Consider the following 287,719-nt stretch of genomic DNA (forward strand, 5'->3'; position numbering starts at 1 on the left):
GTCTCTTTTCCTTTTTCTCCTCTGCTTTCATGCCTTCATTCCAGTTGTCCTCCAACTCGCTGATTCAATCCTCAGCTCTATCATCCTGTTTTTAATTCCTTCCATTGTGGTCTTTATTTCTGATATTGTATTTGTCATCTTTGACTGATTCTTTTTTAATATTTCAATATCCTTTTTTATACTTGCTATTTCTTTATTTAGGTGTTTGTGATGACCATCCATTGTTGTTCTCTAAGATCCCTAAGCATCCTTACAATCATTATTTTGAACTCTGCATCCAGAAGTTTGATTTTTTCCATATTACTCAATTCATCTCCTGTGTTTTTCTTGTGGTTTCATTTGGATTGCACTTCTTTGTCTTCTCATTTTGTCTGGGTGTTTGGGTGTTTTCTTTGTAGAGCTGGCTGAATCTAGGCTTGGTGTTGTCTGCCTCCAGTTTTTACTTGTGTTTTTCTCTTACCTATACATGTTTATGGAGGGCTCTCTACCTGAAGCCAAAATCTGTGCAGAAGTTAACATCCTAAATATAGGAAGGGCAAAAAAATAATCATGAGACAGTCTCTAAAAAGTATTGCTTAGAAAGCCAGAGGAAGTGACATAGGCAAGGGGCTACCCTAGAAGTATTACTACTTTATGTCTAGTTCTATGAACATGCATATTTTTAACATAATAATTCCACTCATTTACTTCACTACTTTGGGGAGAAAAATGATAATCTTGATTCTGGATGAATTGGGAACTACGGGACTTTTTAGTTCAGTATACACTGTGTGGTATAGCATTTAGGAACACGAACTGTGGGTATTGAACCACTGGATTCAAATGCTGAGTCCAGCATTTGCTGGACTATGTCTATGGGTAAATTACTTATTCCCTCTAAGCCTCAGTATCCAGTTTTTTGAGAAGAAGGAATAATAAACCACATAGAACTGCTGAAAAGATTAAATGAAACAAATCATCCAGAGAGTTTAGGGTTTAGGACATGTTCAATAAATATTATCCATCATTAGAATTGTTATATATATACTTTGTAAACTATTTCATTCTAGCTACTCAGCAGCCTGGTCCATTTGAGGACAGCTGCAGGCTCTGCTTTAAAATGTGAAGAAACATTGGGGTCATTCAAACCCTGAACACTATCAACTTCAACTCCAAATAAGTCAGATAGATAAACTTCTGGCCACATAGGAGCCAGCTCTGGCTAAAAAAAAATACTTCAGATTGATTTGTCAAAGCTGGTTTGAGCTTGACCAGGTGGTGGTGCAGTGGCTAGAGTGTCAAACTGGGACACAGAGGACCTATGTTCAAAACCCTGAGGTCACCGGCTTGAGTGCGGGCTCACCAGCTTAAGTGCAGGCTCACTGGCTTGAGCCCAAAGGTCACTGGCTTGAGCCCAAGGTCGCTGCCTTGAGCAAGGGGTCACTTGCATTGCTGTAGCCTCCCCCCCCCCCATCAAGACACATATGAGAAAGCAATCAGTGAACAACTGTTGTGCCGCAATAAAAAAAATGATGCTTCTCATCTCTCTCCCTTCCTGTCTGTCTGTCCCTATTTGCCCCCCCTGTCTCTGTCACACACACACAAAAGCTGGGTTGAGTCATTGCTTTATAGCTTCTTTATTGACTTATTTACAACTATAGAAAACATTCTTATTGAGAAAATTCACCAATATATTAACATTTTAGTTGGTACTAGATATTTATTTTTCACCAATTTAAACTGGTGATGCAAATGGACCCTTACATACCGATGTGCTAGTACAAATACCAAAAATAGTCTAGAGTGGGGTTGATTTTTACTACATCTGAAAGAATTGCATTATCACAGTTCTTCAAATGCCACTGTGAGAACAAAGCTTAAGGGGGAGGTAACAGCCTGCATTTGCTTTGCCTCCTGTTTGGATTTCCAGAACAGTCTTCTCTTCCCTATCTCCATTCTTCACTAAGGGGGAAAATTATTCTGATAATTTGTTGATCTTTTTCGGAACCTGTCTTCTGCCCACCAGAAAATGAACAAATAAGTTTGAACTTCCCTATGTACAACAAAAAGGAGTTTGAAAAACATTTTATTCTAGGGTTGCTCATGACACAATGAAAATGAATTAAGAACTCTCTACTATTTATGATGTATATGAATTATTACTTAAAAATTATTGCTATTTGGAGTAACAAAGACTTCTCAACATGCCCAGTTCATATCCAGTTATGAGAATCTGTTGTGAGCATGTCACCATAGGAAAAGGTCATTTATTATTTTCTCGTCTTACTGAGGAAGAGACTCACCCTTCAGCCTGAACTTGGCTGTAAGAGGGAGAAATCACAGAAAGAGAACCTCTTCTTCCTGACTATAGAGGAGAAAATCTTAGAGACAGATTTGCGGTGAAGAAGGTTAAGATGGTAATCTTCATGAAGAAGTAAACCTGAAGTTAAGAAAACATGAACCAAATAAGGTGTCCTAGAAGATGCCCAGTCCTTCTTAGAGACCTTTTGTTGATTTCATTATCTTGTTTCTGGTCATGAAACTTTTAAAAAGTTCTAGCCAACCTTAGCTTTCAAAGGCAAAATAAAGGGAAGAATGTTTGTCTTGTGAGTGACAGAAATGATCTATGTGTCTTTGTGACACAAAGGTAGTGTAGTGAAGCTGGTTGTGTTGATTGCAGTTATGGTTATGATGATAAGAGAAAGGATGCTCACCTTCATTATTCATCAGAAAAAAATATAAAATTTAACTATAATAAGGTCCTACTTTATACCTACAAGAATACCAAAAATTAGAAAAACTAACCATACCAAAAGTTGGCAAGAATGTGAAGAAATTGAAACAGTTAAATTTTGCTTGGGGGAATGTGAAATGGTCCATATACTGTGAAAAACCCATTGGCAGTATCTTTAACAGTTGCACATACACCTACCATATGAGTTAGCCATTCCAATTCTAGGTATTGACCCAAGAGAAATAAAACTCTTTTTTCCAGACAGAGACTTGCACAGAAGGTAAATGATGATAAAAGAAGACTTGATGTGGGGTGATGAACAAGTAATATACAGATAATGTGTTTTAGAAGTTCACAAATGTTCATAGCAGCTTCATTCATAATATCTCCAAACTGGATACAACCCAAAAATCTATCAACAGGCAAACGAATGAACAAATTGTGGCATATTTAGATGCCATAATAACACACTATTCAGCAATAAGAGCCAAACTATAAATACGTGCAACATGAATAATTCTTAAATTACTATGTAGTGTGAAAGAAAGTGAGTTCAAAAGAATATATATTATTACATTTATTTGAAACTCTAGAAAAATAATCTAATTTCTAGTGGTTGCTTAGGAAATAAAGTGTGAAGGGAGTTAACTGGGAAAGGTCAAAGAAATCTTTTGTGGTGATGAAAGCATTCTGTATTTTGATTCTAGTGATGGTTACATGGTATTTCAAAATTCATTAAATTACATTTGACCTTTGAACAACATGGTTTTGAACTGTGTGGGTCCTTTATCAAAACTCATGAAACTACAGTTAACCTTTGAACAATATAGGTTTGGACTCTGTGAGTTAATTAATACATGGATTTTTTTTTCAGAACAGTTAATGTATTGTCTCTTCCTTATGATTTTCTTAATAACATTTTATTTTCTCTAGCTTACTTTATTGTAAAAATACAGTATACAAAATTAGTAAAATTAGTAAAAATTTTGTATGACCTATGAATTATATACTGTATTTTTTGTTGTATACTATTTTTCAATATATACAATATAATTCTTTGTGAAGTATCAGTTGGACTCTTTTGTGCTTTTAAATAAGCAGTCCACTAATAGAGATGGAAGATTTAAAAATATATTTTAGATGTGTTTTTGTCACAGATGCTCTATGAATATTTTCTCACAGTCCATAGCTTCTATTTTTTTAATAGTGTCTTTGGAATAGAAAATGTTATTAATGTTGACCAAATCCAATTTGTATACAATTTTTTTATTGACTTTTTATGTTATTGGTAAGGCTTCCAGTCAATAGTAGGCTACCATTACTGCTGGTCCTCATATCCATGGATTCTTATCCTTGAATCAAAGCATTGTTTTTTTAACTTGAAGTTGGTTGAATCCACAGATGTGAAATCCGCAGATATGAAACACTGACTGCAGTGAAGTTATAGGGGAGTCAAAAGTAATACAGATTTTTGACTGTGCAGAAAGAAGGTCAGTAGCCCTAACTCCCGTGTTGTCAAGGGTCAACTGTATACTCTTAAAATAAGTGCATTGGATTGTGTATAAATTATAATTTAATAGTCAATAATAATAAACTTCATTGAAATATAAATGTCAAAATTAAGCCCTCAAGATATGTTTTATCTTCTTTTCCCATTGCCATTTTCCCTTCGCCCAGGCAGACCATACATAACACCTATAAATAAGAATGCACTGACATCTTGTTGTCAGAGTCCATGAGGCATATATGCAGAAAACTACACATCTTCATAAAGAGTGAAAATGTCAGTCTATCACAAAAATGATTTAAATTTTGGGATGCTTAGAGTTGATCACTATAAGTATTATTTAAACATTCATTTAATGTAAATGTTTTTTTCTTTTTTTTATTCTGTTGTAGAAATACCTCTTCAGAGCTTCTCCATATGCAAATATATCCTAATGAACCAAAAAAAAGAGACAAAAATAAGCAGTAAATATTTTATTAAAAATAATCAAGTACCCAAGTGCTTTAAAAGGTAGCAGTATTTCATAAACAGTGGGGATAAATACACAGAATAATAGGCCAGCCTCTTGGAGTAATATTAGCTCTGTCATATGACTCCTTTTTGTGCCTCTCAAGAGTACAGACAGTGTAGAGGAAAACTGAAATCATCTTTTCACCCTGGCCTCCCTCATCCACAACTTAATACACTTTCATGCTTTCCCACGCTTCCAACCCAGCATGGACAGGAGCTCAAAGTGACCAACTACTGTGTAGTTCAATCTTAGTTAAAATTTAAAACAAAAAAATCCTGAGCAAAACCTGCTGCTATTTCTTCTGCTTCCTGGCCCTTGGGACTCAAGCTGTATGCAAGGATGCAAATGCTAGAAAGAAGGTCTGTAGAAACATTTTCTAAGACAGGGTCTAAGAAACACTGTCTAGGTTTCCACAGTCTGGGAGATAAAACTTTATGCCCAGTTAAATAGAAAAAATTAATAAACATAAACAAATAACTTAAAAGTACTAGTTCTTCTTCTTTCAGAAATGTGTTTAATTTGGAAAAATTATTGTTCAAATGTCCTCTCCCAACCAACTTTTTACTCCTTGGCCCTAACTTGCTAGTATGTGAGAGATGCTATTACTAGAGTGACTAAACTTCACAAAAAAATGGAAAAATTGGAAACCTAGAAAGATATACAAAATTGGGGGAAAATAAAGACAAAATGTATTTGGTAGGTAATATGACCAGACTTTCAAAATTGAGCCCACCAACTTCTTTTTAGCTAACAGTTCAGGATTGCCTGTCCTTTTCCCTTTGACAGTGTTGTAGCCTGTCCACATAGAAAGTCCAAGGATTTTTAAATTAATGGATTTATGAATTATAGTATGAATATAAAGTCTACTCTAAAGATGAAGAAATAAAAGAAGAAAGAAGGGAAAAAAAGAAAACATGACCAAAGACAGGCACTGTTCAGTTGAGGAGTTTATACTACAGTGTTCCCCTGGGGAGCACTGTCAACCCCAGATAACACTGTGACTTTGGGATGAGTTACTTTGTATAAATGATCTTTTTCTCCTTCCTTCTCACCTGCCTGTCTGCCTCATTTCTTTCTTCTCAGTTTCTCTCTTCCTCACTCTCTCTCTTTCTTCCTTTATCTTTTGAAAATTCAAATCACATAGTGTATAACTATAAATATATTTGCATCTGTAGAATACTTCTGTTTATTTTGCACTTATTTATGTTTCTTTTTAATGTTTCTCTGCCATTTACCTGGTCATATAGTTTTTCTTTCTGCCTCTTATAAATACTTAGAGGACAGAGTTGAAAATTTCTTTTTGTCAGTTGCTTCCCATGCTTCAAAGACCCATTAAAAATTCATGTAGAATCTTTGCAAAAGATTCTGCTCAGGTTTGATTCTCAGTAAATCTCTATTCTCTAAGTGAGGGGCATTCAGTAAATCAAATAGAATTATGCTTGACATATGAAATTATGTAAATGCATTAAAATAATTTATTAAAAAGAAACAACTATTTTTCAAATGGCAGTGAATTGTCTAAATATAGATTTGTTTATCATGTTTTCTGAAGTTAATGCTACAAGGAGAAGCTTTTCTAATCCTATAAAATAAATAGTCACAGGATTAATTTAGTAGATTCAGTGTATTACACTAACAGTGAAATGACATTCACTTGATTTTGTACATCACTCATTGATCATATTAAAATCCTTAGACTAAAATTGAATTACCAGTAATTTTGAGAACCTCAGAAATATTCTATCTACACTTGCAGCTTTCAAGGCTTGAGAAGATCAAAGAGATTTGTTTAACTGTGAAAACCTTCTTAAGAGCTTTGTAAGACTCTACACATCATACATATTTCACATATAAGACAAGATTTAGAAGAATTAAGGCCACAGTGGTATAAATGTCAGATTCATTTACTTATAATATAAATAATGTAAATATTCTTCTATAAAAGCAATGATCAAATTCTACTTTTTTGATGTTATACAGAAACAGATGGACCATTCAGAGTGATTAAAACTAAATATTTTAATATGACTAATTTAGGGAAAGAAGGAAGGAGGAAAGTTAAGAGGGAAGAAAAAGACAGGAAGTTTCCATTTAAGTAATGTTTATAATTAGAATAGCTGATGATGGTCTGTTCCAACCAAATTTATTTTTCTGTTGGGAAACTGAGACCCAGAGTTTAGAAGTAGCTTGCCACTTTGGTTATATTTCTGTTTGCTATTAGCACATTGTCTGCCTTATCGAATGTATGCTACAATGTCCTAAAAACCAATAAATCTGTCATTCTCTATATTTGAAAAAACAAGAAAACTCTTTTCATCTTACTGAAAATCCCAGGTTAAAATATTTACATTCTTATTAAAAAAAAAAAAGAACTGGGTATACTTAATAAATAAGGTAAAATGATGACCCTAAAACCAACTTCTAGATCTCTAATGAACATAAAAGTAAAAAGCAGATATGTTTACCTAAATATATTAAATGGAAACCATGGATACATACTGAATGCTTAATTAAGCAGGAGTTCAAGAAGACAGGGTAAATAAATGCAATTAAAATAATAATAATAAAATTTGAATTCCTCATCATTCAGTTCTTAATGGTATGTGTTATGAAGCAAAGAACATAATTGACCTTGGTTTCTCTCATTCTTAAAATGAGTATCATAATGTTTATGTTTTGCAATTATAGTGCAGATCGTTTGAAAGTCAGCAAAAAGATAGTACACAGTCTGGCACATAAAAGTCCCCATTCAATTTTACTTATTATTTTTACTTTTATTATTATTATATTTTTGGTATCACTGTTAATCACAATATCATTGGTTCACTTTCAGAAAGTCACCTAGTTCATTGTCTGATCCTCATCTTTACAGAAAATTCTAAAGCTTGTATTCACTATCCAAATTAACAAGTGATTGGCTTAAGTATTAGAATATTAACCTCTTAAATTAAGATAGAAATTGGCTATATAGAGAGGGCAACACTCTATTTTGACAAAAATTATATATTAAGACATCTTTGAATATCATTAGGAAAGGAGTTGAAACAGTAATAACAGCAAGTATCAATTGGATGATTACTATGTATGAAGTTGTTTTCTCATATTATCTCATTTGATCGTATATAGAGCCTGTAAATTAGGTACCACCTTTATCTCCATTTCACAGTAAAGATACATTAAAGCCCAGAGAGATTCAGTATCTTAGCTCAAGTATCTTGGTCAAACAAGTGATAGAGTCAAAATTAACCATTAACCTTTATACAATTCTACCTTTCTAGGTTCTAGAATCTATTTTCAGTAAGATAAAACATTCTCTACATGTATTAGTTTGGATATATACTATATCAGAGAACAGAGAGATTCAAAATCATGGTGGTTCTTCAGGGTTATTTTACTTCTTAATAAAAGTCCAGGTAGATTGTCTACAGCTAAAATGGAAGCTCCATAATCATCAAGCAGACAGGCCCCTTCTCTCTCATTGTTATAAACACGTTCTTGTGTAAACCACTATACAACTTTCTCTACATATAACTTTCATGTAATAATACAAGATGGCTCTTCCAAATCCCACCATCACGCCTGCATTCCTGTTGGGGACCGAGTAAATAAGCAGGGTATTTTTTGCAATCTGGACAGAGGTGCTGGGCCCAAACCCCACCTCATTTGCCTAGTTAACAAAGGCTACACCGGATTCTCATTTGTCTCACCCATGTTCTCCAGAGGAGGCTGGAAGCTAGTTTCTCATTAGTGTAAAGTAGATTTAGATGGTATGGTGGGGGTTGTCTTTGAGTTGCCTTGGAAACTTAATTGAATTGCTGATGGACCACATTTTTTCTATGAATAAAAGTGGATGTGTTTCTGGGAGCAGGCACCTTACAGCTAAGGAACAGTACAGACTATTTGCCATGGCATCCTCCTGAACCCGTGTGTGTGTGTGTGTGTGTGTGTGTGTGTGTGTGTGTGTGTCTTTAAGTCCTTGTCTATCATTTATTTCAATTCCATACCTTTTCCTGTTCTAAGACCCCGTAATAGATTCACTGTGGTTGGACCGTGACAATTGGCGCCCATACATGTGGCCATCGAAAAAGGGAAAGAGGAGAGGTAATGGAACTCCCCAGAAGTGTACACATGAAGTAAGTATAAAGCTTTTAGAGAGTAAAGCTTTTAAGTAGAGTTTGGTGAGAAAGTATAATAAGAAATAATTTGGGAGAAAAATAAATATGGGAGTTGTAGGATCAAAAGTGAGGAAACTTTTCCTTTTTGTACAAATATTTTTATTTAAGACGAAGCTGTATGAACAGAATGAGGTAGAAACAGAGGAATGTAAATATGAGAAAAACTTGGAGTCTGAGAATAACTCGGGAGATGAGAATATCACAGCTTTGGCCATTTTAAACTTTGTGCCTCCGCAGCTCTCTCGGAGGTCTTTGTCTCAGACCCTTGGAGATCCCCACTCCAACAAGCTTTGGATCATGCTCGAGATGCGGGGGGGAGGGGGGGGATGGAGGAATTCAGCAATATTAGGCAAAGTCCTATGAGCAATATCAAGAATTCATTTCATGGCTGATTCCGGCAGTTGAAAGAATAGTGATAGAAAAGAAGTTTATATCAGAATATGTGCTGATGATGGGACTTCATACATGCAAGGTCTTGCTTTTGCCACAGCCCTTAAGGTGAGGATTCCAAGAATTTTTGATAAAAGTCAGGACAAATGAAAGAAAGAAGGTCAGGAAATACTTCTGCCTGTGAATGTTGTTTCCAATTCAGCAGCTGGGTTGGACCCAGACTGGCGGAGGCTGCAGCCAAGGAGAAGGTAAAGCAGGGAGGTGAATGGGGAAGCCTTCCCACCCTGGTAAACCAGGTCTGCTGCTCAGCTGGGATTGAGATGGAAGCTTTCGGCAGCCCATGACTCAGCATGATTAGTCTAGGCTGCCAATTGCAGCAGCTATTAGAATTTGAGCTTTAGTAAATAAAAAGACATAAGAGTTTGGGAAAATTACAGCGTTTCTCCATTATTCTCTAACTTTCTCTAAACTATCATTTTATTTCTTTCCTATTCTATTCCTGGAAAGAGGGTGAAGGGGGAGCCTGTTTGGATATGCCTAAACAAAAATCTCATACAGCTGACTTGAGATTTTTCAAGAAAGATTTCTGTTTAGTATTTATCCTTATGTTCCTATTAAAATAGCCCTATGTAAGATCAAGCAGGCCACATTCTAATCTCTAAAGTCCTGAGTTTCACTCTTGATTTGAGTAATTGTATGTGAAGTCTTTGTTTAATGTCTAAATGTGTCTGTCTTCAAGGCCCGAATTAAGTTTATGCATGCAAAAATTGGAAATGCCAGTTCTAATATTGTAAAAATAAAATATCATCTCTACAAATTTAAAAATTTAATTAGAACAAGTAAAGTGTGCTTATTAAAATTTAAATAAAATGAAATGTAGATCCTAAAGACTTCCTAATTTGGCCAAACTGCTCCAAGCTAAAGTTGTTGCAGCTGCAAAACTTGAAGCAGGGTGGATTTGCTTAACAAAGGTGTAAATTTTTTTTACTCTTTAAATTGCCTGTTAATTAATGGTGTAGAAATGTTTTGATAAACATGGGAATATTACTTGAAAATACATTTACTATATTTTGGTCATATCCTGGAACTTCTGCAAATCTATTTACTTAAAAAAATTTCTTTTGAATGCTGATATTACAGGAGACACCAAACCTCTTTCTTTTACAAACTTCTACCCTCTTTTATTTAATTCAGCTAGTAACACTGTTTGTCTTTCTCTAAATAGTTCCAGATATACAGAAAAAGTATATATAGGTGGATGTGGACCCTCAAAACCCTCAGCAAGATCTTCTGAGCATGGCTTTTAAGGTCTGTAATGACCAAGAGGAAAAGAAAAGGCAGACAAAGCCAAAAACAGATCAGGAAAAATACCAGTTCTTGGCATACACCCTTAAAGGCTCCAATGCCCCAAAGGGACCTCATAGGACTCATCAGGGCTCTGCTTCAAGAGTGGAAAGGAAAGTCATTGAGCTAAAGCCTGCCAGGCTTCTCAGCCCCTACCAGGGACATACCTTTGCTGTGAAAAAAAAGGGGGGACACTGGAAGGTAAGCTGCCCCCCACTCTTCTAAGGGAGGGTGCAGACTCTTCCAACTCTGCTCCAGCCACCTGTGACCTAACCTTGCCTAGCCTGCTGGGACTTGCCACTGAAGGCTAAAGGTGCCCAGGGCCATTGGCCCCATCTCACATCATTGTGGACGAGCCTAGGGTATTTCTTCCAAGTAGCAGGTAAACTAATCTCGTTCCTTGTGGATACAAGGGTCACTTACTATGCCTTTCCTGAATATTTGGATTTTTATTCACCCTTCAAAGATCTCTGTGGGTGTTGATAGTCTTCATTTTCTGATATAATGTTTCCTTTATTCCTCCTGCCTTAATGCCCCATGCCTATTTTAGGCTGGAAACTACTCCTAATTTATATGAATTTACCTCTGCCACCCAGCATAGTTTATCCCAAGGTTCTCTTCACTACGCTACAGCTGCAGAGCTCCAGGGAAAGGCACCGTGGGTTCAACTCTCCAGTTTAAAGAAAACAGAAGCTCCATCTCCATATGTACTGCAGATGGCTTTACCAGTCTATCTCAATTGTTACCAGCTAGAAGCAGTGGTCATTGGGACTTGGACTCTAGCTGCAAAGTGTGGAAATGTGATCACAACTCCAGTGCCTTGTGGACTTTTCCTGAATATGTGTGACTCCTGCTCCTTGGGACAGTTCTCAGACTGAAGTGGGGTTGGTTTACATTTACAAATAATACAAAGCAATGATGGTGTCCACATGGACTTGGTAAAATTACATTAACATGTTAAGGACATTTAAGATGGTAAGAATTTTATTTTAGATCCCGTTGTGTTAGTTAAGACTGCTTGATAATCTAATCACTTAATTGTATTAGGACACTTGTTATAGTATCTGTTAGCATTGGCTATTTCAATTTTGTTGTTTATTTTATGGTTTTCCAGCCTGCTTCCAAATCAGAACATGAGAATTCAGATGAGTATGAATCACAGCACATGAATTGAAGTTTAAAAAAAATAAAAATAAAAAGGAGATATGTTGGGGACCAAATAAATAAATAGGGTATTTTTGCAATCTGGACAGAGGTGCTGGGCCCAAACCCCACCTCATTTGCCTAGTTAACAAAGAGCTACACCTGATTCTCATTTGTCTCACCCATGTTCTCCGGAGGAGGCTGGAAGCTAGTTTCTCATTAGTGTAAAGTAGATTTGGATGGTATGATTGGGGTTGTCTTTGAGTTGCTTTGGAAACTTAATTGAATTGCTGATGGACCACATTTTTTCTATGAATAAAAGTGGATGTGTTGGCCCTGGCTGGTTGGCTCAGTGGTAGAGCATCGGCCTGGCGTGCGGGGGACCCGGGTTCGATTCCCAGCCAGGGCACATAGGAGAAGAGCCCGTTTGCTTCTCCACCCTTTCCTCCTTCCTCTCTGTCTCTCTCTTCCCCTCCCACGGCCAAGGCTCCTTTGGAGCAAAGATGGCCCAGGCGCTGGGGATGGCTCCTTGACCTCTGCCCCAGGTGCTAGAGTGGCTCTGGTCGCGGCAGAGCGACACCCCGAAGGGGCAGAGCATCGCCCACTGGTGGGCAGAACGTCACCCCTGGTGGGCGTACCAGGTGGATCCCGGTGGGGCACATGCGGGAGTCTGTCTGACTGTCTCTTCCCGTTTCCAGCTTCCGAAAAAATAAATAAATAAATAAATAAATAAATAAATAAAAACTGGATTTGTTTCTGGGAGCAGGCACCTTACAGCTAAGGAACAGTAGAGACTGTTTTCCGTGGCATCCTCCTGAACACATCTGTATATATAGATCTTTAAGTCCCTGTCTATCATTTATGTCAATTTCATACCTTTTCCCATTTGAAGACCCTGTAATAGACTTGTTGTGGTTGGACCAAGACACATTCCTGCTGGCAGGAAGAGGAAAAAAGGACAGTTAGGTGGGCACCTTGCTTTTAAATGTTTGACACAGAATTTTCCCACACTTCTGCTCCTGTTCCACTGGCCAACACTTGGCCACAAGCACAACCAGCTGCAAAAGATGCTTTAAAATAATGTATATTTGGTTGCAGATGGCATGTGCTAAGCTAACATTTTATTAGTAAAAAGAAAGGGAAAGTCGCCATTGTATTCCACATCATCCTAGCTCTGTTTAATTGAGGAGTTAAAGTTCAGAGGTCCTCTCTCTTGGACATTGTTATAAGTAACTGACAGATTCTATAGTCTACACTTATATAAAGCTCAAGAGAATTGAGTTTGCATTTTCATTAAGATTTTCCCTGACCAGTGATTTGTACAATATCCATGATCACAGCTCATTTTTCTTATCATAATTTAAAGTGGGTCTTTCTTTCACCTACATGGATATGGTTTTTTCTCGTGTCAAGGGAATTGTCATTTCTAGGCCCAAGTGCCTTCCATCTGATCTCCTTGATCAAAGATGATCTTTTGTGTTTTTCCCAAGATATTTGCTAGTCTTTGGCAGGTCAGAATTAAATAAAAACCAAAATTACCAATTACCAGTATGCGACTTTCCAAGAATAAGAACCTTAAATAATTGCTTATAAAAATCTCATTGCTTACATAGGGATAGGTGATATGGTTCTCTTCTGATAGCTATCTTTGGTTCTGCACTGACCAGAAACTACTTGATTAGGGACTTATATTGATGGATGATAGATAGATAGGTGATAGATAGATGATAGATAGATAGATAGATAGATAGATAGATAGATATAGATAGATAGATAGATGATAGATTGGAATTGGTTCACATGACCATGAGACTGAATGATTATAAGATCTATGACTAGGAGAGCCAATGTATAGGTCTACTCTAAGTCCAAAGGCCCAGAAGCAGGAGAGCCAATGGTATAAGTTCCAATCTAAATGAAGAAGAAAAGTAATGTCCCTGCTCAAAAATAGGCAGAGAGAGCTAATTCTTCCTTATTCTATCTTTTGTTCTATTCAGGCCTCCACGAGATTAGGTGAGGCCCACCCACACTGGGGAGGGCAATCTGCTTTACTCAGTCTACTGATTCAGATATGACTTTCATCCAGAGACACTATCACAGGCTCACCCAGAATAATGTTTACTAAGTATCTGGAAACTCCATGTCCCACTTAAATTGACACATAGAATTAAACATCACAAGATTGGAAATAGTGCAGGAAAAAAAATAGTCCTGATGAGGGAACTGCTAGCTTTTGCTAGACCTTTGGAAGAGAAGGCAATGATATGTGACCAAACCCCAGTCATCAAATTGCATTGGAGAAGCAAACTATCTAGTAGATTGAGACTTAATAGACAACCACCTTGTAACATTTAGGACAACTGGGATTAATTTCTTCCTCAAAACAAAAACAAAAAGTAAAATAAAACAAAAAAAAAACACAAAGCAAAAATGAGTAAATAAACAAAAAACACTATGAAACACTATTTTGCTCTTTTTGCATCATTTTTATTTTTCTACCACAAATTCATAAAATTATAACCTAACCATTTCTTGACTTTAAAGTAGTCAAGCTAGCTGGTGTCCTTTAAGGTCTGGAAACTCAGATAATAGCACCACATTCGCAGGATCGAGTAGGATATTGCAAGGGACTTCAAATGCCACATAGCAAAATTTATTTAGACAGTAACTCCTCTTTGTTTTTCCTGCCAGAATTGGAAAACAACCCAACCAGCTCACTTCAATAAATATCTAAAAATCAAATGTAAGCCATATTAGAATGAGTTTTTGAATTAAGTTGAAGTGTTTCTGGGCCTCACTGTACACAAATTTCAAATGTCTACATTGTCTTATTCAGAAGCAGAAGTTAACATTACTCTGAAACTATTGATGTACATTCAGTTCTTCAATGGCAATGAGCTTGGAAGCTGAATGAGAAGTGACCCCGACAGACTGAGCTTGATCAGCAACCTTAAAACAGACACCTGGGCATGTCTTCAGTGGATGGGTCTTCTGCCCTGAATAGCAAGATATCAATCTTGCAGAAAGATAGAGCTCTTCACAGTTTATCACACTGTGTCTGATAATGACAGCTAATAGCACTGGTTTTATCACATAGAAGTGTGTCTTTTTGGTGCATAGTAGATTTTCAGAGAGTCTCTGAATGCTGCCTCAAATGACATCTCTTCCTCGAGTGATAAAGATTCTCCACCACAGATGATGGACCCAGGGGAGAAAAGCACCATAGGCAAGTGAGGATACAAGTAGTTCTAGCTGAAAGCTGACAGCAATCTAACTCTGATTTGTCAACTGAGGCTGAGATACTGTTTTATTGAGCCCGGGAGAGAGTATTTGCTTAACAACCTTGAAAACCAAATTACCCAGAGAATAGGATGCTTTGGTTCATTTGACTTTAGGTTATGTAAAAACCCTTGACTTTTTTTTTAACACCCCTTATTGGAATTCTTTGAACTTGGAAGATGTTTCCTATCTTAATATATATAGTACAATAACTATAACTGAACTAGTGAATGGGAATTTGGCACAAACATTTGAATTGTCAATAGATGTGGATGAAAACTTTATGATTAATACTGACCCGTGGGCATATACCAAAAGGCTGTTTATTTATTAAACAAATAATTATTGATTATCTATTGTCTGCCAAGCATGAAAAACAAATATGCTTTGAGAAGAACAAATTGACAAAATATTATAGAAATAAATCTTTAATTACAGACAGCTGTGTTCAACACTATAAAAGCAGGGAGCAACTGGCCAATTACAAGAGGCCCATTCTTTGTTGACAGTTAAAAAAACTTACTTGGGAAGCTGATAGTAGCTTAAAACCAGCAGAAAAAAATAGCACTTGCAATTAATTTTAAAGCCAAATTTTTATTTAATGTTTGATATAACCTGCAAAAGAATATAATACCAGAATATTTTTCCATAGTCAAATATTGCATTCAAATAGCATACTTGATTACTAAAAAATACTTGCAAGTATTATCAGTTATTTTAATTTGCAGTTCTTGTGATTATTTGTGACACTGAGCAGCTTTTCAAATATTTATTCACCATTTGGGTTTTCTCTTCTGGATATACCTAATTCATATTCTTCATTCATTTTTTTGAACTTTGTCTTTTTCTTATTGATTGGGAGGAATTCTCCTGTTATAGAGATGAGCACTTTGTTTATATACTACAAATCTTTCTGTTTCTGGTGCTACCATTTTGATTATAGTCTTTTATCTTGGGCAGAGATTTTCATATTAATGTGAGCAAAAGTAACAATCTTCTTTAAATTTGTATGTTTTTGGCCTTAAAAGATCGGTGTTCATTATAAAGTTGTAAAAGTATTCTGTGTATTTCTAAATAAAATTTATGGGTTTATTGTTCGCATTTACTCTACATTTAATTTGTTGTTAAGTATGAATAAGGCGGATTCTTTCATTTTTTATGTCTGCCAGTTAATCAATTGCCACAGCATCATTTTTTGAAACTACCATTCTTTCTCATATACTTGAAATAGTTTCTTTGCCATTTATCAAGTTTCAATAAATATTTCTGGACTCTCTATTCTGTCCCCCTTCCCTTTATTTCTATCTGCTTTTCTTATGACCAATGCATATAATCTTAATACTATAGTTTTACAACAAGTCATTCAGTCTAGAAGTTTTGTTCCCCAATTTTGTTTTTTAGGAGAATTTTAGATATTTTGTTCTTCCATATACATTTTAGGGTTACCTTATTAGGGTTTTGATTAAAATTGAACTGAATTTGGGGACAGAATAGCCATCTTTACAATATTGAGTCTACTAGTTCATGGATATGGTGTCCATTTTCTTATTTTTATGTTTTTATCATTTGATTCCACTTTTAAAAGAAATGTTAAAAAATTAAAATTCTGTCCCTGCCAATTTGCTCACCGGTAGAGCATAAGCCCAGTGTGTGAAAGTCCTGGGTTCGATTCCTGGCCAGGGCACCCAGGAGAAGCACCCATCTGCTTCTCTGCCCTTACCCCTCTTCTTTCTCTCTCTGTCTCTCTCTTCCCCTTCCTCAGCCAAGGCTCTATTGGAGCAAAGTTGGCCCTGGCACTGAGGATGACTCATGGCCTCTACCTTAGGCACTAGAATGGCTTCAGTTGCAATGGAGCAATGCCCCAGATGGGCAGAGTATTGCCCCCTGGTGGGCATGTGGGGTAGATCCTGTTTGGGCGCATGTAGGAGTCTGTCTCTCTGCCTCCCTGCTTCTCACTTCAGAAAAATACAGGGAAAAATACATAAATAAAAAATAAAATAATAAATTAAAATTCTGGGTACCTTGGTTTTCAGTTATCTGAGGTTGGAGTCTGAAAACACACAGGCTCTCAAAGTGTTTGTCATTCTTGGTGTTCTAAAAAAATGGGTAAGTTTATTGTTCTGAAGTATGCTGATTTAGAAGATGAAACCTTTAGTAAAATCATAATTCATGGCAAGTATGTTTTTTGAGCCATTCTTGGGGATTACTAACACTATTTTATCTCAGAAATTCCCCTGTACTGTGATCTTTGCTGAATCTACTGACTTTCTTATTTCTAAGTTAGTTTTAGCCATGAAGAACATTGCACATCTGCAGGAGATAATGCTCAACTTCAGTCTGATTCAGCTCTACAGCAGGTATTTGATTTCAGTCTTAAACTTCTCACAGCAAGTGTAGCAATGTTGAAAAGAAAATGAAAAAGTGTAGCATAACTTCAATGCTTTTACTTATAGTCATTTTGGTTTTGAAATAATCTCAAATTTACTTCTCCTGTTTCAAACATATGTTTTGGAGTTTTTTTTCTGTTTTTTTAGCTCTCTGTTAAATAATTACATTTTAGAGCATTTTCCAATAAACGCACAAGGAAAGGACTCTTCTTTAGAAATCCAGTAGATGGCAGCATAGAGCTACTGTTGCCTCAAGGATGTGTCTTAGGTTCAACTAAGCAGAATCAAGACTGAAAAACAGACGCAGATACAGAATCTGAGCTGGGCATGTAAGTCAAATCCAAACCAATTAACAAATATAACGTCTCCAGATTTCCTGTGTATCAGTCAATGGGCATTCAGAGTGAAAACTGTAATTGCAAATAGCAAATAAAAGGAAAACAAATACACTTCTTACACACTGGCTGGTTCCCTGGCATGGTTTGGAAAACAGTAAAAACAAAAAACATTTATGAACTTGAATATTCTTTATATTCTTTACTGGTCATTTATGGGAAAGAAACTAAAAGCCTAAGTGCTTCATGCTAATTACTTTGTTACCAGGATTGATTATAGAGGAAGTTAAATGCTGGTTAGACACAGGGTCCCCAGCCACCAGAAAGCTGCCTGGCCAGCCCCACAGGATACAGAGACACACCCACCCACCATGCTGGAGGGCTAAATCTCAGCCCACTTCTTCAAAATAAGAAGAGCCCAGGAGTTAGCTTCCAGATGTAGGAGTGACTTCCACGTTGTTCCCTTACAGCCCTCATTTCTGACCTTCAATTATACCGCTTGTAAAATGGCAAGAATAGGTCTTTCTCTGCTTCATTTGCAGAGCTGTGGTGGGGACTGGAGGCAGCTAAGAGCGCAGGACCAGGTATCAGGAGGGTCCCTGAGAAACAGAGTATGGTAACACAATAGTGGGCTCTATGGCCACCAACAAAGGCTTGAACCCAGCTCTGTGCCATTCACCGTTCAAATTTGGACAAATTACTTAAGCTTTATAAACTTCAATAATCTCCACTACAATAAAGGTCTAGTTTATAAAACTAGAATATGTTTAATCTGTTTTCTCTGCTCAATTCATTTTAGCTGTTATTAGAAATATGAACTTTACTCTGGTTTTAAAATTAACCATCTGTACAGACTTAGGTAAATCAAACAGCCCCTTAAAATCTCACCCTTCTCATCTTTAAACAAAATGTTGGATTTAACCACATTTGATTCAAATATATATTATGTATTTATAAATTGAAGAGCACCATATAAATGAGAGGTATTTTTTAAATTTTATTTATTTATTTATTTATTTATTCATTTTAGAGAGGAGAGAGAGTTAAGAGTGAGAGAGAGAGAGAAAGGGGGGAGGAGCAGGAAGCATTAACTCCCCTATATGCCTTGACCAGGCAATTCCAGGGTTTTGAACCAGTGACCTCAGCATTCCAGGTCAATGCTTTATCCACTGCAGCACCACAAGTCAGGCCTGAGAGGTATTTTTCCTAAGTGAAAATCTGAAAGACCTGGATGAATTCGGCTGCCAGATATCATTACAGACATAGTCAGGTTTGCGGGCTGAGTTTATCAGAAGGTTGTTCCCATGGTCTAGAAATGCAGGTTGAGATAACCAGAATAGAATCACATATGAAATGGATGTTGAACAGGAGACAGGCCAGAGGCAGCAAAACCAGGCCTGGAACATGAGCCAGGCTGGGTCACCTGGGTCTTAGGGAGCTGCAGGTGCTTCATGAGTGAAAGAAAACTTGGCCCTGGCCGGTTGGCTCAGTGGTAGAGTGTCCTCCTCTCTGTGGATGTCTTTGTTCCATCCCAGTCACAGCACACAAGAGAAGCGACCATCTGCTTCCACCCCCCTCTCTCTCTTTCTGTGGAGCCTCCATCTCAGGTACTAAGAATAGCTCTTTGCGAGCATGGCCCCAAAGGGTGGGTGGATCCTAGTGGGGGCGTGTACAGGAGTATTTCTCCCTCCCTTCCTCTCCCTTGGAAAAGAAGAGAAAGGCAGAAATACATACATACATACATACATACATACATACATATATAAAAATAAACCTTAGTTCCAGCCACTGTTTGACCACCCACACTCAGAAGACTTTACCACAATTCTATGAATGTCAGGGCCTGGGGAACTGTCGACCTGCCTGTGTGGTCTACAGGTACAGATTCGTAGCATTCACCCTTCCCAGAACGAAACCAGCCCACAAGTTTGCGAGAGGTTTCCAAAATTCATGAGGTTGTCAGGGAGAATAGGGCTTCCTGTCAGGCAGAGCTGGCAAATCTGGACAACTTTGTATGAAGTACTCTTGAGCCAGGAGACACAGGAGGAGCAGACACCTGGTGGACTGGGAGAGAGACCACCCAGGTTGGAAGAGGAAATGAGAAACTCACCAACACTTGTCAGGACTCCAAAGATTAGTCTCTCAGCACCAGTTGTCCAAGAACTCAGTGATGATGTAAACAGAAAGAGGCAGATGTCCTGATAAAATTCACCATCATGGTTAAGTCTCAGCTAAAAGAATATTTGTATTTTAAGATGCACCAGGCAAACCGAAGTAAAACCAGAAGGCTTTTTGTGAATTGTGGCAAATTGGAGCTGAAAAGGCATCTGAAGATAGTCCAAGCCAAGGACCCTGGGGAGAGCACCATCTCTCCAGGGTCTGCAGACACTCCCAGGCCCCCTAGTCTCTTCACTGAGGGACATCTGGCCTCGGCAGGTCAGCAAGCACACAGAAAGACAGGAAGGAAGGCTTCCCACTGCTGTCTCCACCACTCGGCAACAGCCTGGAGCTGCTTTATGAATGAACAGCTTCTTGCTCCTTCCCACCCTTTTCTCTAATGATATCAAATGCAGTTTCCTGCATGTAGTTTCTGGGAAATGGTAGTAACAATTTGGAAGCACTCACAAAACCCTTTGTATGTATTAACTTAATCCTCAGAACAATCCTCTGAAGGTTTATAAACCCCATTTTATTCTCAAGGAAAATGAGACACATAATTTAAATAACCTAATACATGATATTAGTAAACAGTATACAAAGGTATGATAGATTCTGGAACCCATGTTTTTACTACACCAAGAAGCAATAAGCAGCAAAGCTGCCCTTATAAATAAACAGAAAGTGGAAATGGAAGTGACATGTACTTTAAAATGACTTCTTCCATTCCCATCAATAATCCTCTGTATGTTATCCCCTGATATTGCAATGTTATTAATCCAATATATAGAGTGAATAAATTAACAGACAAAATTATTCATCATATTATAAACTTTAAATATTGATATACATAATGTCCAGTCAAAATAAAGAAATAAGAGTTTAATATATGGGGTCAGTTTTTTATTCGTAACTTTATGTTTAATGACATTGCAGAATGATCAAAAGATAGGAGTGTAACAGTGATTTTATACTTTATTTTATATGTACATTTTTAAAGAATAATGTATATAGTTATTAATTTTTTTCTTATTCTGGTATTCTAACTATATTTATTAAACGATAATTTTGCTCTTTAAATTGAATAATAAAGAAGTGAGAGTTGCATTTGTATGTTTTATTTATTTCATTCTTCTGATAATAAATTTTTAGTTAATTTTGCAAAAGTGCCTCTCCTAATGGATTGAGGGGGATAAGAACAGCTGGTACTTCACCAGAGACAATTAGAGAAACACTGTTTAGACCAAGGATTTCACTGCAATGGAGTCTAAAGGATCTGCAGCTAAGATAAACTCATTTGCACGTGAACAAAACCAAAATAATTGTGTTTATACCACAATAGATCTTAAGGTCGTTTCCTGGCCCAAGGTGGCTAGTGCATTTCAGCTATTATCTGCATCCGAGGCAGCACAGTTGAAGTGACAAAGAATGCCTGGACTCTCAGCTTTTATGGAAATTCCCAGATATTCCTTCCACACAATGTTTCTGCATGTAGGTCTGGACAGAGCTTAGTCAAATGACCAGCTACAGCAGAACGAGCTTTGGCTCACCCTTAGTTGGAAACACTGATTGCTAAGTAATGCAGGGTTCTGTTCCTGAGAAGGGAGGAGGGAGGATAGATGTTGGGTGGGAAACCAGTAATCTGTGCCACAGTAAGTGCCACACAGATTGTGCATTAGCAAATAAAATTAACATGCAATCTAAAAATAATGAAGGAAATACAAATAAAATTATAAGAGGCCCTGGCTGGATAGCTCATTTGGTTAGAACATCATCCTGAAGCAGAGAGGTTGCTGGTCCGATCCCCAGTCAGGGCGCATACAGGAATGCTTAATGTTCCTCTCTCTCTCTCTCTCTTTCCTTTCCTATCTCGTTAAGAGCAATACATTTAAAAAAATGCTAAGGAAGTTTGGATGAAAAAGAGTTTCTCTAAGCATTTAAAATGTAGTATAATTTTTAGCCAACTAGTGGTAGATAGTGGATAGAGCACTGAGCTGGGACACTGAGGTCCCAGGTTCAAAACCTCAAGGTCTCGGGGCTTAAGCATGGGATCATGGTTGCTGGCTTGAGCCCAGGGTTACTGGCTTGAGGAAGGGGTCACTGGCTCGGCTGGAACACCCAGGCAAAGCATGTATGAATAGCAGTGAACAACTAAAGCGACACAACTACAAGCTCATGCTTCTCATCTCTCTCCCTTCCTTTCTCTATCTCTCTCAAAATAAAATAAAATAATGTTGTATAGTTTTTAATCTTACTATCAAAAAAGTAGCAGCTGTCCAAAATATCAGTTTATTAACTTGGGGGTGAAGAGCCAGAGCTGGGATTTGGCATCATTGGATATTTAAATACTACCAATGATCCAAAAGTAAGCCTGCCAGGGTCTTCCAACTGTTAAAGGCAGACGCCAGGTTTTTGAACTTATCTATCCCAGAGCAACTTATTCTGAGAGTAAAATAATTTCTTTTTCACTAAAATAAAATACCCTTTCAGGACACACTCTGAGATGTGTCACTGGGCCTATAGCATCTTGTATTTTAAACGTATTGTGTTCCTTATATTTAGTTTTACATGACAACCCAACCAAGGAGTAGATATAATAGAATGTTCTACATAAGAATCAAGTTCTGCAACTATCTCTTAAGGGACACTCTAGGCACACAAATAAAGTTATCATTTAAAAATAAAAACAAGCCCAGGTCGGTTTGCACAGTGGTAGAGCGTCAGCCTGGCATGTGGGAATACTGGGTCTGATTCCCGGCCAGGGCACACAGGTGAAGCACCTATCTGCTTCTCCATTCTTCCTCCTTTTCTTTCTATCTCTCTCTTCCTCTCCTGCAGCCAACGCTTCATTGGAGCAAAGTTGGGCTGGGTGCTGAGAATGGCTCCATGGTCTCTGCCTTAGGCGCTAGAATAGCTCTGGTTACAATGGAGCAATGCCCCAGATGGGCAGAGCATTGCCCCCTAGTGAACTTGCCAGGTGGATCCCTCTCTGGTACATGTGAGAGTCTGTTTCTCTGCCTCCCTGCTTCTCACTTCAGAAAAATACAAATAATAATAATAAATAAATAAATAAATAAATAAAGCAAAACAAGGATGTAGAATGAGAATTTGGAAGCACATGGTATCTAGGAGAAAACTCAGGACATCAACTCAGAGCAGAAAAACAAAAAAGAAATGGAAAAAGTGAACTAGAGAAGGTGAATGGATAATCGAGTTATTGCAGGTAATATCACAGAAATTGGATTGCACCTAATTGTGATCAATTCAGACCATATTAAATGCTTATATTAATTGGCCCCTTGTTGCAGATGGGAAATACGTGGCATAAATGAAAAAGTTCTTGGCCACACTTGCAGGAGGGGCAGAGTCTTGCTTTTAAAATGGAGTTAGCAATCAACAAGCAAACCACCCCTGAACTACATGTGGTTCAGCACATAGGACCACATTCTCTCACAGCCAGCTATTTAGCATGGTTTTTCATATTTGGCTTCAAATTTCTCAGTCTGTTCTGGAACACATTTGACCTGGCTTTGATTGTGCATTTAAATGTGATCTATTCTGATGGGGACTCCCCAGTTGGGCAAGATGATTTCCAGCATAAACTCATGCAAAACAGGCAGCATTTCTCCCTCTCTGCTTACCCACCTTCAGCAATGGTTTCCATTGTAAATGCAGGCAGGAGAAGCCCGAGCAGGAGATCTCTCCAGTGTATGCTGTGGCTTCTAGAGTTTGAGGGAGGTGTTGATTAGATCAGTTTCAGGGGGTAATTTGTTACTCAGTGCACTTAGCTGGAAAACATGCACCTGACAATCAAAAGCCCTCTGAAATTTAGCTAAAAATGCACTAGTCTTACCTCTTCATAAATATTAATAGAAACCTCTTTTTGCTAAATTAGTTTATTTAATATTACCTTAATGAATTATAGTTTTCTAACTTTTGTACCCTCGTTCATGCATGAAATGTTCTTCTGCCATCTGCTATGGCTCTCTAAATCCCACTTGTTTTTCAAGTTGCCTCCTCCATGAAGCCTCCCTGGGTTTCCTAACTTGTTTGCCCTGCCTGCATTCCCAAGGCCCTGACTCTTAGGTCACATATAACTAGTGCTTTATGAATTCTCATCTGTATTAGAGTCAGATTGTATTGATTGAACATCTACCGTGAACCAGGTCTTGTGCTCTTTTCATGTAGTAACTCAGGAACATATAGTATATTTTGAGTGAGTCCTTGGATCCATGAAACTATGTTTTGTAAAGATAGTTAGAATATGCCCTTCAAAACATGCACAGCATGCCATCTGATAATGCAAGTTTGTGGAAAGGGTTTTTCTCTTTTATCCTCAAATTAGAGTCTAAGGACTATGCAACAATGAGCAGAAGTCCCATCTCCAAGCCAGGCATCTGTCTTCCTCCTTATGCTAGAGTTTCATGTGGTATAAGCCACTTATAATGCTAAAAAGAGGAATCCTGAAAAATCCATTGAACTTCAAGCATAACAAGTTCAAAAGAAAAAAAATCAACTCTTTTTACAATATAGAGATATCCATTCTTATTTGTTTGGGTAACAACTTTTTTTTTTTTTTTTGTATTTTTCTGAAGCTGGAAACGGGGAGAGACAGTCAGACAGACTCCCGCATGCCCCCGACCGGGATCCACCCGGCACGCCCACCAGGGGCGGTGCTCTGCCCACCAGGGGGCAATGCTCTGCCCCTCCGGGGGGTCGCTCTGCGGCGACCAGAGCCACTCTAGCGCCTGGGGCAGAGGCCAAGGAGCCATCCCCAGTGCCCGGGCCATCTTTGCTCCAATGGAGCCTTGGCTGCGGGAGGGGAAGAGAGAGACAGAGAGGAAGGAGGAGAGGGGCGGAGAAGCAAATGGGCGCCTCTCCTATGTGCCCTGGCTGGGAATCGAACCCTGGTCCTCCACACGCCAGGCCGATGCTCTACCGCTGAGCCAACCGGCCAGGGCCACAACTTTCTTTTTGTTGTTCATCTGTTTGGGATTTTCAGGCTTGAAAATTTATCATGCCCAGTGGGTTTTGGTAATAAGTGCTAATCTGGAGCACTGTGGTAAAATGGAAATTGACCAGATTTAAGTCAAAGTAGGAGGTGTGAATAGTTGAGAGGCAGGTAGCAGAGTTGGAGGACAAAGAATATAGTATTCTACTTACTACCTTTTCTTCAAAGTGGAAAAAAACACACACACCACAATTTAAATCAGAGAGAGATAATAGCAAAAGCAGAGAAAGGGAGAAGGTATACCAAAGTGAAGAAAATGAGATGAAAGGATTTGTTTTCTTAATCTGTAAAATGGAGATAATACTTAACCTCAGAACTGCTATATTGCAAAATTCCAAAGAATACACACCACTCACATCAGCATCAGCTACACTGTGGCTCCAAGTTAGCTCACAGAGTTAAGTGCACAGAACAGTGCCTGCCACATAGTTAAAGTGCAAACAACTGCTTGTTATTTTATCTCCCCAATTGTTTTTCTTCTCTACTGTACAGCTGCATAGGACAAGTTGCCCCCTTTATCCACAGTGTCCTCAACAATGTATTCATTACTGAAGCCATAATTCTCCATAACCTCTTTCGTAAACCTAGACCACTAGACTTTCCATAGAAAAGTCTAATTCCTACTTCAGATTATCCTAGCTCAGACCTGTACCATCCAGTATGGAAGCCACTGGCGGTATTCGACTCTTGAGTCCTTGAAATGGGATGAGTCCAAATCCAGGTAAACTACATACACACTTACAAGACTCGGCATGAAAGATAGAAGTAAAATAACCTCATTAATAATTTTTCACAGTGATAACTTCTAATGTGATAATAGTTATGATATGTTATATCAAATGAAATAGATTATAATAAAGGATTCCACCTCTATCTTCTTGCCTTCTTTTTTTTTTTTTATGTACCTAGCGAAAAAATTTAAATTATATATGTTATCACATTATGTTTCTTTTGGACAGTATTGACCTAACTCTTTTTTTTAACATACTAAGTTAATGCTCTGTTAAAGTCTTTTACTAAAGGTATTTGTATCTTTCCTCTCCATTCCCAACATGAACTGAGCTCCCATTTTTATCATATTAATCTAGATGTGCCTAGTTCAGCCTTCAGTTGACTCTCGGGCCACCAGAGCTCTGACTGATGCCCTCCCATCAGGCTCATGCTGCTGCCCAGAGCTCCCCAATGCTGATGGCCCAGCAGAAGCACACACGTGGGAGCTTTCCAGACCATCTGGCCCAGAGTCCAGGCCCCGAAGTTTCCCAAACCACCACAGATGATTCCAAGTGCAGCCAGTAATCACACCTTCGAGTCCAACTTCCCCGAGGGTGACGTTTGAGCAAAATGTGACCATGGCATAGTTGCTCAGTAGAAAAAATAGATAATATTCACTTAGCCATTTCTGTGTTACTTTTTCACGAATAATGGAAGAAAGAGCGTGTTTTACACTGGAGGGGCCCTTGCCTCCTCATTGGTAAAACACAGAAGGCAAGAAAACAAACTGAGTCTACTTTCTTCTGTCCTCAGGCCAATATTTACTACATTCAGAGTTATCTTGTTATTTTAGTATCTTAGGGAAGGGAAATAATTTAAATATCAAGATGGTGCATAAATTGAAGAATAAAAACTGATAATGTTGCCAAGTAGTGTGTTTTCTTTTATCCTAAACACTGAATTTCTTTTTTATGTTTTCCTTCCAACTGATGTCTTTTCCCCATTACATATCCCAATGATTCTCATCCCCCCCCCCCCCCCCCCGTGACTACAGAGGATGATTTGGAATAAGCCCATACAGCTGGGAATCATCCACAAACTTGTTGATTTAATATATTGATTTGATTTCCTAAGCCAGACTTAGCTGGTAATTTATAATGGCACCTGCAGGCGAATGACCATCATTCCCTCACAAGACTAGGGCGACGTAGGAACTATTTGCCTCTCAGTGCCACAGGTCAAGGAACCCTTGGAATTTAAGAATCTATCTTTTGAGCAGAAAAAAGTAAAGATAAGCCCACATACAAAACCCAAAATAAGAAAATCAACAGTCTGGAACATAGTTAAGTGGGTACTCATATAATATCTGTTGAATGTTGAATTAATTCATACATAAGTTCATTACTTCTGAGAAAATGCTGACCAATACTCTTATAAGCTTGGAAATTGAATATTAGTAAGACCAAAAGAAAATAATTTGGATAAATTTTTATAATCATTTATATTTAATTACCATTTATATAGATAGCTCTTTTGTTGCAAAAGACAGTTTAGGTTAATGAAATGTTGTATAGAAGAGTAGTTAATAGTTTGGGTATGAGAGAGAATACTGGATTTGATGTTAAATGGATGATATTAGGCTAATTGCTTAACCTCACTGAACTTCATGTTCCATAATAAATGTACATTAATTTCATAACTTAAAAAGTATTAATAAGTTTTAAAAGTAAAAACTCTGCTTTTGAAAAAGAGTTGAGTACCTATACCTTAAAAAAGTACCGGTATATATATAGTACGGTGCTAGATTTATCTTTTTTGAAAAATGAGATACTGTATTGACCAGAAATAAAAGGGAAACATTAGAAAATTTTGCCCCAAAGAAATAGAAAAGACAAAAATGTAAAGAAAAAAATGTGACCAAGTGAGAAACATATTTCTAGACTTGTAAATGGTAATAGTAGTGATTATAAAGGCATCATATATGAAAATCACCTAACTAATAATATTTTTCCTGGGAGGAGATGTAATTCTTGGGGCAGGTTTGTTCTTCCATGTGCCCTGGTGAACTTTATTGTTCATTCTGGGGCTTCAAGCGTGGGACTGCAAGGACCCTAGAATGCTTTGAGGTCTGGAAACAGAGCCAGACATATCTCTGGGTCAGTGTGAGTCTAAGAACCTGAGGGCAAAGGAAAAATCCGGTGCTTCATTGGGGCTTCTACATGGACAGAGTTAGAAGAAATTGCACCAGAGGTGAAACAGTAGGACCCCTGAAACAGTCAGATGAGCAAGGGGTCTGGCAGAGTGGGCCGGACTGAGGAGCTGGCCTGAGATTTGAAGCAAATAGGATGTCTGCGTTCAGGTGAGAAGACAGGATGACACAGGAAAGAATAAAAGTGCATTCTAGTTAAAATAGGCAAGGAGAAAACATCCATTTCTTTCGGCTCCTTCACAAGCCCCTGTTAAAATAATCATAAATAAAATTTTTAGTAATCTTTTTGAAAATTTCAAAAGCTAAATTCATAGGGTAAACAATGAGAAGGTAGAAGCTGAAAACACAAATTGGGACAAGCAGAAGGACTTGTAGAACCGTTGTAGCAGACTTGAGAAGCTGAATCCTAAGCCAATAGTATGAGAGGTTCTGAAATAGATGGGTTCAGACATCTCAGGAAAATGTAATCAGAACAGGAAGGTCAGTTGAAAGTGTTTTTAAGAAACAGATATTCCCTAAATCCTCTCCTCAACTCCACTTTGATAGGTAAATTGCCCTTTCTCATCCCTGAATATTATAAAAGAGTCTCTGAACTCAAATGTATCAGATACTCTGAAAGTTTGGAGATATATTACCAACACAGAAAGATTAAACAAAAATTCATAAACTGCATTTAAAGACCATTCCCTGCAGACTGATATCGCCAATCACCTACTAGAACTATAAAAAAACAAAACAAAAAAACCCAAAAAAAAACAAACAAACAAAAAACAAGGCTTGTACCCTCTGGGAAGATTGAAAATTCTCTTCTGAGCATTCTCATCAGACCAGGAGAAAAATGCTGCCATTATTGACTTTTGGGTTCTTCAAGGAAATAGTCAAGGCAAATTAATTTCCATTGAAGCTCAGAGCTGACACACTCATACATACAATGTTTCCAGTCAGCCTGTCAGTAACTCATGCCTCAATATGCGGAGATGGCCGAGGACTACTGTCCTTGGGAAAGCCCTCAACATGAAAGACTGAGACCAAAGCAATTTGAAAAATATTCAAAGGTGTTGCAGGGAGAAGAAATTTCCAAAAATAAAATGATATTCTTAAAAGATAAGAGGAGGCATTTCATCCATAAACCAGAACAGGATGAGAGTTCTTGTAATGTAGCATCATAACATAAACTAACAATTCAATAGAAGGCTTGAAAGATGGAATGAAGGAAACCTTCCAAGGAGTAAAGGAGAAAAGACAAGGAGATGGAATTGAAAAGATGAAGAAATAAGAGCCTAAAAGGACCAATATCTGAATAATAGGTTTTTCAGAAAGGGGAGAAATAAAACAGAAAAAGAAGGGAGAAAATAATAAAACATGTAATTCAAGAAGTTTCCAGCTCTGAAGGGTGTGTTTTAGTGCAAGAGAGCCTACTGAGCCCTCAGCATAATGGGCAGGTAGGTGTAAACCCATGTGAAAAGCTTGTCACCATGAAGTGCTGGAGATAAACAGGAAATTTTAAAACTTCTGGGAAATGCAAACCAAAACCAGAAGTCTGATAAGCAGGTGGATCCCAGTCTGTACTCTGCGCAGCAAGAGAAGATAAAAGAAGCAGAGCATTCTGGAGCAAGTCAGAGACTCCTAGAGAGACACACCTCCCCTCATTGAAACTGATTGACTACTAATTATCTTTGTACAGAGAGAAGATTAAACACTTGAGGGAAAGTTTGTGGTTTGACTACCAATAAGTACTTAGAAATTTCAAAAATAGGCCATGGCCGGTAGCTCAGTGGATAGAGTGTCAGCCTGGCATATGGCTGTCCTGGGTTCGATTCCTGGGCAGGGCACACAGGAGAAGCGACTATTTGTGTCTGCACTACCTTCTCCCCTTCTTCCCCTCCCGCAACCAGTGGCTCAAATGGTTCAAGCATGGACCCGAGTGCTTAGGATAGCTTGTTGGAGCACCTCAGACGCAGGCACTAAAAATAGCTCAGTACTCAAGCATCATCCCTATACAGAGTTGCTGGGTGGATCCCGGTTGGGGCACATGCAGGAGTCTGCCGCACTATCTCCCCTCCTTTCACCTAAAATTATTTTTTAAATTAAAAATATAAATTAAAACATAAAAATTATTAATTCTAAAAAAATGCATAGAAAATAAAAGGTAATTACAATTTTCTAAGAAGCTTATCCATAAGTATCTTTTATAATAGTCATAATAGTGTGAAAATGGAATATGTAACCAAGGTTTTGATATAACTACATTAAAGGGTTACAAGGGTGAGAAGTAACAGAAAGACTGCAGTCATACATCATTTAAGAACGAGGATACATTCTGAAAAATGCATCCTTTGGTGAGTTTGTCAATGTGCAATTATCACAGAGTGCACTTACACAAACCTGGATGGTACAGCCTCATACCACTACACACCTAAGTTATGTAGTACAGCCTCTGGCTCCAAAGACTGTGTTACTGTACTGAATATTGTACAGTGTGTTACTGTACTGAATATTGTAGACAATTATAACACATGGTAAGTGTTTGTGTATCTAAATCTAGACAGGTGCTGTGAAAATATGACCTAAAAGATTTAAAATAATGGAATACTTGTGGAGAGAACAGCAGGACTGGAGTTTGCAGGGCTGGGAGTTGCTCTGGTGGGTCAGTGAGCGAGTGGTGAGCGGATGGGAAGGCCAGGACATTACCATGCACTGCTGTAGACCTTATAAGTACTGGACACAAACTTTATTTTAAAATTATTTATTTATTAATAAAGTTAGCTTACTATAACTTCATTACTTGGTAAACTTTTAACTTTTGACTCTTCTGTAATAATATTTAACTTAAAACATACATTGTATAGCTGTATAAAAATATTTCTTGCTTTATATTCTCAATCTATAATAATAGTTTTGAGTAATGCCCTGTATTATGATGTTGCCATGGTGAAGATATTGGACCGTCTATGATGCTGTGATGGCTATAATGTCATCACTGGCAACACACCAAGCCAACCACATAGCCATGGCTACAGTGTCAGCATGACTATGATGTCAGTAGGTGATATGAATTTTCCAGCTCTATTATTATCCTATGGGACGACTGTGTATATGGGGTCCCTCACTAACTTAGGGTCTATGACTGGATAGTCTTAACTTCTTCCATAGTAGAAAATTAATAGAAAATGCTGTTAAAAATAATTAAGAATGGCAATATAATTTTATTTTAAAAAATGTATGGAAGAAACTAGAAATAAATAAAAAGAAAAAATAAAATAAATAAAAATAAATGCCAAATAAACCAGATATAATAGATTGAAGTGGTTGATTGTGGAAATCTAGTTATATAACAGGGAAGGAGGTAAGCAAGAGACTACTGTTTTTCATAATAAATCTTCTAGAACAAGTAAGCTTTTTAAATTATGTGTATCTTTGAAGAAAGCAGAACTAAATTTAAAAGGTAGTGGGAGGTGGAGAAGTAAGAGAAGGAGAAAACCATATCATTAGAGTCCCTTACTGTACTTCTTTGAAATCTTGGATGCAAGTTGGTCATGAAAAAGCAAAAATCTTCTCTCTGGGAAGCCCAGTCTTTGAGGCTGACTCTTCAGGGAGGGCAAGGTGCTTGCAGCTCCAGGGTCTTGGGAAGGTCACCCCAGTGGTCACTGGAAGGAACAGGACTCAGAAAGGAACAATTGCAAAAGTGCAAGCAGTATCTCTGATTATGAATAGCCAAGTCCTTTCCTACAACGGCCAACTCCACCATAACTAGAAGAGCTGTCTTGTAATCCAGCTGGGCCACACTGAAAGCGTCCAGGTAAAGAACAGCAGTGACAGTGTTCTGAAAGACTTCCAGCACTTCTTGATTAACAGGCTATAAAGAACCACAGTAGAAAAAGTTCAACAGAGTGCTGTGAAAATATATATATACATATATTTTACCCAACTAGAATATACTTAATAAAATTACAAGTGTATATTACAGGTAAAAGCTTTTTCTTGTATGGTTTGCAGGAGAGATGAAAAATCCATGCAACTTACAATATATCTTCCATAAGTTTGCTAGATGTTAAATGTTCCCCATTGTTGACCTCCCACATAAAATTTCTAAGGATACATAGTGCATATAACTAGTGAGACATCGTAATAGTAATGTTAAAAACAAACACAGGCCAAAATGGAGTCACTCTTTTTAGGCCAAGTCTCTTTAACTAGCCTAAATGCAGTTTCAACCTCTCCTAGAAGTGGAATTTTAAACCAATCAATCCGGAATTTCTGGATCAATACTTGTGAGGTAATCTGCATAATAAAACCTCACCATTCCCTTCCCCACTGAAGAAGATGACTGGGCCTAAAAATAATTCTTTCTTTCCTTTGCCAATAACTCCCTTGCCACCCTCCTCTACCTGTATAAACCTTCCATTTGTAAACCCTTAGAAGGTCCTTCCAATTGCCAGGAAGGATAATGCCTGATTCATGAAGGGCTTAATGAAGCCAATTAGGCCTTCAAATTCACCCTTTGACAGTATCTAGAACTCAAGTCTTACATAGTGTGAAGTGCCGACTTCACTACTTTCTTATTTTAGAACTGCAAAAATGTTTTTTTAAATTAATTCTTTGCTTGTTCTTGTGAAAAATGGTATTGTAATACCAAAACATTAGAATGCTTTAAGGATTATGAGAAAATGAGCATAAATCACTTCGCAATGGGTCTAACATACAAAAAAATGTTAAATAAATAACAGCTATTACTATATTATCAGCGAGGGATTATAGAAAAATAGGAGCAAAAAAACTAACATGTGTTTTGGTCTTCATGGTCTATAACTATTACATGTGCTTTTATTTAAACTGTACAATTCCAGCAAGTCCACAAAGATGGTACCTGGTAGAGTTCAGATCTGAATATAGGACTATCTGACTTCAAAGACTGCACTTTCCACTGAATTTCTAACCTGAATTCTGTTAGTGTAGCATCAAAAATCAATCCATGAGATCAAAATCCCTTCTCTCTTTCTGATCTCCACACATCACTTAGAAAAAGACCTTTGAGGACATGGTACAGCTAAGAGAAAATGTTTGACCAGAAGAATGAAATAAGCAAAGCCCCAGAAAATCTGGTCCTATATAGAAGATCTGATGTAGGGGACCAGAAGTACTAGGTGAGCTCACCAGATGCCAAGAGAATGGAAGAGATGGAAAGGAATGAGACAATTTGGAACTATTGAGATGAACTACATAAGCAGCCCTACTCACATCCAAATACTTCCCAGCACAAATATTTAAATTTGGAGTCATAGTAGAAATCTTACTTTATTGTTTTAAGCTTGTATCAAACACTGAAAGTTAATTTGTTCTAATTAATTAATACTTAAGGATATCAGTCATGTATACTGCATAATCTTGAGTTTTATATGGAGATAAAAGAACATAAATATGGACGTTACTTTCAGGGAGTTTACCAGGTGGTGCTTCTGATGAGGCATTCTTGGATAAAAATACCAGTAACAATATACCAAAATGTTTGAGATTTGAGAAGTGTCTACTGAGTGGTGCTCACAATATCTATGAAAGGAACACAGAAACCAAGATATGGCTGTCAGTAGATAAGCCAGAGAAAATTTTACCTGAGCTAAACCTTGAAAATAAATGTAAAATAAGGGGGAGACAGGATTTTAGAGGAGGCAAAGGAGTGAATTAGTGGGCATGATAATGTCACTGTATGGTGGAGGGGCCGTGATTTGCTGTGTCTGGAAATGAGAACCCAGGCTGAAAAGTTCACAAGCATAAAGCTGGAGGAGAAAAAGGCTGTTGCTGAATGATTGAAAACTTGTGTCACACTATGGTGTTTTACTTTCTACCAGGAAGGAGCCGTTAAGGTTTGGGTTTGTTTGTTGTGTTAGGTCAAGAAATGATGAGGAAAACTACATCCCACATCTTTTTACATAGTTTGATTTATAAATTAAAAATGTAATCCCAATATAAATTTCAGAAAGCTTTTTTTTTTTTTTTTTGGTAGATATTGATGTGCTAATACTAAATTTTACATGATAAGGCAAAGGAACCAGAATAGCCAATTCTGAAATTCTGAAAAAGAACAAAGTTAGGACCTCATATTACTGGCAATAATTACTCTAAAGCTACAGTAATCAAGACAATGTCAGATTGCAAAGAATATAAATGCATCGATCAATTAAATAGAATAGAGAGCTCAGAAATAGATGACATAAATATAGGCAACTGATTTTTGACACTAGTTCAGAGGCAATTCAATAAAGAAACCTTTCTCAACAAATGGTAGCAGAATACTTGGACATCCTGCAGAAAAAAATAAAAAAGAACTTTGATCCATACCTCACACTATATATATTTTTAAATAACTTAAAAATTGTCATAGAACTAGAGATAACAGATAAAAGTATTAAAACAAACAAACAGAAAAACCTCTGCTAGAAGAAATCTGTATTATATTAGGTTTGTCAAAGAGCTTTTAGATTCGACACTAAAAGCACAATCCATAAAATAAAATATTGATTAGTTGGATTCCTAAAATTTTAAACTTTGGCTCTGCAAAAGACACTTTTAAGATAATTTAAAAAATAAACCCTACAGAATAGGATACTAGATTTGTAAATCATGTATCTGATAAAAGGTTTCTATGGAGAATACATAAACACTCCCCAAACTCAATCATTAAAAAAACAACAACACCACAATAGAAAACAGGCAAAACATCTGAATAGACACAACCAAAGAAAATAGATAGATGCCAAATGAACACATGAAATTATGCTCAGCGTCATTAGTTTTTAGGAAATGCAAATTTGAAACACAATGAGATATCACTACACACCTATTAAAATGTCTTAAAAAATTTAAATATGACAATATCAAATGCAGATGAGGATGTGAAGTACTTGCAACTATTACTTCTTGTGAGAAGTAAAATGTCACAGACACTTTGGAAAACAATGTATCAGTTTCTTTTAAAGTTAAACATAAATTTAACAAATGACTATAATATTAAGTGAGTTGAAACACAAACGTTCACAGAGCTATGTTCATGACTGCCAAAAACTAGAAAGAACCTAGATGTTCTTCAATGAGAGAATGGAAGACCAAACTTCAAAGCATCTGTACAGGCAATATAGAAGCTCCAACTGATTTGTGCAACAACATGGAAGAAGCATAAACGCATTTTGCTAAGTGAAGGGGGGAAAAAAACCAGACCCCAAAGGCCACATGTTTTCTATGTGAGTGTGTGTATTTGTGTTTACATTCAGGAAAAGGAAAAACTACTGAGTTGGAAAATAACTCAGTGGTTACTGGCGTTTGGGATTGTGGGAATGAGTAGACTACAAAGAAATAGCATAAGGAAGTTGTTGAAGGTATTGAAAAACCCATGAAACTAAGCACAACAAAGGGGGAGTTTTCTGTATGCAAAAAAAGAAAAGAAGAAAAACAAAAATAAACAGCAATTTCTATTCCAAACTAATTTTTATTTTCTCAAAGCAGAAATATAATTACGAGATAAAAACTAAATGTTATTAAAAGCTGGTCTGTTTCTTACCAGGTCAAATACACAAGTCTAACTCTTGCTTTTTTCTTCTTCATGATCAATGCAGAGACAAAAATCCAGACACATTTGACTTTGCCCATTATCCCACTGAATCTTTCCTGTATGGTTTTCTTTGTGCCCCTCAGCGTATAATTTTATCACACTACTCCAAAAAGAGACACTCAAAAAGTTCCAAGAAAAATAATTAAAGGGTTTCAATAGTCCTTGAACAAACCTGTTTGTTTTATCTAGTGTTTTGCAATTTGGTTGAACTCAGAATTTTTTCTTTGTGTAGCTATTAATTTTCCTTGGAAGTGATTTAGTAAAATGTACTTTGAATAACACTTATAAGATGTTGGTGTCTCTGGCCAGTTGGCTCAGTGGTATGTCCTGGGTTTGACTCTTGGTCAAGGCACACAAGAGAAACACCCATCTGTTATTCCCCCTCTCCCCCTATCACTTCTCTCTCTTAATCTCTCTCTCTTCTCCTCCCCTCCTGCAGCCAGGGCTTGATTGGAATACTTTGGCCCCAGATGCTGAGGATGGCTCCATGGCCTCTGCCTTAGGCGCTAAAGAATGGCTCTGGTTGCAATGGAGCAAGGGCCCCAGATGGGCAGAGTCTCACCACTTTGTGGGCTTGTTGGGTGGATGCCAGTCAAGGCGCATGTGGGAGTTAGTCCCTGCCTCCTCATCCTCTCACTGAAAAAAAAAAAAATGTTGGAGCACACCTTTGAATAATACATCAAAGATCCATTTTGGATTTGAACAGGTGTTGTGGTCTTGAGAAATTTGAGATATTTGGGTGAATTGTTTTTACTGCCAATTTAGAGATCATGTAATATTCATGAAGTCTGTTATGTTCATACAAGACTTACAAAGCCACAGTCCACATGGTCTGGTCCTAGAGCCATATCACAATTTAAAGAACCCAATCCATGTAGCTGAAACTAATTTCAAAATAACTCAAGTTCTTAACTTACATTTTTAGCACCATGAAAGGACTGTATGGTTCCTGTAATATTATTTAGAATCCTCCTCTGTTCCTTTCCACTGCATTTACATACTTAGACTACTTCCACCTCTCTCACCTTAACCACCCCCTGGAAAGCTCCTCCAGCCCTGGGTGGGGGACCTCTTTGTCTCCTTTAGTTCAGCCTCAGTCACATTTACTCTGGAATTGCCACCACTGTGATTTGAGCTGTCTGGCAAAGTGGACTCTACTTAGGGAGGAAAAGAGAGGGAAACAGTCACCAGGTTCAGGCAGAATCCTCATTAGCAGGCAGAGGAAAGAAAAGCCAGGAAAGACTCAATGATAATGTTCATTCCACCATATTCCAAAAAGGGGCATCATCCTCCCTGAGGAAGGCATGTTAGCCAGGAGTGATCAGGGAATGGACATGAGGGAAACCGAGGGCCTCTGTGCCGATGGACCAGTTATGGTCACTGTGTCCAATTTTCAGCTGGGTAAATTAAAAAAGAGGGTATGACGTCAGTTAAGGTTGTCAGGACATTCTGTGAAGCCACATGGGGTCTCGAGGGGGAATCCATGGGATATCAAGGGAAGATACCTGCGTGCCCAACACTCTTGTGGCTCCACACCAAGCTCCCGGCAGTGGGCGGGGCAGCTGCTGGCTGGAGGGATGGCACTGGGGAAGAAGGGCTGTATGCAGATGGCGGAGGTGGAGGCAAGGTAGGACTGCTGTTCCAATGGGTCTGCCTGCTGGAAGTGAAGTCGGTTAGGTTATCAGGGAAGGCTGCAATGGTGTGAGGTCCTTCTGATCTCATGCCAATCGAGATGTCTGGCCAGTTCTCACATGGAACTGTGCAGGAGAAAGGAAACTGGGAAGTGGAGGTTTCCAGCTTGGTTGACAGAGCATGCCATCACAGGGGTTATTTATGAAATGAAAAAATGCGACTCTCCATTCCAGTGGGAAGCAGCATTCACTTGATTCAGTTTAACCAGCTTTGGGGGAATTCTCATTCAGTGTCAGACATTGCACCAGAAATTTACGCACACACACAACTTCTTTAGTAGTATCATACCCTGTTACTTTTCCATTTCTGTTGGTCACAGTGAGAGAACAATAAAGAGGACTTTGGGCAGATCTGGAACTTTATTGACAAGATGTGAACAGCAATAAAGTTGGAGACAATGTTGTATGATGATCAGGGCAGGAATCTCCTGGTTCAAATTCTGGGTCCTATCTCAGGAGAGCTGAGTGATCTCACCCTAAGTACTTTATTCCTCTATCTCACTGCTTGTCATTGCAAATTTCAGATAATACCCGTCTCACTGGGCTGTGGTAATGATTGCATGTAATAATACTTGTAGAGCACCTGGGGTTAAAATTAAGTAGAAAGCTCAATTTAGGAATGATTGAAAATAAGTATTAGTGAGAGTCCTGCTTGTGCCTATAAATAAAATTTTGAAAATATTCTATTGCTAAAACATAATGGTTTTAAATTATGGTTATGTATTTTTAACTTATATTTTCTCTCTTTTGTTATCAACCAAATGTTTACAGCTATAATTATTTAATAACATACAAATAATGGAATAATATATCACATATATAATCTCAGACTTCAGGGTATTCAATTTTTAAATTATTATTTGAAGTAGACTACATAGGCACAAACTGGTATAAGTGTAACTCCCAATTATTGGAAAAACAATGTAAAATAATGAATTAAAGTCAGCATAAGTTGCATTTTAATATCTTAGAAACTAAGATAGGACGTCCTATTTCCCGATATGTTATTAAATCTATGTGTCTGCATAAAGTCCCTGTACATTTCAGCTTCATATTCTACATATCTGCCAGGGTTAATGCCAACACATTAGCCTTTCTCTTCATTATTTCCTGATAGTGAAATAATAATAGTGATCCCTTGTCTTTGGTTTTTCCTCTATAACTGTTTGTCCTAAATTCCTTTCACAAGAATAAACAGGATCCTGCAGTTCTCTGACTGTGCTCCCCAAATCACACAGCATCGGCTCAGATGTTCGCTGTTTCGTCTTCCCTTCTGAGTTGCTCGTTTTTGCAATCCTAATTAAAGCATAATGTACTACTCTGGATAATTTGCAAGATGCTTTAAAAAGAAAGACCCTGGGCAGAAAATACAAGTTGATTAGCATAAATTAGATGAATTTTAACTCCTACTGAATATTGACTATCGGTTACCTTTCAATTAATTTGATCAATACTATTAGTATTGGCATGTGCTTTCTACTTAGTATTGAGTGAAAATTAACTGGAAATGATTTTTTTAACTTCTTGTTCTTTTTTATACACATAAAAACAGGATTTTTAAAACTTCCTGTTCTTTTCTATACACATGAAGACATAGTGATTGATTCTGTATAGCTCATTTTAAATTAGTAACTTATTTTAATCTATTCACATTAATCAGTAAAGTAAGAGTCAACTCAAAGCTATCCATAGTCATCCATTTCAAGGAAGGACAAGTAGACACCTATCCACCCAATGCATTTCACTTATATTGCAACTTGTATGATTCTTATTGAGGAATCTTTTTATCTAGAAGGCAATCAATAATCTCTAGCAGTGAAAGCATTCAAGAATGCAGGTCCTCAGTTATATGTGCTAAAACAGGTGGTATATACTCATCCCCTAAATAAAGGTATCCTTAAAAGAGCCCTCGCAATTTTCCTGAAGGCCAAGCATTATGAGACAATGCCACATTTGGCCAGTAGATAGCACTCAAGATATTTCAATAAATGGAGAGAAGGAATTTCGGTGTGATTGTTACTGCACTAAAGAAACATTAGACAAGTTCATTTTAGATTAGCGGAAGGGGGATATCGATGCTCCCAAATGCTTAGAAAGTGGGACTTTTTTTCTACCAAACCCCAGCAGACTCTTCATGTAAATTTGTACTTTATCATGGAAGGAAAATTAGTCCATTAGTTTCCTAACACAATTTCTATTTGAAGGCAAAGAAAGTACCACTCATTCAACACAGCTGAAATAAAATACGAAAGCAGCACCTATGTGGTCTATGTGGTAACGTTGTGTTACAGAGAGAATACATGAAATATGCCGGTTGCAGTTCACAAAAACATTCAAACGCTATACAATTTAGTGTGCTTCCATCTGCTAAATAGCACAGTTCAAAAGCCTCATGTATTTCAGAATGCAATGTTAAACTTAGAACCTGGCTGTAAACAAAAACGGCAAAAAAAAATGAGTCATAATTGCTTGAAGCTGGTGGACAGTGATTTGGAGTAGTTAAACCTAAGAAGATGTGTAGCTGCCACTTTGTTTTGATAAATGATGGCTCTTGTGGTGCATAAGGAGCAACTCATGTTCATTTAGAGGTAGGAAGGGGTAAAGCAAACTGCTCTGGAGGTTTTAAACCATCTTCTGCATGCTGGAACCTCAGTTCACCCAACACAGAAAGAATTGGTCTGTGTTAAATAAGGTGAAGGGTACTCCAGTGATGTCCAAGCAGATACAGAAAGCAAGACTGTGAGAAGTAAGGAGATGATAATCAGTCAAACACCTATCAAAGAGAACTTGGAGGTAACTAAATGAGAAAAAATCCATGTTATGAGAAAAAGTCATCTGAAAATGAACAATGAAAAAGAATTAAAGATAGGGTTGCATTCCCTGCTCTCAAGGGCTCAACCTCAAGCTTTAGCACCTGCTACCCCAGACCACCCAATACAAAGTTACATGCTCAGAATGGCTGATCCAGGATCCTACTCAAAAAACTCTTCATTCAGCCTCCAACTGCCTGAAACTACTATACTTTCAGCCTTTGAATCTTATTCATGTCAGCCATTAAGTGCCTTTCCATTGTAGTTGTTTGACCTATCAGAGTTGTGTTTGGGTTGCAACTAGAAGTGTCCTGTTAATGTGCAGGAGAGGTGAGGAGGCCTTTCCAATATCTTTTCACCCAGGCTTTCTGTCCTCCCTTTCTAAGAACCTTAAGCATTCTCTAATTGGAAATTTTCCACTTGATTAGCTAAGATACTGTTATGTTAATGTATTTTTCCTTCCCTATCCCTTTCTTAATCCTTGTAGATCAGACAGTTAGACTGCTGCATCTCTACCCTACACCAGAGCAAGCCTAGCAAAGTCAAAAGAGCCACTGACTCTGGATCTAGTCTTCTGCCACTGCCAGGCTGTATGACCTTTGAGAACATCACTCTCCCTCTCTCAGCTTCAGTTTTTTATCTATACACTGAGGGGGGAAGCGAGATGTCCCAGTTCTAACCATCTATGGCTCTGCTCTCCTGCCTTGTCTTTGTATTCTAAGCAACATCAAAAGCAGGTAAAATGATTTCCTAGTAATGACACTCATTAAATGTTATATACAACTAGAAAAAGTGATTAGTCAGTCAAATATGAACAATGCCCAGGAAAGATAATGACAAGTTTATAAAATCAGTCTGATGTGGTATTGGTAGAGATGTAACATGAGCACACAGAGAGAAGCTCTCTCCTGCCTTATTGATCTTGAGTGATGTTCTCTTCACCCAGTCACGTGCTCATCACAGGACTCACAGGGAACCCAGAATGCCTCACTTCTCCTCCCTCTAGCCTCTTCTCTTGCCCGTTGACAGTGGCATCCACCACTGCACACTCCTGGCAGCACCTCTGACATCCAAGTGAAGAGATGGTGAAGAGATAGTGCTGTGGCCACCAAAGGAGATAAGAAACAATTTCACTTCAAAAGAAATCCCTTGATTTGTCTTTGAACTTGGAGCAACTGATGAGTTTATGTGATAAAATTTATAAATTCCCCAATTGTACCTAAAAAGAAAATGTCCAGTTCTCTCTTGAATAGGTCTATGGATCACATTGTAAGTTTTTGATACTTCTTTTCTACTTCTTAAAAATGCAATCTGTTTTTAGAGTTTATGTCATAAAATAATAAGTATCATTGCCAAACGGTCATGAGTGTCACTTTTATCCAAAAAATTATTTTTAAAGGTTTCCCAATTCACCTCATATTTATCACCAATACATGTCTCAATTTATTCAAGAACTTATGGGGGTAAAAGGTCGGCAGAAAGCCTGACCATGCAGCAGGGTCTGACCGAGAAGTTGGAAACAAAACAATTGCTCTCTCTGGGACACCCTTCACTTCAAAGTCTTCCCTGAAAACTTCAGGCCAAAGTCTCATATGCACTATCCACTCCACTTCCAAAGTGAGTCATTTTTTTTTCTGTGTTTTATACTGTGAACTAAATTATCTTTTGTTAAAGTTAAAATTATTTAATTTTATAATTTGTTCTTCCATATGGCATTGTGAGCAAATAGATTTGTTTTAAAACATGTTCCAATTATGTGGTTAACTTTTTTTTTTTTTGTATTTTTCGGAAGCTGGGAACGAGGAGAGACAGTCAGACAGACTCCCGCATGCGCCCAACCGGGATCCACCTGGCACGCCCACCAGGGACGATGCTCTGCCCACCAGGGGGCGATGCTCTGCCCCTCTGGGGCGTCGCTCTGCTGTGACCAGAGCCACTCTAGTGCCTGGGGCAGAGGCCAAGGAGCCATCCCCAGCGCCCGGGCAATCTTTACTCCAATGGACCCTTGGCTGCGGGAGGAGAAGAGAGAGGAAGGAGGGGGAGGAATGGAGAAGCAAATGGGCGCTTCTCCTGTGTGCCCTGGCCAGGAATCGAACCCGGGTCCCCCGCACGCCAGGCCACCGCTCTCCCGTTGAGCCAACCGGCCAGGGCCTTTTTTTTTTTAAGTGAGAGGAGGGGAGATATTAAGACAGACTCCTGCATGTAGCCCAACTGGGATAGACCAAGCAATCTCATCTGAGGCCAATGTTCCAATCAACTGAGCTATTTTTAGTACCTGAGGCTGATCTTGGACCAACTGAGCTATCTTTAACACCTGAGGCTGACGCTTGACCAATCAAGCCACTGGATGCAGGAGGGGAAAAGGGAGAGAAGGAGGAAAAGGAGGAAAAGGAGGGGGAGAGAAGCAGATGGTCGCTTCTCTTGTGTGCCCTGTCCAGAAATCGAATCCAAGAAGTCCATACACTGGGCAGACACTCTATCCACTGAGCCACCGGCCAGGGCCATGGTTCACTCTTTTTAACAAGAAAATAAAGAACAGCAGATTTTCATTAGCCCATAAACTTAAAAAAAGAAATTTGTTTCATTTTATGTCTCAATATCTAAAGAGAAAGAAATTTATCTTTGGTTTTTGGTTAAATTTAAATTATTTTTCCATTCTTGAATTTATTAGTTTTTAAGTTTGATGTGCCAGCTTTGTTTCTACATTGCACCTCAAGTTAATGTGTCATATCACTTCATTTGAAAACCAGTAATTCATTTACTCTTCCTCCAAATAGCACATTGTATTTCTGATATGTTAACAAAACAGAATTAAATAGGAGAAGGGGATGGAATTGAAGTTTAGACCACTCCTTCTTATAGTGCTAATCAAAGCTTACACTTTATTCAAAAGAAACTTACTCTGATTTTGCATTGGCCTTTGAAAACACAGCTTTAGCGGCAACAGAGTGCCCAGACACTGCTGCCTCCCTCTCAGAGAGCAGTCTCAAGTAAAAGCTGCATATAACCAGCAATAACTGAACAGCGGCTGTATACTATCCATGGACTGAATGTTTTCAGACTTGTGTATGAACTTTTCCAAATTCTGTATAACTTTTAAACGGCTGGAATTTCTCTAATATAGCCTAGACTATATTTTTGAAGTGCACATGTATTTGTAAGTTCAAAAAAAAATTCTTTTTGTCTTGACAAGTTATCTCATAAAAAGGAAAAAATAGAAAGTCCTACAGAGTTAAGAATATAAATAGATCCTAATGATATTCTGTTAAAGCCTCGGTTCATTTCAAATGTGGAGCTACAATTCTTTAGAGGGAGGAAAGAAGGAAGGAGAGAGGGAGAGAGGAAGGAGGAAAGGAGGAAGGAAGGAAGAATAAAATGAATTTCTGGTAAAGCAGTATAGCACTCTGCCATAGCTGCACAGTGAAACCTCCCGGGTGACAAAGACCGGGGCTCAAGCCCACCTTTAGAGATGAAATTCCCACTGATTCTCTCTGCAGTCAGGGTTGAGAGCTAATGTGATACAGCGTCATATTTAATTAAATAGTGACTCAAAACTATTCAATTACTCAACAATTGTGGCAACTCAAGAGGATTTAGTAGTTAAGAATTGCTACCCAAAAGTTCGCCAGTTTTCATTATAGAGCTCTCAGAGGTCCAAAGGCTCCCTGAGATTTCCTGCTTTCTCAGGGTAAGCACTACAAATTCTTGAGTCCCAAATCCCACTTCTCTGACACTGCACAGTAGCCCTGGGCCATGTAATTCTCCTTATCTCTCACCCTTCTAGAATTATGACTGGATCGGTGCTTCAGGATCAGCGCTATCAGACTTCTTTTCCTGATAATAAGATAGACTCTGGGCCTTTTCGTGTCCACAGATCATTCCCACAACTCTTACTAGCACAAGGTTCATTCACTCGCTGCATCAAAACTTTTGCTGGCCAGCTGAAAAATACCCGAGACAGAGTGATGAACTGGGAAGTGCACGGCACTGAGAGACCTACGGCCTTGAATCAGGTTTTAGATGAGCCTATGCCTCCCAGTTCACCGGAAGCAAGTCACATGACTTTTTGAGCTTCCATGTCCCTAATTGCAAAAGGAGACATTGGCTAATGTCTACTACCCACTGCATCTCTGAAATGTTATGTTTTATCTGCATTCTGGTAATGATGTAATGAACGGTTAAGGGCGAGGAAGTAACTACAGAGAAGCACAAGAAAAAAGCCAAGTGAACCATGGACAAAAGTTGACAAATTTGCTCTCAAAAACATTGACAGCATCTCTATAAGTTGCCTTCTTAAAAGACTACAGCAGAATTCTCTGGTAGCAAAATTTGGTAGGTTACCGTTTCTGCAGCGTGTCTATATGAAAAGACCATATTCACGCTCCTCACCCTGCAAAATCCACCTCTGAAAAATTAAAAGGCTTTTCAGACCTGATTTTCTAGTTGGCAACTGCCCCTAAGACAGAAAGTGATGATGTTTTAAAAAAATCTTCTAATATCCCAGGAAAGATTTCAAATATTCGAACCCCAAGTTCAGTTCACTGTTCCTTTATAATAGCTCTTACACCCATGTCTCTCTCTCCTTCCCATTTTTCCAACTACCATAGCTGTCTCCTCATGCAACCTCCTCCTCAATACCCCCCTGCCTGTTAACAATGCATAATCTTCGTGCCATTTGATGTCTGACTTTTCTACTCCAAAAAGTTTTGAGGCTCCTTATTTCCTGCAGACCAAGCTAAACTCTTTAGGTTGCATTCCCAGTTCTCTGCAGTCTAACCCATAACCTCCCTTTCCTCTCCCTTTTTCCTCAGCACATTTCCTCCAGCCGGTCTGGTTCACTTATTGTCCGCCCCGCAACTGCCATTTGAAGCCCTTCTACTATGTCATCACTTATGTTGTTCCTCCCCCACGGAGTGGCTTTCTCCACTTTCTCCCATGTGTGTTGTTCATGTTTCCTGGTTAGACTACATCCTAAAGAAGAGAATCAGGCACACACGCTTCTTCCTATGCTTTCGCTTACCTTCCCCCTTCCCTTCTCCTTCTCTTCCTCCCTTCCTTCCACTTTCTCATAGTACACACACCAAAATTTAGTGAATAAAGTAAATTATCAGTAGTCACCTTATAAATAAATACAGTAATTCCTGACTTTAGTCAATGGAGTCCTTGGAGCTTCTAACACAGTCTAGTCAAATGGACACACAAGTTCTCTCGGGTCCTTTAGCTTTAAGCTTGGAATTCAGCACATTCCTTTGTGAGCATATTTAGTATTACTAGGACACACATCCAAGTTTAGTGCTTGAAATTTTATGTGTAAGTTTCCCCCAAATGCAGAGAATAGTCTAAGAAATATGAACATTTAAGTCATTATATCACTTATTTATTTTAATAGCATGTACTTCTCATTCAGGAATTAGTGATAACAGTTGGAAACTACTAAATCAAGAAGGGAGCACACGTTTTGGTGTCATAGATAAGTCAGCTAAGGCTCAGGCAGAGGGGACACTGAAGGACTGTACCTTGCAAAGCTGTTTGCCCTCCTTCCTCTCCAAAACAAGAATCCTCTCTCTCTGCCAAACCCTTCTTCATTAAATCCTCCTGTTTCCCAAAGAGTGTCTGCAAATGAATGTAGCCCTATCCAGGGACCTAAGGTTAGACAAGAAGATTAACCTATAGAGATCTCTTCCAATTTTTGAAATGATCTTATTTATGATTTTAGGAGAGAATAACTTCCTAGAAGTGGGATCTAAGCATTGGTAGAGAACTTTTGTGGAAGTGAGGGGTGGATATCGGAGGTAAGCCATAGATTTAGATGTGCAAATAATGACTTTCTTTTTAAGATTCTATTGAAAGGAATAGGAAGAATCTGAGGATAAGAGGGGAGAAACAGAGCTTGTGCATCCTTTGCAATAGGCCCTAGAACTCTCCATTTAGGCTTGGCAAGGGGTTAGGAAGGAAACTTGGCCCTAGATTGCTGCTCCCCCTCCATACAGACAATAAAGTTGAGTAGAGATACTCCACCTGTGAACCAAACCTCTGAAAGTCACAGTGGGATCCCAGAGGACTCTGGAATAACCTCCGTCCCCAAATTCCCAAATCCCCAATCTAAGCACACCCAGTGAAAGGGGCCCTGGGGACCCAACCCTACCCAAGTCAATCCCTCTGCCCACAGCACCTAGGACCCGAGGCTGCTCTGCTAAAGGCAGTGCTTGACCACTTGCACAGTCCTGTCTCATTCCTATGTTGGAGTGGGGATTAGTAAGAGGAGGAGAAGGAAACATTGTTTTTTCCTGAAAATTCCAACCCAAACTTCACTCTTTGCTGTGTCTTATTTTTTAAAGTCTGGAAACCAATCGCAACTCCAGTCCCTTGCTTCAACATGGTCGGTTTTCTTCTGTGAAAGCTTTGTGATTCTGAATGTAGAAAATAGGTTTGCCTTGCTTATTCTGTGGAAGAGGCGGCTTAGAGACTCACTCCTTGGAGAGTGACTTGACCTCTCTGGATCTTAGATTTTTATCTGTTCAATGTGGGGGTTGATGGATGATGTCTAAATTTGTGGAAGTCTGAGATCCCCATAGTTCTTTGACTTTTCTCCTCGAGTGTTCAGCACAAATAGAGTTAAAGGTTAAGGATCTCTATCTCCTGGAAGGAAACTTGGTAACTAACACCGTTCTGAGACTGCCTGCGCAGGTTTGCAGCCTCACCATACCCCTCTCCAAGATTTCCCCGAGAGGGAGAGCGCTGCGGGGTCTCCTGTCATCATTCTTCTCTTCCTTCACTGGGCACAGGGTCCCCGTAGCGCAGCTCTGTGGGTCTCCGGGACACCCAGCTGTCTCGACAATCGTCAAACCGGAGTAAGCCAGAACGCAACACCCATCTCGGTTTCTCACAGCTCTGCCGCTACCCCTCCTCGAGGTTCCTCTATTTCCCCGTTTCCACTTCCAGGGACCCTTCAGCCGCGCCAACGACACTGCACCCCTGGCTCGGGGCTCTTCGAGCTCGGGCTGCCTAGGATCAGGGCGCTCTCCCGGGATGTTCCGGGCTCCAGCCCTACCCCCTTGCCCTAGTCTTTCCAGTTCGCGGCCCCCCACGCCCCGCCCCACCCAGAACCCAGCAGTCGCCTTCCCCTCAAAACTCCCTGGGTGCTCTCGCCGCGCACTGCTTTCCTCATCCACGCGCGGAGACCGCCCGGCTCTCGCCGCCCCAGCCCACCGAGAGCAGCCTAACAGGCAGGGCGCCTTGGCCCGGCCGCGCCAGCCGGACCGGACCTCTGCGAGGGCCGACGAGGCGCCGGGCTCGCGGGCTCTCCGTCGCACTCAGCTCGGACCCGCAGCTTCACGGCGGGGCAGGATCGCTAAGCAGCTTCACGCGGGAACCCGCCCCCCGAGCGCCCGAGACAGCGCCTGCAGCCCGCGGACGCCTCCGGCTCACACGCAGCCCTCGGGACGCCGGGGTCCTGGGCGCAGCTAGAGCCCCGCGCTCCGTGCGAAGCCGCGGCGGCCCCCGCGCCCCTCTTCCACACCCTCGAAGGAGGGGCCGGGGCCCGACGGCCAGCGCTGCCCGCCCCCTCCCCGCCCGCCCGCCCACCGGCCCGCGCCGCGCCGCGCCGAGTCGGCTCCGGAAGGGACGCGCGCGGCCCCTGGCGTCCTCAGTCCTGCCCCTCGAAGTGGAGATGCGCGCCAGGCGGGCGAGGGCGAGCAGCTCGTGAGACGCCGCGCCAGCCGGCACCATGCGCCTGCGGCCGCTGCCCCTCGTCGTGGTCCCCGGCTTGCTGCAGCTGGTGAGTGCCGGGCTGGCCGCGCGCCCCGCGCGCTGGGGACGCGTTTCGGCGGGAAAGCGGCGCTGTGTCGGAGTCAGGAGCGGAGCCGTGGACTGGTTGGGACGTGGGGCTGGGGAAGTGCACAGTGGAGGGAGTCGGGCGTTGCCATGGCACAGGGGCTGGCGGGGAAGAGTCGGGGATTTTAGCAGAAGGGACTTTGGGGTCGGTGAGGGGCTCAGCAAGGGTTGGAACTTGAAGGCTGGCGTAAAGTAAGCAGAAAGTGGCCAGGAAGAAGGTGTGAGAGAAGGAAGAGGTTTATTGAGAAGCATCCAGGAGAGGCTGAGAGTAGAGAAATATGGTGAGGGTGGGCTGGAAGACCTGCCTGCCTCCAGCCCAGAATTTGAGGGGCTTGGTGGCTTTTATTCTTCACGTGGTGTTTTGCCCTGAATGTCATGCCCGCATACACTTCTTCCCAACCGCTGCATCGCGCGTCCTCCTTCACAGGGCCAGTTAGTGGCGCCTTGCTAGGGAAAAACTCGGATAAAAGATATATTGGGGGGGGGGTGCAGACCTGGATCTCTTCTTTTTTCATCTGGTGCTGGGGACACGGCTGGGGTTTTATGTTGGCAGCAACGCAGAATATAACTTTCACACCCAACTCCACACAGGAACCCCCTTTCAGGCATCTCTACGCAGTATGTATGTTCCGGAAGACCTCTCCCGCTTGGTCTGGGCGGCTCAGGGGGCGCTGAGAAATAGGGAGAGTGTTAGAAGGTGGTTCAGGGTTCGCCAGCGAGGCTCTAGGCGACTGTTGGCATTGTAACTAATTTTTCTTGGCTTTTCCCGCGTGGCGCCTTGCTCTCCTCCTTCTGAAATATACCTGTATACTGTATGTATTGCTAGTTAATTACATTTAAGGGAAATTCCCAAGTAACACCTTCAGGAAGATAACTTTTAAAGAAATTATAGAAAGGGACTACTTTGGCTCAGTATACCTTTGTGAAAGACTTTTCTGTTTTATTGGTACTTGTCTTGATAGGGTGCTGCTAAGAGGGCTTTCTCCTGATGCTGTGGTTTCTTTGGCCCTTCCTTCCTTCCTTCCTTCCTTCCTTCCTTCCTTCCTTCCTTCCTTCCTTCCTTCCTTCCTTCCTTCCTTCCCTCCCTCCCTCCCTTTCTTCCTTCCTTCCCGTCCTCCCTCCCTTCCTTCCTATTTTTCTTCCTCTCTTCTCATCCATCACTTTCTTTCTATTATTTTTATTTAGAGAGAAAGACTGAGTAACTTATGAAAGTTTCTTTATGATATGTATGATATTACAGAGGCCAAGATACTTTGCAAGTTTTGAGGGTGGAAGGGACTCTAGAAGGACTTAGGGAAGAGGAGAGGTTGCTGTAAGGAAGGACTGGCCCACTACTGTTACAACAGAGATTAGCTTCACCGCTCAGCATTATCTAAGAAATTCTTCACTGGCATCAAGAAGAAATGCATTGATGCTCTCACATGTTCTTGAATGAACTGGCATAGACTGGCTATATGTGATACTGCATGTTAACATCAATTTTACATTTAAGTAAGGCATTATGCAAGCAACATTTATGCCACATTAGTCTTTAGTATCACTTGCTATTTTAAATGTTTAATCTGGATTCCAGTAAAGGGTGATCTAACAGCATTATTTGTATGGTGTGTGCAAATAAAACTCTAAAAATATGGGGAAATCAGTTATGTAGGTAGGGTTTTCAGAATGTCTGCATGAATCTTTCAGTTTGTTCATTTAATTTTGCATTTAGTGATCATGAAATGTGTATCTATTCAACTGTGTTCTTACAGATGATGAAATATATTTCAGCATGTATGGGGATCCTATATTGTAAATATATGTATAATATCCTATATTGCAAATATTAGATATTTTTTCATACCACCATAGTCAAGAATGAATAGGAAATATATCTTGATGGTATTACATACCCTCTTTAAGACCTGGATTCTAATATTACAGTATGGATTGATTGATTAGTTTTTAAGTAAGCTTATGTCAGATACTAATCCGTTATTGGATTGTGTTTGGTTTGTAATGTTTTTTCCTGGAGCACTTTATCATGGTGAGTGAGGCGGGAGCTGCCGCTGTGTGATAAGTACACATTCCTTACACTGCTGTCCTTTTGGACAATAAAAGGCTGTTTACATTTTCCACATTCTTAGAGTTGTTTCCAGCCATATAACGCAAGAGGGTTGGGAGATCTGAAAGGAAAACAGAGTGGCTGGACAGGGTCGATCTAAATTAAAACATTTCCCAGTCTCACCACATGCTCCATCCACCCCAGCAAGTATCAAAAAGGACGGACTATACGTTACCTTTGGATGGCTGAGTTTTATTCTGCTTCTTCCAGAGGATATTGAACTTCTTTGCTAAATCCCAACAGCAAATGGATGTTTTCTAGATTTTAAAATTGTCCAGGAACTATATATACTTAATAGATCTACCCTTGTGGGGATGGAGTGGGGGCAGATTGGGTTATTATTGGAATTGGATTTACTTTTCCATCTGCACTGCAAACCGGAAGAATGTATTTTTTTAAATGCTAAATATTTTTAGTGATTAGTGAATTCATTTGAGGATATTGAAATTTAATTTTAAGTAAATTGCTTCTTTAAGCAGCCTCATTTGGGAGTTGGGCCCAAATAAGTTACTAACCCCATAATACCGGTGCAATAGCTACAATGTTCTTACTTATTTTTGTGATATTTAAAATTATTAGGAAAAAAATAAACTGAAATGATAAATATTGCAGGTAACCTATGATGTCTGTGTGTATGTTACCAGTCTGTCCAATTTTCCTGGACTATGTTCAGTGTTTTAATAGACAGGTTACTATATCTAATTAATAAGATTACTATGCACTTGCAAAATTTAAATGTCAATCCTTAATGTATTTCTTTGAAATGTTTATTCAGCAACATATTCTTTATGAAAATATTAATAGCACATTATTTATTTTCTGCCATCTAACAAACAGAATATTAGCATATGAAATTAATATTATAATAAATTGAGTGCTATTCCATGACATGATCCAAGGTAAAGACTTCACCAATGACAACTTCTTACAGATTTGCATGATAATTTATAACTCATAATAAGTGTGACTTTTGCCTTTAAATAAAATTCAAATTATACCAAGATTAAATTTGAATTTAAATGGATGATTAGCTTGATTTTAAGATAAAATTTAGCTGTGACTTTTAAAATAAGTTTGTTATACATTTCTACTTGTTGTTCTGTGATATAATGAGTTTATAAAGTAAAATATAAATTAAAAGTAGTGTCAGCAAAGTTTTAGACTCCTATAAAATAAGAACACTTACAAAAGAAGGTGTTAAAATTCTAAGTTTCTTTTCATTATGTAGTATTGTCCCACATAACCTTAAGGATATTTTTGTTTATTGTAACAAATTAATAATTTCAGTACTTGTTTAGTGTGATAGTTATAATATATATTTACTGCCAGTTCTTTATAAGTAGTGATAACCCACGACTCTCTTTCACTCAGAAATCACTGTTTCCCTCGTACAATTTTGATCAATAAACATCAAATCAGTATTTCCCAGTATGGGATCAATAGTCTTCTAGTGAAGGAGGAAAAGCATCATATCATGGTTACAATTTAGAGTTGGCTGGCCTTTAAAATTAACTCCTTCTTAAGAGCATCATTATCTTAAACATTTTTAAAATGAGAATTAGAAATAGACAATTGAATCTTCTGTTCCAGCCACTCACCACCCGGGATAAATTGTGTTCCCTGGCCTGTTCTGAGGTCCTCACCTGGTTCAGTTTGAAGTGCCTTCTGTGTAGGAAACTGGCGCTTAGTCAATGCCTTCCGCGCATAGGAAACTGGCGCTCAGTGGGAGCTTATTTTAGAGCTTAACTAAATTTCCAAATGGAAACAACAAAACTTTCTTAATCTTTGTTCTGTATTTAAATTTTTTTTCATTGTTTCTGATTAGTGGTCAAAATGCTAAAAAAAGGCTTTTTTGGAAAAAACCTTTTAGAGGTTTTACGTTGTCATCTTATAATGTGTAGCTCTTGCAAATCAACTGAATTAACAAATGTTGATTCTTATATTATGTTGCCCCTTTTATCTACTGAAGAACTAATCAATACATTTTTAATGATTTAGTCATTTAGCAAAGATGACTATAAATGTGTCCTAGGTTTATGATTTTGTAAAAGCACTAGGATTGTCTTACTGTTTACATATTCTGCAGATTTCTTTACCTGAAGCTTTCCTGGGTAAGATTTGGAAAAATAATTACAGCTGCAGATGTTAAGTACCTTCAGTTAGGGCTGTTTCAGCATTTCTGTAAAGAATCTCATTTCTATCTTAGCCATAAGCATTATTGCCAGTTTGAAGTTGGCATTTAATATCTTGATTTGAGAGTCAATTATTTTAAAACTGCTTAAAAAAATTGGTCCAAATGATTTTGAGCACTCATCCATGTGAAGCTACTTTCTAGGTATTATTGTAGTATGCAGGGTGATGAGATAATAAATTAATTTCTGTGTTATTCTTGCATAAAGGTTATAATGTAACTTGTAGCATGTTTAAATTATTTTAAATAATCTTTCCCCAATTAACTTTTTTATTGTACCACTCTAAGATTTTGTATCACTATTTTATCATGGATATTTTAATTGTGCCCAATTCAGATGCCATAGTCAGTGTTTCTATGAGTCTTTATTGTTAAGAATCTATTGGAACTTTTTTATTTCTGTGATATAACCAATGGTGTGGATGACAGTTCCATTCGTAGTTCATTATCCTGCTCAATAAAGAGGATCTAAAGCAAGTATAGGTTACAGTATAGATTTTCATGCTACAGAAAGTATTCTGAGATATAATTGATTGAAAACTTCCATTTTACGTCATTTTTAATTTGCTAAAGTTTAGATAAAAATCTTTAAAAACTGATTTATTATGCTCTAAGATTAATATATAAAAGGAATTCTATTTCTATACTATTAAAAATGAAAGTTTTGTTATTCAAAGTAAAAAGCTATAGGATATATTTTTCTTTTTTCTAGCCAGATTTTCAAGAAATTAAGATAGTTGTCTTTAAAAGTGACATTCTTGTAAATTTTGCCTTTCTTAGATTTATGGACCTATGGTAAGAGAAGTGGGAAGTTCTATAAAACAACAGTGATAAAAATGATGTTTTAGATTTGCTTATGCTTACATGTTTTCAAATTTTTTCACACAGTTTATCACATTCTATTCTCCAATAAAACAAGATAGAGAAGGCCATTTAAAATGTTTCGCGTTGTGTATTGGGAAGAACAATGCATGTAGTGTGAAAAGACTTGGGTACTACTTTTAAATAAATTGCAGATTTAACTAATGGTTACTGACTCTTTTGACCAAGACTTTACACTGAAACTGTATATTGCAGACATTGAGGCCATAGATAGAAACAGAATAGATCTGGTTCAAGAGGATGCCTGCATGTGTGGGCATGCGGGTGTGTGTGTCTTGAGCAGGTCATGTAACAGCTTTGGACACCTCATCTACAAAATAAAGTCATTAATGATAAAGTGGGTGGAAAAATATATAGTAACAGTACATATATATATATGTATAAATTTAGTATATATATTTTAAAAATATATAGAAACAGTATCTCTGGATTTTTTAAAAATGAATTACGTTTTAAGTTACTGTACAATTTAATGCCTTATATACGAATGTAATTGTTTTAAACATAAATTTTACATGAAGTGTATGCTGTTAACTACATCACAAATGATACATATGTTTAGAAGTAGATTTAGAACACTGAAAAACTTCTTAATGTTACCCCTGACAATGTAGAAAGAAAACTTAGTGAAACTAGGCAAGGAGAACACTTATTTTACACATAATCAACAAAATCAATAAAATTTTATTAAAATGGTGCAGTGGTACATTCAGGACTTCCCCTCCTATGTATGACTTTTAAATTGTAATTATTAACATTTACTCATTGTTTTAATTTAAATAAAAAGTAGATTGACTCAATTAAATTCTAATTTTTAAAATAAGGAACATTAGAGTTTAATACTGTACTTCAACCAAAAAACTAGCATGTGACTTTTGTATGTCTCAGTAAAACAGCTTGTTTAAACCAGGAATACTTATAAACTAACTCCAAAGCTTTCAGGAGTCCAGACATAAACGGTACAAAATTTTTAAAAGGAAACCAACTAAGAACTGGCATGTCAGACCTATTGAGGCTAGAGAAAATTGTTAATGGTCTTAACATGAGGAAACAAGCTAACTGAAACAGCCTGACTGCTCCTGGGGTATAAGTCCAGTTATACTTTAAACAACATAAATGTCTTTAGGAATGAACCTTGATTATGTGAGATTGCTATTTTTGGCCAACTGAAGTGATTTTAAGGTCATAAAAACGCATATAAATCTCTTCATGCAAGAATATGTATTGTGATTTTCAAGCATTGTCATAAACACTGGCAATTTAAAAAATCTTACCAGATTTACCCTGTTACATAACATGTATATTTATTCACTTGAAACAGTAGGTAACTAAAGAACTAATCTAGAGCAATGGTTTTCAACCTTTTCATACTTGGGGACTGGTGAGAATGGGAAAACTATTTTGGAGATCGCTAAGGCAGAAATCATCCGAGCATAAGCAAATTAGACTAAGATCATTGAGTCTATAATTTTCATACATCAGAGTGGTTAACTCTTTTGTGGACCAGCATGAAATTTCTGACAGTCCAATCTGAAGACTGGTGGCTGAAAGATACTGAGCTAGATTATTTGAAGGGAGAGACTGTGTGTAATTTACATAGTTGTTTATACCCATGTGATTTTCATTCCAACATTCTATCCCACATTTATGTGTGTGTGACTTAATCAGTGAAAGTAGGAATATGATAATCGGCATGATATTTTGAAGGAATAATGGATACAAGAGAATAAGGGCCCTAAACAATCATTTAACATTCTGTAGTAATGATACTTTTTATGAACAGAGTTTTGCATTTGGATGGTCCAAACAAAAGACATATGGGGTAGTTATAAGGAATATGGTAACAGAAATGAAAAGAGAGGTAAAGCTTTCAAAGACGTGTTTTCCATAGCCGTGAATTTCCCTGTTGCTCTCATGTTGATGTCTCCCAAATTTTTATTTCAGTTCCTACCCTGTTGCTCAGTCTCCAAGGTCATATTGCCATAGTTTACTGTTCAGTTTTATTTGCAATTGGATGTTTTACTACCAACTTACACTCAACATGTCCAAAGCCGTACAGGTCTTTCCTGAACAAGTGCTTCCAACATTCATGAATTCAGATCTTGAAGTCACCACCTCCTCCTCTTTAATCTGGTATCTTTGTGTTCAGATAAGTGACTTATTATAAAGTGCTACATGGTTTACAAGATTCTTTCATGTATGTCATCTTATTTTATGTTTTATTTTCACATCAGCTCCAAAAGGTAAACAGAGTAGTTATTGCCTCTATTTTATAGGTGGAGAAACAGGAGCGTTGAAAGGTTTCAGAGATGGACTGTAGACCATGCAAATGGTGAAAGTTGAACTATCCATCCAGTCCAGCCCTTGAGTCATGACAGCATCCATTTGTAGCAAAAGGTTGTGTGACCCATCTCTGGAACCTAGAATGATGTACATGAGGGACATTTATAGGAAACATCTCATTCTGCTCAGTGACCGCGCTGAGGTAAAAATCTCATGCATTCATTTTAGGAACGTTCTAAGCAAGTTTGTTATAAAATCAAACAAGTTAAATAGAACAAACAGATTCGTGGATCGTGTTCCTTAATTAGGAGTTCTATTTAGAATTGAGCCTCACAATGAGCCTCACAGAGTTTGAAGCCAAGTGTTCCAGCTTCTCTGCAGCCTGAGGGTTAATTGATGGCTGAGTATGTGGTTCCACTGAGGATCAGCAGAGGATTTGAGAGTTCCTCTGATTTCTCAAGATCCCAACCCACACTATGGCAGATTAACAACATGAACAAGGAGAGAACGGCCCTAATTTCTAATGAGGGCCACTTAATCCTTGTTTTCTAATGGACAGGTGGGGGTATGAGATGCCGCTAGCGTGGTGGGGGAAGCCATTTATTACTGCAGATGCTCACACTTGTGCAGACCTGTGAGCATTCATATAGAGTTTTGCTTTACTGGTAGCATACTTGTTCTTCTCTCACTCTTTCTCTCTTTTGTACTTTTTATGAAAAAATGGACCTTATTATAAAGGTAGTATATGGTAGTGGATGTTACTCTTTACTCAAATTCATTTGAATGTCATTTAGCATCTCTATGCTCCCTTTTTGGTTTTTATTTTACCACTAGGCACTTGTAACTTCCTTCAGAGGATGTCCTCAGGTTGTTGGATACACCTTACTAGAAAGAGCTCAGAGCCAGACTGCTGTTTCCTTTTCTCCAGGGTAATTCTTGACAAATGACCAACAAGGGCCAGAATGTGAAAAGAGCTGCTCCCTGGCTCTGAGGTATAACTGACACTCTGGAGCGTGCCTGTGGCAGGCGGCTGACGAGGCTTCAGTGGGCCTTGGCCTGAGATCGCACTCCAGGCTCCCTCCCACTCTCTGACCTATCGCCTCACCCCCAGCCCTGCAGCGGACTTCTCTGCCAGCGGTTCATTGTAAAATCACTTGTGTCAAACTCTTGCCTGGCGGTCTGGTTCTGGGAAATCCAACCATAGATTTCTGTTTACATTGTTTTTAACATTGAGAAATTTTTATAGTGGCCATTCTCACCCTGCCTCTTTTTGCCATCTCACAGTAAGAAATGTTCGTGATTAATATTTTAAATACTACTCTTTTTCTAACTTCTTTTTAAATTTATTTATTTATTTTAGAGAAGAGAGACAGAGAGAAAGATAGAAAGAGAGAGAAGGGGGCAGGAGCAGGAAGCATCAACTCCCATATGTGCCTTGACTGGGCAAGCCCAGGGTTTTGAACTGGTGACCTCAGCATTCCAGGTCGACACTTTATCCACTGCGCCACCACAGGTCAGGCTAGTGATTAATATTTTAATATGCATCTTATCAAAGATCATGGCTATGTATGCTTTTATCATAATTATATCAGTGCAACATAATGTTCTATAACATGCATTTTTAATGCAATAATATGTTGTGGTTATTTTAATACAATATATAATAATTTACATCTTTAAGAATCCTTAATATTTCATGGCATTGATGATCCATAATGCATTTAATTAGTCCCGTATTAATTTTTCATTGTTCTGAATTTTTTGAATACAATTATGAGTGTATCTATAAAATGTATTCCTAGAATTAAAAATGCAGATTCAATGCTGGGACTATACAATATGAATAAAAATAAAAATAAATTTTACCTTAAATAACTGTACCAAAATACAGTACCAATTACAGTGTATATGCATACCTATTTGCCTATCTGGATAGTGTATTTCTTTTTAACTTTTTGTCAATCTATTAGAGGAGAACATCTCATTGTTTTCAAATGTTAGAATAGTCAAGTGTGTTTTTATACTTCATAATTTGTGTTTCTTTATTTTGTGATTATTCTTTTAAAATAATTACCCATTTTTCAATTCCCTTTTTCAACAGCCTTTAAATGTTTAATTTCATTTTTATAATACTCTTGAATAATTTTTTTATTATTGGATATTTTATGCATTATGGTGTTGTGGATATAATTTCCATGCCTGACATTTAAAAATTCTTTTTTGCTGGTATATGAGGAAAGCTGTTTATTTTAGCATAATTATGCTTATATCAGTTCTTTTTCTGAACTGGGTTATTAATTAAATTCTTCTGGGTTTTATGTGTAGACAATCATATCTGTAAATAACTTTATATTTGCTCTCTGTTTTGAAATCTTGTGACTCTTACATTCAAATATATTCTACTCATGTATTAGGTAGAACTCTCAGAATGTTGCTGAATAACACTGTTAAGTAGATTTTTTTTTCATAATTCCAACTTTAAGCTTTACTAAATATGATGTTTACATTTAGTTTCTAATAAGTAATCTATCAAGTTAAGAATGTACTTGTCCATTTTAGAATAAATTTATAGCAATTATAGAGGTTGATTTTAGATATGTTTTTATCATTCTTCAAAATGATTCTATATTTTAAAAATGTTAACTTGTTCATGTTTCTTATTTATGAATAATTTTCCTAACATTAAGCCATTTAAATAATAAACTATCTATATTCTAATACATTGATATATATATATATATATATGTTCTTATGTTGTTAGCACTTTATTTAGAAACAGTGATTCTATATTCCTAAGTAAAATATGGCAAAGTGAAACATGGAAGATTTTGTATCGGTATTATTCTAAAATCATAGTTAGAAAAAAAATCTATATTTCCCTCAGTTCTAGAAGAAGTTGAAATAATTAAGAGTTGTTTTTTCCTTGGAAGTTTATTGGGAATTATTTTAATTCATTTGGGTCTTTTTCTGTTAGGCAAGATCTTTTATAAACATTTCATTTCCTTTATGGGTGCTTATCAATTCAGTTGTTCAACCCGTATAGAATCCCTTTTGTTGATTTTAAAAGAAAAGTACACATTTTTTTGTGTATCTTCAAATTTATTTAGCATAAACTTATATATACTACTACCTTAATTTAAAAAATACTTACTTCATCCCTTTGAATTTATGCCATATTTCCCCTGAAGCTGTATTAACCGTTTTGTAACAGTAGCAGCAAGGAGACTGCCCATTCTCTCTGCAGGTCTACCAGTGTAAGTAAGGAGCTTTCTGTGGCAGATTCCATAGGTAATTTTCTAAGTGGTCTAACCTGACTGAAACCTCACATAAAGGGGTCCAAGCTGAATGAAGCCTCACGATGAAGGGTAAGCCGCAGCCCTCTTTCTGCTCAGTGAAGAGCCAAGCAGCCTGCCTCCTGGCAGGTCCCTAGTTGGTGCCTGCGGGCAGGGCTCTTCCAGCTCCTCCTGCACTGAGCTTGGTGGTGGGAAGCTGGTACTCTATGGGAGGTAGATCCGAGGTTACTTCTTAGGCGCTGTTCTTTGCCTTCACTTGGTTGCAGGCTGCTCAGCACACTTGGCTTTTCCATCATCTGATTCACTCGGTTCTCAAGTTTTGTGGACTCTTGGCATCCTTTCCTCTTTCTAGCACCACTATGCATTTTTTCTGGTTTTTACATCCCTAGTTCATTTCACTGGAAATTTGGGAAGGAGGCAGGTAAATATATTCACTCAGCTTTTCCCATTGCAGCTGGAAGCCTTTTAGTCTTTTTTGGCTCATCTTTCTTTATCTCCTACAATATCCATTCAGTCACAAAATCCTATGAAATTTTCTTCCAAATCCCTCTGTCTCTTCCCACCACCTGCTGCCATTTCATCACTACAGAAGCCTTCTAGCTTATCTGCCTCATTCTAACATAAGCCTTCTAATTTCATTTCACATCTTTCTTAAATTCTCTTTTGATTTACTATGCCGCTCCACTATTAAGAATGAGACTGCTCTCCTTTATACTTAACACATGGAATCTAAATTTTTCTTCCTGGTTTTCCAGCCTTGAATCTTTCATCCAGTATTCATCACATATTCTTAATGGCAGCCAGGTCTTTATTCTTGATACTCAACAAATACTTTGGAATACAGGGAAAGCATAGGTTTTGATATCAGATTGACTCACTGCTTTAATCTCTATTATCTTGATCAAGCCATTAAGTCAACTCAGTGTCAGTTTCTTTCCTCATAAAATAATGGTAATTATAGTTATTGGGTTATGATGATTATATATAAAATGTAAAATATCTAGTACCTTAATAAAAGTCAGTTTTTATTTTCACCTATGACAGCTTAGATTCTTTGTGTACAGACAACAGAAACTGACTGACGAACTTAGGCAGGGAAGAAATTTATGAAAACAAGACAGCTTACATGAAAGGTTGAAGAACCAGACATATCTAGGCAGAATCAAGACGATGAATAAATACCAACTTGTTTTTTGTTTTTTCTTAATTTAGGTCTCGTTTTACTTCCTTTAAGATAGCACATTCTGGTTGAGATTGCCTAGTTGGCTTGGGTTATATGTCTTGGCTTGAGAAGGGTGGGTCACTTTGATGACTATATATTCTGGGGAAATGACACAATATGTTCCAATTTAAGAAAGTGTAATCAAAGCTCTCACTAAAGGGAGACCTCCGTTAGAGAAAGAGGCCAAACACCTACAGAGAAGACCCATTTTAGGTTTTTATCTTAATCACCATAGTCTTTCGCTCTAAATTAGAACAAAAAACTAATGATCATCAGACATTTAAGAGAGCACATTAGCAAAAAAAAAAAGAAGGACAAAGAGTAACTAACAGAACTTACTCTGGAGGAGGCAGATTTCAATTTTAAGGGCTTCTAATTAGTATTTGGAGATAGTCAAGAGAATATTCTGCCCTGAAAATAAAAGCAAGCTGCCTCCTGAAGAAAGAGCTACTGGGTAACAAGAAAGAATTCTTGAAAATGAAATATATAACTGACAAAATTAAAAAGTCAGGGAGAAGATTGAAAAGAACAGGCTAAAACCATACTAATGAGCTGTACGGTGAAGTCAAGAAAAGCTACCATAACAGAGTCAAAAGACCCAATGAGAAATATGAGAGAACAGGGAAGAGACACAGATGATTAACCTAGAAAATCCAGTGAGGAGCCCCAGAAACAACACACTATGAGGGGAACAAACATAATAATAATAATAATAATAACAATAATAATAATAATAAAAACCTGTTGTATGGCTGATTAAGAAAACAAAATCCTGGTGAAATTCCTGAACTCAAAAGAAAAAAATAGGAAATACTAAGAAATTTCAGAGAAACAAAATAGATGACTGATAAAACAAATGACTGATAAAACAAATGACAGATGACTGATAAAACCCTTTATTAATCACACTGGATGTGAGAAGCAATGGAATAATGTCTTCAAAGTACTGAAGGGAAAGTAATATTGAACTGATTGCCAAATTATCAATCAAGTATGAAGGAAAAGGAAGAGGGAGAAGAGGAAGAGTAAATCAGAAAATCAAAAATGGCATTTGGAGTATGCAATTATCTCAGGGGAGACTTTATATGGAAAAATTTTCAGAGGTATTACTTCTGCAAAGCAAGAAGAATAGAAAACAGGGGACCGATGTGGGATACAGTGGCATCTGATCGTGGCTCTGAAGAAGTGAGGAAGCCAGAGCAAGATTCCTTAGCCTCTGACCCTGGGAGGGAATGGGGTTTCATTTCCTCTTCTGTGGTCCAGTCTCACTGTGGCCCTAAGGGGGAATTTATTTAAATCACCTCAGTTATATAAATGCTGTTTATTAGTTTGCTGTGTTTGAAAAGCATTTTCAAAAAAACATGAATGATATATATACAGTTTAAGAATGGAATGTAACTATAAATATTAATGAACTAAAATAAAATAATGTAAGAATTTAGAGGTTAAAGGAATACAAAAGGTGAAGACAGTCAAGCATTTCAATTTTCTTATTTTTCATAGTAGGAAGTTAAGAGAAGCCGTCTAATGGGAATAAATTAAAGCATAAAGGCTTAAAATCTTTGAAATAATAGAAGAATTAGAAGTAATACAACCAATAAAATTTCAGTATGTACATTTAATTATTTGTTTTCATTTCTTCTATTATTTAAATAGATTAGAAAAATAAATTAAAAATTAACATCTGGAAAAAGAATTTTGAGCTTAACATGTGATTTCATATTTGTTTGCTTCTTTTTCTATAGTGATTTTGACAAATATTATTTCTATGTGAATTTCAAAATAAAGAAGTTGCTTACTAGTGGGGAGTGCTGTCTGGCAGTGGTCAAGACATGCTCATGGGGTCATGGATTCTCCTCACCAGGAAATGATCAATGCATTTATGCCATAGATTGTGGTGACACTTTTATGGGTATGTACTTATCTTTAAACTCATCATGTTGTGTACATTAAAAATTTACACCTCTTTGTAGGTCAGTCGTGCATCAATAAAATGGTTATAAAATGGGTAAGCAGAAGTGCATTGTGGGATGTTCAGCATTACTGTTGGCCTCTGCCCACTAGTTGCTGGTAGCTCACTCCCAATTTTGACAATCAAAAGTGTTCCCAAACATTGACAGATGTCCCCTGGGGAACAAACACACCCTAGTTGAGAACCACAGTTGTAGAGGATTCCTGGCTGTGAAAGCTAACCCAAGTGACTTCTTTGGTCTTTTCCAGTTAAATATTTTGTCTTTGTTGGCAAGGGGACAGACTTTTGCATAAACCTAGTGTCTTTCTTAATATAGTTCAAATCAAGCAATATGTAGGTTTTGCCCCACCCTGTAATATCTGTTCATGTGGAAATAATACATTAATTAATAAATAATAGAAGAATAAAGTCTTTTGCATACTCACAACTGTAAGCCTACTTTTTGTCACATGCTGTAATTGAGTGCCAGCTCTATCAGGCACTGTGCCCAGTACACTCATCTCTATTTGACAAATTTTTCTTTTTGAGTTAAATGAATGATGAGTGATCTTGTTATTCCTTATTGGTAGATAGTTCTCTCTTGAACAGATATTCACACATTTTGTTTTGCCTAAGGTACAGGTCTAGCCAGTTGATAGGGCTGGCTCTGAGTTTTAGTAAAACCTTCAAATTTCCATACATGCATTTTAAAATGCAGACATGAGAAAATACTTTGGAGAAGATAACAAATGAAACAAAAAATGACAATTACAAATAATAATTGGTTAACAAAACTGTGAGCTGCATCACACCATCTGCATATTTGTTACAATTAAAATATAATGGGATTACATTCTTCAAAGAGTTTATCACAACCCAGATCACATTATAAATATCAAAACTAGAGAGTAGCACTTTTGAGTGGAAATTTTGATCCAGTGTTTATCCTCTAAGATTTTTTTAGCTCAAGTTTATTCTTAGGAACTAGAATTTATTTTCTTTTTATTGAAAAATTGGGGTTAAATTTATGAAATGTAAACTATGAGTTACTCTACTTTTGTAAATTGTATTAATCACTTCTACATTGGAATGCATTTTTAATTAAATTTCTCTTTTAAGGCAATTCTTATATTTTAAAAATGTACCTATGAAAGTATACTATCAGAGTTGCTTCTTCTCCCCAGAGATAAACATGGTAATAAAACAGTAAACGGCTCTCTTCCTGTCCATCTGTCTCTGTCTCTCTCTCGCGCACGCTCACTAAAAAATAAATAAATTTAAAAAGTGTAAACAGAATATGTCTTAGTGTCAAATTTAAGAGATGTTTTTATGAAATTATAGCTATGCATAAATAATGACCTTACTTATTAGGGTAAAGTGAGGTCTGCAGTGGACTGCATCTGGGCCTTCTGTAACATGGAAAAGCCTCCGCCTGAGCTCCTGTGGCTTTCTGAGTGTTAGGGACTCCTAGGGTAGGCCAGCGTGTTCTTGCTCCTGCCTTGAGACATATGCACATACATGCACACAAATAACACTCCCTTTTTGAACGTTACTCTCCACATTAAAAGTGGTATCTTTTTATTGACAGAAGGACATCTTGTCTCTACTATGAGAGTAATCTCTATTATGGTACTGTCTCTCTCTGTCCTAAAGAGCCAGTATTGTTTGGTAGACTCTTAGCTTTCATCAAAGACTAGTGTAGGAAATGCCGTAGAAAAACATTTTTTGGTGATGCTTATATATATTTTTTTTCTTTTTTTCCAGAAGAGGATTATGACTTTAATATTATCAGCAGATGCATAGTTTAGCTTTTAATCTACTTTTGCATATATTGCTGACATTAATTAAAATGTACATATATTTCCTTCCCAGTGTGATCTAGGTAGCTTGACAGCAAGGAACTAATTCTTCTTTTATAGCATACAGAGTATTGTTTCTTTTTTTTTTTTTTTTTTGTACTTTATTTATCTTTTTTTTTATATATAATTTTATTTTTTTAATGGGGTGACATCAATAAATCAGGATACATATATTCAAAGATAACAAGTCCAGGTTATCTTGTCGTTCAATTATGTTGCATACCCACCACCCAAAGTCAGATTGTCCTCCGTCACCCTCTATCTTGTTCTCTCTGTGCCCCTCCCCCTCCCCCTTTCCCTCCCCCATTCCCCCCTCCCCCCCGTAACCACCACACTCTTATCATTGTCTCTTAGTTTCACTATTATGTCCCACCTACGTATGGAATTATACAGTTCCTGTTTTTTTCTGATTTACTTATTTCGCTTCGTATCATGTTATCAAGATCCCACCATTTTGCTGTAAATGTTCCGATGTCATCATTTCTTATGGCTGAGTAGTATTCCATAGTGTATATGTGCCACATCTTCTTTATCCAGTCATCTATTGATGGGCTTTTTGGTTGTTTCCATGTCCTGGCCACTGTGAACAATGCTGCAATAAACATGGGGCTGCATGTGTCTTTACGTATCAATGTTAATGAGTTTTGGGGATATATACCCAGTAGAGGAATTGCTGGGTCATAAGGTAGTTCTATTTTCAGTTTTTTGAGGAACCACCATACTTTCTTCCAAAATGGTTGTACTACTTTACATTCCCACCAACAGTGGATGAGGGTTCCTTTTTCTCCACAGCCTCTCCAACATTTGCTATTACCTGACTTGCTAATAACAGCTAATCGAACAGGTGTGAGGTGGTATCTCATTGTCGTTTTGATTTGCATTTCTCTAATAGCTAAAGAAGATGAGCATCTTTTCATATATCTGTTGGCCATTTGTATTTCTTCCTGGGAGAAGTGTCTATTCATATCCTCTTCCCATTTTTTTATTGGATTGTTTGTTTGTTTGTTGTTGAGTTTTATGAGTTCTTTGTATATTTTGAATATTAAGCCCTTATCTGAGCTGTTGTTTGAAAATATCATTTCCCATTTAGTTGGCTTTCTGTTTATTTTGTTATCAGTTTCTCTTGCTGAGCAAAAACTTCTTAGTCTGATGTAGTCCCATTCATTAATTTTTGCCTTCACTTCTCTTGCCATTGGAGTCAAATTCATAAAATGCTCTTTAAAACCCAGGTCCATGAGTTGAGTACCTATGTCTTCTTCTATGTACTTAATTGTTTCAGGTCTTATGTTTAGATCTTTGATCCATTTTGAGTTAACTTTTGTACAGAGAGAGAGACTGTAGTCCAGTTTCATTCTTTTGCATGTGGCTTTCCAGTTTTCCCAGCACCATTTATTGAAGAGGCTTTCTTTTCTCCATTGTGTGTTGTTGGCCCCTTTATCAAAAATTATTTGACTATATATATGTGGTTTTATTTCTGGACTTTCTATTCTGTTCCATTGGTCTGAGTGTCTATTTTTCTGCCAATACCATGCTGTTTTGATTGTCGTGGCCCTATAATAGAGTTTGAAGTCAGGTATTGTTATGCCCCCAGCTTCATTCTTTTTCTTTAGGATTGCTTTGGCTATTCGGGGTTTTTTATAGTTCCATATAAATCTGATGATTTTTTGCTCTATTTCTTTAAAAAATGTCATTGGAAGTTTGATGGGAATTGCATTAAATTTGTATATTGCTTTGGGTAATATAGCCATCTTGATTATATTTATTCTTCCTAGCCAAGAACAAGGTATATTCTTCCATCTGATTATATCTTTTTCAATTTCCCTTAACAATGGTTTATAGTTTTCATTATATAAGTCCTTTACATTCTTTGTTATGTTTATTCCTAAGTATTTTATTTTTTTTGTTGCAATTGTGAAGGGGATTATTCTTTTGAGTTCCTTCTCAGTTGTTTCATTGTTGGCATATAGAAAGGCTATTGACTTCTGTATGTTAATTTTGTATCCTGCGACCTTACTGTATTGGCTTATTGTTTCTAGTAGTCTTTTTGTGGATTCTTTGGGGTTTTCGATGTATAGGATCATATCATCTGCAAAAAGTGATACCTTTACTTCTTCTTTTCCGATATGGATGCCTTTTATTTCTTTGTCTTGTCTGATTGCTCTGGCTAGAACCTCTAGTACCACATTAAATAAGAGTGGAGAGAGTGGACAACCCTGTCTTGTTCCTGATTTAAGGGGGAAAGCCTTCAGTTTAGTGCCATTTAATATGATGTTAGCTGATGGTTTATCATATATGGCCTTTATCATGTTGAGATATTTTCCTTCTATACCCATTTTGTTGAGAGTCTTAAACATAAAATTGTGTTGTATTTTATCGAAAGCCTTTTCTGCGTCTATTGATAAGATCATGTGGTTTTTGTTCTTTGTTTTGTTGATATGGTGTATTACATTAACCGTTTTACGTATGTTGAACCATCCTTGAGATTCTGGGATGAATCCCACTTGATCATGATGTATTATTTTTTTAATATGTTGTTGTATTCGATTTGCTAGTATTTTGTTTAGTATTTTAGCATCTGTATTCATTAGAGATATTGGTCTGTAGTTTTCTTTTTTTGTGCCATCCTTGCCTGGTTTTGGGATGAGGGTTATGTTGGCCTCATAAAATGTGTTTGGAAGTATTGCTTCTTCTTCAATTTTTTGGAAGACTTTGAGTAGAATAAGAACCAAGTCTTCTTTGAATGTTTGATAAAATTCGCTGGTATAGCCGTCAGGGCCTGGACTTTTATTTTTGGGGAGGTTTTGAATGTTTTTTTCTATTTCTTCTCTACTGATAGGTCTGTTTAGGCTTTCTGCTTCTTCTTGACTCAGTCTAGGAAGGTTGTATTTTTCTAGGAATTTATCCATTTCTTCTAGGTTGTTGAATTTAGTGGCATAAAGTTTTTCATAGTATTCTACAATAATTCTTTGTATATCTACGGTGTCCGTGGTGATTTCTCCTCTTTCATTTTGGATTTTGTTTATATGAGTTCTTTCTCTTTTTTCCTTGGTAAGTCTTGCCAAGGGTTTGTCAATTTTGTTGATCTTTTCAAAGAACCAGCTCCTTGTTCTATTAATTTTTTCTATAGTTTTTCTGTTCTCTAATTCATTTATTTCTGCTCTGATTTTTATTATCTCCTTTCTTCGGCTGGTTTTGGGTTGTCTTTGTTCTTCTTTTTCTAGTTCCTTAAGGTGAGAAGTTAAGTGGTTCACTTGGGCTCTCTCTTGTTTGTTCATATATGCCTGAAGCGATATGAACTTCCCTCTTATCACTGCTTTTGCTGCATCCCATAGATTCTGATATGTCGTATTGTCATTTTCATTAGTCTGTATATATCTTTTGATCTCTGCACTTATTTCTTCTTTGACCCATTCATTTTTTAAAAGTATGTTGTTTAGTTTCCACATTTTTGTGGGATTTTTTTCCTCTTTTTTGCAGTTGAATTCTAGTTTCAAGGTTTTATGATCAGAAAATATGCTTGGTACAACTTCAATTTTTCTGAATTTGCTGATATTGTTTTTGTGGCCCAACATATGGTCAATTCTTGAGAATGATCCATGTACACTGGAGAAAAATGTATACTCAGTCACTTTGGGATGAAATGTCCTGTAGATGTCTATCATATCCAGGTGCTCTAGTGTTTTGTTTAAGGCCACTATGTCTTTGTTGATTCTCTGTTTGGATGACCGATCTAGAGCCGTCAGCGGTGTATTGAGGTCTCCAAGTATGATTGTATTTTTGTCAGTTTTTGTTTTAAGATCAATAAGTAGCTGTCTTATATATTTTGGTGCTCCTTGGTTTGGTGCATATATATTAAGAATTGTTATGTCTTTTTGACTCAGTGTCCCCTTAGCCATTATGAAATGGCCATTTTTGTCTCTGAGTACTTTTCCTGTCTTGTAGTCAGCATTATCCGATATGAGTATTGCTATACCTGCTTCCTTTTGGATGTTATTTGCTTGGAGTATTGTTTTTCAGCCTTTCACTTTGAATTTGTTTTTATCCTTGTTACTTAGATGAGTTTCCTGTAGGCAGCATACAGTTGGATTTTCTTTTTTAATCCATTCTGCTACTCTGTGCCTTTTTATTGGTGAGTTTAATCCGTTTACATTTAGTGTAATTATTGATACTTGTGAGTTCCCTATTGCCATTTTATATCTTGCTTTCTGTTAGTTTTGTGTCTTGTTTGATCCTTCTCTTTCGTTTTTCTATCTTTTGTTTTTATTTGGTTGTATTCCATACATCTTTCCTCTGTTACTATCTTTTTTATCTCATGTGCTTCTGTGGTGGTTTTTTCAATGGTGGTTACCTTTGAGTAATGAAAAGGGTCCCTACCCTGTTCATTGTAGCGAACTATTTTGTGAGTACTTTTGCACTCCATCGTCCTTTGCTACTGTTAATCTCCATCTTCTCCCCATCTTTCTTTTTGTTGTTGTCACAGTTTAAATTTGGTTTTATTGTGTTCTTCTTGGAGCTTTTACTTGTGGCTCTGTTTTTTTTTTGTTCTTTGTATCTGATTGGAGAACCCCCTTTAGTAATTCCTGGAGTGGGGGTTTTCTGATGATAAATTCCCTCATCTTTTCTGTATCTGTGAATGTTTTTATTTCTCCTTCATATTTGAAGGATAGCTTTGATGGGTATAGTATTCGTGGCTGAAAGTTCCTCTCTTTCAGGACTTTAAATATTGGGGTCCACTCTCTTCTAGCTTGTAGAGTTTCTGCTGAGAAATCTGATGATAATCTAATGGGCCTTCCTTTATATGTTGTATTCTTCTTTTCCCTGGCTGCCTTGAGAATTTTTTCTTTGCTGTTGGTTTGTGTCAATTTCATTATGATATGCCTTGGAGTAGGTTTGTTGGGGTTAAGAAAACTCGGAGTTCTGTTTGCTTCTTGAACTTGAGGCTTTAGTTCTTTCCACAGGCTTGGGAAGTTCTCATCTATTATTTGTTTGAGTATGTTCTCCATTCCATTTTCTCTCTCTTCTCCCTCTGATATACCTATTATTCTTATGTTATTCTTTTTGATGGAGTCAGATAATTCTTATAGGGCTATCTCATTTTTTTTAATTTTTGAGTCTCTTTCTTCTTCTCTCTGTTGTGCCTCAAGTTGCTTGTCTTCTATTTCACTAATCCTCTCTTCTATCTGACCTGTTCTATTAGCTAAGCTTGTTACTTCGTTTTTCAGCTCGTGAATTGAGTTTTTCATCTCTGTTTGATTTGTTTTTATAGTTTCAATTTCCTTGGACATATATTCTTTGTGTTCATTGAGTTGTTTTCTGAGCTCCCTAAATTGCCTTTCTGTGTTTTCCTGTATATCTCGGAGGATTTTTAGGATTTCTATCTTGAATTCTCTGTCATTTAGCTCCAAGGTTTCCAATATATTAAATTTTTTCTCCATAGATTTTTCCTCATCTAGCTGTGTTACCTCTCTTTCTTTTGTATCCATGATATTCGATTTTCTCTTCCTTAATGGCATCTGAGGGTGGTTTTGTTGATAGTATTAATGAGATTTAATAAAGAATAAAAAGTTAAAAAAATAACAATAAAAAAAATAAAAAATCGAAAAGAGTTGTTTCTTTTAAAAAAAATTAATAATGAAATAAAGAAAAATAAAATAAAAATTAAAAAAAAGGAAATTATTCCCCCCCTCCTTTTTTCCTCTCCTCTCCTCTCCTCTCCCCTCTTTTTTGAGAAAATCTTGTGGTGGACTGTGAATTATAACAAACAATGCCTGTGATGGAGGGCCTGAATTGGGGAAAAGTAATAAAGGGGCAAAAAAAAAAAAAAAAAAAAAAAAAAGGAAAGAAAAAAGAAAAAAAAAGAGCGTATGGACCCACAAAAAGCAAATAAGGAAAAAATTTGGGTCAAGAATGAAATGATTTGCTTTTAGGTGTTGGTTGTCTAAGAGTTATGATGAGAGGAATAAGAGGAAAACGGAAAAATGGGGGGACAAATTAAAAAATTACTATTGTATTTAGTGGAACAAGAACTAGATAATATGGAGAGCCAGGGATGAGAGCACTGCTAGTGAGTTAAAAAGGTGAAGTAAAAACCCCCCAAAATGCCACAAACATAGGTTTGAGTCCCAGATAAGATAATTTGTTTGTTATTGAGGTTTGAATGAGAGGAGATGTAAAGGAGAAAGGAAGAAACTAATATAGAGGGAGAAAAGAAAGAGAGAGAAAAAAAGAGGTGACCACTAAAAGAAGAAAAAAGAAAGGAGAGAGAGAGAGAGTTAAGGGTTTTAGAGTGCAACCCTCATAGAGAGAAAGGAAGAGAAGAGAAAAGATAATGGGAGATGTAACACTTATGGGTAGTGTAGTTCAAGGAGAGGAGAGAGTAAGACCGGTAGAGAGTTAATCGGCCAAATTGGAGGAGGAAAAAAAAGTCTCAAGAATGAAGATAAGAGAAACAAACGAACAAATATAATAAAATGTGATAGGTTATAAAGTCTGCAGATTATTCTTGATTTTGAGAGGTTATCTTCTTGCTTTTTCTTTTCTCTCCCTCTTCCTGGTCGGTGACTCTGTACCCCGGGTTCTGCCCCTTTGGCACGCTCAGGTAGAGGTTTGCAGTTGATAAGTCTCTATGGCAATGTCATGTATTGTGCTTTAGTCTCGTTGGCAGTCGAAGCTCAATAGCATTTATAGGCTCCGACAGTGAGAGAGTTCGTGTTCCTGGAGCCTTTCTCCTAGTCTTTCCTTCCTTAATTAGTAGCCTGATAATCCAGGTATGGGGTTGCTGCTGCCTCTGCCTGGATAGTAAGAGGCTCAAAGAGCTGGCAACTCCCCACTCTATTTCCACTCAGCACAGGGCTCTGGGTAAGGCTCAGTCAGTCAGAGCTGCTAGCATAATCAGGCGGGCTTTCTGCCCACTCAAAGACCTCTGGCTCTGCCACTCTGTCCGGTAACACAAGCGGGCGCCCACTTCTGGGGCGCTTGGAGGAAACTCTCACTCACTGTCTGCGACCAGGATATCTGGCCAGCAGTCTCACGCTCTGAGTGAAACCCCCAACCGCAGGGAAAAGTTGTAGCGTTGGAATTGAGTCCCACTCCGTCCCAGTGCGCGGCTTTTGCAAGGCGCTGGGGCAGCTCGAGATTCCGCTTTGGCCCACACAAAGGCCCCTGACTCTGCCCCTCTGTGCGATAACACGGGCGCGCACTGCCGAGGCACTCGGAGGAATCGCTCACTCCTTATCTGCGCGCGCAAACCAGGATATGAGGCCGGCCGCGATTCCCTCTGAGTGAAGCACCCTCCAGCACAGAAAATCTCCACCGTTGGAATTGAGTCTCGCTCCGTCCCCGTGCGCATCTTTTGCAAGGCGCTGGGGTGGCTCGAGATTCCGCTTTGGCCCACACAAAGGCCCCTGACTCTGCCCCTCTGTGCGATAACACGGGCGCGCACTGCCGAGGCACTCGGAGGAATCGCTCACTCCTTATCTGCGTGCGCAAACCAGGATATGAGGCCGGCCGCGGTTCCCTCTGAATGAAACACTCTCCAGCACGGAAAATCTCCACCGTTGGAATTAGTTCTCACTCCCTCCCGTGCGTGGCTTTCCCAGGAAGAAATTCTAGCCCACTAACTGCGCACCGACCAGGAGACCGGGTAAAATGGCCGCTCTGCTTTTCTTTCTTTGTTTGGGTTTGGCGCGAGTGTTAGCTTGTATTGCCTGGGTTGCCACAGGATCAGATTTTCCTCGGCTTGGATCTCTGTGCCACAGCCTGGTTCAGCCGTTTGTGCTGCGGCGGCCTGGATCTATTCACCCCCTTTGCCCGCCTCAGTTTCTATATTCACAGTTACCAGAGAAAGCCGCCCTGTTTAGGTTAGTGAGGAAGGAGGAGCATTTCTTACTCCCTATTTCCTTCGGGGTTTGGTTATATATTTAGCCAATTTTTCACTCAATCATACCTTTGGGTGTATTGCGAAGCATCTGGAAGCTCCAAGTATAGGTTTTTCTGTTTCTGGTTGAAGATCTTGTTGAGTTTTGGGGGAGATTTATTGGCATCGCTTCCTACCCCGCCATTACTCTGATGTCATCTCTCCAGAGTATTGTTTCTAAACTTAGTCTACATGCTCCCTCTTGTGAAATAAAGACATCCTGTCTTTATCCATGGCATCACCACATGGACTGTCAGGGAAGTAACTTGGATTTTCATCTGGGAACAACACATCTTTTTTTTTTTTTTTTTTGTATTTATCTGAAGTTGGAAACGGGGAGGCAGTCAGACAGACTCCCGCATGCGCCCAACGGGGATGCACCCAGCACACCCATCTGGGGTGTTGCTCTGCTGCAACCAGAGCCATTCTAGCACCCGAGGCAGAGGCCACAGAGCCATCCTCAGCACCCGGGCCATCTATGCTCCAGTGTAGCCTTGGCTGCAGGAGGGGAAGAGAGAGACAGAGAGGAAGGAGAGGTGTAGGGGTGGAGAAGCAAATGGGCGCTTCTCCTGTGTGCCCTGGCCGGGAATCAAACCTGGGACTCCTGCACGCCAGGCCAATGCTCTACTACTGAGCCAACCGGCCAGGGCCTTGGAACAACATTTCTTCTGGATTCTGAACAATGGAAATTATAGGGTATAATAAGCCCTCCCTCTATATTGTACAGTATTTAAATTAGTAGACCAAAATTGACATGGTTAATTTTGACCATGTAGTCCAGAAAATTTCTTCTATAATAATTGGTTTTGATTTGTTCGTCTTTGGGTTTATATTGGAGAGACGTAGGACCAAAGAAGTGTATTCAACTTGTTATTAGTTGATATGCCTACAATGGAAGAAGAACATTTTATTAGGGCCTGCAGTGTGCAAAATTGTCGTCTTTGTCATCTGCGAGTTTTGTTTAGTAGAGATTTGAAGATTTTTTTATTAAGAATTTTGTGACGCTGGGTATTTCTGGGTAAAGTGTGACTCACGGAGAGAGATGCCAGCATCGCCGTGGAATCTGGTTCCCGTGGTGCTGTGACAAAGGGCTCTGGTACTCCCATCATTTAATGACTTTGATGATGTAATAGTGTAGTTCGCAGCTCTCACTTCCCAAAATGTCAGGAATAGGCTAGAGTGCTTCCAAAGAAGCAGAAGTCATGGTTCTTGTCCTCACATTGGCTCCCTTCTCCCTGTCATGTACACTTAGCTTTATCTACTTTCCAACAGGAACTCCTGCTAAGCCTTTTCTCTGGGGACCATGTTATCCTGGCTACTTCTCTATGTACCACAGTTTTTTGTCCAGAAAGGAAATTCTCCGAGTTTCGGTTTGCCTGACCTGATGATGCTACTCTGAATTTTAACTAGCCTAATCTAGGCTTTCCACCTCTGTCAACCTGCACTCTGAAATGTGATCACGTTTTGTATGCTTAGCTCTATTCACATGCCATCCTCTTTGAAGGCCTACAAGTACTTTAAATAGTGAGTTTCAGATACCTGGATTTTAATTTTCTCAATCTTAGAGCTGCTAGGTTTCTCTTTTGCTGAAACTGCCAACCTTATTTTTTATCTTCAGATAATACATACATTTTGAATGCCTACCATGAAATACATTTTGCATTAGTGATACATACTTCAATAAGAATCTTTGAAAGTTAAATATTCTTCTATCTCCAAGCAGCCAGAAAACCAGTATCCCAACTTTAGTCTAATGAACTCTGGGGGTGGAGGAAGACATACTTGGGGACTAAAGCCCAAGTCTCCTTTCCCAGCCCTTATATTTGCAGCCTGCTCTCTCAGAATAATCATTTCTGTGCCACAGACATGCTTAACTTTTTGCTGAAAACAAACAGGAGGCACAGCAGATGTATTAGTAAATCATGGGAAGTTCAGAACCACAAAGAAATACAGCTAAATACCACTGAACGGCTGTGATGCCTAAACATGACTGGAGTGTGCCATGACCCTTAACTATTGGAGACCTGCCCAAAAAACTGGGTGTCAGGGTTGCCCTATTGCTAGAGCGATTGACAGACATAGGTGATGGGTCACATCAAGTAATACAGGTGAGAGAACAAATGGAGTAAGGATTAGCTGTGGGCAGCTGGAGAACATTTCAGACTCTGGTGAACGGATTAGATGAGGTTAGGCTGAGCACAGACAGGAGAGACTGGAACAGCCTACACAGACTCAAATCGAGGGGAAGGTTGGAGTGAATTGTGACAGTGAGATGGGCATGAGGAGCAAAGCTCTGGACCTTTATGGCTCTCTGAACTTCAGATAGAGCTAGCATAAAATCCCTTTAACACACATGTCAGCCTGGTAACAGTGTTAATCCATTAGAAGCTTGTATGTGCGGAATCTGGCTTAGTTAGGTGGCTGTTCTTGTCCTAGATATTTGCTTGGCAAAAGGAGCTTTGTCCTTTGTTTTAAGCTCAGTTCCTGTAAAGAATTGAAAGTATTCTTCCTTTTACCAGCATTTGATTCTCGAAAGATGGTCCACATCGGCTCTGAGAGCTCCACCTGTCTGTCCACTCAGGCCATGAGTCTGGTTTACTGATCTGAGATAGTAGTTCTCAACCTGTACTATGCAACAGCCTGGAAGGACTGCTCTACATGCACGCTCTGGGGCTGCTATTGAGGAGATAGATACCATGTGTTTGAGATGGGACCCAGGAGCTGGATTTTAAGTAGCGTCTCAAGAGCTTCTAATGCAGGTTTTAGAGACACTTTAAGAAATACTAGCTTAAAGGGAGCTGGTTCTACTTTGTAAAATACTCCTCTAAGGACATTCTGGGTTTTAATGACAGACTGCTACTTAAGGATCTTGATGGTATATCTCCTCCAAAGCTGGGAACCCAGGTGCAGCCGGTGAGCTATGGTGCCAAAATGCTGTATTTAACTGATCAGGGTTTCCCCATTGGTCACCATGTTCCTAACAGTTGTTTCTGTGTCAGAAAGTCAAGCTGGGTAACCTTAAAACCTAAGCAGATATCGCGTATGTGGACAGACTCAGAATATGCTTCTGGGAAAAACAGAATGATTTGTGGAAGAGTTTATTATTGCCCATTAGTAGTTGGAAAGAGGGTGGCCTGTTTATCTTACTACTGTGTCACTTAGATATATGGGTGTTTGTCAATGTAAGGTCGAGTTTCTTAATTTATCCAGTTATCTTTGAGAATGCACAAATTATAGATGAGGTTTGGCTTTCTGATTTGGAAAAGAATGTCTTAGAGTAGGCTGTAAATTTTGAAGCCTTTTCCAGAATGGTGGCTACTCTAAACACTGTATATAAGAATAGTGGCCCATCCTCACTGGAAGCACATGGGGAAGGGAATCCTGTGAAACACAGTCAAGGTGACACATTACAAAGCCACTCTGCCATGAATCAGCTTCGAGGGCTTCCCCACTGACCCAAGGATAACTTGATAAAGCTACATTGCCAGAAATGCAAAGCTGACAGCAAATACACCACGTTGATGTAAGATGTTAATTAATAGAGGAAATCAGATGTGGGGTAAATGGGAACTCTGTACTAGCTTCACAATTTTCTGTACATTTAAAACTGTCCTAAAGTAAAAAGTTTATCTAAAAAAATAAGGTATGTGTGATGTACAATGTACACGTCTCAGCTATAGTTGTCTCTTTTGAAGTGGCCCAGTGCCAGGACTAATTCCATCAGATAAGAGGCCTTCTCCTGAGACTTCTGCCATTAATTCTGGACAGGGAGTTCCACTAGATGTTTTATTGTCTCCTGCAGTCCCCACCATGACCACACAGGAATACTGTTTGTATCCAAATCTGTGAATAAGAAGTCCGATGCTGAGAAAAACGGGCTTGTCAGAATTCTGTATCTACTAAATACGATTTGAGTGAAAATAACTTAAGTGGAGTTTTTCTCTTTACATGTTTTTTACACATTGTTAGATACAGGATGCCCTTAAAACCATGTTGTTCTCTAGAATTAAATTATTCTCTAGCCTGCCCAGATGGTGCACAGTGGACAGAGCAACAACCTGAGACACTGAGGTTTCGGTTTGAAACCCAGAAGTCGCCAGCTGGAGCGTGGGTTGCTGTCTTGACTGTGGAGTCATCGACATGAGCCCATGGTCGCTGGCTTGAGCCAGAGTCACTGGTGTGAAGCCCAAGGTCACTGTTTAAGCAAGAAATCACTGGCTCAACTGAAGCCCCCAGACAACACACATATGAGAAGCAATCAATGAACAACTAAAGTGCTGCAACTACAAGTTGATGCTCCTCATCTCTCTCCTTGTCTCTGCCTCCCACCCTCTCACTAAAAAAAAAAAAGAAAAGAAAATTATTCTTTATTGCTCTGTTCTCAGAATTTATGTTTTAACCCCTTCAAGCCTTAATTTCATAATTTAATGTATCTTTGACATCAAACTCAAAATAATTTAAGTGTCTCAAATATTCCTGAAGTTATCTCTGCACACTCTCAATGATGCTTTTCCTCAATTTGGTATTTATTACTTACTTAATGTTGAGTATTAAATTTAATATTTAGTATGACAGTTTTAAGTTGGTATTCCTAACAGCCTTTTAAATAAGAAATGAAGATACCTTAGAAAGAAAAATATAGTAATATTAATTTGAAAAATCAAATTAGCCCTAGTCTGTTGACTCCATGGATGGAGCAGTGGCCCGGCGGCCAGATGTCCAGGTTGGATCCTCGGTCATGAGAAACGACCATCTGCTTCTCTCCCTCTACCTCCTCCTCTTTTCTCTCTGTTTCCCTCTTGCAGCCAGTGGCTCGACTGGTTCAAGCATCAGCCTCAGACAGGGGTTGCGGGGTGGATTCCGGTCAGGCACATATGGGAGTCTGTCTCACTATCTCCCCTCCTTTCACTTAAAAGAAAAAAAAAATCAAATCAGAATTATAAGAAGATAAACAACCTCTTCAAACATAAAGGTTAATGCAATTGTTAAAATTTATTGTGCAAGCTGCTACTCTTTTATCTGGTGACCAAGAAAAACAAGAATGTGATTACATTATAATATGTCTCCTTTGAAGAGGAAACATACCCATTTCTCAGAGAAACAAAACTTTCCCTTGTCCCAGATTCTGAAAGAATTTATTATTTAGGGTATTTCAAGGTGGCAAAATAAAATAATTGCTCACAATATTTTCACAGCCAATGTGAAAATAAAATTTATATAACTTGCTCATAAAATCTAACTAAAATATTAACTCCATAATCATAAAAGGCAATTCAATACACATAGTTGTTTGAGATGATATTGAAATCTAGTCCATGTATATTGCAGTATATTCCAAGTTCTAATTCACTTTGGGAATGTATTAAAGATCCAAGAGCAACATGTGGATAGCTTGCTCCTAAAATCATCTTCACTAAACGTGATCCTTCTCCTCTGGGTTTCTGTGAATAGCTGGGTCTCAGGGAGAGTGTGGTATATTCTCTTAAATGTGTTGTATCCACTCATTGTTTCTTTACTCAAACATTTCTTTTCAAGTACCTTCTCTCTCCCAAAATATCCCAGTTCATTTGACAGATACCTGGTTTCATGAGCATATGTTCTTTGAGAGAGACGGGAGATAACAAGAAAATAAGCCATCAGGAAGCTTTCAGACAAGTAAAAGGTGCGATGCAAGAACAAAACCCAGGGTAATGAGAAAGAGGTTAGAGTAAGGGGTGTGGTTTGAACAAGGGGGCAAAGTTTTGTAGAAGGTGGTAAGAAAAGGCCTACCCGATGTGACGTTTGAGCTGAGACCAGAAGGAAATGAAGAAGCCAGAGTGGGAATAACTGAGGAAAGATCATCTGTGCCCAGGTAGGGAGAATAAAAGATACAATGAAGCACATTTCCTATTTTAGGTGTTAATGGGTTGATGGCAATAGCATTGAAATAAGATACAAATTTTAAAGGAAACAGGTTAAAGCTCCTTCTGGTGCTACTTCACTTAACATGATCTGGTTTAGAAAGAAGGATTTTGCCTCCCTGATTATGGTGGGGTTATTACAATGCAGCTTTTGAAAGAGTAGTTTAATAAAACAAAACTGTGGCTTTGAAAGATGTAAATAGTAAATAGACTTACATTTTTCTTAGATTATATTTCATAAGATGAAAAAGATTATAATAGGAACAGGCTTGCTTCTTTCAAAAACTTGGATTGAGAGACATAAATTTACTACTTATAAAATTTAAAGCTAATAATCATATTAAAACCATATTTCAATAAATAATATTGAGCCTGACCAGGCAGTGGCACAGTGGATAGAGCGTTGGACTGGGATGTGGAAGGACCCAGGTTTGAGACCCTGAGGTCACCAGCTTGAGCACGGGCTCATCTGGTTTGAGCAAAAGCTCACCAGCTTGGACCCAAGGCTCCTGAGGAAGGGGTGACTCGGTCTGCTGAAGGCCCGCGGTCAAGGCACATATGAGAAAGCAATCAATGAACAACTAAGGTGTCGCAACGAAAAAGTGATGATTGATGCTTCTCATCTCTCTTTGTTCCTGTCTGTTTGTCCCTATCTATCCCTCTCTCTGACTCTCTCTGTCTTTGTAAATAAATAAATAAAATAATAATAATAATATTGAAATAACATAGTAAGTCAATGAGCCTACCATTGTAAAAACTAAAATATAGGCTAATTTTACCACACTTTTATCTATAGAAAATCACCTTTAAACTAAAAAGTAAAATTATCTGTAAATGGCCAATGGTAGGATTTCAATGTTAACAAAGGAAATATTTAAGAAAGTCTTCTTTTCTTATCTAGCAAGTAGCTTAGTAGGGCTATGGTTTCTAGAAAGCTTTTCCTTACCACTCTATGGTTATGTTAGCACCTTTCACCAGTGTATTCCCAAAGTTACTACAGTTCTAAGAGTTAAAACTGGTATCTCTGATACGGGCTTATTTTATACTTTTAAAGTATAAAAGCAATTGCCAAAAATATTTAATGAAATAAACTCATTGTTTAACTTAATTCAGTTCAATTCAATATTGCTTGGTTTCTTCTCTATGCTTCTTAAACAACTTAAAAGGTGTTTTTTCTTCTAATTATTTTTATCATACTCAAGGGATGCATTTGGCCACAAAATGTTCTCACTCAGTCAGACTTTCCAGTTCCTTTAGCCAACAGATCTTGTCCTGGTGCCACACTGTGTGAGAAGCCACAAAGTAGTGTGTATGGCGATAGAACCACCACTGTTATTCATAATTTGCAAGGAGGGCTTTAACACTTCTGCTCTGCTATAGCCTTTCATATTTAGATTTTTTTTAAGTTGTCTGAAATTGCTAGGACTGTGCATACACCTCCTCTTTCTTTTCATTTAATTCTTGAAATTATTATCTGGTACACTTGTCATCATCCACTTGTCCATAAGGTCTTCAAAGGTAAGGACTTGTCTTATTTACCTTTGTGTCTTTAAAACGACATAGTTTGTGACCTGAGAGCAGCACTCAGTAAATGTTTGCTGATGAATGAATGAACGAACGAGCAGATGAACGAGGCTCCACATTGCTCCTACATATTTATAGCTCGACTTGTTGGGCTAGATTTTGTGATATCTAGAATATCTAGGTAGTTTTTTTTCCTCATTTCATGAGCTTATTTTATATCCAAAAATAATGAATTATTTAATTTTCATTTGCTTATGTCACTGGCTATATTTGGACTATATATTAATGCTTAGAATTAGATTGTTTGCATATGTTTCAAGTTGTTTGTGTTTTTTACTCCATGAGAGATCCTAAAAAAGAACACTCAAGGATTTTTCGCATTCACAAAATGCTTCCTTCGACCATAGTAAATGGTGAACTATAAAAAGAAACATCTTTTCAGCCTTCACCGTGAAAAAGAATAAAATGAGAAAACCTGTATTTTGGTTACAACAGAAGAGTGCACTATTATTTTCCTCCTGCAGGAGCCTCACGTCACCCTGAACACCACTGTGTGTATAACTTGTGCGTTTCTCTTCAAGACCCAGAGAAAAAGCATTTTAACTGAAAAGCTTCCTAATCAGTGAAATGCCTACTATTCCTCTATCTTCCCTGAGATTCACAGGTAATGGACACTTGTAATCTAACTTCCTGGTGTCAATAGAACCCCCAAACAAAAGTTTTTCATCTTTTGAGATGAAAAACAAAACAAGCCCTTTATATAAACAACACACTTTGCTATTCATTTGATTTAGATACCAGAAACTGCTTGCATTGCTCTTAAGTTGGTAGAAGAATATTTGTTCATTTAAATTCATCCCTTATGAAAAACATAAATTAGACTGTGGTGTTTTCATAAGAAAAAAATTTCATGTCAGTGAATTTATTATTTTATTCTGACATTATAAATTGTGCTCTTAATGATTTGTGATTTAAAATTATCACTTTTTTTTCTGTCTTAATTCAAGCAATTCTCCTCAAACCCTTGAAAGTTTTTACTGTTTTATGTTTTGAGCTAACAATTCTGCTTGGGATAAAGAGGCAAATGAAGGGGAAATAGGAAAATAACATGTAGGAAATATCTAATTCTTGAACTTATTTTAAATTTGGGGGGTTTTAAAAAATTATTCTTTAAATATTTTATATGTTCAATATTCATCAATTAGAAAATTTAAAAGCACATTGATAATATAGGGAAAATATATGAAAGTGATTTCATAAATAGAAAAGACTATATAAGGTATTCTCATTAATAATAACTTTACTAATCAAATCTTAAAATTTAGCACTGGATGAACTAAGTTTGATAAGAAATTGCAAGTCCAATAAAAATAATAAAGTGTAGCTTTTGGTAAAAGAAGTGGAAGTAAGAATGCAAAACTCTTTTGTTTCATTTGATTATCTAATTACAGAGTAGTACTTAAGCTTGCTGCTCACTGCATAATTTTATTTTAAAGAGTGCCATTTTTTAATTTAAATTCAAGGGCTCTGTTTTGTATATTGATTCCTCTTAATTCTTAGGTTTGCAGTAACATGCTATCTTTGATTTCTAAAAGTGAATACAATAGTCAGGAAGTAAAAGTTTCTATTTTCATTCTTTATATATGGTAATTTTTTTTTCCTGTCACAATACATACATTTTTCACCATGTATTGTGTGTGTGTGTATGTGTGTGTGTATTTAAACCTCAAATGCTGGAATTTTACATTTCTGGACAATTTTTATCCATTTCAATATTAAATATTTCTAACTATCAACAGTACTGTAATTTTTACACACCTTTTTTTATTATTTATTCTGTCATTCTTGTCCAAGGATTGGACAGTGATGGGGAGATAGCCCATAAAAGTGGTCATGTTGGGCAATAGGCTGCCTTACCGCAATGCTGACCTCTAGGGCGTATAAACAAGGACACTGAGCTAAGGTGTAATGCTTGCTATTGCATGTTCAATGTGCAGCATCCCTTATACCTTTGTAGACTGGACCCAGAGTACCAACTTAGTCTAATCAGATAACCATAAAAAGAGAAAGAGCAGTTCTGTGCTACGGTCTTAGCCACATTGCCATCAGCACTCCTTCCAGAATCTCAGTGTGTGGACGGTGATTTGGACTATCTCTATGTGGACTAGACCATCAACCATGTTGACTCATGTAAGTGAAAGCATGCACTGTCACCAAGTGGAGTTACATCCTTCAATCATTGTGTAATTATGAAGTACATAAAATTTAATAAATAAAACATTCTAGAGGCATTATAAAGTTTTGGACACTGCTGCAACAGCTAGTTTATACAAGCCTTAAGTACTAATGTGAAAAAGTAGGACCAGTACCAAAGACGACAATAAACTACTTTGCTCTCTTTCTCTTAACCTCTGAGAAAGTTGTTCTATTGTTTTCTTTGTTACTATATTTTCTTCTGACAGAAAAGAGATCCATTTTTAAGCTAATTATTATTGCACAAATTATTTGTCAGTACTAGTTAGAGAAATAAGTTTGTGCGTATTTTATTTATGGAGACAAAATTCTTTTAAAAAAAAGAAAAGAATGACATTCTAATAACCACAATGAACCCATAACTTTTTTTTTTTTTTTTTTCTGAAGCTGGAAACGGGGAGAGACAGTCAGACAGACTCCCGCATGTGCCCGACCGGGATCCACCCGGCACGCCCACCGGGGGCAACGCTCTGCCCACCAGGGGGCGATGCTCTGCCCCTCCTGGGCGTCGCTCTGCCTCGACCAGAGCCACTCTAGCACCTGGGGCAGAGGCCAAGGAGCCATCCCCAGCGCCCGGGCCATCTTTGCTCCAATGGAGCCTTGGCTGCGGGAGAGGAAGAGAGAGACAGAGAGGAAGGGAGGGGGGGTGGAGAAGCAAATGGGCGCTTCTCCTATGTGCCCTGGCGGGGAATCGAACCCGGGTCCCCAGCACGCCAGGTCGACACTCTACCACTGAGCCAACTGGCCAGGGCCGAACCCATAACTTTATACCTACTGAAAACATATAGTTTTTCTTATGGCCATGTAACGCCTTACTAATAATGTTCATAAAGAAAGTAGAATATTTAAAGATATGGTGAAAAATAAAATAACAGGAGAGCTTCAGTCATTTTTATAACATTCCATTGAGATATAATTCGTAGATTATAAGCCTCATTCCTTTGAAATTTATAAGTCAGTGGGTTTAGTATATTCAACGATGTGCAACGATTAGTATAGATGTGCAACAATCACTACTATATACTTTTGCAACATTTCATCACCCCAAATAAAATGCCATATTCATTAATATAATAGTTGCTTTCTATCTCCTTCCTCTTTTCCAGCTCAAGATAATCTTAGTTTACTTCTGATATGGATTTATTGTTCTGGACATTTTATGCAAATGAAATCATATAATATGTGATCATTTGCTACAGGCTTCTTTCACTTAGCATGTTTTCAAGGTTCATCCATTTTGTAGCAGTCAATTTTTATGACTGAATAATATTCCATTATATTGATATACTATATTTTGTTTGTCCAATCATCAACTGATGAACATTAATTCTTTTTCAAACTAGAAATAGATTCTTCCCATATGACCATGACTTCAAAAAGCTACATCATCAAGTATGTAAATTCATTTATCTTTGCTATCTTTTTTATGCGACAAGTGATCAAAACAATTACTTTGATGCTATCATAAATCTTATGCACTATATTGTGAATGCTTTCTTTTGGCCAGTTTTTTGAAATGTGAGTTACAAATATTTACCAAAGAGAACAGTCTTACAAATAAGAAATAATCTCACTAAATTGTACCAATATGCATGGATTTAGAAGTGAAAACACATGATAAAAATATCATTGTTCTTTGTATTTGCCATATCCAAGACCAAGCAATATTCATTATTTTTAATCACTACCATATCTCTAATGGTGTAATCCATTATGTTCAAGCTGATTGTCCAGATCTTTTGGACACCTTTGGAACCTGAGCTTTGGTAAAACTTTAGTCTGGATTTAAATTAGGTGATTATTTCTTTTTTATTTATGTTCAGAGAGTAAGTTGGACTTGCTCTGGACCCAAGAGCAGAGACAACGCCTGCTTGCTAGGACTGGATAGACTTTCAGCCAGGTAGGCGGTTTGTTCTCCGATACGTCCCGCTGTTGTCTTATGCACATGTGCTGTCCTTCAGTGGGTGTCATATTCATACATCTTGGGATCCCCTATTGTTAGTGGGTACTCACGTTGTATCCAGGAACTATAAGAATAAACCTTTAATATCATCTTCTCTGATTCTACAGTTATATTAGAGTTTTTAATATGAATATTCAGCAAAAATATTACTGAGAAAATTTCTGTCAAAAATGCATGCTGACTCAGTGGTAGAGCATCAGCATGTGGAAGTCCCGGGTTTGATTTCCTGTCAGGGCACACAGGGGAAGCGCCCATCTGCTTCTTCACCCTTCCCCCTCTTCTTCCTCTCTGTCTCTCGCTTCCCCTCCTGCAAGCAAGGCTCTATTGGAGCAAAGTTGGCCTGGACACTGAGGATGGCTCCATGGCCTCTGCCTCAGGCACTAGAATGGCTCTGGTTGCAGTGGAGCAACACCCCAGATGGGCAGAGCATTGCCCCCTGGTGGGCATGCTGGGTAGATCCCGGTTAGGCACATGTGGAAGTCTGTCTGACTGCCTCTCCACTTCTAACTTTGGAAAAATACAAAAAACAAACAAACAAAAAACATGCTGATACTTTCCCATAAGACCAAATTTATCTTTTAATTATCAGAAGCAACCACTGTTTTATTCAGTATGCTCTATTTAAAAGCCCTTCCTTGCCCTGGCCGGTTGGCTCAGTCGTAGAGCATCGGCCTGGTGTGCAGGGGTCCCGGGTTCGATTCCCGGCCAGGGCACACAGGAGAAGCGCCCATCTGCTTCTCCACCCCTCCCCCTCTCCTTCCTCTCTGTCTCTCTCTTCCCCTCCTGCAGCCAGGTTCCATTGGAGCAAAGACGGTCCGGGCGCTGGGGATGGCTCCTTGGCCTCTGCCCCGGGCGCTAGAGTGGCTCTGGTCGCAACAGAAGCGACGCCCAGGAGGGGCAGAGCATCGCCCCCTTGTGGGCAGAGCGTCGCCCCTTGGTGGGCGTGCCGGGTGGATCCCGGTTGGGCGCATGCGGGAGTCTGTCTGACTGTCCCCATTTCCGGCTTCAGAGAAATACAAAAATAAATAAATAAATAAATAAATAAATAAATAAATAAATAAATAAATAAATAATAAAAAATAAAAGCCCTTTCTTTATGTCAGGATTCCTCAGTATTTTAACTTACATAGGTTCCAGAAAAAATCTGTACCTCCTTCATGGCTCCAGCCCCACCTAAAAGCTGAAGGTAGGGCCAAGTGTTGACTTCCAAGTGTCGCACCTCTGAAGTTGTTGAAAATAAATTAAAACATCTGGATTCTGAGCCCCAAGACTCATTATTCCTAGCATCAATATCTTGCTAAGGAACTGGTTTGATTCAAGCCTAATTTTATGTTGATCTCTTTCATTTGGAATGCTGACAGTTGGCTAGAAGTATGGGCAGATGATGGCATGGGATTGACTTTGCAAGCCCATTAAATACTGAGCAATATGCTAGACTCTGTGGAAGGTGTCATAAATTAGCAATAGTGCATTTTACCATGGTAACATTCTTCCCATTAATGTCCAAATGGAATGTAATACAGGGCTTTCTCTGCTTTGGGGATCCTCTACTTCTGTCCTGCATTTATTGTAGTTAATTATATAAGAGCCGGAAGGAAATAGAAATAAATGTATTTAATACCTGGTCATTTCTAGTAGCAATCAAAATGTAACCACTATGAAAAGTACATAATACATGCAATACCTTGCTTTCAAGTCAATTTTTGCTACTTTTATTGCTTTAATCTAGATTTTTTTCTAGTTAAATTAAGACATTGTGCTAGGTTACCTCACTTTAAGGCCCAAAGTAACTCATGAGTGGTACTACTTCTGGAGATAGTAAACTAGTTAAGTGACCAGAGGTGCCATCCCCAATGGAGTAATCAGGTTGTTTATCTCTACCAGAAATCACTGGGATTGGGGTCATATCATTTTACAACTTCATTCTATTATAAATAAGAAAACAAAAGTGGGAGACAATTTCCTCTTTCTCTAGCTTTATGAAAAATCATTTCAAAGGGAAGGTAAGCAAAGGTGTAGCTATCAGGACTCGTGCCAAACATTTCTCCATGACCATCTCTGAATTCCCTAATGCCAAGTGGCTGAATGAATGAGTGTGTGCGAATTGTCAAGGTCTGCAAACGTCCAGCTCTCGGGCCAAGGTGTCCACAGCTCTGCCAGCACTGTGTTGGCCAGAGATGATAACTGGTCCTGAACATCATGCTCCACAGCCAAATTCCCCTGCCAGCTTCACTTGTTCCCATCCAGAGTAAAGCTGAAACGTCAGCAGCATTCACAGAGAATCAGGCCAAATTGTCAAACAAAGGTGTTTTCATTCCCTTTCTCAGATCTCTTAAATGAATATCTGTTCTGCTATATTTTAAAATAAGTCATTTTCTCCAGAAGTTGACACAGCACATATTACTTGCTAGGAAATTGTGGAGGGGGAGGTGGGAAGTAGGGGGATTGTCCCAACATGGCTCTCCTCTTTTTTTTTTTTTTGTATTTTTCTGAAGTTGGAAACGAGGATGCAGTCAGACAGACTCCCGCATGCACCCGACCGGGATCAACCTGGCATGCCCACCAGGGGCCGATGCTCTGCCCACCTGTGGCGTTGCTGTGTTGCAACCAGAGCCACTCTAGCGCCTGAGGCAGAGGCTACAGAGCCATCCTCAGCACCCGGGCCAACTCTGCTCCAGTGGAGCCTTGGCTGCAGGAGGGGAAGAGAGAGACAGAGAGGAAGGAGAGGGGGAGGGGTGGAGAAGCAGATGGGTGCTTCTCCTGTGTGCCCTGGCTGGAAATCGAACCCGGGACTCCTGCATGCCAGGCTGATGCTCTACCACTGAGCCAACCGGCCAGGGCCTGGCTCTCTTCTTTTAAGATCTATTTCAAGATGTACTTTTCCCCACCCAACCCCTATTCATATCTCTACTTACATTGGCTGTCTAAAAGAACAGGAGGAAGCAGTACCTGTTTCCAATATTGCTTTAGCAGAATTTGCAGCATGGCTTCAAGCACATCATTTCGGGTCTATTACGCAGCCTTGCTTTTCCCCTCAAGCCTCATCATGAACTAATTCTTACTGTGATCTATAAAGCAAGCAAGGGACTTTAAACTTTATAATGTAATGAGAATTAAAATTTGGATGATAAAAGTTATTACACATGAGTGAGTTTGTCTCTCCAAATCAAGGAAGTAAATTAAGTTCCCTGCTTTGTAGCATATGGTATCATCAGAATTGCCTTCATATAATTATAACTCTGTTTATTAAAAAGAATTATGTAACAATATGGTTGATTTATTCTGATATGACTGGCTTAGAAACTTAATTGGACTATGTAATATACCCAAGATAAAATTAACTTAATGAATAGATTCGTTTCAGGATGACTAGCAAGAAGACTCTATCACACTTTGATAATCTTCCGAGAAGGTATACAAGCAAACAAGCAAAGTTCAAGAACAGTTGGACATCTGTGGCTTATGATGAGAGGAAACAAAAACAGCACTTCCAGCCAGGAAGTTGAAAAATAATACTTTACATGATGCTCTTCACTCTTTTATTCAAAAGACAGACTTTGTTAATACAGTTCTAGGACCCTTTCCTCCTTTCCTCCAAGGTAACTAGGACTCCATTACCAAAATCATCTTTGGTTCCTGACTTGTCTCTTGCTTGTCTGTGCTGCAGTCCTGATGTCTAGCTGGTCAGGTTATTCGTGCTGTTCCGGACCCTTATTTGAAGACTTGAAAGTAACCTTGAGCCCAGCATGGGCCAGTCTGCATGCTTCTTTGCTGTGGATATAGAACACCAATGCAAAATGGCCCCGTTAGGGTAAAATGAGCACAGCTATTACAAAACAACTTCTCTCTGCAGTGCCTCCTATACAGCAGTCTCACATGAAATATAACATGGAATTTGATGATTATTTGATGCATGAGTGAAAGCACATTATTATTATTATTATTATTATTATTATTATTATCTCTGTGTTCAGTTAATTCTAGGATCAAGAACTGCATCTTCCCATCTGCTTCCTATGTGTTCTCATTTCTGTTTTTATTTGCTTTCTCATTGTAACCCATTCTGTACAGTGCCAATATATTTTCTTGTGTTTTGTTATTTTATACATACATACAGATCCTGCCTCATTCCAAAAAAGGACCTGAGACAGCTACACTACTGCTACATGCTTCTTGCACTGTGCCCTTGATCGTATATCATTCTCCTACTTGAGAGCAGATGGCTTCCCATCAACTAAACTGCAAAGCAGAATCACACTTCCTCAACCTGGCACCCAAGTCCTTCTGTAACCGCCTCCTCCAGATCCCTAGCCTTGCGAAGCATGATCCCACTGTGGAGATGCTGTGTAGCAGGCGCTTGGGACTTCTTGCTATTGCCTGCCTCCCTGGTCCTTTCCTGTTCTTTGTGTCCTCCGTACATTAGCTCAGCCCATATTCTATTTCCAGATAGCTCCCCACTGCGTTCCGTTGCTGTTCCCTTCTAAGCTTTTTCTGACCATCACAGCCAGTAATCATTTTTTCCTCTTCTGAATGTGTGTGCGTGTGTGTCAGATTTTGTTGTCAGCTATTGTAGGTGTGCATGCCTACAGGTTTTATTTGTGTGGGTGCCATGGCCCTCCACCTCTCTGCAGTGACTCCTCGTGCAGCACAGCAGTCTCACATGAAATCTAACATGGAATTTAATGATTATTTGTTGCGTGAATAAAAGCACATTATTATTATTATTTATTGTGGTTGTGGTTATTCTCATTATTTTTTTTTATTATTGATATAGTGCTACAAGTTTCTGGCCCTTAGACAGTAAAACATTGCCCATGGAAAAATAATTGCAATTTTAGTCATCATCCTGCTTCCAATGTGGACTCTAACTCATTGTTTTAAGAAGTTTATTCTTTTTGAAAAAAATAGACCCAGGAATTCATTAATTATTATTAGTGCCAAGATGCCCTTCAGGGTTTGCTAACTTCATTGTACTGTGTAGTGAATCGGTGAGTTAGGAGCAGACAAGGTCTCTGAGGATGGTGTTACAGGTCTGTCCATCCCCAAAGAAGCTGGTGAGAGACTAAATTCCCAGTTCACCCAATTCTGCCCTCTTTAATATTGCAGCAGACGTAGCATGAGTGATAACATATTTCCTGAAAGCAATGCTGACTAACCAGCAGAGCGAAGGGGACAAATTCAGACAGTCACCTCGGTTGCGACTCTTTGTTTCAGTGAATTTAAATCTGAGCTGCACTGCGTTGCATTGAACTTGGGTGCTTTCATTTCCTTGGTTGTAAGAACAAAACTGTAAAAGGGAGAATAGAACAGGTGCTTCTCTAATGAACACTGAAGTTATCGAGGAAATCTATATTGGATGAAAGACCCATTTATCAGCGCCACACCAACCCTTTGAAAAACCACGTAGTTTTTTCTCTGAGTTTTATCTTTGTGAGCCTAGGTAGTAAGTGTGTGTTTAAAGACTAAAGAAACATTTTTGCCACATTGAGGGGACATGAAAATACGTTTTTCAAAATAAAATTACCATTTTGGGACAAGTCCACTAAGTGTAATGCATTATTCCAAGTGTTTTTCTTTATTATTTTATTTAATTTCAAGAACAGCCCCATTGGTTACATATCATTCCCATTTTATAGATAAAGAAAATAATTTTTAAAAAGTAATAAAGTCACATTTGAAACCCAAAACCTAATCCAAACTCTTTTCTTTTTTTTCCGTTACACTGGACTGTGTCTGCATATGAGAATAGAGGTTCTTTTCAACAAGGCAACAGAGCAACTCCTTTGTGTTGATTACTGAGTTGTTGACCACAATCTGGACAGGCAATGTCTTGCAAAGGATGACACATTGCATTATGACTTAAAGAATTACTCTACTTATTAGTTGCCTGAAAATCATATAACTATTTTACAGATGCTGATTAGGATATCAACAATTTCAAGCCTGGAGGGAACACCCAGCTCTGACTAATCCAAGTGCATTGTTTCTGTCTTGAGAGAGAATGTCCCAGGGAGACTGAGCCATTCTAGGAACAGACTGACTCTGAAATATATATTAAAATGTGTGGGGATTAGGGACATGGGATAGGGAGAAATAAAGACACCATAATAGAACCTAAGTCTTCTACCAAAATCAGTCTCAGCCTTCAGCTCTCTTCATATTCACAGAATCACAGGAGACTAATGAGCTTTTAAGTCATAAAAACCAACATCTCCAAGTTCGGGCATCCATTATCATGGATTTTCCAGAATAGCACTATATCTATGTTTAAACAGTTTTTTACTTGATTTTCCCAAGATTTTATTCTTGACCTTCTCACTTGGTGAAATTTTGTCACCATACCAAAAACAGCTTACAACCTGGATTTGTGACTGGCATCTGAAGCAGGGGGCAGGACAGTAACCCTTTAACCTATGGATGTATATCTGGGTAAATAACATCAGATTAAGTTAAATCACAGGGCACACAACTGATGCCAGAGTATTGCTTGTTGGTGAGGGTAAAACATTTGATGTTGAAATTTAGTGCTCAGAACCTGTATTCCCCTTCTAAAATATAAGCTGGAGAACAGAGAATAAAACCCCATTTATCTTTGTATTGTCAGTGCTCAGAACATGATAGGTAATTAAGCTTTTACTGAATTGAATGTCTGCAAGCTGAGTCGTGCTTCTTAATAACTTCCGTGCATACCAGTCTTAACCTTAAGCTTTACAATGACCCAAAATGTTTCCTTTGTCTACTTGACATTTATTCTAATATTTACAAATAGCATTCCTATTGTTGCAGAAATCTTCTCTCTTCTTGATGTATACCTTTAAGTCCTTCCACTATTTCTGACTTTATGTTTATAACACTTCCATATCCTGGTCACTATCATCTGGAGACAACTCATAATGCAATGCCTCTTTTAGAACCATGAATGTCAATATGGAACCTGAGATGCATGGGTAAAATAACCTCCTTCAATGGCCTTGTATTATTTGCTTTTATAATGCAGCCCAAAGTTGTAAGAACGTTCTTAGTTGTTATATTTCTTGCTGGCTTAATGATAGCTAGAGGACAATTAAACATACACATAATTTTTATATAAAATGAGTTTCTGCGGAACATATTTTTCAAGTTTAAGTGCAAGATTTCACATTTCTATTAACCTCAGCTCTTTCCTCCTTGCCTTTCAAGATCTTCATTCTTTGTTCTGTAAGCTGACATATTAATAATATCTCCCAGTTTAAAGACACTTGCAGATTTGGAAAGTAGTTTCCCTCCTGGTTTATAAAGAAATAAAATATCTAAATGTTCATTCAATTCCAGTTTAAAGTCATATGTTCTTGGCTATTCTAAATAATGCTACTATGTATGGTGTCAGATGGGTTCTAGAGTTATTGGAGTGATCACTCTGTAAGGTACATAAATGTTTAATCACTATGTTGTATATCTAAAACTAATATAATATTGTATGTCAACTATAATTGAAAAATAAAAATAAAAAGTTAATATTCATTAAATTCAGATGTTATTTCTAAATCTTGATAGTTTTCCATTCTTTCTCTAAATTACCCTCAATTAACAAAACGGTCTTCTGTTTATCTTGATATCTTGAAATATACTTCTTATTGGGCCATTCATACCAAACAATCTCAGAACTGTTTCAGTCAATAGAAAAACTATTTATAAGGGAACTTCTCCAAATCATTTCATTACAGGCCATGTAGGTATACGGGATGAGAAGGAATTCTTAGAACATACAATACAAATTACTTCATTAAATTAACTGTTCTTAACCTCTCAAAGAGAAAAAAACACCACATAAGTATTTGCATGTGGGACAGGACAAGAGACAACTTAAGAGCAGGTAGTCACAGAAATTGCATGAAAAGTGGGAAATTGCTTGAAAGCTTATTTTGAATAATACCAGATTTTATGATTTGCCTCAGAATTTTTCCATTTAACCTGCAGCTTTGTCTGTAAGTAAAACATGCCGTGGCAAGGATAATCAATAGCAGCAAGCAAAGCTTTAAAAGTGGAATAAAAAGAATGAGCAATGCAACCAGGAAGAGACGTATTATTCAAAATTGAGATGAGACAGTTATTAAGACTTCAAATAAAAGCGCAAGGCTGTAAGTTAGAATCAGAATACCAGAAAAAGGAACATTTGAAAGACCCTAGGCTGAGACAGAGAGGTCAGACAGGTCACAGCCCAGGCTCATAAAGCCAAGGTGACAAGGCAGGAAAAGGGCAGGACATGAATAGCGAAGCTTTGAGTACAAGAATTAAAAGGCTGAGTCAGCATACCAGAGAGCCTGAGGGTCTCCCATTATATAGTAAGAAGTCCACAACCTCAAGAATTCTACAAGAGACTGTATCCTGAAAAGAGTCTTCATGGTTTAACGCAGTCAGTGTTTCTACTTTTTCTCCTTACCTAAGCATGCAGGTGCTTTTTAAAAGGTCTCTTCCAGGGCTATGTACATGATGGGTAGCCTGAGGATGTTTCCAACCTTCTCCTTTCTATGACTCCATAAGCCAAATGTTCCTACAAGATTCTAAACACATTTTTCATTGCCTAAGATGATTATATTTCTAATCACAAAGCCGTCCTGCTAACACAGCATGTATGAGATCAGCAAACTTGGAAAGCAGTCTGTAGGAATCCAGTTTCTTATTTTCAAGTTGACATACTCTGGATTTAAAGAAAGATGTCTGAGAGCAATCAGCCAATTCCTTAACCTACTTTGCCACATTAGTCACATTATTCTTTTTTCTGTTTCCTCTTAATCCACATACCTATCCGTACCTGCCCACCTGTAGCAGTCTGCACAGACATGATTTTTAGATTTTGGCAGAAGTCCATACACACAGATTGTAGGTTGAGGCAATGTATAACTCATGAGAACTGAGAGAAATAACTAGAAATAATTATAAAACTTTGGGGCATAAGAAAGTGTGCAATTTCCAAAAGAAGTGATTTAGGGATTGGGAAGCTAGACTTGTCAAAGCCATGCTACCACCTCCTCCTTTTGACGGTTTGATGGCTCTGCTCACTATCAATGAGAATGCTGATTTGGGGACCTGAGTCTTCAGTCTGGTCTTTTGACCCTAAGCCTCCAGACTTCTCCATGAGTTGATCTCCATGGTTTCTAACAGATCTATCTACAATTGTGCTTAAATCTTTAATCTGTAATGTCCATAGACTTCAAAAGGCTCATCCTGGTATTTATGGGAAAACTTGAATACAACCTCACCAGCCAAGTTCAGACAGCAATGAGCATTTTTAACCCCATAGTATCATAACTTTTACGCCAACCTTAAGTCCCCAGAGCCCCAGGGAGACTATGCCAAAAAGTAGACTGTTTGTGAGATGCCACTGTGCTCTCCTAGAGGATTTATTTAGCATTTGTGTTTCCTCCGTCATCATTACACCACTGGCTCCTAGATAAGAGCTAGCAAGAGCAGATACTCAGTAAAAGTGTACTGCTTAAATTTAACTGAGCCTCTTTTTAAATCTGACCAGTTTACTTTCAATGATTTTTTTTTTCTGCAAAAGAATGGAGCAATACTGAACCTATAGTCATTTATCTATTCACCAAATATCCCACACCCTCCTATTATGAGCACATGGAACTTATCCTGTGCAGGGTGAACAAATGAAAAGTGATTCCTGCTCTTAAAAATCAAGTAACATGGAGGAGGCAAAACCTGAATAATAAAAATAAGCAAATAAATACTGTTAATGTTTATGAAAACTCTGAGAAGAACATGGAACTCTAAGATTTGAAGGAACACATTATAATGGAAGTCAGAGAAGACCTCTCTCAGAAGGTGATGTTTTAGGTGGGTGGGGCTCAAAGGAAGATGATAAAGAGCAGAGGGAAAAGCATTCCAGGGAAAGAAAAGAACATATGTGATGCCCCCGAGATGGTGTTACAGTTATCTATTGCTGTGCAACAAAGCACTACAAACATAGTGGCATAAAACAACCAATTTACTGTGCTCATGGGTCTGGTGGATCAGGAATTTGAATTGGCTGCAGCTGAGATAGCCTCTGCTTTACAAAGTATAGGGCATCATCTGGAAAGACTCAAAATGTCTGGGTAACCCTGATGGGTAGGGGCTGAAATCCACTGCAGTATTGACTCCCTTGTCCGGTTTTTGTGCCAACATGACTCAAAGGCAAGGCTCAGCTGGGGCCATGAACCTGAGCATCTACATGTGGCCTAGTCAATGGTCTTCTTTATAGCATGGTGCCTCGGAGTAGAAATATATCTTACATAGTGGCTCAGGACTTCAAGAGTGAATAACAGACAATGCCCAACCTTTTATACTCAGCATCAGAAGTGTATGGACTGAATTGTGTCCTCAAAAATTCATAGGCTGAAGTCCTGTCTTCCAGGACCTCAGAACATGACTGTATTTGGAGATAGGGCTTGTAAAGAGGCAGTCAAGGTAAAATGATATCAAATGTGTGGGAGCTTTCAATGTGACTGGTATGCTTATAAGAATAAATTAGGACAGAGACAAAGCAAAGGGACGACCATGTGAGGACAAGGTGAGAAAGCAGCTATATATAAGCAAAGAGAGATGCCTCAGGTGAAACCAACCCTACTGGCTCCTTGATGTCAGACTTCCAGCCTCCAGAACTGTGAGAAAATAAATTTCTATTGGTTAAGCTACCCAAAAGGGGTCACAGCGATGCAGTGATTGCTCACTGAGCAATTCAAGTGAACAAAGCTGTTGGCTTGAAGGGTAGTGGCCTTACAGACAGAGACTGATGGATGAGTACAAAACAAGGTTAGAAGGTAAAATTGACAAGACTTGAAGAAGCGGATGTGAGTGCAGACAACTGAAGGAATGAAAGATCATTACCAGATTTCTGCCTTTTAAAACTAATGGTGTTATTTCTAGGCTGGGATAAATGAGAAAACATAGACTGGGGCAGGAAAAGAATGCAAACCAAAAGCTTTATTTCAGATATTGAAAGCATCTTTTGAACTTTTCCCTGATGGAGCTCAGCAAATTGCCCCTCAAACAGTAATCCAGCAGTAAAAAAGAATTTCTAACTATTATTCACAATTCTTTCATTGAGCACAAAGGAAATAGAAACTCTGTGGAACTATCAAAAGTAAATGCCAAGGAAGCCACCACTACTGTCGGGGTGGGCTCGAAGTATCCAAGTATGTACTGGAAACTGTGCTTTCAATTAAGTAATGATAATAATATAATACTAGCCCTTATCCAGTATCAGTTTCATTTTGTAAAAGAAAAAATATCATTTTCTTTAAGGAACAAGTAAATCCAATTTATCCCAGAAAGCAGTTGGAACAATATTAGAACTCTACATTCATCCAGAAAAAAATAAAACTCTAAGCAGAATTTAGCATCAATCCATTTTTTAAAAGAGAAACTAACATATTTTCTTTTTAAGAACAACAGTTATAACCTGTTCTCTGATGAATATTTAGCAAAACACAAAGAAAGTTCTGAATCTCAGGAGGAGAATAAACCCATATCCAGTATTCTGTGGCTTTTTTGAAAAACATAATGTTGAATAATTGGGCCAACATGTATAAAAAGATATAGAAGGAAATTTCTGATCTATTTAACCCTAGAAAATTAATTAGATTCACACGATACCTAAAAAGCTACCAGGAAATGGCTTAAACCTTTGAGCAAAACTTTGTTTCTGCATGATTCCAAACATTTAGACTGCAAAATGAAAGCAGAAGTCATTAAAATGGGCCCTGGCCGGTTGGCTCAGCGGAAGAGCGTCGGCCTAGCGTGCGGAGGACCCGGGTTCGATTCCCGGCCAGGGCACACAGGAGAAGCGCTCATTTGCTTCTCCACCCCTCCGCCGCGCTTTCCTCTCTGTCTCTCCCTTCCCCTCCCGCAGCCAAGGCTCCATTGGAGCAAAGATGGCCCGTGCGCTGGGGATGGCTCTGTGGCCTCTGCCTCAGGCGCTAGAGTGGCTCTGGTCGCAACATGGCGACGCCCAGGATGGGCAGAGCATCGCCCCCTGGTGGGCAGAGCATCGCCCCTGGTGGGCGTGCCGGGTGGATCCTGGTCAGTCTGTCTGACTGTCTCTCCCTGTTTCCAGCTTCAGAAAAATGAAAAAAAAAAAAAAGAAGTCATTAAAATGTTTTATAAAGCCACATCTTTTTTAAATGTTTTTCTCAATTTTAGTTCATAGTTTTGACTCTGTTATGCATAGCTTGATGTCTAGGTGATGGCAAACATTTTAATCAAAGAATAAATTCATTTACATTGTTGGTCTGGCAGTATTTTTATGCAGGAATTGTTTATTTATACTTTGTTTAAGAACATTACTTATACCTTAAAGAAAAACGTATTTCATGTTAAAGCCATCTGTTTGGCTCTGGTAAATTAAGCACTCTCTTTTTAAAACTAATAATAGCTAACATTTATTGAGATCTTTCTATATGTCAGATAGTATGTTAGGTAATTGAAATGTCTTTTCAATCTTATACTCCTTATCAGATATGTGCTATTTTTATTTTTTTTAAATAAATTTTTATTAATGTTAATGGGATGACATGAATAAATCAGGGTACATATATTCAAAGAAAACATGTCTAGGTTATCTTGTCATTAAATTATGTTGCATACTCTTCGCCCAGAGTCAGATTGTCCTCCGTCACCCTCTATCTAGTTTTCTCTGTGCCCCTCCCCCTCCCCCTAACTCTCTCCCTCCTTCCCTCCTGCGTCCTCCCTCCCCCCACCCCTGGTAACCACCACACTTTTGTCCATGTCTCTTAGTCTCGTTTTTATGTTCCACCAATGTATGGAATCATGTAGTTCTTGTTTTTTTCTGATTTATTTATTTCACTCTGTATAATGTTATCAAGATCCCACCATTTTGCTGTAAATGATCTGATGTCATCATTTCTTATGGCTGAGTAGTATTCCATAGTGTATATGTGCCACATCTTCTTTATCCAGTCTTCTATTGAAGGGCTTTTTGGTTGTTTCCATGTCTTGGCCACTGTGAACAGTGCTGCAATGAACATGGGGCTACATGTGTCTTTACGTATCAATGTTTCTGAGGTTTTGGGGTATATACCCAGTAGAGGGATTGCTGGGTCATAAGGTAGTTCTATTTGCAGTTTTTTGAGAAACCACCATACTTTCCTCCATAATGGTTGTACTACTTTACAGTCCCACCAACAGTGGATGAGAGTTCCCTTTTCTCCGCAGCCTCTCCAACATTTGCTATTACCAGTCTTGTTGATAATAGCTAATCTAATAGGGGTGAGGTGGTATCTCATTGTAGTTTTGATTTGCATTTCTCTAATAACTAATGAAGCTGAGCATCTTTTCATATATCTGTTGGCCATTTGTATTTCTTCCTGGGAGAAGTGTCTGTTCATGTCCTCTTCCCATTTTTTTATTGGATTGTTTGTTTGTTGTTGAGTTTTATGAGTTCTTTGTAAATTTTGGATATTAGGCCCTTATCTGAGCTGTTGTTTGAAAATAACATTTCCCATTTAGTTGGCTGTCTGTTTATTTTGATATCAGTTTCTCTTGCTGAGCAAAAACTTTTTATTCTGATGTAGTCCCATTCATTTATCTTTGCCTTCACTTCTCTTGCCATTGGAGTCAAGTTCATAAAATGTTCTTTAAAACCCGGATCCATGAGTTTAGTACCTATGTCTTCTTCTATGTACTTTATTGTTTCAGATCTTATATTTAGGTCTTTGATCCATTTTGAATTAATTTTAGTACACGGGGACAGGCTGTAGTCGAGTTTCATTCTTTTGCATGTGGCTTTCCAGTTTTCCCAACACCATTTGTTGAAGAGGCTTTCTTTTCTCCATTGTGTGTTGTTGGCCCCTTTATCAAAGATTATTTGACCATATATATGTGGTTTTATTTCTGGGCTTTCTATTCTGTTCCATTGGTCTGAGTGTCTATTTTTCTGCCAATACCATGCTGTTTTGATTATCGTGGCCCTATAATATAGTTTAAAGTCAGGTATTGTAATGCCCCCAGCTTCATTCTTTTTCCTTAGGATTGCTTTGGCTATTCGGGGTTTTTTATAGTTCCATATAAATCTGATGATTTTTTGTTCCATTTCTTTAAAAAATGTCATAAGAATTTTGATGGGAATTGCATTAAATTTATATCTAGCTTTGGGTAATATGGCCATTTTAATTATATTTATTCTTCCTATCCAAGAACAAGGAATATTTTTCCATCTCATTGTGTCTTTTTCTATTTTTCTTAACAATGCCTTGTAGTTTTCGTTATATAGGTCCTTTACATTCTTTGTTATGTTTATTCCTAAGTATTTTTTTGGTGTTGTTGCAATCGTGAAGGGGATTATTTTTTTTTAGTTCGTTTTCTAATATTTCATTGTTGGCATATAGAAAGGCTATGGACTTTTGTATGTTAATTTTGTATCCTGCAACCTTACTGTATTGGTTTATTGTTTCCAGTAATCTTTTTGTGGAGTCCTTCGGGTTTTCGATGTATAGGATCATATCATCAGCAAAAAGTGATACCTTTACTTCTTCTTTTCCGATATGGATGCCTTTTATTTCTTTGTCTTGTCTGATTGCTCTGGCCAGAACTTCTAGCACCACGTTAAATACGAGTGGAGAGAGTGGACAACCCTGTCTTGTTCCTGATTTAAGGTGGAAAGTCCTCAGTTTTATGCCTTTTAATATGATGTTGGCTGATGGTTTATCATATATGGCCTTTATCATGTTGAGATATTTTCCTTCTATACCCATTTTGTTGAGAGTCTTAAACATAAAATTGTGTTGTATTTTATCAAAAGCCTTTTCTGCATCTATTGATAAGATCATGTGGTTTTTGTTCTTTGTTTTGTTGATATGGTGTATTACGTTAACCGTTTTACGTATGTTGAACCGGCCGTGAGATTCTGGGATGAATCCCACTTGATCATGATGTATTATTTTTTTAATATGTTGTTGTATTCGATTTGCCAGTATTTTGTTTAGTATTTTAGCATCTGTATTCATTAGAGATATTGGTCTGTAGTTTTCTTTTTTTGTGCCATCCTTGCCAGGTTTCGGTATTAGGATTATGTTGGCCTTATAAAATGTATTTGGAAGTATTACTTCCTCTTCAATTTTTTGGAAGACTTTGAGTAGAATAGGAACCAAGTCTTCTTTAAATGTTTGATAGAATTCACTAGTATAACCATCTGGGCCTGGACTTTTATTTTTGGGGAGGTTTTTAATAGTTTTTTCTATTTCCTCCCTGCTGATTGGTCTGTTTAGGCTTTCTGCTTCTTCATGACTCAGTCTAGGAAGGTTGTATCGTTCTAGGAATTTATCCATTTCTTCTAGATTGTTGTATTTGGTGACATATAGATTTTCATAGTTTCTACAATAATTCTTTGTATATCTATGATGTCTGTGGTGATTTCTCCTCTTTCATTTTGGATTTTATTTATTTGAGTCCTGTGCCTTTTTTCCTTGGTGAGTCTTGCCAAGGGTTTGTCAATTTTGTTGATCTTTTCAAAGAACCAGCTCTTTGTTCTATTAATTTTTTCTATAGTTTTTCTGTTCTCTATTTCGTTTATTTCTGCTCTGATTTGTATTATCTCCTTTCTTCGGCTGGTTTTGGGTTGTCTTTGTTCTTCTTTTTCTAGTTCCTTAAGGTGTGAATTTAAGTGGTTTACTTGGGCTCTCTCCTGTTTGTTCATATAGGCCTGAAGTGATATGAACTTTCCTTTTATTACATCTTTTGCTGCATCCCAGAGATTCTGATATGTCGTATTGTCATTTTCATTTGTCTGAATATATTTTTTGATCTCTGCGCTTATATCTTCTTTGACCCATTCATTTTTTAGAAGTATGTTGTTTAGTTTCCACATTTTTGTGGGTTTTTTGCCCTCTTTTTTGCCGTTGAATTCTAGTTTCAAGGCTTTATGATCAGAGAATATGCTTGGTATAATTTCAATTTTTCTAAATTTGCTGATATTGTCTTTGTGGCCTAACATATGGTCAATTCTTGAGAATGTTCCATGTACACTAGAGAAAAATGTATACTCTGTTGCTTTAGGATGAAGTGTCCTGTAGATGTCTGTCATATCCAGGTGTTCTAGTATTTCGTTTAAGGCCAATATATCTTTATTGATTCTCTGTTTGGATGACCTATCGAGAGCCGTCAGCGGTGTATTAAGGTCTCCAAGTATGATTGTATTTTTGTCAGTTTTTGTTTTAAGGTCAATAAGTAGCTGTCTTATATATTTTGGTGCTCCTTGGTTTGGTGCATATATATTAAGGATTGTTATGTCTTCTTGATTCAGTGTCCCCTTAATCATGAAATGACCATTTTTGTCTCTGAGTACTTTTGTTGTCTTGTAGTCAGCATTATTAGATATGAGTATTGCTACACCTGCTTTTTTGGGGGTGTTGTTTGCTTGGAGTATTGTTTTCCAGCCTTTCACTCTGAATTTGTTTTTATCCTTGTTGCTTAGATGTGTTTCTTGTAGGCAGCATACAGTTGGATTTTCTTTTTTAATCCATTCTGCTACTCTGTGTCTTTTTATTGTTAAGTTTAATCCATTTACATTTAGTGTAATTATTGACACTTGTGGGTTCCCTATTGCCATTTTATAAATTGTTTTCTGTTAGTTTTGTATCTTCTTTAATTCTCTTTTCTTTTTTCTATCATTTGTTCTTGTTTGTTTGTATTCCATACTTCTTTCCTCTGTTGCTACCTTTTTTTTTTTTTTTTACAGAGACAGAGAGTGAGTCAGAGAGAGGGATAGACAGGGACAGACAGACAGGAACAGAGAGAGATGAGAAGCATCAATCATTAGTTTTTCGTTGCGCATTGCAGCACCTTAGTTGTTCATTGAATGCTTTCTCATATGTGCCTTGACCGTAGGCCTTCAGCAGACTGAGTAGCCCCTTGTTGGAGCCAGCGACCTTGGGTCCAAACTGGTGAGCTTTTGCTCAAATCAGATGAGCCCATGCTCAAGCTGGCGACCTCAGGGTCTCGAACCAGGGTCCTCTGCATCCCAGTCCAACACTTTTTCCACTGTGCCACCGCCTGGTCAGGCTGTTGCTACCTTTTTTAAGTCAAGTGTTTTTGTGGTGGTTTTTTCAAGGGTGGTTACCATTAAGTAATGAAAAGGGTACCTACCATATTCATTGTAGTACCCTATCTTATGAGTATTTCTGCGCTTCATCGTCCTTTGCTACTGTTAATCTCCATCCTCTCCCCCCTTTTTTTTCTTTTGTTGTCACAGTATAAATTTAGTTTTATTGTGTTCTTGGTGGAGCTGTTACTTGTGGTTTTGTTTTGTTTTTTTCTTTGAATCTGGTTGGAAAACCCCCTTTAGTATTTCCTGAAGTGGGGGCTTTCTGCTGATAAATTCTCTCATCTTTTCTGTATTTGTGAATGTTTTTATATCTCCTTCGTACTTGAAGGATAGCTTTGATGGGTATAGTATTCGTGGCTGAAAGTTCCTCTCTTTCAGGGCTTTATTTTTTTTTTATTTTTTTTAAATTATTTATTTATTTATTTATTCATTTTAGAGAGGAAAGGGAGAGACAGAGGGAGAGAGAGAGGAGAGATAGAGAGAAGGGGGGGAGGAGCTGGAAGCATCAACTCCCATATGTGCCTTGACCAGGCAAGCCCAGGGTTTCGAACCGGCGACCCCAGCATTTCCAGGTCGACGCTTTTATCCACTGTACCACCACAGGTCAGGCCTCTTTCAGGGCTTTAAATATTGGGGTCCACTCTATTCTAGCTTGTAGAGTTTCTGCTGAGAAATCTGATGATAATCTAATAGGCCTTCCTTTATATGTTGTACTCTTCTTTTCCCTGGATGCCTTGAGAATTTTTTCTTTGTCATTGGTTTGTGTCATCTTCATTATGATGTGCCTTAGAGTGGGTTTGTTGGGGTTAAGAAAACTTGGTGTTCTGTTTGCTTCTTGAATTTGAGGCTTTAGTTCTTTCCACAGGCTTGGGAAGTTCTCGTCTATTATTTGTTTGAGTATATTCTCCATTCCATTTTCTTTCTCTTCTCCCTCTGATATACCTATTATTCTTATGTTATTTCTGATGGAGTCAGACAATTCCTATAGGGCTTTCTCATTTTTTATTATTTTTGAGTCTCTTTCTTCTTCTCTCTGTTGTGCCTCAAGTTGCTTGTCTTCTATTTCACTAATCCTATCTTCTATCTGGGCTGTTCTATTAGCTAAGCTTGTTACCTCGTTTTTCAGCTCGTGAATTGAGTTTTTCATTTCTGTTTGATTTGTTTTTATAGTTTCAATTTCCTTGGTAATATATTCTTTGTGATCGTTGAGTTGTTTTCTGAGCTCCCTAAATTGCCTTTCTGTGTTTTCTTGTATATCTCTGAGTATTTTTAGGATTTCTATTTTAAATTCTCTGTCATTTAGCTCCAAGGTTTCCAATATGTTAAATCTTTTCTCCATAGGTTTTTCCACATCTATTTGTGTTACCTTTCTATCTTTTGTATCCATAATATTCGATTTATTTTTTCTTATTGGCATCTGAGGGTGGTCTTGTTGATAGCACTAATTAGAATTAATAAAGAATAAAAAGTAAAAAAAAAAAAAGAAAAAAAAGGAAAAAAGAAAAAGACCCCACAAGAAAAAACAGTAATAATTTATTATTTCCCCCTTTTTTCTCTCTTCTCTTTCCCTCCTCTCCCCTCCTTAGGGAAATATTGTGATGACCTGTGAAGTATATTATGCTAAATGGAACAAAAACTGCCTATATCGTAGGACCTGATTTGGGGTGAAGAGTTTAAGGGGCAAAAAAGGGAGTAGGGACCTACTAAATGCAAAAAAAAGGAGAAAATCTTAGACAAGTATAAAATGATTTGCTTGTAAGTGATGGTTGACTAAGAGATATAATGAGAGGGATAAGAGGGAAACAGAAAAAAGGAGAAAAAATAATAATTAAATAAGAAAAAAAATAACTAAAAATCTGTTGTATTAAGTGGAGCAAAGACTAAATACAATGGAGACCTTGGGTTGGGAGGAATGCTAATGAGTTAAAAAGCAAAGTAAAAAGTACCCAAAATATCACAAAAATAAACAAAGAAAACCAAAAACCATAGAGAAAAAAAAAAACAAAAAAATTTGAGTCCCAAATTAAATAATTTGTTCATGATTGAGCATTAAATGGGAGGAAAAGTAAAAGGAGAAAAGAAGAATCAAAGAGAAAGGAAAAAATAAGAAAAAAAGAAAAACGAAGGAAGAAAAAAAAGAAAAAACAAAAAAACAAAAGTGGAGAGAGTGAGAGTTAAGGGTTTTGGAGTGTAACCCTAAAGGAGAGTAAGGATGAAGAAAAGAAATAAAATGTAACACTCATGGGTAGTGTAGTTCTCGAAAAGGGAAGCATAAGATGGGCAGAGAATAAAAGGACCGAGGTGGAGGAAATAGAAGTAATAATAATAAAGGCAATAAGATAGAAGAAACAAACAACAACAATGAAAAAATAGTGGAACAAGTTATAAAGTCTGTGGATTTTTCTTGATTTTGAGAGGTTAACTTCTTCCTTTTTCTTTTCTCTCCCTCTTCCTGGTCGGTGACTCTGTACCCCAGGCTCTGCCCCTGTGTCACGCTTAGGTAGGGTTTGCAGTTGATGGTATTCTATGGCAATGTCATATAATTGGCTTTAGTCTTGTTGGTAGTCAAGGCTTGTTGGTGTTTGCAGGGTCCAACAATGAGAGAGTTTGCTTTCCTGGAGTCTCTCTCCTAGTCTCCCCTTCCTGAATTAGCAGCCTGGTGATCCAGCTATGAGGCTGCCACTGCTTCTGCCTGGGGAGTAAGAGGCTCAAAGAGCTGGGAAATCCCCACTCTATCCCCACTAAGCGCAAGGCTCTGGGTAAGGCTCTGGCAGTCAGAGCCTCCAGCATAATCAGGTGGGGCTGGGAGTCTATTGTTGTCAAGGTGATTGTTCAGCACCTATCATTCAGTTGGACCACTCAACCCATGCTTTCCACACTTTGTATCCTGTTTTGGCTGGGAAGAAGAGGAACTAGTCGCTGCTTGCTGTATAGGTCTTAACATCTGCCAAGTCCCTCTTGTTAGCGTATATCCCTGAATATGAAGGCTCTGTCAATCAGAAGCTGCCCCCACCCCTTTAGCGAGAGGCACTAAAAAATAGCATGCCTCTTGTCTTGGATCCCTGAACTGAGAGAGATCTTATCAATTAGAGCCCCGTGGGTGCGCAGATTTCGTGGGTTAAGCTAATTTCAGTGATTGGATCCGCAACTGTGCTCCCCTCCCCCAATGCTTGATTGTTATCTTGAATGGCTGGGTGAGGTGCCCCACCCACGGAGAGAATCTCTGGAGTAGGGAAGATAGCTTTGGCGCCCTTCCCACTTGCCTTGCCGCTGGCGGCTGGGGTGCACTGGGAGCGTGGGAGAATGGGGCACTCTGGGTGTGTGGGCGAGTGGGGTGCTCTGGGCGTGTGGGTGAGTGGGACGTTCATGGCACGCAAGCGAATGAGGTGCTCTGGGCACTCTGGTGGCTGGGGACTCTCACTCGCAGTGCGGGCCGCTGGGGACGCTGGTGGTGCAAGGGAGCTCGCTCTGTGACCGGACGGCGGCACGGGGCGTGTGCGCGTGCGGTTTCTCACGGCACGCCGGTGGCTGCTCGCAGTGCTCAGGCTGTTGCTCCCCGAGTGTGGGTGGGCAGTTGCACGCGTGGGTTGATTCACCACAGGCGTACTCCCTCCTCAGCTTGAATGAACGTCCCTGCGGTAGTTAGCTTCTTCCACACCCTCAGCTCCAACCGGTCTCTCAGATTCAAGTGATAACAGTCCTTTCGCTTTCAGTGTGTGTGGAACTCCGGAATGCTCCGAGGATAAATTTTTCTGTTTCTAGTTGATAAGTTTGTTGAGATTTTGGGGAGATCTGTCGGATGTGCTGCTCACGGTGCCATTTCTGTGACGTCACTCACTCCTGATATGTGCTATTTTTATACCATAAAATTGAAAACTCAGTTATAGAGCTTGTATTTGTCTACTAGGGCTGCTACACAAAATACCATATAGTCTGGGTGGCTTAGACAACAGAAATGTATTTGTCCATAGTTTTGGAGGCTGGAAGTCCAAGGACAAGGTACCACAGGGTTCATCTCTCATGAGACCTTTCTTCCTGGCTTTCCCAAGGCCACCTTCTCACTATGTCCTCATTTCCATGTACACAGAGAGCACCCTTGTTGTCTCTTTCACTTATAAGGGCACTAATCCTATTAGATTAGGGCCCCACCCTTAGTGCCTCAATTAACCTTAATTACCTCTTTAAAATCCTATCTCATGTGAAGCTTCAACATATGAATTCTGGGAAAACACAATGTAGTCCATAAGAGATTTTAAGAAACTTATCCCAGATCACATAACCGGGGAGATGGGAGCCAGGTTTGGAAACCAGGCAGCCTGATTCAAGAACTTCAAACCTCCAACTACTATTTTATATTCTCACTCACTTAGCTTACTGTAGTAACATCTGTCTCTGTTTCCAGAAGCCTTGGCCAGTACTCAAAAAATTAGAAGTAAGTATAGTGGGTGAGCAGAAATTTCGAATTCATTTAGGTTAAATAATATGAAAGCATCTCTTATATACTCAACCAATAAAATGTTGTTTATGAGGTGTGTGTGTGTGTGTGTGTGTGTTTTAAAAAAACTTGATACAAATTAAGCAATTTAGTTCAGTTATGGATTGAATATATTTAATCTCTAGAAATCCTAGAAAAGTATAGCGGTATAATAATAGTCCAATTTAATAACAATTTATATATCTTGGTTAATAATCTAGAGCAGGGGTCCCCAAACTTTTTTCACAGGGGGCCAGTTCACTGTCCCTCAGACTATTGGAGGGCCAGACTATAAAAAAAACTATGAACAAATCCCTATGCACACTGCACATATCTTATTTTAAAGTAAAAAAACAAAACGGGAATAAATACAATATTTAAAATAAAGAACAAGTAAATTTAAATCAACAAACTGACCAGTATTTCAATGGGAACTATGCTCCTCTCGCTGACCACCAATGAAAGAGGTGCCCCTTCCGGAAGTGCGGCAGGGGCGGATAAATGGCCTCAGGGGCCGCATGCAGCCCGCAGGCCGTAGTTTGGGGACCCCTGATCTAGAGGGAAATATATCAATGTTAGGTTAATTAAACTCTGTTGGCCATGTCTTGGGAGATGTTATGAATGGTGCTGAGGATGAAAAGTAAATATATAAGTACTTGCAGTATCAGTATAAAGATACAGTTGGGAGATTATACAGATGAGACAAACTCACGCATCCATGAAAAAAGAATATAAATGGAGATAATGTGAATGACAGTAAATGCTAGAAGTAGTCATACTGGAATAATGATAATACTTCTTACTGTGCATTTGAAAATTCTTAACACACAGTAAATGGGTTTTTAATGCAGGAAAATAAAAAAAGCACAGAGATGCTGTCAGAAAAAGCCCCTGATCATTGAAGCTGGCAAATACAATTTATTGTTAGCAGACTATTTTGAAATAAAAGGAACTATATACATAGGTTGATGGGACAAGTGTGAGAAAAGCTCAGAAATAGAAAGCAGTGCATCTGCAATGCCAAGTATTATGTAACATAAGCATAACTAACATCCTTTGTTCTTATCTTCAGTTAAAACCATCTGTGAAAGAGTTTGCTTCCTTGGACTTTACCTGAAAGTCACAATTTAGCATCTCTAAATGAATTATTTGCCTTCAAGTCAACAAACATTTCCTGAGTCGGATATTCACATCATGTAAGAAATCATGGCTTTGTGGATTCATTGCCTTTCTTCTTCTTCCCCCAGGACCCCATATCTGCCTCAGATTAAGACGCTAGTAAAATACGGTAAAATCTGAATTCAGAAGATAGGTATGTGAATTTATCTTGCTTATTTGAGGATACAGAGTCCATTAAACACAAAGCATCAAATAAAATGTTTAAAAATCACTCACTTACTGGCCTGACCTGTGGTGGCGCAGTGGATAAAGCGTCGACCTGGAAATGCTGAGGTCGTCGGTTCGAAACCCTGGGTTTGCCTGATCAAAGCACATATGGGAGTTGATGCTTCCTGCTCCTCCCCCCTTCTCTCTCTATCTCTCTCCTCTCTCTCTCCTTTCTAAAATGAATAAATAAAATAAAAAAATTAAATTAAAAAAATCACTCACTTATTAAGTATAAATATTTGTAGTGCATTACTTCAAATAGCTACACATTTAAAGACTTGAAGAGGTTTAAAACAGTAAAATAAAATATTCCAGTAATTAACGCCTCTCAACTGCTTTGTTATGGAATAGGCATAATCCATGTTTATATTCCAGACTATATTTTCAAAACAAATACAAATTATATTTTAATCATGCTATGTCGTAGTTCATTGTTTTCACTACTCTCATTTGTTAACACCAAATCAGTGAATTGTCCATAATTTGGAACAGCAAACTAAGGCTTGGTAGTAGTATCAGTAGTATCAGCAATCATAACAACTGTCCTCTTGTTGGTGTGGTCTCTTCCATCACAGATTGATTTTAAACCATATGTAATCCTGTTGCATAATGAGAGCATGTCTCATAATGTCTGCTGTATTAAAAGCTCTCTGTTTTTGTTTGCTTAATCAACTAGACTATTCTTCTTTTTGATCCACAAACTAATTTGGACAAGAAACACACACATGCACAAACAATTATTAGTGGTGGAGTGCTACCGTTTCACCCCATTCCTTAGAACTAAAAGAATCATGTATTATGAACTACTTAATGTTTCTTCTTGGTGGGGTGATGTTCTTCTTAAAGGTAGAAATAACAACAAATCATTTAAGGTGGGGAATGGTTAGGGTGAAAGGAACACGTTTCCAACAGTGAATGATCTGCACCGAGCAATAGAAGAATGCCATATACACTGTTTGTAAGTACACACACACACACACACTCAACAGCAGTGGTTTGGTGAAGTCACGTGTGACATGAGTTCATTTCTCACTGTAGCCTTGTCACATACTGCAAACTGAAGTCATGGCTGTGATTGGTGGAAAGTGGTCTTGCTAAGTGCAATGAATACTCCCTAAAGTTGATAAAATTTTGTACCTACCTAAGGTTATTCTGATAAAATATAATAAAATGAATGGTTCAGGAGTAATGATGAAATCATCCAGGGGCTCAGAGTGTGTAAATACAAGCCGGTAACAGAGAGTGCGCTGGGAGGAAGGACTTCAGAGGCCAAAGAGGCCTCTATCTAGACTCTAGGACCTGTCTCAGGCTAAACTCCACCTTTAGGACGTAACAGTGAGGGCTCTGGTTTCTCCTAGTCTCAAGTATCATCTCTGAAAATTGAAAACAATGTAGTCAACAAAGATCAGTACTGTAAGAATTAAACTAAGCTTCAAGGACCTGACAGGAGGCACAATAAACGTTTCCCTTTCAAACGTAAGACCTGGAGGCCTTTTAGATGCCTTGTCCTCGGAAAAAGCCAGGTTCAGTGTTTCCTATGGTAAAACAGCTAACAAAGCAGCATGCTGAGAAAACCAAGGCTGTGCCTGAGCTGGTGGCTTGACACTCACTTGGAGAAGAGCGGCCTTACAGCTTAATCACTGAAAACTATATTCCAGGGACACATTCGGTCCAAATGACTTAGTTTTTTCTCAGATGCTAGACACTCTGCTAAGTACATTTAATCATGGTTTTTTCATCCATTTTTCAGTATTTATCAGGTTCAGAGAATTTCTTTTTTCCATTGCTTCCTCTGGAACTAAATCCTCTGGCACCAATGATTGTTGCTTTACAAGGCTTTATTAAATCTACTTGGATTAAAGCTTTGAGTCCTGAAAACACGATTTGTTTGTTTATGTTGCTTAGCTGGGCTTCGGTGTGGAACCTACAAGAATCTAATCAGAGCTGGTCTAAAAAGAAAATATCTCTTTTCAAGCAGTTCTTGTCTCTGCTTGCCCTACTGATAGGTATAAATAATGTGGTGCTTAGCCTTTTCATTTTTGTTCACCCAGAACATCAGTAATCAAACATGCAGGAGGTAACAGATAATAGCTGAAAAGCACCCAATGCCACTGCTTTTTCCTCTGCTTTATTTTATTCTTTCTTCCCTGTGTCATTTATGATTTGGGCTTCTAACTGATGTGGCGGGAATATCTGTTGAAAAATATAAGCTCAGATCTGATTGATGTGGAGTTTCCTACTATTCTTTTGTTTCCTGCCCCCCACCCCCACCCCCATCCTAGTCATGGCTGAGCTCTGCCTGTGCTGCAAAGCTAGATCGGCCTGGAACTGCAAAGGCCAACAAGCCAGAAAGGATGGTTGAAGGAACTCATGTTTTTGGGCAACTACCAATTCTAGGCATTTTATTTACTTTGTTTTATTACTACAAGTCCCACCAAAATTCCTTGAGCCGAAGGTCACACCTTGGCCATTTAGCAGCAAATCATGCCAGTGCCTCCTTCTAAGTATCTGAAATATAACCACTCCACAGCCTCTTCACCTCCTCGTCTAGTCTAGGCCTTCATTATTCTACTGGCCCATTACAGAATATCTGCGCTGCTGGAATGACCTCCCTCCCAACTCTCCCTGAGGTTTGTACTTGACACTGCAGCCCTCGTGGTCCTCAAGCACGTCCGATGGTGCTTTGGCTCTGCTCAGAATGGCTTCCCATGTCTCTGATCACTCACAGGAGATGCTGGCCTGGGCACCACCTTTTGCTTCTTGGGTGTCCCCATGCAGCCAGCGCATCACCTGTGATGCAATCTGCACTGCCCTCCTGCTCTCTTCTCCACCACTCTTCTACTGAGACCTCTTATGCCTCCTTGGAGCCCCCCCAAATCCAACTTACCGTACTTCCTCCTGAATCAGGGCCTTTGTACATCTAGACCTGTAATTCTCTTTTTCCCAAACATCTTTAAAACTTATTTCCTCACTTCCTGCAAGTGTATGCACAAATGGGACCTTATCACAAATGGGTCATGGGCATCTTCACTGACCGCCTTATGTAAAGAGCACTCCTTTGTTACTCTCCACCTCCACACTGCTATCTTCTCTGCTACAGGTATTGTCTTTGGAATATCTTCGTTTATTGATGTCTCATCTGCTTCTATTAATATATAGATTTCACGAGTGATGCACTAACAGATGAGATTGACTCTCTGGGGAAAACTAACTTACTCCTAGAGTAAGTCATCAACTAGACCGCAACTTTCAGTCTGGCTCTCTCTGCAGCCCGCACTCTCTCTGCTAAATCAAGCAGCTCATTTTGAAGCAAAAATAGCTGCGTTCCATTCACTACTATTGTGGGTCTGCACATTCGATAAAGCACACTGCACTTTCATATCTACGTGCTGCATCTAAATTCTGCAAACTTACAGGTGTTACACTTGCTGACAAGATACCTTAGCTGGGGGAAGTTTAAGCCTTTGTTATTTTTAAATATGCTAGAGAGAAAAGAAAGGTAAGACAGCAAGATTAAGCCTAACAAGGGGTTCCTTATCTCCAAGAATTTGTGTCACCTCTCCAGCTATTCAATATACTCATTTCTTATTAGTTTTTTTCTGCACACATCATCTCTCTCCCATTGAGACTTTAAAAAAAATGGTGTAATGCTTTCTCTGAAATAAAATGACTCTGCTGCCTGCAGCATTAACTCAGATTTGTCCATCCTCTCCACTGTTGCCAGGAGGGTTTTTGTAAAATGTAAATCTTATTTTTTTACTCCATTTTTAAAAGGAAAAACTGCTATAACATACCATCACGAGTCCTTGACCTAACATTTGAGGCCCTTTCTCATGAATTCCTGTGTATTTCCCAGCCTCCTCAGCTTTCCCCCTCTGGCAATGTTTAATTTCACAGTACAAAAGTAGCTAATCATGCCTGCCATACGTCATTCACGTTCACATTTAAGTGCTTTTTTCTACTCCAGACACTAAAATACTACCTTCGCTGCCCTATATCTGCCTGTCGTACATTTCTGATTGTCATTAATATCTAGCATCTGTTGAAAGCCCACTCCATAAAGGCCAGGCATTGTCAGAGGTGATTTCTACATTGTTGAATGCTCAGAACAGCCCTATTCATCAGCATTTTTATCCGTATTTTACAGATAAAGGAATCGAAGCTAAGAGAGCCCCAGATCTCATGGCCAGACAATGGGGTGCAGGGATCCGAGCCACATTTCCTGCCGTGGTGCCAGTGCAGCTCTCCCACTGTGCTGGGCGCCACACATCTGGCCCTGATTGTGTTATATAATTATACCTTCTCCCGAGAGCCGCAAGCCCCTCACTGGCAGAGCAGTTTGTTTTTCTTTGTAGCTGCAGAGACTCGATGACCCGAGTCATCAATTTTGCAGTAAATATATATATATAATTAATATGATTAATTGTTTGTGGAAAAGACCATGACTGGAATTACATCTTCACACCCACAGTCCTGAGCTGTCAGCTCCCACTCTTGACCGTGTGGCTCTGCTACTGGCCCCCATACAAAGCTGCCTGAGAGACTCCCACACTTCACTGAAGTTTGTTCATTCAGTTCATGGTAACCACAGGTCTGTGAACACAGTGGTTCGTCAACACTTCCGTTTGTTGTGGTCTGCATGTGAGGCAGTTTACAGATACACTGATTTTCTGTTAGTGAGGATTTTGTTTTGTGTATGAAGGTGGGATTCTCTGACACGCTTACTTGTTTTCCTCATACAGTTAATAGGAGACCTACTTTGAGTAGTTCTTCTTATAGTAGAAAGGACTTCTGTTGATTTAACCATACTGCTTTTTTTATTTCAAATTTTTTATTACAGTAAAAAATATGTTTTATTTAATTCCCCTAAAATTCAGTAGACTCTTTTTTTTGTACTGGACTGGATAATTTGAAAGTTCATATAGAGAAATAAATCCAAGGATATATTATTGAATTCTCAAGCATATAAAAGAGAAAAAAAATAATGAGATGGTACATGTAATACCAGGTATTCAATTTACTTTAAAGCTAATGTAATAAGAGAAATGCTATTTGCACAAGAAAAAGCAAATAGAACAGTGGAATAGAATCAATTGAGAAACATATTAAAAATGGGGGAAATTACTCTATGATCATGAGAACATTTCCATTTCATGGGAAAGAGAGAGTTTATTTAATATATGATTCTGTCATTATTTGCCTATCAAAACAAAAAACTACTTTGAATTTTAATAATATACTTAAGCATTCAAAGTTTTAAATAAAGGAAGTAATAACACTAAACATTTATAAATTTACATTTTTGATTCTTTATAACACATATTATCTTTGAAATTTAAAAGTACAGAATTTATTTAAAAAGTAATATTTAAAGCCACAATGAGATATCAACTCACACCTTTTAGAATGGCTGTCATCAACAAATCAACAAACAAATGCTGGCGCGGGTGTGGAGAAAAGGGAACCCTTATTCACTGTTGGTAGGACTGCAGACTGGTGCAGTCACTGTGCAAAACTATATGGAGTTTGCTCAAATATGACTCAGAGATTCCACATCTAGGAATATATTCTGAGAATCCTGGAACATTGGTTCAAAAATATATGCGTACTCCCATGTTCATTGCAACATTAATTACAATAGTCAAGATCTGGAAACAGCCCAAATGCCCATCAGTGGACGAGTGGATAAAAACGCTGTGGTACACTTACTACCCAGCAGTAAAAAAGAAGGAAATTTTACTTTTGCGACATCATGGATGGACTTGGAGGGTATTATGCTAAGTGAAATAAGCCAGGCAGAGGAAGACAAACACCATATGATCTCACTTATATGTGGAATCTAATGAGCACAATAAACTGAGGAACAAAATAGAAACAGAGGCAGGGATACATGGAACAGGTAGACCGCTTCAGAGGGGCAAGGATGCAGGGACTGGATAAAAGAAGGTGAAGCATATATATAAATAAATAAATGAAAGTAATATTTACATATTATGTATTACTATTTCTAATATTAAGACAATTGAGATGTCTTAAAAGTGAATACCTAAAGATTCTTTTCTTTCCCTAGTATTCTCAGTTTATAACCTCCCTCTTTGGTATTTTTATGTGTGTTTGTACATACACATGCAGAGACACATATGTACTTTTTTTACCTGAATAGAAATAACACAATTACTATTTTGAAAATTTGGTGGCATTTGTTTTCTTTTTTATGTTAAACATATAATTGTGTACAACCTTCTACAAAAATATATATTGACTAATCTCATTCTTTACAAAGGCTAAAGAACATTCCATTTTATGACTCTGTGTCAATTTATGTAAGTAATTCTTTCTTTATTTTTATGTTTTATTTAGAAATTAATGGGGTGACATTGATCAGGAAGAGTACATAGGTTTCAGGTAAACATTTCTATGGCATTTGAACTCTTGATTGTGTTGTGTGCACATCAGTAATCCTTTGTTTATACAGCATGTCTTTATATATTTTTAAAAGTCAAAATCATTTTGGATATTAGGCCCTTATCTGAGCTGTTGTTTGAAAATATCATTTCCCATTTAGTTGGTTGTCTGTTTATTTTGTTGTCGGTTTCTCTTGCTGAGCAAAAACTTCTTAGTCTGATGTAGTCCCATTCATTTATTCATGTCCTCTTCCCATTTTTTTATTGGATTGTTTGTTTGTTGTTGAGTTTTATGAGTTTTTTGCAAAAACGCCCTTCAATAGATGACTGGATAAAGAAGATGTGGTACATATATACTATGGAACACTACTCAGCCATAAGAAATGATGACATCGGATCATTTACAACAAAATGGTGGGATCTTGATAACATTATACGGAGTGAAATAAGCAAATCAGAAAAAACCAAGAACTGCATGATTCCATACATAGATGGGACATAAAAACGAGACTGAAAGACATGAACAAGAGTGTGGTGTTACGGGGGGGGGGAGGAGAGGGAGAGGGTAAGGGGGAGGGGGAGGGGCACAAAGAAAACTAGATAGAAGGTGACGGAGGACAATCTGACTTTGGGTGATGGGTATGCAGCATAATTGAATGACAAGATAACCTGGACATGTTTTCTTTGAATATATATATGTACCCTGATTTATTGATGTCACCCCATTAAAATTAATAAAAATTTATAAAAAATAAAGTCAAATCATACAGAAGGGTCAAAAATGAAAAGTAAGGCTATCTTCTTCTTCTACTATATTTTCATTATTTTCCCCCAGGAATAAACAAAAGTAAAATAAATAAATAAAAGTTTTTGTGAGGTAATTGCTTCTGGAGTTACCATTACAATTTAAATTACATTTTCCTCGTTTGACTGTGTTTGTGTGTCTGTGACTGTGTGTGTGTTTCAACTTTAAAAAGTAGCTATTGACTTTCTGAACTATATAATCTAATGAGTTTATACCATGTCTCCGATCTCCTCTACTTCATTCCATCTGGATTCTGTGACTATGATTATATATTCCATGTTTAGTCTCTAGGCCAATGCAAAGCTTTTAACTCAAATATAAGAGTCATCAATGAGATTATGCTCTTATAAATATTTACTACAGAAACAAGTTATGCTGTTGGATTTAGAGACAAAGAAATATAATGTTAACATACTGATCTGCAGCCAATTGAAGGACAATGCTTGAAGCATGAGTTGTTTTTATTAATTTTGAGGGTTTTTTTTAAAGTCATTTAAGCTGCTGCTTTTATGGTTCATGATGTGCCCTTTTAAAATTATTTATTTTTGTTTGATGCACTGGAGAATTTGTGAGATGATAAACTCCCTGTGAATTTGTAGAACTGAAAAATTACACAAAATAATAGTTTAAATATGGATTTCTAAATACATAGTCATTATCCCAGTGTTTTTTTATAGTGTTTGATCCTATGAGTTTCAGTGTCCAGTGTTGTTATTGGACAATCTGCTGTGACTCTGATTCTCTTTACATTACCTCATTTTTTTCTCTCTACAAATTTTTCATGTTGACTTGCCAGAAATGTCAACAGAGCACGTCTAAATGTGGATCTCTTTTTCCATCTCCCTCACCTTGTCTCAATGAGATCTTCAATATGAAGGATATTTTATTTCTGCAGTTTGGAATATTTCTATTCCACTATTTCTTTTGTTATTCACCTCTTTCTTATCTTCTCCTTATGCAACATTTTTTTAGTCAACTGCTGACACTCTTTGACCCATTTTACATATTGTTAAACGTTCTCTTTTATTTCTTATGTCTTCCTTGTCTGTTGTTTTGAGTTCTTGAAAATTTCTTTGCTTGAGCTTCCCAATCAATAACTTCATTTTCACTTCATTAAAACACATGGAGGTCAACTGACTTTTTTATTTCTGCTCTCATATTTTTTTTTATATATAAATAAATTTTTATTTTAATGGAGTGACATCAATAAATCAGGGTACATACATTCAAAGAAAACATTTCCAGGTTATCTTGTCATTTAGTTATGTTGCATACCCATCACCCAAAGAGAGATCGTCCTCTGCCACCCTCCATCCAGTTCTCTCTGTACCCCTCCCCCTCCCCTCCCCCTCTCCCTCCTTCCCTCCCCCCACCCCCCATAGCCACCACACTCCTGTTCATGCCTCTCAGTCTCGCTTTTATGTCCCACTAATGTATGGAATCCTGCAGTTCCTGTTTTTTTCTGATTCGCTTATTTCACTCCGCACAATGCTACCAAGACTCCACCATTCCGCTATAAGTGATCTAATGTCACCATTTCTCCTAGCTGAATAATATACCATGGTGTATATGTGCCCCATCTTCTTCATCTAGTCCTCTATTTTTTTTTACAGTGATTAAAAGCCTTTAAGCAAACTCTTGGCCAATACAGCAAGAATCCATAAATGAGTAGTGTCCTAACATGTTCTGCTCTCATATTTTAATTGTATTTATTTTTTCTTAAGTAAGAAGCAGGGAGGCAGAAAGACAGACTCCTGCATGAGTTCTGACCAGGATGCACACAGCAAGCCCCCTATGGGGTGATGCTCTGCCCATCTGGAGCCATTGCTCCATTGCTCAGCAACTGAGCTATTTTAGCACCTGAAGTGAGGCCATGGAGCCATCCTCAGTGCTTAGGGCCAACTTGCTCCATCCAAGCCATGGCTGTGAGGTGGGAAGAGAGAGATAGAGAAAGAAGGATAAGAGAGAGGAAGAGGTGGAGAAGCAAATGGTCACTTCTCCTGTGTGCCCTCATCAGGAATCAAACCCAGGACATCCACACGCAGGACCTATGCTCTACCACTGAGTCAAACGGCAGGGTCCATATTTTAATTTTCAAAATTATCTTCTTGGTTGGTGAGTGCAATAGCCTAATTTCTTTAATGATAACATTTAGAATTTTTAGGTTCATATTTGATCTATTTTGTTTCATGTGTTTCTGTTAATTTCCTGCTGCCTGTTCACATTTGTGAATTGTATAGATTGACCTAAGGTGCCATGAAATCAGGACTGTTAAAAGTTCTTCAGGTGATTTACATGTAGGGTATAGACTTAGGAGTGTCTGCTAAATAATAGGGCATGAGTATGATTATGTACATGCTTCTTTACTGGGTCTTCTTTCATCTATTAATATGCCCTGTGGATGTTTTCTCTTATCAGTGTATAAAAAGCTCTCTCCTTTATTAGCACTTCATTAGCACAGGTAATCCCTGCTTTTAGAAAGTTTGGTTTAAAAAGAACTACATCAGTACCTGTTTTCACTAACTAAAAGAAATTCAAAGAGGACTTTCACTTTCACTCATACACATACACACTCACACACACACATACACACAAAAGGAAAAGCAAAAATAGTGTTCAGCATTTGTTTTGTATGAGCCGATACAGAGGCAATACACACCCCCAGCAGCAAGAAGGGTGACACCAAGCCCCTTGCCTAGGAAGCACGTGCAGCATGTAAGCATCAAAGCAGCATAGCTGTGAACTGTGTCTGTGAGCATTTGTGCTTTATCTCAGTATATTTTGTGCATCTGTTAGCAAGACCTGTCCTAAGATAATTGCTTCTTTGCATTATGCCATTTTGGCTTACAAAAAATTTCATAGAAACACTCTACTTTTAAACATAGGGGAAATACATATTGCATTGTGTGAATGTACCATAGTTATTCAATTACTTCCCTTTTAATTTCAAGCAATTGAGTGTTTTCAAATATTAGGGCAAGGAATTCTTTCCTCTAATGCTGTAATGAATAAACTTATCCATCATATTGTACATGTGCAGTTAGTTGTATCTACAAAATAAATTCTCTAGAGACAGAATGCTGGCTAAAAAGTTAAATTCATCTTTAATTTTGATGAAGATTGACAAATTGCCCTTCAATTTTAAACATGAGAAAATAACCCCAGAAATGTGAGGTGACTTAACCACAAACACATAACAAGTTTATTCCATTACCTCGGGATGGTCAGTCCACTAGTTCTTCCACTACTTGTACCTGTTTCACTGTTCTGTGAGCAGGGAACAGCTATGTTAGGTAATTTGGTGGAACTGATCATCAGGGACTATTCAAGATATCAGAAATTGGTGTCTGGAAAAGGACTAAATATCTACCTTTCATTACTCATGGCCTCTTTGAAAAAAATGATATACATATAGGAAAACAATGCAACAATAATTTGAAGATAATGCTAAGCAAAATAAAAATGGAGTTAGCACTGGGCCAGAAAGTTTAAAAGAAATTTTGGACAGAGAAAGCAGGATAAGAAAAACTACAGCCAGAAACACCGGAGATAAAAGCAGTTCTTATCAGGATAGCTTCCAAATAAACTCCAAGTACATTTCAATTAGGACAAAGCTAAGAGTAGATTGTTGGGCAGACATCAAGATTCTTTAGTTAATAATTAAATTTAGCCCTGGCTGGTTGGCTCAGTGGTAGAGTGTCGGCCTGGCGTGCGGGGGGACCCAGGTTCGACTCCCGGCCAGGGCACATAGGAAAAGCGCCCATTTGCTTCTCCACCCCCCCACCCCCTCCTTCCTCTCTGTCTCTCTCTTCCCCTCCCGCAGCTAAGGCTCCATTGGAGAAAAGATGGTCTGGGCGCTGGGGATGGCTCCTTGGCCTCTGCCCCAGGCGCTAGAGTGGCTCTGGTCGCGGCAAAGCGACGCCCCGGAAGGGCAGAGCATCGCCCCTGGTGGGCATGCCGGGTGGATCCTGGTCGGGCGCATGTGGGAGTCTGTTCGACTGTCTCTCCGTGTTTCCAGCTTCAGAAAAATACAAAAAACAAAAAAACAAAAAAGAATTAAATTTAGCTCTGGACGGATAGCTTGGTTGGTTAGAATATCACCCAGAAGCACAGAGGTTGCCGGTTCGATCCATAGTACGGGCACAAGACAGGAATAGATTGATGTCCCTGCCTCTCTCTCTCTCTCTCTCTCTCTCTCTCTCTCTCTCTCTCTCACTTTCCCTCTCTAAAATCAATAAAAATAAACATTTTTTTAAAAAATTTAAATTTATAAGAGCCAATTCAACTACTTCCATAGCTTTTACCCTACCCCAATACACAAAGGTTACAATATACATAGTTGGCATGAGAGGTTTTTGCCCTTAGAATTGAAGTTCTCTTCTCCTGTGCGTAGGTGGCTGAAGAGATTGAGAGGACCCTAGTAAATATACTGAACCTGAGAGAGAACAGAAATGGAAATTTAGCCTGACCTCTGGTGGCACAATGGATAAAGCGTTGACCTGGAAAGCTGAGGTCTCTATTGGAAACCCTAGGCCCAGTCAAGGCACATACAGGAAGCAACTACTGTGAGTAGATGCTTCCCGTTTCTCACCCCACTTTCTCTGTCTTCTCTCTAAAAATCAATAAATCTTAAAAAAAAAAAAAAAAAAAAAAAAAAAAAAAAAAAAAAGAAATGGAAATTTAGACCTCGATTTCAGACAGTGAAAGAAAATATAAAGTAAGCAGCTTTGACCAGTAGTAAAAACTGAAAATGCTCTACCACCACTACAAGGTCCTTTCTTCTTCCTTGGTCCCTGTGGGATTCCCAGCTACCTGTCTGCTCCAAGCCAACATGCCACACCTGGAAGCCAGCCTGTCACTATACTTGAGCACTGTCACAGATGTGTTCTGCCCTCCTATTCTGGTGTAAGCTAGCCACACCAGATATGTGTCACTTTGTTGTAATTCATCCAGCTATGCACATAAAATTTTTTCAAAATATACATCATAAAAACTCTGCAAGCAATTTGATGTTGTAGTCAGGATTGAGAACGCTGTTCTAAACAACTGAACCGAATAGTTGCGTTTATCTAGTATAAAATAATTTCTGGCCTGACCTGTGGTGGCGCAGTGGATAAAGTATCAACCTGGAAATGCTGAGGTTGCCGGTTCGAAACCCTGGGCTTGCCTGGTCAAGGCACATATGGGAGTTGATGCTTCCAGCTCCTCCCCCCTGCCTCTCTCTCCTCTCTCTCTCTCCCTCTGTCTCCTCTATAAAATGAATAAATAAAATTAAAAAAAAAAAAAATTTCTGCTCTTTTAAAATTGATTTTAGAGTGATAAATCAAGTTCTAAATTTACTTAATAGATAACAACTTTTGTGCCAAGAGAGCTATTAGCTTATAGTCAATTACAATAAATATACAAGTACCCATATAAAAGACAAAATAACTGTAGTACAACTACTATGAAAAAGAATTATTTTCAGTGTACTGTATTTGGATGAGTTTACATAGAGTTGATGGGACATCAACATCTTCATTACTGTTAAAAAAAATACAAAAAAACCCCATTTTGCTTCAAGTTTTACTTCCAGATTTTATATCTCTTCTTTGTCATTGGAATTTCAGAATAATAAGTCCATTCATAGAATTATTTCACTCATCCTCTTTAGATTATTTTATGTGGATAATGTGATTCATTTGTTCTGGAAAATTCTTAGACATTTCTTCCTCAAATATTTTGTCTCCATTCTCTCTCTTCTCTCCTGCAATTCTAATTAGAGATATACTAAAGCTTTGCATTTACTTCATATTTTTAAACTTTTCAAAACATATTTTCATCTTCTTTCTCTATGCTAATATTTTCTTCAGATCTCTTTTTCTGACTATGAATTCTTTCTTTAGCTCTATGAAAATGACTCTTTTGCCTTTTTCTTTCAAAAATATTTTTCTAGTTTTAGAGTTTCTGTTTAATTCTTTTATAAGTCTAGATGGTCATTCTTGATAATTCTTTGTTCTTTTTTTATATTTCTAATTTTTTTAATCATCCACATATAACTCTTCTACATTCTAAGTTTGCCAATTCCAGTTTCTACAGTCCTTAAGGATCTAAATCTCTTATTGTCATTTTCTGTGACTCTCTTGCAAGGAGTTTGCCTTCTCTTGAGCTTGGTGACTTCTGGTTAGACTTGTCTTATTAGTTCTTCACCTATAGGGATGTTGAAGGGATGTCTTCCTTAGGAGAGTGTTTGTTTTTACTTTTGTTTTAAATTAACTGTCTGTACCAACCTAGGACTATTTGATCTGAGAGTCACAATTCAATTCAGGATTCTCAGGCTCAGCTCATCTGTGTTGCTGTTGGGCCACAGTTCCATATCCAATTTTCTGCACGGCCTAAGACCTCAAGGCAACCCCGCCCTTGCCCTCTACTTCCAGCTCATGGTTTGAGTTTTTATGATCATCAGAAAGCATCATCCTTACCGGTTTAGTTTATACAGCAAGAAAGTTCTGCACAACAACACTAGTCCACCATATTGCAGTCATCTTTATGAAATATCGATAGCAATGTTCTGGGGAGGATGTGTGATTGTATCAAAAGCTAGTGAGCATAGTATGAAATGATTTGTTTTATTAATTATGATAAATTATAATCAGCTAGTTATATTAACATAGTAAAAATAATTTTATTTCTGATCCCTTTTGTATTAGTCCAACATTTTTTTCTAACATCTCTAATTAATTGCTAAATTGGTTTGCTTGGTCACATGTCTTATGGATTATCATTAAAGAATGTGAGAAAAAAAATGTGCTAATAACCCTATCTAACTTTGCAAGTAACTTTACCGACTCTTGCACCTCTGTAATGCTTTCTGCAGTTTTCTGTGTTTCTCTGGAAGAGGAGTCACAGAAAAAATGCATCAACAATTTGATAAAAGAAAGGACCAGCATCTATCTATCTTATTTATCTACCTATGTGTTAATATTGTATATGTATATGCCTTTAGATGTTACAATATTTGGCACGAAGTCAGGTTGTTTTAGGACATGGTTTAATTTCTTGTAGCTGCTAGACTATTTTTCTTGTGCTATCTTGCATAAATCTAATCCAGAAATTAGATAATTTGGTGTGAGGACACAGTGAAAGTAAAGTACAGGCAGTCCCCTATAAACAAAGTTCTGTCGGTTTGTTCTTAAGTTGAATTTGTATGTAAGTTGGAAAAAAATCTACTTACCTATTAAATGAAACTTAGATACGTGCTTATCTTAACATAGTATTTGTTTTTACCTATTTGGGCATATAAATACTTAAACATTTTCAAACCTACAGAACCGGTCTTGCTTGTAACCCAGAAATTTCCTATAATTCAAATGACAACATACATATCAGAGGTAGACCTAGCCCTTCAGTACCTCACTTCTTATATTTTTATCAGGTTATTAGCAGCAAAGTGTGTTATTTCCAATATGTGGGAAACTGAACACAGACTGCTTCCTGCCTCCCTGTTTATAAGAGTCCAGCATTCTCCTTGTATATCATCTTCAAAAAGTCTCCAAAATTCTTCCTAACATGCTGAGAATACGGAAGTCTTACATTAATGTGAGAAGGGTTAATTCTTTCTAGGAATTTAAAGAAATCCAGGAGGTGAAAATTGACAAACTGAGGGAACATCCAACATCAAGTGAGGTACAATACAAGCACTAAATAAATAATTGAATGCATGAGGAATGAACAAATTTTTAAAATAAGGAGTCAATGATACCAAACAATGATACCAGGAGTGATCTAATGGTAAGATTTTATTTGCTTTTTACTTAGCATGCCCCACCCCATCTCTCTCTCTCTCTCACATACACACACACACACACACACACACACACACACACACATACACGAAGACAGAAGCCAAAATAGAGAATAAATTTATTTTATGCTGGTGTGAATTTTGAGGCCAGAAGTAACCAATAATTGTAGTCCAAATGAGTACTCTATTACATTGGACATATATTGAATATCCTACACTTTTATAAAAACAAGAAAAAAGTTCTCGCTTATTTATCTGGCCAGTTTTGTCCCACTAATTGCATTTTTTAACATAATTTAAGGTGGTGCACTGAATAGAAATATGCCAATAGAAACTATAATTTATCTTGTGAGGACATAAAAATAAGTATCTGGTGGAGTGTGTGGTAATGCACAGTGAGAACAGACAGGTTTGATAAGAAACACATTGGGTTTTCCTGATGGCTACAGTGGAGTCTGAAACCAACGGCTGGGAAGGGTCCCCTGTGCCTACTGTTCGGTCCCAGTCCTATTGTCGGGGCTCATGTCCCCATTACAGAACGTGCATCGTGATGGCATTTTCTCTTGGGATCCTGGACAAGTGAAGATTTTGCACCGATTTACAATATTTTTTTTAAAAAGGTTTCTAAAATTGACTTGAAGTACAGTGAAAGCCACTCTTTAGAAAAGTTTTCCATTTCTTGTGTTTTCCTTCTCTATTCGTTTTGTTTTGCTCCTTAAAATCTGGAGATTAATGCTAAGCACACCAGACAACCCCACACCAGGCTGCAAAGCTGTGAGTGAAGTTTATTCAGTTTTTAGTTCAGCTCCCTTCTTTTGGAAGCTCCTAAAGTCAGCCAAGGAAGGAAATAAACTTAACTTCCAATGTATAATGGTTCCATTTCAGACTTGCTTGGGTCAGCAACACAGCTTAGAAAATTTGAGATGCTCTTCTGTAACTCTAAAGCCTCCAATTAAGGGAGGAACCCAGTTAGATGGGCAACAGTCAAGGGCCCCGTCCCAGCTCTAGGTCGTAGCTACCTGGTGGGCAGAAGCAGATCCCTACACGTCTCATAATCCAGCTTTCTCCCAACAGGAAGTCCTCATGAACTACTACTTTTCCACAATCACTTAAGGCCTGGAAGCATTTGGATCAGTTATTTAATTTTGTTTTCATTAAGAGCATTTTTGTGAACAACCAACATTTAAAATTGTCACAAGGCAATGTAGATTTGTCTGAGAGAAAGAAGAATTGGAGGAAATTTATCCCAGACTATTTATTAGGATGGCCTCTGGTTGTTCCTTTTTCAGTAATATTGGCTGAGCACCTGTTGTGTTGGTAGGCCATGTAGGCTGTAGACACACAGGGTGTTGGCCTATGCTCAGGAAATTTATTTCATTCACACATGGAAACAAGGGCAGAGACCAGGTATTTACAGTGCTGTGGCATTTGTGCTAGATGGCAGATGGCACAGAGTAGACAGTGCGCGGTGGAACAGTAAAGGAACTCCCGAAAACATGGAGAAAAGGGGAGAGCTTTGCTCTTTAGGAGTTCGGGGTGGACAGTATACTTAGACACATCTGCCATAGTTGAACTTGGTCTGAGGATAAACCAAAGACAGTCCGCTGCTGCAGATTTGGGGCAAAAGGAAACCATACTCATAGGTGAATGGACATCTCAAGGAGTTTGTGGGGTGGAGCTGAGGAGGGAGGTGTAAAATAGTAGGGAATTATATTTAGGCTGTATGGAGTAAAGCTGAAGGGACAGAATTAGTCTTCCTAAAGGACAGGGAACTTCAAAGTCCAGTGCCCTTGGGGCTAAGATGAGCAGTTCAGACACTCGGACAGAAATTCCCAGTTTGGCTCAACGAGCTAGCAATGAGCCAGTTTTGTTTTGTTTTATTTCTCTTGTGTTGACCTTTTATTTTTTTTTAACAGCTTTTATTTATTATTTATTTATTTATTTATTTATTTATTTATTTTAATTTTAATGCACTGACATTGATAAATCAGGGTACATATGTTCAGAGAAAACATTTCCAGATTATTTAGACATTAGATTATGTTGCATACCCCTCACCCAAAGTCAAATTTTCTTCTGTCACCTTCTATCTGGTTTTCTTTGTGCCCCTCTTTTCCCCCACCCCCTTTATCTCCTTCCTCACCCATCTACCCCTTCCCCGTTACCATCACATTCTTGTCTATGTCTCTTGAGTCTCATTTTTATGTCCCAACTATGTACGGATTCATATAGTTCTTAGTTTTTTCTGATTTACTTATTTTACTCCATATAATGTTATCAAGGTCCATCCATGTTATTGTCAATGATCCGATGTCATCATTTCTTATGGCTGAGCAGTATTCCGTAGTATATATGTACCAAAGCTTTTTGATCCACTCGTCCACTGATGGACACTTGGGATGTTTCCAGATCTTTGCTATTGTGAACAGTGCTGCCATAAAGATGGGGGTGCATTTCTCCTTTTGGAACAGTGCTATGGTGTTCTTAGGGTATATCACTAAAAGTGGGATAGCTAGGTCAAAAGTCAGTTCGATTTTTAATTTTTTGAGGAATCTCCATACTGTTTTTCACAGTGGCTGCACCAGTCTGCATTCCCACCAGCAGTGCAGGAGGGTTCCCTTTTCTCCACATCCTCGCCAGCACTTATTTTGTGTTGTTTTATTGATGAGTGCCATTCTGACTGGTGTGAGGTGATATCTCATTGTGGTTTTGATTTGCATTTCTCTAATGATTAGTGATGTTGAGCACTTTTTCATATGCCTATTGGCCATCTGTATGTCCTCTTTGGAAAAGTGTCTATTCATTTCTTTTGCCCATTTTTTGATTGGATTGTTTGTCTTCCTGGTGTTGAGATTTACAAGTTCTTTATAAATTTTGGTTATTAACACCTTATCAGACATATTGTCAAATATGTTCTGCCATTGTGTAGTTTGTCTTTTTATTCTGTTCTTATTGTCTCTAGCTGTGCAAAAGCTTTTTAGTTTGATATAGTCCCATTTGTTTATCCTGTCTTTTCTTTCCCTTGCCCGTGGAGATAAATCAACAAATATATTGTTCTGAGACATGTCGGAGAGCTTACTGCCTATGTTTTCTTCTAAGATGCTTATGGTTCATGGCTTACATTTAAGTCTTTTATCCATTTTGAGTTTATTTTTGTGAATGGTGTAAGTTGGTGGTCTAGTTTCATTTTTTTGCAGGTTTTCCCAACACCATTTGTTGAAGAGGCTGTCTTTACTCCATTGTATTTTCTTACCTCCTTTGTCAAATATCAGTTCTTCATAGAACTATGGGTTTATTTCTGGGTTCTCTGTTCTGTTCCATTGATCTATGTGCCTGTTCTTATGCCAGTAGCAGGCTGTTTTGAGTACAATGGCCTTGTAGTATAACTTGATATCCTGAAGTGTGGTACCTCCTAATTTATTCTTATTTTTTTAAGATTCTTGGCTATTCTTGTTCTTTTTTGGTGCCATATAAATTTTTGGAGTATGTGATCTATATCTTTAAAGTAAGTCATTGGCATTTTAATTGGCATTGCATTAAATTTATAAATTGCTTTGGGAATATACACATTTTAATGATGTTTATTCTTCCTAACCATGAGCACGGTATATGCCTCCACTTGTTTGTATCTTCCTTGATTTCTTTTATCATTGTTTTATAATTTTCTGAGTACAAGTCTTTAGTCTCCTTGGTTAAATTTACTCCTAGGTACTTTATCTTTTGGTTGTAATAGTAAAGGGGATTGTTTCCTTAATTTCTCTTTCTGACTGTTCATTGTTGGTATATAAAAATGTCTCTGATTTCTGAGTATTAATTTTATATCCTACCACTTTGCTGAATTCATTTATCAGGTCCAGTAGTTTTTTGACTGAGACTTTAGGGTTTTCTATATACAATATCATATCATCTGCAAATAATGATAGTTTTACTTCTTCTTTTCCAACTTGAATGCCTTTTATTTCTTCTTCTTGTCTGATTGCTGTGGCTAGGACGTCCAGGACTATGTTGAATAAGAGTCGTAAAAGGGAGCACCCCTGCCTTGTTCCTGATCTTAAGGGCATTGCTTTTAATTTTTGCCCATTGAGTATGATGTTGTCTGTGGGTTTGTCATAGATGGCTTTTATCATGTTGAGGTATGTTCCCTGTATTCCCACTTTGCTGAGAGTTTTGATCATGAATGGATGCTGGATTTTATCAAATGATTTTTCTGCAAATACTGAAAATATCATGTGGTTTTTCTCCTTCCTTTTGTTTATGTGATGAATCACATTGATTGATTTGTGAATATTGTACCATCCTTGCCTCCCCAGAATTTCACTTGATCATGGTGTATGATTTTTTTCATATATTGTTGGATCTGGTTTGCTAATATTTTGTTGAGGATTTTAGCATCTATATTTATCAGGGATATTGGCTTATAATTTTCTTTTTTTGTGTTGTCTTTGCCTGGTTTTGGAATCAGAATTATGCTCCCCTCATAAAAGGAGCTTGGAAGTTTTCCTTCCTTTTGAATTTTTTGAAATAGCTTGAGAAGGATAGGAGTTAGTTCTTCTTTGAATATTTGGTAGAATTCACTTGTGAAGCCATCAGGCCCCGGACTTTTCTTTGTTGGGAGTTTTTTGATAACTGTTTCGATCTCATTTGGTGTAATCAGTCTGTTTAGGTTTTCTGATTCTTTCAGATTGATTTTTGGAAGATTTTATGTTTTAAGGAATTTGCCCATATCATCTAGATTGTCTAGTTTTTTGGCATACAGTTCTTCATAGTATTTTCTTACAATATTTTATATTTCTGTTGTGTCAGTTATTTCTCCACTCTCATTTCTAATTTTATTTATTTGAGTCCTCTCTCTTTTATTCTTGGTGAGTCTAGTTAAAGGTTCATCGATCTTGTTTACCTTGTCAAAGAACCAGCTTCTAGTTTCATTGATTCTCTGTATTGTTTTCTTAGACTCTATGTCATTTATTTCTGCTCTGATCTTTATTATTTCTTTCCTTCTATATTTGGGCTTTATTTGCTGTTATTTTTCTAGTTCTTTTAGATGTAGGGTTAAGTTGTTGAGTTGGGCTTTTTCTAGCTTCTTAAAGTGTGCCTGTAGTGCTATGAACTTCCCTCTTGGTACCGCTTTTGCTGTGTCCCATAAATTTTGAGTTGTATGCTTATTATCATTAGTTTCTAGGAATTTTTTTATTTCTTCATTGATTTCATTCTTAATCCATTCATTATTTAACAACCTGCTATTTAGTTTCCATGTGTTTGAGAATTTTTGAGTATTTCTGTTGTTGTTGATTTCTAGTTTCATGCCGTTTTGATCAGAGAAAGTGCTTGATATGATTTCAATCTTCCTAAATTTGTTGAGTCCACTTTTGTGACCTAACATGTGGTCTATCCTAGAGAATGTACCATGAGCACTTGAAAAGACTATATTCTGCTGCTAGGGTGAAAGGTTCTGAAGATATTTATTAAATCCAGTTGATGTAGAGTGTCCTTTAAGTCTGTTGTTTCTTTATTAATTTTCTTTCTTGAGGATCTATCTAGTGATGTTAGTGGGGTATTGAAATCCCCTAGTATTATAGTATTGCTGTTGATCTCACCCTTTAAATCCATCAAAGTCTGCTTTATATATTTAGCTGCTCCCATATTAGGTGCATAGATATTTATAATAGTTATATCTTCCTGTGGGATTGCTCCCTTTATCATTATGTAGTGGCCTTCTTTATCTCTTACTATATACTTTGTTTTAAAGTCCGTTTTGTCTGATATAAGTATTGCTACCTCAGCTTTTTTTCATTTCCATTTGCATGAAATGTTATTTTTCCATCCTTTTACCTTCAGTCTATGTGCATCTTTTGTTTTAAGGTGTGTCTCTTGTAGACAGCATATGTTCATATGTAGGGTCCTGTTTTCTTATCCATGCAGCTACCTTATGTCTTTTGATTGGATCATTTAATCCATTTACATTTAAGGTTATTATTGATATATAGTTGTTTATTGCCATTTTATTCTTTAAAGCTGTATTCCTCTTTTGCTATGTTCTTTTCCCACTTCAGTTTGTTTACAACAGGCTCCTTAACATTTCCTGCAGCATTGGTTTGGTTGTAATGAATTCCTTGAGTTGTTTTTTGTCTGGGAAGCTTTTTATTTCTCCCTCAATTTTAATGATAGCCTTGCTGGATAAAGTAGTCTGGTTGTAGGTTCTTGTTCTGCATTACTTTGAATATTTCTTGCCATTCCCTTCTGGCCTCAAGTGTTTCTGTTGAGAAGTGGGATGTCATCTTTGTAAGGGCTCCTTTGTAGGTGATAGCTTTTTTTTCTCTAGCAGCTTTTAATATTTTCTCTTTATCACTTAGCTTTGGTATTTTAACTATGATGTGTCTTGGTGTAGATTTCTGTGGGTTTCTCTTTAATGGAGTTCTCTGTGCTTCTTGAACTTGTGAGAGTTTCTCCTGCATTAATTTAGGGAAGTTTTCAGCTATGATATGATTGAACAAAGTCTCTATCTCTTGTTCTTTCTCTTCTTCAGGAACCCCTATGATGCAGATGTTATTTCTCTTCATGTTGTCACAGAGCTCTCTGAGAGTTTCCTCAGACTTTTTGAGTCTCTTTTCTTTTTTTCTTCTCTGCTTTCATGCCTTCGTTCCACTTGTCCTCCAACTCACTGATTTGATCTTCAGCTCCGTCCATCCTGTTTTTAATTTCTTACATTGTGGTCTTTATTTCTGATATTGTATTTGCCATCTTTGACTGATTCTTTTTAAATATTTCAATATCCTTTTTTATACTTGCTATTTCTTTATTTAGCTCTTCATAATGACCATCCATTGTTGTTCTAAGATCCCTAAACATCCTTAAAATCATTATTTTGAACTCTGCATCTGGAAGTTTGGTTATTTTCATATTACTCAGTTCCTTTCCTGGAGGTTTCTCTTGTGGTTTCATTTGGATTGCACTTCTCTGTCTTCTCATTATGTCTGTGTGTTTGGGTGTTTTGTTTATAGAGCTCATTGAGTCCAGCCTTGGTGTTGTCTGCCTCCAGTTTTCTTTTTTTTCTTTTTGTATTCTTCTGAAGCTGCAAACGGGGAGGCAGTCAAACAGACTCCCGCATGCACCCGACCGGGATCCACCCGGCATGCACCAGGGGGCGATGCTCTGCCCATCTGGGGCGTCACTCTGTCACAACCAGAGCCAGTCTAGCGCCTGAGGCAGAGACCATGGAGCCATCCCCAGCGCCTGGTCCATCTTTGTTTCAATGGAGCCTTGGCTGTGGGAGGGGAAGAGAGAGACAGAGAGGAAGAAGAGGGGGAGGGTGGAGAAGCAGATGGGCACTTTTCCTGTGTGCCCTGGCCGGGAATCAAATCTGGGACTTCCACACGCCAGGCCGACGCTCTACCTCTGAGCCAACCGTCCAGGGCCGCCTCCAGTTTTCAATTGTGTTATTTCTAGGTCTTCTTGGGTTGGCATCACCTATTATTTGTAATCCACTTTCGAATTTGGGCTGCTTTGAAGTCTTGATTTGTTTGTTTTCTTAACAGGTGATAGTCTTGTTTACTGATCTCAACAGGGGGCTTATTTGAAACTGTATCCAGGAATGCGGTGGATGTAACCTGAAACTCTGAAGGCCACTTCTGCCAGTTACTCTCTCTGGGGTCAGGGTGTTTTCTCAGCTTCAGTAGGGGAGGTGTATCTCAGATCTCCATGGAGACCTGAGTTACTGCCCCTCCTCCCTACTTCTTGTTTTCAGCTGTGTCTTGTTGAGCTGATTGGAGCTTAAGAGATGTCTGGAGATCTGTGACCCGGAAGCACTTTATTCTTTTGTTTTGTGGAAGGATCAGCTCCTCCCCTAGCTATGGCTGCCTCCAGCACTGGATGTGTCAGCTTCTCAGGTCATCCCCTGCATTCCTCTGCCCCTCACTGCTGTCTCTCTTTCTCCCCTTTCTTTTTGGAAGACAAGCCGGCCCTTTCAACATACCTCATTTCCTGGTCACCAGGCAAGTGGCTGTGAGCAGTATTTTCTGCTCTTTTCCTTGGAGTGAGAGCCCTCCTGGGCTCTCAGCCTCACTGCCCCCCCCTGTTCCTTTAAGCAGGGCTACCAGGTTTGTTGTGGCTTCTTCCTTGATCCTTGGTTTTTGAGAACTGTTCTTATAGTCTAGAGTTGGTTTTTCACGCTGATTGTTCCTAAATTATTTTGTAATGCAGTTCAGTGTTGTGAGCTCGGAGTCTGTGCATCTGCCTACTCCACTGCCATCTTCAGGTCACTGCAATGAGCCAGTTTTGATTCTCCACTCACTTAATATTTTGCTTATAAATTGGCCTCTAGTTTAAGTCTGTCCATTACAGAGATACCCTTCTACTCATGTCACATACATGCTTCTGTCCATCTAGGTTATAACTGTCATTGGAAATTAATTAATGTAATGGCATTCTTTGATGAGTATATGTACACACACGTGCACACACACACATCAGTTCCATGCACTCAGGTGATGTGTATTTATTCCTAAGAAGCAATTTTGCCCAGCATATATATTGTTCAAAGCCAGGTTCCCCGCCCACCGATCTGTGGATTGTTGCCTCAGATTAGTGAATACCTCAAGGTGACCTGATCAAGGTCATTAGCGGCCAGTCATCTGCCCTCTTCTAGTGACACCTCAAGCGCATGCTTTTCAAATCAACCTAAAATGTAAAACAAATGCTACAATCCATGGAAAACCACCAAAGGCTATATATTTCACTTCTAGCTGGAGTCATCAAGGAAATCTTAGCCTTGAACCAATGTGGAGGTTCATTAGGCAAAATGCCTTGGTGAACGGAGGCCCAAAGTCTACATTATAAGCCAGATACAGAGGGATGTACAGTCTGTGCAGTAAAATAGAAGGGGGCAGTGTGGGAAATGGGATTTGGCCCATTGTTGGAAGTCTGAATGGCTCGAATCAGGTGTTTGGATTATATAGAGTAGGAACTATGAATAACTGAAGGGTTTGAATAAAACAATTTCTGCTGGAAGAGCTATACTATGATTGCAAGTTGACAAGACAGATTCTACTGAGGTGCAATTTAAAGGCAAACAGGCAAGCTTGAATGAGTTTGGAAGCTGTTGTCATGAAATAAGTATGGCCTTAAGTAGGAAGGATGGAGGTGAATGGATTACTGAAAGGAAAGTATAAGTGCTAGAAAAAGTGTGAAGAAAACTTGTATTGATGTCCATTAATTAGCAGCCTCTTTTTTTGGTTAAAATTTTTGAATAGAATTATGCCAGTCATAGGACAGCATTGTGCAATATCAGAGTCAAAAAAAGCATCTTGCCTCATCTTAATAAGTGGACCTGCCTCTAGGAAGATGGCAGTAAGATGGATGCTAATAAGGAGCAGAGACAAGAAATGCTAGTGGCTCAAGGGAGGTCAGGCAAAGACTGAGGAAGGGGGCTGACTTGGATAAGTGTTGGGCCTGGTGGCTCAGATGAGTTTGGGTCAGAGGTAGATTAGTACGCTTCAGCCAAGAGGCAGACGTAGAGTTAGCAAATGAAGCTATGTTAGTGAGTGTCATCGGCCTGAGGCATAGAAACAGAGGTTTAGTGAGGGAACCCCAGTGGGGAATGATAGCTTGGGAGCTGGTAAACTGTAATAGCTTACAGTGGAATTGATCTCATGGAGTCTCAGGTGGATTTCGGATGCCAGGTAACTTCATGGGAAGCCTCGGTTGAACTAACAACTCTGCTGGGGTCTTAAGATAACCAGCATATTGAAACTCCTGTACCTCCCTGGTGGGAATGTATGATGGTGCATTAACTGTGGAAATCTTGGTGGTTCCTCAGAAAACTAATCGTAGGATTGCCATATGATCCAGCAATTCCTCATCTATATATTGAAAAACAAAAACATTGAAAACAGAGGTTCAAACACATACTCGTATGATAACGTTCGTGAAGAATTTATTCACAATAGCCAAATGTAGAAAGAACCCAACAGTCCATCAACAGATGAACAGATAAACAAAGTGTAGTTTGTACATACCATTCAATGTTATTCAGCTATAAAAAGGAATGAAGTTCTGATGCATGCTACAACATGGATGAAATTTATAAAGCATGTATATAAAATTCACAGAGCCGTAAGTTACCAGGGCCTCAGGGTCGATAAAGAGTTAAAATAGTAAATTTTATGTTATGTATATTTCACCACAATTTAAAAATATGTTTAAGGGAAAGAAGCTGCAAAGACTGCATGAAGGGTTAGGAATGAAGGAGAAAATGCAGTTTGAACCTATGCATTCCTGAGGGTCCTCTCTCTCCTCCCCAGGGCTGCTGGGCCCTACAGCTGCTCCCTGTTACCCTGAGAGGGCACATGGGGCCACTGAATGACCACATGCACCATAACTGGAACTACAGCCCACATCCCAGCAGCCCCCAGTAACTCCCAGACTCAGTCCTTCACCGTAGATTGGAATCAGCTCCACTGCCAGTCCCTGCTGCTACAGTACACTTGGGGACTAGCGGAGTATGAGAAGTTCTGCTTCCCGCAGCTTTGTGTTTGATAGAATGCCAGAGAACACAGCTTCTGCTGTCATAATTGGTCTACATTTAAATGCTTACTTATTTTGTTTCTAATTGGTTTGTGTGTGTGTGAACACAGCCTAGGCTTGTGGGCAGAGAGTATATTTTGTCAACAGAAGAGAATTAATCAGAGCTTTTTGTTTTCAGTCCTGGTTTGCTTAATATTCTCCAGCCTTTGAGTCAAGGAGTAGTTGGAATCCCACTCCTCAACTGGATGTTATCCAGTTCACAGAAGTTTACTTCCTACAACTTATCTCCTTAATGTGAACAACATTCAAAGAATAATAAGCACTATACTTCACCTTAGTTTGAGCTTATTTCTAGACTGCTGGGAGAATATTCAGAACTAAAAAACAGTTATCTTTCAGTAATTTTGTGTAATTGTGTGTGACAGAGACAGAGAGACGGAGAGAGGGACAGATAGGGACAGGCAGGCAGGAAGATAGAGAGATGAGAAGCATCAATTCTTTGTTGCGGCACCTCAGTTGTTCATTGATTTCTTTCTCATATGTGCCTTGACCGGGGAGCTACAGCAGACCGAGTGACCCCTTGCTCAAGCCAGCAACCTTGGGCTCAAGCTGGTGAGCCTTGCTCAGACCAGATGAGCCCGCATTCAAGCTGGCGACCTCAGGGCCTCGAACCTGGGTCCTCCAGTCCCAGTCCCACACTCTATCCACTGCGCCACCGCCTGGTCAAGCTCAGGAATTTTGAGTAAGTTGGTGAAGAGGGAAAAATTGTCTCAAATTTTGCTAGCAATTTTCAGTCAAATTGTTAAAGAGATGATTTAATATTTTTTCAGTAAATACAGCATTACTTTGCATATTAAATTACATTACATCTGCCTCCATTAATGAAATTATTTTTAGATTTAGGCAATCAACCCATTCTTTTGCAATATTCAAATCCCAGTGTTAGAAATAACGCACTGTCTCATTTGTACATTCAGATACTTTTTGAAATGTCTTAATTCGTCAGGGCTCATTCTTCCCCCAAGTTTCGGTTCATGGCTTTGGTAATAGTTGTGACGTTGTTTGTGTTTCTGAGGATGGTTGGGGAAAATAGCAGCTGGTTTTGTTGTTCTGTTTTTTCCAGATAGGCATTCTTTGTCCTCCTATGCAAGAAAAAGAATGACATTCTCTTATTTAAGTACCTTTATTAAATGCTCTGTATATTAGGCTCAATGAAATTGTGGAGGAGATGGGCATAAAGCCAAGCATGAGGCTGTGCCAGAAGACAGCCTGGCATCTTGGGACAGCCAGGGTTGTGACTGCAATCACAAATTATCCCAGTGAAGAAGAAAGGGAGGAAATATGTGTAGTTATAAGCTTGGCTGCCCAGGGAGTCTTCTGACAAGGTCAGATTTCAAAAGGACAGACACGAGTCTTACTAAATTAGCTGATAGCAAAAGGCTGGGGGTAAGGGTTGGGGGGTATGTTGCCTGACAAGATTGCAAAGGATGTCAGCAGGCTAGAATGGTAGGCCAAATCCACAAAGAAGAAAGTTAAAAGGGATAGGTTTAATGTCTGGCACTTGGATATAAAAAGAACACCGCCACCAGAGGATAAAGAATATATGATTATCAGATGTGAAAAGTTTTTGTTGAAATAAATACCATGTTGAGTTATCAATATGGTGAGAGCTTTCCAAATATGCATAAGCTTTCCCTAGTGAACCCTAGACCATATTAACAGACTATCATATTCAGTGAAAGAAAAATGGTAGCATAAAGCATTTGCGGGCAATATACCCAGATAGATGTCAAGCAAATGCTCTTTGGGGTCAGAAAACTGTTTTTTCAGATCCTATCTCTAACTCATTATGTAGTAGAATCTCTTTAGGAGTGATTTTGTATAAAAATGTCAAATGTACATTACACTTTATTTTTTAATTTGAACTAACCAATTCTTTGGTGTAGTAGGATCAAGCTCTTTTCTCTGAGAGTGGAGCTAACCTTCACTCTAAATTCACAGGAATGGCCATATCTGTGAATTTTGACTAGTCTCCATTTTCATTGCTAGGCGTGTGTTCTGATTGGTTATAACAGTATTTGGAATATCATCCTTCAAATTATTTGTCCCATGATTGGAGATTTTCATTTACCCATTTAAACAAATCCCATTCTTCTTCTTCTTTTTTTTTTTAACAAATCCCATTCTTAATGAACTAGCTTAGATTTCCTTTTTTTCTTTTTTTTTTTTTTTCAGAGAGAGAGAGGGATAGACACGGACAGACAGACAGGAACGGAGAGAGATGAGAAGCATCAATCATTAGTTTTTCATTGCGCGTTGCAACACCTTAGTTGTTCATTGATTGCTTTCTCATATGTGCCTTGACCGGGGGCCTTCAGCAGACCAAGCTACTCCTTGCTGGAGCCAGCAACCTTGGATTCAAGCTGGTGGGCTTTTTGCTCAAACCAGATGAGCCCGCGCTCAATCTGGCGACCTCGGGGTCTAGAACCTGGGTCCTCTGCATCCCAGTCCAATGCTCTATCCACTGTGCCACCGCCTGGTCAGGCAGATTTCTTTTTTTTTAAATGAAGAAAGTATTTAAAGATATCTTCCAATTGATCTAAAGTTTTCTAGAATTTTTAGTGGGTTTTTAAAATAATTTTCTTGCCCTTACTTATTTCAATAGCAATATTTTAGGACTTACCTACAAGTTTCTCCAACCATTCAACTTAATTTTCATGTAAATTATAACTTTATTTTCTCACTCATATTTCATCAGCTATGTAATATTTTAATAAATTAATAGTAAAACTGACCACTATAACTGGCAGAAACAAGATGAGGACAACAGCTGTGTCACATACAATTCAGGAGAAGCAGGTGGGTACTAGAGAAGAGCCCCTCGTGGTTAGCAGTCAGTACAGTGAAACACGGTCACAGAGCGAAGTCACCAGGAGGGTTCTGGGAATTGAAAGGAAGCTTATGACTGAAGCAAGCAGAGGCATTTAGTCGACGAGTGGGTTCATTCAATGATATGAATGTCCTCAGCTGTTGAGAGGTTTATTATATGGAAGATTCTCTAGGACTGCAGAGAAAGAGAGAGAGAGAGACATAGAGAACACAGAGCATTGAATAATGTTATAGAAAGACAAATTTCAGCTTATACCAGTATTAATTTTAATTAAGAATTTAAAAATGACATTGGCTTTCCTTGCAATGGTGGTATAAAGCAAATTCAGGATTTTGTGGAGGAATTCAGTTAGATAATGGTAACTTCTGTAATTGTAATGGAAGTGCTGGGAGATCAGTAATTGAGAAAAATCTATTAGGAAGGAATAGGCAAAAGACATTTTGGGGGCTTTTAGATTGTCAAAATAAGTATAATTCTAAATGTCATTGCTTTATTTTGACTTCAAGAAATACATTTTCTCTGCCTGGCATGTGGTAGTGCAGTAGATTAAGCATTGACCTGGACGGCTAAGGTCATCAGTTAGAAACCCTGGGCTTGCCCGGTCAAAGCACATGCAATAAGCAATCAATGAAAAACTAAAGTGAAGCAACTATAAATTGATACTTCTCAAGCCCCACCCCCTCTCTCCGTAGAATCAATAAAGTAAAATATTTAAATTAAAGAACACATTTTGTCTTTTAAAAATGATTTAATTTCAAGATGTCAAATCTTACTAGAACATGTATATATCTAATATACACGTTATATAGTCTTATTCTCTTTTAGTATGAGAATTTCATATCTGAAATCAAGAAGAAAAAGAAATCTTACTAACATTATTAATAATTTATGGAATAGGATTATTTTGCATCTCTACTACATGAAGATTTGTTAATTTAGTATGAATCTTAAATGACAAATTCTGAAAAGAAATATATAAGGTTGATAATGCTTAATAGTGCTGTTGGCCAAACAAGTGTGTTAGGCTTACTCACCTTGTACTTTGCCTGATTGGTGCATGAGCACAGCCCACCTCATTGTGTGTAAGTGTATGCAAGGCTATAGATGCTTGCCCTCAGGGCAATAGATTATAAATTGCAGATGGCCTGCCACCATTGCGAGGGGCCATTTTTTGCTATTGTTTGCTGGAAAAGAGGTTTCCCCCACCGGCCTGTTTTCTTGTTAGTCCTGAGAGAGAAGAAGCAGTTTTGCCCTGATTGCTTGCTTACTTGCCGTTGTGAGACTAATAAATGGAATGGCCCACCCTGGCTCCACAGTTCCTCTACCGTCTGCCCAAATTCAATGCACACCTGAATGGCCATATATCTGGGGCAGCTGACAGAATTTGGATCAGATTGATATGGAGCCACAAACACCCTGTGTAGGAGGGGTAGAGAAGTTGTTGTTGCTCTCCAGTGTATGGTTCCCTATGGCTCTTCTTTTGGGGGTCATGGGCTGGGTTATTTTTACAGCCCTGCAAGAGGAAACCAGGAGTTCTGTGCTAGAAGCTGCCTAAGGTTGAAAGCTCCAGGGTCAGCTGCAGACTAAAAGGCAACAATGGCATGAGCTGGAATGGTCACTGGAGAAAGAGCTGCAGATCCGAGAACTGCAGGCCAGGCTACAGGCTGAAAACCAGCGATGGCTTGAACTGGAGCAAGCGCTGGAGAGGGAGGCCAACCGCTCTCAAAAGCTGCAGTGTGAGATGCAGGCTGAGATCCAAAGGCACCTGGAACTGAAGTGATCTCTGGAGAAGGAGTTACAAGTCCGTGACTCCAGTTTGCGCTGGAAGCTGAATGCCAGCACCGACAGTTGGTGGAGAAGCAACTGCAGGTTCAAGAGCTTGAGTCTCAGCTTCAGGCTGAAAGCTGTCAGCTGCAGGATTTGAAATGGTCACCAAGAAAGGAACAGCACTCATGCCAGTGGAATGGCTCTGAGTCAGCAGGAACAGGCGTTTCCAACTCCTCCTCCTCTGAGGAAGAGGAAGTTCGAGCAGCAGCTGCTGTCCACAGACTCAGAGCCTGGCCAGTGGTAACCCAGAAGGTAAAAATCCAGCAGCCAAGAGCACCTCAGGGACAACCCATCAATGTGGTTACACAGATGGTGGCAGATTTGGGGGAGCTGGACCGTAAGGCTGTGAGGGCTGCTGCCCATGCTGCCCCCTAACAAGGGAAACAGGCCTGTAAAGGCCACCTGCACACAGATGTGTGTAGATTTGATTGTGGCCAGGGAAGATTGGGAGAAATTGGATGTCAATTCTAATAGAGTCCTTTAGAGTTTTGGCAGCAGCCTGAGCCGGAGCAGAGGTTCCAGATGCTGAAAAATCAGGGAAAGGAGGCAGCCCCAGCAGCTGCCAAGAATATGGCTGACATTCAGGTTGCATGGTTGCAAGATTGCTTGTTGGAGACAGTTGTGGGAGAGGAGGATCCACCCCAAGACCCATTGTCCCCGTTTGAATAGGGGGAAGGCTTAGAGACCCTCCTAATGGAAGAGCGGGGAGGCCGGAGGCCCCATGTGAAATTGGTAATCCATTGATCAGCTTCTAATATGCAGTAGGTGTTGGCATTAGAAGATAACAGGTGCTTTTTTTCCGCAGCAGCAGCGAAAAGAGAACTATCAAGGAGGCACAGGCCTTGAAAATGTTTGACCCTGCCAGGCCCTGTGAGCTTGCTGAGGGGTTTGAATGAGGCTGGTTTGAATGGGGCTTGTGGCAGTGGACAAAGCACTTATGGAAAGGCATTGAGGTCCGTTAATAAAGATCTGTGTGTCTAGTTGCTTGTAACGGACCTTGACCTTGGTGATTTGCACAGACAGCTGGGCTGTCTATGGTGAACTGATCATTGAGCGGTGTAGTGGACTCTTAGACTGTGACCAGGGGGCACCAGCTCCCTTGTTGGATGGACATGCTACTGCTGGACAGTATGAGAGACCCTGATGGGGGGGACCCAGCTCTGGTGGAGGGCCTCCTGCACAGGGAAGCTGCTCTCATCCAACTGTAGAGACACACCAAGGACACTTGACAGTTTCCATGGACACAACCCTGGACTATACAGGTCCTCCCACCTGTGGGGTAGGGGGCTAGAGATGGGCCTCCAGTTAGTGCCTTGGCCAGAGTGCTCAGGGGAGACATTGTGAGGGCACCTTTGTAATTATTGTAATTGTATAACTTGTACTGTTACTGTAGTCTGTTTGTTTATATAATGTACTTCACTCCTTGTACAGGGACCATCATAGAAGAGATATCTATCGTATAGATTGTGAAGCAAGTTACCCTAAAGGGGTGCGATGTTGGGCAATAAGTGTGTTAGGTTTGCTCACTTGTACTTTGCCTGATTGGTGCATGAGCACAAGGCAGCGCCATGTGTGTGTAGTCTATGTAAGGCTGCAGGTGCTTGCCCTCAGGGCGTCAGATTTTAAATTGCAGATTGCCTGCCACCATTGGGAGGGGCCACTCTTTGCTATTGTTTGCTGGAGAAGGGGTCTTTCCTTCTTGACCTGTTTGCTTCTGAGTCCTGAGAGAGAGAGAGAAGCAGTTTTTCTGCCTGCTTGCTTGTCCGCTATTTCGAGACTCTAATAAATGGAATGGCCTACCATCCTCCAGCTCCACAGTTTCTTTACCATCTGCCCGAAGTCAGTGGGAACCTGATGGCCACGGCCACTGGCCTTACAAGTGCTTACTTTGAAAATTACTGTGCTGGATCCTACCTTGTTCAATAAAATTTACTTGATATAGTTGTAATACTCAGACCATAGAAATATAATAGCATCAACATTCCTTTGTTTTCTTATTGGGAGACAAGACACAAGAGCTGCATTATGAGTTGTCTTTGACTTTACATAGTAGTCACATTTCGAGGAATATAATTTGAGCCCCAGTATATCTTTGCTCCATTCTGTAATACAGTTTTACTCTATTTCTTGGCCAATGTGCACCTATACATTTCCAATTTAGAATTCCTGTAAAGTGCATCGATACGGACAGGAAAAATACCTTCCCTTCACGTGTAGCTGAAATGTTCCAAATGAACTCAGACTTTTTCATGAGTTGATTTATCCCATCTGGACCCTCTAACGTGAAAAGCTGATCTTCAGTGGGTACTGTAGTACTGACTGTTTCTAGTCTGCATCTGTTCTGATTGGTGGGCACTGACTAGCTTCCATTCTGATTGGTTAGTATTTGTGCTGAATCAGTTGTTAGATCTGTTTAATATCACCACATTAGCATCCCCCCAAAATGCTCAGGCTCCACATCTCCCTCATTCTGATATAACTGGTCGAGGTAGTACCAGCTTTCTAAGTCAGTGTTCCTCACACCATCTGTGTAAATATTGCTACAATGTCAGATTGCTATAAAAGTTTCTAGACACAGAAATATTTATCTTAGACCAGTGACAGTTTATGGATTCTACTTTAAGGAGCATTGACTCTGACACAAAGTAATGAACCATGATCTTAGAGAGCCTAGATGGTCTGTCAGTCATTGCCTGTCACGTAATTTCCTACACAGCTACCTGCATTTTACATTGTAATAGCCTGAAGACATTTTTTTTTTAGGCCGGACCATTTCTTACAAAGAATTGACTCACATGATTATGGATGCTGACAAGGCCCAAGATCTGCACTGTGAGTCAGTAGGCTCAAGACCCAGTATTTCAGTCCAAGTTCAAAGGCAGGAAAAAAGTTGATATTTCAGTTTGAAGGCACTCAAGCAAGAAGAATTATCTCATAGTAAGGAGAGGGTCAGCCATTTCCTTCTATTCAGGCATTTAACTGATTGGATGAGAGCCACACACATTATGGAGGGCAATCTGCTTTACTCATTCTATTGATTTAAATGCTAACCTCATCCAAAAACACTATCACAGAAGCACAGAATAATGTCTGACCAATATCTAAGGCCTTCTTGCCCAGTCAGGTTGATGGTAAAATTAACCACATCATGACACATAGGAAAATGCTAGGCCTTTATCAAATCTGTGTATCACAGGCATTATGTGAGGCTCTGAAGACACAAGGTGACACAGATGCAGGTTTAGACTTCAACAGGTTCACATCGGCTATGGACAAGGAGAACATAGCTAGCATGCATTTAAACCATTTCAATGTAATTTAATAAATGATGTAATGCAGTCATATTGAGAGTGGTTTGTAGAAGTTGGTAGCTTCCAAGGGCTCTATAAGTTCAGAATGAAGTCTAACCATTTATATTTTTTAAGAAATCACCCTAACCCACCTTGTTAAATGATAAATAGGAATAGACATGTAAGAGATTCCTAATTAGTACATGTTTCTTAATTAGGAGGTTTGCCATCCTTTTACTATTATTATTATTATTATTATTATTATTATTATAGCTGTATCACCATGCCAAGTATCCTTTTATTTTTTTCTTCTTTTCCAAGTAAGAGAAGGGGAGATAGACAGACAGACTCCTGCATGCGCCCTGACTGGGATCCACTTGGGAACCCAGTCTGGAGCTGAAGATGCACTGCCCATCTGGGGCCATGCTCACAACCGAGCTATTTTTAGCATCTGAAGCAGAGGCTCCACAGAGCCATTCTCATTGCCCAGGGCTGATGTGCTTGAACCAATCTAGCATGGCTGCAGGATGGGAATAGAAGGAGAGAGAGAGAGAGAGAAGGGAGAGGAGGAGGGAGAGGAATGGAGAAGCAGTTGGTCACTTCTGTGTGCCCTGACCAGGAATCAAACCCAGGATGTCCACACACCAAGATGACACTCTACCATTGAGCCGACTGGCCAGGGCCCAAGCATCCTTTTCAGTGAACTTAAAGAGTCACTGTCATTTGTGTTTCATTATGTTGGTTCGATTCACATTTAGTCACATCATGTCCCAAACATTATAACTGAAGTAGAATTCTAGAGACCCCAGTAAAACAGAGGTAACTGTAAAAACTGTTCTCACTTAAAACTTGGTGCGGTTAGAACCTGGGCTGGGTTTTGTCTACCACCCAGACACTTACTGGGCTGCTAGAGAAAGACCTCCAGGATCTATCTTTCGGTTACACTCAAATGGCTGCCGATAGTTTGCTGTGGCACCTCTGCCTTTAAAAGGCACTGGGGACTTACTATTTTAATTCTAGGCCGCCTGATTTATCCCTTCGAACATCTGTCAGCTGTGCTTTGTCTTGAAATTGGTACCGATGCTACCGCTGATTCTTCAACAGCAATGGAGATAACATTCATTAGTTCGACTCTTGGAGGCTATTATGGCTGTGATATTTTCTTTTACTAATGATCTCTGAATCATTAAATATTATGCACCCCATAGCTACAAAAAATCTTGAATTTTTATTTCCCTGCTTCAAGATTTGAAGCATATGAGGTTTTACTCAATTAGCTAAATTATTAACAACCCCTTCCCTGAGTTCTGGAGATAGAAAAGTAAAATGGACTTTAAGTTTCTGGGTCAAATAGTTGTTATTTAACACAGGGGGAGAACAAGGCCATCCTCTCTAGCAGATAATAAATAAGAGTTGAAGCATGATTTTTTTTTAATGATTTCCAAATTACTTTGTCAATAGAACATCGTGTAGTTTAGCGCTCATTAAGCTTAATTGAGTTCTTTCATTTGCTTTACCTCCTTCTATATTCAGAACAGGGTGAGCTGCTTTTGCCTTCCTAAACTGTTTTATCTTCCTTTTGGTTCACTATTGTTAAAACTCTTATCTGATCAAAGATTTAAAGATTTTTTACTTGTTTTGTTCTTAACACTTGGCGACTTGCTTTTTGCATGTAGATAAAGGCAGCAGTATTTTATGGTATTTGAAGCAACTCATATTCTCTGTCAAAGAAGTTGTCTGCCCTTCCCTCCAGCCTCATTGTTACTATGCTTAATACATTCAGGTTATTTGAGGGTGGAGGGGTAGAAAAAGAAGGTAACAAGAAAATTTCAACATGAGGCAATATGATGCTATGGGCCAACTTTATAATTTTACTCAGGTCAGGACCTGAGTCTGGAATATATTAAAAGATAAGAAACAGTCTCTAGAATATGAGAAAGTACCCTTGATGTTGCAGTGGATTCTCCCCACATTCCTCCACACCAGCCTTACCATAACCCAGAGTAACAGACCTGCCCCTCTACCTCTCCCCTCCTCTCCTCTGATGGGCAGCCTGCAGGACCTGCTCTCGATGAAAGCTAGCTCTGCAAGCCTGTGTGCGGAACTCATGTGGCAGTGGGATGTTACCTGGAGAATTCCCACAAATGTCATAAGACAGATTCTGTAAGTAGGCCTGAGCCTCGAGTTGAAGGGAAGTTTCTTTAGCATATCAACGACACTGCTTTACAAGGTATGCTATGGGTCATGTACTCTTTGAAAGGATCCATGTCATTCTGTGGTAGGCGGTTAGACAAACGTGAGTAGAGCAAGGACAATGGGCCAGGTACAGGGCAGAAATGGGCAAACCTGGGGAAACAAGGACCTTGCCCCCAGGGTGAACTTTCCTCTGCTAGTACACAGCTAGTCATGAGGTTTAGATCCCTTGACTTCTCATATCATTGGCCATGTGGTTCTCACTCTCCCCTGACTTTTCCTCCCCTGGCATGTCCTAGTCTTGTGGTAGACCCCTTAGAGGAGGAACAAGGGGTCGAACAATAGCCTCCTACAGCCTCCTATGACTCCCAAAACTCTTGGACCAACCACTCCCTTAAGCATTAAGCCCTAGAGATAATATCGAGGCCTCAGCTCTGTTTCAGCTTCAGGCCCCAAAAAGGAGCAAAAACAAAAAAGCAATGCAACTGACCTCAGGCCCAGCTGATCAGCTATACTGACTAATGACCTCTGCCTTGGTCCTGACCCATCAGTGGAGACAACGACCCAGAAAGGGCACGCCTGGAAAGCAGATGAGTATTCCATTGAGATCCTCCCCTGGAACCTCCCCTAAACTCTCCACTAATGTTGGGCAGATAAAATATATTATGCTCACTTTGTTAAAGATGGCACTGCCCACATGGAAGCCCATTGCCCAGGTGATAGTAAAATGTGTTGGGGGTGGGCTGTGGGCAGACAGGATCCTTGTAGCCTGGGGCTTGGTTTTAGGACTAAGCCTTTCCCACCCTTTTTGATGTGGGGTGGTACAATCCCATCATGCCTCAGATAAGTGACTTTGTGTCAGAAGACTTCCCTATTTTGTATATTGGATTAAAGGTTTTGATTTCTACACTATAAGATGAGGGCAGAACAGGAGCTTGCTCTCTCCGTTCCTGAGATTAGCATTAGAGAGCAGAGCAGAGAGAGGCCACGTGGAGGAGGCCAGGAGAAGCAGCCAAGATGGTGGAGTGTTGAGTGAGAAAGAAGCCAGTTTGTGCAGAGTTTGTGCAGGGAGAAGAAAGGAGATGGGAAACAGAGGTGAATAAGTCTGGTGAGCTAGAAACCTTTGATTCTAGGAAACTCGGATAAGTCAGTAGCTTTGTGAACACTGAATGTGAGTGGGTTTTGGAGCCCAGTGTGTGTTTTTACTTGCCTGCTGGGTGCAAGCTAGGATTAAAGATGATGGCCCACCAGTTTTTGGCTCCATTGTTTCTTTACCTATTGTCCAAATCCAATGTGAACCTGCATGGGCCAGGCGGCTGTGATGGTGGGCGTGGATACTGGCTTTACAACCAATAAAATCCCTTAGGACAGCAGACCCGCGGCACACCTGCACCTTCTCCCCCACTTTTCTCTCCTAAACTCCAAGGCACTTTCGTTTGCTGGTGTATCTCATTTCTGAGCCCATTTCTTTTACAGCTCACTGCTCCTACCTCTGTGACTTTCTAAATAACTATCTCTTATACTGTAGTTAAGTCTTGGTTGTGAATTCTTTAGCGAGAACTCAAGTACCAAGGCTGCTTAACCAAGGTCCTGTCTGATTCCACAGGTATAACACCTGATGCCATTTTCTAGGCTGTCAACAATTTATCTCTGTTCTCTCTGAAATATTGAAAAGCCGTATCACATAACAGAAAAGATATAGAGTTTAAAGTTAACCAGACATAGAGTTTAAAGTTAATTCTGATCTCTCCAAGCCTTAGTTTTCTCATCTGTACAATGCAGATAATACCTCTCTATGGAATCCTAGGACCCTAATCATCAAACATATCTGTAACAAACCAAGAATGTTCCTCCTTATCAACTCCCTCCTGTAGTGACTTGTATGTAGTTAGTTGGAGCTCAAAACCTGTTTTTATTTCCCTTTGCTGTCTTCTTCTATCCTATCCATATTTTTATTCCTAGCCCCGTTTTGAAAATGCTGTTTTTCAGAGTTTGCCTTTTTAATACCTTAAGTTTAAGAATTGTACTCAGTTCGGTCACTGCCGGGCATTCCTTAGGTTGATGCTCTCCCAGACTAATGATATCAATGACCTTTATTCTAAAACAAGGATTAACCCACCCCCCACTTCCCACCCACCAGGTCAGCAGGTTGCTCATCCTCCAGGAATTAGATAAACTGTTGCCTCATTCAAATCCTCTCAACTGCTGTGCTTCCGATTTGATTGCTCTTGTTTTTCTTCCCCCACAAGGTATTATCATGAATAGTTTTACCATTGAGCTTATTTACCATATTTACAATGCTGCCTGCCTGCCTCTGTTGCCTTTTCTAAAATACTGTTCTCTACATCTTTCAAATTGCCTCCTTTCCAGTGCAAGGTAACTCGTGCTTGGGGCTCCAGGAAATGAGAACAGATGTGAAATTCTCCTGCAGTTAGAAGATATCAGCGCCACTGCGGTTCAGCCACTGATATGAACCTACAGATAATTACAGTTTAAAATTAGTATTTTAATGAACCAGTCCTAGCAAATGTAAAGTGAAATCTCCCAGGCATTCAAGAAACGAGCAGGAGGGAGGACATTAACTACGACGTCCAACAGAGGGATGGTCAACAGGTGCTGGTATGATGGAGAGTAGAACATGTTTCCAGTTTTTATGTGCTGCACAAGGCAGGGGAGAGTCGACATTTAAAGTGAACAGAGATGCCTAAAGAGTGTTAAAAAACAAAATCCCACTGAGTAAATTTGAAGACCTTATTGGCTTTATTTAATGATTCATGAATCAGGCAAGATCTCATCTTAGAAAATAAAGAAACTCCAAGATGTTGTTCCAAATGGAGGGCTTTTTTTTTTTAAATGGAGGGCTTTTATAGACAGAAGGAGTCAGAATAAAGGAAGTTTCTAGAAAGGAGTGGGTTATTTCAGACAAGGTCGCCTTCCTTTGGGGAAGGTTTAGGGTCTATCAGGCAGATTACCTCACTGGTGCTAACCAAATAATTCCAGATTACCTGGTTAAAGGCCACATTTTGGGGAGAGGCTGAAACTGCAATTAAGTCTTCATTTGCTGCTGTGGAGTTTAGCATAAGTGACTCCATTTTGGGCCTATCTCTTTTTTAACAAGAGCAGTGTCAAATTCTAATTGATCATAAATCTGAGGCTCCAGTCCAGAACCTCAAATTAAATATCAGTGCAAAATATAAGAAAATAAAATCCTCATACATTTAAATCTAATGTCAAGGTTCTCTTTTCCCCTTTCAGAAATGAATGACATCATTAAATATATATAAGACCGGATACCCAACAGTAACTGTTATCAGTATCATAAACTGTTTCAGCACAGTAGAAATGTTAGAAAGCAGATGTTAGTAGATGAAATTGTTAAGGTTTATTTTTAAAATATTTACAGTGCTAAATATGTATTTTGCTAAGAGCTTGGTTACTATACAACCTATTCAATTAAAGAATGCCATAGATAATGTTAAAATGGTTTGAATGCTGATTAAAATGGACTATTAGATGTATCCCTGTAGGGGCAATAAAAGGAGCTGGGCTCTGTTTATTTTCCAAGGCTCACTTGTTTGGGAAACTTGGATTAGTTGCTTAAACTCTGTGTGCCCTGATCTCTCATCCTCAAAATGAGGTTATTACCATTTGCCTTACATGGCTTACTGGGCAATAAGGGAAAGGGAATTTGGTGGTGTTCTCAAACTGCACAGGCTAGCACAAAGACATATCTAGCACATAAATGAAACAGCATTGCATTATTCCATACTGTGTATTGAGGAGACCTACCGCATATTAGCACACTAGCCTTGATTTATATCTTAATATATTTTGGCTTAAAAATTGCTATTAACAAAATAAATAAACAAGAACGTATTTCCAAAGCTGGTGTTTTGCACTCCAGCAAGAGACCGGCTGGGATCAGGCAGGACACTGACTCACTCAAAGCTCTGACTCAGTCTAATCCCTAAAAAAATGCCTCCTCCTGCTAGCATCTATCCTTTTCAAAAACTGGGTACACTGAGATCTATGGTCACTTTCAACCCACCTGAGATTCGAAACCCTATTCATCTGTTCTCACAGCTGTTTTTAGGCCACCTTGAATCACAGGGACTAGATGCCGCTGTAACAAAGAGGTAATCTGCTATATTAACAACAGTTGTTTTTAATGGGCTATTCACAATGTATCAACTGGTGACCCCTGCTGCATTGCTTCATTACTTCTCTGTTTTCAGCTCCACCTTGGGCCTTGTTTGGATACGAAAAGCAGTCTCCACTGCTCTTTTCTCCCAGGGCTGTAGTGCAGCTTTTGCATTTAAGTAGACACTTTTGCCCACAAAAAATTAAATTTTTATTTTATTGGTAACTGCAAAAAAGGTTCTCATCCATTTTAGTTTTCTCTACTTATAGTTGAAACTTTGTTACATACAGTTGATTAATTTGGGAGAGTGCTTTGTATTTTGCGTGTATATAGATAGGGGGTCCTCAGGTTAGCACACAGTTCTGTTACTTCTGCACTGATGTAACCCAAATTTTGGTATAAGCCGAAAAACACCCTAACCTAAGTCACTTACCTATCCTACCACAGTTGTAAAATCATAATCTAAAATATAAAAACACAACTAAGCCACAGGAAAGGATATAAATATACTGTACTGTACACCGTACTGCGTATTTTTCCACCACATGCAGCCAAACTAGTTATTTCGTCCATGTAGTTCCTAAGTACGATGCTAACACAATGCTAACAGCATAAACCGAAACACTCACATATCAATTTTTTTAAAGTTTTTATGGGAGTGAGTATTGCAAACTCGAAATGTCTTGTGTCAACATCGTTGTAACCTGAGGCCCCTGCATGTGTATATGTTAATATATATACCCATTCATATAGATTTTTAATATATTTTTCATTTCTGTTCATTGTAATGCACAGTTATTAACTATCATGTCCAAGATACTCTGCTAGGCATCACATATAAATTTGTATCTTAGAAAAGTTATGTAAGTTTAATGTAGAAACAGATTAGTACAAAGAAGAAACTATAAACACTAAGAATCCATTGTCCTAAGTCAGCCATTTACTATTGTGGAATATGTCCTGCCAATAATTTTTAACATGTATATAAACTTTTTTTTTACAAAAGTATATAATTTTTTCTCACTTAACATATTATTAAATGTTCTTTATTTATATTATTTTAATGAATCCTTTTATAAAAATACATTTTAATGCTTTTATTTAATGAATATACTGTATATTTTTTGCCATTATGAATGCTATAATTAACATGTTTATACATAGATTGCATCATTTCTTTTACATTTATAATCAATGTTTAGGAAGTATAATTTATGTACGATAGAATTAAATTATTTGAAGAATACAGTCTCAAGAATTTTGACAAATCCGCCTATAGATTAGTTTTGCCTGTTCTAGAATTTCATATCAATGACTCAAACAGTATATATTGACTGTTTTATTTCCTGAGTCAAGTAGTTTGTTTCTCTTTATGTAGTATTCCATGGTATGAAGTTATCCATTTATATGGCTCTATAGAGAATTCGATTTTCATCCAATAGTTTTATCGTTTTTATTTTCCATTTGATCATCATTATTTAATTATCTATATTTGTCTATTATTTGAACATTTGGGTTGTTTTCAGTTTGGGGCTATTATGAATAAAACTTCTATAAATATTTGTGTAAGAGTCTTTGGATATATGTACTCATTTCTCATGGATAAATGCCAAGGAGTAAAATTGCTGGGTCTTAGTGTAGTTCTATCTTTAACTTTATATGAAACTGCCAGACCATTTTCCAAAATGGCCTTTTATTTTTTACTTTCCCACCAGAAATGTACATCTTTAGTGAAATATATCTTCTTTTGCTTAACTGTTCTCCCCATTTAAAAATGGTTTGTCTTATTATTGAGGTGGATGATTTCTTTACTTTATTCTGGATGTAAACCCTTGTAAGATAAGTGTATTGTGAATATGTTTTTGCAGTCTGCGGCTTCTCTTTACATTCTCTTAACAGAATGTTTTAAAGAGTAGACATTGTTAAATCTGGTGACATACAATTTTATCAATTTTTAAATGATTTCCACTTTTTATATATTATGTAAGAAACCTTTGTTATACCAAAATCTTGAAGATTACTTACTTTTCCCCCTAAGAGTCTTATATTTTTAACTTTTACATTTAAGTTTAAGATCCATTAGATACAATTATTGCTATGTTGCAAAAAGCTCATTTTCTTCCATCTGGACATCCAGATGTTTCAGGACTATTTGTTAGAAGGACTGTTCTTTCCCCATTTCCTTACTTTGCACTTTGTTTGAAAATGAGTTGATCTTATACAGGTGGGTTTATTTCTGGGCTCTCTGTTCAGTTCCATTGCTCTGTCTTTCCATAGGTCAATAATTTGGGGCATTATTTTGTTTTAGGGTAAATTTTTAAACGTAGACTATTGGGTTTGAGGTTGTCACAGTTTTTAAAGATGTTGACGCATGTTCCTAAATTTCTCTCTAGAAAGAATATTTTATTTTTCCAAGCACTTTTCCACCTTCGACATCAGTAGTTTCACTTTAAAAAAATCTATGCCGACTTTTGGAAAACATATGTCATTATTTTAAAATAAATATTTATCTTTCCTCACAATACCCCCCCTTGGCTATTTGTATGACTTATCTTGTAAATTACATTTTTTCGTCCTTTCTGTGTATTTCCATTGTGATTTCTACCTGTTAATATGTAAAATCTCTTTATATGATAATGATATGAAACTTTTCTTACTATGTCTATTCCAAAAAGTATATCAGTTTGTGTTACTACTTTAACTTCATTAGTCAGTTTTCCAATATCAGGAGATGTTTAGTATTCATTATTTATTTCTGAATGGACTTTAAAATCTTTTTTATGTCCTCCCCAAAAAATATTTTTAGGACTTTTAGATCAAATTACATGAAATATATACAATTATTTGGAAAGAAGTGATATTGTTATTGAAAAGTTTAGGTTCTTATCTCCTGATAAAAAGAATTTAGACTAGGGACTGATTAAAGCAAAGGCAGATTTATTGAGATTCTAGAGGGTGAGGACGCTGAGCTAGCATGTCAGGTTCTGCACTGAATGTGGGGCATGGGGATTTTACCCTTTGGGAGCACAGGAGTTGCTGGGGCTAACCAATCAGGGTGCAGGTTGGCTGGATTTTTCCTTTTTAGGAACACTGGAACCCCACTGATGTCTAGCTAAGCAACAATAAAGCAAGGCGTCCGGAAATTGTGCAAGACTTATTATGGGATGCAGGAAGGAACTTTCCCAACTGGGTATTGACTTTGCCTCTGGGGTTTGTGGCTTGGCTTCAGACCTGAAAAACAAACTTAAAAGGAACTGGACCATTGTTCCCAGACCATTGTTTTATAGCTTCCTATTGACAGCTGCCATAGTTTCTGGCAGGGCTTGACTCAAAGAAGCAATTTGGGGGAACATTTTACTCTACCTGTTTCAATATCTTCACACTATCCATTCTCTTCAATCAAGTACATGGTATGTTTCCACTTAGCGTAGATTTCCTTTGTTTCTCTTGATAAGGTTCTATAAATTTATTCATAAAAATCCTAGACATTTTTTGTGAAGGACCATTCTATGTATGTTAAACTTTCTGTTGCTGCCATGAACAGCATCTTTTTTCAAATTACATATAACATTGTTAATACCAGGAGCTAGAGTGGCTCTGGTCACAACAGAGCGACGCCCCGGAGGGGCAGAGCATCACCCCCTGGTGGGCAGAGCGTCGCCCCCTGGTGGGCGTGCTGGGTGGATCCCGGTCGGGCGCATGCGGGAGTCTGTCTGACTGTCTCTCCCCGTTTCCAGCTTCAGAAAAATACAGAAAATAAAATAAAATAAAATAAAACATTGTTAATATTAAAATATAGAAAACTATTTTTGCTTATTGGTCCTTTATCCATTTAGCCAGACTAGTATCAATGTGGAATCCTTTCACTTGATTTCCTATTTATTCTACTTATTTTTCTTAGCAGGACATGATAACTTAGTTATTTCACTGTCAGGAGTTTTTAAATTATTTTTCTTTATGCCTTACACAATTGCTCAGAACTCTGCAACAATTTTAAATAATAATGATAATAATAATAGGTACATGATCTTAAAACTTCAATGATCACTTACAGACCACCCAAAAGTATATTAAAAGTAAAGAAAGGCAATTTGAGACTGGGAAAAATGTAAAAGTTGTCGAAGTTAACACTTCCTTGTTTTATGAATTTCCCTTATAACCTCAGATATTCACTTGAACATCTTGAGTGATTAAGACAGAGAAATGCACTCTCTGTGTTAGTTTCTAGGCCTGCCATAACACAGTGCTACTAACTGGGTGGCCTGAAACAGTAGACATTTATTCTGTAGCCATCTGCAGACCACAAGTCTGAAATCAAGATGTTGGTAAGAGCATGCTCCCTGGGAAACCTCTAAGGAAGAATGTCCCCTCACCTTTTTCAGCTTCTGGTAACCCCAGCATGCCTTGGCTGGTGGCAGCACAATTCTAGTCCTGTCTCCATCTTCAGAGACTGTGTCTGTGTATCTCTCTCTTCACATAGTGTTTTACTTGTGTTCTCTTTCTTCTCTTCCTTTAAAGACCTCAGACATGTTGGATTAGGGCCCACCTAATGCTCTCCTGTTAACTTGATTACATCTGCAAAGATCTTGCTTCCAAAATAAGGTCACATTCATAGGTACTAGCGGTTAAGACTTCAACATATTTTGGAGGGATTAAACAATATGGATTAAACAATTTAATCCATAACACTATCATAGGAGCAGGCTATACTATTAATGGTTCAGTCAGCATGGTTAGAAATCAACTCCTTTTACCAACCTATGGTCTCACTATCACTTTGTTCATACTTAGACCTAAGCAAAATCACCACAAATCTCAGCTGGCTTTTGTTGAACAACCCTTCATATATACCAGAACACTTCATAGCTTACTGTCTAGAGGTAATAATATTTTTGATTAACAACAAAACCATCAAGAATTGGCCACAATTAAGAATCTATAAATTATATGGCAACCCACATATTATCACCAGCGAAATGTTCCTTGCTCCCCTCCTCAAGATAGAAATCAGGAGAGGCAAAACAGACTCAAAAGAAGAGGCTTACTGAAAACAAGGTGGAGGAAAAAGAGAACTGGAGGGAGCGTGATGCACCAAGGGAGCATACTCTACACGCAGCGTGACCTCCCACGCGAGCCGGGGTCGGGTCTGGCTTAAACAGGGCTGGCTCTCCACCCAGGCGCACAACAGAAGTCCTTGCTTTCCGGTTTCTGCCCTGAGCTGGTACTAACCAGTTCAGGTGCAGAGCAGATCTTTTTGCTTTCCAGGTTCCCAATAGGGACTGCTCTCAACCGGTGCGGGCACAGAGCAAAGCTCTTTGGGGAGTGCCCGAAGAGAAACTTTAAACTTATCTAGGAGAGGCTTAAAGATACCTAAAGAGCATTTCCATCTGTCTAAGAGAGGCCCAGCCTCTCTCAGTACCGCCCATTCATAGGAGACCCTTCAGAGATGCACAGAGTAAAGCTAGGATATAGAGCTTGTGAGTGTTAAATATCCTGTTTCTGATATTTCTCATCAATTGTCTAGGAAGGTAATTCCTGATGATGATATAAATGGTACCAGAACATCTGAGTTCATATTTATCCAACGTATTTGCAGGCAGAGACCTTACCTTACATTTTCAACCCAAATGAAGGCAAGAAACAGAGAAACTACCACACTTGTATAATAGAGAATTCTCTCCTACAGGTGCATAGTTGATGAGGATGTGGTGATTAGCGTTTCTATTTTTTTAGCCATCTTTTAATTGGCCATGGTGAGTAGAGCAGATGGCTGCTCCCAAGTGTTTTAGACATGTTGAGAGACACAGGCTGAGATGCTTCAGTACATTCATGCGGCTAGTCCTGAAAGAAAATCTGCAAAGCCATTGAAGGGGAGACGTACGGAAGAGACTGGAGCAAGGTGTTAAATGTTATTAATCATTAATTCCTAGTTCAAAACTCATTTTAAAGAGAGAATATGCATGAAATGGAAATATACACTTCCATTTATGTGCACTGTATAAGAAGGAAAAAAGTATATTTGAAAAGGGCTTTTTTGAGGTTTTGACAAGTGACTTGAAAACCCAAACCTTTACTTAAGTTTTCTCCTTTGTTATCCTTTGCTACTGATGCGATTCCTTTAAAAATATTACAAATCTCTGCCTGACCAGGCGGTGGTGCAGTGGATAGAGCGACAGACTGGGATGCGGAGGAACCAGGTTCGAGACCCCGAGATCGCCAGCTTGAACATGGGCTCATGTGGCTTGAGCAAAGCTCACTAGCTTGCTCAAGGTCGCTGGCTCGAGCAGGGGGTTACTCGGTCTGCTGAAGGCTCGCGGTCAAGGCACATATGAGAAAGCAATCAATGAACAACTTAGGTGTCGCCATGAAAAACTGATGATTGATGCTTCTCATCTCTCTCCGTTCCTGTCTGTCTGTCCCTATCTATCCCTCTCACTGACTCTCTCTCTGTCCCTGTAAAAAAAAAAAAAAATTACAAATCTCCAAGTATTCTTAGGCAACCACTTTTTAGAATTAAGTCATTTCAAGATGACAGGTGAGATACATCTAAAGGTAAAATATGCTAGGTATAAAAGCAATGTATGTTGTGAGTATTTTAAATAAATAACAACAAGCGATTAAGGATTTTATTTGCTTTCTCCTGGTGTAGCTTAACAGTGTGTGCTCAATTATGTACTTCTTCTAGGTGTCCATTCAGAATTGCTTTTAAGAATTTCCTTCAAGGTAAAATGGTACCTCTTATTTGAATAAGTAATAATGTTTTACTCTTGCTTTTTTTTATTAATTTTAATGGGGTAACATTAATCAATCATACTCTTGTAATAAGTAAAAACTGAAGGATATTTTGGTTATATTTACAAAGAATGTCAGAAATCATTAAATACTTATTTAATATACTGCAAAAAGTCTCATTAAGATAATTGTTAACAAATATGTTCTCTACTTTATATTTTTAAAATAATAATAATCAAGGAAAAAAATGTTTAAAAAAACACCTTGAAATGTAATATAGCAACAGCCATTTATTTATTTATTTCTGAAGCTGGAAACGGGGAGAGACAGACAGACTCCCGCATGCGCCCCACCGGGATCCACCCGGCACGCCCACCAGGGGCGACGCTCTGCCCACCAGGGGGCGATGCTCTGCCCCTCCGGGGCGTCGCTCTGCCGCGACCAGAGCCACTCTAGTGCCTGGGGCAGAGGCCAAGGAGCCATCCCCAGCGCCCGGGCAATCTTTGCTCCAATGGAGCCCTGGCTGCGGGAGGGGAAGAGAGAGACAGAGAGGAAGGAGAGAAGGAGGGGTGGAGAAGCAAATGGGCGCTTCTCCTGTGTGCACTGGCCGGGAATTGAACCCAGGTCCCCCCACACCAAGCCGACGCTCTACCGCTGAGCCAACCAGCCAGGGCCGCAACAGCCATTTTATTACATTTCATGATACTGTGGTTATAAAATATGGACAGGGCTTAGTTGATTGATTCTCCTGCTCCCAGTGGCATTCACTGGAATCACTTAGAGGTACTGATGTGGCAGTTAAATTGGCATAAAGGGTCCAAGATGGCTTCACTCACACACCATGAGCCTTGGAAGGGATGGCCAGAAATTTGGACTCAGCTTGGCTCCTTCCCCATTTCTTGTAATTTCAGAGCCTCCACACATGGTCTCTTTAGCTGAGTAATTCAACTTCCTGCCAAGCTTCTCAGGTTCCAAGTAGTGATATATTAAAGAGATGTATAACTTGGTCCCAATAGTGAAGAAAAGCTTCCTTGATGTCAAAAACATAGGGGATAATTAGATAAAAGGAGTTTGGGGAAGAGGGCAGAGGGCAGTATTTGCTTTTTTTTTTTTTTAAATAGAGAATAAGAGAGACTGAAAGAGGCAGAGAGGACAAACAGGAAGGGAGAGAGAGGAGAAGCATCAACTTGTAGTTGCGGCACTTTAGTTGTTCATTGATTGCTTCTCCTACGTGCCTTGATGGGAGGTGGGGAATTCCAGCCGAGCTAGTGACTCCTTGATCAAGCCAGTGACCTTGGACTTCAAACCAGCAAGCTTTGGGCTCAAGTCAGAGACTATAGAACTACGTCAACGATACTAAGTTCAAGCCAGCAAACCCGTGTTCAAGCTGGTGAATGCACGCGCTCAAGCGGATGAGCCCATACTCAAGTCAGCAGCCTCCGGGTTTTGAACCTGGAACCTCAGACCCTCTATCCACTGTGCCACTACCAGTCAGGCAGTATTTGCTTTTAGAATAAACTCAGGAAAATCATTCATAGTTATCACACATTCTGATAAAAGACTGTTGATTGATACATGTGAATTACATTCAATCTGTGCATGACAGAGGCTCGCATTGTCATCTTCTGATGCTGAGTAATCACATCCTACTCTGTCTGTGTTTCTGTTTATGCTGAACAGACCATAGTGATACTAAAAAGGACATTCACCTGACAAGGTGGAGACCTCAGTTTTAGAGTTTTTCCTTAATTTCAAGAGCCTCCATTTCTTAACCTGTATAATTCTGCAGTTGGAGTATATTCGCTTTATGAAAACACAACAAATACAGTGTGTCCGTAAAGTCATGGTGCACTTTTGATCAGTCACAGGAAAGCAATAAAAGATGATAGAAATGTGAAATCTGAACCAAATAAAAGGAAAACTCTCCCAGTTTCATACCTATTCAGTGCAGTTCGATGTGGGCTCATGCACAGATTTTTTAGGGCTCCTTAGGTAGCTATCCTGTATAGCCTCTACAGACTCATCACTGACTGATGGCCTACCAGAACGGGGTTTCTCCACCAAACTGCCGGTTTCCTTCAACTGCTTATCCCACTGAGTAATGTTATTCCTATGTGGTGACACTTCATTATAAACGCACCGATATTCACGTTGCACTTTGGTCATGGATTCAAATTTAGCGAGCCATAGAACACACTGAACTTTCCTCTGTACCATCCACATCTCAATTGGCATGGCTGTGGGCTGCTCCGCTGTATACATGGTGTTACGTCATCTGCACATGCGCACATGCTGCCACATCATTCTACAGAAACTGGGAGGGTTTTCATTTTATTTGGTTCAGATTTCATGTCTCTATCGTCTTTTGTTGCTTTCCTGTGACCAGTCAAAAGTGCACCATGACTTTACAGACACACTGTATTTACTAAATAAACACTTCCTACAAGTGAGATGCTCAAATGGATGCCCTAATGACCTGACCCCTGCCTACTTGTCAATATCACCTTGTGCCCTTTCCCTCCCTGCTAACTGCCTTCACATAAGTCTTGGAATGCACTGAGCTCTGTCTGTTTCTGGGGGGCCTTCCGTATGCTGTCCCTCTGCCTACAACACCGCTCCTGCACTGTCCCCACAGTGAGCTCTGGCTAATGCTCTCACATGAACTGCAATACCACCTCCTTATCTGCACAGTCTGAAGTGACCCAACCTATTGCTTTTCCTATCTGCACTCCCCATAGTTTTATTCATTTTGTAAATGAGTTTGTTTACAAAGTTTCTGTTGGGTCACTCTGGTAGACATTACACTCCACTCCAGAAAGCGGGAACTATGACTGTCTTATTCACCATTGCACCCCACTGCCTGGCCCAGTGCTGGGGTACAGAGGTGCCTCCAAAATGTGTGTGAAATGTGTTTTGTGTTCTGAAGGTGACCAGGAGAGAGATCTCATTGTTGGTGGAGGAGACCATGGAGGTGAAGAAGTAGGTTTCAAATAGATTTGGGGATAAAATATAGGAATGAGTGATGAATTAGATGTGGGAGCTTAAATACAAGGAGGGCTCAAGAATTACTCAAGGTTGCAGGTGAGTTACTGTTGGTGGAGACACGCTGGACATGAAAGATTAGGTAGTAAAGGGAGGAGAGTATGTTCGCAAGAGGGAAATCAGAAAGGAAATAAGCACGAATGATGGACACTGTTGAGGATAAGTCTGCACTTCAAGTTGCTCAGTGTCTGCATAGCTTTGCTTTCTGACCGCGTCCTCTTGCCACCACTTCAAGCCCCATCCATTCCACTGCAAGTTGTGAATGAAGCAATGTTACCCATGTGCTCTGTTGCTCAATAAGCACCAAACCAAACCCGTCAATTCACAGGTTGATTCATTCTTACTTGCATATAAAAACCTAGCGAATCGCTGATTGCTGCTCTTCCCCAGTAACTAGCACACTGGGGAGGTTTCCATGGGTTGCTGAGTATTTTGGTTTATTCACTAGATCATTAAACATGTCTACAAAAGCCAAGTGCAGTTCTGTAAGAAATTCAGCATTTTCCTGTGATTTAGGTCTACAACACTTTTAGTCTGAAAAACTTTGCTCTCCCCACAACACTGTGACTTACCTGAATAACTCCTTTCTTAGTCCTTCCCTTTGACAGAAACACTCCTGGGAAAGCACACTCTTTCCAGTAATTCAATGGATGCTGTGCTAGTTCTTCCCTGGACCCCGAGAATACTCTTCACAGTACTCGTTCTCAGCATTCCCTATGTAAACAGGATGAGCCACCACATCCCTTTTCCAGGTCCTTTCCTGGATCTGATATCAACCGAGCCCCCAAACCTCCTTCCGGATCCCAGGGTCTGGGAGCAGGCATGAGTCTCCAAGCTCCAAGGGGGCCAAGCCCCACCAGGAATTGCTTACTTCTTTTTTTAAGCATGACTTTTTCCTCCAGGGGCCCTACAAAAACCAGTCGGTTAAACTTCATGAATTTTATCCCCAGTAGTTTTTAAAATATGAGATGATGATTTGGGTATAGGCCAGAAATGACTGCAATACATAAAATATCAGGAGAAATTAAACCAAGTCATGCAGTTACTATTGAAATGATATTGGCACTTTATGGGGAGGGTTATACTTTTTCAGCAACAGATTGTTTACTATCCATGTCTACTTTATTTAAGTCATTATACTGGGCTTGGGAATATAGCAAAGAATAAGAAAATGTTTCTGTCTTTAAGGAATTCAGCCTTGTGAAGGGTGCCCAACCAGTACAGTGCTATTATAGGCGTATAGGGAGCCCAGAAGATGGGGAGTAACCAAGTCCATCAGACTGTCAAAAGCATTTTACGGAGGAAACGCTGACATGAGCTATTATGAGGCTGATCTGACTGCAACAATCATCTATTCCCTCTAATTTGAAGTTTCATGTTTAAATCCATATTGCTATCATTCACAAAGCTTATAATAATTGTTATACACTTAAAACCATATATAATATATATAATTGTGCATTAAGTAATAGCATTGGTGTCTCTTGTATATATAGAGATTCTGTAAAAGCTTACTTTAAAGGGAGAAAGTTTTTGTTTTTCAGGGTGAAATTCTGCTCTAGTTAATAGGAAGCTATTTAAAGGCTTACAGCCAGATCTTAGAAAATTCACTGGGCCAGATGCCGAACATGTGTGGCTTGACAGGAAACATTTGTGAGACAGAGCCTGGCCACTGCCTGTGGTCTGAATCGTCTCCTCATCCGGGACAGTCCTGTTTGACCTTTTCCAGGACTTCCGCACCAGGTGTGAAGAGAGGTGGGGGGGGGGGGGTAGGGGGAGAGAGAATAAAGGGAAGGCCACAAGGAGATACCAGGAACACAGAAGAGACTAATTTTGAACTTGTTTGCAGATAACTGCAGACACCAAGAAAGGAGCCACAACTGATGTTAGCCAAGTATCAGATGACTGAACAAGAGCTCTCGGCATGTGTAGTTAGCTGTGCCAGTTGTCAGCAAGGTACAAAAGTTCATGGGGTTGTACAAACAGAGTGCCAGCCCAGTAGAGATTGTACAAGGAAGTCTTTTGGTCAGTTAAGTTATAACAAAAAGTCTTCCTTCTCCGGCCCCCAATTTTTTTAAATTTCTATTTTTTTTTAACTGCTACTTCCACTAACATGGAGGAATTATATTATGTATTACGTCGTGCAAAACTGCTATTGTGTGCATGCATTCAGAGTTCAAGTCAAGTGAACTTGTCTGTTGGAAAGCTACACATATAGACCTTGAACTCCAGATAAAGTCTAGTATAAAGGTACAGATCTGTTAATATCAACTTACACCAGATGGATGATGTCACTGGAATGATTTACTCCTTGAAAGTAATAAATTCTGTTCTCTTTATAACACTCTGTAAATTAATTCTCTTAATAATTATCTCAACTTTTTCAAGTATTATTTTAAAGTATTTTGATTTAGGTTTCATTATTCTAATTAATTATTATTACTTACTCTTCAGTTTCATTCTCCCAACTTGTGACTCCTCATTCCTCATCTCCACTATTTTTCTTACTTGATTCCTTTATCTACATTTTATTTAAGATTTAAAACATTTCCCCAAGTAGCCTAAAAGTAAAACCCTCAGGAAATAAAAAGTTGTGAAAGGTCTAGGATACCACACAGTGCCAGTGGGGTTGATGTATTCGGTTTTTATTGTGCTTTTATTCGGCACTGATTGTGGGTTGAACACTCTGACAAGTGCTGCAGACATAACAGTGAGCAAGACGTCGTAGCTGTCGTCAAGAGGTTTACAAGAGGAGTCAAGTGAAAAAGAAATGATAATAAACAATATGACAACTAAAGCGATCTGAACTTTCACAGTTTACTCTGGGAGCAACATGGAAACCCTTGATCCTATATCTGAACCTGTAATTAAGTCACCATCAGCTCCCTATTCTAGGTTCTATGAACAGTCTAAGAAAGTAAAAGGCATAATGAGGTCATGAAAATAAGATAGTCACACATGAACATAATTATTAAATCAAAAGGCATTGTATCAGTGTTCTCCAGAGATATAGAACTAGTAGGATGGCTAGATGATAGATAGATAGATGATAGATAGATAGATAGATAGATAGATAGATAGATAGATAGATAGATAGATAGATAGATAATAGATAGACAGATGATAGATAGATACCTAAAGAGCTATATTTCCAGGAGTTGGGGGCTGGCAAGACTGACATCCACAGGCCAGGCCCTGGAAAGTCTCCAGCAGGCGTCGATGCTGTATTCTTGAGGCAGAATTTCTTCTTCTCCTAGGAGACCTCATTTTTGCTTTTAAAACATTTCAACTGAGTGGATAAGGCCTACCCACAACATAAAGAATAAACTCCTTTACTTAGAGTCAAACTGATTATCTGGAGAAAAAAAAATCACCAAAAGTGTGTGTAGATAACTTTTGGTAAAGACATCCAGGTATATGACACATAGATCCTATCAACCATCTCAGCAGAAACCCAGAATGGAGAAGCGGTTATCTAGGAAAGATGTGTGGGGGACACTCTTATTAATGATGTGCGCCCCAGTAAATTTCACAGGATATTGACAAGGTTTTAAGAATTTTATATCAGACATGTTGCCAGCCTGAACTGGAAAGCGCAGCAGAACAAAATAAAGAATGATTCTGAAGACAGAGTCATAGGTGTAAAAGCCAGGGCTCACCCAGGCCTCCTTGAGCTATGGGGGTGGGGTGCTACCCCAGCTGGCCCGGAGTACAGAGACCTTGCTCCTGCCCAGTATAATCTGAGATTCTTCTAATTAGACTTTGGTGACAAATGATGGCACAGTTGAATGTCCTTTCAAGATTTAAGGAAGCACTCTATAAGAAATTGACCCTGATTTGGGTCTAGATTTTACTCTTAGTAATAGCAAGATGTTTTTCTTATAAAGTGTTTGAGCTATTATGCAATTGAGTATAATTTCCTTATAAATAATTAAAGATAATATATAAAATGTTATTTATATTACATAGAGAGAAAACCTGAATAAATATTAAAATATTAACAGTTAATATCAGACTTTAATTTTCCTGTTTTCTTAGATTCATTTTCTAGAATAGACTTTTCATTTTGTAATAAGAAAAAAATTCTTCTATATAGTAAATGTGTTATGATATTTATATTATATTGACTGAGGATTTTGGTATGTTTTCTTTTGTTCTTTTTTGGTTTTGTTATTTTTGGTATCAGGTCCCTTAAAGTGTTAGTGTGGAAAGAGCAGTGATTTGATACAAAAGACCTGATTTCCAGATTTATAGCTGCCTTTCAAAACTTGGACTTTGGACAAGTCTCTTAAGCTCTCCAAGGCTATTTCCTGCCACACACCCCTCTCAGAGGAGGTGAAAGAATCAACTAAGCTTTTTTTATGAAGATGCTGTAATTCTCAGTATACATGTCACTAATGATTATTGCTAAAATTTCAACACAATTAGTAGTTTCATATATACAAGTACTATGCATTTGTGTTTTATTAAATAGGAATTTTATAGTATTGAAGCTATCACTGATGTTATAAAATATATTTATATTAGATTATAATAAAACAGCACATCTGTGTGGGATCCTATAGAAATCCCCAGTAGACTGTGAATGTTTACCTTAAAGTGAAATATAGTATGTATGTAAAACAGTTTGAAAAATTATTTTAAATTAATAAATGTCATGTTTGGTGAAATAATGTAACCCATAGATGCTGACATTCTGAACTAAAAGAAGAAATTCAACTGATTGTAGATGTTAAGCATGTCTACAAATTATCTTTACCACAACACCTAGATTAGTGTTTGAATAACTGAGCCAAGGTGATGCTAATTGCCAAATTAATGGTCCCTGAAGATTGCACTATCAAATGGATTTGATGGTCAAATACAAAACCATACACATGCTCTTCTCCCTAACCTGGTCTCCTGCTGCTCCCCAGGACACCCCCCTGCCACCTACCATGTTTCCTCTTCCTCCACTGAAACTCTGCCAAAACTCATGGAAATACAATATCTGGTATTTCCCCTCTCCATTTGACTGCTCTTCCCGCTGTTGCAACTTTCCTTTTTAAATGTCAACTTTTAGATGTCAAGACACAACTCGTTGTCTCTCCCAGGCCATTGTATTTCAGAAGTATTGATGTGTTCTATCATATGAAGCTCTTCTCACTCCTTGAAAACCTGAGTGGGGTATATAAAGACACATGGGTGAAAACAGAGTGTCACTTACTATGCTAAGTAATTTATTACTTAACAGCAAAATCACTGTTTCTATCTATTTGATTTTCAAAAGAATACTTTGTTTGACTTTCAAAACTTGCATTAAATGAGACTGAAATCTGACCTGATTTTACTCAGGAAGTGTGCCCATAACATATTATTTATGGTATCATGATATTATAGCAGCCCCCTTACTACAAGACATCTTTAACATTTGTTTCTAGCCTGTTCATAATTTGTTAAGGAGCCCCTTTTATTCAGCTTGCTAACACAAAATAAAATCTAAGGTTTCTTTCATACCACTTCCTTTAAATGTTTATAGAAAGTATGGTAAGTGCATGCACACGTGTATGTTTACACATGACACTTCTGTGTGTCAGTGTGTGTGTGTACTTTGTGCAGCGGTTGTGTCATTGATTTTCCAGATTACTGTCATCACGATAAAATAAGAGTTACCATATTTAACTTTAGCAATAAAACTACCGCCAAGCATTGCAGTCTAGCTTTTTGGCTCTCACTGCTAAAACTTCTGTCTTCACATCTATGTTTCCTGTATCAATTTAGAAAATTGTAAAGAGTAGCTATTAAAAGCTATCTGGAAAGTAAATGAATTTGCTACTCTCAGCAGAACGGATGTCCGCTGTTTAGCTTTCCTCCTCTATGCATTCATTTGTTTTTCAACTTGCAAAATGAATTTTGAAACAATGTCACATTATGCCACAAAATATTAATAGGTACAATTAACACACTGATATATGTTTGAGTCTGTCATCTTTCATTATTCCCTTTATGCCATTCTTCTTTTAATCTGCTGTGACAGTTCTATAATGGAGCCCCGGAAAGGTAACTCTAGGGCTAGCCAGACTACTAATCATCAATACAGCATTGCATGTTGTCCAGGAGATACACGTTCTTGTTTTGTCAGCAGAGATGATATTCTGTGAAATTTCTACCCAGAGAAGAAACTTTCCAAAATTTGTTTACAAGCAAAATATTTAATGGGATGCTGAGGTTGATCAGGTTGTCGTTTTAGTTTTAACTACAGGATACGGGACACAGTTGTTAAAGCAATCCCATTATATAAACTATACATGTGCAACAAAAACCAGGCTTTAGACCACATTTCATTATTGGTTCTCTAATTCATCAGCTATAATGACATCTGCAAGACACTTCTAGACTGTATAACCGTGGTCACTTCGGGAGCTCTTGGCTTAAACTGATATCCCCTCTGAAATAATTAATGACTAGTTATATAGATTTCATCATTAACAACATTAGAAACAGATCTATTAAACAAACCAGTTATCCTTCCAAACTGGCACCTAGCAATGATTGCCACTCTAAAAGAACATTAATAAATGCTTCCAGGATATCTTAGAGGAGCAAGCCAACTGCCTTTAAAAAATATTTATACAGATCTGTATTCATTTATCTCTTATAGCATATGCCAATTCTGTTGTCAAGGAAAAGCCAACTCTTCCAGCTTGGTACAAATCTACAAATCTGGAGAGTCAGCTAAGTTTTCCTGATCCTGGAGAGTCGTATTTTTCTTTGATAAATAGAGGACCATATATTTTGGTATAGTATACTATAGTTTAAGGATATGACCTTCCTTGTTAATGGTAGGTGATGTATTCAATCTATGCATTGTTTATTGCATACATTATGGTGAGTGTTTTATAGTAAACCAGTGTAGGCTGTAAATATTTTATAATAACTGTAAACACAGAAAATTGACAACAGAGGTATAGCTGCCTCTTCAGTGCCATGATTACAGAAAAGTGTAGGTTGTTTTGTTTTACCTTTCATTCACAACATTCATCAGTTCTTATGAAAATCATAGACATTAACAAGATTTGTTGTCTATTAGCATGTTTTAACATACCTATAAACATAAAGACATATCTCCTTTATTTTAGAATATTTTTATTTATCCAGGGCATACTTAATTATCAAGAAACATTAATATGCATTGCATTAATTATATGGAAATATAGAAAAGAGTTATACCATAATTAAGGCAAAGTTTTAACTGTCCCAGAATCCAAGATTAGATATCATAAATTTTCGACAGCTCTTTGGAGGTTTAAGGGTGACAGACAAGGCCTGCTTAGGTGAGCACCCCAGGCACTAAACCTCTAAATCAGGAGTGAGTACTGTCTGATTATTTAAGTCCATTTATGGTTAAGAGAAGTGGACATGCACTCTCCATTACAAGATGCAAGTTCTGAGGACCTACTGTATAGCATGGTGACCAGAATTGATAATACTGTATTGTATAATAGAAATTTGCTAAGAACCTTTTCTGAAGTATTCTCACAAATAGAATAAAGAACAATGGGGAGGTGTTAGATGTGTTAATTAACTTGATGATGAAAATCCTTTCACAATGTAAATGTATATCAAATCATCACTTTGTACACTGCAAATACAGAGTGGGGCAAAAATAGGTTTACCATTTTTAATATGGGAAATAATATAATAATAGTACAAGAATAAACTCTATGTTTTGCTTAATCTCAACTGAAACCTACTTTTGCCTCACCCTCTATATTACAATTTTATTTGTTAGTTAATCTCAAGCAAGCTGGAAAAAAGAAAATAAAAAGAATTAGCCTTTCTCTAGTAAATAACTATTTTCTTATAATGTTATCACACTCTCATTAGTAATTATAAACAAATCGATGAACAATTTGGAACAAGAGAAAAGGTCTATAAATACCAAAACTGATTTGTTTTCCTGTCTTGAATTCATTCGTTTGCACTTATCAACTAGTAAATCTTAGATTTTATTTCTCTCATCAGAATAAAGATATTAATTATTCAATTCTGTTCACTCCACTGTTACTTTTCCTGTTTAGGACTAATGCTCCCTGCTTCCTGTTACATTTATATCTGTCTATCAATATATAGATCTATACATGTATATTTCCAGACGTCCATGACAACTATAAATGTGACATCTGAGATATTATTGGTGTGTGATGATTTGTTTACTGTTGCATGAAGATAGGAACTATGTGCGCCCTGTTCTGCAGGTGCTCCCAGAGCCTTGAGCACAAGTAATGCACCCGGCAGGCATTCCAGAACTATTTGGTGAATCAGTGATTAAAAATGAATGCAAGTAGCCCTGGCCAGTTGGCTCAGCGGTAGAGCGTTGGCCTAGCATGCGGAGGACCCGGGTTCAATTCCTGGCCAGGGCACACAGGAGAAGCGCCTATTTGCTTCTCCACCCCTCTGCCGCGCTTTCCTCTCTGTCTCTCTCTTCCCCTCCCGCAGCCAAGGCTCCATTGGAGCAAAGATGGCCCGGGCGCTGGGGATGGCTCTGTGGCCTCTGCCTCAGGCGCTAGAGTGGCTCTGGTCGCAACATGGCGACGCCCAGGATGGGCAGAGCATTGCCCTCTGGTGGGCAGAGCGTCGCCCCTGGTGGGCGTGCCGGGTGGATCCCAGTCGGGCGCATGCGGGAGTCTGTCTGTCTCTCCCTGTTTCCAGCTTCAGAAAAATGAATGCAAGTATTTATGATCACAGTTCCAGTTCGGGTCTCCTCACTGCTTTGAACTACAAACTCACCTCCTTGCAAGTACCTGACTCACTCTAGTTCCCTTTCTATGTCGCAGCCCACTTCGTCTCTTTGAAGCACAGTGGTAACCTTTCCTTTTCACTATTTTACTGTTGAGAAAACTAGGCACAGAGAGGGCATGTGGCTTGCACAGGATGATGGGACCATCAGTGACAGTGCCAGATTTCCATTTCACGGTTTCTTACCCCCACATCCTTCCAGTGAATCAAATCACTACTGTTTTCATCCCTTGCTCTTTCTTGGTTCGTGTTCACCTGTCCTGACTGAGTTCATTGCCCTGCTTCTTTCTTTGTTCCTTCACTCTTGGAACGGCTTCTGATTGGGTAAATTAGGCCACCGGAAGATGTGCTGGCAGAGTCTTTCCTACAATACACAGGCTTCTACTTTTTCTCACAGCCTAATAATTTGCGAGTGCGATGTAGGAGTACAGTGGAATTCATATGATTGCAGGTAAATGCTAAAGTCAGTGGAGCAATAAAATTCCTCCTGCAAAATAAAATCATATTTTTATGGAAATATTTCTAAACTGTTTTAGGCCTACCACTTTCTTAAACAAGTGGTGGCAACATCAGGAGAGCTATAGTTAGAGGCAGTGAGCTTGAACTGCAAAGCTTCAAGTTACTGAGGAAGTTCAAGCCCCTCTCACTGCCCTGGGATGACAGTGAAGAGTCAATAGGTGTCAATAAGCACGTCAATTAGAAGTGTTAAACACTGGACTGGGACAGTAAGGCTACTGGTGATATCTCTTCCATTGGTGTTAGTTCAAATAAGACAAATACTGCCTGTTAGTACTGGCATAGGATAGAGCTACCTGGACTAACAATGGTATAGTATGTATTGAATGAAATTTGAACCTCAGAAGGTCAAAGCTTTATTTCTGTTTTTATTTATCTGTTTTATGAATTATATATAATTAAGTTGGGGAGGGTTGTCTTTAAGCCATGAGTCTTCTTATATAAAAATATAATATATCATTGCAATTGCTATTGTTCTTCAATTTTGATTTAGAAGCTCAAAACTTTAAATGCTCTTAACTTCCTTTCTGTTAGCCACTGGGTATAAAGAAACCTCTCCTTTATCTCAAACCCCCTCCCCCAACCCTCACATTTAAGTCCCAGAGCCTCATGCAACTACAGAGAGGGAGTCAAGTTATCACAATGGTGGATGCATAGTAAAAGGTTTTATCATGATTATTGCAAAGGGCTGACTGCCCCAGATCCCGATAAAAAACAAGTAGCATTCATGGACCTGCAGCACAGGATGCTATGAATACAGAACCCTCCTTTGTGAGGCTTTATGTCATTAGCTCCATTCCCCCAGGCAGACAGGTTGACCTGCAAGGAAAGCCCCATCCAAAGGTCCATACTGAGACACAGGAAATGCAGAACGGCCTGACTCCAAAGCCCAGAAAAGGGGCGTTTTTCTAATACAGTCAGAAAGTAATTCCAACTCTATGTAAGAATTTATAGAATAAGCTTCTATTTATTAAGTTACCAATTATGAAAATGGCTCCAGTCTTTAAGAAGTTAATATTAAAAATAGCAATAATAGTAATAATAGTGACAGAGACATTTACTGCATGTAGTAATCAATCGCCAGAATAATTTCTAAGTAGTGTATGATTTCCTAAATAACAAATAAGATGGTTATTTGCCATCATTCAGTGATGTGATAGTTATAAATTGAAGTGCTTAAGGGTTCCTGACCTTTTTTACCTAATCCTGAACTAAGTGTCACTGAACTAAATGTAAATTAAACTAAACTTCTGATAACAACAAGATACAGGCCTTGTTAGGATTCTGAAAACAAAACTTTAAAAAAGGATCTTCTCTATGTAAACCAGATTAAGATGAACCTTAACAGGGATGTCGTGTTGCTAGCATGCTGTTAGAATAAAGTGATAAAAGTGACACTTCTGTGTTCCTCCCCTGTAAAGCCAGAAGCCAGGGCTACCATCACAGCAGCCCGGCCCATGCAGGTTCGCACTGGATTTGGACAATAGGTAAAGAAACAATGGAGCCAAAAACTGGTGGGCCATCATCTTTAATCCTAGCTTGTACCCGGCAGGCAAGTAAAAACACACACTGGGCTCCAAAACACACTCACATTCAGTGTTCACAAAGCTACTGACTTATCCGAGTTTCCTAGAATCAAAGGTTTCTAGCTCACCAAACTTATTCACCTCTGTTCCCCATCTCCTTCCTTCTCCCCGCACAAACTCTGCACAAACTGGCTTCTTTCTCACTCAACACTCCGCCATCTTGGCTGCTTCTCCTGGCCTCCTCCACGTGGCCTCTCTCTGTTCTGCTCTCTAATGCTAATCTCAGGAACGGAGAGAGCAAGCTCCTGTTCTGCCCTCATCTTATAGTGTAGAAATCAAAACCTTTTATCCAATATACAAAATAAGGAAGTCTCTAATACAAAGTCACTTATCTGGGGCATGATGGGATTGTACCACCCTACATCAAAAAGAGTGGGAAAGGCTTAATCCCAAAACCAAGCCCCAGGCTACAAGAATACTGCCTGCCCACAGCCCGCCCCCAACACACATTAATATCACCTGGGTGACGGCCTCCACGTGGGCAGTGCCATCTTTAACAAAGTGAGCATAATATATTTTATCTGCCCAACACTACCCCCTCAAACCCAAAACTCCAGTCTAATCATGAGAAAAACATCAGACCAGCTCAAACTGAAGGACATTCTACACAATCCCTAACCAGTACTCCTCCAAACACTGAAGGTCATCAAAAACAAGGAGAGATGAGAAACTACCGCAGCTGAGACAAGCCTCAGGATCTCCAAGGACCAGATGTAAAGTGAGATCCTGAATGAAATTCTGAGCGGACAAAGGACAGTAGGAAAAACTAAGGAAACCCAAGTCAAGTATGGACTTCAGTTAACAGCAGTGTATCGGATTGACTCATTAGTGGTGACAAATGCATTATACTGTAAGATATGAACTGTACGTATTGGAAACTCGGTGCAGGGTACACAGTAACTCTTTGTCCTACACAGCTTTCCAATAACTAAAGTTATTCTAAAATAAAATGTTTACTGAAAAATACTTAACAAATATGGTTGAAAAAGAATCTTCTGCTATAGTATTTGCAGAGGAAGATACTTTTTAGTTTATGAATTATTTTCCTTATTTGTGACAGTTCTCACATCTGCTATTATAAAATTCATTGCAGCTTCTCTGCCTCTTGGGGGGGAAATGCATTTAATTATCAGTGAAATGCAACTCCAGCTCATTATGATGAATGATTTCAACCTGTCAGCTTCCCCCTCCCTAAAAACAAAAGAACTAAAATGAAATGCAGTCTTCTTCCTCTACTCCCTTCCACCTGCTTCATTTAATTGATGAAGGTTTGAGCCTTTATTAATCTTTTCGAGCTCTTTTGTAAGACGCAGAAATAGCTATTATGATATGATTGTATCTAGCTAATGTGTGTGCTTTGTGAAATTGATACCCCTGCCAAGACATAAATTACTTAAGCTTTGATAAATGTGTTGAAATCAAAGAATGTTCAAACAGATAAAGCACAGCAATTCTTCTTTTTCTCCCTCTTTAAAACTCCATTTTGTGTTCGCAGTTAAATATATATATATATATTTTTGAATTATTATTGTAATGCAATGGGGCAAAGACAGCAGTGATATTGATTTTAGCATAGAGAACCTTGCAGTACGAAAGCGGTCTGCAGGATACAGGCTTGTGTTTTGTAGGAAACATCAAACAGCCTTGGACAGAGTGGTTTGCCAGCAGGTTTAGAAACACCTACAACCCTCTCCCAGTAGGTTGTATCATAGAAATTGTCCGTTAAAGAATGAAGACACATGCCACATATGGTATTCTTTCAGCTCCCTTTGCTAATTTGGTAAGTTAGAATCAAAATCCACAAACATATTTGTTGACCAAGAGAGCTCATCTGTACCTGTGTTCTGAATATGACACATGCCAGTGAGACTGGAAACATGAGGAAAATTTTTGATGCTCTGAGGTTGAGAAGGTTGATTCTACTTGGTCATTAATGTACTGTATTGCACTGAACAAAATTTTAAATTAACCCACAATCAGTTACTTGGAGGCCTTAGAATTCATAAAACTTTTTTTTTAGATTTTTTAAATTTTATTTATTAATTTTTAAAGAGAGAGGAGTGAGAGAAAGAGAGAGAGAGAGAGAGAAGGGGGAGGAGCAGGAAGCAGCAACTCCCATATGTGCCTTGACCAGGCAAGCCCAAGGTTTCGAACTGGCAACCTCAGTGTTCCAGGTCGACGCTTTATCCCACTGTGCCACCACAGGTCAGGCTCATAAAACTTTTTAAAACAATCCTAAAATAGGAGAAATGGGACTGTGCAAAAGCCATCAGTCATTGAACATCTTTTGCCAGAGATTGGGCTCAGTAATTTCCATCTATTCTTTTAGTTAGTCCTTATAATCAACCAGCAAAGTACACCACTGACAAAAATTAAGGGACATTTTTATTGCTTCATACTTGTTTTTTAAATATCCCCTAATTTTTGTGAGCTGTATACATACAGGTGAAAACATTTAGGTTCACATCAAACACTTGAGCCAGGGGTGGTGAGTCATCAGGCACCAAGTGCTATACTGCTTCCATACTGGGAGTGTGTAGATGTGGGGGCGGGGGGCTAGATCAGTACTCATCCAACCTTAGTCATCCTTGATTAGGTCTTTGCAGGTTAAGCGGGAGCCTGTGATCTCAGATCATACAACCAAAAGAGAAGATACACTCTCAATACTGATGCACAAACTTTAAGAAAATATTCCAGGAAGAAAGCTGAACAAGTTATACCAAAGGGAGAGGAGGTATAATTGTCAGCTTTTAAGACAACTAGAATTATTTTTACGCCTTTAATTATACATTGTTTTCTGACAGCTTTTTGAGATTTGAGGCTAGATATGGAAAGGAGTATTTGTGAGAACTATCCATGTATTTTAGAGTAATAAATAGAGGAATTATATACAGCTTTTTCTCACCTTATTTAATGTTTTCAAAGCAAGTGAGAAATGTGATGGCCCCCCAAAAATTAAAATATATATACATATACTTTTCATCAAGAAACTGTCAGTGGGTATTTTCAGTGAAACAAAGAACAATTACAGAGATCTTTGCTCTTAAATTTTATTTTTTTTTATATAGGCCAATTATAAAATCAAGTGCTTTTTGAGCAGCTTTGAACCTAAACATTGTTGTGTTAGAATCTATTTTTTAGAAATTAAATTCTATTTTAAATTCTCATATGGAGATCTTTTCTGAAGAGTTAAGGAGCTCTTCTAAAAGAAAATAATCACATCTAATTTAGCTGTTTGATAAATGTAGATTTTTTTAACCCATATTTCTTAGGGTAACATGTTTGAGCCAACTTGTTACAAAATAAATTACTACAAAGACAATCATCAGATTATTTTAAAGTCTCAGTAAGTAGCTATATTTTTTGTTATTATCATTAAATAATTTCAGAACCACTACAGAAGTACTAGATTTAAGAGAAGAATCTCATAATGTTTATCTCTTAATGGGGTCTATCATGTATTCCAAAATGTATCAACTGGTTAACTTAAGACACTTCATGATTGCAAACTTCCTTGGGTTCAATGTTTATAGGTTTCCAATAACAGAAAAGTAAGGAGAAAATCAGGCAATGTGCTTAATCAAAAAAAAAAAGATTCAGGGAGAAAAAAAATCAGGAAAATGCATAATGTAAAACAAACATTTTAAGAAAAAACAAAAAGAGCATGTTGTTGCTGGGAGCAAAGATTGTTGTCATACTTATGAGTGGAAAAATATATCATTGGCAGAATATTCATTAAGATAATAATTGAGATATATCGTTTTTTAAAAAAATAACTAAAAGGGGAAAATGTCAGAAAGGATTTACCTTAGGAAAGAGAGGATGTAAGGCAGGAGTGAGGGAAAAGGTTAGGAATTTGTACCAAATTAAGGAGTAGAGGCCAGACAGAAGTCAAGGAAAATTTCTTGTATACCAATGGTTCTCATTCACCAAGCAAGGTTGAGCTCATGCAATACTGGTAACATGGGAAAAATATATAATAGACTGTGAGCTACAAGAACCATGATCACAGAGAAGAAAAGTTGAACCTTGATCATCAAGGAGTTTCTTATCTGTCCGTGTATCCCTCCATCTCTCATAGAAGAAGGGGCCACAACACATCACTTAGACGGAGCTGCATCAGTTCTCAAGAAACTCAAGTCATAACTAGAGCCGTACTAACTCCACAGGCTATTTATTACTAACTGATCTGAATTAGTTTTGTGTGCAGCATAATTGAGAGTATTCAAAATCAGGCCCTGGCCAGATAGCTCGCTAGAGCTTCCTCCCAAAGCACAGAGTTTGCTGGTTCGATCTCCGGTCAGGGCACATACAGGAACAGATTAATGTTTCTCTCTCTCTCTCTCTCTTTCTCTCTCTCTCTCTCTCTCACTAAAATCAATAAATAAAAAAAGTTTTTAATTAAAAAAATGTATTCAAAATCAAAAAGCTTGTTACCATATCAGAATACCCAGAATATTTTGAGCCAGATTCCTCTTTTCCTAACAAATATGCTAGCCTTTCAAAACCGGGAGAGAAAAATATGTATCAACTCAAGATGAGTAAGCCCCTGAGAAGATGTAGTACAAATTTAGGTTCTTAAAATAGTGAAAATGTCAGTTTGCTCTTCTGACAAACCTCAGTAATTTAAGTGAAAAGAATCTTAAAAAAATATGGGACATGAGGGAGAAAACACTTCAAGAAATTAATCAAAGGATCCAAAACTCCTCCCAAAGCAAGAAATAAGAAATCCCACACATATACTTAAGTCCTCAGGTTCCTACTCTAAAGTGATCTTGGAGATGAGGTATAGCGAACACACTTTTCACAAAGTTCTTTTAGAATTTGAACTCCACAACTTTTATGAGCATATAAAAGATAACTTTGTGTTATTAAACTCTACCATGTGATTGAGTACAATATTTAAAATTCAGGCCGCCTTTTTTTTTTTTTTTTCAAAATTTGATTGAAAGCAGTAAATTTTATAATAATCTGAGACTGGTTTCCCCAGGTGCTTGGCCAAGTTTGAAAAGGTTGAGGAAAGAGTACGTAAACACATCCTCAGTTTCTTCTCATCCTTTTCATCATGCCGACAGTTTTCCTGAGAATCATTACCTGCGTGGTTTGTGCCATCAGAGAGAAGAGGCTGTCAGTGTTTCCACTAGAAACCTCTGTTTTCCAGACTTTGTAACTCATTCATAAATATTCACTGCAGGCAACAGCTTCATCATGTGTTACGATCCTGTGCCTTGGAATCCATAGTGACTTAACTAAGTAATTTTTAGAAATCATAAAGACTCTTACACTACTACAGAAAGAATAAAAATAAAAGGAAATACAGATAAACTGTTGTTTCAGTGGGTATGATTTGAACTAAATTATGGAGAAATTTATAAACCACATGCACATAACTCTTAGCAATTCTATTTGGGGGGGGTATAATTCAGTTGTAATAAAATGAATGGCATCATATACAGTCTATTAATTCAAATTATACATTTCTAATTTATTTGTTTCTATAAAGGCAACTAAATTTGAATTTTTTTTGAACTAAAACTTTTGTATCTCTTTCTGTTACTAGTCATGCTCTTCTTTTGTTTCAGAGTTTGAGATGGAATTGTATCAAAAGCTATGAAATTATATGATGTAAGCCTTTGAATATGCTATCATTAATATTTTTAAGTATACTTAAGACTTATCAATATCTTATATTCAGATGGTTTCTAGTTCCTTGAGAGAAAACTTCAGCATTCTATATATTTATTCTACCTGGAAGGAAAAGACAACACAAATTTAATGCTTTTGGTAAAAAAAAAAAAAAAAGACCAAAACATACTACTTCTCCCAATCTGGAAAGACAGAATTGCAAAGATTAGGAAACAGAGACTACAATTACATCACCCCATTGAAATGAAACCCTTTCTTCATAGTGTCTTAATTTTTGTCCTCATGACTGACATTGCTTGAATTAAATAACTCATCTTGTTACACCGCTGAGCCAGCTGTGTGTGTGAAATGCTGTTTAGCAAGAATCGAAATTATACTGCAAGTCTTTCTCTTGTGTTGTTGGCTTTATAGGATGTGTGTGCTCAAAGCCTAACCTAAAATTTATTTCTCTTTTTTCCTTTTCACGCAGTTAGTTTGTGACAGTAAAAAGGCGGTGCATGCCACAGAGGGGCTGGATTGGGACGACAAAGATGCTCCAGGGACCTTGGTCGGGAACGTGGTTCACTCAAGGATCATCAGTCCTCTGCGTCTGTTTGTCAAACAGTCCCCCATCCCAAAGCCTGGACACGTGGCCTATGCGGACAACATGGAAAACTTCTGGGATTGGCTGGCCAACATCACGGAGGTTCAGGAGCCATTGGCAAGAACTAAACGGAGGCCAATAGTAAAAACGGGAAAATTTAAAAAAATGTTTGGGTGGGGCGACTTCCATTCCAACATTAAAACTGTGAAACTCAACCTCTTGATCACAGGGAAGATTGTTGACCATGGAAATGGAACCTTCAGTGTCTATTTCCGACATAATTCCACAGGCCTGGGCAATGTTTCAGTGAGTTTGGTACCCCCCTCCAAAGTGGTGGAATTTGAAGTTTCCCCTCAGTCTTCCCTGGAAACCAAGGAATCCAAGTCTTTCAATTGTCGCATTGAGTATGAAAAAACAGATCGGGCAAAGAAGACGGCCCTGTGCAACTTTGACCCGTCGAAGATCTGCTACCAGGAGCAGACTCAGAGCCATGTGTCTTGGCTGTGCTCCAAGCCCTTCAAGGTCATTTGCATTTACATTGCCTTTTACAGCGTTGATTATAAACTCGTGCAGAAAGTCTGTCCTGACTACAATTACCATAGTGAGACTCCTTACCTGTCTTCTGGCTGACCCTTTCTACAGTGATAGAAATGAAGAGGGAATAATATTGAATTAGGATGGACAAGAACTAAGCCCCGCTCTCCATGGTAAATGATCCCTTTGTTTCTAGCAGTAAACTTTAGTTCCCTAGCAGGTTCACCAATTTAAAAAAAGAAGAGAAAAGGAAGCATCTCTAAATGTGAAATGTGTTTGTCTCAATCATAAGTATATTAATCTAAAGAGTTAAACTGTTTATGAAGCCACCACCTTTGTGTAAGATGGCTAAGGACCAGAAATATTGTTGTTTCTTTAAAAGAAGCATCAACATAGCAACATGGAACAAGAAAGAATCAAATTATGCATGTGATAAATATTGCTCTTGAAATGAGCCTGCCTTGAAATATGTTTTGGAAGGTTACTCTAAAAATAATGGATTCAGTAAAGTAACTGCAAAGATTGTATTTGATAGTTGAATTGCATTTCTGACATCGAATTCTTTTTTTATTGCTGTCTTTTCCCACATATCTGTGCTGTTATGATATGAGAGATGCAGGGGGTGAAATGTGTTTTGATACTCGTGTGTGAAGTTATAGTGCCACAGTGGAAGTCAGTACATTATTATCTGAGCTAGATTTGAATGAATGTGATTTAAACACTTAGTCCTACGTTGGTCACCACCCTTATGATTCTCATGTGAGTAGTAAATGATGTATTGGGAAAGCAAATCTGGGTATATTATAATTCAGTTCAACAATGATAAAGATCATGATGTTTTTAGATTCTTTTGCCAAATTCAGTGCTGTGAGAGATTATCAAAAATGTTGTGTCTGTATTCACCCTATTGCCTCATTCTATTCATTTTGTATTATGATTTTTATATACATGTGTAGAACAATTCTGAAATGGAAAGTGGTTGTTTCTTAGGCTAGAATGAGAGAAAAAAATGACAATGAAGAGAGGAAATTCCAAGAATATAGGTTCATTATTTCTAGCCTCCCATGTTAAGTTCTCCTTCCACTGTTCATTATTTGAGTGAAGGATGAAATTCTATGAGGAAATAAAGAGTATATCTAATCACTACTGATTATTATTAAGTGCTGATAACCAAGACACCTGGCTCACCAGGATTTTGAAATTATTTGCAAATTAATGTTTCTTTACAATCAAAGTTCTTCCTGTCCTCTCTGAAGTGTATATGGTCATCCTGGGTTGTAGAACGGATGATCTGGGAATTAGCACTCAGTGAATGGGTGACCAATCAAAAGGTTTCTAGAACTCGTGAGACTCATGGAATGGTTACCCTTTTTGACATGTTAACTTTTAGATGTTAACTCCCCAACTCTTATCTGTAAAATATCAGTTAAAGTAAACCATTAAATTGAGGACTGAAGGAACACCAGTCCTAACCAACAAAAATGCTCTTACCACATTGCTGGAAAAGTCCACAGCTCTGTCCTCTGCTTTGCATCTCTGTCCCTTTCCTTTTCCTGCTATCTGCACAATGTTTGATTTTGTGTTTAGTAAAAATTGTACTAGGCATAGCGTGTGGTAGTACAGGCTTGAAATTTTTGCTCTGAGTTTATCAGGTGCTTTTGTAATTTTGTGGTTAGTGTAATAGATTTTGAGACATCTTTTTATTTTCATCTAGAAACAAGATTAAAATACTATTTATTGTAAAATATGTGAGAACTGTATATGTATATATACTTAAAGTTTTCTGTGTACAGAGAAAGTATGTGCACAAATTTCTATGTAAATAAAGAGAATTTGCTAAATCTGTCACATGACTGCAGGGTATTTTTTTCAGACTGTTCTTGTTTCTTTTCTTCATAATTATTTATTGTGTGTGCACATGCATGTGTGTACATGCGTGTGTGCGAGTATCTGTGCATATGCCTGTGTGTGCGATATCAACTGATAAGATTCTCCATGTGCACATATTAAACAGAGCAGGTCAACTATGGAGATTATAGAGTAAAAGAACAATTCATTTGAAGCACTTAACACATAGCCTGGCATCTAGTAAGAACTCCATAAGTGTGTTGTCATTATGATTATTATTATTACAACATAAAATGAAACTTACAGCTATCTGATGGTCAACAGTTTGGTGATATAAACATTGTTTTTGTTTGTTTGTTTGTTTGATTTTTTGATGGTACTTAATCTAATTTTAATTTAATCCTTTCCCTCCCCCCATCAAGACTTCTCTTTCTTGGCATTTATCTCACAGGCTTGGGACTATTCACATATTTTATAAACTTAGAAGACACATTTACTGATACACATAGCCCTGGCTGCAAGTTTCTATTATACTGTGTATGAGATTTTTTAAATTTAATTTATTGTGTTTACATAGACTCTAGTGTTGCCCTGAATGCATCCCTCCTCCCCCGTATTCCCCTCAACATCTCCCTTGCCCCCCTCTCAACTGCTCCCACCCCTTCCCTTCAGGTTTAATTCCGTTCCTCAGTTCACATTGTTCATTGGATTCCTCAAATGAGTGCGATCATATAATATTTTTCTTTCTCTGCCTGGCTTATTTCACTTAACATAATAGTTTCCAGGTCCATCCATGTTGTCGCAAAAGGTAAGATTTCCTTCTTTTTCATGGCCCCATAGTATTCCATTGTATATATGTGCCACTGCTTTTAATCCACTCATCCACTGATGAACACTTGGGCTGTTTCCAGATCTTGACTATTGTGAACAATGCTGCCATAAACATGGGGATGCATTTCTTTAGTGATATAAACATTAAATCCATGCAAAGTAAAAACATTAAATCAGTTTAGATGAGTCTTAGATTTTAGCAAGGTTTTCTTTTTTTTTAAACAAAGAAAGTTTCCTCAGGCATATTTTTATATCAGTGTAGAACACATGCCACATGTATTTTTTAGTCATAACTTTATTTCAAAGCCTGCACAATTATCAGTATTGGTGCTTGGCACAGTATAAATCAGATTCTATTTAAACATGCAAATGCACAAATTTCTTCAAAACCATTTTAAGTACTGAAGTGGAAGAAAAGGAAATTCATGTAAAACAATTGTACACACAATCTCTGGTTGTTCAAATTGAAAGGAGCAGACCCTTTAAAAATGAAAATTAAACTAACAGATTATATACCTGAAATGTATATAATGTTATATGTCAATAAGAATTTTTTCGAAACTTAAAAAATCCAACAACACTAGCAGAAACGTAATTCTCAGGCGGATATCAGCACCTTCGCATGGTCCCTGTAGAGCTGGTGCTTACTATTGAATATAAAGCAAACTAGTTTGAAGACCTTTTCATGCCCCAGCAGAAACAATCTTTTTACTCATCACCACAAAGAATCAGAGAAGACTACATTTCTATGACTAAGTACAATGTGATATCATCTGCCACAGACACTTTCAAATCTACAGAAAGAAAACAAGAAAGATCCCTGGACAGCATGCAGCAAAGCAGCAATCAGTAAAAAAAAAGAAACAATTTCCTTCTTCCTTCATGTTACTTGGAATTTCAACACCCTTTAATGATTTAGAATAACAGCAACAATGAGTGTGGTTCTCTGATATGGCCACTCAAGGATAGCTTTTAATTTTTATTCTGCAACACACCTCCTCTTTATATGACCCTGAGACTATGTGTTACATTTTAGGCATAATTGCTGCACTTTAAACATTCCCCATTAGACTTAATCTGTCTCCACTCAAGATCTGGTTCTGTTGGATTGGAGCTGCCATTTTGGCTACTCGAAATATGATTCCAGACCAGCAATGTGAACTGTGAGTATGTTAGAAACACAGACTCCCAGATCCTACCCTAGACACTACACAGTAGTTTTCATTTTAACAATATCCCTGGGTACTTGTCTAAACATTAAGAACTGGGAAGTACTTCCCTATAAAATCTAATTGCGTGAAAATACTATAGGAATTAAGACTCAGTCTACATAGTAAATAGACTCCCTAGGATATGTGGTTCAAATGGACTTCTGACAATACTTTGAAAAAAAGTTAAAGGAACTGACCCTAAATTAAACCAGAAAACTGTTAACCAAATAAATAAAAATGATGCACCCATATAGAAGAGTAATGCTGCAAAGAAAGTGTAGCCTGTACTGTCTTTTAGTTCCACCCTCTCCTTTGAGAGACAAGTAAAACTAAGGCCCCCATCAGAGGAATGGACATGCCCAGCAGTAAGTGACAAGCCTAACTGAAATGCAGGGTACCTGTTTCCTAGTCCCAGGTCTTATGTTACATAAGTAAGCTAAAGTAAAACAGATACTCAGGACAAAACAAAAATAACTGCAGGGAGTTCATATTGAGACATGATCCAGAAGCCAAAACTAAACATAAAAATGGGTGGAAATGGCCTGACCAGATGGTGGTGCAGTGGATAGAACGTTAGCCTGGGAAGCTGAGGACCCAGATTTGAAACCCCGAGGTAGCTGGCTTGAATGTGCAATCACAGACATGCCCCCATGGTCACTGACTTGAGCCCAAAGGTTGCTGGCTTGAGCAAGGGGTCACTGACTCAGCTGGAGCCCCTGGTCAAGGCATGTATGAGAAGCAATCAGTGAACAGCTGAAGTGCCTCAACAACAAGTTATTGCTTCTCATCTCTCTCCTTTCCTGTCTGTTATCTGTCCCTGTCTCTCTCTCTAAAAAAAAAAAGGAAAAAAAAAACCTGGAAGTACTCTCTCTTCAAAATTTTCAGAATTATAATTTCTCTAAAACCACAATTTTTTTGAATTCTAAAACTAAAAAAAATAAAGTCAGGATAAAGCCATTATATTAAAAGGTAAGAGCCCTGGGTAATAGAGGTATGACTGGCTAAGAATTAACAGTACATTTGGCAGAATTTTCAAGTGATTATAATTCCTGAAAATGTATTTTCATAGAAATAAGTAAATTGTGTAGAATATCTTAATCCCCTAAAGGTTCAACTCTACCTCATAAAGAATCTTAAATTAATTAATTGGTCTATATAAGAGAAAATGGAGTTATGCATTTTTATTTGCAGTAAAATTATAGATAACCCCAAGTTAATTAATCACAACTTTCAACAAATGGAAACTTAGTATCTCCAATTATAAGACAGAGATCACAGGGAAACAAGCTCATGTTAGAGATTTATTTTTTCTTCGTAAAAATCTTGTAACAATATTCACATTCACATTCTTCTCCTACCCCATAACATGAAGTCTGAAATCCTGAGAATATGTCCCTTCCATCTTTATTTTCAGTCTTCTCTTTTCTATAGCCATCTAAACTCCTCCACAAGTAGTAGGTAATCTATACTTAAGAAAAAAAAAAGAGGTGGGGTTAATTTCTTTGTATCTTCTACAGCACCTGGCAAAGTGTCTGCTATGTATGAGGTACTTGTTCAATATCTGGCACTTGCTTTTGCTTTTTAAAAAAATCTTCAAGCCCTGGCCAGTTGGCTCAGTGGTAGAGTGTCAGCCCAGCGTGTGGAAGTCCCGGGTTCGATTCTTAGGAAACACAGGAGAAGCACCCCATCTGCTTCTTCACCCCTCCCCTTCTTCCTTCTCTCTCTTTCTTCTTCTCCCACTGCCAAGACTCCATCAGAGCAAAGTTGGCCCAGACGCTGAGGATGGCTCCATGGCCTCCGCCTCAGGCCCTAGAATGGCTCTGGTTGCAACAGATCAACACCCCTGATGGGCAGAGCATCGCCCCCTGGTGGGCTCGCCAGCTTAATCCTGGTCAGGCACATGCAGTGTCTGTCTCTCTGCCTCCCCACTTCTCACTTCAGAAAAAAAAATCTTCGGTGCGATGCAGTGACTAATCAAGATCCCACTCTACCCACATAATGTAAGTGTTATCTTGCACCATTTTAACATAAACACATTGCTCCAGTTGAACACAATGCCCATTGAGTGGTAGCTCCCAGAACCACAGAACCCTGAAAGCTGGAAACAATTTTAGAAATCATCTAGAAAAAGTTTTGTTTATCAGATAAAAGAGGCCTGATGAGGTTTAACAGCCTGGTAATTCTTATTTTCTTCCTGCCTGGGTAAAGCCATTCTTGTTCTGCTTTGTTCTTACAAATCGTGGCTGTTCCATATTTATGATGGAGGCTGTCAGCTGTCCACCAGAGTGGGCCCTCCTCCTCCTCCATCGCAATAGAAAGTCAGTTGTGTCTGGCTAACTGGACTGATGCCTGTGTGTCCGGCAGTGAGGTGTGGCCTTGTTGTTGAGCGACAGTAAATGGAATGTGAGAGGAGAGGATGTGTATGCTTCCAGGCTCGTACTTTGACTCACATTCAAGTGCCCTCATGCTTCTCTGTGCCCTCTCCTTTGGCTGTCTCAGAGAGACGCCTGGGGCACCTGACGTGCTGCACAGTGGAGGAGGCAAAGCAACGGCGCCTGTGACAGTTTCCCCAACAATCCGGGAGCGCCACCCAGCTAACCAAAAGCCCACTCTGGACTGCTACAGAGACAAATATATGCTTCCAGTCACTACGTTGTTGGGGTGGATTGGTCACTGCTCCTTATTTGGATTGTTTCTCCCAGTCAACGCTGGGCATTGCAGTAATATTTTCATATGTACAACTTTTAGCTAACTCATTCTTTTATACTTCTTCAGGAGTTCTATAAAAAAAAAAAAAGTAAGTTCACCAAAGCTAAATATCACATTCTATACATTTTAAAAGTCCCACAATGCCCAAATAAAGCTATTGCTTTTAAGCAATATGTACAATACATAATGGTGAGGTACATTAGAAAGTATCATAGAGAGTCATTTACTTAAAAAAGCATTTGTTTTACAACTGGCCAATGTAAAATAGAGGTGGAATTTTTTTTTAATTTTTCTTAAATTTTAATTTATTGTGTTTACATGGATTCAAGCATCCCACTGAATATAACTCCCTCACCCCCCCACCCCATGTCCCTTTTTATAACCCCTTTGCCCCCCTCCCCCTAACCCCTCTCTCTTCCCTCTAGGATTTGCTGTCCTGTTATCTGTATCTCCATGTTATATATATATAACCTACTGTCATGAAGTTTAAAGGCTGTATCTCCCTTCCCCAACCCCAAAAAAGTCTCAAACTCAGCATTTCATCTGTCTAGGATTTCAGTGTGCATACTTCAAACTAGTTTTGCAAAATGAAAAAAAATAGTTTTTAAACAGCAAACTGTTTTTTAATTTTTATTTATATATAGTTTCACTAATCCCTTTACCTACTCTGATCCCATCCCCTCATCCACCTTCCCTCCGTCCTCTTTCCCTCTGGTTCTTTTGATCCTGCCTCTGCCTCTATTCTGTTCCTCAGTTCACTTTGTTCATTAGATTCCACATATAAGTGAGGTCATATGATATTTTTCTTTCTCTGCCTGGATTATTTCACTTAGGATAACAATCTCCAGGTCCCTCCATATTGTTGCAAAAGGTAAGATTTCCTTCTTTTTCACAGCCACATAGTATTCCATTGTGTATATGTACCACTGCTTTTTAATCCACTTGTCCACTGACGGACACTTGGGCTGTTTCCAGATCTTGACTATTGTGAACAATACTGCCATAAACATGGGGGTGCATTTCTCCTTTTGAATCAGTGATTTGATATTCTTAGGATATATTCATAAAAGTGGGATAACTGGGTCAAAAGGCAGTTCCATTTTTAATTTTTTGAGGAAATGCCATACTGTTTCCCACCGTGGCTGCACAAGTCTGCATTCCTACCAGCAGTGCAGGAGGGTTCCCTTTTCTCCACATCCTCGCCAGCACTTATTGTTATTGTTTTGTTAATGAGCGCCATTCTGACAGGTGTGAAGTGGTATCTCATTGTGGTTTTAATTTGCATTTCTCTGATGATAGTTGAACATTTTTTCATATGCCTATTGGCCATTTGTATGTCCTCTTTGGAGAAGTATTTATTCAGTTCTTTTGCCTATTTTTTAATTGGATTGTTTACCTTCCTGGTGTCGAGTTTTACAAGTTCTTTATAAATTTTTGTTATTAACCCCTTATCAGATGTATTGGTGAATATGTTCTCCCATTGTGTGGGTTGTCTTTTTATTTTGTTCATGGTGTCTTTTATTTGCAAAAGCTTTTTAGTTTAACATAGTCCCATTTGTTCATTCTGTCTTTTATTTCACTTGCCTATGGGGATAAATCAGCATAACTATTGCTACAAGATATATCAGAGACTTTACTGCCTATGTTTTCTTCCAAGATATTTGTGGTTTCAAGACTTACATTTAAGTCTTTTATCCATTTTGAGTTTATTTTTGTGAATGGTGTAAGTTGGTGGTCTAGTTTCATTTCTTTGCATGTACCTGTCTAATTTTCCCAACACCATTTATTAAAGAGACTGTCTTTAACTCCATTGTATGCTCATACCTCCTTTGTCAAATATCAATTGACCATAAAGGCGTGTGTTTATTTCTGAGTTCTCTGTTCTGTTCCATTGATCTCCATGCCTGTTCTTATGCCAGTACCAGGCTGTTTTGAGTACAACAAACTTTTAGTATAACTTGATATCAGGAAGTGTGATACCTCCCACTTTATTCTTCATTTTCAAGATTGCTGAGGCTTATTCATGTTCTTTTTTGGTTCCACATAAATTTTTAAAATATTTATTCTATATCTTTGAAGTATGCCATTGGTATTTTACTTAGAATTGCATTGAATTTATAGATTGATTTGGGTAGTACAGACATTTTAATGATGTCTTTTCTTTCAATCCATGAGCACAGTATACGTTTCCATTTGTTTGTATCTTCCTTGATCTCTTTTTTCAATGTCTTATAATTTTCTCAATACAAGTCTTTTATCACCTTGGTTAAATTTACTCTTAGGTACATTTTTTGTTGTTGCAACAAGGGGATTGTTTCCTTAATTTCTCTTTCTGACAGTTTATTGTTGGTGTATAAAAATGTCTCTGATTTCTGAATATCAACTTTCTATTTTGCCATCTTGCTGAATTCATTTATCAGGTCTAGTAGTTTTTTGACTGAGACTTTAGGGTTTTCTATGTACAGTATCATGTCATCAGCAAATAATGCTAGTTTTACTTTTTCTTTTCCAATTTGGATATCTTTATTTCTTCTTCTTGTCTGATTGCTGTGGCTAGGACTTCCAGGACTATGTTGAATAAGAGTGGTGAAAGGGGGCACCCCTGCCTTGTTCCTGATCTTAAGGGGATTGCTTTTAATTTTTGCCCATTGAGTATGATGTTGGTTGGCTGTGGGTTTGTCATAGATGGCTATTACCATGTTGAGGTATGTTCCCTGTATTCCCACTTTGCTGAGAGTTTTAATCATAAATGGGTGCTGGATTTTATCAAATGCTTTTTTTGCATCTATTGAAATTATCATGTGGTTTTTCTCCTTCCTTTTGTTTATGTGATGAATCACATTGATTGATTTGCAAATATTGTATCAGCTTTGCCTCCCCAGAATAAATCTCACTATATCATGCTGTATGATTTTTTTCATGTATTGATGGATTCAGTTTGGTAATATTTTGTTGAAAATTTTAGCATCTAAGTTCATCGGGGATATTGGCCTATAGTTTTCTTTCTTTGTAGTGTCTTTACCTAGCTTTGGAATGAGGATTATGCTTACCTCATAAAAGGAGCTTGGAAGTTTTCACTCCTCTTGAATTTTTTGAAATAGCTTAAGAAGGATAGGTGTTAATTCTTTGAATATTTGGTAAAATTTGCCTATGAAGCCATCTGGCCCAAGACCTTTTCTTTGCTGGGAGTTTTTTGACAACTGTTTCAATTTCATTTGTTAAAATCGGTCTGTTTAGGTTTTCTGATTCTTCCAGATTGAGTTTTGGAAGATTATATGTTTCTAGGAATTTATCCATTTTGCCAAGGTTGTCCAATTTTTTGGCATACAGATCTTCATAGTATTTTCTTACAATACTTTTTATTTCTGTGGTGTCAGTTGTTATTTCTCCACTTTCATTTCTAATTTTATTTATTTGAGTCCTCTCTCTTTTTTTCTTGATGAATCTGATTAAAGGTTCATTAATCTTGTTTACCTATTCAAAAAACTAGCTCTTGGTTTCATTGATCTTCTGTATTGGTTTTTAAGACTCTATGCCATTTATTTCTGCTCTAATCTTTATTATTTCCTTCTTTTTCTTCCTCTGGGTTTCATTTGTTGTTCTTTTTTAGTTCTTTTAGTTGCAGGATTAAGTTGTTTATTTTAGCTTTTTCTTGCTTCTTAAGGTATGCCTGTAATGCTATAAACTTCCCTCTCAGCACTGCTTTTGCTGTGTCACATAAATTTTGAGTTTTTGAATCTTCATTTTCATTTGTTTCAAGGAAATTTTTTATTTCTTCCTTGATCTTGTTGTTAACCCATTCATTATTTAATAACATGCTATTTAGCCTCCAAATATTTGAATGTTTTTCAGTTTTTCTATTGTAGTTGATTTCTAGTTCATGCCATTATGATCAGAAAAGATGCTTGATATGATTTCAATCTTCTTAAATTTATTGAGACTTGTTTTGTGTTCTAAGATGTGGTCTATCTTAGAGAATGTACCATAAGCACTTGAAAAGAATGTATATTCTGCTGCTTTTGGGTGAAAGGTTTGAAGATATCTTTTAAATCTAGTTGATCTTATGTGTCATTTAAGGCTGCTGCTTCTTTGTTAATTTTCTTTCTGGAGGATCTATCCATTGATGTTAGTGAGGTATTAAAATTCCCTACTATTATAGTATTGCTGTTTATCTCACCCCTTATGTCCATCAAAATCTGCTTTATATATTTAGGTGCTCCTATATTAGGTGCATATATATATATATATATATATATATATATATATTTACAATGGTTATATCCTCCTGTTGGATTGTTCCCTTTATCATTATGCAGTGACCTTTTTTTTATCACTTCCTCTTGCCTTTGTTTTAAAGTTATTTTGTCAGATGTAAGTATTGTAACTTCAGCCTTTTTTTAATTCCATTTGTGTGAAATACTTTTCTCCATCCCTTTACTTTAAGTCTATGTGTATCTTTTGTTCTGGGGTGACTCTCTTGTAGACAGCATATGTAAAGGTCCTGTTTTCATATCTATGTAGCTACCCTATGTCTTTTGATTGGAGCACTTAATCTATTTACATTTAAGATTATTACTGATATGTAGTTGTTTATTGCCATTTTATTATTTACATCAGGGGTCCCCAAACTTTTTACACAAAGGGCCAGTTCACTGTCCCTCAGACCATTGGAAGGCCACCACATACAGTGCTCTTCTCACTGAACACCAATGAAAGAGGTGCCCCTTCCGGAAGTGCAGCGGCGGGCTGGATAAATGGCCTCAGGGGGCCACATGCAGCCCGCGGGCCGTAGTTTGGGGATGCCTGCATATCTATAATCCTCTTTTTCTCAATTTTTTTGTTCCTTTGCTCTTTTTTACAACAGGCCCCTTAACATTTCTTGCAGTACTGGTTTGGTTGTACTGAATTCTTTGACTTTTTATTGTCCGTGTTTTTTTATTTCTCCTTCAATTTTAAATAATAACCTTCTTGGATAATGTAGTCTTCATTGTAGGTTCTTGCTTTGCAACACTTTGAGTATTTCTTGCCAATCCCTTCTGGCCTCAAGTATTTCTTTTGAGAAGTAGGATGTCATCCTTTTGGGGTCTACTCTGTAGGTAATTAACTGCTTTTCTCTTGCAGCTTTTAGTATTCTTTCTTTGTCTCTTAACTTTGACATTTTAATTATGATGTGTCTTGCTGTAGGCCTCCTTGGGTTCCTCTTTAATGGGGCTATCTGTGCTTCTTGAACTTGTGTGAGATGTTCCTTCATCAATTTAGGGAAATTTTCAGCTATGATTTCTTCAGTTTTTCTATTCCTTTTTTGTTCTCTTCTCCTTCAGGAACCCCTATGATGTGGATATTATTTCTCTTCATGCTGTCACAGAGCTCTCTTAGAGTTTCCTCAGACTATTTGATCCTCTTTTCTTTTTGCTGCTCTGCTTCTATGCTTTTGTATATTTTGTCCTCTAAATTGCTGATTCGATTCTCTGCTTCATCCAGCATACTGTTGATTCCTTCTAGTGCAGTCTTCATTGCTGATATTGTATTTGTCACTTCTGAATGGTTCTTTTTTATGATTTTAATGTCATTTTTATGCTTGTTATCTCTTTATTTAGGTGCTCATTATGTCTATCCATTGTTGCTCTAAGATCCTTGAGCATCCTAAAAATCATTGTTTTAAACTCTGTGTCTGGTATTTTGGTTATTTCCATCAAATACAGTTTTTTTTCTGGGGATTTCTCTTGTAATTCTTTTGGGTAGCATTTTTCTGTCTTCTCATTTTCTCTGTGTATTAGGTAGTGCTGTCTGACTTTGAAATTTTTGTGTGGTCTTTATGAAGAAGATTGGCTCAGTGGTACTGTCCTCCAGGCCACTTGTTTTCCTTGTTCTAGGAATTTTTTTTGAGGGTATTATATTCCTCCTTTTTGTATGTGAGTATTAGATGCAGTTTGTCCTTTCATGGGTATGGTTATCCCTTCAGCCTGGCTGGCTCCAAAGGTCAACATTCAATTATGTGTATTACACACTGTGCAATGTCTGTCCTGTTGGGTATATTTATTCACCACAGTGTCTGGTGCCTGCTAGACTCCACATTTGGGTGTGCTGTGGAGGTAGTTGAGTCTAGGGTTGGTTCTGTCTACCACCCACTGCCAGTGATGTTGGCTCTAGTTCTTCTTGGGTTGGCTTCAGCTGTTGTTTGTGACCTACTTTGGACTACTAGTCTGCAGCTACTACACTTTTTGCTGTTTGTTTCTGTATCTGGGTACAATGGGAGGGGGCCAATGTTTGTATAAGGATCAGCTTCCTCCTGCTTAGTAATGACAACAGCTCCATAAAAGCCCCAAGCTCACCTGACCAGGCAGTGGCACAGTGGATAGAGCATCGGACTGGGATGCGGAAGGACCCAGGTTCAAAACCCCGAGGTTGCCAGCTTGAGTGTGGGCTCATCTGGCTTGAGAGAAAAAAAAAAAAAGCTCACCAGCTTGGACCCAAGGTCACTGGCTCGAGCAAGGGGTTACTCGGTCTGCTGAAGGCCCGCGGTCAAGACATATATGAGAAAGCAATCAATGAACAACTAAGGTGCCGCAACAAAAAACTGATGATTGATGCTTCTCATCTCTCTCCGTTCCTGTCTGTCTGTCCCTATCTATCCCTCTCTCTGACTCTCTCTGTTCCTGTAAAAAAAAAAAAAAAAAAAAAGCCCCAAGCTCTGTAAGATTTGTCTCCACTTTTCAGCTGCTCCTCCTCCTCTTGCAGCTGTCTGGTCTTCCCACAGAGTCTTCTGTAGAAAGACTGTAGTGTGAGCCCAGACTGGCCTCACCCAACCAACCCATACACAGGTTGCATGTTTGGTGGGCTAGGGCAACTGATGTTGTGAATACAATATTTGTGGTACCCCCTACTTCAGGGGTCTCTTGGTCAGGAGCTCAGTACAGGGAATGTGGCCCCTACTCCAGAGCCTAATCCCTCAGCCACTGCTGGATACTCAAATTTTATTTCTCTCCAACAATGTGAGGAGCAGGTTCAGATTGAGTGTGGCCGACAGTCCCCTCTGTAGAAGTTCTTTCAGCTGTTGCGACCCTGGTCTCAAGGAGGAAGACTGAGAGAGTCCTCTCCTGGGGCTGACTGTGCCCCTCCCAAAGATGGCTAAGCCCCTCAACCAGATCCAACAATAGACTCACAGGGACCCACACTTTAAATATCTATGCTCCAAGCCTCTATCCTTTCTCCCTGTGGAATCTAGCTTAGCTAGACAGAATGTCTTGCACCCAGGCCAGTTGACTACGAAGCTCCACCCTATTCAATGCACATGAGCCACTGTGCCAGTGCTGATAACAGAGAGTGGAACTCACCTCAGCTGGGCCAGGTGTGAAGAATTTTTCCTTAGGATACGACTCTAGCAAGGGTTTTTCGGTCCTGAACTGATGCTTTCCACAGCTGGCCCCTGGATGTGCCAGCCATGGGCTTCCCAAGCAGGAACCCAGAACAGACCAGTGGGAGACATTGCCTGTGACTGGCCCTAAGCAACCTTTTTGGAGCTACAAGCAATTCAGAGTTTGTGGCTGCCTCTGCTGGGCCCAGGTGTACATGGAAATACCAAGCTGCACTCCTAAGCTGTCTTTTACCCACTCTGGTCCTGGGGGAAAGTCCGCTCAAACGGCCAAGTTTCCCTGAATCTTGCCTCCTGCAACCTATCTGCTGGCTGCTTGTTGGGCTCAGCTTCTGAAAAAACCTCTGCTAGAGTCTAGAGCCTGCAGCAATTCAGTGATTAGGCAGGGTGGTGGGTGTGGCTCCCCCACTTGGCCCCAGGTATCAGTCTGTCCAGACTTTTCTCACAGACCTCAGTAGGGTGTGGCCCCAGGAGTCTGGTGGGTGTGGCCTCTGAGACCCAGAGGTGTGGTCTGCCTGCCCTCCGGACAGTTTTAGCTGAGTCTCTTGTGAGGTAGAAGCACCAGTCATAGACTCGGGAGAGTGTGGCGGGGAGCTCCACTCTTAACATGAAAAAACTGAGTCACTGACATGTCCACTGCTTCCTGGCCTCTCAGACCGACCCATCACCATGACTGGGTAGGAGAGATTCCCAAGGGTAGAGCAGCTGCTTTTCTCCAGACTGATGCCATTCAGAGGGGATTGCTCCACCCAAGAAAGATGGCTGCTTCAGTATTGGAGAATGATTCAGCACAGGGGTTCTGGATGCCATCCCCCACAGTGTCTCTCCCTGGGCCTCCAACTTTACACTCTCCTCCCACAACTCCAGTCCTCTTAGCTCTCCCCTGCCAGAGTCTTGGGTAAGTGGCTATGAACAAGGTTTTCTGTGCAAGCCTTTTAAAATGGCATCTGTGGCCCTGGCCAGTTGAGTCAGTGGTAGAGCATTGGCCTGGTGTGCGGAAGTCCCAGGTTCCATTCCCGGCCAGGGCACACAGGAGAGGCACCCATCTGCTTCTCCACCCCTTCCCCTCTCCTTCCTCTCTGTCTCTCTCTTCCCTTTCTGCAGCCAAGGCTCCATTGGAGCAAGGTTGGCCCGAGCACTGGGGATGGCTCTATGGCCTCTGCCTCAGGCGCTAGAATGGCTCTGGTTGCAACAGAGCAACACCCCAGGTGGGCAGAGCATCGCCCCCTGGTGGGCATGCTGGGTGGATCCTGGTCGGGCGCATGCGGGAGTCTGTCTGACTGCCTCCCCGTTTCCAACTTCAGAAAAATACAAAAAATAAAAAAAAATTAAAAATTAAAAAAAATAAAATGGCATCTGTGTCTGAGAGCTCTGTCTCTTTCTCATGGATAGAAACCTGGCTCTTTTCATAGCTAAACGCTGTCTGGGCTCCTCTTCTAGACTCTGGGGCTCTAGGCTGGGGCTCTGGGCCAGAGGCTGAGGACTCACACCTCTCAGGGCAACCCACCCCACCATGAGAGTCCCTCTAGACCTCCGCTTGCTCCTGGGAGCGGGGCAGCCCTTTCTGAATCTCTGCCCTTCCTACCAGTCTCAGTGGGGTTTCTTCGATGATCCTTGGTTATAGAATCCTCTTAGTTTAGTCCAAAGTTGGATTTTCAAGATGATTTTTCTTAAATTACGTTGTAATTCAATTTTTTTCTGGGAGGTGGCATTTGGAACATCCACCTACTCTATCGCCATCTTTCTTATACAGGTGGAGAATTTTAAAAGACAATAAAACAGCAATTTAAGAGTCATACAAACTCTACTTCACCTAAAAAGACAAGGAAGAAGCATGTGTGTTTTCTTCTTTATCTTTACTTCTTTGTTAGTAATACAGTTAAATGAAATCATAATTCCAAAGGTGTCAATGTGAAACAACTCCCACCCGTGGCTTTTTTATAACTACTCTATGTCCTTTTCCAGAGGAAAAACAAAGTATAACATTTTTATGTATCATGGAGAGATAAATTAATAGATCTTGAAGTGTTTTAAATGACTAAAAATGTGTTCTTCAGTTTTCTAGGATGCTCTCATTTTTGTGTTCTAGTTACGTGAAATATTATGATACATTAATTGATTGTTGTTTCATTTTTAAATTTAATAAATCACTTTCTAATGTAAAAAAATTTTAAATACTACCCACAGTCCCATCACTAATGAGTTAAATATTTTCTTCTCATCTTTATCCCTATATATGGATATGTACATATAGATTCATCTGTGTATATATGTATTTATGTATTTGCAATTATACACAATATTAATTTAATAAATATACCATTATATCTTATGTGTAAAAAAATTGATGAATTAAATGACACTAAACAATTCTTGTTCAAGTTATGTGAGAAATAGCGTGTTGCTCTATATGAACTCAAAAGTAGGATTTCACAGGATTGTGTGAGTAATGGGACACCCACCATCTTCTCTTTTTATCATTTAGTCTATGAGTAAATGAGGTTCAGTAGAATGATTCTAGTTCCTGAAATAAAAAACAATTTGCAGACTTTGGTGGGTCGAAGCAGAATTTACAAATCTTAATTGAGAGGGTTAAGCTCAGATTCTGCTCCCAATAGAATCTGGGAAGCCAATTCACTCTCAGAATCCCTGTGGCATCTAATTTAGCAAATGGAAGCTGTCATTGCCATAATCTCATTCCACTTACATAACTGAATGAATTATTCTAATCTGAATATGATGTAAATGAAAGCCTTTACAGGGAAAGGAAGTTAATGTTTATTGTTGTCTACTATGGACTGGATACCATCCTGTATACTTTACAAATAAGCACATATTTTGAGAGTAGTCCATCCTGGACTTATGTCTTGAATCTGCCATTTACTAGCTGTGTGACCTTGAGTCAGTTGCTCAACCTCTCTGTGTTTAGGTTTTCTCATCTGCAAAATGGAGTTATAACACCTGGTTCATAGTGGTGTTGAGGTAAAAATAAGTATTACATAGATAATGAGCAGTAAGAGATTACAAAAACTTTAAAGCACAACACTTTTTATTGGTTGGTTTGTTGTTGTTTAGCTACCAATACTTTTATACTGTGTAGACATATGGAAGTCATTGTAAATAGTTATACTTTGTTGTTTTTCTTTAAAATTCCTCCCTCCAAAGTCACCTGGTATTAGTGAAAATGTCCTTATTACCAGGCTCAAAGCCATATATGCCACTAGAGAGGAAATCGGACTTCTCAGATGTCTTAAGAGAGATGTCTACTTAAGATGTGTTTTTTTCTTCCTGTATTTGAAAGAAGTTAAAAAGTTAAATTTAGTGTCTTGCAGTAAAAAAAATCAAAGATTTATAAAAACAAGAGACAATAAACTGCATATTATAAAGCCCAGATTTTTTTAAAGTAGAGAATAGATATTTTACAAAACAAAATAATTTAATTTAGTTAATAAATGCTGTTTAACAAAATATAATTACAAAGAAGACCCTATGACAAAAATGATGTTTAGATGTAACGGATCTGGTAGCTGGTATTGCCAACCCCTTCTTTTTCTGTTAATTATACTTTGGCATAGTCCATGTCATGACATTGCGGATCCCAACAGCTAGTTTGGACAATATGTCCTTGCCCAGTGGTTTCTTTCAGTAACATTGGCAATGAGCACCTCTCATTCCCTGGGCTAGTCTGACACCTTCTCGGGGAATTTAGAGGGAGGTTCAAAAGACATTTCGTGACAGACTACTATACTTAGGGACTGTTGGCCATGATGTCTGCTAACATGGAAGTAAAGAAGCAGATAAAGCTGTCTCTAGGAAGAGAAAGAAGGAAACAAACAGAAATGAGGAAAGGAAACTCCTGAACATAACCCAGTCTCTCTTTCTGGCTCATTCTGGAGGCGGGCTGCACTCCCCGCCTTTGGGTTCAGTGAGGCTGCGCTGTCTATTGTGGCATCAATGTTCCTTTTTTTTCCCCTACATTATCTGCTTTGGCCACTTGGAGGTGAATAGACTTGACTTTTGCCCTAACTAAGCAGAAGTTTTACATGTATTTGGGGGACTTGTGTTGGTCTCTCTTGAATTTCTGCCCTCTGTCATGAAAACATATTCTTTCAGCCTGGAATCAGGAATGAAAGACACTTGAAATTTGAGCCACAGCTGACTCATAGCCTTCATGTTATGTGAGCAAAAAACAAATATCTATTGTTTTAGGCTTCTGAAATTTTGCAGTTGTTTGTTAATACAATAAAAGCTGATAGGTACAGCGAGGCACCCATAGACAGACAACAACTGGAAGCCATTCCTACCTCGGCTTTAGGAATAAAGGAAGAAACAGTATGCTGAGAGCCAGTGAGAGCTGGGGCTGTGGAGAAGGGCTGCTTGGCCTAGTGGGAGCCATGATCAAGGGGATGTAGCTGCTCCTCACAGAAGAGCAGAGGAAAAGAGTGAATATCCAGATCGCTCTTCTCTTGCTCTCGTTCATATCTGACAGAACCTCCCATTGTCAAACCCATCCAGAAGTCCATTAACAAGATGGGCCAAGAGATGAGTCCACAGAGCCCAGCCCCCAGAACAGAGCAGCTCAGAGGCAGACACCCGCTACTAACTCAAATGGCAGTAAGTGGATGGAAAGGGGGAAAGGGAAGATGTAGAATGACCTAAGAAAGTGAATCAATTTACGTTGCATGCAACCAAGAGGCCTCCTAAAGTGAAGATAAATTTGACTTACACAAAGAATTAGTGATTTGAGGTAAATCTCTTAATAGGAAAGAACATAAAGACCATATGTTGCTAGTAGGCAAAAGCTACTTTATTGAGGGGAAGATACTTGATGGAAACAGAAATCACACTTTTTTACACAGATTTTGTGGTACCGGGCATTATTCCACATAATTTTTGTTAACTGATCAGGCCAATGGCAATGATATCTTCTAACATCAATTTAGATAGCTGCGTTTCTATTTTCCTGATTATATAATGCAGAAAAAATGTGTACTATAGTACTCAAAGATTTTAGGTAAAGAAAAACAGAGAGTGTTATTTTGCAAAAGACAACCCTGAGTTGCGGGATTCTACTATGATTTATTCTGCTACGTCATGAGAAAATAAATGTACTTTCCAACTGACTGAGACACTTTTCATTTGTCAACTATTGATCCCCTCCCACAACCTCTCTTCTTAGCTCCATGATTCTTCTAGAGATTAAACCAATGAAGCCCAGTCCCATTTATTTCTTCCTACTTTATGCTGTGGTATCTCCATCGATAACATCAGAGCAGTCGGCCACTCATCTTCGGTTAGGAGCACAGTGGCAGACACTAGCTCGAAGGAAGCTTTTAGAGGTTTTCTTGGCATTTCCTTCCAGGGCTCAATAATATAATTTAAACCTCAAAAGTAACTATAGAATGCATATTTAAAACATTTCCTTTAAATGCCATATGCATCTATAACTGCAGTGCCCCTTTGCATTCTAAGGTGTGAGCAAGAAGGAAAATCATAATAGGTATCAAGGTATTGTATGTTAAGAGGTGAGGAGGTTACAAGAGTGAGAATTAAGGTCAAAGAAAAATCTCGACGACTTCCAAGTGCCATGCTCCCAATAATTTATTTTTAAGGTCCACTGATGATGTTCCCTAAATGTTCCTGAAAAACTTTTGCTCCCTAAAGATTTTTACCTATTGTTTCTAATTAATTAATTACTACTTCCTATTTCTGAAGTATTGTGCAGAGGTGAACAATGGCATGAAGGAAATTAAAAGAAGGAAAAAAGGAAGAAAGGAAGGAGGCAGAAAGGGAAGGACAGAAGAAAGTTGATTCAAAAGAAAGGGTGAGGCAAAGGTGAGGAAGATAAATGGTTAATATGAGAAAATTCTAACGTAAGTTGAGATACCGTTTTTTATCTAAAAAATAGAAAAAAGTTTAAAGATTTTTAAAATATATATATCCAAAGCAAAACATATGCAGGGAAGCAAACTTTTTCATAGTTTAGCTATCTCAAAGGCAGTATCTTCAAAAGCCTTTCTGTTCTGCGCATTCACTCACCCCACTGTTGCAGTACTAAGAAGCTCGTCCTAGATGAGCAAAAGAACTGAGTGCCAAAAATATACACTGAAGTGTCACTATGAATATGGAAATACTATCAAGAACTAAGATATTCAGATAAGGTGCTGGTTAAGAATATTGAGATGCATCTACGCAATAGAGTTTTGTGCAATCACATAAAACAATGACGTGAAAAAAAATCCTTTTGAAACACATCTATCAAGAGCAGGTTAACAACAGTTAACAGAGGTTATTTTGACTTGATTCCAGCATATAAAATAGTGGGCTTTGAGATCCTCAACACTTGATTCCAGAAAGCATAGTTACAATAGTTGAAACCTGAAAATCATTCTAAGAAAGTGGAAATAAGACAGCTATCCTTCCCCAAACAAACTCCCCGTAGAGCACCTGTCTTTGGCCCAGCCTTTAGCCAGGCTATTTTTTTTAATAATTTTATTTTATTTTATTATTATTATTTTTTTTTTACAGAGGCAGAGATAGACAGGGACAGACAGACAGGAACGGAGAGAGATGAGAAGCATCAATCATCAGTTTCTCGTTGCGCGTTGCGACTTCTTAGTTGTTCATTGATTGCTTTCTCACATGTGCCTTGACCGCGGGCCTTCAGCAGACCGAGTAACCCCCTGCTGGAGCCAGCGACCTTGGGTCTAAGCTGGTGAGCTCTTTGCTCAAGCCAGATGAGCCCGCGCTCAAGCTGGCGACCTCGGGGTCTCGAACCTGGGTCCTTCTGCATCCCAGTCCGACACTCTATCCACTGCGCCACCACCTGGTCAGGCAATAATTTTATTTTTTAATGGGGTGACATCAATAAATCAGGATACATATATTCAAAGATAACATGTCCAGGTTATCTTGTCATTCAATTATGTTGCATACCCATCACCCAAAGTTAGATTGTCCTCTGTCACCTTCTATCTAGTTTTCTTTGTGCCCCGCCCCCTCCCCCTTTCCCTCTCCCTCTCCCCCCTCCCCCCGTAACCACCACACTCTTATCAATGTCTCTTAGTCTCACTTTTATGTCCCACCTACGTATGGAATAATGCAGTTCCTGTTTTTTTTCTGATTTACTTATTTCACTTCGTATAATGTTATCAAGATCCCACCATTTTGCTGTAAATGATCCGATGTCATCATTTTTTATGGCTGAGTAGTATTCCATAGTGTATATGTGCCACATCTTCTTTATCCAGTCATCTATTGACGGGCTTTTTGGCAGCATTGTTCACAATGGCCAGAACAGGCTATTTTCTGATGTACACCACAAAACAAACTAATTTCAAAATGTTTGCAAAGGAAAATGCATAAATTTTGCAATAAAGCATTCTTATTTATGGAATACATTTACAAAAATAACAACTTTAGTTACCTTTCTTTCTGGCAAAAATCATCAAGGAGTTGTTTTTTCAGGTTTTTTCTAACTAGAATTAAATCCTATCATCTGAAAATATAAGAATGGTGATCTTTCTGTTCACTGCAGTAAGCGGTAGGGGGGAAAGGAGGCATGGTGTGATTATCTCACTCACAAATGATATAGGTGTGTAAAAAAAAAGGAAGGAGGAAATACTTTAAAATCGGTGCTGGTCCTACCTAACTAGAAATTTTAACTCTTTCATCCCCCACCCTTCTCAACTGACTCACGCACATCCTGTTTGAGTATCCATATAGAGACTTCCATAATGAGTGTTAGCATTTTAATCCAAGATCAATAAAACTAGCAATTATTGAATATTACCTTTACTTGATTTTCCCATGAAGTGGTAATAACATGATCTATGGCAGAATGACTGTGTCTAGAGACCATGTGCTTCTTAAACGATGTTGCCTTGTGATGCCCCTTGAGCCACATGACTCCTGAACAAGGTGCTGTGTGGATGCAATGATAAATGGCTACATGGTTTGCACAAGTGCAGTGCTGTCCTCCGACTAGACTGTCAGCTTGCTCAGATCGTGACTTTGGTCATTATTTTTGTTTGTCATTCTTCCCTAGCACTTAGCAAACCGCCTGAGTCCTGGTGTATACAATAACATGTTTAATTTGATTGGGAATGAGACAGGTTACCTTCTGGGACCATCTTTTGGGGGACATAATTGTACAATTATTAAAGTCCATCTTTCGAAATGGTACCTTAAAAGTTTAGGTGATGTATCTATCAGTCAGTATCCCAGCAGGAAACAGAAAGGTAAATTTAATGAAGAGCCTATTTACAAAGGTGTTGAAAGAGTAAAGTAACTACCAAAGGGTGTTGAGGTACCAGTGGGAAATCCATACTGTTCTTAGGCCTGAAAGGGAAAGTAAGGAAACCATGTTACACAAACCCAGGGAGCAGGAACTACTACAGTTCTATCTCCTGCTGGTGCCTTCCCCTGATCAACTCAACTGTAAGCCAAAGAGCAATGAGATCAAACGGTCCAACATATAAGAGATCATATCCCATGGCACAGAGCAGGGCAAAGAAGGCTGGCAAATGGATTGGTTTGGGAGAGGTGGCAACAGATAGAGAAAACCAGCACAAGGGAAAGTAGCCTTACTTTAAGGCTTGTTAGTCAGAATTTGAGGGACCATTGCAGGAACTTAATCAGTCAGTGACCCTTGCTCAAGCCAGTGACCTTGGGCTCAAGCCAGTGACCTTGGGCTTCAAGTTAGCAACATCTGGGCTCAAGCTAGCAATTATGAGATTACGGCCGGGATCCCTTGCTCAAGCCAGTGACCTCATGCTCAAGCTGGTGAAACTGTGCTCACGCCAGCGACCTCAGGGTTTTGAACCTGGGTCCTCAGTGTCCCAGTCGATGCTCTATCCACTGCACCACCACCAGTCAAGCTTTGTTCTATTAATTTTTTACTAGTTTTTTGTTTTCTATTTCATTCAATTATGCTTTAATTTTTATTATTTTTCTTCTTATGCTGTCTTTGGGCTTTTATTTTTGGTTGTTCTTTTCCTAGTTCCTTAAGATGTACTGTTAGATTGTGTACTTGAGATTTTCCTTGTTTCTTAAGATAGGCTTGTATTTCCTTTTTTTTTTTTTTATAATTTTATTTTTTTAATGGGGTGACATCAATAAATCAGGATACATATATTCAAAGATAACAAGTCCAGGTTATCTTGTCGTTCAATTATGTTGCATACCCACCACCCAAAGTCAGATTGTCCTCTGTCACCTTCTATCTTGTTTTCTTTGTGCCCCTCCCCACCCCCTATCCCTCTCCCATTCCCCCCTCCCCCCCGTAACCACCACACTCTTGTCAATGTCTCTTAGTTTCAGTATTATGTCCCACCTACGTATGGAATAATACAGTTCCTGGTTTTTTCTGATTTACTTATTTCGCTTCGTATCATGTTATCAAGATCCCACCATTTTGCTGTAAATGTTCCGATGTCATCATTTCTTATGGCTGAGTAGTATTCCATAGTGTATATGTGCCACATCTTCTTTATCCAGTCATCTATTGATGGGCTTTTTGGTTGTTTCCATGTCCTGGCCACTGTGAACAATGCTGCAATAAACATGGGGCTGCATGTGTCTTTACGTATCAATGTTTCTGAGTTTTGGGGATATATACCCAGTAGAGGGATTGCTGGGTCATAAGGTAGTTCTATTTGCAGTTTTTTGAGGAACCACCATACTTTCTTCCATAATGGTTGTACTACTTTACATTCCCACCAACAGTGTATGAGGGTTCCTTTTTCTCCACAGCCTCTCCAACATTTGCTATTACCTGACATGCTAATAACAGCTAATCGAACAGGTGTGAGGTGGTATCTCATTGCCGTTTTGATTTGCATTTCTCTAATAGCTAAAGAAGATGAGCATCTTTTCATATATCTGTTGGCCATTTGTATTTCTTCCTGGGAGAAGTGTCTATTCATATCCTCTTCCCATTTTTTTATTGGATTGTTTGTTTGTTTTTTGTTGAGTTTTATGAGTTCTTTGTATATTTTGGATATTGGGCCCTTATCTGAGCTGTTGTTTGAAAATATCATTTCCCATTTAGTTGGCTTTCTGTTTATTTTGTTATCAGTTTCTCTTGCTGAGCAAAAACTTCTTAGTCTGATGTAGTCCCATTCATTAATTTTTGCCTTCACTTCTCTTGCCATTGGAGTCAAATTCATAAAATGCTCTTTAAAACCCAGGTCCATGAGTTGAGTACCTATGTCTTCTTCTATGTACTTAATTGTTTCAGGTCTTATGTTTAGATCTTTGATCCATTTTGAGTTAATTTTTGTACAGGGAGAGAGACTGTAGTCCAGTTTCATTCTTTTGCATGTGGCTTTCCAGTTTTCCCAGCACGATTTATTGAAGAGGCTTTCTTTTCTCCATTGTGTGTTGTTGGCCCCTTTATCAAAAATTATTTGACTATATATATGTGGCTTTATTTCTGGACTTTCTATTCTGTTCCATTGGTCTGAGTGTCTATTTTTCTGCCAATACCATGCTGTTTTGATTGTCGTGGCCCTATAATAGAGTTTGAAGTCAGGTATTGTTATGCCCCCAGCTTCATTCTTTTTCTTTAGGATTGCTTTGGCTATTCGGGGTTTTTTATAGTTCCATATAAATCTGATGATTTTTTGCTCTATTTCTTTAAAAAACGTCATTGGAAGTTTGATGGGAATTGCATTAAATTTGTATATTGCTTTGGGTAATATAGCCATCTTGATTATATTTATTCTTCCTAGCCAAGAACAAGGAATATTCTTCCATCTCATTATATCTTTTTCGATTTCCCTTAACAATGGTTTATAGTTTTCATTATATAAGTCCTTTACATTCTTTGTTATGTTTATTCCTAAGTATTTTATTTTTTTTGTTGCAATCGTGAAGGGGATTATTCTTTTGAGTTCCTTCTCAGTTGTTTCATTGTTGGCATATAGAAAGGCTATTGACTTCTGTATGTTAATTTTGTATCCTGCGACCTTACTGTATTGGCTTATTGTTTCTAGTAGTCCTTTTGTGGATTCTTTGGGGTTTTCGATGTATAGGATCATATCATCTGCAAAAAGTGATACCTTTACTTCTTCTTTTCCGATATGGATGCCTTTTATTTCTTTGTCTTGTCTGATTGCTCTGGCTAGAACCTCTAGTACCACATTAAATAAGAGTGGAGAGAGTGGACAACCCTGTCTTGTTCCTGATTTAAGGGGGAAAGCCTTCAGTTTAGTGCCATTTAATATGATGTTAGCTGATGGTTTATCATATATGGCCTTTATCATGTTGAGATATTTTCCTTCTATACCCCTTTTGTTGAGAGTCTTAAACATAAAATTGTGTTGTATTTTATTGAAAGCCTTTTCTGCGTCTATTGATAAGATCATGTGGTTTTTGTTCTTTGTTTTGTTGATATGGTGTATTACATTAACCGTTTTACGTATGTTGAACCATCCTTGAGATTCTGGGATGAATCCCACTTGATCATGATGTATTATTTTTTTAATATGTTGTTGTATTCGATTTGCTAGTATTTTGTTTAGTATTTTAGCATCTGTATTCATTAGAGATATTGGTCTGTAGTTTTCTTTTTTTGTGCCATCCTTGCCTGGTTTTGGGATGAGGGTTATGTTGGCCTCATAAAATGTGTTTGGAAGTATTGCTTCTTCTTCAATTTTTTGGAAGACTTTGAGTAGAATAGAAACCAAGTCTTCTTTGAATGTTTGATAAAATTCGCTGGTATAGCCGTCAGGGCCTGGACTTTTATTTTTGGGGAGGTTTTTAATGGTTTTTTCTATTTCTTCTCTACTGATAGGTCTGTTTAGGCTTTCTGCTTCTTCTTGACTCAGTCTAGGAAGGTTGTATTTTTCTAGGAATTTATCCATTTCTTCTAGGTTGTTGAATTTAGTGGCATAAAGTTTTTCATAGTATTCTACAATAATTCTTTGTATATCTACAGTGTCCGTGGTGATTTCTCCTCTTTCATTTTGGATTTTGTTTATATGAGTTCTTTCTCTTTTTTCCTTGGTAAGTCTTGCCAAGGGTTTGTCAATTTTGTTGATCTTTTCAAAGAACCAGCTCCTTGTTCTATTAATTTTTTCTATAGTTTTTCTGTTCTCTAATTCATTTATTTCTGCTCTGATTTTTATTATTTCCTTTCTTCGGCTGGTTTTGGGTTGTCTTTGTTCTTCTTTTTCTAATTCCTTAAGGTGGGAAGTTAAGTGGTTCACTTGGGCTCTCTCTTGTTTGTTCATATATGCCTGAAGCAATATGAAGTTCCCTCTTATCACTGCTTTTGCTGCATCCCATAGATTCTGATATGTCGTATTGTCATTTTCATTAGTCTGTATATATCTTTTGATCTCTGCACTTATTTCTTCTTTGACCCATTCATTTTTTAAAAGTATGTTGTTTAGTTTCCACATTTTTGTGGGATTTTTTTCCTCTTTTTTGCAGTTGAATTCTAGTTTCAAGGCTTTATGATCAGAAAATATGCTTGGTACAACTTCAATTTTTCTGAATTTGCTGATGTTGTTTTTGTGGCCCAACATATGGTCAATTCTTGAGAATGATCCATGTACACTGGAGAAAAATGTATACTCAGTCACTTTGGGATGAAATGTCCTGTAGATGTCTATCATATCCAGGTGCTCTAGTGTTTTGTTTAAGGCCACTATGTCTTTGTTGATTCTCTGTTTGGATGACCGATCTAGAGCCGTCAGCGGTGTATTGAGGTCTCCAAGTATGATTGTATTTTTGTCAGTTTTTGTTTTAAGATCAATAAGTAGCTGTCTTATATATTTTGGTGCTCCTTGGTTTGGTGCATATATATTAAGAATTGTTATGTCTTCTTGATTCAGTGTCCCCTTAGCCATTATGAAATGGCCATTTTTGTCTCTGAGTACTTTTCCTGTCTTGTAGTCAGCATTATCCGATATGAGTATTGCTACACCTGCTTTTTTTTGGATGTTATTTGCTTGGAGTATTGTTTTCCAGCCTTTCACTTTGAATTTGTTTTTATCCTTGTTACTTAGATGAGTTTCCTGTAGGCAGCATACAGTTGGATTTACTTTTTTAATCCATTCTGCTACTCTGTGCCTTTTTATTGGTGAGTTTAATCCATTTACATTTAGTGTAATTATTGATACTTGTGAGTTCCCTATTGCCATTTTATATCTTGCTTTCTGTTAGTTTTGTGTCTTGTTTGATCCTTCTCTTTCGTTTTTCTAACTTTTGTTTTTATTTGGTTGTATTCCATACATCTTTCCTCTGTTGCTATCTTTTTTATCTCATGTGCTTCTCTGGTGGTTTTTTCAATGGTGGTTACCTTTGAGTAATGAAAAGGGTCCCTACCCTGTTCATTGTAGTGAACTATTTTGTGAGTACTTTTGTACTCCATCGTCCTTTGCTACTGTTAATCTCCATCTTCTCCCCCTCTTTCTTTTTGTTGTTGTCACAGTTTAAATTTGGTTTTATTGTGTTCTTCTTGGAGCTTTTACTTGTGGCTCTGTTTTTTTTTTTGTTCTTTGTATCTGATTGGAGAACCCCCTTTAGTAATTCCTGGAGTGGGGGTTTTCTGATGATAAATTCCCTCATCTTTTCTGTATCTGTGAATGTTTTTATTTCTCCTTCGTATTTGAAGGATAGCTTTGATGGGTATAGTATTCGTGGCTGAAAGTTCCTCTCTTTCAGGACTTTAAATATTGGGGTCCACTCTTTTCTAGCTTGTAGAGTTTCTGCTGAGAAATCTGATGATAATCTAATGGGCCTTCCTTTATATGTTGTATTCTTCTTTTCCCTGGCTGCCTTGAGAATTTTTTCTTTGCTGTTGGTTTGTGTCAATTTCATTATGATATGCCTTGGAGTAGGTTTGTTGGGGTTAAGAAAACTTGGAGTTCTGTTTGCTTCTTGAACTTGAGGCTTTAGTTCTTTCCACAGGCTTGGGAAGTTCTCATCTATTATTTGTTTGAGTATGTTCTCCATTCCATTTTCTCTCTCTTCTCCCTCTGATATACCTATTATTCTTATGTTATTCTTTTTGATGGAGTCAGATAATTCTTGTAGGGCTATCTCATTTTTTTTAATTTTTGAGTCTCTTTCTTCTTCTCTCTGTTGTGCCTCAAGTTGCTTGTCTTCTATTTCACTAATCCTCTCTTCTATCTGACCTGTTCTATTAGCTAAGCTTGTTACTTCGTTTTTCAGCTCGTGAATTGAGTTTTTCATCTCTGTTTGATTTGTTTTTATAGTTTCAATTTCCTTGGACATATATTCTTTGTGTTCATGGAGTTGTTTTCTGAGCTCCCTATATTGCCTTTCTGTGTTTTCTTGTATATCTCGGAGGATTTTTAGGATTTCTATCTTGAATTCTCTGTCATTTAGATCCAAGGTTTCCAATATATTAAATTTTTTCTCCATAGATTTTTCCTCATCTAGCTGTGTTACCTCTCTTTCTTTTGTATCCATGATATTCGATTTTCTCTTCCTTAATGGCATCTGAGGGTGGTTTTGTTGATAGTATTAATGAGATTTAATAAAGAATAAAAAGTTAAAAAAAGTAAAAAAAAATAAAAAATCGAAAAGAGTTGTTTTTTTTTTAAAATATTAATAATGAAATAAAGAAAAATAAAATAAAATAAAAATTTTTAAAAAAAGGAAATTATTCCCCCCCTCCTTTTTTCCTCTCCTCTCCTCTCCCCTCTTTCTTGAGAAAATCTTGTGGTGGACTGTGAGTTATAACAAACAATGCCTGTGATGGAGGGCCTGAATTGGGGAAAAGTAATAAAGGGGCAAAAAAGAAAAAAAGAAAAAAAAAAAAGGAAAAAAAAAAAAGAAAAAAGAAAAAAAGATCGTATGGACCCACAAAAAGCAAATAAGGAAAAAATTTGGGTCAAGAATAAACTGATTTGCTTTTAGGTGTTGGTTGTCTAAGAGTTATGATGAGAGGAATAAGAGGAAAACGGAAAAATGGGGGGACAAATTAAAAACTTACTATTGTATTTAGTGGAACAAGAACTAGATAATATGGAGAGCCAGGGATGGGAGCACTGCTAGTGAGTTAAAAAGGTGAAGTAAAAACCCCCCAAAATGCCACAAACATAGGTTTGAGTCCCAGATAAGATAATTTGTTTGTTATTGAGGTTTGAATGAGAGGAGATGTAAAGGAGAAAGGAAGAAACTAATATAGAGGGAGAAAAGAAAGAGAGAGAGAGAAAAAAAAGAGGGAACCACTAAAAGAAGAAAAAAGAAAGGAGAGAGAGAGAGAGTTAAGGGTTTTGGAGTGCAACCCTCATAGAGAGAAAGGAAGAGAAGAGAAAAGATAATGGGAGATGTAACACTTATGGGTAGTGTAGTTCAAGGAGAGGAGAGAGTAAGACCAGTAGAGAGTTAATCGGCCAAATTGGAGGAGGAAAAAAAAGTATCAAGAATGAAGATAAGAGAAACAAACGAACAAATATAATAAAATGTGATAGGTTATAAAGTCTGCAGATTATTCTTGATTTTGAGAGGTTATCTTCTTGCTTTTTCTTTTCTCTCCCTCTTCCTGGTCGGTGACTCTGTACCCCGGGTTCTGCCCCTTTGGCACGCTCAGGTAGAGGCTTGCAGTTGATAAGTCTCTATGGCAATGTCATGTATTGTGCTTTAGTCTCGTGGGAGTCGAGGCTCATTAGCATTTATAGGCTCCGACAGTGAGAGAGTCCGTGTTCCTGGAGCCTTTCTCCTAGTCTTTCCTTCCTCAATTAGTAGCCTGATAATCCAGCTATGGGGTTGCTGCTGCCTCTGCCTGGATAGTAAGAGGCTCAAAGAGCTGGCAACGCCCCACTCTATTTCCACTCAGCACAGGGCTCTGGGTAAGGCTCAGTCAGTCAGAGCTGCTAGCATAATCAGGCGGGCTTTCCGCCCACTCAAGGACCACTGGCTCTGCCACTCTGTCCGGTAACACAAGCGGGCGCCCACTTCTGGGGGGCGCTTGGAGGAAACTCTCACTCACTGTCTGCGACCAGGATATCCAGCCAGCAGTCTCACGCTCTGAGTGAAACCCCCAACCGCAGGGAAAAGTTGCAGCGTTGGAATTGAGTCTCGCTCCGTCCCCGTGCGCGGCTTTTGCAAGGCGCTGGGGCGGCTCGAGATTCCGCTTTGGCCCACACAAAGGCCCCTGACTCTGCCCCTCTCTGCGATAACACGGGCGCGCACGCCGAGGCACTCGGAGGAATCACTCACTCCTTATCTGCGCGCACAAACCAGGATATGAGGCCGGCCGCGGTTCCCTCTGAGTGAAACCCTCACCAGCACGGAAAATTTCCACCGTTGGAATTAGTTCTCACTCCCTCCCGTGCGTGGCTTTCCCAGGGTGCTGGGGCTGCCCAGAGACTCTGTCCTCGGCCCACAGAAAGGCCTCTGACCCTGCCTCTCCGTGGGGCAACACAGGCACCCACTCTCGGGGCCTAGGAAGAAATTCTCGCCCACTAACTGCGCACCGACCAGGAGACCGGGTAAAATGGCCGCTCCGCTTGTCTTTCTTTGTTTGGGTTTGGCGCGAGTGTTAGCTTGTATTGCCCGGGTTGCCACAGGATCAGATTTTCCTTGGCTTGGATCTGTGTGCCACAGCCTGGTTCGGCCGTTTGTGCCGCGGCGGCCTGGATCTATTCACCCCCTTTGCCTGCCTCAGTTTTTATATTCACAGTTACCAGAGAAAGCCGCCCTGTTTAGGTTAGTGAGGAAGGCGGAGCATTTCTTACTCCCTATTTCCTTCGGGGTTTGGTTATATATTTAGCCAATTTTTCACTCAATCATACCTTTGGGTGTATTGTGAAGCATCTGGAAGCTCCAAGTATAGGTTTTTCTGTTTCTGGTTGAAGATCTTGTTGAGTTTTGGGGGAGATTTATCGGTATCGCTTCCTACCCCGCCATTACTCTGACGTCCTGTATTTCCTTTTTATTAAAGTTTTCACTTTATCCCTGAAGTTTTGATATGTCATGTTGTCATTCTTGTTTGTCCACATATCTTTTGATCTTGCCTTTTCTTTCTTCCTTGACCTTGTCAGTTATTAGTAGTATGTTTTTTTAATCCATATATTTGTGGAGATTTTTAAGACATTTATTTCAATATATCTCTAAAATTATGCTGTACTAGAAAGCAAACTTCTCATACCTCATTTTCTCTAGATCAGGAATCAGCATATTTTCTCTCAAAGGACAAAGTATGTAATAAATACCGTTAGCCTTGCAAGCCAAAGGTTCTCTGTCACAACTACTAAATTCTATCACTGTATTGCTAAAGTAGCATTGATCCAATAAAGCTATTTACAAAAGCACACTGGGGCCAAATTTGGCCCTTGGGCTGTGGTTTGGCAGCCTCTGCAGTAGATTAAATCCCACAGATTTGTTGCTAATCCTAGGGTGTAGCTTCTCACAAATCACTAGCTCTGCCAAAAGACGCACATGCGATCAATATTTTAATACACTGGACTCAACAGAATTTGAGCAGAAACCAACTTGCTTCTTTATCACTGCTGTCCAGCCTGTTGTTCTATGAACTCAGTTGATTTTCTCTTTCCTGGATACAATCCTGGACTGGTCCCATAGCTTTTTTAGTCTCTTTTAGATTAAAAATAATAATAATAACACAAAATTTTCTACATACTTTGAGATAGCAAACAGTCCAGTATAATATTGTAATTATATAACTCCATTACCTGAACAAAATTTCCCTTTCCTTCACAGCCATTCTCCTCCCTGAAACCTCTGGTCATTACAGCCTGTACCATCCCTCCAGCCCCCAACCCACTCCAGTTTCAGTGTAGTTTATGGTCTACATGTTAATTTTGTTAACATATCCTGCCATACAGACTCATGTTACATATCTTTTCTAATTACTGATATTAAGTTCTAAATATTGTAGTCCCCAGACTGGCAAATCTCCCTTACCTCCCTATATCTTGCCTATCATAAAACTTCATTGATTTTTCTCTGAAATCATACCTCTCCCCCTCCATTACCTATTGTGGGACAATCACCACCCGCTTCAGTGTGCACTGGCATGGGCCCCAAGTGTATGCCTCATTCATTCCATCTTGACTCTCCCCTTGGATTTATCCTTCACTCTATAGCAAGAATAATCTTTCTACTTCAGAACGTGAATCTGATTCTTCCTCCACACCAATCTGATCTTTGCTCCCCAAACTCCCTTTAAAATATTTACCAACTTCTCATTTGTGTTTGTAATTAAGACACAATTCCTTATGACTTAAAAGATAGCATCTGCCTGATGTGACCCTCCCAACAGGTCCATTTGGTCTTGAGATAGGGTCTGTGGCAGAACAGCTGCAATCAATAAAATCCACGGGAGCTGTCAAGAAGAAGGAAGACCAACCCTCACCAATTTATGGCTTAAAACTGACAGAGGCCAGCTCAATTCAACATGGCAACTAATTTCACCTAAAGTCACCCCTTGCCTCATTATAAATGTGCTCATTGTAATACATCAGCATGCAAAACGACACACACTGACCCACCATGATTGGAAATGGAAAGCCCATAATAGGACCCAATATGGCCAACAGAGATACTCTAAGAAGACTCCACCCCTTCCTTGGGAAGATCCTGAATATTCCTTCACATTGAAGACTCTACCACTTGATTGAAGGAACCTCATTAAAGAAAGCAAATTCCACTAAAAGAGGGTTTGCTCTGTCTGTGGAGCCATCCATTCTCTTTCTCACTGCTTCACTAATAAGCTCACTTCCAATTTAAACTCTATGCTGGCTCATATTTGAATTTTTCCTACACAAACCAACCTACAGTGGTTTGTGGATCCTCAGATTCTCAGACTCTGAAACACCTGCAGCAGTCCCACCCTCCCTTTATTCAGACCCTTTCAGCCACACTGGTTGTATTTTAGTTCCTATTCTCTTCTCTCCTTTCTACCAGAGGTGCCACATGCTGCTCCATCTGTCTACACACCCCTTTCTCTGCACTTCCCTGCGTTAACTCATTTTAAACCTTCCTACCTCAGTTCAATTGTCATCTCCCTCTATCACTTGACTTTAAAAACATTTTGAGAAATATATGATGTATAAAAATAACACATTAACTGTGTGTGTTTGCAGTTTCTTTCACTGCTATTTTCATTTAATGATATCAGGTAAGGTGTTTTCATACACAAGTAACCAGAATTCCAAGTCAGATTGTCTTAACCCATCAAAGACATTTCTTAATTCCAAAAGTAGAGTTTTTTCTCTACTATTCCATATCCTTTCTCTGTATTTCTGTTACCTCTGATTTTCACATGAGTAGGTTTTATTCTCAGGCTTGTTTTGTTGTTGGCAGCAGCAAAAATAGCCATTTCAGTTTCAGATTGAGTACCTCTGGGCCACTTTCTCCAGAAAGAAATCGAGAAAAGACTTCTCTCTTTTTTTTTTTTTTTTATAAATTTTTATTAATGTTGATGGGATGACATTAATAATTCAGGGTACATATATTCAAAGAAAACATGTCTAGGTTATCTTGTCATTAAATTATGTTGCATACCCCTCACCCAGAGTCAGATTGTCCTCCTTCACCCTCTGTCTAGTTTTCTCTGTGCCCCTCCCCCTCCCCCTAACTCTCTCCCTCCCTCCCTCCTGCATCCTCCCTCCCCCCACCTCTGGTAACCACCACTCTCTTGTCCATGTCTCTTAGTCTCGTTTTTATGTTCCACCAATGTATGGAATCATGTAGTTCTTGTTTTTTTCTGATTTACTTATTTCACTCCGTATAATGTTATCAAGATCCCACCATTTTGCTGTAAATGATCTGATGTCATCATTTCTTATGGCTGAGTAGTATAAAGGGGCCAACAACACAAAATGGAGAAAAGAAAGCCTCTTCAACAAATGGTGTTGGAAAAACTGGAAAGCCACATGCAAAAGAATGAAACTCGACTACAGCCTGTCCCCGTGTACTAAAATTAATTCAAAATGGATCAAAGACCTAAATATAAGATCTGAAACAATAAAGTACATAGAAGAAGACATAGGCACTAAACTCATGGACCTGGGTTTTAAAGAGCATTTTATGACTCCAATGGCAAGAGAAGTGAAGGCAAAGATAAATGAATGGGACTACATCAGAATAAATAGTTTTTGCTCAGCAAGAGAAACTGATATCAAAATAAACAGACAGCCAACTAAATGGGAACTGATATTTTCAAACAACAGCTCAGATAAGGGCCTAATATCCAAAATTTACAAAGAACTCATAAAACTCAACAACAAACAAAAAGACTTCTCTCTAAATCATTAAACAGAAACCCTTAGTTTCATTCTCATGGCTCCACTTAAGGGAGATGTTCCTGCCTAGTGACAAAGTGGGTGTGCTGACAGGCAGAAACCCATGAGAGCCCACACGGATATGGCCTTGGGAGGTGGGGTCTATTCTTCTCCCTCCACACCTGCTTCACTGAGGGAAGGGTTGATTTTCTAAATGAACCTACTTTGGCATAAGGAGCAGAGACCTGGATGCCTGGAAAGCTACCTACTGCATACTACAATAATAAAGTGAGTATTTCCCCACTTCATTTAATCATGTGCCAAAACATTACATTTAAAATCTTCACAGTCACTATGGTGTAATGTTCTGTCTCATGAACCTCATGAATATAACACCCTAATTTTATTAGTTAGACAAGAAGTTATTTCCAGTGTTTTGAAATACTGTTATTCCAATGATTATTTTTCCTCTCTTCTTTTACCAATGTTTAATTTCTCTTCAGTGTATGCACTTTATCAATTATAAATAGCTATTATAAACAATAAGATAAACATTTTACGTATATTTTTCTACCTCTCTTATTATTGCCTTAAAATAAATTTATAATGATAGAATTAATGACTCAAAATTGGCCTTCAGAAAAATTATACCAATTTGTAGTGTACAACAGATCCTTATTGTGTGACTTAGTGGTTTCCTGCCATCCTTACTAATTAACATAAGACCCCACCCCCGCCACCGGCACATGCAAGTATCAAGTTTTCTGTCACCACCATGCCTTTCTTTCTACTGTCCTCCCCTTTGGAAGCTTATGACCATGTCTTGAAAACATTTCCTCACTCATCTTTGCCAGCTCATATCCCTTTTATATTTCTATCATACTTCTGGCATCTCTTCAAATATAATCCATTGCAATCATTTATCTATTTGCTTATCTCTTAAACTAGGCAGTGAATTATTTGAGGAAAAGGACTGTTTATTATTATTAATATTCAACCTTACCACCTCAGCACTTAACACTGTCTGAAATGTAAGACCTACTCAGAACTGTGTTTTAAATTACAGAGGCATGGAAGCTGACCACCCTCATAGTATGATCCAAGGTTAATCCATCAATCTCCGCAGGTTTGTTGTTCAGTTCAACCTGGTTCTAGTATGACTCTCTTGTGGTTGTCACACATCTGGAGCAGAGTATTTCTCCTGAGAGCACCTCAGGGTGTGGTCGGCTGTGAGAGGCTACCCAGCCAACGCTTTAGGTATTACATCAGAGATGAGGACTGAGGGTTGGCTGAGCTCTAAACCAGATGACATTTCAATCCCTTTCTTCCAGAACCTGTTCACATCCATCAATTGTTTGGCACTTGTTTTCTTATTTGCAGAAGGGAGGGGATTTGAATATTAAAAGGAGTGTGGATGAAAAAAGCCTGAGAGGGGAGCTGAGAAACTAGGAGCAGAAGGCTATTACTTTCTCTTCAACCAATAAGCTACATTTGAGTCTCTATGACAAGATGCAAGGGCCAGAAACAGGGCTGCTTCAGTTAGTGTGTTTGTTTGTTCGTTATTGAATGGAAGTCTTGCAGAGACATCAGGGCTTGAATGAGAGCCGGAAGGTGATGGAACCCTGCACCTCTGAGCTCAAGCTGGACTTTGGGCTGAATGCTGGAAAGAGGCAGAAGAATGAGGGTGAGATGTTTTGCCCCGTGGCTGCAGGCAGTTCACTGGGCAGCACCGATCTGAAAGCAAAGTTGTTATTCACCCCATGGCAGTTTTAACAGTGAGGTCTTGACAAGTGGCTTTGTAAGCAATGGAAGTGGACAATAGAGGAGGAACCAGAGAGGGTAAGTAGGGCAACACATCAGAAAACCCCCTTCAATGATTCCCTCCTGAAATACATAAGGAGCTTTCTCCTTCCCCTTCTCTCTCCCTGGGTCCAAGCTTTTGGCCAGTGTACCCAGTGAGACTGAGGGTGTGATAGGAAAACCTAATGTGTCCAAAGTCAAAATTTCAGCTGGTGAGGTCAGGAGATTGAGAAAATAAATAAATACACTGGGAATAATGGAACACAAGTTTTCCACCGTCAGATAAGAAAGTAACAATTAAGAAAGTAGAATGCTAAAAAACTTTATAAAGGCATACCTTGTTTTTTTATTTTATCACACTATGCTTTGATGTTCTTTGTAGATACTGCATTTTTTTAGAAATTGAAGGTCAGACTTTCCATTAGCAAAGATCATGATCTGCTGAAAGCTCAGATGATAGTTAGCATTTATTAGCAATAAACTTTTTTAAATATTTATTTTATTGATTTTAGGGAAAAGGGAAGAAAGAAAAAGAGAGAAAGAGGAACATCGATTCATTCCTGTATGCGCCCTGACTGAGGTTTGAAGCGGCAACCTCTGTACTTTGAGATGATGCTCTAACCAACTAAGTTATCTGGCCAGGGAGGCAATAAGTATTTTTTAATCAAGGTATGTACATTGTTTTTCTAGACATAATGCTATTGTGAACTTAACAGACTACAGTTCAGTATAAACATAACTTTTATATCTATAGAGAACCAAAGAAATTGCAGCCCTCCCTCTCCCTCAGCCTCAACCGTCCTGGTTTTCACAGCCAGAAGTTATGGAGACTTCTCTTCCTGGCACTGGAACCCTGGGCTGGGAGGTGTGGTGTGGGGCTGGGACCTGTCGCTTCTAAAAGGGGACCTCTACAGCTGACATACTCCTCCTAAATTTTATATCTGCCACACATGGGTGTGGGACCAGCCTGTTCCATTTCCACCTCTCTTATCAATCTTGGTGTGGCTTCTTCTTTAATTCCTTAGTTGTAGGATTTCTATTCAGCCAGATTTCAGGAGGTTCAGAATGGTGGTTGCTCTATAGTTTAATTGTAATTTTGATGTGGTTGTGTGAGGAGGCCAGTACCCGCATTAACCTATGCCACCTTCTTGACCAGAAGTCTGGCCTTGTGTTCACATTTTTTAAAATTGCATCACTAACAATGAATGGAGAGGGAAATTTTCAAGCACTGAGGGAGGAAGAACCTTCCAAGCAAAAAGTTGGGCAAAGTATACATACTGCTTCAGGATCATACTGGCTTCTTACCTAACCTACATTTAGAATTATGTAAGATGTGAGCGTCTCTGTATGTGCACACCCACACGTACACATATGTACTGTGGCCCTACTTAAGATCAATGAGGTCAGTATGTTTTGAAAGATCCTTGGTCTATTCTACTAGGGAGTCAGGGTTAAAAATGCTGGGTTACATATTTGTTATCAAACTTTATCATCTACACCAGGGATCTCAAACTCGTTGCCATGCGGCCCGCCCACCAATTTTGTGCGGCCCGCAGACTAATCAAACTTCGTGGATTAATCTGCGGGCCAGTCTGCGGGCCGCACAAAATTGGTGGGCGGGCTGCATACTGCGAGTTTGAGACCTCTGATCTACACCCTCTACTTGCTCCTCCTTTGTGGGGTCACCTATGGGAGGCTGAGGCATCTGCACATCACTTAGTAACCCAGGAGATTCTAATGCAAGTGGTCCAGGAGCTGCTTTCTGAGAACCATCTTAGTCACAACTCAATAAATGGTAACAATTGTCACAGTCACTGGAAGCGACCATTTCACCTACAGGCAGGAAACAGGTTAAAGGCAGTGTGGGTGTTGAAAAGGAAAGGCTGCCAAGAGTGAGCCTGAGTGGGAAAAGCCAGGACTTAGCTGAGCTCGTCAAGAACTTTCAGGGGTCTTCTGACATCTAATCAGCCCAATCAAGAAAAACAAAAGTGGTATCCAATATTACAAAAGGAAGTACAGAATTCATAGAATTTCAAACATTTTCAGGAAAAAAAAGTACTGCCTATTTTCAAAGCTTCTATTTTCCAAGTGGTTTCTAAGTGCTTTTAATATGGAGTGCAATAACTCTGGCTTTTATTTTATAGAGCACAGCTAATTACCAGATAGACCGGCACTGGAAGCGTTTAATGCTTACATAAAACACGAGGCCATAATGAAGGTAATTGAAAGTATGACTTTCATCAATATTTAATTAGCATTTGGTACTAACTCATTATTCCGGTACAATTAATCTGACATCTTACTATGTGTCCTGAACAGATTTCAATCCAGAGGGCTGTTTTATTGACGAGACACGTGTAACATCACACAGGCCCCTGCCCAAAGGAGACAAGATGAAATACGGGAAGATGATTGACAGTTTAATCTAGTTCTGAATAGCAAGGTCTAATATATTAAAACCAAAGAAGTGTGTTTACTTAGCAAGGCAAATCCAGTACTAATAAAATCCTTGGCCTTGCTCAAGAGCCAGGGACAAGGCCCTGTTTCAGCACAAGTTTTAGGGTTTCAGCTATTGTGTTGGTTTGGGGAAATATTCAGAGTCTGGGCCCGTTTCTGGCCACCTGCGATCAAAAAGTTTAACAACGAACACACCTGTACAATCTAAGAAGCTCGATGTATTAGCCGGCTAAAAATAGAGGCATTCTTCAGGGAGGTGAGGAGAGAACACAGGGCTGGGGTTTAGGGGTTTACTCCAGCTGTGGGAGTGCTAAATAAACAAAGAAATAACTTTCCTCCAACCTTCTCAGTTCTATCCATGTTAATAATCAAATTTAACAGAGACAGATTACCAGGAGACCATGTCCAAAGTTTATTACAGAAATGCCCATGCAGGTTGCCACAAGAATAGAGACCAAGGAGGCATTGGGAAGATGAGGTTTACATGCCATCCTGGAGCGAAAGGAATGAGGGTTATCGTTTGGGACTTCAAAGGCCAGAAAAGTAATTCCCATGGAGACGGAAAAACAAATGGTTAGGAAATAGATGTTTGCTGTCCCATCTTCATCTTTAACAATGGGACAAAGAGAGAACTTCCAACAAATTGGCCTTGCTAGGTCCCTCCCTGTCTCTCACACACTAGTTTGTATTTAATTATAGTTATTTGTGATGATATCTCTCTTCCTGGATCAAGTTTCTATGTACATTCTTTTAGGCAGGTTTGTGAGTATTGTTAGCCTTTGGGCAAGTCATTGAGCACACCCATGGCTCAGTTTATACACATGTGAAAATGGTAAACAAGTCCCACTTAACTAGCCTCTCAGATTATCTGTGGTAAAGCACTAGTTTTGTGTCTCACATTTTGTTTCATTTTGTTCATTAATTTTCAATGGGCTGTGAATGGATAGGTCCTTAAAATATAGTACCAAAAAAAAAGAAAAGAAGGGGGAGGAGGAGGAGGAAGAAGAGGAGGAGGAAGGGAAGGAGAAGAAAAGAAAGTACTGTGTGCCTAACACTGTTCCAGGCACTAATGTGAGAAATGGAAAATAAGAACACAAACAAGTTTCCTGGGTCCATAAACTTTAAATTCTAGAGCAGTGGTCCCCAACCCCTGGGCCACAGACCGGTAGCGGTCTGTGAGCCATTTGGTACCGGTCTGCAGAGAAAGAATAAATAACTTACATTATTTCCGTTTTATTTATATTTAAGTCTGAACGAGGTTTTATTTTTAAAAAATGACCAGATTCCCTCTGTCACATCCGTCTAAGACTCACTCTTGACGCTTGTCTTGGTCACGTGATATATTTATCCGTCCCACTCTAAAGGCCGGTCCGTGAAAATGTTTTCTGACATTAAACCAGTCCATGGCCCAAAAAAGGTTGGGGACCACTGTTCTAGAGCAAGGTAAACCTAGAAGATAAGTAAACCCATAAAGAAAAAGATAATTTAGGGTAGTGATATCAGATGAGATGAAAATAAAACAGGTAATAGGTTGGAAAGTGATAGGAAATGATGAGCTTCTTTTAATTAAGTGGTCCTGAAGGGGTCCTAATGCAAGGACTTTGACAGTTGATGTTGGATGGCAAGAAGAGCCAGACGTTCCTAAACCTTGGGGAGGAGCGCTTCAGGCATCTTCATCAACTGCCAGTTACATGCCAGGCGCTAGTGTAGACTCTAGGTTTGCAAAGATTGGTAAGATACAGCACTGGCCTCTGAAAAGGTCATTTTGTAATTAATACTCATAAATAATCGGGACATTTTAATGTAAGGAAGTTCAGATATTTTATTGCTCTCTTGATCTGACTAATTGTTTTAAAAATTATTAACTTATAGCACCTTTATTGAGCACCTAATATATGCCAAGACCTCTTCTAAGCAGTTTTCATATATTCATAGAAACCCTATAAGGCAGGTTTGATGGTGACTATTACAATATTATTAATATTGAGCAGTTCATTAAAAAAAAAGCACAGAGTAGGTAATTTTTAAAAATCACAGTAAGTAGGAGAGGCAAAAATAAAACCCCAATAGTATCATGCCAGCCTCTCCACACTTGACCTTTTGTATTGTATTGAAACTACTCCTTATTGTGTTAGTAAATATATCCTTCTTAAGTGGAGTTCAGGTGTCAATATGTTAAAAAGGAAAAACAAGATGCTCTTTTTATTTCAGAGCCATATTTTTATGCCAGTATTCTGTTCAACTATTTTTCAAAATGAAAAGGCATGTTTCTCATTAAAATAATGTATAACTTAAAAAACAGAATAGAAAAATAAAAAAGATATAAAATACAGCGCCAATTTTATTATTAGATTTATTAGATGTAAAATTATTCTTAACTTGCTGCAACAGTTTCTATACTCATATTTGCAAATTTTATACTTGCCTTGTTGTGAATTGGTAAACACCTGTGGACCACAGACTTCTCTCAAGAAGCACTAATAAACTGAATAGATTTTAAAATAAGTTGAATAATGGTAAAAAAGCATTCTATGAATATAAGATGCTACTTCTAGAAAAGAAGGCTAAAACAACATTTAAATATAGAGAAGAAACCATAACTTTTTTTTTCTTATAACTTTGGTAAGATACAACAAGGATCCTCAATTCTGAATCAGTTACCCGTCTGAGATATCCGGGAGCACGCATTCACGAATAACACAATTAGTTTATGTTGTGTCCTGCTGTAAATAGGAGGGGAATAAACTAAATTAACTAATTGGTATGTTAGTTAAATATACATTTATCAAAATCTTTGAAAAGCAGACCAAAGTATGCTTTATAATATCTTAAGATAGATGTTGGGTGTATATTTTTGTTTTGTTGAGGTTAAATTGACATGAAATTAACTGCACATGTTTAAAGTGCACAGTATAACTTTTGACATGTGTGTATACTCATAAAACCATCCTCACAAACAAGATAATGAACATACCCATTATCTTCCAAAATTTTCCCATGCCCACTTTAATTGCTCCCTTTCTACCTCCATTCCTTCTCAACCCGCAACCCCAGACAACCATGGTCTTACTTTCAGTAATATAATTTAGCACTTTCTAGAAATTATATAATTGGAACAAAAAGTGTATTTATATATGTATTTATATATATTTATATATTCTTTTTTAAAATCTGTTTTCTTTTACTCAGCATAAGTATATTGAGATTTATTCATGGTATGAAATATACATACATAACATACATATATATGTATTTGAGAAATATATATATACACAATATATATATATATAATGTTTAAATACAAGTCACTAGCTCCTGGGAGCTTTAAAAGCTTTAACTCCCTGGTATTTTTAGGCTGACTCTTGATCAGATCAAGAGAAAACATTAAACAGAGCATCTTAGGTGCCCAATGGAATGCTGACCAATCACGTGTATTGAAAAGGTGAGTGCTGCGGGGATATGCTGTCTAGTACAAACTTGAAGGATGAATCGGCATTTAACAAGAGCACATGAAAAATGTCACTCTCTTTAGCAGAGTGAGAAGCTAATATCTATAGTGGAGAGCTCGTGAAATTTAGATTTGGGAAGATCAGACTCGAACGTTGTCTCCAGATCTTACAGCTTGTGGAGACTGGACAAGTCTCTCAGTGCCTTTGTTCTTCTGTACGTTTCCTCACCTGTGAAATGAATGCACTAATAATAAAACTGACTTCAGAGCAATGTAATGAGGATCAAATAAGGTATATAATTGATAGGAAAGACCTTTAAACAATCAAATTTAGTGTTTTCTTTTTCTTTCCTCTTTCTTTCTTTCTTTCTTTCTTTCTTTCTTTCTTTCTTTCTTTCTTTCTTTCTTTCCTTCCTTCTTACAAGAGACTGAGAGAGAGAGACAGGATGGGAGAGAAATGAGTAGCATCAACTTGTAGTTGTAGCATTTTAGTTGTTCATTGATTGCTTCTTATACGTGCTTGGACCAGGGGGCTCCAGCAAAGCCAGTGATCCCTTGTTCAAGCCAGCAATCTTGGGCTTAAACCAGTGACCATGGTACTATGTCTATGATCCCATGCTCAAGACGGAGACCCAGTGCTCAAGCCCGATGAACCCGTGCTCAGCTGGTGACCTCAAGACGTTTCACCTGGGACCCCAGAGTCCCAGGCTGGTGCTTTCTTCACTGCACTACCGCTTGTCAGGCATTCCTTTTGGTTTTTGTTGTGCTTTGCTTTGTCTTGTTTTGTTTCATTTTGTTTTGTTCTGTTTTTCTACTAAGTGGTCTTAGAAAAGAAGTTTCCGTATTGTAGGGTATTCAAAAATTACTTGGCAGAATTTATTAAAAATAAAGCATACTGGAACCCACATCTAGAGTCTCTGAGTCAGGGTGCTTGCAGTGTGACCCAACTCTGCATTGTTTAAAATTTCTGTGACTCTAAAGCAAGTGGTCTATGAGCCATACTTTGAGAAATGTTGCAAGAGCATAAAATATATGGAGAGAGAGCTACTAGAGGTGATTCTGAGATAGGCCTTAGTTAGGAAGCAAAGGCCATGTAGAAAATGTAGGGCAACTTAGATTTGCCTGGCGGACAAAGAGGCAACATACCAAAGCCTTTAAAATAAGGGAGTGATGTGCTTCGTACCATATTGTAGAAAAATGTCTCTGAGTGCAGAACTAAGGATAGATTACAGGGGTGGGAAGGTAAGGACTAAATAAACTACCAGTAGGGGTGCTACTGTAATAAACTATAAGACAGGAATGATATCTGGAATTGGGATACTGCATGTGAGAACAGAGAAGAGACCATATGGAGAATGGGGAAACAAGTGTTAGCAACAGATTTTAAAGACTAAGACAGAAAGAACACCACATATATATAGCATATGTATGTGTGTGTGTGTGTGTGTGTGTGTATATATAGTATGTTCCTATTTTGTTTACAAATGTGTGTATATATGTTTACATGCATACGCACACTTTATATAGAGAAGAAAGGAAAGGGAAATAATTCAAATAGTAAGAATGATTATCTCTGAGTAGGATATAATGGTGATTTTAAGAATTTCTTTAATATATATTTTTTTCTTCCAAAATTCTCTATAATGAATATGTATTACTTTTATGATTATGATAAATGATTATGATTATGAATATGAAAAAAGAGGGGAAAACTTGATTATAAGAATTTCACGAGAATGACTGTGAAAAGGAAAGAACAAGCTGTCCTTCCTGAGAACTTAGGTGCAAATTCTGGCAACCTTTTTGGCAAAATTAGTTCACTATGATGTGGCTCTTTAGGCATTTTTTTCAGCTCCACTGTCACCTCATGTACTTTTAAAACACAAAGAACTAAAAGTTACTACAAATTGATTGATGGCTAGAATCTTGCTTGCTTATGAAATGGGTAGAACTTGAACTAAATATTTACTGCATATTCAAAGGTTGAAATATTTTTCTGTTTCTTTAATAATTTTTAACTTTAAGGTAGAGTCAGATATTCACAAGGGAGAAAAAAATCAATAGTTTTCAAAATTGCATGGAAAATATATAAGGTTTAGTAAAAATCATGCCACGTATCATGGTGTGGTAATATATCTAAGAAAAAAAATCCAATACACTAAATACTTCTCCTTAGAGTAAACTTAGATAAGCCAAATTTGGTTAAATGAAACTCGATCGCTGTTTGGAGGTGAAAAAGAGTAACACAAGCTTTGGGATAACATTGCACAGAGCATTCAGGATTGGCAATTCCCCTACCTTTAATAAACTTCTGATGAAGATCTCATTTCAGGCTGTCATTTTATGTATGAGATCCAAAGGTTCTCTGGGCTCCCTAAAGCAACCAGTGGTCCTGAAAATTCCTCCAATGCCTCTCCATCGACATCCAATACGAGAGATCACGAGACCTCCTGATCTTTACCTTCAAAGAGAAAAGTCAGGCTGGCTTCAAATAGTTAAAAGGCTAGTTACCTCACAACATCAGGAAAAGGTACAAGGAGGAATTTTCACTGAAAGCTAGGTTGAACAGGGGTGTCATCATAATGGAGGAAGCATAGGTCGGTCAAAAAGGAGGTTCATACTCTGTCATTATTCTAAACAAAGCAAACGGGCTCAGCAAAGGTACCTAGAGAGAAAAGTCTGGTGGACATAAATAATTGGCAACTATCAATATACGATAGTAAAAGCGTTTCATAGTTTATAAATAAGATTGCAACTGGCAGTTTGTGTTATAGAGAATATTGGGATATAGGTAAAAGTTTTAAAAAAACAAGCATATCTCAGTTTAACACTATGGAAACACCATTTTCCTATGATCTTATCCAGGAAAAAAATTACCAAATTCAGTGGTTTCTACTTTGTGAGCTGTGTACTTTCAGGAAACCAGGGATTTTGTAAGGGGTCTTTACAACTATAAGTATACAAATAAGAATATAAGAATATAGAACTACCTGTAAAGAACAATGGTATTGCTTCTTATCCATAGTTCATATCTACTACTTTAAAATTTATACTGATTTTATTGAGATTTCTTTGAACATTTGCTATTTTTTCTACCAATACATACCAAAAATATGCCAACTGTAGTGTGAGGGATTATGGAATTTTTTGACTTTTAAAGGGCCTTTTCCTGCTCCAAAAGTTATGAATGCCTACCCTAAATAATGAAAAATATCAATATATGATAGTAGAAGGATTTTATAGCTCTGAGCAGTGGTTATTAATCTTGACTGTACATTCAAATTACCGGGGAAGCTATCAAAAGCCCTAATGCCCAGGTCACACTCCAGAGCCATTATGTCAGAATCTGTGAGATGAGAGCACAGAATTGGTGTACTTAAAGCATATGTATTTCAATTTCTTTGAAAACTGAAAACATGCAGATGGTAAAAATGTCTGCACATAACAAAGATATAGACTATAAAGAAAAACCAGTCTCTCACCTCTTAGTCCAACCCTTACCATCTCAGATACTATCACTATTACCAGCTTCTTGGCAATGATGTGGCAATATACTAAGCTTATATAAACTTAAAAATTGATATGCTTATAGTTATATAAGTTATTAACAATTATCATCACCAATAATATGACAGTCTATGCTGTATGGATGGATGTAGCATAAAGTCATGAGCCCACGAGTCCGCAAAGAAATAAGCTGCCAACCTGAGCAGAATCAGTTGCTTCTAAGTTTTGCATAAGTATTCCTTTGCTATATGTTCATTGCTTGGCCATCTGTTAGCTCTCGATGACAGACAAGCAGTAGTAGATACCAAAGGTTAAAAAATATTTTGGGAGATTAACTTTAGTTTAAGAAAATTCTATCGATTAACTTAATTTTTATGCTAAAGCATACCACTGTTAGACTTTACCCTTGGAAGTATTGATAGTTTGAGAGTCGCTGCCTTGAAGGAGTTGGTGTAGTGCTTGAGTGGAGAAGACAGAAAGGGGTAAATGGAAAGAGAATGGTTTGTCTGTTAAAATACCGAGCCTCTGGATGCAGCACCTTAGACGGCTCAGCCATTCTGACCGTGGAATATCCAGTCCCTAGTGAGCGAAGCACAGACATCATGGCCCAGAAGTTGTCGAAGGTGAATTAGAATTCACACTAAAATCCATGCTTTTACCTTTTCATTTCTCTGCCATCTCTGGGTGTCCCCTTTTCACCCCACTGCATTCTGTTCCCACTTTAGGTCAGGGACAAAGTCTTGTCACCAGTGCTTCCCTACTGTCTTATACAGTGGCTGGGCCTGGGAGGCAACATAAATGAATTAATCCCAGCAGATCTACTAGCAAAAACAGCTGCTTGAACTGCTGTGAGAAGTAGGTGTGAGTGCTTGGTAGTGAAGTAAAGTCACCAAAGAAAACAGTGTCCCAGGATATTTTCAAGCAAAGAACATGGAAATCAGTAGACCTGGGTTCCAATTTCAATGCTGTACTATCTAATGGCCTGCAGTTGACAATTGTTTTGGTCTTTGAACTTTGTTTCTTGAAGTCTGTTTCCTTCGGGATGCGGTATCAGTGAACACATTGTGAGAAAGTGGTCATATGTTATCAGGCTTGGCCATCTTTTTTTTTTTTTTTTTTTTTTTTTTTAGTGAGAGGAGAGGAGATAGTGAGACAGACTGCTGCACCTTCCAACTGGGATCTACCTAGTAACCTCTGTCTGGGGCCGGTGTTCAAATTAACCAACCTATTTTTAGTGCCTGAGGCTGATTCACCGGCAGAGCTATTTTCAGTGCCCAGGGCAACACTCAAACCAGTTGAGTTACTGGCTGTGGGAGGGGAAGAGGAAAAGAAGAGGGAAAGGGATGGCGAAAGAAACTGATAGTCACTTATCTTGTGTGCCCTGGCTGGGGATCAAACCTGGAATGTCTACATGCCAAGCCAGTGCTCTATCCTCTGAGCCAGCTGGCCAGAACCAGGCTTGGCCATCTTGTTTCATTTTGAATAGTTCTGGGTTTGTTTTTTCTGATGGGGGCGGGGGGTTTCTCCATAACATTTTATTTGAACAAAGCTTTCTTGCTCTAAATTTGGTTGAGATCCACTAGATAGATCATTTTTGAAATTTCTTCCTTCTCCAACATTCCAGGATTCAATCATTTCTGGATTTAGAGTCTATGAAATTAATATTTTAGATATCTGAATTTTAAAATAAATTTCTTATTAGGCCTGGAAGTCACTTGTTTTCTAGAAGTGCCATCTAAAATATTAGGTAAAGTTCTCACACTGGAACTCTACATGCATGTAGATGTCAATACATTAAAATAACTTTATTATTTCCCAGGAAAATCAATAATTCTCTTTTCTAGTCATATTTGTATTACAGAAAATAGAATTTTCTCAGTATAAGATTGGCCCATAAAGACTTATCTCTTCCAGTAAAAATTTTCAGTGAAAATCAAAATGTGGAAAATATTTTTGCTTCCCTCTAACTTTCTAGCAAGCTGAGGATAAAGCACCACTTCTCTGAAAGTGCCAACTTTACTTCATTTAAAGATAACAAATGAGAGGGATGCTATCCTAATAGGAATCGGAAGACTGAGGGATTAATTATTTTTCCTGAGCTGACTCTCTCCATCCTGTCAAAGGGATAGCTTTTCCTCCAGGGAGCTCCCCTGCATCGCCGACAATGCTGCCTTATGTAGGAAAACGACAGTGAGTCACTAAATTTTCTAATTCTCAGAGCATAATAGTTAGTAAAATTTAGATTCCTGAGTGTATTGGGAAGGGCACTGACTAGCATCTCCAAAAGCTGAGTCCTGTTCTTGGCCCCACCATGTGACTTGGTGAGTCTCAGATTTCTCTTCTTAGAGATGGGAATAATGACTCATGTACTACAAATTTCAAGGGGTCTTCGTGAGACAAAATTCATGAAGGTTCTTTATTAAAGGTCAGAAGGTGGTCTTCATCTGCTCAGGTATTATAACATTACTGGGTGGCTTAAACAATAGATACTTATTTCTCACAATTCTGCAGTTTTGAAGGCTAGAAAGTCCAACGTCAAAATCTCAGAAGATTCCATTCTCAGTAAGTCTCTTGTCCTGACTTGTAGAATGTTACCTTTTTGTAACCTCTTACCTGTCAGAGAGAGAGAGGAAGGGAAGCAGAGAAAGAGAGAGCACATTCTGGTTTGGTTTTTTTTTTTTTTTTTTTATAAGGGCACTAATCCCATCACAAGGACTCCATCCTCATGACCTCACCTAAATCTAATTACCTCCCAGTGGTACCATTTCCAAATACCATTTCAGCAGTGGTTAGGGCTTCAATATATGACTGGGGGAGGCACAAACATTGAGTCCGTAACGAAACAAAAGTGAAGCACTATAGATATTAATAAACTACATGTAAGAGTGATTTAATCAGCATTTCTTCTGAACTCTTTCTAGGATGTCTTCCTATGTTGTAGGGCCTAAACAGTAAAAATGATATTTCTCAGATGACCTTGCAGCTGGTGTTCTGGGTCTGGTTCGGATTTTGCCAAAGACACATACTTACTGGACTTGATTGAGTGAGGAAGCTGATGCAGTGAAGAGCCCGGTTTTGCTGGTGCCTGCTGGAAGAGGAGCGGCGTGGGATTGCAGGGTGGGTAGCGGGAGAGGCTGCCACTAGGCCGGAGAGGCAGTGTGGTGGTGGTGGTCATAGCAGCATCTCCTCGTCAGCCCAGCTCTGTGATGTGGCTTTGGGAGTTTTACCTGGAAGCTCTGCCTACAGCTGATTCCCTTAGTTCTCCCAAAGATTCTGTAAACTGTTTAGTAAATGCCTATAAATTCTGCCTTGAACTCTCTAACATCAAAAGACATTTCTGTTTTTCTTAAGTCAGGTGTTAAGGAGAGATAAGTCCTCAGAGTAAGGTAGAAAAAGACCTGAGATTGATGTTTAGATGTTAAAATTTCTGTGTGAATTAAACACAGAGGGTCTCAGGACAAACTGGCAGGAGAAATATAATGAGAAAGTGATCTGAGAACAAATTTTGAAGTTTCCAACATGTCATACTAAGGACAAGGTGCCCCTATTTTGTAGCTAATGGAGAGCAATATATTCATATGTCTATATCTGAATGACCAGCCAGGATAGGCTACTGTTACAAACAATCCCTGAATCTTAGTGGTTTACAACAGGGAAGGCTTATTTCTCTGTCATTCTTTCTACAGGGTTGATACAGTTGCCCAGTTCAGTTCCACTTGACTTCACTCCAGGACCCACTAATAGAGCACGCTATATCTACTTTGAAAGTCTTGTGGAAAAGAGAAAAAGAAGTTAGAAAACCACATCTGATTTATAACAATGTGGATAAAGCTGGAGGTCAGGGTGCCAAGTGAAATGTCAGACAAAGACAAATACTGTGTGACTCACTTATATTTGGAATCTAAAACCTCTTAGAATCAGGGATTAAAATAATTGTTGTCAAGAGCAAGGGGCTTGGTGTGGAGGAAAGTGGGAGATGTTGGTTAAAGGGTATAAACTTTCAACAATAAGATGAATAAGTTCTGTGGATCTAATGCACAGAATGGTGACTGTATTAATAATATTTGAAAGTTGCCAAAAATGTAATCTCATGTGTTTTTATCATACACAAATACACAATGATAACTTAAAAGGAAAAGAAAAATAACTCATTCGGGCCATTACAGCTTCTGCTTGGATATGTCACAGGATATTGCCATTTCATTAACCAAAGCAACTCACACAGCCAAGACTGACACCAGACCAGAAAAGAAAACCACTTCCACCCCCTAAGGATGGACATAAACAATTTTGAACAATAATACAGTTTTCCACACTCTGGAAGACTTGCAAAGAATAGATTGGAGAGGAATCGTAGTAACAGTGAACTCTTATCCATTCTACAATACGAAACACTTATTATACACCATCTAATATAAGTGTTCCGTGGCTTCAGGTACCTGAGGGTACGAGACCAACTGCAGTTCCTGGTTTCACACAAGAAAGAATTCAAACAGTAGCCATGATAGAGTTTAAAGTGAAAGTGAGTTTATTAGTGAAGCAGTGAGACAGGAAGTGGGGTACTCCACAGACAGTGCAAGCCCTTTTAGTGGAATTTGCTTCCTGTAATGAGGTTTATTTAATTGAAGGTTAGGGTACTCATAAGGGGGAGGAATAACCAGTATCTTCCCAGAAAAAGGGTGGAGAGTTCAGAGAAGAGTCGCATCACCCATTTTGTGTGGTTATATGGGCTTTCTGTCACCGATCATGGTGGCACGCCCATGTTGGATTGAGCTGGTCTCTGCTCATTTTAAGCCATAAATAGGGGAGGGGGGCATGGGGAGGAGCCTTACTATCTTCTTGACATCTCTTGTAGCTTTTAGCAATCACAGCTATTTTACCACATACCCTATCTCATATCCATTCTACTGTGCTGGTAACAGGATGGAAAGGTTGATAAGACACACAATGTCTTTGGCTTCATGGGGTTTTATGCTAACACTTATTATGTGCCATGCACTGTTATAAACCCTTTTTCATGTATTAATTCACTTAATCATTGTACTACTATTACCCTTAGTTTATAAATTTGCAAACTGAGACATAGAGAAGTAAAACAATTTGACCAGGTCCAGACAGAGTGTGGCCAACCAGATCTGAACCCAGGCAGTGTGACACACAAGGTCCACGGGCTTGATCTCTGCAGTTAATCATCACTCAGCTGAAAGAGCCTTAAGGCAGCATCATGGAGACCTGTGGGGTAGAGAAGAGGGAAGAGCTTCAAGGGACAGACAGCAGGGAGAAATGCCTAAGCCTGATGATAGACTAGAAATGAGCGGTGAGAGAGGGAAGTCACAGATGAACTAGGACGCTTGCCAAAGGAGTGGTGAATGGCTTACCTCACCTTTACCTACCATAGTGAATCAGAAGAAACCCATCTGTGGGGAACAATAATGAGCATGGTTTGGGACACTTAGGTTTGTTCTTTCTGTGAGATATCCAGATAAATTTTGGAAAATATCATTTGGAATTCAGGAAAAAGCATGAGGAATATAGAAATATAGTGAAACATGATTGTACAGGGTTTTCATTGCTGTCCTGGAGTGGAAGAGATTATATTCCAGGTATATATTAGCTTAAAATGGTTAAATAGCCAATTCTAAACTGCTACAGCCAGAGGAAAATGTGCAATTATAAAATTCAGAGCATAACTCAATGGATTGTTTCTGAAGAGTGGGGAAGATTTTTCAGCTGATGTTCAGTTTGGAAGTAACCCACTTCTTGCTAAAGACAATTTTTAGCAATAGGCAACTGGATCAGACATTTTGCAGAGTGTGTATTAGAGGAAAGTAAACTTCTTGATGTTTCATAATTACATGGGTCTTCACTGTAGCTAAGAGAAACAGAAATAAGTCAAAAGGTATAAAGAGTTGACATCGATTTTGCACTCAATGTCAGAATTAGATAATTCTCTATATCTGGAATATCTGCCCTGTATAATCAAGTGAATATTTGGATGCATAAAAGTGTAAAATATGGACCACAGTAAATACAAAAAATGATCATGGAACATAAAGCTAGACTGAGGGTATGATAGGAGGGAAAGGGAAGCATTCCTTTGAGCCACCTTTGGTGAAGACTTTCCCCAAAGCTGTAGTTAGGATGAATGCAGCTATACCAGGATGAACTGAGGGGTCAGTTTCTCAAAGTTGCAACCCTCGTTCTTTGCCATTTTTGCTGTGCTGGCCCAGAAACCATAATTTGTCATTGTGGCTTATCTCCTCTTTGATCTCAAAAGGACCCAAATACTACAAAATACTTAGCGAAATCTTGTAGGTAACAAATAATTTATGTAAGACAGAAATGAGTAAACTACATAGCAGTATAAAGGGGAAGCTACACTGGATGTTTTAGCAGAGTGGCAACAAATATACTGTTAGCATCTGCTCTGTGCCAGGCACTGTTTTGTGCTCTGAGGATACAGTGGTGAACCCAGACATGTCCCTAACTTTTGGAGTGTTACATTCTAGTGGAAGAAACAGTTAATAAACAGGAAGCTAGTAAAAAATAATTTCAGATGATGATAAGGAACACCAGAGTAATAAAACACAGTGATAAAATAGTCTTGCAGCCTGACCAGGTGGTGGCACAGTGGATAGAGCATCAGACTGGGATGTGGAGGACCCAGGTTCAAGACCCTGAGGTCACCAGCTTGAGCACGGGCTCATCTGGTTTGAGCAAAGCTCACAAGATTGGACCCAAGGTTGCAGTTTGAGCAAGGGGTTACTCTGTCTGCTGAAGGCCCACAGTCACGGCACATATGAGAAAGCAAACAATGAACAACTAAGGTGTCACAACGAAAAACTGATGGTTGATTCTTCTCATCTCTCTCCATTCCTGTCTGTCTGTTCTTATCTATCCCTCTCTCTGACTCTCTCTCTCTGTCTCTCTACAAAAATAAAATTAAAAAAATAGTCTTGAGGGCTCTGACATTTGAACTCTGGCTTAATCTATTCATGGCTGCATGCTGGTTTCAATGTCTTGTTACAATTATTAGAGTATTGCCCTATGAACTGCTTTAAGCATGAAAGAGATCTTTTTTCTCTGCATCCTTTACTGTCTTCTAAGGGCCCATCAAGCATTGAATGCTAACAAGAAACAAGTCCTTAGTCCAACAAATATGTCTGCTTAAGGAATGGCAGGATGATCTCTGAGGTACAAGCAGCCTTCCTCCCACACCTTCTTACCATGTAACATAATGCCTGGAGGTTCTGTCAGGAACCATTCCAAGGTGTTCGAAATCGAAGTGCTCTTTACAGAGGAACTTGACCTGTCTACTTTGACCAGGAATTCCTTCTTCTATTGTTAGAACTAGATCTGATATAGTTGGAATTAAAATTGTCGCAACCACATTCCAAATTAGCTTAATTTTTAGAAGTTTTTATTTTTCACCTTAATGTACTCCTCATACTCTCAAAGGAAGGAGGAAAAGCAGAAGAGAAGACAAAGCAATACAAATGAAGTAGGGTTTTAGAAGCCTTTCTGCTTGAACTATAGCCACACATAATTAATTGGTCAGAATAGGCTAGCCTATGCTGCAGCAACCATAATCTCAAAAACTTCAGTAGCTTACATAACAGACATTTCTTTCTTGCTCACAAAAATGTATGCTGTGGGTCCATATTACTCTTTATAGTCTTTATAGCAACTTCCTCCCATGTGTGACTCAGCAACCCAAGTGTGCATCTCAGGCACTATGGCAGTTCTTCTATGCCTTGGTCTGGAAATGGTACACAATCGCTCCCACCACAGCCCATTAGCCAGGCCCACTCACATAGTCCTGTCCAACTGGGAGGGTGCTGGGGAATGTGGCAAAGCATTTGGAATGTTTTTGAACACCACGGCCTTTCTCACTTTGGTCACTGAGTGCATCAAGGAAGAACAAAAAAGAAAGTGACCTGATCAGTGGTGGCACAATGGATAGAATGTTGACCAGGAATGTTAAGGTCCCAGGTTCAAAACTCTGAGATCACCAACTTGATTGCTGGCTCATCTGCTTGAGTGTAGGCTCACCAGCTTGAGTGAGGGTCACTAGCTTGAGTGTGGGATCATAGACATGGCCGCATGGTCGCAGGCTTGAGCCCAAGGTCACTGGCCTGAAGCCCAAGGTCATTGGCTTGAACCTAAGGTTGCTGGTTTGAGCAAATGTTCACTGGTTTTGCTTCCTCTCTGCCCCCATCATGTCACGTATGAGAAGCAAAGTGACCCAACTACAAGTTGGTACTTCCCATCTCTCATCCTTCCCTTCTCTCTCTCTTAAAAAAAAAATTAGAAGATGATTTCATGGACCCCAGGGTGCCTGGTCTTTGCCTATTTTACTCTCCCACATAAGGATTCCTGGAAGCTCCTGATACAATTTAACACAGCAGGTAGAATTAGTTGGAAAAGACATCTAGAAGTGTATCTCTCTCTCCTATAGACTCTGCCACCAACATTCCTGTCCATGGGGATGGTTACAATCATCTCTCCTTGATTGTAATTTCCAAAAGACAGCTTATCCAAAATACCATTATTTCATCAAAACAGTTTAAAATATTTTCATGTGAAGTTTTGAAAAAGGGCAAAAATGTATTTGCAAATAACCTGTTTCAGTCATTTTGCGAGATGGTTATAACAGTAAGCACTTTTATTTTTATTTTATTCAAACTCGGAGGACTGAAAGCCATTATTTATTATTCATCTTGGAAATCAGGAGCCTGACATCTGCCCAGGTTTCCACGAGTCTGAGAAGAAAAAGGAAAAAGAAACCCATGTGCGTGTGTGTGTGTGTGTGTATGCGCGCGCACGCGCGTGAGCACCTGAAAATGTAAATGACTGACATCACAGCACTCTTTTCTTTAGTCAATTCTTCCAACAACACTCCTCCAAATTAGGATGGTAAGCCCTAACTGGAAACTTACAGAAAAAGAAAGAAAAGAGATGGAGAGAAAATGTACAAATACCTACCAAATTGTTAACAGATCATTTTTATTCAACTCTTAAATATCCTTAGATGTTATCAGTTCATTCATTCATTCATTCATTCAACAAATATTAAGAATCAGTGTTAGTTCTGATGAAAAGGGTGATTAACTGCACCCTTGCTCAAAGGGTTCAGTCTAGCATGAGAAACAAGCAGTATACAAATAACCACATAAACAAATATGCAACTTGCCAGTTATGAGACTATGTCATTTGCTCTCAGACTTACTTCCTGCTCTTCCCTGATTTGCTGCATCTGCTTTGCCTTCTGGCTTCCTAGATGGTTCAGCAAACAGAAGGCACTGTCAGGATTAGAGGGCAGGAAGAGGGGGAAAGCCATCACTATGTCTCCTCTGTACAGTCCTGGCTGTGGCTCTAACTCCCTTATGTGGCTTTGCCCACAAGATTCCAAGCCACACCATGCATTCCCAGCTCTTGGGATCTGATAACACTCTCTCTCCTCATTGTCCTTCCAGCCCCAGGGATGAAAATGTTGCTTCCTACATGTGCTGCACTTTTGTAACAAATACCATTATTAAAGTTCACTCTAGCATGGATTTCTTTCCTGGGGAATAACATAATTGTAAAAATTGTTATGAGGGTCAAAAAATAAAAGTAGATTGTCCTGGAAGAGTATATAATGAGGTCTCTGTCATAGTCTTCAGGTCAAAGAAAGCTTCTTTGATAAAGTGACATTTAGGTTGAGATATGAGGCTGACTCAAAATTAAGTAATCAAAGTATACAGGTAAGAGGGCTCCTAGGAGAGAGAAGAGCATAGGCAAAGGCTCTGAGTCAAAGGAGCTGAGAGCTGTCAAGGAACTGAAATAAGGGTAGAGGTACCTGAATACTGAGGCGAGGAAGGAGAGCATCATAGAATAGGCCAGCAAATTAGGAACAGATTGAATCATGCCATGTTAAGGACTATGGTAGCTGTCCTGAGAACAATGAGAAGCAACTGAAGGGCTTTGAACAAAAGAATAAGATAATATGCATTCTTAAATAATCACTATCTATATTGCAAAAGATATAATAGAAATGGGTGAGAATGGATTTGAATAGACCAGTTAGAATATACTGCATCAATAGCTCAGGTAAAAAGAGATGCCAGCTCTGACAAAGGATAGCATTAGAAATGAAGATAAGTGGATGGACTCAAGAGATATTTAGGAGATAAATCAATGGGATTTGGTGATTGATTAGTTAAAGAGGGGTTACAGAGGGATGCCAAGGATGACTTGAATGGAGTCATCCATGAATGGATAAAGAGGAGATGGATCTTAGGTTCAACTTTGTTCATGTTGAATTTACACTTCCTCGGAGATATCCCAATGCATTTGTCTGTAGCAGGAAGCTGGATAGATGGGGCTAGAGCTCTGTGGTAAGTTAGATAATTATTCCCAATTCCTCACTTTCTTGTAATAGAATTTTATACCCACACCATTTGCCAAGTAAGCCTGCAGTAACTCTCACCTGTGAGAAGAGTATATGTTCCCCATTAATCTTGCCCTTGGCCATGTAACTTTCTTTGATCAATATAGTATTAGTGGATGAGATATAAGCAGACTTCAAGTATGCTTTCAAGTTTCTTTTGTGCTATTTTGATCTCCCATGAGAAGAGTATGTCTCAGGTAACTACTAGACATTTAGCCTAATCCTCAGAATGTAGATGTATAGAGCTGGCCTGAAAACACCTTAAAATCTGGGTCTAGCCTGATGCAACTGAGCACCTCCTTGCCTAACTAGTCTGCAGACCTCTGAGTATCATTGTGAACAAAAGAATAAGATAATATGCATTCTTAAATAATCACTATCTATATTACTTTTGAAGTTGTTATGCAGCAGAAATCAAGGAATTTTGCTCAAAAGAAAAAAACCAGACAAGAGACAAGTTTATGAGTCATTGACACGTAGATGATAATTACAACCATGGCATAGAGCAGATCACACTCATTATGAAATTTGGGATATATTAATTTAGAATACAGCTGGGCAAAGGTTTTTGTTTGTTTTGTTTATTTTTTTTACCATATTTTTGTCTTCTGGCCCAAGTAGTTCATCTCATCTGAATATCTCTAACTCCTTCTTTTATAGCACTCCAACAGGCCTGATAACCAGGATCTCAGCTGCCAAACCTATGTCACTGCATTCACACCCAAACTTTTCACTCTCTATTCACCTTTTGACTTACATTTCTATGGCACACTCTGACTTGATATGTCTTCGTGTAGCAATTCTTTGTGCCTCTCAAATATTTGCTTTTTAAGTAGGATCTTCAATGCCTTGTACCAGAGTCAACCAGAATACCTAAATGGATTTGACATCTTTGCCAAGGGAACCCTCCACATACATCACATCCTACAACCATCAATATAAAACACCATTCAACTTTCTCCAAATGCCACAGGGAATACTTGAAATGGGATCCTTTCTTAAGGCTCAATTTAAATTTTTTGACAGGAGGAAGAGAAAGTGAAGATTTGTGTTATGTACACTGCTCCATGATTCATTCAGTTAAGAAATTTACATGGTTGCTCCAGCTTAGAGGTATCTCATATTCTCTTCCTCTTTCTTTCTTTTTCCTTCTTTTTTATTCCCTTTTTCTCTCTCTCTCTCCACAATATTTCATCCATTAATTAAAACTCTTTACTTAAGTTTGAATAAAGAAAAAAACATTACAATGTTCTAGTAAATCTCCTATTCCATTCTTTGTGCTAATTCCTTGCTTATTCACTACCATAATAGAAATTACTATTCATTCTCCTCTATTTCTCTGCTTTTCTTTGTGTTGGAAGAATTCCCTTTCCTATTCATTACATTAAGTATTCCAACTCTCTTCATTCCATTAATGTTTCCATTCATCTTTCAGAAGACTGACTCAAATTTTTCCCCTTCTCCACCATAAATCAACCTGCAGTGATGTTTAATCCCCACAGTGATTCTAGTGAAAAGATCAGGAGACACCCCTAACATTCACAGCTTCTTCACTGAGTGTATAAAAGAGCATCCAGGCAGGAGGTGAGCTCCAGCTATTTCACTTTCACCTTAGGTAGTGTCCTCTTTATCTTTAAAATGGATATAATATTGTGTTGTTTAATGTATGTGATTATTGACCAAATTAAACTGAATAAGAAAAACTGTAAATATGATTAAATATTACAAGTGATAAATATTAGGAGTTTCTATGGGTAAAAGAAAACAAATCAACACACAGTCACTTTACTTATTGGGTTTAGGGAGGGATTCAAGATGGTGGTGAAGTAGGTGGAAGCTACACTCACCTCCTCCCAAGACCAAACTGGAATAATAGCTAAATCATAGAATAATCATCCTGAAAAACCAACTGAAAACTAGCTGAAGAGAAGTATTATGACCAAAGATTTACAGAAGAAACTACATCAAGACTGGTAGGAAGTATAGAGACATGAAAAAGGTTGGCTCTCCTCTCATAGGTGGCAGCTGAGATTTTGGAGAGATATCCCAGTTACAGGGGAGTTCTTCATGCTTCTCAAGGGCTCTCAACTCTATGCTGGGTTCCCCAGCTCTACTGTCCCTCCTTTCTCTGCTGGGGCCCAGGGTGAGTGGCTGGGAACAAAATTTTGTGTGTTGGCCCTTTAAGAGGATGCTTGTGTTTCTGACTCCTGCCTTTCCCTGACAGACAAAATCCCTGCTTTTCACAACCAGATGTTCTGTGGTGCTCCTTCCTGGTTCTGGTGTTTTGATACTTAACCCAGTGACTAAAGGTATAGGTTCTAGAGTCAGATGGGCATAAGTTGAATTCCAGTTCTGCCCTTTCTAGCTATTGATCTTGGGTAATTTACAGTTTAAAAATCTCATATTACTCATTTGAAAATGGAAATAACAGTATTATTTATCTCTTTGTATCACTATGAGGATTAAATGAAAAGCACTAAATATAATAATTGGCATATACTAACCGTTCAGTAAATGGTAACTCATTAATATTAGCAGTAATAGTAAATCTTTTCACATTTAAAGATTCTCCAGCTCAATCCAGCATTGTCCCCCAAAACAAAATGAACAATGAAAAGGCTCTGGCTGGTAACTCAGTGGATAGAGTGTCAGCCCAGTGTATTGAGGTCCCTGGTACAATTCCCGGTCAGAGCACACAGGAGAAACAACCATGTGCTTCTCTGTCCCTCTCTTTCTCGCTTCTCTCCTTCTTCCCTGCCTCAGCCAGTGGCTTGATTGGTTCGAGTGTGGCCCTGAGCACTGAGAATAGCTTAGATGGTCCAAGCTCTTCACCCTCAGGCACTAAAAATAGCTCAGTACTTGAGCATTAGCCCAAGACAGGGGTTTCTGGGTAGGTCATTGTTGGAGCAAATGTGGGAGTCTGCCTTACTATCTCCCTTCTTCTCACCTTAAAAAAATTGACAATAAAAGTTGTGCTGAATAATGATTTCCTTTCTTTTGCATCTAAAATTGAACCACATGATTTGCTAGAGTCCATCCTAGATTCTCTGTAACAGGTAGTATCTGAATGACAAACTCTTCTCTGCATTTACTAAGGCTTGTAAAGAAAAGTACGTCATTCCTGAATTTGGTGATCAGTGCTGATGATATATCTAGTAAGTTTATTAATTGCCTGTGGTAGTATCTTGCCAAATTCAATTTGCAGACAACAGCTTTATAGCCATTTCTTTTAATCTTGTTTGTAATATTGCCCATTAAACAGAAGATGTGCCATGCCAGAACTTGTTCATTTTAAAGCAAATTACAGGAGGTGACTAAATTGTGCATCAAGAGAAAGATCCAATGTTTCGCCAGCAGGGCCACAGAATCAGACATCTGCTTTTTGACAAGCTGACAGATCCAAAGAATTGAAACTTGATGAATCTTAGTGCTGTCTGTCATATGCACAATGTTCTTCAATTATATCTTTGTGAGAAAAAAAAGACTAATGATAATTCTTGCTAGAGGATCATTTGCATATTCAAGCTCAAGTGTTTTATGGAGACAAGAATGTCAATTTGTTGAGAGGGCAAACTCCTTCCCTCCAGATTAAAATGCTTCTTTTCTATACACTGTTCCATTAAGTTTGCTATTGAAACTCAGAGAGATGAAATATAATTCATGAGCTGAGTCCAAATCTATTTTCTCATTTCCAAGAAAAATAAAAACAGTCTTTTCCTTATATGTTAGACTAGACATTCCCTGCAGCTGCCATTGTTCATAAACAAAAAATGATCTAGTTACAATTGGCCTAATCAACAAGCAGCTGCTGAAACCAGGGTCCTTTTGAAAATGCTGCTCCTGAAATAAATGCCAGATAGGTAGGTGGCTGGAGATTTCAGACTCTGGGGCTCCGGGAAGCTGATCCATTGCATCTAATGAACCCATTCACTGAGCCAAAAAGCTGTTCTACTGTCCAGATAAACAAGTATCAAGATGACTATCTTTCTTAGACCAGAAACAGCTTCTGGCTGAGGTTGCACCCTTCCAAAAGAGTGGAATTGGAAGGAATCAACCACAACCACTGCAGTCTGATTGGTTTGACAATTTCAGACCAGGAACATATCAAAAGTACTTGCTGCTGCTATGGGCTGCACATGTTTTTTTCTAATTACAAGAGGAAAACAACAATATTATGTAAGTTTCAAAGAAGCAACATCACCCTCTACCCAGCTGCATGCTACTTTTAGCTCACTTCTTCTGACAGCATAAAGCCAAACCTGCCTTAAGCTGTCTAAAAAGTCCTCTTGTGCCTGACCAGGTGGTTACTTAGTGGATAAAGCCTTGACCTGAGACTGTGAGGACCCAGCTTTGAAACCCTGAGGTTGCCGGCTTGAGCATGGGATCATTGACATGACCCCATGGTCACTGGCTTGAGCCCAAAGGTCGCTGGCTTGAAGACAAGGTCGCTGGCTTGAGCAAGGGGGTCACTGGCTCTTCTGGAGCCCACTGATAAAGGCACATATGAGAAAGTAGTCAATGAACAACTAAAGTGTCACAATTATAGAGAATGCTTGTCATCGCTCTCCCTTTCTCTCTCTCTCTCTCTCTCTCTCTCTTTCTCACTAAAGAAAAACTCATCTTGGAATCAGTGAGTGGGATGTGAAGGATGGGAAAGAGGAGTATATCTGGTAGAAAGAACCTCATGAGTCAGGCCTGTGATGTTGAGACACCGTCATGTTAGTATCAGTTCCCTACGGTGGCCCTAACAAAGTACTGCAAACTGGGTGTCTGAAAACAACAGAAATCCATCATCTCATGCTACTGGAGGCTAGAAGCCTGAAATCAAGGTGTTCTTAGGGCCATTCTCCTTCTGATGCTTCTTCCTGTTTCTGGTGATTCTGCTATTCCTTGGCTTCTGAAGGGATAACTCCACTCTCTGCCTCCGCCACCACATGGCCTTCTTCACTGTGTTTCTCATGGCCTTCTTCACTGTGTTTCTCATGGCCTTCTTATCAGGACACCAGTCATTGGATTTAGGACCTACCCTAGTTCAGTAAAGTCTCATTTTACCTTAATTACATATGCAAAGACCTTATTTTCAAGTAAGGAAATCCTTAAGTGTACCAGGTATTAGAACCTCAACATATCTTTTTGGCAGATACACTGTAATTCAATCCACAACACTGGCACATAAAGAAGAAACAGGAAGTATGTAAGAAAATGTAGAGGAGCAGCTATTTCTAATAGAAAAAAAAATCATGAGTCAGGATTATGAGGCTTGAGACACCCTAAAGCTTGTGCAGAAAAATAAACAGTGCAATCGTCTGAATTCCCTTCCGTATTTTCACTCCCATAGCACCACTTCCTTCCCTTGTTGGAAGAACTATAACATGTAAGATCACCTGTTCTTTGCACATACAGAAAGGTACTGATGTAATCATAAACCCTACCCTTAACATTTGCAAGGCTCAGGATGAGAATACAAATGGCCACTCACACAGCATTTGTCTAATTATTTCAAGTTATATTCCATGCTACAAACTGAACTAAAAGGTATTCTGTTCTCCTATTTTGACAAATATACTTTCATTACTACAATATTTGAAGAGAAATTGGAAAGCTATGGTTTTGATTTAACTGAAAGTTAGCAAAGTATCAAAGATGATCTGCCTGGGTGTTCTGTTAAAGGGTTGGTGATGTTAGAATAAGTACTAAAATACATACATACATAATCATCAATTATGGGATATTTATTCTATAGAATTTATTTTTCATGACTTAATTTCAGAAAATGTACTAATTAGGTTGTTGTTATCAAGCTTTTCACATAATTTGTGTTTTATCAGCAGCATTGCTAAATTAGACCAAATTTCTTGAGGGATTATAGCTCTTAAATTGTTTTAATGAATTTTAATCTTAAGAAACTTTGCTTTACTGAGACAAGAACAACTGGTATTTTCAACAAAATGATTAAAGCAATGCCTAGAATCAGAAATGACCCATGAATTTTATAGGTTATGGTCAAACATAATTTATTTACATATAAAAATTTATCATTAATTACAGAAAAGGTTATACTATACTTAATTTTATCATAGAAATTATTGAACATATGACACTTTTGGCTATTATTTTAAGCAATATCTAGAGTCATTCCACATTTCTTAAGTTTTTCTTATTTTAAATATTTCAATATTGAGATGTTTACAAAGAAAATTAAAAAATAGCAGTATGTTATAAGATTTGTTCCAATATCTCTTCAAACAGGACTATATCTTAATATGTAATTGCCAGGAAACAGTCTTCATAAAAATTAGTTTTTAAAATTATTTGCACATATTATTTGTTTATCCTTAAAGTCATTTTTGTTTCTAACTTCTAATTAATTTCTTATATTTTGTTAACATGTCACTTTGTTTAGAAACTCAAATGTGGTTTCTTTTCTTTTGATTATATTGATACACTCTAATTTAAATTTATGGACCTTGGTCTCAAAAAAGATTTTATTAATTTGATCTCAATGGCAAATGAAGTAAAGACAAATATAAATAAATGAGACTATATCAAACTAAAAACTTTCTGCACAGCAAAAGAAACTGCCACCAAAACAAAAAAAGCAATGAACCTATTTGCAAGCAATAGTTCCAAAAAAGGATTAATATCCAAAATATATCAAGAACTCATATAACACAACACCAAACAAACAAAAAAATCAATTGAAAAATTGGCAAAGGACTTGAACAGACACTTCTCCCAAGAAGATATACAAATGACCAACAGATATATGAAAAGATGCTCATCTTCATTAGCTATTAGGGAAATGCAAATAAAAACTACAATGAGATACCACCTCACATCTGTTAAAATGGCTGTTATCAATAAGACAGTAACAAGTGCTGGAGAGTCTGTGGAGAAAAAGGAACCCTCATTCACTGCTGGTGAGAATGTATACTAGTACAGTCACCATGGGAACAGTAAGGAGGTTCCTCAAAACATTAAGACAGCCTTGGCTGGCTCATTCAGTGGATAGAGTATCAGCCTATTGCGCGGACATTCTGGGTTTAATCCCTGGTCTAGGTACACATGAGAAACGACCATCTGCTTCTCTTCCTCTCCTGCTCCTCCCTCTCTCTCTCTTCCCCTCCCACAGCCAGTAGTTTGATTGGTTCGAGGATTGACCCCAGGTGCTGATGACAGCTGGGTTGATTTCAGCATCAGCCCCGGACAGGGGTTGTCGGGTGGATTCTGGTTGGGGCGTATGCAGGAGTCTATCTCCCACTCCTCTCACGTAAGTAAATAAATAGAAAAAAAATTAAGAATAGAGTTACCATATGATCCAGAAATCTTTCTTTAGTTTACCGACCAGAAAAATTTGAAAACATCTCTTTGCAAAGATATATGCACTTCTGTGTTCATTGCATCATTGATCACAATGGCTAAGACATGGAGACAAACCCATATCCTTCGATAGATGATTGGATAAAGAATATGTGGTACATATATACAATGAAATACTATTTAGCCTTAAGAAAAGATAAAATATTTCCATTTGTAGGAATATGGCTGGATCTTGAGAATATCATGCAAAGTGAAATAAGTCAGAAAAAGTCAAGAACCATATGATTTCACTCATAACTGGTATATAAAACTGAAAGCAATGAATGAACAAACAAGACAAAGAAACAAAAAGTCCTGTTAGGTAAGATAAACAGTTATGAAGACAAGAAAACTGGAGGGGGAAAAGGGGTTCATCTCATCCATTAAAGGAGGGAACCAGCAATCTTAAGGTCTGCCAGAACAAAATCACCAGATGTTCAAATGGCCTTGAAAATCTACACATTAGACATAACAGGGAAACAAAGCCTTGAAGCTAAGAGCATATAACTCCTAAGACTCCAACAGGCGGAGCACTCAGGCTAGCTGAGTTTACCTGCTTGTGCCTTGTGCCAAGTGGATAGCTAGCTTAATAAACTGCTTGCTTTGCTTGAACACTGCATCCTGTCTCTTGCCTGAATTCATTCTCATAAGCATGACAAGAACCAAAGAGGGAGAAGCCCCCTTGGACTTGGGCCTTCTCCTGTGACACATAGACACAAACAACAGTGTGGTGGTTATCAGAGAGAAGAGGGGGTGGGAGTAGTGAGGAGTAGAGACGGTTGAGGACATGTTGATGGAATACATGTATATACTATAGTTTCTTTTCACTTCATTCAGGTAAAAACTATGTATTATTATTAACATAGCAATATGTTTTGAAATAGTTTATTTTTATATTTTTAATGGCCAGCAGTTTAACTCTTCTTCTATCAACTGGCATTTAGGCTATTTATATTTTTTGCTATTAGTAAAATGCTACACCAAATAGCCTTGTACATACACACAATTGAGTTAATTAACACATCCATCACCTCACATAGTTGTGTGTGTGTGTGTGTGTATTGAAAACACTTACCATATTTTCAAATGCATAAAATACATTTAAAAAAAAATTGGAGTCTAAAAACTGGGTGCGTCTTATACAGTGGTTGTAGCATATCAAATGTCATAGATCGGTGTTTCCCAACATGGGGCCCACACCCCACAGGGGGGCAATTCGATAGTTAAGGGGGGCAATTTGAAAATGGACTCGACACGACTTTAACTCTTTCGCCCCGGGCCATTTAAAAGCAATGCTAGATATCGGTGCCAAATTTAACAAAAAATGCAATTCTTAAATAATTGCGGTAAATAATTATTAAGTATAATTTCGTTTGACGAGACCAAAATATCAACTGGGTGATTGGCGTCGTCAAGTAAACTTCGTCCTGGGTTCACCGCGGAGCGTGCCCTCTGCCACGGGGAACCCCGGACGTTTTAAAAACTCACTAAACAATGCAGTTATTCTCACCTAATTGGCCCATTGCAACTTCTGAAGTGTTTCACATCATTCAGTTGGTGTTAATTTGAAATAAGTGTCAGTCAAAACTGTTGCAAAAGCTCGTTGATTTAATAAATATACATATATATTGTATAGATATAATTGGTAAGTATTTGAGTTTATTTTTATCAATATTAAACTCTTTATTAAGTACTTCTTGCATCGGGGCTAGAAAGCACTAATATTTTATAAATATTATTGGGGCTATAATAGTGCATAAATGACAATTTTAATTTTAGAAGCATAACTTTCCAGAAAATTTTGTCAAGTGGAAAAAATATAGATACCTTTTGATTTGCGGTGGTAGTGTAGTAAATGTGTTATATACATTTAAATAAATATGAATTTTTAGTATACGTTTACTCTATGTCACATTGAATATATTTTAACACATATTTTAATATTAGTTTTTAATTGCTCTTATTTTTATTTCTTATAGCCCATAGTAAAATGAGTGGTGCAAGCAATAAAAAAACTCGTCAATATTCGGAGGAATATTTAAAATTTAGGTTCATACCGCTGTTCATGAAGAGCGGATTCCTTTTTGTCTTTTATGCAATCAATGAAACGAGGTCGTCTTGAGGTGCATTTGAAGGCAAAACATAGTGCTCATATTAATTCAGATTTGAGTTATTTTAAAACTTTAAAGAAAAATTTTGAAAAAAGAACAACATTAAAGTCTCTATTTACTGCTCATACTTCAACTAATAACCATGTTCTTGAGGCTAGTTATCAAATTTCTTTATTCATCGCTAAAACTGGAGAAAATCACTCTATAGGAGAGAATTTAATAAAACCGTCAATATCAGCATTTCTTAAAACGGTTCTTGAAAAAGATGACAAAGATGTAAAAGCTATGCCACTCAGTGACAATACTGTTAGCAGAAGAATAGACAAAATGAGTGAGGATATTGAAAAACAACTTATTGAAAAGCTGAAAACAAGGAAATTCTCCTTGCAAATGGATGAATCAACTTTGAGAGACAGTGAGGCAATATTGATAACTTACGTAAGATATATTGATAGAGGACATTTTGCTGAAGAAATGTTGTTCTGTAAAAGATTAGAAAGCACCACTACCTCCAAAGATATATATAATAAGCTAAAAAACTACTTAGATGTCAATGATATACCAATGAAAAATATAACATCTTGTGCTGCAGATAGTGCTCCCAATATGATGGGCAAGAAAAATGGCTGCTTAAAATTGATAAAAGATGTGAATCCAGAAATGATTCTTGTGCATTGTGTTATTGTTAGGGAAAACTTGGTAGCTAAAAACATCTTGCCTGTTCTGAATGAAGTACTACATACAGTAATAAAGTGTGTTAATGCTATTAAAGCTAGTGCCAAATGTGAGCGTCTTTTCAAGCTATTTTGTGAAGAACAAAATGAAGATCATGTGAGACTTTTACTTCATACTGAAGTAAGATGGCTATCTAAAGGAAACTGTTTGAAAAGATTTATGGAACTGTTTGATACTCTTAGTGATTTTTTAAGTGACAAACCTGAAATGAAGTATCTGTTAACAATAGATGGTAAAGCATTTGTGAGTTATTTAGCTGATATCTTTGAAAAACTAAATATATTAAATAAGCAACTTCAAGGAACAAATAAAACTCTTGTCGATGCAAAATCAAAAATATTTGGTTTCATTACCAATATTGAGTTATGTCAGAAACATATTAACAACAAAAACTTTAAACAGTTTCATTGGCTCCAAAAATGTGAAGTAACTGATACCGCTTTACTTGTTATTGTCAATCATTTGAATATTCTATCGGCTGATTTAAAAGAAAGATTTTCTGATTTAAAACAAATTGATTTCCCAACATGGATGATGCAGCCAATGTTAGTGGATTTGTCTGATATATCAAATATGCAGTATCAAGAAGAACTCACAGAATTGCAAAATGATGCATCAGTTAAAGCTTTATTTCATATCAAAGGAGCAATGGCATGGCTTTGTGAAGAAACAGAAATCAAATACCCAAATTCAACCAAATGTGCAAGAAAACTATTGCTACCGTTTCCATCTTCATTTTTAGCTGAAGGTGGATTTAGTGCTGTAAATGATTTACTGGTAAAAAAAAAAGAAATCGGCTGGATATAACACAACGTGGAGACTTGAGACTAAAGCTAACCAAATTGGAACCTAATATAAAATCTCTGTGCAGCAAGCATCAAGTGCAAGGATCACACTAAATTAAAATAATAAATTAATATAGAAAAATCTGTATTAAAATTATTTGGAATTTAAATTTCTGTTTTTCATTATATGTTTTGAAATTTTACTTACTGTGTTTTGTTAACAATTTCATAGTGATTTCTTCCTAGAACCTATCATTTATGTTTATTAAGTGAACAAATCAATTTTTTAATGTTAAAAATTATGTATGTTACATAGGGGGGGACATAAAAATTTTAGAAAGGTTAAGGTGGGGCATGGCACAAAAAAGGTTGGGAAACACTGCCATAGATGGAACTGAGGACAAGGCAATATATGAAGACAGTGATTTGTAATCAGATACAGATGAGGACAAGCTAATGGATGGGAGTTTTGACAGTAATAAGGAGTTGTAGGAATTTTATGATGAATAAAACTTGAGTTCATTCATTTATGATGAATAAATCAGTAACTTTATGTAATATATATTTTTTCAAATTTCAGGCCCCAAAATTAAGGTGTGTCATATGTGGGAGCATCTTATACATGGTGAAATACAGTAAGATCTATTCCCTTAAAAGATTTCAAGTATTTAATACAATATTGTCCACTATAGATCATTATTCTGTACTTTAGATACTCAGAACTTATCTTTTAACTGAAAGTTTGTATTCTTTGATCAATATCTCCCCATTTTCCTACCTCCCAAGCCCCTGGAAACCACAATTCTATTTTATGGTTCTACAAGGTCAGCTTTTTTAGTTTCTTGAGGGAATGGAGAAAAGGGAACCTTTGTACACTGTTGACAGGAATGTAAATCAGCTCATTCATTGTGGGAAATAGTATGATGTTTCCTCAAAAAATTAAAAATAAAACAGCCATATTGTATATCAATCCTATATCTAAGGATATAGCCAAATGAAATAAAATCAGTATCTCAAAAAAATATCTGTGCTCCCATGCTAATTGCAACATTATTCAAAATTCCTAAGACATGGGAAAAATCCAAGTGTCCATCAATGGAAGAACATATAAAGAATTCCATTGTGTATATGGTTCAATATCATTTAACCATTAGGAGAAGGAAATCCTGGCATTTTCAACATCGATGAACTTGGAGGATTTTATGACAAGTGAAATAAGGCAGACAGAAAAAAAAAACTACTGCATGATCTCACTTATATGAGTTTTTTACTTTCAAGCCACTTTCATATATCCCATTTCCTTCCTAAAGCCATCAATTTTTAACATAAAAATAATCTTATAAAGTTTTATTGAACTTGGCTCTGCATGTAGTCAGAGCTTCCATCTGGTCAAGAGCAGGGACTCTTGTGTTTTATTCATCATGGTCTCCTCCTGGCTTTACAGTGTGTTTGATATTTAGGAAGCAGATGAATAAATGACCCTAGTTCAAGCTCTCCTTTGGTCAGAGCCTCGGGGAGTTCACTAATGGCAGAATCAGAAGTCTTCGCAGCTAAAATCACATCTCTGATCAGTTTGAGTGTGGTCCCTTTCTGCTGTTTCAGCACAGCGGGTCACATGTGGAAACTTCACCAAAGACTAAAACTTGTCTTGTGGGTCCATCCCTGGTTTGAAAACTAAGAGCTCCTCTGAATATATTCCTCACTTGCCATTTGGGTACCAAATACAAGGTTTTTATTTGGTTCAATTTTGTTTTTCTAATTTATAAATGAAAGGCCTCTAGTAAAATAAGTAGAGAAAATAGGCACCCTGTCTAAATATACATCTGGGTTTCACTGGAGAACCATTTGGAATTTCATTTTTCCCCCTCTCTCCCTTCTTTATCCCAGTACTTAAAAGGCCATTTTGGCATTTTATTCTAATTAGGGAGTGGCAGAGAAAGACCATACACACCAACCTGAATTTTCCACTGTCTTTAACGGGAAAGACTAACATTAAAGGAAGTCAGATGGCAATATGGAGCTGGAGCAGATGCAGCTTGTCTTGGTGAGCTTGTCCCCAAAGCCTTGCTCACAGGTGGGAACATGGCAACTGACCTGGTGTCACTCTCTGACCTGGTTAGGCCTCCTCAGCAGAGAAAAACCTGAAAACATGCCTTCTCCACTGTCTTTTTATCATGTGACTTCACTGCCAATCCACAAGAAATTACTGTCTTAAAAAGATTTCAGACTCAGCAGGTTCTGGAGCCCAAAGCAGTGCCAAGCAAGCCACCCCCTTCTCCCGGGGAGAAAAGTGGCAGAGTGCTTGGGAGCTCTAGCACTGGCCCTGCTGGTCTCCCAGAGGTCCACGTGGCATAATCACTGCACTGCCAAGTGCTAAAGCAGTGGGCCAGGCACAGTGACACCCACAAATGTGATTAAGGCATTGATTCTGTCCCCGGGAGAACTATTTCATAGGCCAAGAAGGTCAAGTCTCTGAATAATGGTGCAAATTTATACACGATTGACATCCTAAGAGAGAAGCTCTAAGTCAGAGGTCGGGAACCTATGGCTCACAAGCCAGATGTGGCTCTTTTGGTGGCTGCATCTGGCTCGCAGACAAATCTTTAATAAAAAAAAAAATAACGTTAAAAATATAAAACATTCTCATATATTACAATCCATTCATTTTCTACCGTTCATGTTCATGGTTGCAGGTGGCTGGGGCCAATCACAGCTCTCCTCTGGAACAATACCAAATTTTTATTGGATAACACGTAAGGTACACAGGTCGTTGTATGGGTCTCAGGGAATTACATTTTAAAATATGTGGCATTCATGGTTCTCTCAGCCAAAAAATCTTTTCAACCCCCGCTCTAAGCATTCTAAGAGGGAACAATTAATTCTAACCAGGTGGCTCAGGAAAGATAAAAATGCTAGAGTAAACACTTTTCAGTCATTACCACATGCACCCTTCCCCAAACAACTACCACCACCTTCTCACAATGTCTCTCTCCTGGGGACAGCATTTTCTATTCCGCACTAACCTCAAAGGGATGCATCAAATTTAAAAAAACAAGTCCTTCCAAGGGAGTAGGTCACAACTTAATTAACAGTTAGATCAGAGGAAGATTCTAGAACCTTAAATAGTAGGTTTTTTTCAAGAGTTAAGAAAAAATATCAGCAATTCAGGCAATTCAAATTATTTGTTACAATCAAGCTTTTATTTACCATAAATCATATTTTCTCTGGAAATGCACAGTCCAAGATGGCTATTTCTTAGTGATATGTTGCATAACTAAGTTGTTGTGGAAGATTTTGAGCATTACCTAAACATATGTATTTATTTGATATTTAGAATATATAGAGAGAGTACATATATAAAAAATAGGCTAGGCTACTGTAGAAAAGCAAAATGGAATTTTGCTTAGTGTTCACAAATTACATCTATTCAGAAAATATGCTCCCAGTAAATAATTGGTGGGACTAATTATCAATGTCTAGTCTCGTATTAGGTAATTGTGTATCTGACCCTAAGAATTAATAGTGAAGTCAGGGATCATCACAGACATCTAAGATGTGGCATTTCTAATCAACTGAGATGACTATTAAAATGACTAGCTATATACATTTGAAAAAAAATAGATTCCCACTTCCTACAAATACAAAAATAAAATTTACATGTATAAAGTATCTAAGAAATATTAAAATATTTAAAATATCCCCAAGATGGAGCCGCTCATTCTAAACCAAAACTAACTTTTTATGCTCAGGTCTCCTAGAAATGGAAGACCTAGCTCAGCCAAACCCTGCTCCATTTTGACAGTCAGCAAATGCTCAGTATAACATCCCTGTTCCAGTTCACTTTGGTCTATAGAAATCTCTTGTGTTGTGCTACTTTCTCTTCAGAGATACTTTCTGTCTGCTAGATTGTATGCTGTTCAATTCATGAATCACTGAATAAAAGCCTACTAATAAATTATCTGTGGAAAATTTTCTTTTACCAAAACCAACTTGACATTTTAGTTTATTGAACACTACACTCAATAACTGCAGAGTACACATGGATCATCCCCAAGCCAGACATGTGCTTGGCTGTGAAACAAGGCTTAATAAATTTCAGATGAAATCAGAGTATGTTCATTGATCATAGTGGAATTAAGTTAGAAACCAATGCCAGTAAGATACCTAAAAAAATTCTTAGGCACATGATTATTAAAAAACTTGTAATTAAACATACTTGATTCAAAGATTAAATCGTAAACGAAATGAGAAAATATTTTTAAATTAAATGATAATAAAAACACAATATATCAAATCTTGTATGAGGCAACTAAAATACTGCTTAGAGAGAAATCTATAGTGTTAAATGCTTATATCTGAAATAAAGTAAATATAAATGATCTAAGCTTATACCTTAACAAGCTATAAAAAGAAGAAAAAATCAAACCTAAAGTAAGTTGAAGAAACAAATAATAAAGATACATCAAAATCAATGAAATAGAAAATAATATTAAAATCAACAAAACTAAAAGTTCATTCTTAGAAAAGATTAATAAATTGATAAGCCCTAAGCAAAACTGATCAAGATGAAAAAAGAAAAAACAGAAATGACCAATTTCAGGAATAAAGAAGGAATGTTATTATGACCTTATACACATTAAAGAGGTTTTTTTAAAAGGATGTTATAAACAATGTAATACAGTCATTCTTTGGTATTCAAGGTCGATTAGTTTCAGGACACCCTGTAGATACCAAAATCTGAGGCTGTGCAAATTCCTTATATAACATGGCATAGTATTTCCATATAACCTGTATTTACACATAGGCTATAGCAGGTATAAGTGCCTACTTAGCACTTCATTTGCCTGGACTAAGCAGTGCTTGGCACATAACAAATTCAAGTTTTGCTTTTTGCATCTTTCTGGAATTTCTTCTTTAAAAATATTTGATCTGTTGTTGATTGTATGTGTAGATGTAAAACCAGCAAATACAGATGGCTGACTATACCAATAAATTGAATAAATTAGGTAAAATTTACAAATACCTGAAAAAAAAACAGTTTACCAAAATGTACTAAAGAGATAAAAATAATTGTATAGGCCCTAGCCAATGGTTCAGTGGTAGAGTGTCAGCCCTGTGTGTAGATGTCCTGGGTTTGATTCCCAGTCAAGACACACAAAAGAAGTGACCATCTGCTTCTCCACCTCTACCACTCCCCTTCTCTCTCTCTTCTCTTTTCTTTCTCTTTTTGCAGCCATGTCTTGATTGGTTCAAGTGCACAATCCCAGGCACTGATGATGGCTCCATGGAGCCTCCACCTTAGGCACTAAAAATAGCTTGATTGTGAGCATGGCCCCAGATGGACAGAGTATTGGACCTAGATGGGGGTTGCTGGGTGAATCCTGGTTGGGGTGCATGTGGGAATCTGTCTATCTTTTCTCTTCTCACTTGGAAAAGAAGGAAAAAATAACTTTTGTATAGCTTTATATTTATTTTTAAAAGTTGAGTATAATTAAAAATATTTGCACCACAATAATTCTAGGCCTAAATGGCTTTATTGGTGAATTCTATCAAACATTGAAGAAAAAAGAGAACCAATTTTAAAGATTTCTTAGTCTGTTTTTAGAGGACAGCATAACTCTTATTCTAAAATTTAACAAGGATACTACAAGACAAACAAATTACAGACAAAAATACCTCCTGAACATATGTAAGTATCCTTAATAAGATAGTTGTGTATTAAATTTAACACTGAAAAAGAGAAAACAGCTATCAGAGTTAACTTTGGGATTGAAAGTTAGTTTTAAACCTTGAAAGCAATCAATATAATTCACTATATGAAGAAAACAAAGTGAGAATTGAACTATTACCTAAAAAGCTGTCCAAAAAATGTGTTTAGCAAAATAAAATCTCAATGAATAGTAATAAATTAAAATTTTCAGAAAAACAGTAACAGGTGTGAGTTTCCTCAATCTGATAAAGGTTATTTATGAAGTCTCCTGTTAATTTAATACTTACTGATTAAATATTAAATGCTTTTCTCTCAGATTAGGAATAAGGAAGGATGTCAGTTCCCACCACTACTTTTCTACATTGTATTGAAGGTCTCAGAGAGGAAATTAAAGCAAGAAAAGTGTAATAATTGTATTAAGATTAAAAAGGAAGAAGCAGAATTGTTATTTGTTGATGATTATACACATAGAAAATGCTAAGTGATCTACAGAAACCTATCTGAATTAGTAAGTATATTTGGCAAGCTCACAGGATTTCAAGTCAATATACAAAAATTATTTGCACTACTAAATACAATAAACAAATAATTTTATTATTTAAAAAATCTAAATAGGAATAAATATAATGAGACTTATACACTGAAAACTAGAAAACATTGCTGAGAAAAATTAAAGAAGTCTTAAACCAGGGTCCCCAAACTTTTTACACAGGGGGCCAGTTCACTGTCCCTCAGACCATTGGAGGGCCGGACTATAAAAAAAACTATGAACAAATCCCTATGCACACTGCACATATCTTATTTTAAAGTAAAAAAAACAAAACGGGAACAAATATAACATTTAAAATAAAGAACAAGTAATTTTTTTTTTCCTCTTTCTGAAGCTGGAAACGGGGAGAGACAGTCAGACAGACTCCCGCATGCGCCCGACCGGGATCCACCCGGCACGCTCACCAGGGGCAATGTTCTGCCCACCAGGGGGCATCGCTCTGTTGCGACCAGAGCCACTCTAGCGCCTGGGGCAGAGGCCAGGGAGCCATCCCCAGCGCCCGGGCCATCCTTGCTCCAATGGAGCCTTGGCTACGGGAGGGGAAGAGAGAGACAGAGAGGAAGGAGGAGAGGGGGGTGGAGAAGCAAATGGGCGCTTCTCCTATGTGCCCTGGCCAGGAATTGAACCTGGGTCCCCCGCACGCCAGGCCAATGCTCTACCGCTGAGCCAACCGGCCAGGGCCAAAGAACAAGTAAATTTAAATCAACAAACTGACCAGTATTTCAATGGGAACTATGCTCCTCTCACTGACCACCAATGAAAGAGGTGCCCCTTCCGTGGGGGCTGGATAAATGGCTTCAGGGGGCCGCATGTGGCCCGCGGGCCGTAGTTTGGGGACCCCTGTCTTAAACAGTGAATAAATTATACCATATTTACAAATTTGAAGGTTCAATATTATTAAGTTGTTCATTCTTCTCAAGTTTATGTATAGAGGCAATGTTATCTCAATCAAAACATTACCAGACCTACAACAGACAAGATATGGAAGCAACCTAAGTGTCTATCGATAGCTGAATTCATAAAAAAGAGGTGATACATATATATAATAGAATACTACTCAGCTTTAAAAAAATATGAAATCTTGTTGGTTAAGACCATGTGGATGGACCTAGAAGGTATTATGATTATTGAAATAAGCCAGACAGAAAAAGACAAATACCACATGATTTCATTTATATTTGAAATGTAAAAAAACAAACAAACAAAACAGAAACAAACTCATAGATGCAGAGAACAAATTGATGATTGCCAGATGGAAGAGCAGTTGGGGCGTTAAGTGAAAAATGTGAAAGGGATTAAGAAGTACAAATTGCCAGTAATAAAAAATCATGGAGATGTCAAGTATGTCTTAGGGAATATAGTCAATAATATTTCAATGACTATGTATGGTGTCAGATGGGTACGAGACTTATGGGGGGGGGATCACATTGTAAGGTATATAAGTATTTAATTACTAAATTGTATACCTGAAACTAACATAATATTGTATGTTGACTTTAATTGGAAAATCAATTAATTTAAAAATATATTATCAGGCTTTATTTCAGTGAAGAATGAGAAGCTAATTACAAGATTTATACAGAAATGCAAAGGACTTGGAATAGTCAAGACAACCTTAAAACAGAATGAAGTTGGAAAACTTTTATAATATGATTTCAAGACTTGTTACAAAGCCACAATAACTTTTAAATTGGGATATTGGCATACAGATAGTTAAGTAGTTGAATAGAACAGAATCAAGACTTGAACATAGTGTTCAGTTTATTGATTGATGGATTTCAAATTAGACCATTACAAAAAATTATAAGAATGGATTATAACCCACTGAATAAAATTGAAAATCATGTTCATACAGACATAAATACATAAACAAATAAGAGTGTCTTGATGAGGGGATATATGTTTTCAAAGGAACACCTCACAAAATGTTTACTATAGTTGATCCTTGAACAAAGTGGAGGTTGAAGGGATAGGAGTTGAGTGCACCCATCCTCGCTCAGTTAAAAACCTGAAGCACAACTTTTGACTCTAGAGTTGGTAGAGTCTATATCCTCATATTCAATCAACCCCAGATCAAAAACAGTATTTTCAATCTGCGGTAAGGAAACTGCAGGTGGGAATGCGAAAATACTTTTTCAATTATGGGTTGGTTGAATCCACAGATTGGAAATAAGTTGATATGAAAGGTCCAATCTATTTATTGAAAAAAATAGCAAGTAAGTGAAACCATACAGTTCAAAGCCATTTTGTTTAAGGACCAACTATGATTAAAAAAGGAGGAAAGAGTAACATTACAGTGGGAAAGCCTTGCAGACAGCACCTTAATGATCCAAGTAAATATAATCAGTAATGGGACAAATGGGGAATCTTGGCCCCATGAAAAGAAAAGATTTACTTCGCTGACATCCCCACCAGTGTATTCCTGTGTGCAACCTGAATTTAAGCATAGGGAGAAAAAAATTAAACCAACCCAAATTGAGAGACATTCTACAAAATAAAAGAGATGTTACAACTAAATGTAGCCTGTGATGCTGATTTGGATCCTTTTGTCATAAAGAACATTATTGAGACATTAGCGAAATAAAGAATACAGTCTCAGTGAGATAGCTTTGATGTACTGATGCTGACTACCTTATTTTGATCTATTGGGTAACATCTTTCTGTGTAAAAAATTCACACTGAATTTCCATATAGATTATGGAGTTATCAGGTCAGTAACTTCCTCTCTAATAATTTAGAAAAGTAAGTACTTTATTTTGTACTTGCAATTTCCAAGTTTGCAATTCTTTCAAAACAAATTTTATATACTATCAAATAATAGTATATAAAGTACATTATAAATATAAAAATTAAAATAAAAAGCTATGGGTAGTTTTACATACAGATTTATGGAATTATACAGAAAAAACTTTAGATGAACAGTGATTACATTTGGGAAAAATGGTTGAGGAAGTTAGGAAGGATTCTTTCTTGTGATTTAAAATATTTCTGTATTGCTTACATTTTATGCAATGATAATATATTCATATATTGCTTACATAAAATGGGAAAGAGGAGATTAAACTATCACTGTTTGCAAATGCTATGGTTATATACTGAGAAAATAAAATTAACTTGAAAACTACTACAAACAAAGAATTCAGTAAGGTAGCAAAGTAGAAAATTAATATACACAAATCAATAGATTTTATATATACCTGAAACAAGTTACAAAATGTAATAGAAAATAAATCCCATTTCTAATTGCAACAAAAAAGATGTAATTTCTAGGGGAAAAATAACAAGATGTCAGCTCTCCTTAAATTAATTTTTAAAATGTAATGTAATCTCAAAAGTATCAACAAGATACTTTTTAAAAACTAAAAAAAATTAAAGGTTATTCTAAAGTTTATAAGTTTAAATGAAAAAATAAACAAGAAATACAACTTAAACAAATTTTTAAAGGTTCTAGAACTATCATGTTAAAAAGGAATAATAAAGTCTTCCTAATGAAACCGGTGAGGTAGAGCTGCAAGGATAAACAGTGGGACAAAATAAATACCCAGATATGAAAGAAGACATCTGAAATTAGTGGGAACTAGAAGGGCTTTTCTTTGTTCTTTTTTTAAATTGTGTTGACATGCTTTCAAGTGTCCAACTCAATATATCATCCTCTGCACATCCACATCGCATCATGATCCCCATACCCCATGCAAAGTTCCTTTCCACCCCCATTTCGCCCCCCTTTGCCCTCCTTCCCCCCCCCCCACTTTCCTGCTGGCTATTGCTACCAAGGAACTCACACTTTGAGTGTCTGAGCTCCCAGCCTCTCTCCCTTCCCCCTGTGGATCTTAGCCCACCAGGACAGGCTATCTGGGACTTGGGCTGGCTGACTGTGAAGCTCTACCTTGTCTGATATGTGCAAGCTGCTGTGCAGTGCTGACCACAGAAAGAGGAATTTGTGTCAGCTGAGTTGGTGCCTGCCAAGCTCTCCCTTTGGATATACTGCTAGTAAAACTGTCTGGGTCTTTCTCAGATGCTGTCTCTAGCTGGCCACTGGATATGTTGATTCTGGGCCTCTTACGAGGGAACCTAGTACATACCAGTGTAAGAAAATGCATGTGACTGGCCCTCAGCAACCTTTTTGGAGCTACAAGCAATTCAGAGTTTATGAATGCCTCTGCTGGGCTTAGTGCACCTGGAAGGACCAAGCTGCACACCTGGGCTGGCTGGCTTTTACCAGCACTGGGACTTGAGGCCAGTCAGCAAAGACCCAAAGTTTCCTGAGATTCACCTCCTGCTGCCTCTGTCTCCTGACTGTTTGGAGCTAATAAGGTATCAGGAAAGGTGGGGTGTGGTTTCTATTCCAGGGCCCCGGGTCTTGTTCTGTCCTTAGTTTTTTTCACAGACCTCAGTAGAATGTGGCCACTAGGAATCTGGTGGGTGTGGCCTCTGAAACCCAGAGATTTGGTCTGCCCACAGTCCAGACAGTATCTACTGAATCTCTCATGAGGTGGAAGCACCAGTCATATTCTCAGGAAAGTGGGGTAAAAAGCCCCAGCCTCAATGCCAGACGACTAAGTCATGGTCACCCCCGAGTCTTTTTAGCCCCCTGTTTCCTGGCTTACTCCTCAGCAGGGCCCAACCCCCACAAGGTGGGGCAAGAGAGATTCCCAAGTATGGGCAGTTGTTTTCCCTCTGATCCTACAGGGAGGGGACCACTCCACCCAAGAAAGGTGGTGACTAAAGTATCAGAGAATGATTCAGCACAGGGTTCCCAGTGGTCATCCCCCACTGTGTCTCTGCCCAAGACACAGCTCTGGTTCTCTCAGCTCTCCTGCTGGAGCCCAGGGTAAGTGGCTGTGAAGGAGCCAGGGAAAAGAAAGGACACAGAAGTGGAGAGAAAAGGAGTGGGGCATGATCAGCTCAAACACACAGGTCTGAAAACTCCAAAGAGGAGGTCATTTAACATGAGCCAATTTGGGGAAGAAGTTCTTAGCATTTTTTTTTCACAAAAACTCACAACCCTAAGAGGCACAAGCATTAGCCAGAAAGATAGTGTTGAGCAAATAAAGTTATTTTTTCTCACCCTTATTGTTAAAGATGGCACTGCCCACATGAATGGCCATCGCCTAGGTCAGGGGTCCCCAAACTTTTTACACAGGGGGCCAGTTCACCGTCCCTCAGACCGTTGGAGGGCCGGACTACAAAAAAAACTATGAACAAATCCCTATGCACACTGCACATATCTTATTTTAAAGTAAAAAAACAAAATGGGAAGAAATACAATATTTAAACTAACAAACAAATAAATTTAAATCAACAAACTGACTAGTATTTCAATGGGAACTATGCTCCTCCACTGACCACGGATGAAAGAGGTGCCCCTTCCAGAAGTGCGGCGGGGGCCAGATAAATGGCCTCAGGGGGCCGCATGTGGCCCGCGGGCCATAGTTTGGGGACCCCTGGCCTAGGTGATAACATTGATTGCCCTTCAAGCTTGGAAGGGGCATGGTTATGCTAATGTTGTTGGGGGAGGGCTTTTGTGCCAAAAGATTTTAAAAGGTGGGGCTAGGAGGCCATTTGGGTAGAGATCACGTTGTTCTGGGGGAGAGTGACTATGTTCTAGGAAGAGCCCATGGAGGCAGGGCAGGGAAGCCACATGGAGGAGGCAGCCATAATGGCAGATTAGGGGAAGTAGAAGCCAGTTTGTGTAGGAGAAAGAGATGGGGAACAGAAGTGAATAAGACTGGCTTTGGGAGCACTGAATGGAAAGGGAAGTGTTTCCCGCTGTGTGTATTTCCCCCCACACCCTCACCCCGGGTGCAAGCTAGGATTAAAGAAAAATGGATCACCAGTTTTCAGCTCTGTTGATTCCTTACTTCTGTCCGAATCAAACCTAAATCTGCATTGGCCAAGCAGTTTTGATGGCAACCACGGATACTGCCCATACAGATGGGAAATCGCTAAACTTAAATATAGATGGGAGACAAAGATACATTTTATTAAAACCAAGAGCGACAAAAAGAATAAATATAGCCATCATGTAAAGGTCTTCCTACATATCTGAAAATAAAGAAATATTTTGGAGAGGAAGAGAAGAAATAAAACACAGCCTGATTGGAAAATGCAAATAAGCAGATGTCTGATTCAGGCAAAAGGAATAGAGACCATGTGAGGAGCATTTAATTTACAGATTAGCAAGATGCTGCCGCTTGATCTCTTTGCTCTGTTAGATTTTCAGCCCCATGGCTTCTAGCTCAGGAAGTTGTTTCAACATGCTCTTTTGAGAACTGAGAAATCACAGCATAGGTCTTCTTATTAAAAAGACCAATTGTTTCATCCTCTATAAAGGTGAAAGTGAAATTTAAAATAATTAGATCTTTCTTAAATTGATCAGATCTTGTCCATCTACTTTTTCTTTACTATTCATGGTGCTGGAAGTAAATTTTTCTCCCAGGGAAATACCAAGGGATTTGCCCTTAAGAAGTAAGGGATTGATCTGCCAAACTCTGAATGTAGGAGGATGTCACAGGAAACTGTAGGATAACAATGATCCCTTAAGTGAGAATGGATCCTGTTGTAAATCAATCTATTGGGCTGGTTTGCTTTTTATAATTCTATGAGGGGGAAAAAAGATCACAAAGGAAACATAATTTGCTCCTAACTTCCAATATTCAATGTATAATTAATGACAGATCTATAGAATTTTACAGAGATTCTTGAAGGCTGGTAACACAGAATGAGTTGAATCAATTCTTAGCAGGAGTTTACATTTGAAATACTACATTGTGAATATCCAAATATCAATACTTAATTTGTAATCACTGCAACAAAGAGCACCTGTTTTTTGTTTTTATGTCAGAAACAATTCAAGTCCAATTTTTCATATTTAAGACATAAAGAGGATTTCCTTATATAAAATGAAATAAAAAAGGGGAGGGAGAGACATTAAGACAAACTCTTTACTTAGAGCAATATCAGAACATCACAAACTTTTCTTTTGGTATCTCAGGGTCCTATGTCCTGATTGCCCCAGTTTCCTGGGAGGAAACCTAAAGGCTTGAGAGGTCTCATACTAATTTGAAAGAGAAAGTCATTAAGCGCCAGAGTACCCAAAGGCTTTGGCCAACATCTGCTCTAGGATGGACCCGATCCATTTTGGAGAATTAAGAATCTGTAGCTAGGTACAAAAAGTTATGAAGTCAAATTCTGTGAGTAGCCCCATCTTTAAAATGATTTATTCTAGTTTAGTGATTAACCAGATGCTCTCAGCATCATTAGGAGTGAACTAATGTCCTTTTCTGGAAAAACTGTCCTAGCTTGCATTATTATATCACTGTCTGAGTGCTGTCAAATTGTGTGAGGTCTAAAGTTAATACAGTTTTGTGTGGGGGCAGGAGGGAAAGTTAACTAGTAATACAAAATTTGTAAAAAAAAAGTCAATATTTATTTTGAATGAGAAATTACAATAAATTATAAACTGATAAATATAAACATCACAAAATTAATATAAACAAAGGGAAGTCAGGGGAGTAGGACTGAGCAAAGGAAGAAATCTAATTGCAATGCAAATCCAACAAAGACTCACCACATGGAGCTCTGGAGTTAATTTTGCTCCATCAAACTGCCCCCCAGAGGGTGGAAATAGCTGGGCATTCATACCACCTGTTTCCCTCAGTCATCCGCTGCAGGTGGACAGCTCCAGGCAGGTGTGGGCTCAGGGCTCTCTGCTGCTGAGGTAGATACCAGGGAGCGGGTAGCTGGAGAACGCCTACTGATGACACTCCCCACAGCTGGGCAACAAGTCTTTTCTTGGAGGAAAAGCATGTGGCAGGGAGGGTAGGGGATGATGGGTTCTAGTCTAGACATGTAAAGTTTGAAGTAAAAAGTGGACATCCAGGTACCAGTGTGCAGTAGTATTTTTAAACAAATGCGGGGGTTTGGCCTTGCCTATTTGCATACATAGGTGATTTTTTTAAAAGCAAGGGATTATTAACACAAAACAAGGTGCCATTTAACTGTAGAAAGGAGGGAGGAGAACGAAAATAGAGAAATACAGGTTTCCTAAGGTACTGGAAAAACTCTACCTTTCAACCTAAGTGATAAATGAACAGAGTTGACTTTATTATTTTAAATAAATGTATAAGTTTCATACACTCTTCTGTACAGAGAATATTCTACAATTTTTTAAAAAATAAGAAAAATATCTTCGCTATTGTGAACAATGCTGCCACAAACATGGGGGTGCATTTCTCCTTTTGGAGCTGTTCTATGGTGACCTTGGGGTATATTCCTAAAAGTGGGATAGCTGGGTCAAAAGACAGTTTAATTTTCAGTTTTTTGAGGAATCTCCATACTGTTTTCCACAGTGGCTGCATCAGTCTGCATTCCCACCAGCAGTGCAGGAGGGTTCCCTTTTCTCCACATCCTCGCCAGCACTTATTCTGTGTTGTTTTGTTGATGCACGCCATTCTGGCTGGTGTGAGGTGATATCTCATTGTGGTTTTAATTTGCATTGCTCTAATGATTAGTGATGTTGAGCATTTTTTCATATGCCTATTGGCCATCTGTATGTTCTCTTTGGAGAAGTGTCTATTCATCTCTTTTGCCCATTTTTAGATTGGATTGTTTGTCTTCCTGGTGTTGAGATTTACAAGTTCTTTATAAATTTTGGTTATTAACCCCTTATCAGACGTATTGTCAAATATGTTCTGCCATTGTGTAGTTTGCCTTTTTATTCTGTTCTTGTTGTCTTTAGCTGTGCAAAAGCTTTTAAGTTTGATATAGTCCCATTTGTTTATCCTGTCTTTTATTTCACTTCCCATGGAGATAAATCAGCAAATATATTGCTCTGAGAGATGTCCGAAGATCTGGAAATACCCCAAGTGTCCGTCAAAGGACGAGTGGATTAAAAAGCTTTGGTACATATATACTACGGAATACTACTCAGCCATAAGAAATGATGACATCGGATCATTTACAATAACATGGATGGACCTTGATAACATTATACGGAGTAAAATAAGTAAATCAGAAAAAAAACTAAGAACTATATGAAACCATACATAGAAGGGACATAAAAATGAGACTCAGAGACATGAACAAGAATGTGATGGCAACAGGGTAGAGGGTAGGGGGAGGGGGGATGGGGCGAAGAAGGAGAGAGGGGATGGGGGAAGGGAGGGGCACAAAGAAAACCAGATAGAAGGTGACAGAAGACAATTTAACTTTGGGGGAGGGGTATACAGCACAATCAAATGTCAAAATAATCTAGAAATGTTTTTTCTCAACATATGTACCCTGATTTATCAATGTCACTGCATTAAAATTAATAAATAAATAAAAAAATAACAAAAATAGAAGAAGGTAGATAGGGACATTCCAGAGAAAGGAAACAGCATGTGCAAAGGTACAAGGGTGAGAATGAGCAAGAAGTTTTGGGGTGAGAACAATGACTTTTTGGCGTTAGTAGAAGGTTGTGTAAGAGGAACGTAGGAGATAAAATGTGAAGATATGTAGAAGAAAGGTTGTAGAGACCCTGTATAGCAGCCTATGGAGGAGGGTTTTAAGTTGAAGAGGGCTTAGCTATGTAAAGTAGTGTTTTAAAAAGAAGCTAAGACTACAGGGTTAACTTAGCAACTATTGCACAGATATAATCATTGAAGCCACAAGAAATACATATCTAGAGAAAGGTCAGATATGCCATTGGAAAGCCCAAGGTATAAATAAGGAAAAAGAAAAAATCAGTACTCCAGGCAAACAAAGGGTGTCAGAGAATCAGGGCTGTAGAAGCAAGAATATGAGACTACTTCAAGGAGGTAAAGAGTATTGCAATGTCAAGGAGAAAAAGGAATAATTCACTGTTTCTGGAATCATTAATAAGAAAATAGGTATTTGAAGGCAAGGACCTTCTAGAAATTTGTCACTAATTCCCCAGTGCCTAAAACAGGCATGGCCAAAAAATGGTCTGCAGGCTGGATCCGGCCCACGTAATGAGTTTATGAGACCCGCGATTAAATTTTTATTCTCTGCTGCTTTAAAATCTCAGCTACTCAGACGCAGAAGCGTCTTTGATTATTGGAAATCGAGATATTTAAGAAGATAGTGAATACGCGGAAAAGAATTTCACATGTGACTAATCTAGGATTAACTTCCAATAATTGGTCGAATGGATTTGTGATACTTCTTTATTTTTTTTAAAAAAATTCCATTATAAGATTTATAACTTTTGTACTTGTCTGTACTCGATATGAACTGTTTGACATTTAGTGGCAATGTGAAACCCACATTCTTTTAGGCGGAGTTTGCCAGTGCGCACCCAAGGTCAAACAAACAATCGTTATTTTTGTGTTCAAGTGTGCTGAATCAAGTGGCATTGTAGCATAGACAACAGCTGCAGTTGATAACTGAAAATGTGTCCAGGCTGTTTGTAAAACAAAATAATTGTTTTATTTGCGATATAACCCCTTTAAGCTCATTCTATTAATTAAATATGGTTTTGATTGTGAATACAGTTTGGATATTTATACGTTATGTAATTATATTTTTATTAAAATGTTTTATTAAAAAATTAATATAAACAATGTTCATATTATCTGTTACATACTAAACTTTTTCATACAATTTTTATAACCTTTGAACACTTCTGCTATTATTTTTATTTTGAGAGTATGTTTATTAAGGTATGGAATAAAAGAAGCAACAGGAGAGAGCCTCGGTGGGGCTGCTTTGATCCCTGAGAAATAAAAGTCACAGTGACAGAAGTGAGCCAAAGCAGGGCTGCTGTCAGCTCGCTGGCAAGTCAGAGAAAAGGGGACCTTGGTGACAGGTTCATGGGTTAGCTCAAGACAAGCTGCTGCTGCCCATTGCTCCCCTGGTTGTGGGGACCCTTAAAGTTTAGGGGATGCCTGTGGGGAAGACGAGAAGGCAAAGGTGCAGGTGTGCTCCGGGGAGGAAGAGCACACCAAACACTTCTTCACATTGGCAATTTTGTAATACAGTGTTTCTATCCATATCACGCACATAATTCAGTCTGAAACATGCTGATGAAATTTGTGTTATAGTATTAATAGTTTAAAAATAAAAACAAGAAGGAATTAAACCACAACACCAAAAATCTCATAGACACAGACCACAATATGGTGATTACCACTGGGAAAGGTGGGTAGGCGTATAGGGGAAATAAATGAAGGAAGGAGACTTGACTTGGGGTGCTGAACACATAATACAATATACAGATGATGTATTATAGAATTGTGCACCTGAACTTATATAATTTTATTGACCAATGTCATCAAATTTATTAAATAAAAAAGAAAAGAAAAAAACATTTTGTTTCACAACTTGTTATTGTTATTGAGATGAGGTGTGTCTGGATGCATAAAACACGACTTCACACTCCATTTTACTGCATCTGAAATATTGCTACAGGTCTCATGCCCTACATACATAGAAATTTTGATAAATTTCACACAGATTCCATCAAGAAAGAGAAAATGATTGTGTATTGATAATTTTATGTGGTTCATTGTTAAGTATACTTTATAAAACACAACATCCAAAAAACATATATACATAACACAAAGATACAGACAACAGCGTGTCAATAGCCAGAAAGAAAGGAGGAAGGGGTGGAGCTAAAGGGAGGAGGACAAAGGGGGTAGAAATGGGGGCAGAAAGAGACTTTGCTTGGGGCAGGAGTGTGGATACAATGCAGTGTAGATAGATGGTGTTTCCGTGAGTTGTACATTTGAAACCTGTATAGTTTGGTAAACTATGTCAACCCAATAAATAAAAAAATAAATAATAAAAGAACACACCTTGTGAAAAAATAAATAATTAAAACTTCAGAAACGTTGCAAGCACAGTACAATAAATTTTGATAGACCTCTCGTCCCAATTCACTAACTGTTGATATTTGTCATGGCTCCTTTATCATTTTCTCTGTGTGTATGTATAACCCATAAATACATATATGTGGTGAAAAAAATTAAAAATAAACACAACTTTCATTTTTTGTAGATAATAATGAGAACTGAATTCACCTCTTAAAAACATACATATCTGAGGGTTGGAAGTCATTTCCACTAGTCATTTGGCTTCATACACTTCAAGCATTACTTCTCATTATCATGTACTTAAATGCCAGGCATAGTAGGACATGTTTATATCATAATGAAACGACTGGCCTTGCATCTTTTTTACATGGTTTCAGGAAGTTGGCATGGTGGGCAGTAGGACTATTCCTGGAAGCTATTCCTATACCAGAACAGCTAACAATAACTTAAATGCACAGAAAGTTGAAGTCAAAAGATGCTAGTCTTAACCAACTGCAGCAAAAAAATTTCATTTTGCAAATTTTATGAAAACATGTGAATATGCAATCACATTACCAAACTCTCTCCCAGAGCCTTGGAAAGAGCTCATCTATGCAAATTGGGAGCTTTAAAGCTAAAGCTTTGTTAGTTTCTTGGTAAACCTACATTACACACTGGCCACATTAGCACAGTTTGGAAATATTAGGTCTGCCCTTACATCCATGCACATGGCCATTAATCTTAGTTAGGACCTCAACATTTTTGTTCTGCAATTGCTTTTAGACTCTTGTGTCTTCAACTGCAACTTCCCCCTTTTCCTAAGTTTCCACATTAGCCTTATCATTCTCCTTTTAGTTTTCACACTTCCCATACCAGATCCTTAAACTGATTGATGATTGCCTCACTGGAAGGTAAACACACTTGATCCTTAAAATAAGTTTTCTTAAGTTTAGAAGAGCTGGTGTTTAGATGAACTATTGATTGATGAGTTGATAGTGGTGGAAGGTGATGAGCTACTTTTTAATTAGGCTAAGTATGTGCCCATATATATGCCAAGGGTGATAGTAGCATTCATGTTCACCTGTCATTCAATCTTCACAACAATCTTATGAGGTAATAAAGTGATTGACATTTTTAAAATTGAGGCAATAAATTCAGAGTTTAAATAATTTGCCCAAGGGCACACAGTTAGTAAGCATAGAGAATTCTACTGAAGATATGCTGACTCCCATTTGCTTAATTAAATCTGTGTGTACTGAAAACAGGTTGGCAGAGTCACATTCTATCATGTGGCTTAAACTGAATGTGTCCCTTCAATGTCTATGAGTGTACTGCAGACACTGTTGTCAGGTATACCAAGTCCTTCCTCAAGGCCCAAAGCACATCTGTCTGGCTCTGTAAGACAAACAGAGCCAGGAGACTTTGTTCTATAGCACCATTTGCTTTTAAGCTTCTTTAGCATCTTGACAATAACTATAATTCTGAACTCCTTCCAAAGCACAGAAGGAGCTCAGAAATTATAAGGATGACATGGACATGTATAATTTTCCTTTGAATGATAACTATCAGCTATTCATAAATAAGGCTTATTTTTCTTATTTATAGAGGAGAAAGGAACACACTTTTGAAGAACTTCAAGAATCTTTTCAGGAGAGTACATCTGAGACTAAGTAGATGAAAAAGAGTAATTACAAAAGGCAATATATATAAAATAAAATAAGAAGTAAAATACCAGGCTATTAAGATGAACATGCCAACAGAAATAACCAAAATAAAATTTTAAAAATATATATTTTAATGATTTAAAATTCCTCTGATCTTCATCACTGTGAGGCCTCAGGGAAAAGCGATTGACATCTGTGCTTCCATTTTACTCCCATGCTGATGCCATTACAAAGAAGTAAAACCAGACCATTCTTCAGTTTGTTACCACCAAACATATATACCTGACATCATCTGCTCTGCTCCTACTATCCTGCCCTCTTGCTAAATAGACGAAAGCAACTATCTTTTCTTCTATTTAAGGCCCCTTATTTTATTGAATATATTCATATATATCATTCCAATGTGTGTACTTAAAAATCTTACACCATTCATTAGTCTGTTTCTTATATACTCACACTTTCCCTCTCACTGGGATATTCTCACTAGCTTCACAACTGAATTTGTTATAGAGTAGTACATGTGCCTACTATAAAAAGAAAAATAATAAGACTAAATTTCTTATGAGAAAGAGCAGCCAACTCTGAACTCTTCCCTCTGGAACTTACCGTCCTCCTTCCAGCTCCAAATTGCTGCGATTGCTATTTATCAATTATTTATTTATTTTATATTTATTTCTTTATTTTACTTTTTAATTTAAGACATTATCTATTGATTTCCCACTAAGAAAAATTAAGAACATAAAATTAAAATTTATGATTATGGCAATATTTAGTGTTTATATGCTCAACTATAAAAACATAGTTCCTGCTGAGCCCCATTATGTGATCTGATGGCATTTCCTCTATGAAAAACTCTTTTTTGTTGTTGTTCATTGGAGTTAACAAATGCTTTTGTTTGTGTACTTGCTTAATTTTCTAGTTATCCATTATTAACTTATCCATAAAATCTCTGCCAGAGCTCTCTATATAAATACTAAACACAGAATGGAAACTCAGATATATGAGAATAAGTAAAAAGCATTGAAATAGCAAATATGTGGATAAATAAAAAACAGTTTCTTTTATTTTTCTTCTTTAATTTCTTTATAAGATATTGACTATTTAGAACAACAACTATAGGATTCCAAGATGGTGATGGAGTAGGCGGATGTTCCAACTGCTACCTCCCAGGACCAAATTGGATTACAACTTAATTTAAGAACAATTATCTTGAAAAACCAACTTTGGACTAAAGGAAGAGGAGTCTATAACAAGGATCACAAAGAAGCCACACTGAAACTGGTAGGAAGGGCGGAGATGTGGAATGGGCTGCACCGCTTCTAGGAGTGAGCGGCAGCTGAGGGTCTGAAGGGACTTTCACTGCAGGGAGTGTTGCCCTGAGAGGTGTGGGTCCTCAGCCCCAGGCTTGGAGCCCCAGAGCCTAGAATAGGTGCCCAGACAGCATTTGGTGGTGAAAAGAGAAGGGTATCTGTCTGTGAGAAAGAGATTGAGCTTTCTGAGACTGAAACTCTGTCTTAAAGGGCCTGTGCAGAAAATCTTGTTCACAGCCACTTACCTGGAGTTCTGGCAAGGGAAAGCTGAGAGGACTGGAGTTGTATGAACAGAGTGTAAAGTTGGAGGCCAAGGGAAAGACACAATTGAAGATGGCCACCAGAACCCCTGTGCTGAGTCATTCTCCAGTACTGCAGTCACCATCTTTCTTGGGTGGAGCATCCCCTCTATGTGGCACCAGCCTGGGGAAAAGCAACTGCTCTGCCCTTGGGAGTCTCTCCTACCCCAGTCATAGCAATGAGTCATTCTGAGAAGCCAGGAAGCAGGGGGCATGTCAATGACTCAGCTTTCTGGTGTTGAGACCACACCTTTCCCACACACACTCACTCCTGACTCTAAGACTAGTGCTTCTACCTCATGGGAGTCTCAGTAGAATCTGTCCAGAGAGAGAAATAGAGTTGGGTGAGGACAGAGTAAAGTTGGAGGCCCAGGGAAAGACATTGTGGGGGATGACCACCAGAACCCCTGTGCTGAATCATGTTCCAGTACTGCAGTCGCCATCTTTCTGGGGTGGAGCAGTCCCTTCTGAGAGGCATCAGCCTTGGGAAAAGCAACTGCTCCGTCCTTGGGAGTCTCTCCTGCTGCACTCAAGGCGAAAGTTCATTCTGAGAGGCCAGGAAACAGGGGGCGCATCAGTGACTCAGTTTTCTGAAGTTAAATCTTGAGCTACCAGCCCCGCCTGCTCCTGAGTCTAAGACTGGTGCTTCCACCTCACGGAAGACTCAGTTGAAACTGTCCGGAGGGTGGGCAGATCAAACCTCAGAGTCTCAGAGGCCACACCCACTGGACTTTTGGGGCCACACCCTACTGAGGTCTGAAAAACTCTAGACAGACACCTGGGGCCAAGAGGCAGAGCCACATCCACCACCCTTCCTAATTCCTGAATTAGTGCAGGCTCTAGACTCTAGCAGAGGTTTATTCAGCAGCGAAGCCCAACAAGCAGACAGAGGCTGCAGAAGCATGGAATCAGGGAATCTTAGACTTTTAAGTGGCCTTTCCCCAAGGTACAGAGTGGGTAAAAGCCAACCTAGGTGCACAGCTGGTATTTCCATATGCTCCTGGGCCCAGCAGAGGCAGCCACAAACTCTGGATTGCTTATAGCTCCCAGAAGGTTGCTGAGGGCCAGTCACAGGCAGCATCTCCTACTGGTCTGCACCAGATTCCTGCCAGGGAGACCCAGGGCTTGCACATCCAGTAGCCAGCTGCAGAAAGCATTGATTCAGGATCTAACACCCTTGCTAAAGTGGTATCCTAAGGAAAAGCTCCTCACACCTGGCCCAGCTGAGGTGAGTTCCACTCTCTGTGATTAGCACTGGCACAGTGGCTCATGTGCATTGGATAGGGTGGAGCTTCAGAGTCAGCTGGCTCCACCCTATCCAATCCACTCAGTCTGGGTGCTGAGTATGCTACCCTGCTGGGCTAGGTTCCAAAAGGAGAAGAGAGAGAGGCTTGGAGCATGGATATTCAAAGTCTGGGTCCCTGTGATAGTATTGTTGGATCTGGTCGAGGGGCTTAACCACTTTCTGGGGGCATAGTCAGCCCCAGGACAACACTCTCTCAGTCTTCCTCCTTGAAACCAGGGTCTCATCAGCTGTAACAACTTCTGCAGTGGGACTGTCAGCCCCAGGGGGAAAAATAAAATTTGAGTATCCAGCAGTGGATGAGAGGGATTAGGTTGTGGAGTAGGGGCCACAGCCCTGTACTGAGCTACAGCCCAAGAGACCACTGAAAAACATTGTATTTCCAAAGTCAGCTGCTTTAACCCAACAACCTTGCAACCTGTTGAGAAGTTGGTTGGGTGAGGCCAGTCTGAGTCCACATGACTGTCTTTCTACAGAAGACTCTGGGAAGACCTGGCAGCTGCAAGAGATGGTGGAGCAGCTGAAAAGTGGAGGCAAATCTTACCAAGTTTTGGGCTCTTACAGAGCTGCTGTCAGCTCTAAGCAGGAGGAAACTGATCTTTATAAACAGGTTGGCCCCTGCCACACTACCCAAGCACAGAAAATGCAGACACAAACAGCAAAAAAGAGAGGTTGCTGCAGACAAGTAGCCCACAGCAGATAACAAACAACAGCTGAAGCCAACCCAAGAAGATCTAGAACCAACACAACTGATAGCTGGTGGCAGACAGCACCAATTCTAGACTCAGCTAGCTACACAAGCAGCATGCCCAAAGGAGGAGTCTATACACAGACAAAATGGGTAGGCAAAGAAATACAACTCAAATACATCAACAAGAGAAATCCCCAGAAAAAGAACTAAATGAAATGAAAGTAACCAAACTAACAGATGCATAGTTTAAAATAATTATTTTTAGAGTGCTCAAGGATATTAGAGCATCAATGGATGGACATAATGAGCACCTAAAGAGACAGCAAGCATCTAAGAGGATATTGAAATCATAAAAAGAAAAGAGTCAGAAGTGACAAAAACAATATCAGAAATGAAGACTGCACTAGAAGCATTCAACAGCAAACTGGAGGAAGCAAAGAATCAAATCCATGATTTAGAAGACATAAGCGCAGAAGTAGAGGAGCAAAATAAAAAGAGGATCAAAAAGACTGAGGAAACTCTAAGAGACCTCTGTGACAACATGAAGAGAAACAACATCCACATAATAGGAGTTCCTAAAAGAGAAGTGAATGAACAAGTGCTAGAGAACCTGTTGGAAAAAATCATAGCTGAAAATTTCCCTAAATTGATGAAGGAAAAAGTCACACAAATTTAAGAAGCACCAAGAGTCCATTAAAGAGAAACCCAAGGAGTCCTACAACAACATATCATAATGCAAGTGCCAAAATTAAGAGACAAAGAAAGAATACTAAAAGCTGCAAGAGAAAAGCAGTTAATTATCTACAGAGGAGCTCCCATAAGGATGACATCTGACTTTTCCACAGAAACACTAGAGGCCAAAAGATATTGGCAAGAAATATTCAAAGTGATGCTAAACAAGAACCTACAGCCAAGACTACTTTAGCCAGCAAAGACGTCATTTAACATTGAAGGAGAAATAAAATGTTTTCCAGAAAAAAAAAAACCCTCAAGAAATTCATTATGACCAAACCAGTACTGTAAGAAATGTTAAGAGGCCTGCTGTAAAAAGAGCAAAGGAAAAAGGAAAGAAGTCAAGAAAAAGAGGTACATAGATTTAAATAATAAAATGGCAATAAATAAGTACATCTCAATAATACCCTTAAAGTTACAAGGATTAAATACTTTAATCAAAAGACATAGGGTACCTGCATGGATAAAAAAAATAGGATTGGTACATATGCTGTCTACAAGAGACCCACCTAAGAAAAAAAGATACACATAGACTGAAAGTGAAATGATGGAAAAAAGTATTTCATACAAATGGAAATAAAAATAAGCTGAAGAAGCAATACTTATATCTGACAAAATAGCCTTTAAAACAAAGGCTAGACATCAGAGAAATGGCGCCTTGAGGAGTGCGACTGACAAATCTCCCCAAAATTTCAACAAGTTCATCAACCAGAGACAGAAAAATCTATCCTTGGAGAATCTGGGAGTCCCACAAACTGAAAACAAAGGTATGATCAAGCAAAAAATTGACTAAATATATAATCAACCTTGAAGGAAATAAGATGGATAAAGGAACACTCTGCCTTCCTCACTAACCTGAGCAAAGGCTGCTTTCACTTGGAACTGAGAGTCAGGGGGGGCTAAGGGTGTGGAGGAAACTAGGCTGCAGCACAGATGTTCGTTCAAGCCAAGGAAAGAGTTTGCCTGCGGCAAATCAGCCCACGAGAGCTAACACCCAGCTGCCAGCGGCGGGCGGGGAGTGCACATAAGCAAACTTCTGTACGCCCAAGCTTCTCTGGGTGGCAGGGTGCCTCACCCAGCCTTTCAAGCTAACAATCAAGCATTGGGGGAGGGGCATGCGGGCAGCTAGCAGTCCGTCCTGGAGCAAATCAGTGGATCCAATCACTGAAATTAGCTTAACCCACGGTCTTCTCACCTCCCAAATGACCAACATGGCTCTAACTGACAAGATCTCTCTCAGTTCAGTGATCTAAGACAAGAGGCATGATATTTTTTAGTGCCTCTTGCTAAAGGGGTGGGGGCAACTTCTGATTGGCAGAGCTTTCATACTCAGGGATATACGCTAAAAAGAGGGATTTGGCAGATGTTAAGACCTCCTGTGCTGCAGGCAGTGACTAGGACATCTTCTTCCCAGACAAAACAGGTTACAAAGTGCAAAAAGCCTGGGGAGAGTGGACCCACAGAGTGCTAGGTGTACTGAACAGGCCTGGAAGCTCATAGAAAGTCACCTTGAAAGCAGTTAGCTTCCAGCCCCGCCTGATTACGCTGGTGGCTCTGACTGCCAGAGCCTTACCCAGAGCCCTGCATTGAATGGGGATGAAGTGGGGATTTGCCAGCTCTTTGAGCCTCTTACTCCACAGGCAGAGGCAGTGGCAGCCTCATAGCTGGATCATCAGGCTGCTAATTCAGGAAGGAGAGACTAGGAGAGAGGCTCCGGGAAAACGAACTCTCTCTCATTGTTGGAGCCTGCAAACGTTAACAAGCCTTGACTACCAACGAGACTGAAGCCTAATATATGACATCACCGTAAAGTCTCATCAACTGCAAATCTCTACCTAAGCGTGCTATAGGAGCAGAGCCTGGGGTACAGAGTCACTGACCAGGAAGATGAAGAGGAAAGAAAAAGGAAGAAGTTAACCTCTCAAAATCAAGAAAAATCCACAGACTTTATAACTTCTTCCAATATTTTTCTTTTTTGTTTCTTTCATTTTCTGGCCTTTATTATTATTATTTTTATTTCCTCCACCTTGGTCCTTTTATTCTCTGACCATCTTATTCTTTCCTCTTCTTGAACTACACTACTCATAAGTGTTACATTTCCCACTTTATTTCTCTTCTTCTTCCTTACTCTCTGTGATGGTTACACTCCAAAACCCTTAATTCTCTCTCTCCCTCTCTTTTTTTCTTCTTTTCCTTTTCCCCTTTTTCTTTTTTCTCCCTCTCTATTAGTTTCTTCTTTTCTCCTTTTACTTTTCCTCTCATTCAATCCTCAATCATGAACAAATTATTTTATTTGAGACTCAAGGGTTTTTTTTGTGGCATTTTGGGTGCTTTCTACTTCGCTTTTTAACTCATTAGCATTCCTCCCAACCCAGGATATCCATTCTATTTAGTTTTTGCTCCACTTAATACAATAGTAATTTTTTCCTGTTTCCTTCTTATTCCTCTCACTATATCTCTTAGTCGACGATCACATACAAGCAAATCATTCTACACTTGACCCAAACTTTTTCCTTTTTTGCACTCTGTGGGTCCCTACCTCCTTTTCTGCCCCTTGAACACTTCCCCCCAAATCAGGCCCTCCATTATAGGCAGTTTGTTCCATTTAGCATAGTATAATTAACAGTTCATCACGATATTTTTCTAAGGAGTAGAGGAGAGGAGGGGAAGAGAGAAAAAAGGGGGAAATAATAAATTATTATTATTGTTTTTTATTATTTTTCCCCAAATTTTTTCAATTATTTTTAACTTTTTATTCTTTATTAATTCTCATTAGTGCTATCAACAAGACCACCCTCAGATGCCATTAAGAAAAAGGAAATAAAATATCATGAATACAAAAGACAGATAAGTAGACAGATAGATGTGGAAAAATCTATGGAGAAAAAACTTACTATATTGGAAAACTTGGAGCTAAATGAAGGAGAATATAAAATAGAAATCCTATAAATACTCAGAGATATACAAGAAAACACAGAAAGGCAATTTAGGGAGCTCAGAAAACAACTCAATGAACACAAAGAATCTATTACCAAGGAAATTGAAACTATAAAAACAAATCAAACACAGATGAAAAACTCAATTTATAAACTGAAAAAGAGGTAACAAGCTTAGCTAATAGAACAGGCCAGATAGAAGGTAGGATTAGTAACATAGAAAATAAACAACTTCAGGCACAACAGAGAGAAGAAGAGAGAAACTCAAAAATAAAAAAAATGAGAAAGCCCTACAGAAATTGTCTGACTCCATCAAAAAGAATAACATAAAAATAATAGGTATATCAGAGAAAGAAGAGAGAGAAAAATGGAATGGAGAATATATTCAAACAAATAATAGACGAGAACTTCCCAAGCCTGTAGAAAGAAATAAAGCCTCAAATTCAAGAAGCAAACAGAACACTGAGTTTTCTTAAACCCAACAAACCTACTCCAAGGCACATCATAATGACATTGGCACAAACAAATGACAAAGAAAAAATTCTCAAGGCAGCCAGGGAAAAGAAGAATACAACATATAAAGTAAGGCCTATTAGATTATCATCTGATTTCTTAACAGAAACTCTAAAAGCTAGAAGAGAGTGGACCCCAATATTTAAAGCTGTGAAAGAGAGGAACTTTAAACCAAGAATACTATATACATCAAAGATATCCTTCAAATACGAAGAAAAAATAAAAACATTCACAGATACAGAAAAGATGAGGGAATTTATCATCAGAAAACCCCCACTCCAGGAATTACTAAAGGGGATTTTCCAACCAGATACAAAGAACAAAACAAAACAAAACCACAAGTAAAAGCTCCACCAAGAACACAATAAAACCAAATTTAAACTGTGACAACAAAAACAAAAAAAAGGGGAGAGGATGGAGATTAACAGTAGCAAAGGACAATGGAGTGCAGAAACACTCATAAAATAGGGTACTATAGTGAATATGGTAGGTACCCTTTTCATTACTTAATGGTAACCACCCTGGAAAACACCACCACAGAGGCACATGATTTTAAAAAGGTAGCAACAGAGGAAAGAAGTATGGGATACAAACAAACAAAAACAAACAATAGAAAAACAAAAGAGAAGAATCAAACAAGATACAAAAGTAACAGAAAGCATTTTATAAAATGGCAAGAGGGAACCCACAAGTGTCATTAATTACACTAAATGTAAATGGATTAAACTCACCAATAAAAAGACACAGAGTAGCAAAATGGATTAAAAAAGAAAATCCAACTGTATGCTGCCTACAAGAAACACATCTAAGCAACAAGGATAAAAACAAATTCAAAGTGAAAGGCTAGAAAACAATACTCCCAGCAAATAACATCCAAAAATAAGCAGATGTAGTAACAATCATATCTAATAATGCTGACTACAAGACAGCAAAAGTACTCAGAGACAAAAATGGTCATTTCATAATGATTAAGGGGAAACTTTATCAAGAGGACATAACAATCCTCAATATATATGCACCAAACCAAGGAGCACCAAAATATATAAGACAGCTACTTAATGACCTAAAAACAAAAACTGACAAAAATACAAATATAGTTAGGGAGCTCAATATACCGCTGATGGCTCTAGATTGTTCATCCAAACAGAAAATCAATACAGATATATTGGCCTTAAATGAAACACTAGAGCTCCTGGATATGATAGACATCTACAGGACACTTCATCCCAAAGCAACAGAGTACACATTTTTCTCTTGTGTACATGAAACATTCTCAAGAATTGACCATATGTTGAGCAACAAAAACAACATCACAAATGTTACTGGACAGAGTGGCAGAGCCAGAGGTCTTTGAGTGGGCGGAAGGCCCGCCTGATTATGCTAGCTGCTCTGACTGATTGAGCCTTACCCAGAGCCCTGTGCTGAGTGGGAATAGAGTGGGGAGTTGCCAGCTCTTTGAGCCTCTTACTATCCAGGCAGAGGCAGCAGCAACCCCATAGCTGGATTATCAGGCTACTAATTGAGGAAGGAAAGACTAGGAGAGAGGCTCCAGAAACACGCACTCTCTCATTGTCAGAGCCTATAAATGCTAATGAGCCTCGACTGACAACGAGACTGAAGCACAATACATGACATCGCCATAGAGACTTATCAACTGCAAACCTCTACCTGAGCGTGCCAAAGGGGCAGACCCCGGGGTACAGAGTCACTGACCAGGAAGAGGAAGAGAAAAGAAAAATCAAGAAGATAACCTCTCAAAATCAAGAATAATCCACAGACTTTATAACCTATCCCATTTTATTATATTTGTTCATTTGTTTCTCTTATCTTTATTCTTGATTTTTTTCCCCCTCCTCCAATTAGGTCATTTAACTCTCTGCCGGTCTTACTCTCTCCTCTCCTTGAACTACACTACCCATAAGTCTTACATCTCCCATTATCTTTTCTTTCCTCTTCCTTTCTCTCTATGAGGGTTGTACTCCAAAACCCTTAACTCTCTCTATCTCTCTCTCTCTCTCCCCTCCTTTTCCTTTTTTCTTCTTTTAGTGGTTCCCTCTTTTTTCTCTCTTTTTCTTTTCTCCCTCTAAATTAGTTTCTTCCTTTCTCCTTTATGTCCCCTCTCATTCAAACCTCAATAACAAACAAATGATCTTATCTGGGACTCAAACTTATGTTTGTGGCATTTTGGGGCGTTTTTACTTCACCTTTTTAACTCACTAGCAGTGCTCCCATCCCTGGCTCTCCATTTTATCTAGTTCTTGTTCCACTAAATACAATAGTAATTTTTTAATTTGTCCCCCCATTTTCCTGTTTCCCTCTTATTCCTCTCATCATAACTCTTAGTCAACCAACACCTAAAAGCAAATCATTTTATTCTTTTTTTTTTTTTTGTATTTTTCTGAAGCAGGAAACGAGGAGGCAGTCAGACAGACTCCCGCATGCGCCCGACCGGGATCCACCCGCACGCCCACGAGGGGGCAATGCTCTGCCCATCCAGGGCGTCATTCTATCACGACCAGCACCACTCTAGTGCCCAGGGCAGAGGCCAAGGAGCCATCCCCAGTAACCGGGCCATCTTTTTGCTCCAATGGAGACTCGGCTGTGGGAGGGGAAGAGAGACAGAGAGGAAGGAGAGGGGGAGGGGGGAGAAGAAGATGGGCGCCTCTCCTGTGTGCCCTGGCTGGAAATCAAACCCGGGACTTCTGCACGCCAGGTCGACGCTCTACCACTGAGCAAACCAGCCAGGGCCTCATTTTATTCTTCTTTTTTTTTAATATTAATATTTTTTTATTAATTTTAATGCAGTGACATTGATAAATCAGGGTACATATGTTGAGAGAAAATATCTCTAGATTATTTTGACATTTGATTGTGCTGTATACCCCTCCCGCAAAGTTAAATTGTCTTCTGTCACCTTCTATCTGGTTTTCTTTGTGCCCCTCCCCTCCCCTAACCCCTCTCTCCTTCTTCACCTTCTCCCCCCTCCCCCAACCCCCCCGCACCTGTTGCCATCATATTCTTGTTCATGTCTCTGAGTCTCATTTTTATGTCCCTTCTATGTATGGATTCATCTCAATTTTTTTTCTGATTTACTTATTTCACTCCGTATAATGTTATCAAGGTCCATCCATGCTATTGTAAATGATCCAATGTCATCATTTCTTATGGCTGAGTAGTATTCCATAGTATATATGTACCAAAGTTTTTTAATCCACTCGTCCTCTGACGGACACTTGGGCTGTTTCCAGATCTTCGCTATTGTGAACAATGCTGCCACAAACATGCGGGTGCATTTCTACTTTTCGAGCCATTCTATGGTGTCCTTGGGGTATATTCCTAAAAGTGGGATAGCTGGGTCAAAAGGCGGTTCGATTTTCAGTTTTTTGAGGAATCTCCATACTGTTTTCCACAGTGGCTGCACCAGTCTGCATTCCCACCAGCAGTGCAGGAGGGTCCCCTTTTCTCCACATCCTCGCCAGCACTTATTCTGTGTTGTTTTGTTGATAAGCGCCATTCTGACTGGTGTAAGGTGATATCTCATTGTGGTTTTAATTTGCATTTCTCTAATGATTAGTGATGTTGAGCATTTTTTCATATGCCTATTGGCCATCTGTATGTCCTCTTTGGAGAAGTGTCTATTCATCTCTTTTGCCCATTTTTGGATTGGGTTGTTTGTCTTCCTGGTGTTGAGTTTTACAAGTTCTTTATAAATTTTGGTTATTAACCCCTTATCAGACGTATTGTCAAATATGTTCTGCCATTGTGTACTTTGCCTTTTTATTCTGTTCTTGTTGTCTTTAGCTGTGCAAAAGCTTTTTAGTTTGATATAGTCCCATTTGTTTATCCTGTCTTTTATTTCACTTCCCCGTGGAGATAAATCAGCAAATATATTGCTCCGAGAGATGTCGGAGAGCTTACTGCCTATGTTTTCTTCTAAGATGCTTATGGTTTCACGGCCTACATTCAAGTCTTTTATCCATTTTGAGTTTATTTTTGTGAGTGGTGTAAGCTGGTGATCTAGTTTCATTTTTTTGCAGGTAGCTGTCCAATTTTCCCAACACCATTTGTTAAAGAGGCTGTCTTTACTCCATTGTATTTCCTTACCTCCTTTGTCAAATATCAGTTGTCCATAGAAGTGTGGGTTTATTTCTGGGTTCTCTGTTCTATTCCATTGATCTATATGGCTGTTCTTATGGCAGTACCAGGCTGTTTTGAGCACAATGGCCTTGTAGTATAACTTGATATCAGGAAGTGTGATACCTCCCACTTTATTCTTCTTTTTTAAGATTGCTGAGGCTATTCGTGTCCTCTTTTGGTTCCATATAAATTTTTGGAATATGTGTTCTATATCTTTGAAGTATGTCATTGGTATTTTAATTGGTATTGCATTGAATTTATAAATTGCTTTGGGTAATATAGACATTTTAATGATGTTTATTCTTTCTAACCATGAGCACGGTATATGCTTCCACTTGTTAGTATCTTCCTTGATTTCTTTTATCAATGTTTTGTAATTTTCCGAGTACAAGTCTTTAGTCTCCTTGGTTAAGTTTACTCCTAGGTACTTTATTTTTTTGGTTGTAATTGTGAAGGGGATTGTTTCCTTAAATTCTCTTTCTGACTGTTCATTGTTGGTGTATAAAAATGCTTCTGATTTCTGAGTATTGATTTTATATCCTGCCACTTTGCTGAATTTATTTATCAGGTCCAGTAGTTTTTTGACTGAGACTTTAGGGTTTTCTATATACAATATCATATCATCTGCAAATAATGATAGTTTTACTTCTTCTTTTCCAACTTGAATGCCTTTTATTTCTTCTTCTTGTCTGATTGCTGTGGCTAGGACTTCCAGGACTATGTTAAATAAGAGTGGTGAAAGGGGGCACCCCTGCCTTGTTCCTGATCTTAAGGGGATTGCTTTTAATTTTTGCCCATTGAGTATGATGTTGGCTGTGGGTTTCTCATAGATGGCTTTTATCATGTTGAGGTATGTTCCCTGTATTCCCACTTTGCTGAGAGTTTTGATCATGAATGGGTGCTGGATTTTATCAAATGCTTTTTCTGCATCTATTGAAATTATCATATGGTTTTTCTCCTTCTTTTTGTTTATGTGATGAATCACATTGATTGATTTACGAATATTGTACCAGCCTTGCCTCCCCAGAATAAATCCCACTTGATCATGGTGTATGATTTTTTCCATATATTGTTGGATCCGGTTTGCTAATATTTTGTTGAGGATTTTAGCATCTATATTCATCAGAGATATTGGCCTATCATTTTCTTTCTTTGTGTGGTCTTTGCCTGGTTTTGGAATCAGAATTATGCTCGCCTCATAAAAGGAATTTGGAAGTCTTCCTTCCTCTTGAATTTTTTGAAATAGTTTGAGAAGGATAGGAGTTAGTTCTTCTTTGAATATTTGGTAGAATTCCGTTGTGAAGCCATCGGGCCCCGGACTTTTCTTTGTTGGGAGTTTTTTGATAACTGTTTCGATCTCCTTTGGTGTAATTGGTCTGTTTAAGTTTTCTGATTCTTCCAGATTGATTTTTGGAAGATTGTACGTTTCAAGGAATTTGTCCATTTCATCTAGGTTGTCTAGTTTTTTGGCATACATTCTTCATAGTATTTTCTTACAATATTTTGTATTTCTGTTGTGTCACTTGTTATTTCTCCTCTCTCATTTCTAATTTTATTTATTTGAGTCCTCTCTCTCTTTTTCTTGGTGAGTCTACTTAAAGGTGCATCAATCTTGTTTACCTTTTCAAAGAACCAGCTCCTAGTTTCATTGATCTTCTGTATTGTTTCTTTAGCCTCTATGTCATTTATTTCTGCTCTGATCATTATTATTTCCTTCCTTCTACTACATTTGGGCTTTACTTGCTGTTCTTTTTCTAATTCTTTTAGATGCAGGGTTAAGTTGTTTATTTGAGCTTTTTCTAGCTTCTGAAAGTGTGCCTGTAGTGCTATGAACTTCCCTCTCAGCACTGCTTTCGCTGTTTCCCATAAATTTTGAGTTGTTGTATGCTCATTGTCATTTGTTTCTAGGAATTTCTTTATTTCTTCTTTGGTCTCATTCTTAATCCATTCATTATTTAACACCCTGCTATTTAGTTTCCATGTGTTCGAGAATTTTTTAGCTTTTCTGCTGTGATTCATTTCTAGTTTCATGCCGTTGTGATCGGAGAAAGTGCTTGATATGATTTCAGTCTTCTTAAATTTGTTGAGAGCACTTTTGTGCCCTAACATGTGGTCTATCCTAGAGAATGTACCATGAGTACTTGAAAAGAATGTATATTCTGCTGCTTTAGGGTGAAAGGTTCTGAAGATATCTATTAAATCGAGTTGATCTAGTGTTTCCAATAAGTCTGCTGTTTCTTTGTTAATTTTCTATCTTGAGGATCTATCTAGTGATGTTAGTGGGGTATTGAAATCCCCTACTATTATAGTATTGCTGTTGATCTCGCCCTTTAAATCCATCAAAGTCTGTTTTATGTATTTGGGTGCTCCTATATTAGGTGCATAGATATTTATAATAGTTATATCTTCCTGTTGGATTACTCCCTTTATCATTATGTAGTGGCCTTCTTTATCACTTACTATATCCTTTGTTTTAAAGTCCAATTTGTCTGATATAAGTATTGCTACCCCAGCTTTTTTTTCATTTCCGTTTGCATGAAACATTTTTTTCCATCCTTTTACCTTCAATCTGTGTGTGTCTTTTGTTCTAAGGTGTGTCTCTTGTAGACAACATATGTATGGGTCCTGTTTTCTTATCCATGCAGCTACCCTATGTCTTTTGATTGGATCATTTAATCCATTTACATTTAAGGTTATTATTGATATGTAGTTGTTTATTGCCATTTTCTTCTTTAAAGGTGTATTCCTTTTTCTTTTTTTTTTTCTGTATTCTTTTCCCACTTTATCTGTTTACACCAGGCCCCTTAATATTTCCTGCAGCATTGGTTTGGTTGTAATGAATTCCTTGAGTTGTTTTTTGTCTGGGAAGCTTTTTATTTCTCCTTCAATTTTAAAGGATAGCCTTGCTGGATAAAGTAGTCGTGGTTGTAGGTTCTTGTTCTGCATTACTTTTTGCCATTCCCTTCTGGCCTCAAGAGTTTCTGTTGAGAAGTCGGATGTCATCCTTATGGGAGCTCCTTTGTAGGTGATAGCTTTTTTTTTCTCTTGCAGCTTTTATTATTTTCTCTTTATCGCTTAGCTTTGGTATTTTAATTATGATGTGTCTTGGTGTAGGTTTCTTTGGGTTTCTCTTTAATGGAGTCCTCTGTGCTTCTTGGATTTGTGAGAGTTTCTCTTGCATTAATTTAGGGAAGTTTTCAGCTATGATATGATTGAACAAAGTCTCTATCCCTTGTTCTTTTTCTTCTTCTTCAGGAACCCCTATGATGCGGATGTTATTTCTCTTCATGTTGTCACAGAGCTCTCTAAGAGTTTCCTCTGACTTTTTGAGTCTTTTTTCTCTTTTCTTCTCTGCTTTCATGCCTTCATTCCAGTTGTCTTCTAACTCGCTGATTCGATCCTCTGCTCTATCTATCCTGTTTTTAATTCCTTCCATTGTGGTCTTTATTTCTGATATTGTATTTGTCATCTCCAACTGATTCTTTTTTATACTTGCTATTTCTTTATTTAGGTTTTCAAACTCCCCCTCCATTGTTGTTCTAAGATCCCTAAGCATCCTTACAATCATTATTTTGAACTCCGCATCTGGAAGTTTGATTATTTCCATATCACTCAGTTCATCTCTCGAAAGTGTCTCTTGTTGTTTCATTTGGATTGCACTCCTTTGTTTTCTCATCTTCTTCTTTTTTTTTTTTTTATTTGTAGAGTTGATTGAGTCTAGGCTTGGTGTTGTCTGCCTCCAGTTTTCAGTTGTGTTATTTTTAGGTCTTCGTGGGTTGGTATCAGCTATTATTTGTAATCCACTTTCGGATTTGGGCAGCTTTGAAGTCTTGATTTGTTTGTTTTCTTAACAGGTGATAGTCTTGTTAACTGATCTCAGCAGGAGGCTTCCTTGAAACTGTATCCAGGAATGCTGTGGGTGTAACCTGAGACGCTGAAGGTCTCTTCCTCCAACTAATCTCACTGGGGGCAGGGTTTTTTCTCTCAGCTTCAGTAGGGGGAGGTGTATCTCAGATCTCCATGGAGACCTGAGTTACTGCCCCTCCTCCCCACTTCTTGTTTTCAGCTGTGTCTTGTTGTGCTGATTGGAGCTGGATAGATGTCCGGAGATCTCTGATCCGGAAGCACTTCAGCTCTGTTTTGTGAAAGGTTCAGTCCCTCCCCCAGCTATGGCCGCCTCCAGCACGAATGAGTCAGCTTTTTTATTTTGTTTCTTGCATACCTTAGCCCCTCACAGTCTGTCCCTCTTCCTGTCTTTTCCACTTGGGAGATAAGCTGGTCTTTTCAACCCACCTTGCTCCCTGGTCGCCAGGTAAGTGGCTGTGAGCAGTAGTTTCTGCTCTTTTTCCTCTGTGAAATCCTCTCTGGGCTCTCAGCCTCACCCCCCTCCTTCCCTTCCTGTAAGCAGAGGAGATTCAGGCACTCCTTACCAGGATTATTGTGGCTTCCTCTTTGCTCCTTGGTTTTTGAGAGCTGTTCTTGCAGTTCAGTGTTGGTTTTTCATGCTGATTTTTTCTAAATTGATTTGTATTCCAGTTTGGTGTTGAGAGCTGGGTGTCTGTGCATCCGCCTACTCTGCTGCCATCTTCTCTCTACAACACAAGCAGACTCATAAAAAGGAGAGCTGAATGAAGTAGAGTTAATCTAGATCCTCATTTTATTCTTGGCCCAAATTTTTTCCTTATTTGCATTTTGTGGGTCCATACCCCCTTTTTTTCCTTTTTTTTTTTCTCCCCCTTTATTACTTCTCCCAATTCAGGCCCTCCATTACAGGCATTGTTTGTTCTATTGAGTACAATATAATTCAAAGTTTGCCACAAGATTTTCTCAAGAAAGAGGGGAGAGGAGAAGAGAGGAAAAAAGGAGGGGGAGGAATAATTTCTTGTTTTTAAAATTTTTATTTTATTTTATTTTTCTTTATTATTAATTTTTTTTTTTAAAATTATTTTTTATTTTTTTAACTTTTTATTCTTTATTAATTCTCATTAATACTATCAACAAAACCACCCTCAGATGCCATTAAGGAAGAGAAAATCACTTATCATGGATACAAAAGAAAGAGAGGTAACACGATAGATGAGGAAAAGTCTATGGAGAAAAAATTTAATATATTGGAAACCTTGGAGTTAAACGACAGAGAATTTAAAATAGAAATCCTAAAAGCTCTCAGAGATATACAAGAAAACACAGAAAGGCAATTTAGGGAGCTCAGAAAACAACTCAATGAACACAATGAATATATTTCCAAGGAAATGAAACTATAAAAACAAATCAAACAGAGATGAAAAAGTCAATTCACGAGCTGAAAAACGAGGTAACAAGCTTAGCTAATAGAACAGGCCAGATAGAAGGTACGATTAGTGAAATAGAAGACAAACAACTTGAGGCACAACAGAGAAAAGAAGAAAGAGACTCAAAAATTTAAAAAAATGAGATAGCCTTACAGAAATTATCTGACTCCATCAAAAAGAATAACATAAGAATAATAGGTATATCAGAAGGAGAAGAGAGAGAAAATGGAATGGAGAACATACTCAAACAAATAATAGATGAGAACTTCCCAAGCCTGTAGAAAGAAGCAAACAGAACTCCGAGTTCTCTTAACCCCAACAAACCTATTCCAAGGCACATCATAATGAAATTGGCACAAACGGCAAAGAAAAAATTCTCAAGGCAGCCAGGGAAAAGAAGAATACAACATATAAAGGAAGGCCCATTAGATTATCATCTGATTTCTCAACAGAAATTCTACAAGCTATAAGAGAGCGGACCCCAATATTTAAAGTCCTGAAAGAGGAACATTCAGCCACGACGAATACTATACCCATCAAAGCTATCCTTCAAATATGAAGGAGAAATAAAAATATTCACAGATACAGAAAAGATGAGGGAATTTATCATCAGAAAACCCCTACTGCAGGAATTGCTACAGGGGGTTCTCCAAACAGATACAAAGAACAAAAAAAAAAAAAAACCCACAAAAAACAAAGCCACAAGTAAAAGCTCCAAGAAGAACACAAGAAAACCAAATTTAAACTGTGAGAACAACAAAGAGAAAGGGCGGGGGGAGAGGATGGAGATTTACAGTAGCAAAGGACGATGGAGTGCAAAAATACTCACAAAATAGTACACTACAATGTACAGGGCAGGAACGCTTTTCATTACTTAATGATAACCACCATTGAAAAAACCACCACAGAAGCACATGATTTAAAAAAGATAGCAACAGAGGAAAGATGTATGGAATACAACCAAATAAAAACAAAAGATAGAAAAACGAAAGAGAAGGATCAAACAAGACACAAAACTAACAGAAAGCAATATATAAAATGGCAATAGGGAACTCACAAGTGTCAATAATTACACTAAATGTAAACGGATTAAACTCACCAATAAAAAGACACAGAGTAGCAGAATGGATTAAAAAAGAAAATCCAACTGTATGCTGCCTATAAGAAACTCATTTATGTAACAAGGATAAAAACAAATTCAAAGTGAAAGGCTGGAAAATACTCCAAGCAAATAACATAAAAAAAAATCAGGCGTAGCAATATTCATATCTGATAATGCTGAGTACAAGACAACAAAAGTACTCAGAGACAAAAATGGGCATTTCATAAGGGCTAAGGGGACACTGAATTAAGAAGACATAATTCTTAATATATATGCACCAAACCAAGGAGCACCAAAATATATAAGACAGCTACTTATTGACCTTAAAACAAAAACTGACAAAAATAGTCATACTTGGAGACCTCAATACTCCACTGACGGCTCTAGATCAGTCATCCAAACAGAGAATCAACAAAGATATAGTGGCCTTAAACAAAACACTACAGCAGCTGGATATGATAGACATCTACAGGACATTTCATCCCAAAGTGACTGAGTATACATTTTTCTCCAGTGTACATGGATCATTCTCAAGAATTGACCATATGTTGGGCCACAAAAACAATATTAGCAAATTCAGAAAAATCGAAGTTGTACCAAGCATATTTTCTGATCATAAAGCCTTGAAACTAGAATTCAACTACAAAAAAGAGGAAAAAAAATCCCACAAAAATGTGGAAACTAAACAACATACTTTTAAAAAATGAATGGGTGAAAGAAGAGATAAGCTCAGAGATCAAAAGATATATACAGACAAATGAAAATGACAATACGACATATCAGAATCTATGGGATGCAGCAAAAGCAGTGATAAGAGGGAAGTTCATATCACTTCAGGCATATATGAACAAACAAGAGAGAGCCCAAGTGAACCACTTAACTTCACACCTTAAGGAACTAGAAAAAAAAAAGAACAAAGACAACCCAAAACCAGCTGAAGAAAGGAGATAATAAAAATCAGAGCAGAAATAAATGAAATAGAGAACAGAAAAACTATAGAAAAAATTAATAGAACAAGGAGCTGGTTCTTTGAAAAGATCAACAAAATTGACAAACCCTTGGCAAGACTTACCAAAGAAAAAAGAAAAAGGATTCATATAAAATAATACAAAATGAAAGAGGAGAAATCACCATGGACACCGTAGATATACAAAGAATTATTGTAGAATACTATGAAAAACTTTATGCCACTAAATTCAACAACCTAGAAGAAATGGATAAATTCCTAGAAAAATACAACCTTCCTAGACTGAGTCAAGAAGAAGCAGAAAGCCTAAACAGACCTATCAGTAGAGAAGAAATAGAAAAAACCATGAAAAACCTCCCCAAAAATAAAAGTCCAGGCCCTGACGGCTATACCAGCGAATTTTATCAAACATTCAAAGAAGACTTGGTTCCTATTCTACTCAAAGTCTTCCAAAAAATTGAAGAAGAAGCAATACTTCCAAACACATTTTATGAGGCCAACATAACCCTCATTCCAAAACCAGGCATGGATGGCACAAAAAAAGAAAAATACGGACCAATATCTCTAATGAATATAGATGCTAAAATACTAAACAAAATACTAGCAAATCGAATACAACATATTAAAAAAATAATATATCATGATCAAGTGGGATTCATCCCAGAATCTCAAGGATGGTTCAACATACATAAAACGGTTAATGTAATACACCATATCAACAAAACAAAGAACAAAAACCACATGATCTTATCAATAGATGCAGAAAAGGCTTTTGATAAAATACAACACAATTTTATGTTTAAGACTCTCAACAAAATGGGTATAGAAGGAAAATATCTCAACATGATAAAGGCCATATATGATAAACCATCAGCTAACATCATATTAAATGGCACAAAACTGAAGGCTTTCCCCCTTAAATCAGGAGCAAGACAGGGTTGTCCACTCTCTCCACTCTTATTTAATGTGGTACTAGAGGTTCTAGCCAGAGCAATCAGACAAGACAAAGAAATAAAAGGCATCCATATTGGAAAAGAAGAAGTAAAGGTATCACTTTTGCAGATGATATGATCCTATACATCGAAAACCCCAAAGACTCCACAAAAAGACTACTAGAAACAATAAGCCAATACAGTAAGGTCGCAGGATACAAAATTAACATACAGAAGTCAATAGCCTTTCTATATTCCAACAATGAAACAATTGAGAATGAACTCAAAAGAATAATCCCCTTCACGATTGCAACAACAAAAATAAAATACTTAGGAAATAACATAACAAAGAATGTAAAGGACTTATATAATGAAAACTATAAACCATTTTTAAGGGAAATTGAAAAAGATATAATGAGATGGAAGAATATTCCTTGTTCTTGGTTAGGAAGAATAAATATAATCAAGATGGCCATATTACCCAAAGCAATATACAAATTTAATGCAATTCCCATCAAAATTCCAATGACATTTTTTAAAGAAATGGAGCAAAAAATCATCAGATTTATATGGAACTATAAAAAACCCCGAATAGCCAAAGCAATCCTAAAGAAAAAGAATGAAGCTGGGGGCATTACAATACCTGACTTCAAACTATACTATAGGGCCACAACAATCAAAACAGCATGGTATTGGCAGAAAAATAGACACTCAGACCAATGGAACAGAATAGAAAGTCCAGAAATAAAACCACATATATATAGTCAAATAATTTTTGATAAAGGTGCCAACACACACAATGGAGAAAAGAAAGCCTCTTCAATAAATGGTGCTGGGAAAACTGGAAAGCCACATGCAAAAGAATGAAACTGGACTAAAATTTGTCCCCTTGTACTAAAATTAACTCAAAATGGATCAAAGATCTAAACATAAGACCTGAAACAATTAAGTACATAGAAGAAGACATAGGTACTAAACTCATGGACCTGGGTTTTAAAGAGCATTTTATGAATTTGACTCCAAAGGCAAGAGAAGTGAAGGCAAAAATTAATGAATGAGACTACATCAGACTAAGAAGTTTTTGCTCAGCAAGAGAAACTGATAAAAAAATAAACAGACAGCCAACTAAATGGGAAATGATATTTTCAAACAACAGCTCAGATAAGGGCCCAATATCCAAAATATACTAAGAACTCATAAAACTCAACAACAAACAAACAAACAATCCAATAAAAAAATGGGAAGAGGACATGAACAGACACTACTTCTCCCAGGAAGAAATGCAAATGGCCAACAGATATATGAAAAGATTCTCATCTTCCTTAGTTATTAGAGAAATGCAAATCTAAACTGCAATGAGATACCACCTCACACTTGTTAGATTAGCTATTATTAACAAGACAGGTAATAGCAAATGTTGGAGAGGCTGTGGAGAAAAAGGAACCCTCATACACTGTTGGTGGGAATGTAAAGTAGTACAACCATTATGGAAGAAAGTATGGTGGTTCCTCAAAAAACTGAAAATAGAACTACGTATGACCCAGCAATCCCTCTACTGGGTATATACCCCCAAAACTCAGAAACATTGATACGTAAAGACACATGCAGCCCCATGTTTATTGCAGCATTGTTCACAGTGGCCAGGACATGGAAACAACCAAAAAGCCTGTCAATAGAAGACTGCATAAAGAAGATGTGGCACATATACACTATGGAATACTACTCAGCCATAAGAAATGATGACATCGGATCATTTACAGCAAAATGGTGGGATCTTGATAACATTATATGAAGTGAAATAAGTAAATCAGAAAAAACCAGGAACTGCATTATTCCATACGTAGGTGGGACATAAAAGTGAGACTAAGAGACATTGATAAGAGTGTGGTGGTTGGGGGGGGGGTAGGGAGAGGGAAAGGGGGAGGGGCACAAAGAAAACTAGATAGAAGGTGACAGAGGACAATCTGACTTTGGGTGATGGGTATGCAACATAATTGAACTACAAGATAACCTGGACATGTTATCTTTGAATATATGTACCCTGATTTATTGATGTCACCCCATTAAAAAAATAAAATTATAAAAAAAAAAGAAAAGGCAACTACTCTGAATAATTGTTACCATATAAAATACATGGCTTTTTTGCAAAGCATCATAGTAATCTTTTTTTTTTTAAGTTCAATATTATTGTGCTTCATTTGTCAAATACCTTCTCTGAGGGTTTTTTTTTTTTTTTTTTTTCCATTTTTCTGAAGCTGGAAACAGGGAGAGACAGTCAGACAGACTCCTGCATGCGCCCGACCGGGATCCACCCGGCACGCCTACCAGTCTGAGTTTTTTATTTTACTTGTTTGGTCTAGGATAGACTGAAGACATGTTTTCCTTAACATGTCTTAACTAGAAGGAACACATGATTCATCTGATGATTTGGACCAATTCACAGTGCCCTTCTATTGGCATGATGCACAGAGGACACGTGATGGTTCTGAGCCGATTTGCCTTCAGATCCACCTCCAGCCCTTCTCCCCTCCTCCGCCTCTCAGCCAGGTCCTATAGGCTGCTTCCCAAGCTTCTGCCGGGTTTGACCAATAGCAAGCAGTCAGAAGCCCGGAAGGTGGAGGAAGGGAAAAGACAGCATTTTTCTTCTGCTCTCTCCCTGACTCAGGCACCGACTCCAACAGTAACTGTCTGATCCCAGGAGCCACCTCTTTCTGGGCAGACTAGCAGGGAATCAGCCCTGGACCCTGGCAATATCACCTCCTCCCTCCAGCCTGGTTAAGAGTGGAATGACTTCCTGTGGTTGATAAACCCTGGATTCTTCCCAATTTTCCCATCATCACCTGTACAATAGATTCCTGCTATCAAATTCTCTGTTAGAGGTAATGAGCGTGGTTTCTGTTTTTCTGGATGGACTCAGTACATTTACCCATTTTATTTTTTCAAGGGTCTTACTTCGTTTAGAGGGGAAGAAATGATTTTGACAGAGAGGAGTCACTTTAAGGAATGTCTCTATGCTCCTCCATGTAGCTTGACTAATGTCATTGTTCTTTCTGCACCTTACCTCCCATACTTGATTCCCACCTCCCATAACTCCCAACCCATGCCCTGCTCTCTCCCACTCTTCATTCCTAGAGCAAATGGCATCTGTCTTCTGGAGTCATATCCCCATAGATGCATAATGATTTGCTTTTTAACATTTTAAATCCCCTTTTTATATAATGTTCCCAACAAGACTATCACAGTTGTAAGATAGCAAAAAGGTCACTGGATTCTCTGTCCAGAATTTGAATGTGTGATCTTGCTGGAACCACTTAGCCTCTACCACACAACAGTGCCTTTGACAGAACAGAAAAAAGCATGACTTCATGAGATTCAAGTATATGAAATGAATTTATAAATGATAAAATGCTAAGCAAGGTAAGAGGTTAGTACTTTAAAATGGTAATAAGCCTAGTTACATTTTCTTGAAACAAATGTAATTTTAGAAGTTATTAGCTAAGGTATTCCTCAGTTGGAATTTATACTTAAGTCTAATAGCATCATATACCCTTCATTTCAAACAAGATTTCTCAATCTCACTTCTGTAGACATCTGGGACTGTATATTCTTTGTTATATGGGTCTACCCTATGAATTGTAAAATGTTTAGTGGAATTCTTGTCTTTACCTGCTAATGCCAGTAACACCTTCTTCCTCAGTTTAAACAGCCAAAACATCTCTACACATTGCCAAATGTCCTGAGAAAGAGAGAAGCAAACGCATTCCAGGTTGGAAAATACCAATCTAATCAAAACAATTTGAAAAAACGGCACTTGTTTTAACATAAATTGTTTTTTTAAAAAAAAGGCTTTCTGGCCTGACCAGGTGGTGGCGCAGTGGATGGAGCGTCGGACTGGGATGCGGAAGGACCCAGGTTCGAGACCCTGAGGTCGCCAGCTTGAGCACGGGCTCATCTGGCTTGAGCAAAGAGCTCACCAGCTTAGACCCAAGGTCGCTGGCTCCATCAGGGGGTTACTCGGTCTGCTGAAGGCCTGCGGTCAAGGCACATGTGAGAAAGCAATCAATGAACAACTAAGAAGTCGCAATGCGCAGCGAGAAACTGATGGTTGATGCTTCTCATCTCTCTCCGTTCGTGTCTGTCTGTCCCTGTCTATCTCTGCCTCTGTAATAAAAATAAATAAATAAATAAAAAATAAATCCTTTAAAAAAAAAAAAAAAGGCTTTCTGGGGAAAAAAAATTGGAAAACATCTTTTGAAAAAAAATGCAGTTCAGGGCTCTGGCCCGTTAGCTCAGTGGTAGAGTGTCAGCCTGGTGTGTGGATGTCCTGGGTTTCATTCCCAGTCAGGGCACACAGGAACAGAAGCCACCATCTGCTTCTCCACCCCTCCTCCTCTTCTTCTTTTTCCTTCTTCTTCTTCCTCCTCTTCGCCTTCTTCTTCTTCTCCTCCTTTCCTTCCTCCTCCTCCTCCTTTTCTTCCTCCTCCTCCTTCTTCCTCCTCTTCTCTTTCTTCCTCCTCCTCCTCCTTCTTCCTCTTCCTCCTCTTCTTTTTCTCTCTCCCTCTCTCCTTCCTCTTCCTCTTTTTCCTCTTCCTCGTCCTCCTCTTCTTCTTTTCTCTCTGTCTCTCTCTCTTCCCATCCTTCAGCCGTGGCGCTCTTGGTTTGAGCAAGTTGGTCTCAGGTACTGAAAATGGCTTCCTGGCCTCTGCCACAGGCACTAAAAAAAATGGCTCTGTTGCTGAACAATGGAGCAACAGTGCAACGGCCCCAGATCGGCAGAGCATTGCCCCCTAGTGGGCTTGCTGGGTGGATCCTGGTTGGGGTGCATGTAGGAGTCTGTCTTTTTGCCTCCAGTCCTCTCACTGAAGAAAGATAAAATTTAATTAAATGTAGTTCAGTGATGCAACATAACCTATTAAGAGATCCACAAGCCCATAAACCCAGTGAAAGTCAGTTGTTATTGTGACAGCAGCAATGTGTCCTACTAAGCCCTTTGGTCAGAGAAACTAATTAATCTTCATGCTGAGTATTGTGGCAGGACCGCCAACCAAGATGGGCTTTCTTCACACAATTAATACCTTTTGTTGTTCTAAGTGTTAAAAAACCACACTATTATTTAATGACTATTATATGTTGATATCTTCTGATGTCCTTTAAGGCAAAGAAACAGACTAAATATCAGCAGAAGTATGTTTTATAGTATGATCATAATCTGGGTCTGTACCTGTATAGACTACTTTGAGTAGCAGCAGGATCATGGCTACTCATGTGGAAGACTGCATATCATTACTATTCCTAATAAGATACTCTTAACTACCATTGAATTTTTAGGACACGGGAAACCAAAGCATAAGCTATTTAAAATCTAGAAATTACTATTTTAAAAATATTGACCCCAGGTCTTCAAATATGTCTTCCTTAACTTTTTTTTATCAACAGGTTTCAAAGATGTGTTTCCCATTCCAGCTATGTTGGTTAGCTTTCTTACTAACTTAAGAAAATATTAACCTAAGCAGATGAAGGGGAGGTAGAAGACAATATAGCAGGGGATAAATGGTCAAGGAAGGAGACTTGGGATAGTGAACACACAAGATGATGTATTATATAGAACTGTACACCTGAAACCTATGTAATTTCATTATCCAATGTCACTCCAATAAATTCAATTTAAAAAATATTGACCAAAGCAGATTGCAAAACAGGAGAAACAGGTTATAGTAATGGGCTACTCCTGCTGCAAAGATATGTAGTAGAAATATATTACTATTCACATGTGTCTATTGGTAAGCTTTGTGGACACAAAACTGTCTTTTAAGTTTGTAAAAAGGATACTTACTGCTCCAGGGAAATTAGATTCATTCCTTCAGCTATGATTTTGCATTCTCCTGGTTAATCTTTCTTTAGGAGGACTAATAACAATACTACTAATGCCACTATAATTATTCTTTATCACTCCACTTTTAAGGATTTTTTTTTTTTTGACAGAGACAGAGTCAGAGAGAGGGAGAGATTGGGACAAACAGGAAGGCAGAGAGATGAGAAACATCATTTTTTTTGTTGTTGTTGTGGCACTTTAGTTGTTCATTGATTGCTTTCTCATATGTGCCTTGACGGGGGGGGGGGGGGGCTACAGCAGACCGAATGTCCCCTTGCTCAAGCCAGCGACCTTATGTCCAAGCTGGTGAGCTTTGCTCAAACCAGATGAGCCCGCGCTCAAGCTGGGGACCTCGGGGTCTCGAACCTGGGTTCACATCCCAGTCCGACACTCTATCCACTGTGCTACCGCCTGGTCAGGCTTAAAGGGTTTTTTAAACGTAGTATTTTATTAAAAACAATCTTATGGTTGAGGTAGATGGCAGGAATTTAGAATACAGTGCCATTAAATTGGGCCAGAAAGTCAGGGCCCTTTTATTTGTTGTCATACTACTGAATCTGAATGACTTTGGACTACGCCCATGTCTACACTGACTGCCAGTTCCCAAGGTCATCGCATTATATCTGGTCTGCAACTATCCTATCAGATCCTGGTGTTAACATTTGAATCAGTAAATCTGACAGGACAACGCTTGGGCTAGCATTCCACACTATAAATGAGTACTCCACACTATGAATGAGTATCTAGTAAAATTTTCTGATTTTTTGAGAATTCATTTGAGGTATCAAGTGTTTGCCTTATCTATTATTGTAAGGATCTGAAACAAACAAAAAACTACATATAAATGATTTAAGTCAAATTTTCCATTCTTATTATAACTAAGGAGACAACGATGCTGTGCTATTTCAGAGACCTTCCTGCTACCTCAGATTAAGAAGACACAGAGGGTCGGCCTGGCGTGCGGGGGACCGGGGTTCGATTCCCGGCCAGGGCACATAGGAGAAGCGCCCATTTGCTTCTCCACCCCCCCTTCTTCCTCTCCCGTAGCCAGGGCTCCATTGGAGCAAGGATGGCCCGGGCGCTGGGGATGGCTCCTTGGCCTCTGCCCCAGGCGCTGGAGTGGCTCTGGTCACGGCAGAGCGACGCCCCAGAGGGGCACAGCATTGCCCCCTGGTGGGCAGAGCTTCGCCCCTGGTGGGCGTGTCGGGTGGATCCCGGTCGGGCGCATGTGGGAGTCTGTCTGGCTGTCTCTCCCCTTTCCAGCTTCAGGAAAAAAAAAAAAAAAAGACACAGAGGGTCAAGTTTTAACAGTCTTGACATACGACGTTTTATGACACTCCCATAAAAACTTGAAAAATTGAGACATGTTTCGGATTACGCTCTTTAGTGTATTTAGACTACATAGGTGGACTAGTTTGGTTGCGTGCAGCGAGCACACACAGTAATGCAGCATATGAGTGAGAGTTGGTGTCCCTCAGTCTGCTTACCTACACCATTTTGGACTGTTAAAAGCACAAGTGTTGTTTGTGTTAGGTTAGGGTGTGTTTTGACATACATCAAAATTGGATGTCACTGTCATAGAACGGCACTGTGTTGTAACCCGAGGACCCCCTGTATATGGCCCAGATGGAGTTAATGGGACTAAATTTATGCTCCTACCTGTGACAATCAAAACAAAACAAAAACAGAAACAATACAGACAAAATACAT

The 287,719-nt window shown here is 38.5% G+C and overlaps 1 protein-coding gene across 1 annotated transcript; it reads left to right on the forward strand.

Moving 5' to 3' along the window:
- The first annotated feature begins 47,614 nt into the window (after positions 1-47,614).
- NXPH2 (neurexophilin 2) lies at positions 47,615-175,122 on the forward strand. The gene is made up of 2 exons (XM_066232870.1): positions 47,615-47,753; positions 172,722-175,122. The coding sequence occupies exons 1-2, from the start codon at positions 47,703-47,705 to the stop codon at positions 173,463-173,465; spliced, it is 795 nt and encodes a 264-aa protein (XP_066088967.1). The 5' UTR covers positions 47,615-47,702; the 3' UTR covers positions 173,466-175,122.
- The last annotated feature ends 112,597 nt before the right edge of the window (positions 175,123-287,719 follow it).

Source organism: Saccopteryx bilineata, chromosome 5 (genome assembly GCF_036850765.1).
Source record: "Saccopteryx bilineata isolate mSacBil1 chromosome 5, mSacBil1_pri_phased_curated, whole genome shotgun sequence".
NCBI classification, from domain to species: domain Eukaryota; kingdom Metazoa; phylum Chordata; class Mammalia; order Chiroptera; family Emballonuridae; genus Saccopteryx; species Saccopteryx bilineata.

Bases quoted from the DNA above. Each gene is read 5' to 3' on its own strand.
- NXPH2 (XM_066232870.1), top strand. From the start codon at position 47,703: ATGCGCCTGCGGCCGCTGCCCCTCGTCGTGGTCCCCGGCTTGCTGCAG. The intron at 47,754-172,721 runs GTGAGTGCCGGG...CTTTTCACGCAG, and splicing joins TCCCCGGCTTGCTGCAGCTG to TTAGTTTGTGACAGTAAAAA.